General features: G+C 39.3%; 7 protein-coding genes across 7 annotated transcripts; 5 read left to right on the top strand and 2 right to left on the bottom strand.

Moving 5' to 3' along the window:
• Positions 1-3,140: 3,140 nt before the first annotated feature.
• On the bottom strand, positions 3,141-12,289 carry LOC121513977 (fucolectin-1-like). The gene is made up of 5 exons (XM_041794027.1): positions 12,226-12,289; positions 11,735-12,020; positions 10,083-10,237; positions 5,502-5,790; positions 3,141-4,180 (listed from the first exon to the last, which is right to left on the bottom strand). The coding sequence occupies exons 1-5, from the start codon at positions 12,287-12,289 to the stop codon at positions 4,030-4,032; spliced, it is 945 nt and encodes a 314-aa protein (XP_041649961.1). The 3' UTR covers positions 3,141-4,029.
• Positions 12,290-20,335: 8,046 nt separating this feature from the next.
• On the top strand, positions 20,336-44,744 carry LOC121514187. Its single transcript, XM_041794288.1, has 12 exons — positions 20,336-20,450; positions 20,656-20,941; positions 21,736-21,758; positions 22,487-22,615; positions 24,490-24,778; positions 26,925-27,063; positions 30,753-30,787; positions 40,314-40,386; positions 40,583-40,872; positions 42,113-42,267; positions 42,783-43,071; positions 44,594-44,744. The coding sequence occupies exons 1-12, from the start codon at positions 20,387-20,389 to the stop codon at positions 44,742-44,744; spliced, it is 1,923 nt and encodes a 640-aa protein (XP_041650222.1). The 5' UTR covers positions 20,336-20,386.
• A 12,746-nt stretch (positions 44,745-57,490) lies between these two features.
• On the top strand, positions 57,491-63,426 carry LOC121513682 (fucolectin-1-like). Its single transcript, XM_041793591.1, has 5 exons — positions 57,491-57,554; positions 59,526-59,811; positions 60,879-61,033; positions 61,548-61,836; positions 63,276-63,426. Exons 1-5 carry the CDS (start codon positions 57,491-57,493, stop codon positions 63,424-63,426), a joined length of 945 nt encoding a protein of 314 aa, XP_041649525.1.
• Positions 63,427-71,248: 7,822 nt separating this feature from the next.
• LOC121513681 (fucolectin-1-like) lies at positions 71,249-76,470 on the top strand. The gene is made up of 5 exons (XM_041793590.1): positions 71,249-71,312; positions 71,518-71,803; positions 73,854-74,008; positions 74,522-74,810; positions 76,320-76,470. The coding sequence occupies exons 1-5, from the start codon at positions 71,249-71,251 to the stop codon at positions 76,468-76,470; spliced, it is 945 nt and encodes a 314-aa protein (XP_041649524.1).
• A 12,831-nt stretch (positions 76,471-89,301) lies between these two features.
• On the top strand, positions 89,302-113,959 carry LOC121514186. The gene is made up of 10 exons (XM_041794287.1): positions 89,302-89,353; positions 89,559-89,862; positions 91,312-91,466; positions 93,248-93,527; positions 95,157-95,305; positions 107,265-107,432; positions 107,638-107,923; positions 109,308-109,477; positions 111,983-112,271; positions 113,809-113,959. The coding sequence occupies exons 2-10, from the start codon at positions 89,636-89,638 to the stop codon at positions 113,957-113,959; spliced, it is 1,875 nt and encodes a 624-aa protein (XP_041650221.1). The 5' UTR covers positions 89,302-89,353; positions 89,559-89,635.
• A 7,083-nt stretch (positions 113,960-121,042) lies between these two features.
• Positions 121,043-145,411, top strand: LOC121514185. The gene is made up of 12 exons (XM_041794286.1): positions 121,043-121,089; positions 127,111-127,183; positions 127,380-127,669; positions 129,708-129,862; positions 130,375-130,663; positions 132,177-132,310; positions 139,705-139,787; positions 140,671-140,752; positions 140,956-141,241; positions 142,607-142,761; positions 143,304-143,583; positions 145,228-145,411. The coding sequence occupies exons 1-12, from the start codon at positions 121,043-121,045 to the stop codon at positions 145,409-145,411; spliced, it is 2,058 nt and encodes a 685-aa protein (XP_041650220.1).
• Positions 145,412-146,225: 814 nt separating this feature from the next.
• dpy19l1l (dpy-19-like 1, like (H. sapiens)) lies at positions 146,226-192,363 on the bottom strand. Its single transcript, XM_041793906.1, has 22 exons — positions 192,009-192,363; positions 191,620-191,644; positions 191,440-191,527; positions 186,940-187,077; positions 184,549-184,669; positions 178,195-178,288; positions 177,914-177,971; positions 174,949-175,040; positions 171,194-171,293; positions 167,897-167,974; positions 163,393-163,479; positions 161,221-161,280; positions 160,543-160,623; positions 160,213-160,314; positions 159,753-159,824; positions 157,666-157,745; positions 155,485-155,509; positions 153,500-153,619; positions 153,193-153,367; positions 152,404-152,503; positions 151,513-151,638; positions 146,226-151,393 (listed from the first exon to the last, which is right to left on the bottom strand). The coding sequence occupies exons 1-22, from the start codon at positions 192,229-192,231 to the stop codon at positions 151,222-151,224; spliced, it is 2,217 nt and encodes a 738-aa protein (XP_041649840.1). The 5' UTR covers positions 192,232-192,363; the 3' UTR covers positions 146,226-151,221.
• Positions 192,364-285,302: the final 92,939 nt, after the last annotated feature.

Below are 285,302 nucleotides of genomic sequence, written 5' to 3'. Positions count from 1 at the left end.
TAATGCCAGTGATGTTGATCGTTGTGACGTGAATCCAGTTGACTTTCACTGAGTAGGTTATGTTTATTTATGAATTTGTCCAGCCAGTTATTGAAGAGTTTTTCTAAAATTTTTGAGAATTGTGGTAGTTATGAAACAGGTCTGTAGTTTGTGAAGTGGTGTTTGTTCCCAGTTTTTTTAGAGCGGTATGACTTTTGCTATTTTCATTTTGTTTGGAAATTTTCCGGTTTGAAATGAAAGGTTACAGATGTATGTTAATGGTAGTGAAATCCCCTCAATTACCCATTTCACAGTACCCATGTCAAAGCCCTCACAGTCAGTAGATCTTTTGTTTTTACCTTTCATAACAATATCTTTGATTTCCTTTTCATCTACTGATGTGAGAACCATTGAACACAGGTTTTTGTCAATTAAACTATCATTACCACCCTCAGATAGCAAAAGATCTGTTTTTTTTTCTTTTGCCAGATCAGGTCCTACACTCACAAAGAATTCATTAAAACTGTCAACCACATCATTCATTTTATAATTTTCAGTGTTGTTACGCTGAAATGTTTTGGATAGCTGGCTCGCATAGAGTCAGTTTTTATTACATTGTTCAGTATGTTCCATATTCCTTTTACATTATTTTTGTTATCATTTAAGATTTTGCAGTAATAATCTCTTTTGCTTGTTCTTATATTTGTGAAATTTATTTTTATATATTTTATTTTTATTCTCTGCCCCTTTAGTTCTCAGTCTTCTCTGTAGAGTGTGTTCTTCTTTTTGCAGGCATTTTGTAATCCCTTTGTCAACCAAGGAAGGTCAGTATATTTCAATTTCCTGTTACTTTATGTAATGTATTTAATTGTATGGACAATTTTTGTCATGTAATTTTCTGAATAATCCTGAAAATTCTTCATATGCACTATTTACATTGCTTTCCTTGTAAATAATATCCCAATTTTGTTCCATTAAGCCCTTTTTGTGAGTGTGGTTATTGATTCCTCTGATCTCATCCTTCTATATCCTGTCCCAGCGATGAACGTGCTTTGGTCTGAAAAGTGCATCTCAACCCAAGAACAAAAGCAAAAGACCTTGTGAAGATGCTGGCTGAAGCTGGTAAGAGTGTGTCATTATCAACAGTCAAACAAGTCCTGTACCGACATGGGCTGAAAGGCCACTCTCCCAGGAAGAAGCCATTACTCCAAAAGAAACATAAAAAAGCCAGATTACAGTTTGAAAATGCACACAGGGATGAAGACCTTAATTTTTGGAGACATGTTCTGTGGTCTGACGAAACTAAAATTGAACTTTTTGGCCATAATGACCATCGTTACATTTGGAGAAAAAAGGGGGAAGCTTGCAAGCCTGAGAACACCATCCCAACTGTGAAACATGGGGGTGGCAGCATCATGTTGTGGGTTGTTTTGCTGCAGGAGGGATTGGTGCACTTCACAAAATAAATGGCATCATGAGGAAAGAACATTATGTGGAAATACTGAAGCAACATCTCAAGACATCAGCCAGGAAGTTAAAGCTTGGGCGCAAATGGGTTTTCCAAATGGACAATGACCCTAAGCATACCTCCAGACTGGTAACAAAGTGGCTTAAGGATAACAAAGTCAATGTTTTGGAGTGGCCATCACAAAGCCCTGATCTTAATCCCATTGAAAATTTATGGGCAGAGCTGAAAAGGCATGTGCGAGCAAGGTGGCCTATAAACTTGGCTCAGTTACACCAGTTCTGCCAGGAGGAATGGGCCAAACTACTGTGAGAAGCTTGTGGAAGCATATCCAAAACGTTTGACCCAAGTCATACAGTTTAAAGGCAATGCTACCAAATACTAATGAAATGTATGTAAACTTCTGACTCTCAAGAAAAAAAGAAAAATTGTCTAAAAAATGATCTCTCTCATTATTCTGGCATTTATCGAATATAAATAATTTTGGTAATCCTAATTGACCAAAAGCAGGAAAAGTTTAATCTGATTCAATGTTAGATGCTGAGAAAAAAAAAGTTTATGTGCCTTTTTATATAGTGTATGTAAACTTCTGGTTCCAACTGTAGCTGGTGTAGTTAAGCAGCTAATTTGATACATTTTACCTAGCCAAAAAGGTTTGTTGAATGGTGCTATTTTTTTATCTTGATTTATATCATTATTGCAATAAATACAGCAATTAAGGTGATAAATTTTTTTAGTCCATGTCACCCATCCCTATTCCAGACCCTACTGAGTCTTTGCACTCACTGGCCACTGTACATTTGTCTTTGTATGAGCAGCAGTTTAAGCCAGTGGTTCTCAACCGGTGGGCCGGGACCCAAAGATTGGTCGTGGATGTGTGTCTTGGGAAACAAATTGCACCAAATTGTCTGTGAGACTGTATAAAACATGCATGTTTTGTCCTGTTTCATTGTTTTGTTGCACCTATTGCAGTGTCTTAAGCCCAAGCTCCACTGTTTTGGGTCCCGTGACTCAACCAGTTGAGAAGCACTGGTTTAAGAAACAGTAAAACAAACTAAATGAAGACTATGATAAGATTTTTACTTTAACACATTATCCTCCAACAAAATGGCATATCCTCAATAATAATAGTAACTGCATATTAAATATACTGTGATGAGTGTCATTTATGAAATGGACTGCGTATCATTAAGCTTTAAGTAATTTAAGATTATTCAGATTGTTTATAATTGTTTTAATAGTGATGAATGAACTTAAATGCAGGTAATTCCAATAACAATTAAGTAAAAATGCTAATTAGAATCATAAGTTGACACTCCAAAGAAAAACTTTGTACAGTTGATAGAAGTTTTGATTGGGATCAGAAGAAAAAAGTGACAGACTGCGATGTTGAGTTAATCCTAAAGTGCACATGCAATCTTTGAGATTTTGGCTCTTTTAGTGCTGTTTGCCTATTAAAAAAAAAAAAAAAAGGCTAAAGTTTCACCATCTAGAAAGAATGTTTTAGTCAAGTGCCCATTTTTGAGAAGCTCCCAAAACACACAAGTAGAAATCTAAGTCACAGACGTGTTTCAGATGTCTTTTATAATATTTGTCTATTTTGTCTGTATTTTGAAAAATAAAGTATAAACACAGCTCCTTTTTCCATGAATGTGTGTTGAGAAATGAAAACCAGGAATTTATTTTGTGTCTTAACTTTATTCAGAAATGAAAAACAAGTATGCATCTTTTAATTAGCATAGCTGATATTTTTCTGCCTCTAAAGACAGATCAGTGTGTGGTGTATTTTATTAACCTCAACTTTCAGACAATTCAAGCTTAAAATGAAGAATTACAAAGCAAAGCGTTGGCACAGTATGGAGCTACAGCTGGGAAACTGGCTGACAGACAAGTCTAAGCTCATTTAGATAATGAATCATTGGTTTAATTTTATTGTATACATTTTTCACTAAAGCCCTGTGATTGGCTCACATCAGACATTCAGAAACAGAACAGGATAAATGACAGCAGCACGGCTTACATTCATGACAGTTAAACAAAACGTTCATATCATGCTTTAAACATTTTAATTGATCAATTCCTTTCAAACAATCAGATTGAAGCCTTATGGATGAGTTAGAAATCTGCTTTGTTTGACAATCCTCTGATGGCTGAGCTCACCCTTGTTTCTCGTGCTTCTTTTCCTTCTAGTCGACTTTCTATGAATGAACTTTGATACAGCCTCTGAGAACAGCCTGTCCTTTCAGCAGTGAGCGTCTGTGGCTTACCTGATAAAAGTAAGGCTAGCAGTTTTCAACATGATTGCAGTTGTGTGTACTGAACCAAACTGATAGAATAAAGGCTCAGGAAACCTTTGCAAATTGGACTTTTCCACAATATTCTAATATTTGGAGATGGTGGATTTTTCATTTTCATGAGCTGTGAGCTGCAGTCATCAAGATTCAAACAAAAACATCTTGAAATGTTTCACTGAGTATGAGATGTGTCTAGAATTTATGGGAATTTAACTTTCTGGAGTGTATCACAGGGAAAAAAAACTTTATCTTGATATTCTAATCTTTGAGATGCGCCTGCATATCTCTGTCCTAATCCAGGACAGAGCCATAAACCTCCACCTCACACAGGGTCAGGAACTCCTGTCTACCAGGGATAACAATGTTAACATAGCGACCATCCATCCCATTACACTGGAATTCCTTAGTAGCACCCGCTGGGATGTTTTTAATCACAGCACACCTAATGGAAGGAGCAGAAATGATTAGATTGTCATGGACATGTGCATCCCAATCACAACAAATTGTTTCATCTTTTATTACACTGTAGGAAAGGTAATAATGAAGCATGTAGAGCTTTTTAAAAAAGACGGTTATCACACTGACTTGAGCATTTAGACCCTTTGTAACAACACCAATAATTTAGCTCAGGGGCCCCCCATTTCTCTTGATCATTACAGAGAAGTTTCTACACCTTGTCTGGAGTCAACCTGTGGTAAATTAACCTGGTTCGACGAGATTTAGAAAGGCACACACCTCTCTATAGAAGGCCTCACTACTGAAGATGCATCAGAGCAAAAACCAAGCCATGAGGTCAGAGGAACTGCCTGCAGAGCTCAGAGACAGGATTGTTGACAGGCACAGATCTGAGGAAGACTACAAAAAGTTTCTGCTACACTGAAGGTCCCCAAGAGCACAGCGGCCTCCAGAATTGTCAAATTGAAGAAGTTTGGCACAATAGGACTCTACTGAGAGCTGGTCACCCAGCTAAACTGAGCAATCGGGGGAGAATGGCCTTAGTAAGAGAGGTCATCAAGACGAGGATTTTTGCTCCGTCTTGTCTCGGTCTCCGACTGGCCAGATTCAGGATTCTGCATCAAGACCGGTCGAGACCAGCTCTTCGACTTCATCAATGTGATATAAGGAGAAGCACTTGCTAAAACAACAAATAGCTTCAATTCACGTGTAATTTCCTCCTCCTCCCTGTGTTGACTCACCCCCCTGCACACAAGCAGGAGTGAGAGTTGAGAGGCGACAGGAGGACGAGACTGTGAGCTAGGAGAGCCAGAGACAGTTTTATTCTTCATGTGGGCAGACAAATACTAAAAAGTGCTCCCAAACTTTACAAGTCCTGTTTGTTCAAAATATTAACCCAGTGTAGAAATCAGTGCCAGATTTGACAGAATTTAAGTTATTTAGCAAACTTTACAACCTGAAAGACAGAAAATATGGTGCGTTTAGGTAACCTCAGTGAATTAGACGACTGTATCCTATATGGTATGATATGTTCAAATGTCCCATAAAAGATAGGAAAATTTAGTGTTGATGGGAAACATCAATAAATGCAGTTTTGAATATGAGGAAACTGTAGGGATATAGAATAGATGTTACAGACTGAATAATGACATTTTAGCTCAAACACAACTTAGTTCAACTTCTATTGTAATTATTTATCCTCATTTTGTCTGTACTCAGTCCTGAGTAAAGGGTCTGAATAGTTATGTCATTGTGATACTTCCTGTATTTTTGTTTGCTTTTCATAAATGTATAATAAAAAATCCTACCTGGGATTGCTGTTGCCATTGTTTTTAAGAGAATCTCCAATACGAATCTCTGCTCCGTTCAGTCGTGGGGAGTACCGGCCATCTCTGCGGTTTGAGATCTTAACAGAAAACACTTTATGGGTTTTTATCAGATCCAGTCGCCACCAGGGGTCAGATTCTTGTTTGGTGGTAGAGCAGGACCCATCACTCCGGACATTGTGCCGATTCCCATCAATGGCATTGTATGCATTGCCATACATGTCATAAAGTGATGACTGTGTGGCTTTTCCTTTGAGTGCAAGGTTCTCTCCTAAAAAAAGCAAATATATTTAGGACTCATGTCTTTATCTTTTTTATTTTATTTAACCTTTATTTAACAAGGAAGAGACTCATTGAGATTAAAAATCTCTTTTCCAAGAGTGTCCTGGCCAAGACAGGCAGCAACACAGTTACATGATTACAACAGACACAAATGCACATATCACAACTCAATACAACACTTATACATACGTAACAACTACCTCCAGGATTCTAAACATCAAACATCAGAGAAAACATCTGCAGACAGATGCATTTGCCTCCAAATCATTTAGGAACCGTTTAAAAGCATCCAGTGAGCACAGTTCACGAAGTTTTAAATCTTTCTGTAGGTCATTCCAGTGAGGGGGAGCAGCAAACTTAAAAGCCTTCTTCCCAAGCTCAGTCCTGACCCTTGGGACAGACAGTGATATAAGATCCTGTGAATGAAGACCATGAGTTCCTGTATTTTTCCATACAATGTAGGTGAGGAGATAAGAGGGAAGCAGACCTAAGATACACTTATAAATGAAAAAGTACCAATGTTTTAGTCTGCGTGATGACAAGGAAGACCACCCTACACAAGAATAAAGCAAGCAGTGATGAGTGATTGCTTTAAAACTAGTGATGAATCTCAAAGCTCCATGATATACAGTATCCAGCACATGCAGGCTTTGAGCAGAGGCATGCATGTACAGTATCTCATAAAAGTGAGTTCATTCCTCACATTTCTGCAAATATTTAATTATATCTTTTCATGGGACAGCACTGAAGAAATGACACTTTGATACAATGTAAAGTAGTCAGTGTACAGCTTGTACAACAGTGTAAATTTACTGTCCCCTCAAAATAACTCAACACACAGCCATTAATGTATAAACTGCTGGCAACAAAAGTGAGTACATCCCTAAGTAAAAATGTCCAAATTGGGCCCAATCAGCCATTCCCCCTCCCCGGTGTCATGCGACTCATTAGTGTTCCAAGGTCTCAGGTGTGAGTGGGGAGCAGGTGTGTTAAATTGGTGTTATCGCTCTCACACTCTCATACTGTTAACTGGAAGTTCACCATGGAACCTCATGGCAAAGAACTCTGTGAGGATCTGAAAAAAAAGAATTGTTGATCTACATAAAGATGGCCTAGGCTATTAAAAGATCGCCAACACCCTGAAACTGAGCTGCAGCATGGTGGCCAAGACCATCCAGCAGTTTAACAGGACAGGTTCCACTCAGAACAGGCCTCGCCATGGTCAACCAAAGAATTTGAGTGCACGTGTTCAGCGTCATATCCAGAGGTTTTATTTGGAAAATAGATGTATGAGTGCTGCCAACATTTCTGTGGAGGTTGAAGGGATGGGGGGGTCAGCCTGTCAGTGCTCAGACCATACGCCACACACTGCATCAAATTGGTCTGCATGGCTGTCGTCCCAGAAGGAAGCCTCTTCGAAAGATGATGCACAAGAGAGCCTGCAAACAGTTTGCTGGCAAGCAGACTAAGGACATGGATTACTGGAACCATGTCCTGTGGTCTGATGAGACCAAGATAAACTTGTTTGGTTTAGATGGTGTCAAGCGTGTGTGGCAGCAACCAGGTGAGGAGTACAAACACAGGTGTGTCTTGCCTACAGTCAAGCATGGTGGTGGCAGCGTCATGGTCTAGGGCTGCATGAGTGCTGCCAGCACTGGGGAGCTACAGTTCATTGAGGGAACCATGAATGCCAACATGTACTGTGACATACTGAAGCAGAGCATGATCCCCTCCCTTCACAAACTGGGCCGTAGGCCAGTATTCCAACATGATGACGACCCCAAACACACCAAGATGACCACTGCCTTGCTAAAGAAGCTGAGGATAAAGGTGATGGACTGGCCAAGCATGTCTCCAGACCTAAACCCTATTGAGCATTTGTGGGGCATCCTCAAATGGAAGGTGGAAGAGCGCAAGGTCTCTAACATCCACCAGCTCTGTGATGTCATCATGGAGGAGTGGAAGAGGATTGCAGTGGCAACCTGTAAAGCTCTGGTGAACTCCATGCCCAAGAGGGTTAAGGCAGTGCTGGAAAATAATGGTAGCCACACAAAATATTGACACTTTGGGCCCAATTTGGACATTTTTACGTAGGGGTGTACTCACTTTTGTTGCCAGCGGTTTAAACATTAATGGCTGTGTGTTGAGTTATTTTGAGGGGACAGTAAATTTACACTGTTGTACAAGCTGTACACTGACTAGTTTACATTGCATCAAAGTGTCATTTCTTCAGTGTTGTCCCATGAAAAGATAAAATTAAATATTTGCAGAAATGTGAGGGGTGTACTCACTTCTGTGAGATACTGTATAAAACATCACCATAATCAAGCACAGACAGAAAAGTAGCAACAAGTTTCTTTTTGGCTTCAAAAGAAAAGCAGGATCTGATTCTGAAATAAAAACCCAACTGTAGCTTCTACCTTTTTACAAACTGCTGAATATGAGGAGTAAAAGTTAGAGCGTCATTGATTAAAATACCAAGATACTGTATCTGTAGTGGGATACAAGTTCAATCTGCATCCTGTCGAGGGTGCTGATTGATGGCAGGTTTGAAAGCTTTGATTTTTTGCCAGACAACAGCATCATTTTTGTTTTGTCTGCATTTAAACCAGTTTCAAGCCCAAAAAAATTTGTTGGATTGTATTGAAAGCAGTTTGTAAGTGCATCAAAGCTTGGTCCGGAGTGGGTGCAGATCAATACATTGTGGTGTCATCAGCATAAAAGTGGAAAGTTGCATTAAAAACATGATGAGTTATACTGTTGATATAAAGAATGAATAAAAGGGGACCTAGAACCAAACACTGAGGCACACCTTTGGAAAGTAAAAGTGTACCTGAGGTAGTTCCCCCAACCTGCACACATTGTGTTCTACCTTGGAGGTAGCTCTCAAACCAGCCGACTGATTGATTGGACAACGGTCAACGGTGTCAAAGGCCTTTCACAGGTCAATAAAAAGGGCTGCGCAATGCTACTGATTATCTAAAATATCAGTAACATCATTAGAAACTTTAAAAGTAGCAGAAGTTGTGCTATGTTTCTTCCTGAAACCAGACTGGGATGCTGCTAAAATGTTGTTGTCAAAAAAATCCTTTAGTTGCTCATTGATAAAAGTTTCTAAGACTTTGGCCAGGACAGATAACTTAGAAATGGGCCTGTAATTATTTAAAATGGTGGGATCACCGCCTTTTAGCAGGGGGAAACAAAGGCAGATTTCCAGACTGCAGGAATAACATTAGTTGCCAGAGAAAGGTTAAAAATGTGTGTCAAGGGTGGGGCAATAAAATCAGTAGCCACTTTTAAGAAATATGGCTCCAATTTGTCTGGGCCAGCAAATTTTGTTGAATCCAACTGCCTGAGGGCTTTATGTACCTGAGAAGTTAAAATTTCAGCAAAGCTAAAAGGTTGATTTGATAAAACCTGACCAGCAGGATCCACAAAGGGAGGACTATTTTGAGAATAGTGAGGAGATGCAAACAAAAAACCAGAGGAAACAAAATGTTTGTTGAAACAGTCAAGCATTTCAGTCTTCTCAGTAATATTTTGTCTGTCCTTCATAATGCATGGCGGTAGCTCAGTAGCTTTATTTTTCTCAGATAATGATTTAATGGTACTCCAGAATTTTTTTGGATTGTTCAGATTATTCGTGGTATTTGAAAGGAAGTGATCAGCTTTGGCTTTTCTAATTGCCACTGTATAGGCATTGCGCAAATGCCTGAAAACAACCAGTCCAAGGCGAGGTCAGATTTCCTAACCTTTGCCCATGCTAGGTTCTGTTCATGGAGCAGATTGGATAGCTCTGATGTGAACCATGCAATGTCTGCATTTGTTTTAGTCATATGTTATAGCTATAATAAAGTCAGCATAAATGGATGTATTTAAGATGTTGCTACAAATAACCTTCTGTCAGGATTAGCTAATGATCGTTAATTAGCTCCACATAGTGGTCAATGGGAGGTTCCATGGTTCTACACTCCTTTTGCCCTCAAGACCTCCACCAGTCAAATGACTGAAATGTATGAATACAGTCAGATTTCAGCTTAGAGCCATAAATATTATAGCTTTCATCCAACAATGCAACAAATCCATTTTTTAGACTTCTGTGCTCCTGTGTTTGCCTCCAGCTGATACCAGAACACCACTGATGTGATGTAGACCATTAGAGAATCTCACAAAGTTGCTTGTTGTGACAGTGAAGTGAAATAATTTCAAATGGTGTACACAGTTGTATAGAAAATAAGGCTGCATTATCTGGTCAGTGACTTTAATGGTTCAAATTCTCACCTGTTGGTGCACGGTATCCGTACACTTCCACCTCACAGAGGCTAAGGGTCTTTTCACGTCCAGGCACAATCACAGTCACATAACGTCCCTCTACAAGTTTGGGTAAGAAAATTTCTGAAAATTTGCCAGCTGGAGTCAGAGGGATCACTGCAACTCTGCAGGAGAGGAGAGGCATAGAAGTGAAAGACTTTGATTTCTCGAGGTCGTATTCACTAGGACACAATACAATCAGACATTCTATCTTTGTTCTAAATTAGTTTTAGTTACTTAGTTTTTACTTGGTGTGTAACAAAGTGGTCTGTTGAAATACTCAGACTACTTTTTAGATTTGATGAGTAATGTAATGTGTTAGTTTTACAATTTAAGTAATTTGATCTTACTTAGCTTTTTCATTAAAGTAACTCAATAAAAGAAAACTTCTCTTTTAGGATAACCGAGTCCTCCCACAGAATTGTTTGGGCCCCTGAAAAACCCACTAGGGGGCCCTCCCCAGTTGTTTTTTATTGATAGTTAAATGGATGTGTGTTGGATCTTGAGCTTTGAGGCTAGTGTCCCAGCTAATGGTTACTTCATTTTGAAACTGAAAAGTGTGTCAAGCTATCATTGGATTCTGATGTTCAAATTTTGTACTGGTGCATCTTTTTAACCCCTTTTAATGACTGTTTCTGCTCATTTTGCCACATTTGTTTTCACATTTATTTTTACATCAATTTTTACAACTTTTCAACAGCTTTTAACCAAGTACCCACCCCTTAAGCTGATTTTTGCCACTTTTTCACACTTTTGAACTGCCTTCCACCATTTTTCTTACCCACTTCTGGTACATTTTTGCCACTTATAACCATAATTTTCCCAACTTTTTAACTGCTTTTCACTGTTTTATTGCCCATTTTGCCACCTTTAGTTAATTTTTAGCTACTTTGGGCCAAATTTTGCCACTTTAGATGCATTTTTGACACACTTTCCCCACTTTTTTTGACGGTTACAATCCATTTTTGCCAAGTTTTACTTTTATTCTGCCATTATTCAATTATCTCCCATTAATGTGACAACAGTTCCTTCTACTTTAGTCTCTGGTATCCTGACATTTTTGCACATCATGACTTGAAATCTGACATTTCTTTCAAATTGGATTAATTTTATGTGCCTATCTACATGGTTAACATTTCCATCCATCCATTTTCTAAACCACCTATCCCATTTGGGGACGTGGGGGACTGGAGCTTATCCCATTTGTCACTAGGCGAGAGGCCCTGGACTGGTTGCCAGTCAATCTCGACATTACCAAATAAAAGCAAATTCTGTTTTAAGACAACGCAGTTATATTTTGAAAATGCTCTATTGTATTAATGCATAAATATATATGCAGTGGACCATGATTTTGCTGACCTCCCTGGGCCCCCTATTTGGCTGGGTCCCAGAAAGCTCTCCTCTTTATCCCCCCTTATAGGCGGCCTTGGTGGCAACAACAAAGAAAGAAGGCAAAACTATTCTAACAGGTAGGTTTCTCAGTAGGTAATGCAGTAATCTTAGTTTTAAATGTAATAGTTCCCCAACACAGCCCAAGTTTTATTTCAACTTTAGAAAATTGTGACAGCGAATTCTCTAAAAATGTTGTTTGGTGTAAAGTTGGCATAACAACATTCACTCACAGTGGGTTATCTAGTCCATTGTACTCTAAAGAGTTTCCAATGTGAATCATGGCATCTTCGTGTTTCTCTGAAGAGCCGTCTCCTCTGTTGGTGATGATGAGGGAGGTGACCATGTAGGACTCCAGCAGGTCTACTGTCCACCAGGGGTTGGTCTGTGATGAAGTGCTTGAGCATGATCCAGAGTTGGAGTCATGATCCCGGTTTCCATCTATGGCATTGCCGGCCATTGCATATGCACTGTCAGCCTGGGTTGACTGCGTTGCTTTTCCACGTATGGCCACGTTTTCTGTGGAGTAAACATTTGAAATACACATTAGAGGTGTTACAAAGGTGTAAAAGACTAAACATGGGGCTGACTTCAATGTAAAACATTAGATCAGTCATTTTTACATCAGTAACAACAAACAAATGTAACATTAAAGGTTCAAGATAACGAGTTTCCACACAGATTTCTTGTAATGTGAGCTAATTCATGCGGAGAATGTACTTACTGTAAGTGTAGGCTGAACATGAGCCCAGGAGGAGATGCAGGAGCAGAGCTGTGCTGTGTTTCATGGTTCTGTTTGATACAGACAGGCAAAAACAAAATTACAACAATAAAATGACCATTACTACTGTTTGAAATGTCTCCAGTCCAGAACTACAACAAACTATAGAGCCTGAGTGTCAAATGAGCATAAAATTACATAAATGCTTCAGAGAAAATGTGGTTAAAATACAGCAAATGAGCAACAAAAGGAAGAATTGACAGTGCATTCAGGAAGTATTCAGACACCTTTCACTTTTTCCAAAAGTCATTTTTTTTGTCATGAATCTACAGTCAGTAGCCAATCATGACAACGTGAAAACAGATTTTTTTAAGTAGAAAAATTAAATATCACATCGACATAAGGTTTCAGATCCTTCACAACAACACTTAAAATGTTGCTCAGGTGCCTCCCAACCTATCTGGCACCTTTGCCCAAACCATGCCAGCCCCGCCCCTTTCTGAGTGAAAACATTCCTTAAAAATGAAGTGCAGTCAGTGGGAAATTTCGGGTCATTAGGATTTTAAAGCTTATAACATGAAAACTGAATGGTTAAACAGTTATTGAGAGCCAAGTCTAATGGCCAGTGAGATAAACATGTAATGTAGGCCATTTAAGGAAAAATATTCTTTCATTGCAACAGTATAAAAAAAGACAAAATTATAGATGTACATGAGGGTGAGTTCAGGCTCCCTCCATCAAACTGGACAATCAGTCCCATCGTGTGACTGGAGATGTCTTAAACCAACATCACATATCTTCTGTGTGTTGGATCTTAACCCTTGAATGAAGTTAATAAGTTAGTGAATGTTTGAAACAGCTTTTAACAGGCAGACCGACAACAACTCCTGCCGTCACAGAAGGATCACTAGCTTAAAGTGAAGTGACGTTGCACTGCTCTGATCTATAGAAGACCTCAAAGCTGACGATGCATATCAGAGCAAACAGACAGGATTGTCTGGCACAACCAGGACTCTTCCAAGATCTGATCACCTGGCTTTCAAATGGACATCTTTGCAGGTTTTCATGTGTTTTGCACTAAGGAGAGGCTTCCATAAAGCCCAGATCAGTGGAGGGTTGCAGTGATTGTCCTTCTGGATCTTTGTCCCATCTCCACACAGGATCTCTGGAGCTCAGTCAGAGTGACCATCAGGTTCTTGGTCACCTCTCTGACTAAGGCCTGTCTCCCCAGTTGCTCAGTTTGGCTGAGCTCTTGAAAGAGTCTTGCTTCTTCTATTTGAGAATTATGTGTCACAGCTCTGTTTTTTTCTGTTTCCCTCGTGCCCCCTGTCTGTCTATGAGTGCCACACCTCACAATCAGCAATTAAGCACCTGGCTGGATCACACACCTGCATTACATCGACCAGTCTACCTCAGTACAAGAAGCCTGCTTTCAGCTCCAATCTTCGCCCGACTATTATGACCGCTCTGTTCAAATTAGTTAAGAGTTTTTCTGTTTTCTTATTTTTACATTCTGCCAGACATTCTAATAGCCGTTTTCTCTGTGTTCAGATCCTGCAAATTCTGCCATCAAGACAGCTCCTCAAATAAAACACCAATGGAAAACCAGCCGCTTCAGAATCACCCATATCCTCAGCTCTATCCAAACCAACCAGCCAGCCTACAACCCTGCCACTCCCCAGTCTCAACCATAAATCACCTCCAAACTGTTCACCTTATCTGTGTCTGCTTCTAGGTCCTACAACAAAAAACGTCCACACCCAACATTATGGAGACCACTGTGCTCTTGGGAACCATCAGTGCAGCAGAAATTTTTGCACACTTCTCAGATCTGAGCCTGTCAACAATCCTCCTATCTCTGAGCTCTGCAGGCAGTTCCTTTGACCTCATGGCTTGGTTTTTTTCTCAGACATCACTGTCATCTGTGATGCCTTCTATAGAGAGGTGTGTGCCTCTCTAAATCATGTCCAGTCAGTTTAACTTGCCACAGGTGGACTCCAATCAAGGTGCAGAAACATCTCTGCAACAATCAAGAGAGATGGGAGACACCTGAGCTAAATCTCAAGTGTTTTACAAAGGGTCTGAATACTTAATGTGATATTTCATTTTCATTGTTTGATCATTTTGCACAAAAAATTAGATTTTTTTTAATTAAAGCATCACAATTTCATAAATTTGCACAAGGTAATGTATTAAAGTACTATGGACACATGGCAGTGCAATGCAATACAGTCCCACAGTCCTAAACAACCTGTTGCCAAATTTTAAGCTTAAAAAGGTTTAAAAACATTATTATTGGAGTATAACCACCTACCTTTTCTCACAAAGAAAGCACAGAAGATGACAAGGAGCTGCTGTTAATGTTGAAGGCTGGTATAACTGAGCACAGACCACAATACAATATTTATAACCACATCTGATCAAATTCATTAGCTGTTGTTTAATAATGACTAACCACAGGTGACTTCACACATCCTTGTCTGACAACAGTTTGATTTTTACCACATCCTTGTTTTTTATGTCCTGCTTTGCAAACATTTGGTTGTTTTAACAGTGTCCTCATTTAAGCATACACCTCTACAAAGAGCGTGCAGGACCAAATGAGAAAAGTAGCAAAAAGTAACACACCAAAATGCTCACAGAGACAGTTTTAAAGTAACGACCTGGTTACTGATCAGTTTATGCATTCATGTGAGAAGTCTGATACCTCCAGATAAGTCTGTCTTTGGGGGGAATGAAGGGGAAAGCTTTCTGGGGCCCAAACACATAGAGGGGCCCATAATTGCTATTGCTATGAATGATTTTTAACAGAAATTCTCAGCATTGCTTTGATAATTTTTAGAACACTTTTTCAAAACCTCAGACACTGTACAAGCTAAAAAGATACAAGACACAAGAAAGCAAGCGTGGAAACAAACAAACAAGGGGAGATGACTGAGGTTGATGATTATGAGTTAGGAGCAGGATTCTGAACTGGATGGGGTACGGGACGGGGGATCAGTGGAGATTTTTAAAGACAGAGCTGATATTATCATAAGAGCAGATGGGGGTGATGAGGTGTGCTGCAGAGTTCTGCCTGTGCTGGAGTTTACTAAGGACTTTGGAAGATGTACCAGAGGACGCTATTGCAGTAATCTAGTTGGGAGGTGAGGTGCAAAAGGCAAGGATTAGGGATTAAGCTGCAGGGACGAAGAGTAGTGGGCCAATGAGGGCTATGGTTTTTTGGTGGGAAAAGGAGGTTTTAGTAAGTTGGGTGACGAGCTGCTCAAAGAAAATGTGATAATGCCAAGATTGCAGATTTGAGGGGAGGGAGATAGGGTGGAACTATCAGCTTTGAAAATGAGGTTATGGATGGATTTGGTGAATGATATTGAGCCAATGATCTTGATTTCTGATCGATTGTAATCAAGTGAGAGGAAATGGTTGTTAGTTTTTTATGACAGTGAGGCTGTTGTCAGTGGTGATGGAGGTTGTGGAAATGTGGAGCTGAAAGATAAAGGAGACCATGATGGTGGATAATAAGACTGAGGTGAAGCAAGTATCAGAGGGGAACAAGCTCGACGAATTAATTTTAAAATTCCTATTACACATGCAGGCATTATTTATTTCTTTTTATGCCTTTCCTCTTCAAGGACAAGGGGATGAAGTAAAAAAAAATGTTTTTAAAGTCTTCAATTCACTGTGTAAAAAATAGTAACACTTGAGTCTCTAAGGGTATTTTTACCCCCATCTACTCCCATTATAAACACATTTTTTGAATAAGCTGCCATTGCAGTTTGATTTATTTTTTATTTTTATTTTTTTCATTCCTTGGTGTTGAAATCCCCTCAGATTTTTATTTTTCATTGTTTTTTACTCGGTGATGATATTTTCTCATATGCTGTATAGCCACCACTGAGAGGCCATGTCAACATTTTTACATGATCAAATTATATCAAGCACTGCAGGCTAAAAAAAAATATTTAGAACAAAACTTATTTGGGTGTGTTCTAGGGATGCCATAGTGTGTGTGAAAGTGTTTGTTGAGGAATTGATATATGTGTGTGTGAAGCCCAAAAGAACACTAAAATCATGGTCAGTACAATGTGAAATGATGAACCCTATTTTACCATGTTTGCATGATGTTCCAGATGGGTGTGATTTGTGTGTGTGTGCAGTTGTGTGTATGGTGTGGGTGTGGTGGGGATGTTGGGTGGATTTGTTTGTGTGAGTGGGTGTGTGTGTAGGTGTGTGTACATGACGCTGTCAGGCTTTGACATTTGTAAACATCATTGAGGGCTTTGAACATGTTTGAAAAAATAAGCATTTGAAACTGTCTACATGCACACACTCACACCCATACACACCCACTCAGCCCCCTTTCACACTGACAGACATGCACACACACAAACCTCATCCATCTTCTTAATTCTGCTTACATTGAAAATCAGAGGAATGCATTAAATCTTCAAGTTAGATTCATTCATTTTTCTTGCATTTATATGAACTTGCCCTTTATTACTGTTTATTATCTGCATCCTGTTCTGAAGAAAGTGTCACATGTATTTGCTTACAGGGAAGTCCTAAAACTACTTCCTTGGTATTTGTACAACAAGATCAACAGTATCATTCCAGAGAAGTGTTATTCCAGATAGATTAATGACCCATTTAATTCATTAGATACTCAATAGACCATGGATTCTCAGCAAAGTGAAGCCACATGATGAGAAAAACAGGTAAATCAATAGTAATGTAAAACAACAACACAAGAGAGACAGAGAAATATGTTTTATCACTGCACACTGATGATGACTGAGAGATGAGTAAAACCATCAGATACTGATAGAGTTAAAGATGAGGTTACCATGAATGCATGAGGCTTTCTTTGATGAAGGCGTTCATTATAGATGTCATTCAAACAAGCAAAACTAGTGACATATGAGTACTGCACTTCACTCCATATTTTCACAGATTATTCTTGACATTTTTGTTTCTGCATCTCTGTTTTTAGGTTTTAGGTGTTTATACATGATGCCAGGTGTAACTCTGCATCATGGGTGTAACAAAAAATACGGTGCAGTGTGATGTGTGCAGTTTACCCTTCACCTTTTCTCCTCAAAGCCCAAGACCTTGGCACAACTCCTCGGGCAGTGATCATCAACTAGAGGCCCCCACATCTTCCCATCTGGCCCTCAGAACCTAACCTGACACGCCAGATGGATGTGTGGAAAACCTCCCATAGACGGTGTTTGAGAAAGGCAGAGCCTTTGAAAAAAAAAAAACTCAGAGGGTGATTGGATGAACATTCTGTCTGTCACATCTTTACGGGCCAATCAGAGCAACAAAACACGCAACCTGACTCTTGCTGAATCCATGATTTATGCAAAAAAATTGGAATGATACATGAATACATAATGTTTTTATGGTACTCTTTATTGGAGGGTATTTTTGACCCTTAGGGACCTGGGAGGGTTAACCCAGCATCTTCTGCCAGAAGGTGGAGCAGGTTTACTTCATCCCCTTGTCCTTGAAGAGGAAAGGCATAAAAAGAAATAAATAATGCCTGCATGTGTAATAGGAATTTTAAAATTAATTCGTCGAGCTTGTTCCCCTCTGATACTTGCTTCACCTCAGTCTTATTATCCACCATCATGGTCTCCTTTATCTTTCAGCTCCACATTTCCACAACCTCCATCACCACTGACAACAGCCTCACTGTCATAAAAAACTAACAACCATTTCCTCTCACTTGATTACAATCGATCAGAAATCAAGATCATTGGCTCAAAATCATTCACCAAATCCATCCATAACCTCACTTTCAAAGCTGATAGTTCCACCCTATCTCCCTCCCCTCAAATCTGCAATCTTGGCATTATCACCTTTCCTTTGAGCAGCTCGTCACCCAACTTACTAAAACCTCCTTTTCCCACCAAAAAACCATAGCCCTCATCAGCCCACTACTCTTCGTCCCTGCAGCTTAATCCCTAATCCTTGCCTTTTGCACCTCACCTCCCAACTAGATTACAGCAATAGTATCCTCTGATACCGCTTCCAAAGTCCTTAGTAAACTCCAGAACACACAGAACTCTGCAGCACACCTCATCACCCCCATCTGCTCTTATGACAATATCAGCTCTGTCTTTAAAAATCTCCACTGATCCCCCGTCCCGTACCCCATCCAGTTCAGAATCCTGCTCCTAACTCATAATCATCAACCTCAGTCATCTCCCCTTGTTTGTTTGTTTCCACGCTTGCTTTCTTGTGTCTTGTATCTTTTTAGCTTGTGCAGTGTCTGAGGTTTTGAAAAAGTGTTCTAAAAATTATCAAAGCAATGCTGAGAATTTCTGTTAAAAATCATTCATAGCAATAGCAATTATGGGCCCCTCTATGTGTTTGGGCCCCAGAAAGCTTTCCCTTTCATTCCCCCCAAAGACAGACTTATCTGGAGGTATCAGACTTCTCACATGAATGCATAAACTGATCAATAACCAGGTCGTTACTTGAGAACTTTCTCTGTGAGCATTTTGGTGTGTTACTTTTTGCTATTTTTCTCATTTGGTCCTGCACGCTTTCTGTAGAGCTGCATGTTTAAATAAGGACACTGTTAAAACAACCAAATGTTTGCAAAGCAGGACATAAAAAACAAGGATGTGGTAAAAATCAAACTGTTGTCAGACAAGGATGTGTGAAGTCACCTGTGGTTAGTCATTATTAAACAACAGCTAATGAATTTGATCAGATGTGGTTATAAATATTGTATTGTGGTCTGTGCTCAGTTATACCAGCCTTCAACATTAACAGCAGCTCCTTGTCATCTTCTGTGCTTTCTTTGCAAGAAAAGGTAGGTGGTTATACTCCAATAATAATGTTTTTAAACCTTTTTAAGCTTAAAATTTGGCAACAGGTTGTTTAGGACTGTGGGACTGTATTGCATTGCACTGCCATGTGTCCATAGTACTTTAATACATTACCTTGTGCAAATTTTTTATGACATTGTGATGCTTTAATTAAAAAAAATCTAATTTTTTGTGCAAAATGATCAAACAATGAAAATAAAATATCACATTAAGTATTCAGACCCTTTGTAAAACACTTGAGATTTAGCTCAGGTGTCTCCCATCTCTCTTGATCGTTGCAGAGATGTTTCTGCACCTTGATTGGAGTCCACCTGTGGCAAGTTAAACTGACTGGACATGATTTAGAGAGGCACACACCTCTCTATAGAAGGCATCACAGCTGACAATGATATAAGAGAAAAAAACAAGCCATGGGGTCAAAGGAACTGCCTGCAGAGCTCAGAGACAGGATTGTCTGGGGAAGGCTACAAAATATTTCTGCTGCTGAAGGTTCTTAAGAGCACAGTGGCCTCCAGAATTCTCAATTGGAAGAAGTTTGGCACACTTTAAGCTAGCGATCCTTCTGTGATGGCAGGAGTTAAGATCCAATACTCATAAGATATGTGATGTTGCTTTCAGATATCTCCAGTCACACGATGGGACTGATTGTCCAGTTTGATGGAGGGAGCCTGAACTCACCCTCATGTACATCTATAATTTTGTCTTTTTTATATTGTTGGGATGACAGTATTGTTTCTTAAATGGCCTCCATTATATGTTTATCTCACTGGCCATTAGACTTGGCTCTCAATAATTGTTTAACCATTCAGTTTTCATGTTATAAGCTTTAAAATCCTAATGACCTGAAATTTCCAACTGACTGCACTTCATTTTTAAGGAATGTTTTCCCTCAGAAAGGGGCGGGGCTGGCATTGTTTGGGCAAAAGGGCCAGATGGGTTGGGAGGCACCTGAGCAACATTTTAAGTGTTGTTGTGAAGGATCTGAAACCTTATGTCAATGTGATATTTAATTTTTCTACTTAATATTATCTGTTTTCACATTGACGTAATTGGCTGCTGACTGTAGATTCATGAGAAAAAAAATGACTTTTGGTAAAAGTGAAAGGTGTCTGAATACTTCCTGAATGCACTGTCAATTCTTCCTTTTGTTGCTCATTTGCTGTATTTTAACCACATTTTCTTTGAAGCATTTATGTAATTTTATGCTCATTTGACACTCAGCCTCTATAGTTTGTTGTAGTTTTGGACTGGAGACATTTCAAACAGTAGTAATGGTCATTTTATTGTTGTAATTTTGTTTTTGCCTGTCTGTATCAAACAGAACCATGAAACACAGCACAGCTCTGCTCCTGCATTTCCTCCTGGGCTCATGTTCAGCCTACACTTACCGTAAGTACATTCTCCACATGAATTAGCTCACATTACAAGAAATCTGTGTGGAAACTCGTTATCTTGAACCTTTAATGTTACATTTGTTTGTTGTTACTGATAAAAAAATGACTGATCTAATGTTTTACATTGAAGTCGGCCCCATGTTTTGTCTTTTACACCTTTGTAACACCTCTAATGTGTATTTCAAATGTTTACTCCACAGAAAATGTGGCCATAAGTGGAAAAGCAACCCAGTCAACCCAGGCTGACAGTGCATATGCAATGGCCGGCAACGCCATAGATGGAAACCGGGATCATGACTCCAACTCTGGATCATGCTCAAGCACTTCATCACAGACCAACCCCTGGTGGACAGTAGACCTGCTGGAGTCCTACATGGTCACCTCCCTCATCATCACCAACAGAGGAGACGGCTCTTCAGAGAAACACGAAGATGCCATGATTCACATTGGAAACTCTTTAGATTACAATGGACTAGATAACCCACTGTGAGTGAATGTTGTTATGCCAACTTTACACCAAACAACATTTTTAGAGAATTCGCTGTCACAATTTTCTAAAGTTGAAATAAAACTTGGGCTGTGTTGGGGAACTATTACATTTAAAACTAAGATTACTGCATTACCTGCTGAGAAACCTACCTGTTAGAATAGTTTTGCCTTCTTTCTTTGTTGTTGCCACCAAGGCCGCCTATGAGGGGGGATAAAGAGGAGAGCTTTCTGGGACCCAGCCAAAGAGGGGCCCCAGGGAGGTCAGCAAAATCATGGTCCACTGCATACATATTTATGCATTAATACAATAGAGCGTTTTCAAAATATTAACAAATTGTCTTAAAACAGAATTAGCTTTTATTTGGTAATGTCAAGATCGACTGGCAACCAGTCCAGGGCCTCTTGCCTAGTGACAACTGGGATAAGCTCCAGTCCCCCACGTCCCCAAATGGGATAGGTGGTTTAGAAAATGGATGGATGGAAATGTTAACCATGTAGATGGGCACATAAAATTAATCCAATTTGAAAGAAATGTCAGATTTCAAGTCATGATGTGCAAAAATGTCAGGATACCAGAGACTAAAGTAGAAGGAACTGTTGTCACATTAATGGGAGATAATTGAATAATGGCAGAATAAAGGTAAAACTTGGCAAAAATGGATTGTAACCGGCAAAAAAAGTGGGGAAAGTGTGTCAAAAATGCATCTAAAGTGGCAAAATTTGGCCCAAAGTAGCTAAAAATTGACTAAAGGTGGCAAAAATGGCAATAAAACAGTGAAAAGCAGTTAAAGAGTTGGGAAAATTATGGTTATAAGTGGCGAAAATGTACCAGAAGTGGATAGGAAAAATGGTGGAAGGCAGTTCAAAAGTGTGAAAATGGGTTAAAAGTGGCAAAAATCAGCTTAAGGGAAAGACTAATGGTGGGTAATTGGTGAAAAGCAGTTGAAAAGTTGTAAAAATTGATGTAAAAATAAATGTGAAAACAAATGTGGCAAAATGAGCAGAAACAGTCATTAAAAGGGGTTAAAAAGATGCACCAGTACAAAATTTGAACATCAGAATCCAATGATAGCTTGACACACTTTTCAGTTTCAAAATGAAGCAACCATTAGCCGGGACACTAGCCTCAAATCTCAAGATCCAACGCACATCCATTTAAACTATCAATATATCACAACTGGAGAGGGCCCCCTAGTGGGTCTTTCGGGGAACCCAAACAATTCTGTGGGAGGACTCGGTTACCCTAAAAGAGAAGTTTTCTTTTATTGAGTTACTTTAATGAAAAAGCGAAGTAAGATCAAATTACTTAAATTGTAAAACTAACACATTACATTACTCATCAAAACTAAAAAGTAGTCTGAGTACTTCAACAGACCACTTTGTTACACACAAAGTAAAAACTAAGTAACTAAAACTAATTTAGAACAAAGAGGGAATGTCTGATTGTATTGTGTCCTAGTGAATACGACCTCGAGAAATCAAAGTCTTTCACTTCTATGCCTCTCCTCTCCTGCAGGGTTGCAGTGATCCATTAGACTCCAGCTGGCAAATTTTCAGAAATTTTCTTACCCAAACCTGTGGAGGGACGTTATGTGACTGTGATTGTGCCTGGACGTGAAAAGACCCTTAGCCTCTGTGAGGTGGAAGTGTACGGATACCGTGCACCAACAGGTGAGAATTTGAACCATTAATGTCACTGACCAGATCATACAGCCTTTTTTTCTATACAGCTGTGTTCACCATTTGAAATGATTTCACTTCAATGTCAAAGCAAGCAACTTCATGAGATTCTCTAATGGCCTACATCACATCAGTGGTGTTCCAAACAAAGCAAAACTGGAGGCAAACACAGGAGCACAGAAGTCTAAAAAATGGATTTGTTGCATTGTTGGATGAAAGCTATAATATTTATGGCTCTAAGCTGAAATCTGACTGTATTCTTACATTTCAGTGACTTGACTGGTGGAGGCCTTGAGGGCAAAAGGAGTGTAGAACCATGGGACCTCCCATTGACCACTATGTGGAGCTAATTAACGATCATTAGCTAATCATGACAGAAGGTTATTTGCAGCAATGTCTTAAGTACATCCATTTGTGCTGACTTTATGATAGTTATATGACTGAAACAAATGCAGACATTGCATGGTTCACATCAGAGCTATCCAATCTGCTCCATGATTGGAACCTAGCATGGGCAAAGGCCAGGAAATCTGACCTCGCCTCCATTACAAACTGCTTTCAATACAATCCAACAAAATTTTTTGGGCTTGAAACTGGTTTAAATGGAGACAAAACAAAAATGATGCTGTTGTCTGGCAGAAAATCAAAGCCTCCAAACCTGCCATCAATCAGCAGCCTCGACAGGATGCAGATTGAACTTGTATCCCACTACAGATACAGTATCTTGGTATTTTAATCGATGACGCTCTAACTTTTACTCCTCACATTCAGCAGCTTGTAAAAAGGTAGAAGCTACAGTTGGGTTTTTATTTCAGAACAAGATCCTGCCTTTCTTTTGAAGCCAAAAAGAAACTTGTTGCTACTTTTCTGCCTGTGCTTGATTATGGTGATGTTTTATACAGTATCTCACAGAAGTGAGTACACCCCTCACATTTCTGCAAATATTTAATTTTATCTTTTCATGGGACAACACTGAAGAAATGACACTTTGATGCAATGTAAACTAGTCAGTGTACAGCTTGTACAACAGTGTAAATTTACTGTCCCCTCAAAATAACTCAACACACAGCCATTAATGTTTAAACTGCTGGCAAGAAAAGTGAGTCAGTGCTGTCCCATGAAAAGATATCATTAAATATTTGCAGAAATGTGAGGAATGAACTCACTTTTATGAGATACTGTACATGCATGCCTCTGCTCAAAGCCTGCATGTGCTGGATACTGTATATCATGGAGCTTTGAGATTCATCACTAGTTTTAAAGCAATCACTCATCACTGCTTGCTTTATTCTTGTGTAGGGTGGTCTTCCTTGTCATCACGCAGACTAAAACATTGGTACTTTTTCATTTATAAGTGTATCTTAGGTCTGCTTCCCTCTTATCTCCTCACCTACATTGTATGGAAAAATACAGGAACTCATGGTCTTCATTCACAGGATCTTATATCACTGTCAGTCCCAAGGGTCAGGACTGAGCTTGGGAAGAAGGCCTTTAAGTTTGCTGCTCCCCCTCACTGGAACGACCTACAGAAAGATTTAAAACTTCGTGAACTGTGCTCACTGGATGCTTTTAAACGGTTCCTAAATGATTTGGAGGCAGATGCATCTGTCTGCAGATGTTTTCTCTGATGTATGATGTTTAGAATCCTGGAGGTAGTTGTTACGTATGTATAGTTGTTGTTTTGAGTTGTGATATGTGCATTTGTGTCTGTTGTAATCATGTAACTGTGTTGCTGCCTGTCTTGGCCAGGACACTCTTGGAAAAGAGATTTTTAATCTCAATGAGTCTCTTCCTTGTTAAATAAAGGTTAAATAAAATAAAAAAAAGATAAAGACATGAGTCCTACATATATTTGCTTTTTTCAGGAGAGAACCTTGCACTCAAAGGAAAAGCCACACAGTCATCACTTTATGACATGTATGGCAATGCATACAATGCCATTGATGGGAATCGGCACAATGTCCGGAGTGATGGGTCCTGCTCTACCACCAAACAAGAATCTGACCCCTGGTGGCGACTGGATCTGATAAAAACCCATAAAGTGTTTTCTGTTAAGATCACAAACCGCAGAGATGGCCGGTACTCCCCACGACTGAACGGAGCAGAGATTCGTATTGGAGATTCTCTTATCAACAATGGCAACAGCAATCCCAGGTAGGATTTTTTATAATACATTTATGAAAAGCAAACAAAAATACAGGAAGTATCACAATGACATAAGTATTCAGACCCTTTACTCAGGACTGAGTACAGACAAAATGAGGATAAATAATTACAATAGAAGTTGAACTAAGTTGTGTTTGAGCTCAAATGTCATTATTCAGTCTGTAACATCTATTCTATATCCCTACAGTTTCCTCATATTCAAAACTGCATTTATTGATGTTTCCCATCAAAACTACATTTTCCTATCTTTATGGGACATTTGAACATATCATACCATATAGGATACAGTCGTCTAATTCACTGAGGTTACCTGAATGCACCATATTTTCTGTCTTTCAGGTTGTAAAGTTTGCTAAATAACTTAAATTCTGTCAAATCTGGCACTGATTTCTACACTGGGTTAATATTTTGAACAAACAGGACTTGTTGTAAAGTTTGGGAGCACTTTTTAGTATTTGTCTGCCCACATGAAGAATAAAACTGTCTCTGGCTCTCCTAGCTCACAGTCTCGTCCTCCTGTCGCCTCTCAACTCTCACTCCCTCTTGTGTGCAGGGGGGTGAGTCAACACAGGGAGGAGGAGGAAATTACACGTGAATTGAAGCTATTTGTTGTTTTAGCAAGTGCTTCTCCTTATACCACATTGATGAAGTCGAAGAGCTGGTCTCGACCGGTCTTGATGCAGAATCCTGAATCTGGCCAGTCGGAGACCGAGACAAGACGGAGCAAAAATGCTTGTCTTGATCACCTCTCTTACTAAGGCCATTGTCCCCCGATTGCTCAGTTTAGCTGGGTGACCAGCTCTTGGAAGAGTCCTATTTGTGCCAAACTTCTTCAATTTGAGAATCCTGGAGGCCGCTGTGCTCTTGGGGACCTTCAGTGTAGCAGAAACTTTGTTGTAACCTTTCTCAGATCTGTGCCTGTCAACAATCCTGTCTCTGAGCTCTGCAGGCAGTTCCTCTGACCTCATGGCTTTTCTTTTTCTCTGATATCAGTCAGCTGTGATGCCTTTTATAGAGACGTGTGTGCCTTTCTAAATCATGTCCAACCAGGTTAATTTACCACAGGTGGACTCCAGACAGACTTCTCTGCAATGATCAAGAGAAATGGGAGACCCCTGAGCTAAATTACTTGTGTTGTTACAAAGGGTCTGAAAGCTCAAGTCAATGTCTTTAGAAAGGTGTATGTGCTTCAAATCCAACAGTGTAATAAAAGATGAAACAGTTTGTTGTGATTGAATCCGTGTATCATTCGTTCATTTAATAATTGATTGATAATTGAATAACAAATAATGAAAAATAGTTCATTTCCTGTTTTCATTTCTGAAAATAAATCAAATAAACAAGAAATAATGCTTCTTTTTAAAAAATTTGCTGTCAATGTTGGGATTAGAGAATGTAATATGAAAAAATGGGTGTTAGCAGTTAGGATGATTTCAATATTAATTTGCATAACCTGGTGCTAGTGTTGTGCTCAGAAAAGCGTCCTGAGAATCACATGTCCACATGTCCTGGAATGGAACACAAACAACAGCACCAAGTACAGTCACATTCCCACACTTGTGCTCCTTCATTTGGATTCGTGCCATGCTTTGGTCCATCTTTTCCTTCCATGTTGGAGCCAGGGAAGCATGCCGCATCCAAACACGAAAGAGTGTATTCGTGCTGGTCAAATGTACCCAGGCGCAGTACAGATTACCTAGTGTGAGTGAGCCCTAACTGCCGGCATTTGTGTTCCCGTATTTCATTCCAGGAAGCATAAACTACTCAGCGATGGGCATGTGATTCTCAGGATGCTTTTCTGAGCACAACACCTGCACCAGGTTACACAAATCAATACTGCAATCAAATTGACAGCTTACAGCTGTTTTTTCATATTACATTCTTTGATCCCAACATTAATAGCAAAGAAGACATATCATTTCCTGTTTATTTGATTTTGTTTCAGAAATGAAAACTAGAAAATGAGTAGTATTTTCATTATTTGATTCAGTTTTTAAAACAGAAAAGTGAACAATGAGCCATTTTTCATTTATTGTTATTCAATTATAAATCAAATATTACATGAACAAATGATACACGGGTTCTGGGATGCACATGTCCATGACAATCTAATCATTTCTGCTCCTTCCATTAGGTGTGCTGTGATTGAAAACATCCCAGCGGGTGCCACTGAGGAATTCCAGTGTAATGGGATGGATGGTTGCTATGTTAACATTGTTATCCCTGGTAGACAAGAGCACCTGACCCTGTGTGAGGTGGAGGATTATGGCTCTGTCCTGGATTAGGACAGAGATATGCAGGCGCATCTCAAAGATTAAAATGTCAAGAAAAAGTTCTTTTTTTTTCCTGTGATATACTCCAGAAAGTTAAATTCCCATAAATTCTTGATAAATCTCATATTAAGTGAAACATTTCAAGATGTTTTTGTTTGCATCTTGATGACTGCAGCTCACAGCTCATAAAAATGAAAAATCCACCATGTCCAAATATTAGAATATTGTGGAAAAGTCAAATTTTCAAAGGTTTCCTGAGCCTTTATTCTATCAGTTTAGTTCAGTACACACAACTGCAATCATGTGGAAGACTGCTAGCCTTACTATGATCAGGTAAGCCACAGACGCTCACTGCTGAAAGGACAGGCTGTTCTCAGAGGCTGTATCAAAGTTCATTCTTAGAAAGTCGACTGGAAGGAAAAGAAAGACAAACAACAGTGATGAGCTCAGCTGTCAGAGGATTGTCAAACAAAGCAGATTTCTAAGGCCCCGTTCACATGGAAACGAAAACGCAACACTGTCGTTTCGTTTTGGAAAAATTTTCTGTAAAGACAGAATCGTTTCAGGAAATATCCCCGTAAAAACGAAACCACTGAAACGACTGAAAACGCTGTAGTACATATGCCAAGCCTGTAAGGGGCGCTGTAACGTTGCCATGGAAATGCATCAAAGGAGAAGAAGAGTATCACAGAAAACTAACAAAAACTTTCTTCTAGTTGCCCTTCTGGTTGTTCTCCACGTTGTATTTTCATACATATGGTTCATGCGTTTCGTGGTGGTGGTAAAGGAGCATCAGATTTTGCTGTAAAAGCCATAACAAGCTCAGTAGCTTCTGCAGCACGAACACAACCCTGTATTCAGCCTTAATTGTTTTGGTCGGACCCGCGCAGGTGCGTTAGAAGAGCTACAGGGCGCAGCGTAGCGTGCAACGTAATCGTTTCAAGAAATATGCGGATACGCATCCACACGGAGACGAAACGGCAGTTGTATAAGGATTTATGCACTCTGGGACCCGGTTTCAAAAAGTAGCGTTTAAAGTCACCAGAAACGCCGTTTCCGTGTGGATGAAAAGCCGATCCGACAAAAAACTTTTGCTTATACACCTGAATTCGTTCCTGTGTGAACGGGGCCGAAGTCATCCATAAGGCTTCAATCTGATTGTTTGAAAGGAATTAATCAATTAAAATGTTTAAAGCATGATATGAACGTTTTGTCTAGCTGCCATGAATGTAAGCCTTGCTGCTGTCATTTGTCCTGTTCTGTTTCTGAATGTCTGATGTGAGCCAATCACAGGGCTTTAGTGAAAAATGTGCACATTAAAATTAAACCAGTGATTTAATGTCTAAATGAGCTTAGACTTGTCTGTCAGCCAATTTCACAGCTGTAGCTCCATACTGTGCCAACGCTTTGCTTTGTAATTCTTCATTTTTAAGCCTGAATTGTCTGAAAGTTGAGGTTAATAAAATACACCACACACTGATCTGTCTTTAGAGGCAGAAAAATATCAGCCTTGCTAATGAAAAGATCCTTTTTTTAAATTTTCTCTTTCATTTCTGAATAAAGTTAAGACACAAAATAACTTCCTGGTTTTCATTTCTCAACACACATTCATGGAAAAGGAGCTGTGTTCATTGCAAATACTTTATTTTTCAAAATACAGAAAAAATAGACAAATATTATAAAAGACATCTGAAACACAAACGTCTGTGACTTAGATTTCTACTTGTGTGTTTTGGGAGATTCTCAAAAATGGGCACTTGACTAAAAAGATCCTTTCTGGATGGTGAAACTTCAGCCTTTTTTTTTTTTAGGGAAACAGCGCTGAAAGAGCCAAAATATCAAAGATTATATGTGCACTTTTGGATTTATTCAACATCACAGTCAGTCACTTTTTTTCTTCTGATCCCAATCAAAACTTCATTGAACTGCACATCTTTATTTGTTTAATGTCAACTTATGATTCTAATTAGCATTTTTACTTAATCATTATTGGCATTACCTGCATTAAAGTTCATTCATCACTGTTCAAACAATTATAAACAATCTGAATAATCTTAAATTACTTAAAGCTTAATGATATGCAGTCCATTTCATAAATGATACCCATCACAGTATATTTAATATGCAGTTACTATTATTATTGAGGATATGCCATTTTGTTGGAGGATAATGTGTTAAAGTAAACCTCATGTCACTGTCTCCATTTAGTTTGTTTTACTGCTGCTCATACAAAGACAAATGTACAGTGGCCAATGAGTGCAAAGACACAGTAGGGTCTGAAACACCATAAAAAAGGAAAAATATAATCTATTAAGAAATCATGCAAGAAAGTCCAAAAGAAATCCAACTAGGGATGTGCAATATTACTGGATTGATATCAGTGTTGGTAGATAATAGCTTTAAAACTTAATTGTCTGGGTCGCAGATGGCCTAGTGGTTTACAGCATGCCCCATGTACACAGATGGCTTGGGTTCAAATACGGCCTGTGGCCTTTTCCGCATGTCTCTCCCCACTCTTTTGTCCCTGTTTTCGACTCTATCCTGTCCTTCTCTATCAAATAAAGGCACGAAAAGCCAAAAATAATTCATTCAAGTTAATTGTCTGCTGGTAATCAATTTCAGCTGACATATTTGCTGAAAATATCAGCTGTAAAGTAAGTTTTGGAGTTTTAGGCTGGACCAGACAGAACTACACTGCTGCTTAAAAGTTTGGGATCACTTGGAATTTTTCTTTTTTCCATGAAAACACTCATGAAATTAGTTTAAATGGGAAATACAGTGAATGAACTAGACATGTTGACAGTGTCAGTGTTAGAATGAATGATTTCAATGAAAAATGTTCTTTAAACTTTGCCCTCATAGAAAAAAACACCTTTTGCAACAATTACAGCCATGCAGACCTTAGACATCCTAGCTGTTAATTGTAATCTGAGGAGATTTCCCCCAGTGCTTCCTGGACTATCTGTTATGTGTGTGTAATGGTTGGACCCAGGATGTGGAGACGGAGAAGCAGTTTTAACAGTTTTATTGTGCAGGTAAGTGTAGAGGGGAGGGGGGATTCCAAGAGTTCAAGAGGGTGTGAGAGTGTGTTGGAGCTGGCTGTGGTGATCTGGGCAGGAGGCACTGTAAGAAGGAGGAGAGGCATGTTAGAGGTAAGCACAAAGAACACAAGCACTGGAGATTACTCGAATAAATCATCAAATGAGCACTAGAAACTTCTCTGGAGGATCTCGAGAGAGAAGGAGCCCGGAGCTGATGTTTACTGTGTGGTAAGGTAGACAAGACTCAGGCGCTGTAGAGAGCTGCAGCCGGTCTTAAGTAGTGAGAGTCAAACGAGTGATTCGCTGCAGGTGTGAACTCTCCACAGCACCGAGGGGCGGGGTGGATGTCTCAGGAAGAACAAAGGAAAGTTACCAGCCAGCAACCAACTCTGGAAACCGGAAGTTAACAAAATAAAACGATCAATACAAAGTAAAACACCACACTCTCTCCTACAAGATGGATTGGCTTGATGGAGTCTTCCATCGTTACGTACGTTTAAGCTCCTCCCACAACAGCTCAGTAGGGTTCAGATCCAAAGACTGTGCTGGCCACTCCATTACAGTCAGAATTCTGGCTGACAGCTCCTTCTTTAAATATTTCATAGACAGAGGTGTGAAAGTGTGTTTTGGGTCATTATCCTGTTGTAGGATGAAACTGGCTCCAATCATGTGCTGTCCACGGGGTATGGCATGGCATCATTTGGTGGTAGCTTTCCTTCCCCAAGGACCCTCCCATTCTTTACAAATCTCCTATTCTACCACCTCCAAAGCCCCCCAGACCATCACACTGTCTCCACTTCGCTTGACTGATGGTTTTAAGCACTGTTCTTGCATCTTTTCATTTGTTCTTCTGTTTGATCCAAAGACCTCAGACTAGGACTCATCTGTGCACAACACCTTCTTCTGGTCTTCTAGTGTCCAGTCTTTTTGCTCCCTTATTAGTAAAATGGTTTTTAGCTGTGCAGCATGATTAACTTGGATTAGCAGCCATACTAGGATATTAATACAGGAGGACTGACAGTTGCTGATGACTGACTGTGAACTGCATGAAAATATTTTTCTTTGGAAAACAAAGAAATTTGCCAGTGATCCCAAACTTTTGAGTGGTATCATCCTTAAACTTTAAGGTGTCTTTCAATATTGTGCACCACTCAGACTACATGAATTTGGCCAGATTTTGGCTGCATCATCACAGCTCATTGTTAAATAGGTCTGCCATAGCAGGCACGTTTACCAATGTTAAGTTAACACCAGATCTTTCATCAAAGACTGGTGTTTAAGGACATAGATTTATAATCTCATTGGACGGAGCTTAGGCTTTTGATCTTAGCTCCGCCCACAGAGTTAAACTAACACTGGTGGATCAAGACTGTCAAATAACTCCAACTCTGAAGACCATTTCACTCAGAATGGAGTTAAAATTACACTTTGGGGGTTAAAATCAACTTTGAAATGTTAAACTATGAGATATTACCAGTTCAGGTTTTGATGCTTTGGGATGTGATGTAGAATCATTTCCTCACTCTGTACCACTGTGTTCTCAACAGAGGTAGAAAAGTACAAGAGTATTGTTCTCATGGGAAAGTAAAGTTACTCTGGTTAAAACTTACTGAAGTGGAAGTAAAAGTCAAAATGTACCCAAAAGCGTACGATTATATGTTGTATATGTCTATGGGAGGTTTTCCACACATCCATCTGGCGTGTCATGTTAGGTTCTGAGGGCCAGATGGGAAGATGTGGGGGCCTCCAGTTGATGATCACTGCCCTAGGAGTTGTGCCAAGATCTCAGGCTATGAGGAGAAAAGGTGAAGGGTAAATTGCACACATCACACTGTGCCGTATTGTTTGTTACACACCCATGATGCAGAGTTACACTTGGCATCATGTACAAACACCTAAAACCTAAAAATGGAGATGTAGAGACAAAAATGTCAAGAATAGTCTTTGAAAATATGGAGTGAAGTGCAGTACTCATATGTCACTAGTTTTGCTTGTTTGAATGACATCTATAATGAACGGCTTCATCAAAGAAAGCCTCATGCATTCATGGTAAACTCCTCTTTAACTCTATCAGTATCTGATGGTTTTACTCATCTCTCAGTCATCATCAGTGTGCAGTGATAAAACATATTTCTCTGTCTCTCTTGTGTTGTTGTTTTACATTATTATTGATTTACCTGTTTTTCTCATCATGTGGCTTCACTTTGCTGAGAATCCAACATTTATTCAGTATTAAATCAATGACATGGGTTATAGATCTATCTGGAATAACACTTCACTGGAATGATACTGTTGATCTTGTTGTACAAATACCAAGGAAGTAGTTTTAGGACTTCCCTGTAAGCAAATACATGTGACACTTTCTTCAGAACAGGATGCAGACATAAATGGTAAAGGAGGTTTACTTCATCCCCTTGTCCTTCAGGAGGAACGCAATATCGCTGCCATAAAAAGAAATAAATAATGCCTGTATGTGTACTTGGAATTTTGAAATTAATTCGTCGAGCTTGTTCCCCTCCGATACTTGCTTCACCTCAGTCTTATTATCCACCATCATGGTCTCCTTTATCTTTCAGCTCAACATTTCCACAACCTCCATCACCACTGACAACAGCCTCACTGCCATAAAAAACTTTTTTTTTTTTTTTTTAAACAGAAATTTTATTGAATACTTTTAACAACAAGAACAGACAGGTGCTCAAACATAAATATACAAACAAAAAGAGGTATTAAACATAAAATAGGTCAGGGTATACAAAAAAGTATAAATAAGCTTGTATAACTTCATTAAGTCCAGTTACAGTTCAATTCCAAGAGTCTCTCTTAGGGTGTCAACCATTTTGTTACTTTTTATGCTGTTTATGCCTTTTAAAGTCTTTACATACTGTTTCAAATCATTGAGGAAACCAGGAAAGTTAGGGTACATTTCCTTAATCTGCACCTGTGAATATGAAATTTTCCATACAGTAATAATAAGGATACAATGTATTCAATTTTAGGTTTGTCATGCTTGTAAGATATTATAACATTTTTACAATCAATGATAATGTTAACTTTAGTTTTACTCAACACATATTCCATCAGTAGATTCCAGAAGTCGCTTGAATGTGTACAGTGGTAAAATAAAAGTGTTACAGATTCAATATCACCTTTACAGAATGTATATTTGTTATTCGTGTCTGTAAATTTGGAAAGATAAGCATTTGTGGGATATATGTTGTGCAGAATTTTAACATGCAATTCTATAATTTTGCTGGAAATACAGAATTTGTAAGGTAGTAACCATGCCTTTTGCCAGTCAATATTTACAAAAATATTGTTCCAAAAAGCTTTTCCTTTAGGGGTAATTTTTCTCTTATCACAAAATACATTGCGTATATGTTTGTTGTTGCATTTTGAATTTAGTAAGTCAATACCATTTAATGTCAGAACAGGTTCCAGTCTTTGAACATTTTGGAATTGCAGATGACTTTTCATTAAGTGTGATAAACCTGCAGGAATAGCTTTACAGACAAAGTTAAATTCTTTACTGGTAATAGGAAAGGATTTTACTTGAAGAAATTGTTTATAGGTGAATAATAGGCCATTGTCACCAAAGAGATCACTAACGTGTAAAACTCCATTCTCAATCCAGTTTTGCTTAAAGATTGATTTTCTATTTACAGTTCTGTCTTTATTATTCCAAATAACAGTTTTGTGTGGGGAAAAATTGTGGGTGTAACATAATTTCCATGCAAGGAGTGCTTGCTGGTAAAATTTAGATAGTTTTAAAGGTATTTTAGATAGAGAAAAGTTGCAAGAAATCAAAAAAACGAAGGCTTCCAATTTTATTAAAAATGTGATTTGGTATAAAATATCAGATTGAGAGAGGTTTTTTTATACATTCTCTTATCCACTTGACTTTAAAGGTATTATCTAAGTCTATAAAATTCAGTTGTTCAAAACCTCCTTCTCTTCTTGGTCTTGAAAGGATTTCTTTTTTTAAATGGTGATGCTTGTTTTTCCGAGCAAAGTTAGTAAGTGTACAATTGATTGTTTCTGACGTTGAATCTTCAACAAATAAAGATAAAGCTGGATAGATAAGCCTTGAGATGCCCTCGGCTTTTGTTAAGAGGATTCTTCCAAAGATAGATAAATCACGTTGAAGCCACATATTTAAAATGTTTTGGGTTTTTTTTAATCCTAGGAAGAAAATTAAGGCGTTGTCTAGTTGACACGTCTTTAGTAATGTCAATTCCTAAATATTTGACAGTCTTTTTTACAGGAATATTACATATGTTGTTCTCATCAGAATCAAAAATGTTTAGGATTTCACACTTAGCTATATTAAGAGCCAAACCTGAGGCACTGGAGAATTGGTGGATTAATTCTAACGCGGGTTTAATTTGGTGTTTGTCTTTTAGGAATAGGATGGCATCGTCTGCTAGTTGTGTGATTCTAATTTCTTTCTGAAATATTGATAAACCACTTATTTTGGAGCTGTTCAGTATTTTCAAGGAAAGAAGTTCTGCTACAATAAGAAATAAAAAAGGAGATATTGGACAGCCTTGCCGTACTGATCTATGCACAGGGAATCTTTTAGAAGTGTTAGGGTAAATTAATATATTCCTATTAATATCCTTGTATAACATTTGTACAGTTGAGATAAAGTTCTCACCAAAACCAAACAAATCTAAAGCCTTGAATAAGAATGTGTGTTCCACCGTATCAAAAGCTTTGTAAAAATCTAGGAAAACAATGAGTGCCTGCAACTCCACAAACTCTGAGTAATCAAGTAACTCTAGAACCAATCTTATATTATTGCATATATGTCTGTGGGCCATAAATCCACTTTGTGTTTCATTTATAATCTCATCAAGGTGTGGCTTTAGACATTTGGCAAACACAAGTGCAAATAATTTGTAATCCACGTTTAAAAGTGTTATTGGACGCCAGTTTTCAATTAAGAGAGGATCTTTATTAGGTTTGGCAATTAAGGTAATTAAACCTTGTTTCATTGTAGCCGTCATTTCTTTTTTTTCAGTACACTCATTATACATTTCTATGAGAGGGTTTTCAATTATTTCCCAAAAATGCATATAAAATTCAGTAGATAAGCCATCAATACCAGGGGACTTTCTGGGTTTCATTTGTTTTAAAGCAGACAAGAATTCATGGTTCTCAGTAGGTTTCTCACAATTAGTTTTAAAGTGTTCTAATATAGTGGGTACATTATTTTTAACACTGTTTAGATATCTATCACATTTTTCCTGATTAAACTGAGATTTATATAATTCTTTGTAGAATAAGCATACATGTTCAGCTATTTCTTTAGGATTAGATGATATGCTGTTATTAATTTTCAATTGTGAAATATTGTTTTTTTTTGTTTGTTTGTTTTGCAGTTGCGCCTTTCTAAGGCAAAAAAATAGCTTGTGTTTTTCTCCCCATTTTCCAACCATCTAGCTCTGGAACGGATGGATGCGCCTTTTGCTGCTTCTATATATAATTCATCAATCTCATTCTGTAGTTGGTTTAGTTTGAGTTTTTCATTATCAGAGGGGTGTTCTATATTAATTAAGGTTTGGAAGTTTTCCATCAATTCTTTTTCCTTTGCATTTTTTGTTTTTTTAATTTCTTTGCTACATTTTACAGCTGTCTCCCTGATTTTAAATTTGAAATATTCCCATTTCTGAGTACTGCTCATGTCATTGTTACTGAATATATTTTGGGCTACCTCCCTAACCAGACTTTGAAAGGTTTTATCTTTGAGTAAATTGTAATTAAGTTTCCAGTATCCACATAACTTATTGTTTTTTTCTTTAGTACCAAGAAGAAGTATAGAAATCATCTTATGATCCGATAAAGGAGCATAGCAATGTGAAACCTCAGATACATGTTCAATACAGGAAGCTGATGTAAGCCAAAGGTCTATTCTAGACTTCTGTGTGCAGCTAGAGTTGCACCAGGTAAGTTCTTTATGATTTGGATTAAAAAAGCGCCAAGCATCTATTAATGATAGCTTTTCAGACAAAAATAATGAAGCTTTAAATTGAAAATTTTGATTGGTTCTGCTAGGAGTCCTGTCAATTAAATCATTTGGGGCATCACGGAAGTCTCCTCCAATAATCAAAAAAGCATCTTTATATTTTTTTAGTAATGGTTCGATCCTTAAGTTAATTTCTGTAAACATCTGTTTTGCCTGACTTGAACTGTTACACCCATAAACATTACAAATTGAAAATAAAGCGTTGTCTACTTTGATGATCATTATAATCCATCTTCCATCATTAGAAGAAATATTTTCTATAATATCTCCTGTAAATTTATTGAAGAGAATAGCAACACCAACAGAATGATGTGTGGCATTGCAGAAATATGCCTGGTCGCCCCATTGACCTTTCCAAAATTTGCTATCTGTTTCACATGAGTGAGTCTCTTGAAGTAAAACAATGTTGGCATCTGACTTTCTAAGGTAGAGAAATAAAGCTTTTCTTTTGGTATTGTCCCTGAGTCCTCTAACATTAAGAGAAGTGATTTTTAAAGACTTGAACTTAAATTCAGTCATTTGAAGAACCAAACAAAAAGGAGCACAACGTCTGAAGAAATAACAAATATAAGTTGTAAGTGAGAACACCAACTACTACTGCTTAGAGTAATATGAGAAGAAACTCCCTAAAGAACTGAGTACCAGCAAATTAAAGCCTGGTTATTAATAGGTGAACTGCATTTTGCTTAATAAACAAAGGTTTTAGCATTAAGTTGAAATTTCGGTATGACCAACCTGTAAACACTCAAACCTGCTTTTGACGAGAAAAGACTTAGCTATGGTGGGATGTAGAGTCTTAGACAGAGTCCGCTGTGATTTTTTTCCCGTCAATGATCACATCAGGACCACGCCACACTGTTTTCTTTCCCTCCTTGCATGCTTTATCAACAAGAGGCCACAGTTTATTTCGACATTGTCTTTCAAAGTATGTCAAGTCCTCAGCGAGATGAAGTTTGATCTCCTTCATTACCTTGGCATTTAGCGAGGCTCTCAAGATCTTCTGTTTGAAGGTGCGCATGTTAAACTGTATTATCACGGGACGAGGACTTCTGTCTTCCTTGGGCCGCCCGATCCGGTGTACAGTATCAATGAGGAAACCCATCTTGTTTTTGTCATCTGGGGTTAGTTGAACAAAGATGTCTTGTTGTTTTCTGGTATCTTCTGCTGTTTCGTTGGTAGAGTCAGGAAGGTTGAACAGCTTCAGGTTCCAGCATCGACTGTATCGTTCTGCTTCTTCAATCTTTAGGTCATGTTCGGAGATTCACTTGTTCACAACCTGGACTTTTTCGGCCGTTTCCTTCATCTGGAAGTCGAGGTTTTCAACATTTTCCTTGATGCTTACGATGTTTGTTGTGTTCATGTGTATTATTTCTTCAAGCAAGGTGAATCTGCTTGATAGCTCTTGGATAGCTTTCAATATATCAGCATTTGAGACGGTCTCCGCCTCTTTGTTGGCGCAGACTTTTTTGGCATTAGGACTTGATATGGGGGTTTCAGGTAGCGGAGAGAGTATCCGAGGCATGTCCTCCTCTTCAAATTCCATCAGAAGGGTACCTCTGCGGTCTTTGTCACGTTTTCTTACGTTGGAAGCCATCGACATGAGTACAAAGTTAGCTAGCTAGCAAAACTTTTCTGTAGTTTTCTTAGTTGTATTTCCTTCAGAAGGGAGCAGCTTTTGTGCCAAAACAGTTTATATCTCGTTTGACTTGTAAATACAGTTCTTTATATTACCATTTCAAGTTTGAAGTCTCGAAAAATCGTTACTGGTACTCAAACTTTCCAAGAGCTCAGAACGGCACGTCTGCACAGGCCGCCATCTTGCCCAGCCCCCGCCATAAAAAACTAACAACCATTTCCTCTCACTTGATTACAATCGATCAGAAATCAAGATCATTGGCTCAAAATCATTCACCAAATCCATCCATAACCTCACTTTCAAAGCTGATAGTTCCACCCTATCTCCCTCCCCTCACATCTGCAATCTTGGCATTATCACCTTTCCTTTGAGCAGCTCGTCACCCAACTTACTAAAACCTCCTTTTCCCACCTAAAAACCATAGCCCTCATCGGCCCACTACTCTCCTTCCCTGCAGCTTAATCCCTAATCCTTGCTTTTTTCACCTCCCAACTACATTTCAGCAATAGCATCCTCTGGTACATCTTCCAAAGTCCTTAATAAACTCCAAAACACACAGAACTCTGCAGCACACCTCATCACCCCCATCTGCTCTTATGACAATATCAGCTCTGTCTTTAAAAACCTCCACTGACCCCCCGTCCTGTACCCCATCCAGTTCAGAATCCTGCTCCTAACTCATAATCATCAATCTCAGTCATCTCCCCTTGTTTGTTTGCATGCTTGCTTTCTTGTGTCTTGTATCTTTTTAGCTTGTACAGTGTCTGAGGTTTTGAAAAAGTGTTCTAAAAATTATCTAAGCAATGCTGAGAATTTCTGTAAAAATAACTCATAGCAATAGCAGTCATGAGCCCCTCTATGTGTTTGGGCCCCAGAAAGCTTTGCCCTTCATTCCCCCAAAGACAGACTTACTGCATGTTTAAATGAGGACACCATTAAAACAACCAAATGTTTGCAAAGCAGGACTTAAAAAAACAAGGATGTGGTAAAAATCAAACTGTTGTCAGACAAGGATGTGTGAAGTCACCTGTGGTTGGTCATTAATAAACAGTAGCACGAGTATTTGATCAGATGTAACTATAAATATTGTATTGTGGTCTGTGCTCAGTTATACCAGCCTTCATTAACAGCAGCTCCTTGTCTTCTTCTGTGCTTTCTTTGTGAGAAAAGGTAGGTGGTTATACTCCAATAATAATGTTTTTTAACCTTTTAAAGATTAAAATTTAGCAACAGGTTGTTTTATAAGGACTGTGGGACTGTATTGCATTTCACTTCCAAGTGTCCATAGTACTTTAATACATTACCTTGTGCAAATTTTTTATGACATTGTGATGCTTTAATTAAAAAAAATCTATTTTTTTGTGCAAAATAATCAAATAATGAAAATGAAATATCACATTGACATAAGTATTCTGACCCTTTGTTAAACACTTGAGATTTAGCTCAGGTGTCGCCCATCTCTCTTGATCGTTGCAGAGATGTTTCCATACCTTGATTGGAGTCCACCTGTGGCAAGTTAAACTGACTGGACATGATTTAGAGAGGCACACACCTCTCTATAGAAGGCATCACAGTTGACAATGATATAAGAGAAAAAAACTAGCCATGGGGTCAAAGGAACTGCCTGCAGAGCCTGCAGATATGCATCGTCAGCTTTGAGGTCTTCTCTAGATCAGAGCAGTGCAACGTCACTTCACTTTAAGCTAGCGATCCCTCTGTGACGGCAGGAGTTGTGGTCGGTCTGCCTGTTAAAAGCTGTTTCAAACATTCACTAACTTATTAACCACATTCAAGGGTTAAGATCCAACACACAGAAGATATGTGATGTTGGTTTAAGACATCTCTAGTCACACGATGGGACTGTTTGTCCAGTTTGATGGAGGGAGTCTGAACTCACCCTCATGTACATCTATAATTTCGTCTTTTTATTATTGTTGCGATGAAAGTATTTTTTCTTAAATGGCCTACATTACATGTTTATCTCACTGGCCATTAGATTTTGGCTCTCAATAATTGTTTAACCATTCGGTTTTCATATTGTAAGCTTTCAAATCCTAATGACCAGAAATTTCCCACTGACTGCACTTCATTTTTAAGGAATGTTTTCCCTCAGAAAGGGGCGGGGCTGGCATGGTTTGGGCAAAGGTGCCAGATGGGTTAGGAGGCACCTGAGCAACATTTTAAGTGTTGTTGTGAAGGATCTGAAACATTGTTCAATGTGATATTTAATCTTTACTACTTAAAAAAAAAAAATCTGTTTTCACGTTGTCATGATTGGCTACTGACTGTAGATTCATGAGAAAGAAATGACTTTTGGTAAAAGTGAAAGGTGTCTGAATACTTCCTGAATGCACTGTCAATTCTTCCATCTGTTGCTCATTTGCTGTATTTTAACCACATTTTCTTTGAAGCTTTTATGTAATTTTATGCTCATTTGACACTCAGCCTCTCTAGTTTGTTGTAGTTCTGGACTGGAGACATTTCAAACAGTAGTAATGATCATTTTATTGTTGTAATTTTGTTTTTGCCTGTCTGTATCAAACAGAACCATGAAACACAGCACGGCTCTGCTCCTGCATCTCCTCCTGGGCTCATGTTCAGCTTACACTTACCGTAAGTACATTCTCCACATGAATTACATGAATCCACAAGAAATCTGTGTGGAAACTCGTTATCTTGAACCTTTAATGTTACATTCGTTTGTTGTTTCTGATGTAAAAATGACTGATCTAATGTTTTACATTGAAGTCGGCCCCATGTTCAGTCTTTTACACCTTTGTAACACCTCTAATGTGTATTTCAAATGTTTACTCCACAGAAAACGTGGCCATACGAGGAAAAGCAACCCAGTCAACCCAGTATCTCCATGGATATTCAACGGCCAGCAATGCCATCGATGGAAACCGGGATCCTGGCTTCTACTCTGGATCATGCTCGAGCACTTCCTCACAGACTGACCCCTGGTGGAGAGTAGACCTGATGGAGTCCTACATCGTCACCTCCCTCATCATCACCAACAGAGGAGACGGCTGTGCAGAGAGACTCGACAAGGCCCAGATTCACATTGGAAACTCTTTAGATAACAATGGAGTAGCAAACCCACTGTGAGTGAATGTTGTTATGCCAACTTTAAACCAAACAACATTTTAAGAGAATTTGCTGCCACAATTTTCTAAAGTTGAAATAGTTGAAAAAGTTGGGACTGGGCTGTGTTGGGGAACCAGTCAAGCGCCTCTTGCCCAGTGACAACTGGGATAAGCTCCAGTCCCCCAAGTCCCCAAATGGGATAGGTGGTAAAGAAAATGGATGGGTGGAAATGCTAACCATGTACATGGGCACATAAAATCAACCCAATTTGAAAGAAATGTCAGATTTCAAGTCATGATGTGCAAAAATGTCAGGATACCAGAGACTAAAGTAGAAGGAACTGTTGTCACATTAAGGGGAAATAATTGAATAATGGCAGAATAAAGGTAAAGCTTGGCAAAAACGGATTGTAACTGGCAAAAAAGTGGGGAAAGTGTGTCAAAAATGCATCTAAGGTTGCAAAATTTGGCCAAAAGTAGTTAAAAATTGACTGTGAAAAGTGAAAAGCAGTTAAAAAGTTGGGAATAATATGGTTTTAAGTGGCGAAAATGTTCTAAAAGTGGGTAGGAAAAATACTGAAAGGCAGTTCAAAAGTGTGAAAATGGGTTAAAAGTGGCAAAAATCAGCTTAAGGTAAAGAAAAATGGGTGGGTAATTGGTGAAAAGCAGTTGAAAAGTTGTAAAAATTGATGTTAAAATAAATGTGAAAACAAATGTGGCAAAATGAGCAGAAACAGTCATGAAAAGGGGTTAAAAAGTGGCACCAGTACAAACTTTGAACATCAGAATCCAATGATAGCTTGACACACGTTTTAGTTACAAAATGAAGTAACCATTAGCCGGGACACTAGCCTCAAAGCTAAAGATCCAACACACATCCATTTAACTATCAGTAAAAAACAACTGGGGAGGGAGCCTTCACTGGGTTTTTCAGGGGCCCAACCACGTCTGTGGGAGGACTGGGTTACCCCAAAACACAAGTTTTCTTTTAGTAATTAGGAAGTTTAATGAAAAAGCTAAGTAAGATCAAATTACTTCAATTGTAAAACTAACACACTACATTACTCATCACAACAAAAAAGTAATCGGAATACTTTAACAGACTACTTTGTTACACACTAATTAAAACTAAGTAAAAGTAAGTAAGTAACTAAAACTAATCTAAAACAAAGAGAGAATGTCTGATTGTATTGTGTCCGAGTGAATACGACCTCGAGAAATCAAAGTCTTTCACTTCTATGCCTCTCCTCTCCTGCAGGGTTGCAGTGATCCCTCATATTCCAGCTGGCACGTCTTTAAAAATTCCCTTAACCAAACTTGTGGAGGGACGTTATGTGACTGTGACTCTGACAGGACATGGAAAGATCCTTACCCTCTGTGAAGTGGAAGTGTACGGATACCGTGCACCAACAGGTGAGAATTTGAACCATTAATGTCACTGACCAGATCATGCAGCCTTATTTTCTATACAGCTGTGTTCACCATTTGAAATGATTTCACTTCAATGTCAAAACAAGCAACTTCATGAGATTCTCTAATGGCCTACATCACATCAGTGGTGTTCTGATATTTCGCTGGAGGCCAAACAAAGCAACGCTGGAGGCAAACACAGGAGTACAGAAGTCTAAAAAATTGATTTGTTGCATTGTTGGATGAAAGCTATAATATTTATGGCTCAAAGCTGAAATTTGACTGTATTCATACATTTCAGCCTCTTGACTGGTGGAGGCCTTGAGGGCAAAAGGAGTGTAGAACCATGGGACCTCCCACTGACCACTATGTGGAGCTAATTAACGATCATTAGCTAATCATGACAGAAGGATATTTGCAGCAATGTCTTAAGTACATCCACTTATGCTGACTTTATGATAGTTATATGACTAAAACAAATGCAGACATGAGTACTAAATATATTTGCTCTTTTTTAGGAGAGAACCTTGCACTCAAAGGAAAAGCCACACAGTCATCATTTTTTGACGCACGAGGCATTGCATACAATGCCATTGATGGGAATCGTCAAAGTGTCCGGCTTGATGGGTCCTGCACTCACACCAAACAAGACTTCAATCCCTGGTGGCGAGTGGATCTGACAAAAACCCATAAAGTGTTTTCTGTTAAGATCACAAACCGCAGAGAAACCCCGTCCGCCCTACGACTGAACGGAGCAGAGATTCGTATTGGAGATTCTCTTGCCAACAATGGCAACAGCAATCCCAGGTCGGATTTTTTAAATGTACTAAATTTTGACAGTTTACACTGATAAACATACAAGCAATACACTTCAATGTACAGTGCAGTCAGGAATACAGACCCCTTCATTTCAGTTTTATATTACAGCCTGATGCTACAATCAGTTACATGAATTTGTCCTCTCATTAATCTACACTCAGTTCCCCATCATGACAAAGTGAAAACAGAATTTTAGACATTTTTGCACTTTATGAAAAACAAACAAAAAAGGAAGTATCACATTGACATAAGTATTCAGACCCTTTACTCAGTACCGAGTTGAAGCACCTTTGGCAGCAGTTACTGCCTTGTGACTTTTTCAGTATGACCCAACAAACTTTCTACACCTGGATTGATGTGTTTTCTGCTATTCTTCTTTGCAAATCCTCTGAAGTTATATTCAGGTCTCTCAAGGGTTGTTTGATAGGCATCATATCTTTCATGGGACATTTGAACATATCATACCATATAGGATACAGTCGTCTAATTTACTGAGGTCACCTGAACGCACCGTATTTTCTATCTTTCAGGTTGTAAAGTTTGATAATTAACTTCAGTTCTGTTGATTCTGGCACTGATTTCTACACTGGGTTAATATTTTGAACAAACAGGACTTGTTGTAAAGTTTGGGAGCACTTTTTAGTATTTGTCTGCCCACATGAAGAATAAAACTGTCTCTGGCTCTCCTAGCTCACAGTCTCGTCCTCCTGTCGCCTCCCAACTCTCACTCCTGCTTGTGTGCAGGGGGGTGAGTCCCTCAGTCACACTGGGAAGGTTGTAGTCATCATGGGGAGGAGGATGAAATAAGACATGAATTGAAGCTATTCATTGTTTTAAGCAAATGCTTCTTATTATCACATTAATGAAGTCAAAGAGCTGGTCTTGACCGGTCTTGATGCAAAATCCCGAGTCCGGCCTGTCCAAGACCAAGACAAGACAGAGTAAAAAATGCTCTTGTCTTGATCACCTCTCTTACTAAGGCCACTCTCCCCTGATTGCTCAGTTTAGCCAGGGGACCAGCTCTCAGTAGAGTCCTATTGTGCCAAACTTCTTCAATTTGAGAGTTCTGGAGGCCGCTGTGTTCTTGGGGACCTTCAGTGTAGCAGAAACTTTGTTGTAACCTTCCTCAGATCTGTGCCTGTCAACAATCCTGTCTCTGAGCTCTGCAGGCAGTTCTTTTGACCTCATGGCTTGGATTTTGCTCTGATGCATCGTCGGCAGTGTTGCCTTCTATTGAGACGTGTGTGCCTTTCTAAATCTCTTTCAATCAGTTTAATTTACCATAGGTGGACTCTGCAACCATCAAGAGAAATTGGAGGCCCCTGAGCTAAATTACAGGTGTTGTTACTAAGGCTGTGAAAGCTCAAGTCAATGAGATAACCATCTTTTTTAAAACGGCCTACATGCCTCATATTTACCTTTCCTACAGTGTAATAAAAGATGAAACAGTTTGTTGTGATTGGGATGCACATGTCCATGACAATCTAATCATTTCTGCTCCTTCCATTAGGTGTGCTGTGATTAAAAACATCCCAGCGGGTGCTACTAAGGAATTCCAGTGTAATGGGATGGATGGTCGCTATGTTAACATTGTTATCCCTGGTAGACGGGAGTTCCTGACCCTGTGTGAGGTGGAGGTTTATGGCTCTGTCCTGGATTAGGACAGAGATATGCAGGCGCATCTCAAAAGATCAGAATATCAAGAAAAAGTTCATTTTTTTCCTGTGACAAACTCAGAAAGTTAAATTCCAATAAATTCTTGATGAATCTCATACTAAGTGAAACATTTCAAGATGTTTTTGTTTGAATCTTGATGACTGCAGCTCACAGCTCATGAAAATGAAAACTCCACCATCTCCAAATATTAGAATATTGTGGAAAAGTCCAATTTGCAAAGGTTTCCTGAGCCTTTATTCTATCAGTTTGGTTCAGTACACACAACTGCAATCATGTTGAAAACTGCTAGCCTTACTTTTATCGGGTAAGCCACAGACGCTCACTGCTGAAAGGACAGGCTGTTCTCAGAGGCTGTATCAAAGTTCATTCAAAGAAAGTCGACTGGAAGGAAAAGAAGCACGAGAAACAAGGGTGAGCTCAGCCATCAGAGGATTGTCAAACAAAGCAGATTTCCAACTCATCCATAAAGCTTCAGTCTGATTGTTTGAAAGGAATTGATCAATTAAAATGTTTAAAGCATGACATGAACGTTTTGTTTAACTGTCATGAATGTAAGCCTTGCTTTTGTCATTTATCCTGTTCTGTTTCTGAATGTCTGATGTGAGCCAATCACAGGGCTTTAGTGAAAAATGTATACAATAAAATTAAACCAATGATTCATTATCTAAATGAGCTTAGACTTGTCTGTCAGCCAATTTCACAGCTGTAGCTCCATACTGTGCCAACGCTTTGCTTTGTAATTCTTCATTTTTATGCTTGAATTGTCTGAAAGTTGAGGTTAATAAAATACACCACACACTGATCTGTCTTTAGAGGCAGAAAAATATCAGCCTTGCTAATGAAAAGATCCTTTTTTAAATTTCTCTTTCATTTCTGAATAAAGTTAAGACACAAAATAACTTCCTGGTTTTCATTTCTCAACACACATTCATGGAAAAGGAGCTGTGTTCATTGCAAATACTTTATTTTTCAAAATACAGACAAAATAAACAAATATTGTAAAAGACATCTGAAACAGAAATGTCTGTGACTTAGATTTCTACTTGTGTGTTTTAGGAGATTCTTCAAAATGGGCACTTGACTAAAAAGATCCTTTCTAGATGGTGAAACTTCAGCCTTCTTTGAGGCAAACAGCACTAAAAGAGCCAAAATATCAAAGATTATATGTGCACTTTAGGATTTATTCAACATCGCAGTCTGTCACTTTTTTCTTCTGATCCTAAACAAAACTTCATTGAACTGTACATTGAACATGCATTTTAACTTAATCATTATTGGAATTACCTGCATTAAAGTTCATTCATCACTATTAAAACAATTATAAACAATCTGAATAATCTTAAATTACTTAAAGCTTAATGATATGCAGTCCATTTCATAAATTACACTCATCACAGTATATTTAATATGCAGTTACTATTATTATTGAGGATATGTCATTTTGTTGGAGGATAACATGTAAAAGTAAAACTCATATAACCGTCTCCATTTAGTTTGTTTTTCTGCTGCTCATACAAAGACAAATGTACAGTGGCCAATGAGGGCAAAGACTCAGTAGGGTCTGAAACACCATAAAAAAAAAGGAAAAATATAACCTATTAAGAAATGATGCAAGAAAGTCCAAAACAAATACAACTAGGGATGTGTTACCAATATTGGTAGATAATAGCTTTAAAAGTTAATTGTCTGGGGCACAGATGGTCTAGTGGTTCACAACGTGCCCCATGTACGCAGATGACCCAGGTTGGAATCCGACCAATCATGTCTCTCCCCACTCTTTTGTCCCTGTTTTTGACTCTATCCTGTCCTTTTCTATCAAATAAAGGCACAAAAAGCCAAAAATAAATCTTTAAAGTTAATTGTCTACCGATAATCAATTACTGCTGACATATTTGCTGAAAATATCAGCTGTATTACACGGAAGTTTTGGAGTTTTAGGCTGGACCAGGCAAACCTACACTGCTGCTTAAAAGTTTGGGATCACTTGGAATTTTTCTTTTTTCCATGAAAACACTCATGAAATTAGTCTAAATGGGAAATACAGTGAAGGAACTGACATGTTGACAGTGTCAGGGTTAGAATGAATGATTTCAATGAAAAATGTTCTTTAAACTTTGCCTTCATAGAAAAAGAAAAACCTGTTGCAACAATTACAGCCATGCAGACCTTAGACATCCTAGCTGTTAATTGTAATCTGAGGAGATTTCCCCCCATGCTTCCTGGACTATCTCCTACAAGATGGATTGGCTTGATGGAGTCTTCCTTCGTTGCGTACGTTTCAGCTCCTCCCAAAACAGCTCAGTAGGGTTCAGATCCAAAGACTGTGCTGGCCACTCCATTACAGTCAGAATTCTGGCTGACAGCTCCTTCTTTAAATATTTCATAGACAGAGGTGTGGAAGTGTGTTTTGGGTCATTATCCTGTTGTAGGATGAAACTGGCTCCAATCATGTGCTGTCCACGGGGTATGGCATGGCATCATTTTGTGGTAGCTTTCCTTCCCCAAGGTCCCTTCCATTCTTTTCAAATCTCCTATTCTACCACCTCCAAAGCCCCCCAGACCATCACACTGTCTCCACCTCGCTTGACTGATGGTTTTGAGCACTCTTCTTGCATCTTTTCATTTGTTCTTCTGTTTGATCCAAAAACCTCAGACTAGGACTCATCTGTGCACAACACCTTCAACCAGTCTTTTTCTCCCTTATTAGTAAAATGGTTTTTAGCTGTGCAGCATGATTAACTTGGATTAGCAGCCATACTAGGATATTAATACAGGAGGACTGACAGTTGCTGATGACTGACTGTGAATTGCATGAAAATATTTTTCTTTGGAAAACAAAGAAATTTGCCAGTGATCCCAAACTTTTGAGTGGTAGTGTATGTTATCTGAAGTATTTTTCTTTGTTCATCCTTAAACTTCAAAGTGTCTTTCAATATTGTGCACCACTCAGACTACATGAATTTATCCAGACTTTGGTCTGGCTGCATCATAGCAGCTCATTGTTAAATGGGTCTGCCATAGCTGGCGCATGTTTACCATTGTTAAGTTAACACCAGATCTTTCATCAAAGACTGGTGTTTAAAGACATAGATTTGTAATCTCATTGGACAGAGCTTAGGCTCTTGATCTAAGCTCCGCCCACAGAGTTAAACTAACACTGGTGGATCAAGACTGTCAAATAACTCCAACTCTGAAGACCATTTCATTCAGAATGGAGTTAAAATTACACTTTGGGGGTTAAAATCAACTTTGAAATGTTAAAGAAAGCCTCATGCATTCATGGTAACCTCATCTTTAACTCTATCAGTATCTTATGGTTTTACTCATCTCTCAGTCATCATCAGTGTGCAGTGATAAAACATATTTCTCTGTCTCTCTTGTGTTGTTGTTTTACATTATTATTGATTTCCCTGGTTTTCTCATCATGTGGGTTCACTTTGCTGAGAATCCAACATTTATTCAGTATTAAATCAATGAAATGGGTTATAGATCTATCTGGAATAACACTTCTCTGGAATGAAACTGTTGATCTTGATGTACAAATACCAAGGAAGTAGTTTTAGGACTTCCCTGTAAGCAAATACATGTGACGCTTTCTTCAGAACAGGATGCAGACAATAAACGGTAATAAAGGGCAAGTTCATATAAATGCAAGATAAATGAATTAATCTAAATTGAAGATTTAATGCAATCCTCTAATTTTCAGTGTAAGCAGAATGAAGAAAGGCTTTAGTCCCTGACATTTCTGCTTTTGACTGAAATTTGAGGTCAGGTTTCTTTAACCCACCATTCTCTGCCAGAAGGTTGAGCAGGTTTACTTCATCCCCTTGTCCTTCAGGAGGAACGCAATATTGCTGCCATAAAAAGAAATAAATAATGCCTGTATGTGTAATAGGAATTTTGAAATTAATTCGTCGAGCTTGTTCCCCTCCGATACTTGCTTCTCCTCAGTCTTATTATCCACCATCATGGTCTCCTTTATCTTTCAGCTCCACATTTCCACAACCTCCATCACCACTGACAACAGCCTCACTGCCGTAAAAAACTAACAACCATTTCCTCTCACTTGATTACAATCGATCAGAAATCAAGATCATTGGCTCAAAATCATTCACCAAATCCATCCACAACCTCACTTTCAAAGCTGATAGTTCCACCCTATCTCCCTCCCCTCACATCTGCAATCTTGGCATTATCACCTTTCCTTTGAGCAGCTCGTCACCCAACTTACTAAAACCTCCTTTTCCCACCTAAAAACCATAGCCCTCATCGGCCCACTACTCTCCTTCCCTGCAGCTTAATCCCTAATCCTTGCCTTTTTCACCAACCATCCCATCCTCTGGTACATCTTCCAAAGTCATTAGTAAACTCCAACACACACAGAACTCTGCAGCATACCTCATCACCCCCATCTGCTCTTATGACAATATCAGCTCTGTCTTTAAAAACCTCCACTGACTCCCCGTCCTGTTCCCCATCCAGTTCAGAATCCTGCTCCTAACTCATAATCATCAACCTCAGTCATCTCCCTTTGTTTGTTTGTTTGCGTGCTTGCTTTCTTGTGTCTTGTATCTTTTTAGCTTGTACAGTGTCTGAGGTTTTGAAAAAGTGTTCTAAAAATTATCAAAGCAATGCTGAGAATTTCTGTTGAAAATAACTCATAGCAATAGCAGTCATGGGCCCCTCTATGTGTTTGGGCCCCAGAAAGCTTTCCCCTTCATTCCCCCAAAGACAGACTTATCTGGAGGTATCAGACTTCTCACATGAATGCATAAATGGATCAGTAACCAGGTCATTACTTGAGCGTTTTGGTGTGTACTTTTTGCTATTTTTCTCATTTGCTCCTGCACGCTTTCTGTAGAACTGCATGTTTAAATGAGGACACTGTTAAAACAACCGAATGTACATTTGAAAAACAGGAAATAAAACAAGGATGTGAAAATAATCCAACTGTTATCAGACAAGGATGTGTGAAGTCACCTGACGTCAGTCATTAATAAACAATAGCACGTGTATTTGATAAGATGTGACTATACAAATCATATTGTGGTCTATGTTCAGTTATACCAGCCTTCAACATAAACAGCAGCTCCTTGTCTTCTTCTGTGTTTTCGCAGCCCAGTCTGAGGTTCAGAGCACTGAAGAACAGGTTTTTAATGCTCCACTCAGCTTTCCCTCAACCCTGACCAGTCTCCCAGTCCCTGCTGCTGCAAAACACCCTCACAGCATGATGCTGCCACCACCATGCTATAGTGTTGTACTCAAGACCACACTGTCTGAGACCAAGACTTGCCTGAGACCAGAGTCTCAAATGTCAGTTTTTTAAAATCATGAATGGACGAATAAATGTGTGTTTAGCATGCATCATATTTGCTAGTAATGGCTGGTAGGTGGTTTTCTGAAAAATGAATGAATCATAAAATCATTTCTGATGAAACTCTTTCAGTTGTTTTTGGAGTTTTTTAATAGCTGTAGAGAGTTATAAAAAAAAAAAAATGATACCTGAAATACCATAACGGATGATTTGGCCAAAGTTATTATATTTCTTCATTTAAAAAAAAAAAAAAAAAAAAAAAAAAAAAAAGTGTCGCACATAGAACCCGATTAACGTGAAATAGCCCCGTCCATCCTTGTTTGTCCGAAATCGGACACATAGACTTCCGTTAAAAACACGTTTTTTGACTGTGTGTCTAGGGCACCAAAACAACTTATAACAACCATTTTATTGCTGTCAGTTGATCACCAGGGATCTAAATTTCATCATTTCACAATGACCCAGCAGATCGCACCAGCTCATTATTTTAACCCCTTCTGTAACGCAGACATTGTTTACCTTCCATGGACTCAGGCCGTTCGGAGCGCTATTTCACCCACTAAACATCATCAGAATTAAATGAACCTATTCATGCCACTAGATATGGATGTCTGAGAGCGGGCTACATGTGTAAAGAAAGGTTTGTGTGCTCCTACTTGTGTGCTCAGGTGAGAATCTGCGTCTGTGTTTACAGCCGGACATGCTGTAAGTGGAGTGTTTACAATTGAAAATGTTACCTCCGAGTTCTGCAGCCTGGGACTAAGAAAGAGTGACATTTGGACAATTTCAACGTTGCCTTCACTTCACAGCAAGTGGATGGACATGCATGAGGATGCATGGGTCCTTTTGATCAATAGGTAAGAATATATCATATCTCAAAGATGCAGTAAATTTATATATCTGCGTAATGAGCGTAATCACTGTCACATTTTGGTTAGAGGTGGAAAAGCACGTGTTCCTGATTCATATCCTACATATATCCTCTGATTCTTTATGCCTGTACATAAAATAAACCTAACATGAACAAATGCACTCACTCACATATGATTTGGAAGAGGACAAGGCTTGAGAAAAGGATGGTAAAACTGGCGTGTTTTACACAACGATAGACTCATCTGTTTAGCACAAATGCTATCTCACTGAATCCAAGTCATAGGCATAGTGTACAGTAAGTGGCATGAAAAGGGTGTAACACTGAATTTATTATTTTTATTTTTTTTTAGTAGTCAGGGCTGAAGTTGTTGAAGAGATCTGAAGCAGTGAAAGTTTAAAAAAAAAAAAAAACAAATAGAAAAATGAGTATTTTATCCCACTTTTTTGCACGTCCATTTTCTGGACAAACGAGGACAGATGGAGCTAAAATATGAAATTGGGCACTACAGAAAAAATGTAAATACATCAAAATCAATTTTACTACTCATCATTGGCATTGCCCAGACTCTATTTAGTGAAAAATATTTTTTTTTCTAGATCATTTTATATGGGAATGATGGTGTTTTTGTGTTTTTTACCATAAAAAATACCAGTGTTATGGTTTACAATAACTGGCATAAAAAGGGTGTAACATTGAATTTTTTTTTTTTTTTTTTTTTTTAATTTTTTATTTATTCATTTTTTTGTGGTCAGGGTTGAAGTTGTTGAAGAGATTTGAAGCAGTAAAACGTAAAAAAAAAATGTTGGTAAATGATTATTTTATTAACACCTTTCTGCATGTCTGTTTTCTGGACAAACAAGGAGAGATGGAGCTAAAAATTACAAGGGAGCGAGGGTTAACTCTATCAGTCCATTATCTTATGGTTTTACTCATCTCTCAGTCATCATCAGTGTGCAGTGATAAAAAATATTTCTCTGTCTCTCTTGTGTTGTTGTTTTACATTATTATTGATTTACCTGTTTTTCTCATCATGTGGATTCACTTTGCTGAGAATCCAACGTCTATTGAGTATCTAATCAAGAAATGGGTCGTAGATCTATCTGGAATAACACTTCTCTGGAATGATACTGTTGGTCTTGATGTACAAATACCAAGGAAGTAGTACAATGATTTTAGGACTCTAAATTGAATATTAAATGCATTCCTCTTTTCAATGTAAGCAGAATGAAGAAGGGCTTTAGTCCCTGACATTTCTGCTTTTGACTGAAATTTGAGGTCGGGTTTCTTTAACCCATGACCCTCTGCCAGAAGGTGGAGCAGGTTTACTTCATCCCCTTGTCCTTGAGGAGGAAAGCCATAAAAAGAAATAAATAATGCCTGTATGTGTAATAGGAATTTTAAAATGAATTTGTCGAGCTTGTTCCCCTCCGATACTTGCTTCACCTCAGTCTTATTATCCACCATCATGGTCTCTTTTATCATTCAGCTCCACGTTTCTTCAACCTCCATCACCACTGACAACAGCCTCACTGCCATAAAAAACTAACAACCATTTCCTCTCACTTGATTACAATCGATCAGAAATCAAGATCATTGGCTCAAAATCATTCACCAAATCCATCCACAACCTCACTTTCAAAGCTGATAGTTCCACCCTATCTCCCTCCCCTCACATCTGCAATCTTGGCATTCTCACCTTTCCTTTGAGCAGCTCGTCACCCAACTTACTAAAACCTCCTTTTCCCACCTAAAAACCATAGCCCTCATCGGCCCACTACTCTCCTTCCCTGCAGCTTAATCCCTAATCCTTGCCTTTTTCACCTCCCAACTAGATTACAGCAATAGCATCCTCTGGTACATCTTCCAAAGTCCTTAATAAACTCCAGTACACACAGAACTCTGCAGCACACCTCATCACAAACATCTGTTCTTGTGAAAATATCCCCTCTGTCTTTAAAAACCTCCACTGACCCCCCGTCCCGTACCCCATCCAGTTCAGAATCCTGCTCCTAACTCATAATCATCAATCTCGGTCTATTACTAAATAGCAATAGCAGTCATGGGCCCCTCTATGTGTTTGGGCCCCAGAAAGATTCTCCTTTTATTCCCCCCAAAGACAGACTTATCTGGAGGTATCAGACTTCTCACATGAATGCATAAACTGATCAATAACCAGGTCGTTACTTTAAAACTGTCTCTGTGAGTGTTTTGGTGTGTTACTTTTTGCTATTTTTCTCATTTGGTCCTGTACGCTTTCTGTAGAGCTGCATGTTTAAATGAGGACACTGTTAAAACAACCGAATGTTTGCAAAGTAGGAAAAAAACAAGGATGTGAAAATAATCCAACTGTTATCAGACAAGGATGTGTGAAGTCACCTGACGTCAGTCATCAATAAACAATAGCACGTGTATTTGATAAGATGTGACTATACAAATCATATTGTGGTCCATGCTCAGTTATACCAGCCTTCAACATAAACAGCAGCTCCTTGTCTTCTTCTGTGCTTTCGCAGCCCAGTCTGAGGTTCAGAGCACTGAAGAACAGGTTTTTAATGCTCCACTCAGCTTTCCCTCAACCCTGACCAGTCTCCCAGTCCCTGCTGCTGCAAAACACCCTCACAGCATGATGCTGCCACCACCATGCTATAGTGTTGTACTCAAGACCACACTGTCTGAGACCAAGACTTGCCTGAGACCAGAGTCTCAAATGTCAGTTTTTTTAAAATCATGAATGGACGAATAAATGTGTGTTTAGCATGCATCATATTTGCTAGTAATGGCTGGTAGGTGGTTTTCTGAAAAATGAATGAATCATAAAATCATTTCTGATAAAACTCTTTCAGTTGTTTTTGGAGTTTTTTTTATAGCTGTAGAGAGTTATAAAATATCAGAACAGATGTTTCCTTGTACATCTTGAATATGATCATGGTTCTGGGTTACCTTGCAAAGCAGATGGACTGGCAAATCCATCTTGTAAAGCTTCCATCTGAACACAATGGGTCCTGTAAGAAAGTGACTGGACCAATCAGAAGTATGACGCAGTATTCCTGGGCACGGCGGAGTCGTGACGTAAGCAAGCAGCGACAAGAGGCCGGTGCAATTATGGTGGAAGAGATTAGCCTGGATGCTGCTATAGCGTCAGTTTTATCAGAACCTGAAGACATTTCCTTGTTACAAGAAGAACGAAGAACAGCAGTGAGTTTTTTTTCTTTGAGGAAATGATAATAATAATAATAATAATATCTTGAATTTATATAGCGCCTTTCAAGAAACCCAAGGATGCTTTACAGGAACACATAGACATGGACAAACTATGTGAGGGGTAGGATGAGTGTAAGGGGTGGTTTAGTGAAGCCTGTAGGCTGTGGTGAACAGGTGGTGCTTGAGATGTTTTTTGAAAATGTCCAGAGATGGAGCGCTACGAATGTCTGCAGGAAGAGTGTTCCAGAGGGTGGGAGCTGCAGCACTGAAGGCTCTGTCTCCATAGGTTCGGAGTTTGGTTTTGGGCATGGAAAGTAGGCCGGTGTCTGAAGATCGAAGGTTGCGGGATGGTGTGTATGGATGGAGGAGATCAGAAAGGTACTGGGGAGCCAGAGCATGGAGAGATTTGTATGTGAGGAGGAGGACTTTGTAGTTGTTACGGGACTTGATAGGGAGCCAATGGAGGTGGATGAGGGTCGGAGTGATGTGTTGCCAGGGTGTAGCTGCAGAGTTTTGGACGTACTGAACCCTGTCCAGAGTTTTGCTGGAAACTCCAGACAGGACTCCATTACAGTAGTCCAGGCAGGAGGTTATGAAAGCATGAATGAGTGTTTCAGCCACAGAATCAGGAAGTGATGGTTGGAGTCTGGAGATGTTCTTGAGATGATAGAAGGCAGATTTGGTGACACCCAGGTTTCGGAGGATGGACAGATGGAGGTCCCGTCCACATCGAGCATGAGATCTCCAACCTTCTGCAGCAGCGCTTTGGGGGCTACAACCATGAGCTCTGTTTTATTGCTGTTGAGTTTGAGTTGGTTAGATGTCATCCAGGCTTTGATGTCATGGAGGCAGTTTGCCAGGGAGTGGGGAGGAAGCTCAGTGGATGGTTTGGTGCTGAGATAGAGTTGGGTGTCATCTGCACAAGAGTGGAAGCTGAGACCGTGTTTGTGAATAATCTGTCCAAGGGGAAGCATGTAGATGGTGAAAAGGAGAGGTCCAAGAACAGAGCCTTGAGGCATGCCCTGGTGAACTGGGGCGGGGGATGAGTGAGAGGTGCTGATGGTAACAAACTGTTTTCTTTGTGAGAGATATGAGTGAAACCAGGAGAGAGCTGTACCAGTGATGCCAAGATGGTGAGACAGGCGGTTGAGGAGGATGGTGTGGGATATTGTGTCGAAGGATGATGTTTTTGCCTTTCTCCCAATCGGATTTGGTAAAGGTCTAATCGTTGCATGTTTTGTTGCCCGTTAAGATGTGACAGACAGAACGTTCATCCAATCACCCTCTGAGTTTTTGTTCAAAGGCTCTGCCCTTTCTCAAACAGTGTCTATGGGAGGTTTTCCAGATGGAGGTGTGAAACAAATCCATCTGACATGTCAGGTTAGGTTCTGCGGGCCAGATGGGAAGATGTAGAGGGCCTGATGTGGCCCCCTGGGCCTCCAGTTGATGATCACTGCCCTAGGAATTGTGCCAAGATGTCAGGCTTTGAGGCTCCACAGAGAAAAGGTGAAGGGTAAACTGCACACATCGCACTGTGCTGTATTATTTGGTACATATCCATGATGCAGAGTGACACTTGGCATCATGTACAAACACCTAAAACCTAAAAATAGAGGTGCAGAGATGTAAAAATGTAAAGAATAAAATATGGAGTGAAGTGCAGTACTCATATGTCACTAGTTTTTCTTGTTTGAATGACATCTATAATGAACACCTTCATCAAAAAAGCCTAATGCATTCATGGTAACCTCATTTTTAAATTAAACAAGGATGTGGTAATAATCAAACTGTTGTCAGACAAGGATGTGTGATGTCACCTGACGTCAGTCATTAATAAACAATAGCACGTGAATTTGACAAGATGTTACTATAAATATTGTATTGTGGTCCATGCTCAGTTATACCAGCCTTCAGCATTAACAGCAGCTCCTTGTCTTCTTCTGTGCTTTCTTTGCAAGAAAAGGTGGGTGGTTGTTCTCTAATAATGTTTTTAAACCTTTTTAAGCTTAAAATTTGGCAACAGGTTGTTTTATAAGGAATGTGGGACTGTATTGCATTGCACTTCCAAGTGTCCATAGTACTTTAATACATTACCTTGTGCAAATTTTTTATGACATTGTGACTCTTCTAATTAAAAAAAAATCTCATTTTTTGTGCAAAATAATCAAATAATGAAAATGAAATATCACATTGACATAAGTATTCTGACCCTTTGTTAAACACTTGAGATTTAGCTCAGGTGTCTCCCATCTCTCTTGATCGTTGCAGAGATGTTTCCACACCTTGATTGGAGTCCACCTGTGGCAAGTTAAACTGACTGGACATGATTTAGAAAGGCACACACCTCTCTATAGAAGGCATCACAGCTGACAATGATATAAGAGAAAAAAAAACAAGCCGTGGGGTCAAAGGAACTGCCTGCAGAGCCTGCAGATATGTATCGTCAGCTTTGAGGTCTTCTCTAGATTAGAGCAGTGCAACGTCACTTCACTTTAAGCTAGCCATCCCTCTGTGATGGCAGGAGTTGTGGTCGGTCTGCCTGTTAAAAGCTGTTTCAAACACTCACTAACTTATTAACCACATTCAAGGGTTAAGATCCAACACACATAAGATATGTGATGTTGGTTTAAGACATCTCCAGTCACACGATGGGACTGTTTGTTCAGTTTGATGGAGGGAGTCTGAACTCACCCTCATGTACATCTATAATTTTGTCTTTTTTATATTGTTGCAATAAAAGTATTTTTTTCTTAAATGGCCTACATTACATGTTTATCTCACTGGCCATTAGATTTTGGCTCTCAATAATTGTTTAACCATTCGGTTTTCATATTGTAAGCTTTTAAATCCTAATGACCCGAACTTTCCCACTGACTGCACTTCATTTTTAAGGAATGTTTTCACTCAGAAAGGGGCGGGGCTGGCATGGTTTGGGCAAAGGTGCCAGATAGGTTGGGAGGCACCTGAGCAACATTTTAAGTGTTGTTGTGAAGGATCTGAAACCTTATGTCAATGTGATATTTCATTTTTCTACTTAATATTATCTGTTTTCACGTTGTCATGATTGGCTGCTGACTGTAGATTCATGAGAAAAAAAAAAGACTTTTGGTAAAAGTGAAAGGTGTCTGAATACTTCCTGAATGCACTGTCAATTCTTCCTTTTGCTGCTCATTTGCTGTATTTTAACCACATTTTCTTTGAAGCTTTTATGTAATTTTATGCTCATTTGACACTCAGCCTCTCTAGTTTGTTGTAGTTCTGGACTGGAGACATTTCAAACAGTAGTAATGGTCATTTTATTGTTGTAATTTTGTTTTTGCCTGTCTGTATCAAACAGAACCATGAAACACAGCACGGCTCTGCTCCTGCATCTCCTCCTGGGCTCATGTTCAGCCTACACTTACAGTAAGTACATTCTCCACATGAATTAGCTCACATTACAAGAAATCTGTGTGGAAACTCGTTATCTTGAACCTTTAATGTTACATTTGTTTGTTGTTACTGATGTAAAAATGACTGATCTGGGAGCGCAGATGGTCATGTGGTTTAAGGCGCTACCCATGTACGCGGGCGGCCCGGGTTCGAATCCGGCCTGTGGCCCTTTACCGCATATCTCTCCCCACCCTCTTCCCTGTTTCCAAGTCTATCCACTGTCCTTCCTCTGTCAAATAAAGGCATGGAAAAAGCCCAAAAATAAATCTTAAAAAAAAAAAATGACTGATCTAATGTTGTACGTTTAAGTCGTAAAGCTTACATTAAGCTTATGTAAGGGAGGCCCTGATTCAGTAACAACACACACATACACCAATACAATTTATTTATAATTTACAATTACCTTTACAATATTGATTTACCTTCTATCTCATTCATATTTACACCATAAGTTCCTTTGTTTAGAGTTTGCATTTATTTGATTTCTCACACATTCAGACATTTCAATAATTTATTAACCTTATTCTTGACAATTCAAACCAAAGAAAGAAAAATTTCTATACATCAGAAACACAGCAGAGATGGATTTTTACTTAAGTTATACAGCCATTGGGGTTTACAATTGAGTGTAATGTATTAATAATTTCTGTTGTAATTGTTTTTTAAATATTTTTAATGATAAAGACTGTTTTATAGTGCTGTCCATCTCATTCCAAATGTCTGGGCCTTTGCATGTTATACTAAAACTGATACATTTCAGTTTACGTTTTTTGCCCATTAACAATGCTTTTTTTCTAGTATTGTGGTCCTGAGTAGAAGGAGTTATGGAAATGAGATGGCAAAGTCTATCATTTAATTTATAAACTATATTATACATCATGCATGCATTATGAAAGATGTTACTCTCAGTGAGCTTCAGAAGCTTGAACCTGTAAAAAAGAGGATCAGAGGGAGCATTAAACTCACACCATGATATAACACGTATCACTTTCTTTTGGAGAATCAGTAATTTGTCTAGATAGGCTGAATACGTATTGCACCATATGATATTACAATAGTTAAGATGGGGTTCAAACAGAGATTGATACAACGTTAGGAGAGCTTCAAGTGGGAGATAGTGTCTAAGCTTGTAAAACACCCCAACATATTTTGATAACCTTATTGTCAGCTCATCAGTGTGCTTTTAAAAATGTATAAATTCATCAATGTGAAACCCTAAGAACTTAGTATGCTGTACTCTTTCAATAGCTCTATCGTTGATCTTGATGCGTACATTTCCAGTATTTTTCCGAGTTCTGTTTGAACGGAAAATAATATGAGTTTTATTTATGTTCAAAGATAATTTGTTGCATTTAAGCCAAATATCTACTTTAGTCAGTTCTTCATTTGCTATATTTTGAAGAAGTTCCACATTTTTGTGGGACAAGAATAAATTTGTGTCATCTGCAAAAATTATTTTATGCAAAATATCTGATGAGTTTATGAAGTCATTTATGTATATGATAAAAAGAAGTGGACCTAAAGTTGATCCTTGTGGAACTCCACATTTTATGGTTTTATGTTGAGATTTCCTACTGTTTATCTGTACATATTGCTCCCTTTCAGATAGATAGCTTTTGAACCAACTGAGGGCAATGCCTCTGACACCATAATGCTCAAGTTTTCCCAGCAGGATTTTAAAGTCAATGGTATCAAACGCTGTTGATAAATCAAGGAAGATACCAACTCCACACTCACCTTTAACAAGAGCATCATTGATTTTCTCGGTGAGATCAAGAATTGCCATACAGGTTGTGCTCTTCTTCCTTGAGCCATATTTGAATGGGATGAGGATATGTAGTTTGTCTAAGTAGCCACTTACTGTATCATACACAACTCTCTCAAAAATCTTGGAAAAAGTGGGCAGGATAGATATAATGTGTATTTCAAATGTTTACTCCACAGAAAACGTGGCCATACGTGGAAAAGCAACCCAGTCAACCCAGTATCTCCATGCATATTCAATGGCCAGCAATGCCATCGATGGAAACCGGGATCCTGACTTCTACTCTGGATCATGCTCAAGCACTTCCTCACAGACTGACCCCTGGTGGAGAGTAGACCTGATGGAGTCCTACATCGTCACCTCCCTCATCATCACCAACAGAGGAGACGGCTGTGCAGAGAGACTCGACAAGGCCCAGATTCACATTGGAAACTCTTTAGATAACAATGGAGTAGCAAACCCACTGTGAGTGAATGTTCTTATGCCAACTTTACACCAAACAACATTTCAAGAGAATTCGCTGTCACAATTTTCTAAAGTTGAAATAAAACTTGGGACTGGGCTGTGTTGGGGAACCAGTCCAGGGCCACTCGCTCAGTGACAACTGGGATAAGCTCCAGCCCCCCATGTCCCCAAATGGGATAAGTGGAGTAGAAAATGGATGGGTGGATGAAAATGTTAACAATGTAGATGGGCACATAAAATTAACCCAATTTGAAAGAAGTGTCAGACTTCCAGTCATGATGTGCAAAAATGTCAGGATACCAGAGACTAAAGTAGAAGGAAAAAACAGTGAAAAGCAGTTTAAAAGTTGGGAATTATATGGTTATAAGTGACAAAAATGTACTAAAAGTGGGTAGGAAAAATGGTGAAAGGCAGTTAAAAAGTGTGAAAATGGGTTAAAAGTGGCAAAAATTAAGGTAAAGAAAAATGGGTGGGTAATTGGTGAAAAGCAGTTGAAAAGTTGTAAAAATTGATGTAAAAATAAATGTGAAAACAAATGTGGCAAAATGAGCAGAAACAGTCATGAAAAGGGGTTAAAAAGTGGCACCAGTACAAAATTTGAACATCAGAATCCAGTGCTAGCTTGACACACTTTTCAGTTTCAAAATGAAGTAACCATTAGCCGGGACACTAGCCTCAAAGCTCAAGATCCAACACACATCCATTTAACTATCAATAAATCACAACTGGGGAGGGAGTCTTCATTGGGTTTTTCAGGGGCCCAAACAATTCTGTGGGAGGACTCGGTTACCCCAAAAGAGAAGTTTTCTTTTAGTAGGAAGTTTAATGAAAAAGCTAAGTAGGATCAAATTACTTAAATTGTAAAACTAACACATTACATTACTCATCACAACAAAAAAGTAGTCTGAGTATTTCAACAGACTACTTTGTTACACACTAAGTAAAAACTAAGTAAGTAACTAAAACTAATTTAAAGCAAAGAGAGAATGTCTGATTGTGTTGTGTCCTAGTGAATACGACCTTGAGAAATCAAAGTCTTTCTCTTCTATGCCTCTCCTCTCCTGCAGGGTTAAAGTAATCCCTCATATTCCAGCTGGCACGTCTTTAAAAATTCCCTTAACCAAACCTGTGGAGGGACGTTATGTGACTGTGAATCTGATTGGACGTGAAAAGACCCTTGCCCTCTGTGAGGTGGAAGTGTACGGATACCGTGCACCAACAGGTGAGAATTTGAACCATTAATGTCACTGACCAGATCATGCAGCCTTATTTTCTATACAGCTGTGTTCACCATTTGGAATTATTTCACTTCACTGTCACAACAAGCAACTTCATGAGATTCTCTAATGGTCTACATCACATCAGTGGTGTTCTGATATTTCGCTGGAGGCCAAACAATGCAAAACTGGAGGCAAACACAGGAGCACAGAAGCCTAAAAAATGGATTTGTGGCAATGTTAGATAAAAACGATAATATTAGTGGCTCAAAGCTGAAATTTGATTGTATTCATACATGTCAGTCTCTTGACTGGTGGAGGCCTTGAGGGCAAAAGGAGTGTAGAACCATGGGACCTCCCATTGACCACTATGTGGAGCTAATTAAAGATCATTAGCTAATCATGACAGAAGGATATTTGCAGCAATGTCTTAAGTACATCCACTTATGCTGACTTTATGATAGTTATATGACTGAAACAAATGCAGACATGAGTACTAAATATATTTGCTTTTTTTAGGAGAGAACCTTGCACTCAAAGGAAAAGCCACACAGTCATCATTTTTTGATGCACAAGGCATTGCATACAATGCCATTGATGGGAATCGTCATAATGTCCGGCTTGATGGGTCCTGCTCTCACACCAAACGAGAATTCAGTCCCTGGTGGCGAGTGGATCTGATAAACACCCATAAAGTGTTTTCTGTTAAGATCACAAACCGCAGAGAAGCCCAGTCCGCCCCACGACTGAATGGAGCAGAGATTCGTATTGGAGATTCTCTTATCAACAATGGCAACAGTAATCCCAGGTAGGATTTTTTAAATGTACTAAATTTTGACAGTTTACACTGATAAACATACAAGCAATACACTACAGACCCCCTTTATTTCAGTTTTATATTACAGCCTGATGCTACAATCAGTTACATGAATTTGTCCTCTCGTTAATCTACACTCAGTTCCCCATCATGACAAAGTGAAAACAGAATTTTAGACATTTTTGCACTTTATGAAAAACAAACAAAAAAGGAAGTATCACATTGACATAAGTATTCAGACCCTTTACTCAGTACAGAGTTGAAGCACCTTTGGCAGCAGTTACAGCCTTGTGACTTTTTCAGTATGACCCAACAAACTTTCTACACCTGGATTGAAGTGTTTTCTACTATTCTTCTTTGCAAATCCTCTGAAGTCATTTTCAGGTCTCTCAAGGGATGTTTGATAGGCATCATATCTTTCATAGGACATTAATTTACTGAGGTTACCTAAACGCACCATATTTTCTGTCTCTCAGGTTGTAAAGTTTGATAATTAACTTCAGTTCTGTTGATTCTGGCACTGATTTCTACACTGGGTTAATATTTTGAACAAACAGGACTTGTTGTAAAGTTTGGGAGCACTTTTTAGTATTTGTCTGCCCACATGAAGAATAAAACTGTCTCTGGCTCTCCTAGCTCACAGTCTCGTCCTCCTGTCACCTCCCAACTCTCACTCCTGCTTGTGTGCAGGGGGGTTGCAGTCATCACGGGAAGGGGGATGAAATTACACATGAATTGAAGCTATTCGTTGTTTTAAGCAAATGCTTCTCCTTATTATCACATTAATGAAGTCAAAGAGCTGGTCTCGACCAGTCTTGATGCAAAATCTCGAGTCCAGCCAGTCCGAGACCGAGACAAGACAGAGTAAAAAATGCTCTTGTCTTGATCACCTCTCTTACTAAGGCCACTCTCCCCTGATTGCTCAGTTTAGCCAGGGGACCAGCTCTCAGTAGAGTCCTATTGTGCCAAACTTCTTCAATTTGAGAATTCTGGAGGCCGCTGTGTTCTTGGGGACCTTCAGTGTAGCAGAAACTTTGTTGTAACCTCCCTCAGATCTGTGCCTGTCAACAATCCTGTCTCTGAGCTCTGCAGGCAGTTCCTTTGACCTCATGGCTTGGTTTTTGTTCTGATGCATCGTCAACAGTGTTGCCTTCTATTGAGACGTGTGTGCCTTTCTAAATCTCTTTCAATCAGTTTAATTTACCACAGGCGGACTCTGCAACCATCAAGAGAAATTGGAGGCCCCTGAGTTAAAATACAGGTGTTGTTACTAAGGCTCTGAAAGCTCAAGTCAATGTGATAACCATCTTTTTTAAAAACTACATGACTCATATTTACCTTTCCTACAGTGCAATAAAAGATGAAACAGTTTGTTGTGATTGAGATGCACATGTCCATGACAATCTAATCATTTCTGCTCCTTCCATTAGGTGTGCTGTGATTAAAAACATCCCAGCAGGTGCTACTGAGGAATTCCAGTGTAATGGGATAGATGGTCGCTATGTTAACATTGTTATCCCTGGTAGAGAGGAGTTCCTGACCCTGTGTGAGGTGGAGGTTTATGGCTCTGTCCTGGATTAGGACAGAGATATGCAGGCACATCTCAAAAGATCAGAATATCAAGAAAAAGTTCATTTTTTTCCTGTGATATACTCCAGAAAGTTAAATTCCAAATAATTCTTCATAAATCTCATATTAAGTGAAACATTTTAATATATTTTTTGTTTGAATCTTGATGACTGCAGCTCACAGCTCATGAAAATGAAAAATCCACCATCTCCAAATATTAGAATATTGTGGAAAAGTCCAATTTGCAAAGGTTTCCTGAGCCTTTATTCTATCAGTTTGGTTCAGTACACACAACTGCAATCATGTTGAAAACTGCTAGCCTTACTATTATCAGGTAAGCCACAGACGCTCACTGCTGAAAGGACAGGCTGTTCTCAGAGGCTGTATCAAAGTTCATTCATAGAAAGTCGACTGGAAGGAAAAGAAGCACGAGAAACAAGGGTGAGCTCAGCCATCAGAGGATTGTCAAACAAAGCAGATTTCTAACTCATCCATAAGGCTTCAATCTGATTGTTTGAAAGGAATTGATCAATTAAAATGTTTAAAGCATGATATGAACATTTTGTTTAACTGTCATGAATGTAAGCCTTGCTTTTGTCATTTATCCTGTTCTGTTTCTGAATGTCTGATGTGAGCCAATCACAGGGCTTTAGTGAAAAATGTATACAATAAAATTAAACCAATGATTCATTATCTAAATGAGCTTAGACTTGTCTGTCAGCCAATTTCACAGCTGTAGCTCCATACTGTGCCAACGCTTTGCTTTGTAATTCTTCATTTTTATGCTTGAATTGTCTGAAAGTTGAGGTTAATAAAATACACCACACACTGATCTGTCTTTAGAGGCAGAAAAATATCAGCCTTGCTAATGAAAAGATGCTTTTAAAATTTTCTCTTTCATTTCTGAATAAAGTTAAGACACAAAATAACTTCCTGGTTTTCATTTCTCAACACACATTCATGGAAAAAGGAGCTGTGTTCATTGCAAATACTTTATTTTTCAAAATACAGACAAAATAGACAAATATTATAAAAGACATCTGAAACAAACGTCTGTGACTTAGATTTCTACTTGTGTGTTTTAGGAGATTCTTCAAAATGGGCACTTGACTAAAAAGATCCTTTCTAGATGGTGAAACTTCAGCCTTCTTTGAGGCAAACAGCACGAAAAGAGCCAAAATATCAAAGATTATATGTGCACTTTAGGATTTATTCAACATCGCAGTCTGTCACTTTTTTCTTCTGATCCCAATCAAAACTTCTATCAACTCTACAAAGTTTTTTCTTTGGAGAATCAACTTATTCATTTAATTTGCATTTTTACTTAATCATTATTGGAATTACCTGCATTAAAGTTCATTCATCACTATTAAAACAATTATAAACAATCTGAATAATCTTAAATTACTTAAAGCTTAATGATATGCAGTCCATTTCATAAATGATACTTATCACAGTATATTTAATATGCAGTTACTATTATTATTGAGGATATGCCATTTTGTTGGAGGATAATGTGTTAAAGTAAACCTCATGGCACTGTCTCCATTTAGTTTGTATTACTGCTGCTCATACAAAGACAAATGTACAGTGGCCAATGAATGCAAAGACTCAGTAGGGTCTGAAACACCATAAAACAGGGAAAAATATAACCTATTAAGAAATGATGCAAGAAAGTCCAAAACAAATCCAACTAGGGATGTGCAATATTACTGGATTGATATCAGTTTTTGTAGATAATAGCTTTAAAACTAAATTGTCTGGGGCACAGATGGCCTAGTGGTTTACAGCGCACCCCATGTACGCAGATGACCCGGGTTGGAATCCGACCAATCATGTCTCTTCCCACTCTTTTGTCCCTGTTTCTGACTCTATCCTGTCCTTCTCTATCAAATAAAGGCACAAAAAGCCAAAAATAAATCTTTAAAGTTAATTGTCTGCCAGTAATCAATTACTGCTGACATATTTGCTGAAAATATCAGCTGTAAGGTAAGTTTTGGAGTTTTAGGCTAGACCAGGCAAACCTACACTACTGCTCACAAGTTTGGGATCACTTGGATTTTTTTTGTTTTCCCTGAAAACAAAATTAGTTTAAGTTAGTTAGAATGAATGATTTCAATGAAAAATGTTCTTTAAACTTTGCCTTCACAGAAAAAGAAAAAAAAAACATTTTGCAACAATTACAGCCATGCAGACCTTAGACATCCTCGCTGTTAATTGTAATCTGAGGAGATTTCCCCCCATGCTTCCTGGACTATCTCCTACAAGATGGATTGGCTTGATGGAGTCTTCCTTCATACCGTACATTTAAGCTCCTCCCACAACAGCTCAGTAGGGTTCAGATCCAAAGACTGTGCTGGCCACTCCATTACAGTCAGAATTCTGGCTGACAGCTCCTTCTTTAAATATTTCATAGACAGAGGTGTGGAAGTGTGTTTTGGGTCATTATCCTGTTGTAGGATGAAACTGGCTCCAAGCATGTGCTGTCCACGGGGTATGGCATGGCATCATTTTGTGATAGCTGTCCTTCCCCAAGGTCCTTCCTATTCGTTTCAAATCTCCTATTCTACCACCTCAAAAGCCCCCCAGACCATCACACTGTCTCCACCTTGCTTGACTGATGTTTTTTTAATCACCGTTCTTGCATCTTTTCATTTGTTCTTCTGTTTGATCCAAAAACCTCAGACTACGACTCATCCATGCACAACACCTTCTTCTGGTCTTCTTATTAGTAAAATGGTTTTTAGCTGTGCAGCATGATTAACTTGGATTAGCAGCCATACTAGGATATTAATACAGGAGGACTGACAGTTGCTGATGACTGACTGTGAACTGCATGAAAATATTTTTCTTTGGAAAACAAAGAAATTTGCCAGTGATCCCAAACTTTTGAGTGGTATCATCCTTAAACTTCAAGGTGTCTTTCAATATTGTGCACCACTCAGACTACATGAATTTAGCCAGATTTTGGCTGCATCGTCACAGCTCTTTGTTAAATGGGTCTGCCATAGCTGGCGCATGTTTACCATTGTTAAGTTAACACCAGATCTTTCATCAAAGACTGGTGTTTAAGGACATAGATTTATAATCTCATTGGATGGAGCTTAGGCTCTTGATCTAAGCTCCGCCCACAGAGTTAAACTAACACTGGTGGATCAAGACTGTCAAATTACTCCAACTCTGAAGACCATTTCACTCAGAATGAAGTTAAAATTACACTTTGGGGGTTAAAATCAACTTTGAAATGTTAACCCTTTCACCGCCAAAGTCGCAAAATTGCGACAAGCAACATTGCTGAATTAAACATGCTATAGCTGCAAATATGGTGCCAAGTGTTGTTACTACTTTACACCAGGAGATGATGGACATGAGTAACTTCAATCCCAGCAGCATTTGTGGGTGTGTTTCTATTCAAAGTTTTGGAGAGAGAGTTTTGAAAGACCCACCCCCGGTCGAGGAGACAAGGAAGCGGTGGTTGTAGTTGGAGGTAACGAAGAGGGAGAGAGTGAATTGTAGCAAGAATACTCACAATGCCGGGAGGAATAGGGGAATATTCACCCTCTGACATGATGTTCAGTTGTCAAGTGAGACCATGGGTGAGACTGACGGTGCGTCTGTGAGCACGGACATGATTGTCCACAAGCAGCACATACCGAGGCCGATGCTTTGCCTCACCGTGGCCAGGGAGGGAGGGGATGTGGTGGGGGTATCAGGGTGGTCAAAACACCACGAATAGTGACAAAGATAGGTAAACTTACTGAAGTGGAAGTAAAAGTCAAAATATACCCAGAAGAGTGCAATTATATGTTAAAAAAAAAAAAAGGACCACTCAATGACAGTAATCTGAGTAAATGTAATCAGTTACTTTCTTTCCCTGCTCTGAACTCTAAATAAACATTAAACTGCACAGTTTTCATGTTTGAGGTTTTTGAATCCCTAAAGGCTCCATCTTTCCTATTTACAGCCTTTTATGCTGCTTATGCTTATATTACAACTCAGTAGTCACTATGTAGTGATAATGGTCAACACCTTAAAAGGGAATTATCTGTATTAGCAGATACAAACATTTCTGCAGAAATGTATAATATATATTTAGAATATTATAAATATATTTATATATTAAAATCAGTCTGTATCAGCTGTAAATGTTGACTGTATTAACAAATAAGTTAGTGGAGTTCTAGGCTGGACCAACAGACCTACATCGATTGAAATCTTTCTCGTTATTCATCATCCTCTTTCACTTTAAAGAATGTTTTAAGGACTGAAGTTTAAATCTAAACTACATTTGTATGTCAGCAAATATTTTGTAAATATCACCGTACACTTGTCAGCAAAAATCCAATATTGTGCATCCCTACTTCTGATGAACAGATGATCATTGTAATCAGTACAATTTGTCAGATCATTTAGTTGAAATAATCAGACAACACTTTGACATCGTAACAGCATGAGCCTCAAATTTTTGATGTCAGCAGAAAATGGTCGCCTTTAGGATATTGTGAAAGCTGGACTTCTGCAGAAATATCAGAGCTGTTCTTAGGTTACAAACCCTTTCTCAGGTAATTAAATGCATGTGATTATTTAATGCCTTGTCTTTTTAATGGTTCCTCTGAATCTTACACACTGGACATTAAAGAACAAAAGATTTCTGCTATTTATTTATTTATCTTGCAAAGCTCTCATCTGAACAGACTGGGCCCTGTAAGAAAGTGACAGGACCAATCAGGAGTAAGAGGCAGGACTCTTGGATACGGCGGAGTCGTGATGTAAGCAAGCAGCGACAAGAGGCCGGTGCAATTCTGGAGGAAAGATTAGCGCGGATGCTGCTATAGCGTCAGTTTTATCAGAACCTGACAACATTTCCTCGTTACAAGAAGGACAAAGAACAGCAGTGAGTTTTTTTCTTTGAGGAAACAATGTTTTAGCCCTTCTCCCAATCGGATTCGGCAAGAGTCACGTTGCGTGTTTTGTTGCTCTGATTGGCCCGTAAAGATGTGACAGACAGAACATTTATCCAATCATCCTCTGAGTTTTTTTTCAAAGGCTCTGCCTTTCCCAAACACCATCTATGGGAGGTTTTCCACACATCCATCTGGCGTGTCATGTTAGGTTCTGAGGGCCAGATGGGAAGATGTGGGGGCCTCTAGTTGTTGATCACTGCCTGAGGAGTTGTGCAAAGATCTCAGGCTTTGAGGAGAAAAGGTGAAGGGTAAACTGCACACATCACACTGTGCTGTATTGTTTGTTACACATCCATGATGAGGAGTTACACTTGGCATCATGTATAAACACCTAAAACCTAAAAACAGAGATGCAGAAACAAAAATGTCAAGAATAATCTGGAAAATATGGAGTGAAGTGCAGTACTCATATGTCACTAGATTTTCTTGTTTGAATGACATCTATAATGAACGGCTTCATCAAAGAAAGCCTCATGCATTCATGGTAACCTCCTCTTTAACTCTATCAGTATCTTATGGTTTTACTCATCTCTCAGTCATCATCAGTGTGCAGTGAAAAAACATATTTCTCTGTCTCTCTTGTGTTGTTGTTTTACATTATTATTGATTTACCTGTTTTTCTCATCATGTGGCTTCACTTTGCTGAGAATCCAACATTTATTCAGTATTAAATCAATGATATGGGTTATAGATCTATCTGGAATAACACTATACATGTGACACTTTCTTCAGAACAGGATGCAGACAATAAATGATAATAAAGGGCAAGTTCATATAAATGCAAGATAAATGAATGAATCTAACTTGGAGATTTAATGCATTCCTCTAATTTTCAATGGAAGCAGAATGAAGAAAGGCTTTAGTCCCTGACATTTCTGCTTTTGACTGAAATTTGAGGTCAGGTTTCTTTAACCCACCATCCTCTGCCAGAAGGTTGAGCAGGTTTACTTCATCCTCTTGTCCTTCAGGAGGAACGCAATATTGCTGCCATAAAAAGAAATAAATAATGCCTGCATGTGTAATAGGAATTTTGAAATTAATTCGTCGAGCTTGTTCCCCTCTGATACTTGCTTCACCTCAGTCTTATTATCCACCATCATGGTCTCCTTTATCTTTCTGCTCCACATTTCCACAACCTCCATCACCACTGACAACAGCCTCACTGCCATAAAAAACTAACAACTATTTCCTCTCACTTGATTACAATCGATCAGAAATCAAGATCATTGGCTCAAAATCATTCACCAAATCCATCCATAACCTCACTTTCAAAGCTGATAGTTCCACCCTATCTCCCTCCCCTCACATCTGCAATCTTGGCATTATCACCTTTCCTTTGAGCAGCTCGTCACCCAACTTACTAAAACCTCCTTTTCCCACCAAAAAACCATAGCCCTCATCGGCCCACTACTCTCCTTCCCTGCAGCTTAATCCCTAATCCTTGCCTTTTTCACCTCCCAACTAGATTACTGCAATAGCATCCTCTGGTACATCTTCCAAAGTCCTTACTAAACTCCAAAACACGTGGTTGGGCCCCAGAATGCTTTCCCCTTTATTCCCCCCAAAGACAGACTTATCTGGAGGTATCAGACTTCTCACATGAATGCAAAAACAGATCAGTAACCAGGCCATTACTTTAAAACTGTCTCTGTAAGTGTTTTGGTGTGTTACTTTTTGCTATTTTTCTCATTTGGTCCTGCACGCTTTCTGTAGAACTGCATGTTTAAATAAGGACACTGTTAAAAGAACCAAATATTTGCAATGAAGGACATAAAAGACAAGGATGTGGTAATAATCAAACTGTTATCAGGCAAGGATGTGTGAAGTCACCTGTGGTAAATCATTAATAAACAACAGCTGGTGAATCTGATCAGATGTAACTATAAATATTGTATTGTGGTCTGTGTTCAGTTATACCAGCCTTCATTAACAGCAGCTCCTCGTCTTCTTCTGTGCTTTCTTTGCAAGAAAAGGTGGGTGGTTATACTCCAATAATAATGTTTTTAAACCTTTTTAAGCTTAAGAAGTTAGCCTACAGGTTGTTTTATAAGGAATGTGGGACTGTATTGCATTGCATTTCCAAGTGTCCATAGTACTTTAATATATTACCTTGCGCTAATTACGACATTGTGATGAATCAGATGAATCAAACATTAAAATGAAAATATCACATTGACATAAGTATTCATCCCTTTTGCAAAACACTTGAGATTTAGCTCAGGTGTCTCCCATCTCTCTTGAACGTTGCAGAGATGTTTCTGCATCTTGATTGGAGTGCACCTGTGGCAAGTTAAACTGACTGGACATGATTTAGGAAGGCACAGAAAAAAACCAAGCCATGAGGTCAAAGGAACTGCCTGCAGAGTTTAGAGATAGGATTGTTGACAGGCTCAGATCTGAGAAGTGTGCCAAAAAAATTCTGCTGCACTGATGGTTCCCAAGAGTACAGTGGTCTCCATAATGTTGGGTGTGGACGTTTTTTGTCGTAGGACCTAGAGGCAGACACAGATGAAGTGAACAGTTTTAAGGTGATTTATTGTTGAGACTGCAGAGTGGCAGGGTTGTAGGCTGACTGGTTGGTTTGGGTGGAGCTGAGGAGATGGGTGATTCTGAAGGAGCTGGTTTTCCATTAGTGTTTTACTTGAGGAGCTGTCTAGATGGCAGAATTTGCAGGATCTGAACACAGAAAAAAAAGGTATTAGAAATATAAAACCAGTAAAACTCTGAACTTTAATTGAACCGAGCAGCTGCTCATTTGACTCTCAGGCTCTATAGATTGTTGCAGTTCTGGACTGGAGACATTTCAAACAGTAGTAATGGTCATTTTATTGTTATAATTTTGTTTTTGCCTGTCTGTATCAAACAGAACCATGAAACACAGCACGGCTCTGCTCCTGCATCTCCTCCTGGGCTCATGTTCAGCCTACACTTACAGTAAGTACATTCTCCACATGAATTAGCTCACATTACAAGAAATCTGTGTGGAAACTCGTTATCTTGAACCTTTAATGTTACATTTGTTTGTTGTTTCTGATTTAAAAATGACTGATCTAATGTTTTACATTGAAGTCGGCCCCATGTTCAGTCTTTTACACCTTTGTAACACCTCTGATGTGTATTTCAAATGTTTACTCCACAGAAAATGTGGCCATACGAGGAAAAGCAACCCAGTCAATCCAGTATCTCCATGCATTATCAATGGCCGGCAATGCCATCGATGGAAACCGGGATCATGACTTCCACTCTGGATCTTGTACCCACACTTCCACACAGACCAACCCCTGGTGGAGAGTAGACCTGCTGGAGTCCTACATTGTCATCGCCCTGATCATCACCAACAGAGGAGACTGCTGTGCAGAGAGACTCGACGGGGCCCAGATTCACATTGGAAACTCTTTAGATCACAATGGAATAGCAAACCCACTGTGAGTGAATGTTGTTATGCCAACTTTACACCAAAAAGCATTTCAAGAGAATTTGCTGTCACAATTTCCTAAAGTTGAAATAAAACTTGGGCTGTGTTGGGGAACTATTACATTTAAAACTAAGATTACTGCATTACCTACTGAGAAACCTACCTGTTACAATAGTTTTCCCTTCTTTCTTTGTTGTTGCCATCAAGGCCACCTGTAAGGGGGTTAAAGACGAGAGCTTTCTGGGGCGCAGCCAAATAGGGGGCCCAGGGAAGTCAGCAAAATCATGGTCCACTGCATAGATATTTATGCATTAATACAATAGAGCGTTTTCAAAATATAACTGTGTTGTCTTAAAACAGAATTAGCTTTTATTTGGTAATGTTAAGATTGACTGGCAACCAGTCCAGGGCCTCTCGCCCAGTGACAACTGGGATAAGCTCCAGTCCCCCGTGTCCATAAAATGGGATAAGTGGTATAGAAAATGGATGGATGGATGGAAACGTTAACAATGTAGATGGGCACATAAAATTAACCCAATTTGAAAGAAATGCCAGACTTCAATAACCTGACATGCCAGATGGATTTGTTTCACACATCCATCTGGGAAAGCTTCAATAGGAAATGTTTGGGAAAATGCAGAGGCTTTGAAAAAATCTCGGAGTGTGATTGGATGAACGTTCTGTCACATTTCTACCGGCCAATCAGAGCAACAAAACACGTGACGTAGCTGCTATGGAGCTGCATGTACACAGCTACCGAGGAATAACGTGAAACATGGTAAATATAGACATGTAAGTACTAGACTTTTGTCTTTTTTATAAGTAAACAACTCACTGCTGTTCTTTCTTCTTCTTTTAATGAAGAAATGTTGTCAAGTTCTGATAAAACTGGTGCTTTAGCATCATCCACGCTAAGCTCTTCTGCCATAATTGCACCGGCCTCTTGTTGCTGCTTGCTCTTGTCACGACTCTGCCGCGCCTGAAACTACTGTCCCCCGTCACTGATTGGTCCTGTCACTTTCTAAGCGGGCCCAAACGGTTCAGACGGGAGCTTTGCAAGATGGATTCACCAGTGAGAAACAAGGAAATGAGTGTATCCATCTGCTTTGCAAGGTTAAGACTTCAAGTCATGATGTGCAAAAATGTCAGGATACCAGAGACTCAAGTAGAAGGACCTGTTGTCATATTAAGGGGAAATAATTGAATAATGGCAGAACATAGGTAAAACTTGGCAAAAATGGGTTGTAAATGACAAAAAAGTGGGGAAAGTGTGTCAAAAATGTGTCTAAAGTGGCAAAATTTGGCCCAAAGAAGCTAAAAATTGACTAAAAGTGGCAAAATGGCCATTAAAACAGTGAAAAGCAGTTAAAAGTTGGAAAAAAATATGGTTTTATGTGGCAAAAATGTACTAAAAGTGGGTAGGAAAAATACTGAAAGGCAGTTAAAAAGTGTGAAAATGGGTCAAAATTGGCAAAAATTGGCTTAAGGTAAAGACAATTGGGTGGGTAATTGGTGAAAAGCTGTTGAAAAGCAGAAACAGTCATTAAAAGGGGTTAAAAAGATGCACCAGTACAAAATTTGAACATCAGAATCCAATGATAGCTTGACACACGTTTTAGTTTCAAAATGAAGTAACCATTAGCTGGGACACTAGCCTCAAAGCTAAAGATCCAACACACATCCACTTAAACTATCAATAAATCACAACTGGGGAGGGAGCCTTCATTGGGATTTTCAGGGGCCCAACCAGTTCTGTGGGAGGACTGGGTTACCCCAAAAGAGAAGTTTTCTTTTCTTGAGTTACTTTAATGAAAAAGCGAAGTAAGATCAAATTACTTCAATTGTAAAACTAACACATTACATTACTCATCACAACAAAAAAGTAGTCTGAGTATTTCAACAGACTACTTTGCCACACACTAAGTAAAAACTAAGTAAAAGTAAGTAAGTAACTAAAACTAATTTAAAACAAAGAGAGAATGTCTGATTGTATCGTGTCCCAGTGAATACGACCTTGAGAAATCAAAGTCTTTCACTTCTATGCCTCTCCTCTCCTGCAGGGTTGCAGTGATCCCTCATATTGCAGCTGGAAGGTCTTCAAAAATTTCCTTATCCAAACCTGTGGAGGGACGTTATGTGACTGTGACTCTGACAGGACGTGAAAAGATCCTTACCCTCTGTGAAGTGGAAGTGTACGGATACCGTGCACCAACAGGTGAGAATTTGAACCATTAATGTCACTGACCAGATCATGCAGCCTTATTTTCTATACAGCTGTGTTCACCATTTGAAATTTATCACTTAAAAGTCAAAACAAGCAACTTCATGAGATTCTCTAATGGTCTACATCACATCAGTGGTGTTCTGATATTTCGCTGGAGGCCAAACAAAGCAAAACTGGAGGCAAACACAGGAGCACAGAAGCCTAAAAAATGGATTTGTGGCATTGTTGGATGAAAGCTATAATATTTATGGCTCAAAGCTGAAATTTGACTGTATTCATATATTTCAGTCTCTTGACTGGTGGAGGCCTTGAGGGCAAAAGGAGTGTAGAACCATGGGACCTCCCACTGACCACTATGTGGAGCTAATTAAAGATCATTAGCTAATCATGACAGAAGGATATTTGCAGCAATGTCTTAAGTACATCCACTTATGCTGACTTTATGATAGTTATATGACTGAAACAAATGCAGACATGAGTACTAAATATATTTGCTTTTTTTAGGAGAGAACCTTGCACTCAAAGGAAAAGCCACACAGTCATCACTTTATGACGCACAAGGCATTGCATACAATGCCATTGATGGGAATCGTCATAATGTCCGGCTTGATGGGTCCTGCACTCACACCAAACAAGACTTCAGTCCCTGGTGGCGAGTGGATCTGACAAAAACCCATAAAGTGTTTTCTGTTAAGATCACAAACCGCAGAGAAGCCAAGTACTCCCCACGACTGAACGGAGCAGAGATTCGTATTGGAGATTCTCTTGCCAACAATGGCAACAGTAATCCCAGGTAGGATTTTTTGAATGTACTAAATTTTGACAGTTTACACTGATAAACATACAAGCAATACACTACAGACCCCCTTCATTTCAGTTTTATATTACAGCCTGATGCTACAATCAGTTACATGAATTTGTCCTCTCATTAATCTACACTCAGTTCCCCATCATGACAAAGTGAAAACAGAATTTTAGACATTTTTGCACTTTATGAAAAACAAAAACAAAAGGAAGTATCACATTGACATAAGTATTCAGACCCTTTACTCAGTACAGAGTTGAAGCACCTTTGGCAGCAGTTACAGCCTTGTGACTTTTTCAATATGACCCAACAAACTTTCTACACCTGGATTGAGGTGTTTTCTGCCATTCTTCTTTGCAAATCCTCTGAAGTCATTTTCAGGTCTCTCAAGGGGTGTTTGATAGGGTTCATATATTTTATGGCACATTTGAACATATACCATATAGGATACAGTCGTCTAATTTACTGAGGTTCCCTGAATGCACCATATTTTCTGTCTCTCAGGTTGTAAAGTTTGATAATTAACTTCAGTTCTGTCGATTCTGGCACTGATTTCTACACTGGGTTAATATTTTGAACAAACAGGACTTGTTGTAAAGTTTGGGAGCACTTTTTAGTATTTGTCTGCCCACATGAAGAATAAAACTGTCTCTGGCTCTCCTAGCTCACAGTCTCGTCCTCCTGTCACCTCCCAACTCTCACTCCTGCTTGTGCGCAGGGGGGTGAGTCCCTCAGTCACACCGGGAAGGTTGTAGTCATCATGGGGAGGAGGAGGAAATTACACATGAATTGAAGCTATTCGCTGTTTTAGCAGATGCTTCTCCTTATTATCACATTGATGAAGTCGAAGAGCTGGTCTCAACCGGTCTTGATGCAAAATCCCGAGTCCGGCCTGTCTGAGACCGAGACAAGACAGAGTAAAAAATGCTCTTGTCTTGATCACCTCTCTTACTAAGGCCACTCTCCCCTGATTGTTCAGTTTAGCCAGGCGACCAGCTCTCAGTAGAGTCCTATTGTGCCAAACTTCTTCAATTTGAGCGTTCTGGAGGCCGCTGTGCTCTTGGGGACCTTCAGTGTAGCAGAAACTTTTTTGTAACCTTCCTCAGATCTGTGCCTGTCAACAATCCTGTCTCTGAGCTCTGCAGGCAGTTCCTCTGACCTCATGGCTTTTGTTTTCTCTGATATCACTGTCAGCTGTGATGCCTTCTATAGAGAGGTGTGTGCCTTTCTAAATCATGTCCAACCAGGTTAATTTACCACAGGTGGACTCCAGACAAACTTCTCTGCAATGATCAAGAGAAATTGGAGGCCCCTGAGCTAAATTACAGGTGTTGTTACTAAGGCTCTGAAAGCTCAAGTCAATGTGATAACCATCTTTTTTAAAAACTACATGACTCATATTTACCTTTCCTACAGTGCAATAAAAGATGAAACAGTTTGTTGTGATTGGGATGCACATGTCCATGACAATCTAATCATTTCTGCTCCTTCCATTAGGTGTGCTGTGATTAAAAACATCCCAGCGGGTGCTACTGAGGAATTCCAGTGTAATGGGATGGATGGTCGCTATGTTAACATTGTTATCCCTGGTAGACAGGAGTTCCTGACCCTGTGTGAGGTGGAGGTTTATGGCTCTGTCCTGGATTAGGACAGAGATATGCAGGCGCATCTCAAAAGATCAGAATATCAAGAAAAAATTCATATTTTTCCTGTGATATACTCCAGAAAGTTAAATTCCAAATAATTCTTGATAAATCTCATATAAAGTGAAACATTTCAATATATTTTTGTTTGAATCTTGATGACTGCAGCTCACAGCTTGTGAAAATGAAAAATCCACCATCTCCAAATATTAGAATATTGTGGAAAAGTCCAATTTGCAAAGGTTTCCTGAGCCTTTATTCTATCAGTTTGGTTCAGTACACACAACTGCAATCATGTTGAAAACTGCTAGCCTTACTTTTATCAGGTAAGCCACAGACGCTCACTGCTGAAAGGACAGGCTGTTCTCAGAGGCTGTATCAAAGTTCATTCATAGAAAGTCGACTGGAAGGAAAAGAAGCACGAGAAACAAGGGTGAGCTCAGCCATCAGAGGATTGTCAAACAAAGCAGATTTCTAACTCATCCATAAAGCTTCAATCTGATTGTTTGAAAGGAATTGATCAATTAAAATGTTTAAAGCATGATTTTGTTTAACTGCCATGAATGTAAGCCTTGCTTTTGTCATTTATCCTGTTCTGTTTCTGAATGTCTGATGTGAGCCAATCACAGGGCTTTAGTGAAAAATGTATACAATAAAATTAAACCAATGATTCATTATCTAAATGAGCTTAGACTTGTCTGTCAGCCAATTTCACAGCTGTAGCTCCATACTGTGCCAACGCTTTGCTTTGTAATTCTTCATTTTTATGCTTGAATTTTCTGAAAGTTGAGGTTAATAAAATACACCACACACTGATCTGTCTTTAGAGGCAGAAAAATATCAGCCTTGCTAATGAAAAGATCCTTTTTTAAATTTCTCTTTCATTTCTGAATAAAGTTAAGACACAAAATAACTTCCTGGTTTTCATTTCTCAACACACATTCATGGAAAAGGAGCTGTGTTCATTGCAAATACTTTATTTTTCAAAATACAGACAAAATAGACAAATATTATAAAAGACATCTGAAACACAAACGTCTGTGACTTAGATTTCTACTTGTGTGTTTTGGGAGATTCTTAAAAATGGGCACTTGACTAAAAAGATCCTTTCTAGATGGTGAAACTTCAGCCTTCTTTGAGGCAAACAGCACTAAAAGAGCCAAAATATCAAAGATTATATGTGCACTTTAGGATTTATTCAACATCGCAGTCTGTCACTTTTTTCTTCTGATCCCAATCAAAACTTCTATCAACTCTACAAAGTTTTTTCTTTGGAGAATCAACTTATTCATTTAATTTGCATTTTTACTTAATCATTATTGGAATTACCTGCATTAAAGTTCATTCATCACTATTAAAACAATTATAAACAATCTGAATAATCTTAAATTATTTAAAGCTTAATGATATGCAGTCCATTTCATAAATGATACCCATCACAGTATATTTAATATGCAGTTACTATTATTATTGAGGATATGCCATTTTGTTGGAGGATAATGTGTTAAAGTAAACCTCATGGCACTGTCTCCATTTAGTTTGTATTACTGCTGCTCATACAAAGACAAATGTACAGTGGCCAATGAATGCAAAGACTCAGTAGGGTCTGAAACACCATAAAAAAAAGGAAAAATATAATCTATTAAGAAATGATGCAAGAAAGTCCAAAACAAATACAACTAGGGATGTGCAATATTACTGGATTGGTATCAGTTTTTGTAGATAATAGCTTTAAAACTAAATTGTCTGGGGCACAGATGGCCTAGTGGTTTACAGCGCACCCCATGTACGCAGATGGCTCAGGTTCATATAGGACCTGTGGCCTTTTCCCCATGTCTCTCCCCACTCTTTTGTCCCTGTTTTTGACTCTATCCTGTCCGTCTCTATCAAATAAAGGCACAAAAAGCCACAAATAAATCTTTAAAGTTAATTGTCTGCCAGTAATCAATTACTGCTGACATATTTGCTGAAAATATCAGCTGTAAAGTAAGTTTTGGAGTTTTAGGCTGGACCAGGCAGATATACACTACTGCTCACAAGTTACAGCCAATGAACTAGACATGTTGACAGTGTCAGGGTTAGAATGAATTATTTCAATGAAAAATGTTCTTTAAACTTTGCCTTCATAGAAAAAGAAAAACCTGTTGCAACAATTACAGCCATGCAGACCTTAGACATCCTAGCTGTTAATTGTAATCTGAGGAGATTTCCCCCCATGCTTCCTGGACTATCTCCTACAAGATGGATTGGCTTGATGGAGTCTTCCTTCATACCGTACATTTAAGCTCCTCCCACAACAGCTCAGTAGGGTTCAGATCCAAAGACTGTGCTGGCCACTCCATTACAGTCAGAATTCTGGCTGACAGCTCCTTCTTTAAATATTTCATAGACAGAGGTGTGGAAGTGTGTTTTGGGTCATTATGCTGTTGTAGGATGAAACTGGCTCCAAGCATGTGCTGTCCACGGGGTATGGCATGGCATCATTTTGTGATAGCTGTCCTTCCTCAAGGTCCTTCCCATTCTTTTCAAATCTCCTATTCTACCACCTCCAACGTCCCCCAGACCATCACACTGTCTCCACCTCGCTTGAAAGATGGTTTTAAGCACTCTTCTTGCATCTTTTCATTTGTTCTTCTGTTTGATCCAAAAACCTCAGACTAGGACTCATCTGTGCACAACACCTTCAACCAGTTTTTTGCTCCCTTATTAGTAAAATGGTTTTTAGCTGTGCAGCATGATTAACTTGGATTAGCAGCCACTCTAGGATATTAATACAGGAGGACTGACTGTTGCTGATAACTGTGTGTGAACTGCATGAAAATATTTTTCTTTGGAAAACAAAGAAATTTGCCAGTGATCCCAAACTTTTCAGTGGTAGTGTATGTTATCTGAAGTCTTTTTCTTTGTTCATCCTTAAACTTCAAAGTGTCTTTCAATATTGTGCACCACTCAGACTACATGAATTTAGCCAGATTTTGGCTGCATCGTCACAGCTCTTTGTTAAATGGGTCTGCCATAGCTGGCGCATGTTTACCATTGTTAAGTTAACACCAGATCTTTCATCAAAGACTGGTGTTTAAGGACATAGATTTATAATCTCATTGGACGGAGCTTAGGCTCTTGATCTAAGCTCCACCCACAGAGTTAAACTAACACTGGTGGATCAAGACTGTCAAATTACTCCAACTCTGAAGACCATTTCATTCAGAATGAAGTTAAAATTACACTTTGGGGGTTAAAATCAACTTTGAAATGTTAACCCTTTCACCGCCAAAGTCGCAAAATTGTGACAAGCAACATTGCTGAATTAAACAGGCTATCGCTGCAAATATGGTGCCAAGTGTTGTTACTACTTTACACCAGGAGATGGTGGACATGAGTAACTTCAATCCCAGTAGCATTTGTGGGTGTGTTTCTATTCAAAGTTTTGAAAGACCCACCCCCGGTCGAGGAGACAAGGAAGCAGTGGTTGTAGTTGGGGGTAACAGAGAGAAAGAGAGTGAATTGTAGCGAGAATACTCACAGGCCGGGAGGAACAGGGGAATATTCACCCTCTGACATGATGTTCAGTCGTCCGGTGAGACCATGGGTGAGACTGACGGTGCGTCTGTGAGCACGGACATGATAGTCCACAAGCAGCACATACCGAGGCCAATGCTTGACCTCACCCTGGCCTGGGAGAGAGGGGACGTGGTGGGGGTATCAGGGTGGTCAAAACACCACGAATAGTGACAAAGGTAGGTAAACTTACTGAAGTGGAGGTAAAAGTCAAAATATACCCAAAAGAGTACAATTATATGTAAAAAAGAACTACCCAATGACAGTAATCTGAGTAAATGTAATCAGTTAGTTTCTTTCCCTGCTCTGAACTCTAAATAAACATTAAACTGCACAGTTTTCATGTTTGAGGTTTTGAATCCCTAAAGGCTCCATCTTTCCTATTTACAGCCTTTTATTCTGCTTATGCTTATATTACAACTCAGTAGTCACTATGTAGTGGTAATGGTCAACACCTTAAAAAGGGAATTATCTGTATTAGCAGATACAAACATTTCTGCAGAAATGTATAATATATATTTAGAATATTATAAATATATTTATATATTAAAATCAGTCTGTATCAGCTGTAAATGTTGACTGTATTAACAAATAAGTTAGTGGAGTTCTAGGCTGGACCAACAGACCTACATCGATTGAAATCTTTTCTTTATTCATCATCCTCTTTCACTTTAAAGAATGTTTTAAGGACTGAAGTTTAAATCTAAACTACATTTGTATGTCAGCATCAGCTAAAAATATTTTGTAAATATCACCGTACACTTGTCAGCAAAAATCCAATATTGTGCATCCCTACTTCTGATGAACAGATGATCATTGTAATCAGTACAATTTTTCAGATCATTTAGTTGAAATAATCAGACAACACTTTGACATCGTAACAGCATGAGCCTAAAATTTGTGATGTCAGCAGAAAATGGTCGCCTTTAGGATATTGTGAAAGCTGGACTTCTGCAGAAATATCAGAGCTGTTCTTAGGTTACAAACCCTTTCTCAGGTAATTAAATGCACGTGATTATTTAATGCCTTGTCTTTTTTAATGGTTCCTCTGAATCTTACACACTGGACATTAGAGAACAAAAGATTTCTGCTATCTATTTATTTATCTTGCAAAGCTCTCATCTGAACAGACTGGGCCCTGTAAGAAAGTGACAGGACCAATCAGGAGTAAGAGGCAGGACTCCTGGACACGGCGGAGTCGTGATGTAAGCAAGCAGCGACAAGAGGCCGGTCCAATTCTGGTGGAAAGATTAGCGTGGATGCTGCTATAGCGTCAGTTTTATCAGAACCTGGAGACATTTCCTCGTTACAAGAAGAACAAAGAACAGCAGCGAGTTTTTTCCTATGAAACTTAAGAAACTATGTTTTTGCCCTTCTCCCAATCGGATTTGGTGAGAGTCTAATCGTTGAGTGTTTTGTTGGCCGTAAAGATGTGACAGACAGAACGTTCATCCAATCACCCTTCGAGATTTTTTCAAAGGCTCTGCCTTTCTCAAACACCGTCCATGGGAGATTTTCCAGATGAAGGTGTAAAACAAATCCATCTGGTGTGTCAGGTTATGTTCTGGGGGCCAGATGGGAAGATGTGGGGGCCCTGATGTGGCCCCCTGGGCCACCAGTTGATGATCACTGCCCTAGGAGTTGTTCAAAGATCTCAGGCTTTGAGGAGAAAAGGTGAAGGGTAATTTGCACACATCACACTGTGCTGTATTGTTTGTTACACATCCATGATGCAGAGTTACACTTGGCATCATGTATAAACACCTAAAACCTAAAAACAGAGATGCAGAAACATAAAAATGTCAAGAATAATCTGGAAAATATGGAGTGAAGTGCAGTACTCATATGTCACTAGATTTTCTTGTTTGAATGACATCTATAATGAACGGCTTCATCAAAGAAAGCCTCATGCATTCATGGTAACCTCATCTTTAACTCTATCAGTATCTGATGGTTTTACTCATCTCTCAGTCATCATCAGTGTGCAGTGATAAAACATATTTCTCTGTCTCTCTTGTGTTGTTGTTTTACATTATTATTGATTTACCTGTTTTTCTCATCATGTTTATTTTTTATTTTATCTAATCTTTATTTAGCCAGGTAAGACCCACTGAGACCAAAGATCTCTTTTTCAACGGAGACCTGACCAAGAATGGCAGCAATGCATAGTTTCAACAGCACATGTGCTCAAACTCACAACAACTCACAATAAATATAAACAGCAATAATAAAATAATCATCAGTTGAAACAGTGGCATTCAGAGAGTTTGAATTCAAGAGTTTTCACTAAAGATTTAAAAACATTCAGAGTCACCAAGTTCTGCAGTTTAAATTCAGTCTGCAGATTATTCCACGCAAAAGGAGCAGAGAACCTAAAAGCTTTCTTTCCCAGTTCAGTTGGGACTTTGGGAACAACACACTGCACAAAGTCCAATGAACCCAAGTTATGCAATCCATCCTTCAAGATCAACAAGGGGAGCTTTTTAGCAACATACTGAATGTTTTCATCTAGTAAGAACCCTAGATATTTAAACGAGGATACCAGCCCAATTTCTTGACCATCTTAAGTAACAATTTTCTCAGAGAGAACTTTTAGCTGTTCTTGAAGATGTAAAGAACATGAGTTTAGTTTTATCTGCATTTAGAACAAGTTGCAGCTGGCTAATCTGATCTTGTACTAAATCAAAAGCATGCTGAAGATTTACAAAAGCTTGTGCAGGCATAGGTGCACAGCAATAGATGACAGTATCATCAGCATAAAAGTGAAAATAAGTGTTTGGAGCATTCTGTCCAAGACTATTAATATACAAAGTGAATAAGAGCGGTCCCAGCACTGAACCCTGAGGAACCCCCTTATGGATCTGTAAAAACTCAGATGTGACACCCTCTGAATGAACAGCCTGGGTTCTGCCACTAAGATAGTCTGCAAACCACCCAACGGCATGCTCTGAGAACCCAGAAGCTTTAAGACGTTCCAATAAAATTCTGTGGTCCACAGTGTCAAAGGCTTTAGAAAAATCTATAAAAAGAGACACACAACACTGTTTACTTATTCAAGGCCTCCAGAATATCATTAAAAACTTTCATAGCAGCAGTGGTTGTGCTGTGGTTCTTTCTAAATCCTGACTGAAAGCTAGAAAGGACAGAATTTGCAGCCAGGTATTCTTTCACTTGATCACTGACCAGAGTTTCCAGTACTTTTGACAGCACAGAAAGTTTTGATATTTCTGATATCTTGTGGCTGTCTATGATAATGCTAGTTGGAAGGTTAGCAGATTTGGACTTATTTGAAAGAGAGTTAATTGTGCTCCAGAAGGTTTTGGGGTTTTTTAAGGTTATCTGTTGTCAAAGACAAATAGAATTCAGCTTTGGATTTACGAACAACAGATGTGAATTTATTCCTCAGCTGCCTAAAACAGAGCCAATCAGATTCACTTCCAGACTTGCGTGCCCTGGCCCAAGCCGAGTTCTGCTCATGCAGCAGGTCTGAAAGCTCTCTAGAAAACCACGGGTTATCACGCCCTTTTGATTCTATACCTACGAATGGGCACATGTTTATTCACAATTTCACTAAAACCTTCATAAAAATAGTTCCAAGCGAGTTCAACATCATCAAAAAGGGAGACTCTGTCCCAGCAAAAGTTACACAAATCATGCATGAATGCCTGCTCAACAAAGTTTTTCATAGCGCGTTTTTCAATAACACGAGGCACACTTCTTAGTATCCTCGTATCCCGAACAACAGCAATAACACAGTGATCACTCACATCATTCGGAAAAACTCCAGAGGAAACATATTTACACGGCATATTTGTCAGGACTAAGTCAATTAGTGTTGATTTTTGAGGACATTTTAGGTTTGGCCTAGTTGGTGAGTTTATTAGCTGTGTGAGGTTTAAAGCATCACACTGAGGTTTAAAAGCCTCAGAGGCTGGTGAAAGCCAGTCCCAATTCGAGTCACCAACCAGCACAAGTTCATTAAATTTCAACTGAGACAGAGAATGCACAAGAGTGTTCAAAGAACAGCAAGAAGCAGACGGGGGCCTGTAACATGTATCATGTGGCTTCACTTTGCTGAGAATCCAACATTTATTCAGTATTAAATCAATGAAATGGGTTATAGATCTATCTGGAATAACACTTCTCTGGAATGATACTGTTGATCTTGATGTACAAATACCAAGGAAGTAGTTTTAGGACTTCCCTGTAAGCAAATACATGTGACACTTTCTTCAGAACAGGATGCAGACAATAAACGGTAATAAAGGGCAAGTTCATATAAATGCAAGATAAATGAATGAATCTAACTTGGAGATTTAATGCATTCCTCTTATTTTCAATGTAAGCAGAATGAAGAAAGGCTTTAGTCCCTGACATTTCTGCTTTTGACTGAAATTTGAGGTCAGGTTTCTTTAACACACCATCCTCTGCCCGAAGGCTGAGCAGGTTTACTTCATCCCCTTGTCCTTCAGGAGGAAAGCAATATTGCTGCCACAAAAAGAAATAATTAATGCCTGTATGTGTAATAGGAATTTTGAAAGTAACCTCACTGCCATAAAAAACTAACAACGATTTCCTCTCACTTGATTACAATCGATCAGAAATCAAGATCATTGGCTCAAAATCATTCACCAAATCCATCCACAACCTCACTTTCAAAGCTGATAGTTCCACCCTATCTCCCTCCCCTCACATCTGCAATCTTGGCATTATCACCTTTCCTTTGAGCAGCTCGTCACCCAACTTACTAAAACCTCCTTTTCCCACCTAAAAACCATAGCCCTCATCGGCCCACTACTCTTCGTCCCTGCAGCTTAATCCCTAATCCTTGCCTTTTTCACCTCCCATCCCATCCTCTGATACATCCTCCAAAGTCCTTAGTAAACTCCAACACAGCACACCTCATCACCCCCATCTGCTCTTATGACAATATCAGCTCTGTCTTTAAAAACCTCCACTGACTCCCCGTCCTGTACCCCATCCAGTTCAGAATCCTGCTCCTAACTCATAATCATCAATCTCAGTCATCTCCCCTTGTTTTTTGTTTGCACGCTTGCTTTCTTGTGTCTTGTATCTTTTTAGCTTGTACAGTGTCTGAGGATTTGAAAAAGTGTTCTAAACATTATCAAAGCAATGCTGAGAATTTCTGTTAAAAATACTAAATAGCAATAGCAGTCATGGTAACTGCATGTTTAAATAAGGACACTATTAAAAGAACCAAATGTTTGCAAAGAAGAACATAAAACCCAAGGATGTGGTAACAATAAAACTGTTATCAGACAAGGATGTGTGAAGTCACCTGTGGTAAATCATTATTAAACAACAGCTGGTGAATCTGATCAGATATAACTATAAATATTGTATTGTGGTCCATGCTCAGTTATACCAGCCTTCATTAACAGCAGCTCCCCGTCTTCTTCTGTGCTTTCTTTGCAAGAAAAGGTAGGTGGTTATACTCCAATAATAATGTTTTTAAACCTTTTTAAGCTTAAGAATTAGAAATTAGCCTACAGGCTGTTTTATAACAAGGACTGTGGGACTGCATTGCAATGCAATTCCAAGTGTCCATAGTACTTTAAAAACATCCCCTTGTGCTAATTATGACATTTTGATGCTTCAAATTTTTTTTAAAAATCTAATTTTTTTTGGCAAACTAATCAAACAATGAAAATGAAATGTCACAATGACATAGGTATTCAGACCCTTTGCAAAACCCTTGAGATTTAGCTCAGGTGTCTCCCATCTCTCTTGAACGTTGCAGAGATGTTTCCACACCTTGATTGGAGTCCACCTGTGGCAAGTTAAACTGACTGGACATGATTTAGAAAGGCACACACCTCTCTATAGAAGGCATCACAGCTGACAATGATATCAGAGCAGGGCTTGACATTAACTTTTTTGCTCACCAGCCACGGTGGCCAGTGGTTCTGCAAACTTACTAGCCACTCAGTATTTCCACTAGCCACAACTCTGGTGTTTGGTAACTCTGAGCTATATGTCAAATTTGGTACAAAGGGTATGATATGACACACGTGCTCTACTTTCCCTCACCAATATGATCAATATTAGCTCCCCTCTTAATAAAGGACTTCTCCCTGTTGATGTGAAACAGCAGACTACTGAGATATGGGTCAGACTGTTAGAGACAGTCATCTAAGAGTCGAAACTCTTAGATTTTTATTTTCTTAATGGATATCAAGTTTATGCTAAAATTAAAATACTGTTTATCGGCTGTTTATTAGAAAAAACTACAGCAGATTACAAGAACATCTCTAATTTTCACTCTGACAAATCTCCACCAGGGAATATTAGCCTAAGTGTCCAACTTCTCCTGTCCTCTGCTCTATACTGTATGGAGGAAATGTTTTCATACGTGTGTCTAATACTAATTAAAATATCTCTTTAAATAATAGATGGCTTACATTTGGTGGTGAAGCTCACATTTGGAGAACATTAAACAACTGATATATATATATATAAAATCACTGTTTAGTTGAATTCTCTTGGACTCCTAAGTGATCAGTTACAGACTTTTATCCTTCTGTCTCTGTTTCTCACTGCTCAGTGAACTGATTTAAAGTTTCAGAGTTTCTCTCGTCTTTTATAACCGTTATCGATTTATGGCAAATTTATAATTAACCCTGAATATACACACGTTTAAAAGTTTCAATGACATTTAAAGTATAGGCACCTTTGTGGAGGTTTTTATCATTTAGATCGCCTTCAACAAACAAAGACTATAGATGGAGTATTCATTAAACAATATTTAGACACACCGCCCACCCTGGCTCGCACAAGCGACAAAGACACGCAGCTGGAGCGCACACACGTATAAACTGCACTGATCCTCCATGGACAGAGAGGCACTTTAAAGCAGAAAGATAAAGTTCAAGTCTGAGTTTATCCTGCAAATTCTGAAACATTGTCCCTAAACAGATAGAAGCCTTTAGTCTAACCAACATGTCAGTGCGAGTGTGTGTCCGTATATGTCTGTGAGTGTCGCATTTGTGTGTGTCATACTAAAGCATCAAAGCCCTTGGCGCTGCGTAAAAATGCATGAATGGATGAAGAGACCAGCCACTTTTCAGTTATTTTGGAGGGAAATTTGAGCCTTTATGTGCCAAACAGCCTCTCTGTAACAAGCCTAAATCATAAGGGCTATCAGACAAGCACTTTCAGAGTGAAGCATTAGTTGTGACACTAATAAATTCAACCCGCCATCAAGGCTAGTTAGAGTCACACTACTACCCGCCATGGCCGAAATCCACCCGCATTTGGCTAGTTGGCGGGTGTAAATGTCAAGCCCTGTATCAGAGAAAAAACCAAGCCATGAGGTCAAAGGAACTGCCTGCAGAGCTCAGAGATAAGAGGATTGTTGACAGGCTCAGATCTGAGAAGTGTGCAAAAAAATGTCTGCTGCACTGATGGTTCCCAAGAGCACAGTGGCCTCCATAATGTTGAATGTAGACAATTTTTGTTGTAGGACCTAGAAGCAGACACAGATGAGGTGAACAGTTTGGAGGTGATTTATTGTTGAGACTGCAGAGTGGCAGGGTTGTAGGCTGGCTGGTTGGTTTGGATAGAGCTGAGGAGATGGGTGATTCTGAAGCAGCTGGTTTTCTATTAGTGTTTTACTTGAGGAGCTGTCTAGATGGCAGAATTTGCAGGATCTGAACACAGAAAAAAAAGCTATTAGAAATATAAAACCAGTAAAACTCTGAACTTGAATTCAACAGAGCGGTCGTAATAATCTCATGATGATTGTAGCTGAAAGCAGGCTTCTTGTACTGAGGTAGACTAGTCGATGAAATGCAGGTGTGTGATCCAGCCAGGTGCTTAATTGCTGATTGTGAGGTGTGGCACACATAGACAGACAGGGGGCACGAGGGAAACAGAAAAAAACAGAGCTGTGACACATAATTCTCAAATAGAAGAAGCAAGACTCTTTCAAGAGCTCAGCCAAACTGAGCAACTGGGGAGACAGGCCTTAGTCAGAGAGGTGACCAAGAACCTGATGGTCACTCTGACTGAGCTCCAGAGATCCTGTGTGGAGATGGGACAAAGATCCAGAAGGACAACCATCACTGCAACCCTCTACTGATCTGGGCTTTATGGAAGCCTCTCCTTAGTGCAAAACAGATGAAAGAATGCAAAGAACTCCATGTGAAAACCAGGCAACAACCTCTTGAAAAAGGCCTTGTTGTGCCAAACTTCTTCCAGTTGAGAATTCTGGAGGCCACTGTGCTCTTAGGAACCTTCAGCAGCAGAAATGTTTTGTAGCCTTCCCCAGACAATCCTGTCTCTGAGCTCTGCAGACAGTTCCTTTGACCTCATGGCTTGATTTTTGCTCTGATATGCATCGTCAGCTTTGAGGTCTTCTATAGATCAGAGCAGTGCAACGTCACTTCACTTTAAGCTAGCCATCCCTCTGTGATGGCAGGAGTTGTGGTCGGTCTGCCTGTTAAAAGCTGTTTCAAATATTCACTAACTTATTAACCACATTCAAGGGTTAAGATCCAACACACAGAAGATATGTGATGTTGGTTTAAGACATCTCCAGTCACACGATGGGACTGATTGTCCAGTTTGATGGAGGGAGCCTGAACTCATCCTCATGTACATCTATAATTTCGTCTTTTTTTTATTGTTGTGATGAGAGTATTTTTTCTTAAATGGTCTACATTATATGTTTATCTCACTGGCCATTAGAGTTTGGCTCTCAATAATTGTTTAACAATAAGGTTTTCATATTATAAGCTTTAAAATTCTAATGACCCGAAATTTTCCACTGACTGCACTTCATTTTTAAGGAATGTTTTCCCTGAGAAAGGGGCGGGGCTGGCATGGTTTGGGCAAAGGTGACAGATGGGTTGGGGGGCACCTGAGCAACTTTTTAAGTGTTGTTGTGAAGGATCTGAAACCTTATGTCGATGTGATATTTAATTTTTCTTCTTAAAAAAAAATCTGTTTTCACATTGACATGATTGGCTACTGACTGTAGATTCATGAGAAAAAAATGACTTTTGGAAAAAGTGAAAGGTGTCTGAATACTTCCTGAATGCACTGAACAGGTGGGGCTCCTCCCTTTTTTTTGCTCATTTGCTGTTTTTTAACCATAGTTTTTGAAGCTTTTATGTAATTTTATGCACATTTGACTCTCAGGCTCTATAGTTTGTTGTAGTTCTGGACTGAAGACATTTCAAACAGTAGTAATGGTCATTTTATTGTTGTAGTTTTGTTAACGCCTGTCTGTATCAAAAGGAACCATGAAACACAGCACGGCTCTGCTCCTGCATCTCCTCCTGGGCTCATGTTCAGCCTACACTTACCGTAAGTACATTCTCCACATGAATTAGCTCACATTACAAGAAATCTGTGTGGAAACTCGTTATCTTGAACCTTTAATGTTACATTTGTTTGTTGTTACTGATATAAAAATGACTGATCTAATGTTTTACATTTCAGTCGGCGCCATGTTTAGTCTTTTACACTTTTGTAACACCTCTAATGTGAATTTCAAATGTTTACTCCATAGAAAACGTGGCCATACGTGGTAAAGCAACCCAGTCAACCCAGTATCTCCATGTATCCCAGGCTGACAGTGCATATGCAATGGCCAGCAACGCCATCGATGGAAACCGGGATCATAACTTCAACTCTGGATCATGTACCCACACTTCCACACAGACCAACCCCTGGTGGAGAGTAGACCTGCTGGAGTCCTACATTGTCATCGCCCTCATCATCACCAACAGAGGAGACTGCTGTGCAGAGAGACTCAACGGGGCCCAGATTCACATTGGAAACTCTTTAGATCACAATGGAGTAGCAAACCCACTGTGAGTGAATGTTGTTATGCCAACTTTACACCAAACAACATTTTTAGAGAATTTGCTGTCACAATTTTCTAAAGTTGAAATAAAACTTGGGCTGTGTTGGGGAACTATTACATTTAAAACTAAGATTACTGCATTACCTACTGAGAAACATACCTGTTAGAATAGTTTTGCCTTCTTTATTTGTTGTTACCATCAAGGCCGCCCATGAGGGGGGATAAAGAGGAGAGCTTTCTGGGGCCCAGCCAAATAGGGGGCCCAGGGAGGTCAGCAAAATCATGGTCCATATATATTTATGCCGTAATACAATAGAGCATTTTCAAAATATAAATGCATTGTCTTAAAACAGAATTAGCTTTTATTTGGTAATGTTAAGATTGACTGGCAACCACTCCAGGGCCTCTCGCCCAGTGACAACTGGGATAAGCTCCAGCCCCCCACATCCCCAGATAGGATAGGTGGTAAAGAAAATGGATGGATGGAAATGTTAACAATGTAGATGGGCACATAAAATTAATCCAATTTGAAAGAAATGTCAGATTTCAAGTCATGATGTGCAGAAATGTCAGGATACCAGAGACTAAAGTAGAAGGAACTGTTGTCACATTAATGGGAAATAATTTATTAATGGCAGAATAAAGGTAAAACTTGGCAAAAAAGTGTTGGAATTGGCAAAAAAGTGGGGAAAGTGTGTCAAAAATGTGTCTATAGTGGCAAAATTTGGCCCAAAGTAGTTAAAAATTGACTAAAGCTGGCAAAATGGGCAATAAAACAGTGAAAAGCAGTTAAAAGTTGGGAAAAATATGGTTTTAAGTGGCAAAAATGTACTTAAAAAGGGGTTTGAAAAATGGTAAAAGGCAGTGAAAAGTGTTAAAAAACAGTTAAAAGTGGCAAAAATCAGCTTAAAGTAAAGACAAATGGGTGGGTAATTGGTGTAAACCGATTGAAAAGTTGTAAAAATGGGTTAAAAGCATTGAAAAGGGGCCAACATGGGTAGCCAAAGTAGTGAAAAGGTTTAAAGGTAAAAATGAGTGAAAAGCATCAAAACTCTGTTAAATGTGAAAATAAATGTAGCAAAAATGAGCAGGAACAGTCATGAAAAGTGTTTAAACCATTGGGTTTTTCAGGGGCCCAAACTAGTTCTGTGGGAGGACTCGGTTACCCCAAAAGAGAAGTTGTCTTTTATTGAGTTACTTTACCGAAAAAGTGAAGTAAGATCAAATTACTTAAATTGTAAAACTAACACATTATGTTACTCATCAAAACAAAAGTAATCTAAGTACTTTAACAGACTACTTTGTTACACATTAAAAAACTAAGCAAAACTAAGTAAAAACTAAGTAACTAGCTAAAACTAATTTTAAAAAAAGATAGGATGGCTGATTGTTTTGTGTGTAAATACAACCTCGAGAAATCAAAGTCTTTCACTTCTATGCCCCTCCTCTCCTGCAGGGTTGCAGTGATCCCTCATATTGCAGCTGGAAGGTCTTCAAAAATTACCTTAGCCAAACCTGTGGAGGGACGTTATGTGACTGTGACTCTGACAGGACATGGAAAGATCCTTACCCTCTGTGAAGTGGAAGTGTACGGATACCGTGCACCAACAGGTGAGAATTTGAACCATTAATGTCACTGACCAGATAATGCAGCCTTATTTTCTATACAGCTGTGTTCACCATTTGAAATTATTTCACTTTACTGTCAAAACAAGCAACTTCATGAGATTCTCTAATGGTCTACATCACATCAGTGGTGTTCTGATATTTCGCTGGAGGCCAAACAAAGCAGAACTGGAGGCAAACACAGGAGCACAGAGTCTAAAAAATGGATTTGTTGCATTGTTGGATAAAAGCTATAATATTTATGGCTCAAAGCTGAAATTTGACTGTATTCATACATTTCAGTCTCTTGACTGGTGGAGACCTTGAGGGCAAAAGGAGTGTAGAACCATGGAACCTCCCATTGACCACTATGTGGAGCTAATTAACAATCATTAGCTAATTCATACAGTATTACTTTGCTTTATTATGATGATCATGGTCAGCTGTAACCTTGCAAAGCAGATGGATTCCCCCGTTTCTGTGTTTCTCACTGGCGAATCCATCTTGCAACAGTTTGGGCCCAGTTAGAAAGTGACTAACCTGACACGCCAGATGGATTTGTTTCACACATCCTTCTGGAAAAGCTTCAATAGGAAACATTTTGGAAAAGGCAGAGGATTTGAAAAAACTCAGAGTGTGATTGGATGAATGTTCTGTCTGTCACATGTCCACGGGCCAAACAGAGCAACAAAACACGTGACGTAGTCGCTATCGAGTGGCGCGTGCGCTGCTACCGAGGATTAACGCGAAACATGTCGACTATAGACATGTAAGTACTCAATTTCTGTCATTTTTGAAAAGAAAACAACTCACTGCTGTTCTTTGTTCTTCTTTTCATGAAGACATATCATCAAGTTATGATAAAACTGGCACTTTAGCAGCATCCACGCTAATCTCTTCCTCTATAACTGCACCAGCTCTTGCTGCTGCTTGTTTATGTCACGACACCGCCGTGCCTGAAAGTCCTTTCCCTCGTCGCTGATTGGTCCTGTCACCGTCTAACCGGGCCCAAACGGTTCAGATGGGAGCTTTGCGAGATGGATTTGCCAGTGAAAAACAAGGAAATGGGTGTATCCATCTGCTTTGCAAGGTTAGAAAAGTGACAGGATCAACCAGCGTTAAGGACCAGTACTTTCGGGCACTGCAGAGTCGTGACATAACAAGCTGTGACGAGAGGCCAGTGCAATTGTGGCAAATGAGATTAGCGTGGATGCTGCTATAGTGTCAGTTTCATCAGTACTTGACGACATTTGTTCAAAGAAGTACAAAGAACAGCAGTGAGTTATTTTCTTTTCAAAAAAAAAAAAGTCTACAGTCACCATGGTTGGCATTATGCAGTTCGCTATGGAGTTTACTCCTCGGTAGCGGCGCATCACGATAGCGGCTACGACTTCTCGTGTTTTGTTGCTCTGATTGGCACGTTAAGATGCGACAGGCAAAACGTTCATCCAATCACCCTCCGAGTTTCTTTTCAAGGACTCTGCCCTTTCCCAAACACCATCTATGGGAGGTTTCCCAGATGGATGTGTGAAACACATCCATCTGGCATGTCAGGTTAACTTTGCCTCTCCTTTGCTCAGTATGGGAGACTGCTCTGTTTGCACCAGTGTAAAGGTAAACACTGTGCCCCTAGAAACCTATGTCAGTTACTGACATAGTTTGATGCTTAAATGAAAATGAACTCATGATAAGTTTAACAAAGGCCTGCACAGATTTATTTTCTTGCACTGGACATCATGGGAAACTCGCTGTCAGTGCTGACATTTGCAACTGTCTTTCTAATGCAGGAGAGAATCTGGCACTACAGGGAAAAGCTTCACAGTCATCTCTATATTCCACTGGCTCTGCATATCTCGCCATAGATGGGAATCGTGCCAGCCAATGGATCCAGGGCTCCTGTTCTCACACAGGCAGTGATAATACCCCCTGGTGGCGACTGGACCTGGGCAAAACCCATAAAGTGTTTTCTGTTAACATAACCAACTACAGCAATTATCCCATGCGGATTAACGGAGCCGAGATCCGCATCGGAGAGTCCCTTGACAACAATGGCAACAACAATCCCAGGTACTAAACATAAAAATATGTAGGTTTGCTACTGGATGTGTGGATGTAGCTATAGTTGTAGTTTTGGTGGTAAAGATGTTTTTCTCCTGAGTGGCTTTGGCGTTAGTGTGAGTCCCTGACTGGCTCCACCACTAGTTAACAATGACTGTGTTTACACGGACCTGAGTATCCCGGTTATGAGTCATATCCCGGTTTTTATCATATTTGGGATACTGTGTTTACATGTGCACAGAGAAACCCGGTTATTCATATCCCTGTATACGTGAGAGAAAGTAGTATCCCGGTTTCTGATCACTGAATCATAGCTGCACAGATAGTTGATGTTATTTTACAACACCACAAAGTTAGAAATTTTAGAAAAATTAGATCACTGTTATTTTGGGTTTAAAACAGTGAAATGCGAGCATTATGCAGCAAAAATGGTACCCACCTCGTTCCAACAGCAGGAGAAAACAAAACTAATCTCATTTATAGAACGCTTGCTTATAAAGCATCTGCAGAAAAAAGAGACTGAGAGAATGGTAAGGAACAAAAGGGAGATCTCAAATGAATAAGCTTATTATAACTTCATATTTAAAATTTTTATCACTTATTAGGTGATTATTATTATTATTATTATTATTAAACACGACGAAAGTTTGGCAGAGACACCAAGAAATAGCGAAGCATCTTACAGTCGACTGACTTTCCGGGAAACGACTTCAAAATAAAAGTCTGTGAAAACGGGGCCAGCTCAAAGTGAGTCTTAAAAAGGCTACGCTTTTATTTTGGAAAAACACACCAGAAAAGTCATCGTTTCTAAACGTCAGGACTGGGAGGAGTTGACAGGCTGTGCAGATCACTTACCGAGTGCCGTATTTCCATCTTCAACTCACAGAGCTCTAACTCATGGCGTAAGCTGTCATCCTCAGTAAACTATGCTCATGTTTCATTCATGGCTGAAAATTTAAACTGTTGAGTTCACGTTTTATCTAAATATCAGAGTGTTTTGACTGCCATCAGATCACAGAATGATCCTCTACAGACACAGCCGCTAAACTGTCTCCAGGCAGAGATCAGCTGATCCTCCGCTGCCCAGACAGACGCAGTATTTATAGTATCTGAAGTTAAATTAAGTTCAATCAAAGTTGCGCCTGTGCACTTAAGTCTACAGCAGCCAGAAATACTGTGTATACATGGCACAGTATCCCGTTTTCTTTTGGAGTTCTCCAGGTAGCAAAAATGGGTTTCTCAAAAACGGGATACTGTAATATCCCGGTTTCTGCAGGTGTATACATGAACAAAGAGAAAATGGGATACTTAAGTCCATGTAAATGCAGTCAATGGTAACATCTGCCTGCTATGATTGGCCCTTAATGAATGTGACTGACAGAATTTTCATCCAATCATCCTCTGAGATTGCTGGAAAGGATCTCCCTTTCCAAACATCATCTACAGGCTGTTGCCCTGATGGATGTAAAATCAATCCAGTCATGCCATGGATAAGTCAAACATTCAGTCTGGTGCATCAGGTTTATATCAAATGCCATCTTTTGAAAAAAGCAGCACTTATTAAACCATGGCAGGATGAGTACCTTTTATAAAACTGGCCATTAAATGAGCTAATGATGTTTCCTTTACTATTGCTAGGTGTGCCGTGATCCAGAGCATGCCTGGAGGTTTCACTGAAAACTTCAACTGTAACGGGATGGACGGCCGCTACATTAACGTGGTCGTTCCTGGAAGAAGAGAGTACCTGTCTCTGTGTGAAGTGGAGGTCTTGGGATCCAGACTGGATTAGGTCCGGATCTTATCAGCACATAACCAACTATAATCTCACAAGAGTTTTATCTAAGATTTTTGTGTCTTTCTTAATTAAACTCGTTGCTTTGTTAATCAACACTTTCACAGTTTTAAGCCAAATTTCCATATTTCAATCAGGAGAGACGTCGTGAGTTTATCAATGATTTATTTTACAAGCTTTGGAAATATTTGAAAATGTGGGGAAAAAACTCCATCATTATGTCTTTGTGAATTTACAGACCTGCCAACGTTTACGCATTTTACGTACCAGGTACGCAATATGACACGTAAATACGCTGGTACAACTTGCCTCTCTAAACTATGCAAAAAGCTGCAGACGTGTGAGTTTGGAGGGAAATGTGCACTTCCCGTAGTCATGTCCGAGACAACATGGCACTGTACATGTAGACAGAAGAAGAGACGAGACTTTTCTTAACACCATACTTCTACCCTTATACAAGGCTTTTGCCATACATATGGACTTTACCTCTGAACTATCATCTGTTGCCTTCGTCTTTTGTTCAACATTATCAAGGCAACCGCTGTAGATGTAAGCAAAACCGTACCAACACAGAACAGGTTTTGAGCATCAAGCTTCCCTGCAGTGGATTCATGCGAGATGAGATTTTACGAGAATTGCAAGGCCTATGTCCAAAACTCCCTTCAATGGAAACGCATTCAAAGCGCAATTGTACTTAATAAAAATGTAAGAAATATCATTTTTATTTTGCAAAAAACTGTAATGAAACCCAGCTAGTGAGAGGACAGAGCGCTCAGTCTGCACAAACTTCTGATAAAAGATTAATTTATAAAACGATGCATTTTCTCTTCACTAATATTGTAGCTGCTGTTTGGTTAACAAGCCAATACGCGTCAGGTCCGATATGACACAGACAGCAGTGTGAGACGGAGAGATGAGGGAGAATGACAGGAGCACACTGCATAAATTTTGTGTGTATTGTTAGGGTAAAGAAGACACGATTTGGTGTATAACTGGGTTATACAATATGGCGATATTTACAAATTAAATTTAGCTTACATTAATACCAATATAAAAATGCATAGACCTAACACTTCAGTCCTTGAAACACAGTTAAAAGATGAACAAAGAAACATACATCAGTCTCTAGAACACATTTTAAAGTGTAAGTAACTAGGATGAACACAGAAAAAGACTTCAGCTGTTTGTTGGTCCTGCCTAAAGTAAAGAAAATGAATGATAAAAGGATTACAGCAGCAAATAACAGCATGATTGGGGCTCATTTGCTCCTCTGTCTGATCTATCTCAAGGTTTGATTTCCAAATCATATTGTTTTAATTGTCTTCAAGCACCAACACTTCTGTGAAGTCAGTCAGCTTCCTGCACGTTGCTCTTGTTTTGTGTCTGAATGTGGAAATGAACCGTCTCTCTTCTCTGCTGCACCCCAAAATTCTTAATGATTGGCTGTTAGCTTTGACATTAATGTAGGGCTGTAATTTAGGCTGTTTTGGTTTTGTTTTAAAGTACTTTCACTTCCTGAGCATATATTTTGGTTGCATGTTGGTTTTAGAGATGTAACAAACATTTTATATATTGTGCTACAGGTTTTAAATTTAAAAGCTTCCATGGACAGGTGTTGAAAATTAGCACTTTGCTATAAACACAGCAGTGCATCTGGGACCTGTGTATGATTAAATGTCACAGCATCAATGTTACTGTGTGTCCATGTCAAATAAATGATTAATGAATACAAAAGTATTTTTTTGTTCTGTGCTACAAGATTGTCAATCCACCAGTGCTATGTGTATGTGTACATATACAATATGTATATACTAAGGGTGTAACGGTACAGAAAATTTTCAGTTCGGTCCGTACCTCGGTTTTGAAGTCACTCTCACAGAATCTCACTCCTCCAAGGCTGACGGTTGAAGGTAAAATTGCTTTGATTCACAGAGCCCCATTGTTATTTTATTCATTGATTGATTTATTTCGGACATACAAAACAACAAAAAATGAAAAAAATTAAAATTAAAATTAAAAAAACCCAATTGAACAAATCAAAGTTCATCATAGTTTATCAAAGTTCATCTCATAAGTCCAAAAAAGGAGTAGGAAGAAGCAGAAGCTTTTCAAGTCCTACCCCCCTTACTGTACCTTAATACTGTCCACACATCAGTTCTTTTCCCAACCCCCAATCACCCACCCACCCCCTCCTTCATTCAGTCACTCACTCACTCACTCACTCACTCACACACACACTCATCCTCTCATCCTTTCATTTGTTCATCTGTTCTTCTGTCTCTCAAAGGCAAATAGAAACCTGCTTGTTGCCAGTTATATATCTCAGTCCATAAAGTTAACATTTACCAATTAGATACATACAATAGAATAACATAAATACCAATTTTTCATAAAGATTAATCGATAGTACTTGGCTCTCCCTCTACATTTTGATATTTTTTAAGAGTAGCTTTTTTGTAATTGATCTTAAGTTGTTTCACATTTTGACTTAATTTCACATGCTTTTCAAGACCATTCCAAAGTGTCACCCCACAGACAGAAATGCACATACTTTTTAGAGTAGTACGAACACTGGGTTGTTTTAAATTATGCTCCATCCTCAATTGTAATAATAAAAACTATCTTAAAGAATAGGAAATTCATAACTGGCTGGTTCCTCCTCATTACAGTAACGTTCTTGTTTGAACCTTTTCAAACACTTTGATTGGTCCACTGGACGACGTGCTGTCAGCGACACAGCTGCAGAATAATGTCAGCTAATGTTGTTGCCTATGTCCACTGTTGTTTTTTAGGACAACAGGATACTTTTATCTGGGAATATTCAGGCTGTTGCTGTCGTTTGCTGTGGTTGTGTTGTTGTCAGGACAGTGTGACAGGGAATTGTTCACTGGTTTCCGTCTGTGAGCTTGGCTCCACATGTATTCGTTCGGTACACGTCTGTACCGAATCGGTACAGTATGAATACACGTACCTTTACACCCCTAGTATATACACACACACATTCCAGTTAGTGAACTAATCCAGTGAATGGGGAAATTACTGTGTGTAAAGCAAAGGAGATGCAAAAATCTGCGAGAAATGCCGCACGACGCAAGTGGTACTCAAAATATTTTGCCAAGGTTGCCAGGTCTGAACTTGAAGGGTTAGTGAGGCTAACAGCAGAACAGGACACCCCTTTTATTGAGTCTTGACACTAGTGGTGGTGAAGGAAGGTGTAGGATAAGATGAGGACTGGACTTCTGAGGAGCTTGGCCCGGACACTGATGAGATGACGAGGACGTTGCGATGAAGGGATGCAGGATGGCAAGAGAAGCTGGACCTGAACACTGATGAGATGTAATGGAGGTAGCTGGAGTGGAGGAGGGTTTCAGTGGTTGCACTGAAACAGACTGACTTCAGAAGAGAGGAAACAGATTTTATAATATGACAGCAGCAGGATGTTGGATCGAGAGAGGTTACCGCGAGAGAGTGATTACTAATGAATAAATGGAAACTTAACAGTCTTCCTGCTTGAACTTATGCTAAGATTCATAATGATTGTATAAATACATACTGCCTTGTGTGCTCTTAGTTTTGACTGAGATTTGTGTCTGTCACCATAAAGACACTACTGAGCTTTCTTTATAAAATAGTTTGTACATTAAATTTGATAAATAAATCAACAGAACAAGTCCACATCCTACATTTATTCCTTCATTGGAACTGTCTGTTTTTCTGCCATTATACATGGAAGAAATGTTTTGGGTTTTATTTACATTTAATGAAGTCAAGCTCATGATGGAAGGCTAAATACTGTTACACTACTTATTGTTGTGTTATAGCTTTTAACTAAAAAAAAAACATGAATCTTGCAGTGCTGAGCATTAACAGCACTATAAATATATGGCTAACATAAAAGAGCAAACAGACTAAACAAACTCAGAATTTCAGAGTTTAAAAAGTTAGACATTTACGAGGAAAAAATAGCAAACTTTCTGAGTTTCAAAAGCCATAATTGTTGACATTACAAAGTCAAGAATTAAAAGTTTTTAAAATCCTGAATTTAAAAACAGTGTTAGGTTAAAAAATTTACAAGAAACCAAACAGAAAACAGCAGTTGGACTTTTGAATTTGCAACTGTATGATCTGAAAAATTATTTAAAAAGTTTTGGTCCATGTACTTTTATAACTTTTAAAGTAAAAAACATCTAGCATATTTTTGTCCTGTAAATTTATGACTTTTAAACTTGTCATGGTGGAAAAGCCCCATCAGTGTCAATGATGCCTTCATAGATGTGCAAGTTACCCATGCCATGGGCACTAATACCCCCACCAGCCGGCCTTAGATTTTCCTTGGGAAAGCTTGATTGATCCATCCTTCCATTATCACAGATGCTGGCTTTACCAACTTTGTGTCAATAACCATATTTATGATTCGCTCCCTCTTGAGCCTGGTTTATTCTGGACATTATTTCCAAAATATCTTGGGCCACAGCACATTTTTACACTATAGGTCAGTTTCAGATGAGCTCAGGCCCAGAGAAGTCAGCAGTGTTTCTGGATGTTGTTGATAAATGGCTTTGGCATTGCATGGTAGAAATGCATGGTAACACAACCTTGTGTTTACTGACAATGGTTTTCTGAAGTTTTCCCAAGCCCACATTGCAATATCCCCATTATCCCACTGCACTTTCTGCTGGCAGTGACACTTTTTACCAGCCTTTCTCCCTCATGCCGACTGGAGTCTGCCATTTACACTCCTCTCAGCTGTTTGGGTGAAACATTTACCTGCAGCAGCACTGCTGCCCCTGGGTGAGCATCTAGGAGGAGAGGGGCGTGTGCCAGAGGATAAGGTTACCACCCCAATCTGGTCCGGACAGAGTTATAAACATCCCATATAAACAAAACTACAGGGTACCGAAGTTTTAATCCAGTGTGTTGATACTAGGGATGCACGATATTGGATTTTTGCCGATATCTGATATGCTGATATTTTGAAACAAATTTTGGCCGATACCGATAATTAATTACATTTTTTCCCCTGTTATAAACACCAATTCTATCATGGACTACAATTTTTTTAAAATATCGGTTGTCAATTTTTGTACAAACTGACAAAACATTTGATTTTTATCAGAACTGAAGGATATATTTTTTTTTTTCAAATACAGCCATATAGTAATGACAAACTTACAGTAATGTCTTTGGATTACATGTGTATTACATGCTTACATGTATTTTTAACCATACAGCCAAAGTCATCTGCATTTTTTGAGGGCAATGAGCGGCAGCAAAATAACCTGCTTACTCTGAGCTCCACAGTGCAAAAAAAAGAAATAGCTTATACATTGAGACTGATTCTCCTTATTACTCAGCCAATTTGCAGGATGGCTCCCTGAGATACTCCTGACAAAGGGCTTTAAAAACAGCAACACAGATTCTTAAATGCAAAAAAATCTAGCTATAGTTCAGAGCTTAATTATAATTATAAATTTCTGAGACTCAAGATGAACAGAAATAAAACTTCAACTAAAGTAGTTCTCCTGATTCTGCTTTAAACAGCGCAAACTTACTAAGCAACCAAGTTTAATGGACATTTCACTGTAAACAGCTCTGTAACAAAACAGTGACAAAACATTTCCAATGCTGGACACACCTTCGTGCACCTTCGAGTGTGCACAGGAGACGGCACTCAGAAGTCCGTCATGGCTTTTGCCGTGTTTCTCGCATGTCACGTAGGACGACATGCACATTCTTTTTATTTCTATCTAAACATGTCATCAAAAGCGGCTGCAACTGCGGCTGCTGAGTGAGCACTCCTGTGAGTGTAGGACAGACTTTTTAAGAGTAAAATCCTCATCTACCCACGGAGGCAGTGAGGCTTAACGTGATGATGTCAATATATCCGTGGTGAAGCTAATATGTTTAGCTTTAATGAGGAGCTTCTCTACGTGACTGGAAACGAAGTTTTGCAGTTCAGGTAAGGCTATAAGCACCTGCTAGGCATAATGTAGCGGGGCTTTAAATGCATCACAAGTCAGTATATTCCACCACGCTGAAAGGCTGATTATCAAGAGCTATAAATTCAGTGATTTTCCTGTTCAGCTCCTTACCTTTGGGTGGTCACTGCTGTATTTTTTAGCTTTGTTGAATGACTTAAGTAGAGGCTGCTGCTGAGTTTTCCCTGGCATGAAGTTTTGCCAGTCTTTATAGTCCTTGTAGTCATCACGTTGGCGGTTTTTTAGATGCAAAATTAAACTGGTGGTGTTAAAGGCATGTTGTCGAGCTCCTCCATGCATCTGATATACTTTACAAGTGATGCAAACAGCTACTTTGCTGTCTTGTTCCCACACCTCAGACTTCTGCCACACAGCTGACATGTTGTTGATTGTTGTTGGCGCACGTCCGGCGTCATCGCATGCGCTTATTTATGACGTCATATTATCGGCCAAACACATCGGCGTAAATTTTACTATCGGCTGATACCGATAATTAACTTTTTAAGCTATTATCGGCCGATACCGATATACTACCGATAATATTGTGCATCCCTAGTTGATACCGTACTCAGAAAAACATTTACATAGCATATGTTTGATTTTTATTACATTTAAGTGTAAAATGTCGGATATTCTACCTTTAAGGATTATCTTGGAGTAATAACATTTGTGTTAAGTTACTCATTTAAATTCTTTTCTTTTGGTTTGTTTCAGTTGGGGTTGATTTGTGTAATCCCCCTGCTCTGTTAAGTCTAGCCCCAAAACAGCTAATTTATTGGGCCACTTGGATTGTGCAACTCATTTTTGATAGAAAGACTTTTATTGACAACTGCTGTTTTAAATATTGATCTGCTTTAATAAGGTTTGTCAGTTCTGTGGAAAACATATGTCTCTGTCCTAATGAGTACCGCACCTATGTGACCTTTTACCATTGAGTGTACTGGGTGCTCTTCTGAGTAATGTCCTGGGGATGAAATTCCCCCAAGTGGCGTTGTTGGACAAAATTAAACTAATCCCCATTTAAAAATATTCCTAAATAAAACAACTTTAAGAATAAAACAAATCCTAAACTAAGAATAATTCAACATACAAATTTTTTTTATGATAAAACTAAATAAAAAGCAAAAATTAAAACGTGTACACAAGCCCACCCCACCACACAAGGTAAACCCTTATATTGACTTGAATTACAAACACCAGTCACTTGAGGATAGCTCCCTACACATCAACCACTCACACAGTTCCCAGAATGAGGTGTTTAGTCGAGTCTAAGTGCAAAGAAAAGTCCACAAAGGTATGCTAAAGTCCAAGTTCTCAGGATAAAAGAAAAATAAGGCAAATCTTAGAGTCCTTGGGCGTATGTGAACGTATGTGTGTGAGAAAGAGGATTTAGCGATAGGGCTGAGTGTGAGTGTGCCTGTAAATTCAGGGCCTACCCCACTGGGTAGTGCAGCAGAACCTGTCCAGGGGTCACAGAGGTCTCTCTCTAGATCCAGGTAAGAAGGCTCGCCATGTAGCTCGCTGGACAGGTCAGCATGAAGAAAATCCAACATCAAATAAAAAAAGACCTGACCTGCCAACAGACAGGGTCAAAGAAATATCATGAGTTCTGAGTTATCGTTTATCTACTTTTAACTGTATTTAACATCATGAATTCTTAACATCGCACTTAAATTGCTATCAAATGCAGTAATGCAAATGAATGAACATTTAAATAACTTTTTCCAATAAAACATCATGAAATTGAACATTTATCTTTGGAGCATTTCCATTTTTAGTGTACAGACCTTAAACAGACACTTTAGTAGATTAAACAGCTTTAGCTGCTTTAAAATAACATTTTTCCCATAAAGTACAAAATCAAATTTATTCAACACAGTAAATACTTTTAAATGTAAACCATGTATTCAATAGAAACATTTATTTTTAGATATGTGTAACTGAAAGATGCTTCTGTGGATAAATACAGTGCTCATCACAGAGCAATTGCAAAAGAGCTAGTATTAAAAGGAGTAAAACAATGATAAACATGATCACCGATCTCTGGATAGGTTGAGCACAGACATAAAACATGGCAGCGCCCAGTAAAGCACAGGTTTTCTTGTTTCCAGCAGTGTTACAAAAGTCTTCATTTTTTTCACACACTCTGAAAAACATAAAAAGCTAATGGCGTTGAGATTTAAGCTAGCGCTAGCTTCGCGATACTAACATGCTAACGAATATTGAGTTAAACAAACTCGTTTGTACTTACTTTCAGCAGGGAACACTTTGTCAAGGGTTGGGTTGTCTTCTTAAGAGGCCGTTTTGACTTTATCTCCTGGGTTTGTCACACATTACCGTCATTAAATCCACTTCTGATAACTGTTCTTCCAGCGTGCTCTGGTTGCTGTCTGTCTCTGCCTGCATGCGCGGTTTTTCGCTCCGTCACACACGTGTTGCCTAGCAACGGGAAGGTGGAATTTACTGCTAGAAACAGGCTTCTGATTTGCTGATCCCCCAACCTTTCTTCAGCAGAATAAGAGCGCTTAATTTTTTTCATTTTAAATCATATTTCTTCTTTTAGGATTATTTTATTTGACTCCCCGTCCTGTACCGTATTCAGTTCAAAATTCTGCTCCTAGCTCACAATCCATCAATCTTGGTCCTCTTCCTTGTTTGTTTGCACGCTTGCTTTCTTGTGTCTTGTATCTTTTAAGCTTGCACAGTGTCTTTGAGGTTGTGAAAAAGTGTTCTATAAATGAAAATTATCTAAGCAATGCTGAGTATTGAAATAACTCATAGCAATAGCAGTCATGGGCCCCTCTATGTGGTTGGGCCCCAGAAAGATTCTCTCTTTATTCCTTCAATAGACAGCCTTATCTGGAGGTATCAGACTTCTCACATGAATGCATAAACTGATCAATAACCAGGTCATTACTTTTAAACAGCCTATATAAGCATTCTAGTTTGTAATTTTTTGCTATTTTTCTCATTTGGTCCTACACGCTTTCTGTAGAACTGCACGTTTAAATGAGGACACTATTAAAAGAACCGTATGTACATTTGCAAAACAGAAAATAAAACAAAGACGTGGTAGAAAACTTCATAGAAGGTTTCTTATCTGTGACCTAAATAACCAAAGTGTTATCAGACAAGGAAGCATGAAGTCACCTGTGGTTAATCATTAATAAACAACATTTTATAAGATGTGACTATAAATACCATACTGTGGTCAACGCTCAGTTATGATCAGCCTTCAACATTAACAGCAGCTCCTTGTCTTCTTCTGTGCTTTCTTTGCAAGAAAAGGTAGGTGGTTATACTCCAATAATAATGTTTTTAACCCTTTTTAAGCTTAAGAAATTAGCCTACAGATTGTTTAGGACTGTGGGACTGTATTACATTGCACTTCAAAGCGTCCATAGTAATTTAATACATTACCTTGTGCTAATTAAAACATTGTGATGCTTCAGTTATTTGTGTGTGTGTGTGTGTGTGTGTGTGTGTGCAAATTAATCAAATATGAAAATGAAATATCACATTGACATAAGTATTCAGACCCTTTGCAAAACACTTTAGATTTAACTCAGGTGTCTCCCATCTCTCTTGATCGTTGCAGAGACGTTTCTGCACCTTGATTGGAGTCCACCTGTGGCAAGTTAAACTGACTGGACATGATTTAGAGAGGCACACACTTCTCTATAGAAGGCATCACAGCTGACAGTGATATCAGAGAAAAAAACAAGCCATGAGGTCAAAGGAACTGCCTGCAGAGCTCAGAGATAAGAGGATTGTTGACAGGCTCAGATCTGAGAAGGGTGCAAAAAATTTCTGCTGCACTGATGGTTCCCAAGAGTACAGTGGCCTCCATAATGTTGGGTGTGGACATTTTTTTTGTTGTAGGACCTAGAAGCAGACACAGATGAGGTGATTTATTGTTGAGACTGGGGAGTGGCAGGGTTGTAAGCTGGCTGGTTGGTTAGGATAGAGCTAAGAAAATGGGTGATTCTGAAGCAGCTGGTTTTCCATTGTTGTTTTATTTGAGTTGTCTTGATGGCAGAATTTGCAGGATCTGAACACAGAGAAAAAGGCTATTAGAATGTCTGGAAGAATACAAAAATTTAAAAAGTAGAAAAACTCTGAATTTAAATTGAACGGAGCGGCCGTAATAGTCTGATGATGACTTGTGCTGAGACCAGGCTTCTTGTATTGAAGTAGACGAGTGGATGGAATGCAGGTGTGTGATCCTCATGATCAAGCCAGGTGCTTAATTGTTGATTGTGAGGTGTGGCACACATAGACAGACAGGGGACACGAGGGAAACAGAAAACAAAAACAGAAGGTAAACAAGGCTGTGACTCATAATTCTTAAATGGAGGAAGTTTGACACAACCAGGACTCTTCCAAGAGCTCAGCCAAACTGAACAATTGGGGAGACGGCCTTAGTCAGAGAGGTGACCACGAACCTGATGGTCACTCTGACTGAGCTCCAGAGATCCTGTGTGGAGACGGGATAAAGCTCCAGTAGGACAACCATCACTGCAGCCCTCCACTGATCTGAGCTTTATGGCAGAGTGGCCAGACGGGAGCCTCTCCTCAGTGCAAAACACATGAAAGCCTGCAAAGAACTCCATGTGAAAGCCGGGCATCCAGCTCTTGGAAGGGTCCTGGTTGTGCCAAACTTCTTCTAATTGACAATTCTGGAGGCCACTGTGCTCTTAGGAACCTTCAGTGCAGCAGAAATGTTTTGTAGCCTTCCCCAGACAATCCTGTCTCTGAGCTCTGCAGACAGTTCCTTTGACCTCATGGCTTAGTCTTTGCTTTCTGCATCGTCAGCTGTGAGGACTTCTATAGAGAGGTGTGTGCCTTTCTACATCTCGTTGAACCAGGTTAATTTACCACAGGCGGACTCCAGACAAGGTGTAGAAACATCTCTGTAATGATCAAGAGAAATTGGAGGCCCCTGAGCTAAATTACTGGTGTTGTTGCAAAGGCTCTGAAAGCTCAAGTCAATGTGATAGCCATCTTTTTTTAAACAGGCCTACATGACTCATATTTACCTTTCCTACACTATATAAAATATGAAACAATTTGTTGTGATTGGGATGCACATGTCTTTGACAATCTAATCATTTCTGCTCCTTCCGTTAAGTGTGCTGTGATTGTCTTTGCTTTCTGCATTGTCAGCTGTGAGGCCCTCTAGAGGTGTGTGCCTTTCTAAATCATGTCCAATCAGTTTAATTTACCAAAGATGGACTCTAATCAAGGTGCAGAAACATCACAGAAAAGATCCAGAGACATAGGCACCTGAGCTAAATTTTGAATGTTGTAGTAAAGCAGGGGTGTCAAACTCAAGGCCTGAGGGCCAAATCAGGCCCGTGGTACTGTTGTTCCCAGCCAGCGAGATCATATCATATTGCTGTTATAATTGACCTGCTGGTATGAGGTCTGCAGATTTACGACAGTATAAAAATGTAAGCTTAACCTTCAACAGGTGAAAAAGTAGAGTGAAAACATTCAGGTGCAAAGTCCTGAGGGTGGAAAAAAATCAATTTGTTTTCATTTCAGATTTTCAATTTTGCATCGCACGATAACATTTGTTTGACTTTTTATTTCATATTTTAACCTCTTAAATTCACAATTTTTACTTTTTACATCAAAGTTCAACCTTTTAAATTCACAGTTGTGAATTTAAGGTCATATTTGGACCTTTTCAACTCACTGTTTCAAATTTGATCTCACCCTTTGACCTTTAAACTTGCAACTTTGACTTTTTTTAATCTGATAACCATTTATGATCAGTGCTCAGTTAGTTTTTCCCAATTTTTTTTCTGGTGCAAATGACAATTTATGGTTAAATCTTGACCCTAGTATTTCCCGAATGCACTGTCAATTCTGAACAGATGGGGCTTCTCCCTTTTTTTTTGCTCATTTACTGTAACTTAACCACATATTCTTTGAAATGTTTATGTAATTTTACGGACATTTGACACTCAGGCTCTATAGTTTGTTGTAGTTTTGGACTGGAGACATTTCAAACAGTAGTAATGGTCATTTTATTGTTGCAATTTTGTTTTTGCCAGTCTGTATCAAACAGAACCATGAAACACAGCACGGCTCTGCTCCTGCATCTCCTCCTGGGCTCATGTTCAGCCTACACTTACCGTAAGTACATTCTCCACATGAATTAGCTGACATTACAAGAAATCTGTGTGGAAAATCATTATCTTGAACCTTTTACGTTACATTTATTTGTTGTTACTGATTTAAGAATGAATTATCTAATTTTTTACATTGAAGTCGGCCCCATGTTTAGTCTTTTACACCTTTGTAACACCTCTAATGTGAATTTCAAATGTTTACTCCAAAGAAAACGTGGCCATACGTGGAAAAGCAACCCAGTCAACCCAGGCTGACGGCGCATATTCAATGGCCGGCAATGCCATCGATGGAAACCGAGATCATGACTTGAACTCTGGATCATGTACGCACACTTTATCCCAGACCAACCCCTGGTGGAGAGTAGACCTGCTGGAGTCCTACATCGTCACCTCCCTCATCATCACCAACAGAGGAGACAGTGCTGCAGAGAGACTCGACGGGGCCCAGATTCACATTGGAAACTCTTTAGATCACAATGGAGTAGCAAACCCGCAGTGAGTGAATGATGTTATGCCAACTTTACACCAAAAAACATTTTAAGAGAATTTCTAGAATCTCTGAAGTTGAAATAGATCATGGGACTGGGCTGTGTTGGGGAACTATTACATTTAAAACTAAGATTTTGCCATTATCTTCTGAGAAACTAACCTGTTAAAATACAGTTTTCCTTTCTTTCTCTGTTGTTACAATCAAGGCCGCCCATAAGGGAATAAAGAGGAGAGTGTCCTGGGGCCCATGGAGGTCAGCAGAATTATGGTCCACAGTGAAGTTAAGCTGTGATAACCATATGTCTCATTTAAACTGACTAATATCCACTTCTATCAAAGCAACAAAAAATGCTGTAGTACAATATGGCATTTTCAAAATACAAACCCATTTTCTTAAAAAAGAATTAACTTTTATTTAGCAGTGTCAAGATTGACTGGCGACCGGGATGGATTGATGGATTAAACTAATCCATTTGGAAAGGAATACCAGACTTCAAGCCATGACGTGCACAAATGTTAGGATACCAGAGACTAAAGTAGAAGGAACTGTAATCACTTTAAGGGGAAAATAACTAAATAATAGCAGAATAAATGTGAAAATTGCAGTCATGAAAAAGGGGTTAAAAAGTGGCACCAAATAATAATTTTAATATCAGAATCCAATGATAGCTTGACACACTTTTTAATTTCAAAATGAGGTAACCATTAGCCGGGACACTAGCCTCAATGCTACAGATCCAACACACATTCACTTAAACTATCAATATTTCACAACTGGGGAGGGCCCCCTACTGGGTTTTTCAGGGGCCCAAGCAATTCTGTGGGAGGCCTTGGTTACACCAAAAGAGAAGTTTTTTTTAAGTAATTAGGAAGTTTGATGAAAAAGCTAAGTAAGATCAGATTATTTAAATTGTAAAACTAACACACTGCATTACTCATCACAACAAAAACTAGAATGGCCATCTGAGGCGGCAGACTTAAGCAGCGCCACCGAGGAACTCACGCTCCCATTGATTACTGTGGTGTTCAAAATTTCGAAGTCCGAGAAAAAACTGAACAGGTGCACGGATCATCACCAAAATCTAATTGATTCTCCTCTGTCACCATCCCAGTATTCCCTGAAAGTTTGGTGAAGATCCGACTTTCCGTTCTTGAGTTATGTTGTACACATACAAAGAAAGAAACAAACAAAGATACAGAACCCTTCACATAACCCCCTACCGATTTCATTGGCATGGGTAAAACAATCTGAGCACTTCAACAGGCTACTTTGTTACACACTAAGTAAAAACTAAGTAAAAATAAAAGAATGTCTGATTGTATTGTGTCCCAGTGAATATGACCTTGAGAAATCCAAGTCTTTCACTTCTATGTCTCTCCTCTCCTGCAGGGTTGCAGTAATCCCTCATATTCCAGCTGAAAGGTTTTTAAAAATTCCCTTAACCAAACTTGTGGAGGGACGTTATGTGACTGTGACTCTGACTGGACATGACAAGATCCTTAGCCTCTGTGAAGTGGAAGTGTACGGATACCGTGCACCAACAGGTGAGAATTTGAACCATTAATGCAGCCTTATTTTCTATACAGCTGTGTTTACCATTTGAAATGGTTTCACTTTAATGTCAAAACAAGCAACTTTGTGAGATTCTCTAATGTTCTACATCACATCAGTGGTGTTCTGATATCAGCTGGAGGCAAACACAGGAGCACAAAAGTCTAAAAAATTGATTTGTTGCATTGTTAGATAAAAGTGATAATATTAGTGACTCAAAGCTGAAATTTGACTGTATTCATACATTTCAGTCATTTGACTGGTGGAGGGCTTGAGGGCAAAAGGAGTGTAGAACCATGGAACCTCCCATTGACCACTATGTGGAGCTAATTAACGATCATTAGCTAATCATGACAGAAGGTTATTTGCAGCAATGTCTTAAATACATCCATTTATGCTGACTTTATGATAGCTATAACATATGACTAAAACAAATGCAGACATTGCATGGTTCACATCAGAGCTATCCAATCTGCTCCATGAACGGAACCTAGCATGGGCAAAGGCCAGGAAATCTGACCTCGCCTTGGACTGGTTGGTTTTCAGGCATTTGCGCAATGCGTGTACAGTGGCAATTAGAAAAGCCAAAGCTGATCACTTCCTTTCAAATACCACAAATAATCTGAACAATCCAAAAAAAATTCTGGAGTACCATTAAATCATTATCTGAGAAAAATAAAGCTACTGAGCTACCGCCATGCATTATGAAGGACAGACAAAATATTACTGAGAAGACTGAAATGCTTGACTGTTTCAACAAACATTTTGATTCCTCTGGTTTTTTGTTTGCATCTCCTCACTCTTCTCAAAATAGTCCTCCTTTTGTGGATCCTGCTGGTCAGGTTTTATCAAATCGACCTTTTAGCTTTGCTGAAATTTTAACTTCTCAGGTACATAAAGCCCTCAGGCAGTTGGATTCAACAAAATTTGCTGGCCCAGACAAATTGGAGCCATATTTCCTAAAAGTGGCTACTGATTTTATTGCCCCACCCTTGACACACATTTTGAACCTTTCTCTGGCAACTAATGTTATTCCTGCAGCCTGGAAATCTGCCTTTGTTTCCCCCCTGCTAAAAGGCGGTGATCCCACCATTTTAAATAATTACAGGCCCATTTCTAAGTTATCTGTCCTGGCCAAAGTCTTAGAAACTTTTATCAATGAGCAACTAAAGGAATTTTTTGACAACAACATTTTAGCAGCATCTCAATTCAGTTTCAGGAAGAAACATAGCACAACTTCTGCTACTTTTAAAGTTTCTAATGATGTTACTGATATTTTAGATCATCAGCAGCATTGTGCAGCCCTTTTTATTGACCTGTGAAAGGCCTTTGACACCGTTGACCGTTGTCCAATCAATCAGTCGGCTGGTTTGAGAACTACCTCCAAGGTAGGACACAATGTGTGCAGGTTGGGGGAACTACCTCAGGTACACTTTTTCCAAAGGTGTGCCTCAGTCTTCGGTTCTAGGTCCCCTTTTATTTATTCTTTGTATCAACAGTATAAATCATAATGTTTTTGATGGAAATTTCCACTTTCATGCTGACAACACCATAATGTATTGCTCTGCACCCACTCCGGACCAAGCTTTGATGCCGTTACAAACTGCTTTCAATACAATCCAACAAAATTTTTATGGCTTGAAACTGGTTTAAATGCAGACAAAACAAAAATGATGCTGTTGTCCAGCAAAAAATCAAAGCCTCCAAATCTGCCATCAATCAGCACCCTCGACAGGATGCAGATTGAACTTGGATCCCACTACAGATACAGTATCTTGGTATTTTAATCGATGAAGCTCTAACTTTTACTCCTCACATTCAGCAGTTTGTAAAAAGGTAGAAGCTACAGTTGGGTTTATATTTCAGAATGAGATCCTGCTTTTCTTTTGAAGCCAAAAAGAAACTTGTTGCTGCTACTTTTCTGTCTGTGCTTGATTATGGTGATGTTTTATACAAGCATGCCTCAGCTCAAAGCCTGCATGTGCTGGATACTGTATATCATGGAGCTTTGAGATTCATCACTTGTTTTAAAGCAATCATTCATCACTGCTTGCTTTATTCTTGTGTAGGGTGGTCTTCCTTGTCATCATGCAGACTAAAACATTGGTACTTTTTCGTTTATAAGTGTATCCTAGGTCTGCTTCCCTCTTATCTCCTCACCTACATTGTATGGAAAATACAGGAACTCGGGATCTTCGTTCACAGGATTTTATATTACTGTCTGTCATTACTAATGATTTGGAGGCAGATGCATCTGTCTGCAGATGTTTTCTCTGATGTTTGATGTTTAGAATCCTGGAGGTAGTTGTTACGTATGTATAGTTGTTGTTTTGAGGTGTAATATGTGCATTTGTGTCTGTTGTAATCATGTAACTGTGTTGCTGCCTGTCTTGGCCAGGACACTCTTGGAAAAGAGATTTTTAATCTCAACAAGTCTCTTCCTTGTTAAATAAAGGTTAAATAAAATAAAAAAGATAAAGACATGAGTCCTACATATATTTGCTTTTTTTTAGGAGAGAACCTTGCACTCAGAGGAAAAGCCACACAGTCATCACTTTATGACATGTATGGCAATGCATACAATGCCATTGATGGGAATCGGCACAGTGTCCGGAGTGATGGGTCCTGCTCTACCACCAGGCAAGAATTTAGTCCCTGGTGGCGACTGGATCTGATAAAAACCCATAAAGTGTTTTCTGTTAAGATCTCAAACCGCAGAGATGGCCGGTACTCCCCACGACTGAACGGAGCAGAGATTCGTATTGGAGATTCTCTTATCAACAATGGCAACAGCAATCCCAGGTAGGATTTTTTATTATACATTTATGAAAAACAAACAAAAATACAGGAAGTATCACATTGACATAAGTATTCAGACCCTTTACTCAGGACTGAGTACAGACAAAATGAGGATACATAATTACAATAGAAGTGGAAAGAACTAAGTTGTGTTTGAGCTAAAATGTCATTATTCAGTCTGTAACATCTATTCTATATCCCTACAGTTTCCTCATATTCAAAGCTGCATTTATTGATGTTTCCCATCAAAACTAAATTTTCCTATCTTTTATGGGACATTTGAACATATCATACCATATAGGATACAGTCGTCTAATTTACTGAGGTTACCTGAACACACCATATTTTCTGTCTTTCAGGTCATAAAGTTTGATAATTAACTTCAGTTCTGTCGATTCTGGCACTGATTTCTACACTGGGTTAATCTTTTTAACAAACAGGACTTGTTGTAAAGTTTGGGGGCACTTTTTAGTATTTGTCTGCCCACATGAGGAATAAAACTGCCTCGGGCTCTCCTAGCTCACAGTCTTGTCCTGTCATCTCCCAACTCTCACTCCCTCTTGTGTGCAGGGGGGTGAGTCCCTCAGTCACACCGGGAAGGTTGTAGTCATCACGGGGAAGAGGAGGAAATTACACGTGAATTGAAGCTATTCGTTGTTTTAGCAGATGCTTCTCCTTATTATCACATTAATGACGTTGAAGAATAGCAAGTCAGAGCTGGTCTCCTAAGCAAGACCAAGACCTTTAAAATGTGGCCTCCAGACCAAGACCGGTCTCAAGTACTACAACACTGCCTTGTCTTGATCACCTCTCTTACTGGTAGGCCACTCTTGATTGCTCAGTTTAGAGTTGAGGCCAAACAGTTCAGACCAGAGTCTCTTTTTTGTACAGGTGTTTTTTGTTTTGTTTTGTTTTGTTTTTTCTTCTTTTGCATTCAAAGTGGGCTTTCATGTGTTCTGCACTGAGGAGAGGCTTGCATCACTCTGCAATAACACCCAGATCAGTGGAGGGCTGCAGTGATAACTGTCCTTCTGGAACTTTGTCCCATCTCAACACAGGATCTCTGGAGCTCAGTCACAGTGACCATTGAGGTCTTGTTCACCTCTCTTACTAAGGCCACTCTACCCTGATTGCTCAGTTTAGCTGGGTGACCAGCTCTCAGTAGAGTCCTATTCTGCATAACTTCTTCAATTTGAGAATTCTGGAGGCCACTGTGCTCTTGGGGACCTTCAGTGCAGCAGAAACTTTTTTGTAACCTTCCTCAAATCTGTGCCTGTCAACAATCCTGTCTCTGAGCTCTGCAGGCAGTTCCTCTGACCTCATGGCTTGGTTTTTGCTCTGATGCATCTTCAGCAGTGAGGCCTTCTATAGAGAGGTGTGTGCCTTTCTAAATCTCGTTGAACCAGGTTAATTTACCACAGGTGGACTCCAAACATGACTCATATTTACCTTTCCTACAGTATATAAAATATGAAACAGTTTGTTGTGATTGGGATGCACATGTCCATGACAATCTAATCATTTCTGCTCCTTCCATTAGGTGTGCTGTGATTGAAAACATGCCGGCGGGTACAACTGCTGAATTCCAGTGTAATGGGATGGATGGTCGCTATGTTAACATTGTTATCCCTGGTAGACAGGAGCACCTGACCCTGTGTGAGGTGGAGGTTTATGGCTCTGTCCTGGATTAGGACAGAGATATGCAGGCGCATCTTAAAGATTAGAATATCAAGAAAAAGTTTTTTTTTCCCCTCCTGTAATATACTTCAGAAAGTTAAATTCCAACAAATTCAGATAAATTTCATACTAAGTGAAACATTCCAAGTTGTTTTTTGTTTGAATCTTGATGACTGCAGCTCACAGCTCATGAAAATGAAAAATCCACCATCTCCAAAGTCCAATCTGCAAACGTTTCCTGAGCCTTTATTCCATCAGTTTGTTTCAGTACACACAACTGCAATCATGTGGAAGACTGCTAGCCTTACTATTATCAGGTAAGCCACAGACGCTCACTGCTGAAAGGACAGGCTGTTCTCAGAGGCTGTATCAAAGTTCATTCATAGAAAGTCGACTGGAAGGAAAAGAAAGGCAAACAACAGTGATGAGCTCAGCCATCAGAGGATTGTCAAACAAAGCAGATTTCTAACTCATCCATAAGGCTTCAATCTGATTGTTTGAAAGGAATTGATCAATTAAAATGTTTAAAGCATGATATGAACGTTTTGTTTAACTGTCATGAATGTAAGCCGTGCCGCTGTCATTTATCCTGTTCTGTTTCTGAATGTCTGATGTGAGCCAATCACAGGGCTTTAGTGAAAAATGTATACATTAAAATTAAACCAATGATTCATTATCTAAATGAGCTTAGACTTGTCTGTCAGCCAGTTTCACAGCTGTAGCTCCATACTGTGCCAATGCTTTGCTTTGTAATTCTTCATTTTAAGCTTGAATTGTCTGAAAGTTGAGGTTAATAAAATACACCACACACTGATCTGTCTTTAGAGGCAGAAAGATATCAGCCTTGCTAATGAAAAGATCCTTTTTAAAATTTTCTCTTTCATTTCTGAATAAAGTTAAGACACAAAATAACTTCCTGGTTTTCATTTCTCAACACACATTCATGGAAAAAGGAGCTGTGTTCATTGCAAATACTTTATTTTTCAAAATACAGACAAAATAGACAAATATTATAAAAGACATCTGAAACACGTCTGTGACTTAGATTTCTACTTGTGTGTTTTAGGAGATTCTTCAAAATGGGCACTTGACTAAAAAGATCCTTTCTAGATGGTGAAACTTCAGCCTTCTTTGAGGCAAACAGCACTAAAAGAGCCAAAATATCAAAGATTATATGTGCACTTTAGGATTAACTCCACATCGCAGTCTGTCATTTTTTCCTTCTGATCCCAATCAAAACTTCTATCAACTGTACAACGTTTTTCTTTGAAGTGTCAACTTATGAATCTCATTAGCATTTTTACTTAATTGTTATTGGAATTACCTGCATTTAAGTTCATTCATCACTATTAAAACAGTTATAAACAATCTGAATAATCTTAAATTACTTAAAGCTTAATGATATGCAGTCCATTTCATAAATGACACTCATCACAGTATATTTAATATGCAGTTACTATTATTATTGAGGATATGCCATTTTGTTGGAGGATAATGTGTTAAAGTAAAACTCATCATCGTCTTCATTTAGTTTGTTTTACTGTTTCTTAAACCAGTGCTTCTCAACTGGTTGAGTCACGGGACCCAAAACAGTGGAGCTTGGGCTTAAGACACTGCAATAGGTGCAACAAAACAATGAAACAGGACAAAACATGCATGTTTTATACAGTCTCACAGACAGTTTGGTGCAATTTGTTTCCCAAGACACACATCTGCGACCAACTTTTGGGTTTCCGGAGTTTCGTGCTGGCTGTTAACTTTACTCTGCTTTCCCTGAGGCATCCACCCCTCCCCCCCGGTGCTGTGGAGAGATCACACCTGCAGCGAATCACTCGTTAGACGGGCACTATTTAAGATCGGCTGCAGCTCTCTACAGCGCCTGAGTCTTGCCTACCTTACCTCACGGTAAACTCCAGCTCCAGGCTCACTCTCTCTGGAGATCCTCAGAGAAGTTTTTCCAGTGTTCTATTGATGATTGATGTTAGTGATTTCCAGTGTTTGTTTCCTGTGGACTTACCTCTAACGTGCCTCTCCTTTTCTTCCAGTGCCTCCAGCCCAGATCACCGCAGCCAGCACCAGCACACTCTCTCACTCACCTTGACTCTTGGAATCCCCCCTCCCTTGTTCACTTACCTGCACAATAAAACTGTTAAAAACTGCTCCTCCGTTTCCGCATTTTGGGTCCAACTACACCACTTTACACAACACTGCTCATACAAAGACCAATGTACGGTGGCGAGTGAGTGCAAAGACTCAGTAGGGTCTGGAATAGGGATGGGCGATATGGACTAAAAAAATGTATCACCATATTTTGCTGTATTTATTGCAATAATGATATAAATCAAGACAAAAATAACACCACTCAACAAACCTTTTTGGCTAGGTAAAATGTATCAAATTAGCTGCTTAACTACACCAGCAACATATAAATAAAGATATATAAATATATTTATATTTATATAGATATCTATTCATGTAGGGATAGTTTAGTAAAAAAAATCTTTGTTGCTTCTACATTTAAGAGATTCAGAGAGAAATGTAGTTGGAAATAGTACAAAGAATGTTCCAACTTGGCAAATTATTAAAAATGTCAGTGTTAGCATTAAAAATTGACCCTAAACTAGAAGTATTTACATGACTATTTTACCTTCATGTGGCCCATCCTGGATATGTCCAGTTTGCCTCTATCTGTAGTGTTTAAATCCAAAATTCAGTCTTATATCCTCTTTTAAGTCTGGAGGTTCCTTCAGTGGAGCAGAGCTGCCTGGCTCCACCATGTTTGTTTTTTACAGAGATAAGTCACTTACTGCAAGTCCAAGCTGAAATAAGAATAAGTAAATTTAATACATTATTTTTAACTTAGTTTGATTAAGTCCATGATGTATAATAACACTGGAGCTTATAATGTGTTAGTAGTAGTAATAGTCACATTTTCAGATATAGTGCGTACAGTGTGGTGTTTTAATGTTTATCTGTCCCTCCATCATACACTTCTGTCTGTCTGTCTGTCTGCTGTCTGTGAGGTGTGTACTATAGACACCTGTGTACCTAAAAATCAGAAATGTTGTGTAACAATGTAAATGTTACATTATGCTAACCTTATAGAAAATCTACATGAAATGCCAGTTTATTACTCATATCTTTCTAAATATTAGACTAAGCGCTTCATTAATTCCTCATATAAACGGTGGGGCCATGCGTAATGTCTGCAGCTGTAAAACGGAGGAATAGGAGATCTTAAAATAAAGAACACTGTACAAAATACCGTTGTCTGCTCCACGTTTGATTTCCTCTAACCAAACCATTTCCAGATAATGGAGGTAGATCCTCGTTCAGCAACGAACATCCTCTGTTTCAACTCTGCTGTCGGCCATGTTTGTTATGTTTCTGCTCCTGAGTTACGAGTGCGTTGCAGTTGATGACCTATGTGTGTGTGATGATCGCAGACACATGCGCCATCAACCATAGTTTATTGTTATTATCGTTGAAGGCCTTTTTCTCATCGTGGTACGTTTTTTCACGGTACATTGCAAACGATAGGATTTCGCCCATTCCTAGTCTGGAACACCATACAAAAGGGAAAAACATAACCTGTTAAGAAATGATGCAATGATCCGGTAATCAATTTCAGCTGACATATTTGCTGAAAATATCAGCTGTAAAGTAAGTTTTGGAGTTTTAGGCTAGACCAGACAGAACTACACTGCTGCTTAAAAGTTTGGGATCACTTGGAATTTTTCTTTTTTCCATGAAAACACTTATGAAATTAGTTTAAATGGGAAATACAGTGAATGAACTGACATGTTGACAGTGTCAGGGTTAGAATGAATGATTTCAATGAAAAATGTTCTTTAAACTTTGCCTTCATAGAAAAAGAAAAACCTGTTGCAACAATTACAGCCATGCAGACCTTAGACATCCTAGCTGTTAATTGTAATCTGAGGAGATTTCCCCCCATGCTTCCTGGACTATCTCCTACAAGATGGATTGGCTTGATGGAGTCTTCCTTCATACCGTACATTTAAGCTCCTCCCACAACAGCTCAGTAGAGTTCAGATCCAAAGACTGTGCTGGCCACTCCATTACAGTCAGAATTCTGGCTGACAGCTCCTTCTTTAAATATTTCATAGACAGAGGTGTGGAAGTGTGTTTTGGGTCATTATCCTGTTGTAGGATGAAGCTGGCTCCAATCATGTGCTGTCCACGGGGTATGGCATGGCATCATTTTGTGATAGCTTTTCTTCCCCAAGGTCCTTCCTATTCGTTTCAAATCTCCTATTCTACCACCTCAAAAGCCCCCCAGACCATCACACTGTCTCCACCTCGCTTGACTGATGGTTTTAAGCACTCTTCTTGCATCTTTTCATTTGTTCTTCTGTTTGATCCAAAAACATCAGACTAGGACTCATCTGTGCACAACACCTTCTTCTGGTCTTCTAGTATCCAGTTTTGTTGCTCCCTTATTAGTAAAATGGTTTTTAGCTGTGCAGCATGATTAACTTGGATTAGCAGCCATACTAGGATATTAATACAGGAGGACTGACAGTTGCTGATAACTGTGTGTGAACTGCATGAAAATATTTTTCTTTGGAAAACAAAGAAATTTGCCAGTGATCCCAAACTTTTGAGTGGTAGTGTATGTTATCTGAAGTCTTTTTCTTTGTTCATCCTTAAACTTCAAAGTGTCTTTCAATATTGTGCACCACTCAGACTACATGAATTTAGCCAGATTTTGGCTGCATCGTCACAGCTCTTTGTTAAATGGGTCTGCCATAGCTGGCGCATGTTTACCATTGTTAAGTTAACACCAGAGGCCTGTACGACGAAGCTGGATTTTCTCTTATCCAGATAACTTCAGCATTAACCCTGGATTATCTGTATGACGAAGCTGGTTCACTTCTTACCGGGATAAATCACTGTGGTAACTTATGCTGAACAGCTAACCTGCTCCGGAGCAGGTTATGTTCTGGATAAGAGATCAGTGAGAATAAAAGCCCCGCCTCCTGACCAATCAGCTCTCTTGGAAAATGGCCTGCCCATTCTTAGAAGATCCTGGTTGGTGCACAGGAGAAGAGAAGAGTGCTTAGGAGAGAAAGAACCTTTAGGGATAGATGATAGATAATCCCGGTGATTTCATCCATACAGCAGAGACAGTGTGGAGAAATAAAGCCTTGTCACCCACCGCTATGTTTTTATGTCTGATCTTCTGTTCCCAAGTCCTTTTAGCTCCACTAGGATTGCATCTGAAATAATGGTCGCACGTAATGTCCTTTGCACACTGAGTCTGATTATTTCGTCTGAATTTTTTCGCAGGTTGAAAAAGAAAATCGAGCTCATGTAGTTCTAATCAAGGTTGCACACTGACGCCGACATTTTTGTCCGTCATTTCTTGTCGGAACAGGCTCGATTTTATGCGAAATTTGGCATCAGTCCAAGTCATTTAAATGGGTGAGTGATGATTTAAAACAGTGTCCACTGCTTCCTGCTCGCTCGCTCACCCTCACCAGACCCCTCCTCCCTCTCTCTCGCCCTGAAACCTCACTTTAAACACCAAAGTTTGCTCAATTATTATGTGGACATAAACCATGGAAGTATAACTGATAGATGGGTGATAGGTGATTCAGATCAGCGCCCGTTGCTTTCTCTCTCTCTCACTCACCAACCCCTCCCTCTCTCCCACTCCCGAAACCTCACTTAAAACCCTGTAGTTTGCGGGTGTGTCATGTGGATATCAGCTATGGAAATATAACAGATAAAGAGGCTACATTTGTAACCTACTCACAGCTCATAACAGAGACTGAATTAAAAAGTTGCCCTCCATCTCTCCAACTTAGCTCAGCGCTATGACGCATGGGCAGGTGCTGAAAGGAGCTCTCTGTCAGGATGGATCCAGCGGGATTTTAAAGGAGTGACAGAGACACAGGCTCACAGTACTAAGCTATTTGCCACCTTTTACGAATTTTCGCTGTGAAGGCAAATAAAAAGGCATCAGATCCAGTGTGCGAGGTCCGAGTGTGTGACGTTTTTTTTTCAGATTACGGATCCAAAAATAACGGACAGTGTGTAAAAACCTTAACTGCATAAACATGGATTAGTGGAACGTGCGAGGAATTAATATTACAACACAAAATTCGCCGAGGAAGCTCTGCCCCAAACATCTGTGCCGTAATAAAGTGAAACTGAGTGATCAGAGTGCTATCAGTTTATACTGTCCCATAAATTAATTTTGTATAGTCTGGCGAATTTACGCATTAACAGAGTCGGCGGTTTTCTGCCAGCATTCATTCCTGGCTTTTGCTGCGGTGACAGTGTTGCTTCTGGCCTGGATGATTGATTTAAATTCCTCCTATTTTTGAAGAATGATTGTCTGTTCCTCCATTGTAAAGACGCTGCTCTTCAGGCTTTCTCCATGTTTGTGATTGATCAGACGCTGCAAACACCACCCCTTTTATGTGAGCGCGCACTGATCCAGATTGGAAAACCCTGGCTGCAATTAGCGAGTTGATAACCAGCTTCGTCGTACAGCTGATCCAGATTGCAAATGTCTTGATAAATCAATCCAGCTAGCGGAGAGATATTCAGGGCTTGTTAATCCAGCTTTGTCGTACAGGCCTCTGATCTTTCATCAAAAACTGGTGTTTAAGGACATAGATTTGTAATCTCATTGGATGGAGCTTAGGCTCTTGGTCTAAACTCCGCCCACAGTTTAACACTGGTGGATCAAGACTGTCAAACAACTCCAACTCTGAAGACCATTTCACTCACAATGGAGTTAAAATTACACTTTGGGGGTTAAAATCAACTTTGAAATGTTAACCCTTTCACCACCAAAGTCACAAAATTGCGACAAGCAACATTGCTGAATTAAACAGGCTATCGCTGCAAATATGGTGCCAAGTGTTGTTACTACTTTACACCAGGAGATGGTGGACATGAGTAACTTCAATCCCAGCAGCATTTGTGGGTGTGTTTCTATTCAAAGTTTTGGAGAGAGAGAGTTTTGAAAGACCCACCCCCGGTCGAGGAGACAAGGAAGCGGTGGTTGTAGTTGGAGGTAACGAAGAGAAAGAGAGTGAATTGCAGCGAGAATACTCACAATGCCGGGAGGAATAGGGGAATATTCACCCTCTGACATGATGTTCAGGTGAGACCAGGGGTGAGACTGACGGTGCGTCTGTGAGCACGGACATGATTGTCCACAAGCAGCACATACCGAGGCCAATGCTTTGCCTCACCGTGGCCGGGGAGGGAGGGGATGTGGTGGGGGTATCAGGGTGGTCAAAACACCACGAATAGTGACAAAGATAGGTAAACTTACTGAAGTGGAAGTAAAAGTCAAAATATACCCAAAAGAGTACAATTATATGTAAAAAAGAACTACCCAATGACAGTAATCTGAGTAAATGTAATCAGTTAGTTTCTTTCCCTGCTCTGAACTCTAAATAAACATTAAACTGCACAGTTTTCATGTTTGAGGTTTTGAATCCCTAAAGGCTCCATCTTTCCTATTTACAGCCTTTTATTCTGCTTATGCTTATATTACAACTCAGTAGTCACTATGTAGTGATAATGGTCAACACCTTAGAAAGGGAATTATCTGTATTAGCAGATACAAACATTTCTGCAGTATATATTTTTATTATATTATAAATATATTTATATATTAAAATCAGTCTGTATCAGCTGTAAATGTTGACTGTATTAACAAATAAGTTAGTGGAGTTTTAGGCTGGACCAACAGACCTACATCAATTGAAATCTTTTTCATCATTCATCATCCTCTTTCACTTTAAAGAATGTTTTAAGGACTGAAGTTTAAATCTAAACTACATTTGTATGTCAGCATCAGCTAAAAATTATTTTGTAAATATCGCTGTACACATATCAGCAAAAATCCAATATTGTGTATCCCTACTTCTGATGAACAGATGATCATTGTAATCAGTACAATTTGTCAGATCATTTAGTTGAAATAATCAGACAACACTTTGACATCGTAACAGCATGAGCCTCAAATTTTTGATGTCAGCAGAAAATGGTCGCCTTTAGGATATTGTGAAAGCTGGACTTCTGCAGAAATATCAGAGCTGTTCTTAGGTTACAAACCCTTTCTCAGGTAATTAAATACACGTGATTATTTAATGCCTTGTCTTTTTAATGGTTCCTCTGAATCTTACACACTGGACATTAGAGAACAAAAGATTTCTGCTATTTATTTATTTATCTTGCAAAGCTCTCATCTGAACAGACTGGGCCCTGCATGAAAGTGACAGGACCAATCAGGAGTAAGAGGCAGGACTCCTGGACACGGCGGAGTCGTGACGTAAGCAAGCAGCGACAAGAGGCCGGTGCAATTCTGGTGGAAAGATTAGCGTGGATGCTGCTATAGCGTCAGTTTGATCAGAACCTGAAGACATTTCCTCGTTACAAGAAGAACAAAGAACAGCAGCGAGTTTTTTTTTAAAGAAACAATGTTTTTGCCTTTCTCCCGATCGGATTTGGTGAGAGTCTAATCGTTGAGTGTTTTGTTGCCCGTAAAGATGTGACAGACAGAACGTTCATCCAATCACCCTTCGAGATTTTTTCAAAGGCTCTGCCTTTCTCAAACACCATCTATGGGAGGTTTTCCAGATGGAGGTGTGAAACAAATCCATCTGGTGTGTCAGGTTAGGTTCTGGGGGCCAGATGGGAAGATGTGGGGGCCTTGATGTGGCCCCCTGGGCCACCAGTTGATGATCACTGCCCTAGGAGTTGTGCCAAGATTTCAGGCTTTGACGCTCCACAGAGAAAAGGTGAAGGGTAATTTGCACACATCACACTGCGCTGTATTGTTTGTTACACACCCATGATGCAGAGTTACACTTGGCCTCATGTATAAACACCTAAAACCTAAAAATAGAGATGCAGAGACATAAAAATGTCCAGAATAATCTGTGAAAATATGGAGTGAAGTGCAGTACTCATATGTCACTAGATTTTCTTGTTTGAATGACATCTATAATGAACGGCTTCATCAAAGAAAGCCTCATGCATTCATGGTAACCTCATCTTTAACTCTATCAGTATCTGATGGTTTTACTCATCTCTCAGTCATCATCAGTGTGCAGTGATAAAACATATTTCTCTGTCTCTCTTGTGTTGTTGTTTTACATTATTATTGATTTACCTGTTTTTCTCATCATGTGGCTTCACTTTGCTGAGAATCCAACATTTATTCATTATTAAATCAATGACATGGGTTATAGATCTATCTGGAATAACACTTCTCTGGAATGATACTGTTGATCTTGATGTACAAATACCAAGGAAGTAGTTTTAAGACTTCCCTGTAAGTAAATACATGTGACACTTTCTTCAGAACAGGATGCAGACAATAAACGATAATAAAGGGCAAGTTCATATAAATGCAAGATAAATGAATGAATCTAACTTGGAGATTTAATGCATTCCTCTAATTTTCAATGTAAGCAGAATGAAGAAAGGCTTTAGTCCCTGACATTTCTGCTTTTGACTGAAATTTGAGGTCTGGTTTCTTTAACCCACCATCCTCTGCCAGAAGGTGGAGCAGGTTTACTTCATCCCCTTGTCCTTCAGGAGGAACGCAATATTGCTGCCACAAAAAGAAATAAATAATGCCTGTATGTGTACTAGGAATTTTGAAAGTAATTCTTCAAGCTTGTTCCCCTCTGATACTTGCTTCTCCTCAGTCTTATTATCCACCATCATGGTCTCCTTTATCTTTCAGCTCCACATTTCCACAACCTCCATCACCACTGACAACAGCCTCACTGCCATAAAAAACTAACAACTATTTCCTCTCACTTGATTACAATCGATCAAAAATCAAGATCATTGGCTCAAAATCATTCACCAAATCCATCCATAACCTCACTTTCAAAGCTGATAGTTCCACCCTATCTCCCTCCCCTCACATCTGCAATCTTGGCATTATCACCTTTTCTTTGAGCAGCTCGTCACCCAACTTACTAAAACCTCCTTTTCCCACCTGAAAACCATAGCCCTCATCGGCCCACTACTCTTCGTCCCTGCAGCTTAATCCCTAATCCTTGCCTTTTTCACCTCCCAACTAGATTACTGCAATAGCATCCTCTGGTACATCTTCCAAAGTCCTTAATAAACTCCAGTACACACAGAACTCTGCAGCACACCTCATCGTCCCCATCTGCTCTTATGACAATATCAGCTCTGTCTTTAAAAACCTCCACTGACTCCCTGTCCCGTACCCCATCCAGTTCAGAATCCTGCTCCTAACTCATAATCATCAATCTCAGTCATCTCCCCTGTTTGTTTGTTTGCATGCTTGCTTTCTTGTGTCTTGTATCTTTTTTAGCTTGTACAGTGTCTGAGGATTTGAAAAAGTGGTCTAAAAAAAATCTAAGCAATGCTGAGAATTTCTGTTTAAATAACTCAAAGCAATAGCAATCATGAGCCCCTCTGTGTGGTTGGGCCCCAGAAGCTTTCCCCTTCATTCCCCAAAAGACAGACTTATCTGGAGGTATCAGACTTCTCACATGAATGCATAAACTGATCAATAACCAGGTCGTTAATTTAAAACTGTCTCTGAGCGTTTTGGTGTGTTACTTTTTGCTATTTTTTCTCATTTGGTCCTGCATGCTTTCTGTGGAACTGCATGTTTAAATAAGGACACTATTAAAACAACCAAATGTTTGCAAAGCAGGACATAACAAATAAGGATGTGGTAAAAATCAAACTGTTATCAGGCAAGGATGTGTGAAGTCACCTGTGGTAAATCATTAATAAACAACAGCTGGTGAATCTGATCAGATGTAACTATAAATATTGTATTGTGGTCTGTGTTCAGTTATACCAGCCTTCATTAACAGCAGCTCCTCGTCTTCTTCTGTGCTTTCCTTGCAAGAAAAGGTAGGTGGTTATACTCCAATAATAATGTTTTTAAACCTTTTTAAGCTTAAGAAGTTAGCCTACAGGTTGTTTTATAAGGACTGTGGGACTGTATTGCATTGCACTTCCAAGTTTCAATAGTACTTTAATACATTACCTTGTGCTAATTATGACATTGTGATGCTTCAGTTAAAAAAAATCTAATTTTTTGGGCAAAATAATCAAACATGAAAATATCACATTGACATAAGTATTCATCCCCTTTGCAAAACACTTGAGATTTAGCTCAGGTGTCTCTCATTTCTCTTGAATGTTGCAGAGATGTTTCCGCACCTTGATTGGAGTCCACCTGTGGCAAGTTAAACTGACTGGACATGATTTAGAAAGGCACAGAAAAAACCAAGCCACGAGGTCAAAGGAACTGCCTGCAGAGTTTAGAGATAGGATTGTTGACAGGCTCAGATCTGAGAAGTGTGCAAAAAAATGTCTGCTGCACTGATGGTTCCCAAGAGCACAGTGGTCTCCATAATGTTGGGTGTGGACGTTTTTTGTTGTAGGACTTAGAAGCAGACACAGATGAAGTGAACAGTTTGGAGGTGATTTATTGTTGAGACTGCAGAGTGGCAGGGTTGTAGGCTGGCTGGTTGGTTTGGATAGAGCTGAGGAGATGGGTGATTCTGAAGCAGCTGGTTTTCTATTAGTGTTTTACTTGAGGAGCTGTCTTGATGGCAGAATTTGCAGGATCTGAACACAGAGAAAAAAGGTATTATGAAATACAATACAAAACCAGTAAAACTCTGAACTTAAATTGAACAGAGCGGCCGCAATAATCTGGCGATGATTGGAGCTGAAAGCAGGCTTCTTGTACTGAGGCAGACTAGGTGATGGAATGCAGGTGTGATATCCAGGTGATCCAGCCAGCTGCTTAATTGCTGATTGTGAGGTGTGGCACTCATAGACAGATAGGGGGCACAAGGGAAACAGAAAAAAAAAAACAGGAGGCATCCAGAGCTGTGACAATTAATAATCCTCAAACGGAAGAAAGAGGACTCTCCCAAGACCTCAGCCAAACTGAGCAATTGGGGAAAAGGTGACCAAGGACCTGAACCATCACTGCAACCCTCCACTGATCTGGGCTTTATGGAAGCCTCTCCTTTGTGCAAAACAGATGAAAGCCTGCAACGCTCTCCATGTGAAAGCCGGGTGACCAGCTCTCAGAAGAGTCCTGGTTGTGCCAAACTTCTTCCAGTTGAGAATTCTGGAGGCCACTGTGCTCTTAGGAACCTTCAGCAGCAGAAATGTTTTGTAGCCTTCCCCAGACAATCCTGTCTCTGAGCTCTGCAGGCAGTTCCTTTGACCTCATGGCTTGATTTTTGCTCTGATATGGATCATCAGCTTTGAGGTCTTCTATAGATCAGAGCAGTGCAACGTCACTTCACTTTAGGCTAGCCATCCCTCTGTGATGGCAGGAGTTGTGGTCGGTCTGCCTGTTAAAAGCTGTTTCAAATATTCACTAACTTATTAACCACATTCAAGGGTTAAGATCCAACACACAGAAGATATGTGATGCTGGTTTAAGACATCTCCAGTCACACGATGGGACTGATTGTTCAGTTTGATGGAGGGAGCCTGAACTTACCCTCATGTACATCTATAATTTTGTCTTTTTATTATTGTTATGATGAAAGTATATTTTCTTAAATGGTCTACATTATGTGTTTATCTCACTTGCCATTAGATTTTGGCTCTCAATAACTGTTTAACCATTCAATTTTCATATTATAAAGTTTTAAATCCTAACGGCCCAAACTTTCCCACTGACTGCACTTCATTTTAAGGAATGCTTTCCCTGAGAAAGGGGCGGGGCTGGCATCGTTTGGGCGAAGGTGCCAGATGGGTTGGGAGGCACCTGAGCAACATTTTAAGTGTTGTTGTGAAGGATCTGAAACCTTATGTCAATGTGATATTTAATTTTTCTACTTAATATTATCTGTTTTCACGTTGTCATGATTAGCTACTGACTGTAAATTCATGAGAAAGAAATGACTTTTGGTAAAAGTGAAAGGTGTCTGAATACTTCCTGAATGCACTGTCAATTCTTCCTTTTGTTGTTCATTTGCTGTGTTTTAACCACATTTTCTTTGAAGCATTTATGTAATTTTATGCTCATTTGACTCTCAGGCTCTATAGTTTGTTGTAGTTCTGGACTGGAGACATTTCAAACAGTAGTAATGATCATTTTATTGTTGTAATTTTGTTTTTGCCTGTCTGTATCAAACAGAACCATGAAACACAGCACGGCTCTGCTCCTGCATCTCCTCCTGGGCTCATGTTCAGCCTACACTTACCGTAAGTACATTCTCCACATGAATTAGCTCACATTACAAGAAATCTGTGTGGAAACTCGTTATCTTGAACCTTTAATGTTACATTTGTTTGTTGTTTCTGATTTAAAAATGACTGATCTAATGTTTTACATTGAAGTCGGCCCCATGTTCAGTCTTTTACACCTTTGTAACACCTCTGATGTGTATTTCAAATGTTTACTCCACAGAAAATGTGGCCATACGTGGAAAAGCAACCCAGTCAATCCAGTATCTCCATGCATTATCAATGGCCGGCAATGCCATCGATGGAAACCGGGATCATGACTTCCACTCTGGATCTTGTACCCACACTTCCACACAGACCAACCCCTGGTGGAGAGTAGACCTGATGGAGTCCTACATCGTCACCTCCCTCATCATCACCAACAGAGGAGACTGCTGTGCAGAGAGACTCGACGGGGCCCAGATTCACATTGGAAACTCTTTAGATCTCAATGGATTAGCAAACCCACTGTGAGTGAATGTTGTTATGCCAACTTTACACCAAAAAGCATTTTAAGAGAATTTGCTGTCACAGTTTTCTAAAGTTGAAATAAAACTTGGGCTGTGTTGGGGAACTATTACATTTAAAACTTAGATTACTGCATTACCTGCTGAGAAACCTACCTGTTAGAATAGTTTTCCCATCTTTATTTGTCGTTGCTATCAAGGCCGCCTATGAGGGGGGATAAAGAGGAGAGCTTTCTGGGGCGCAGCCAAATAGGGGGCCCATGGAGGTCAGCAAAATCATGGTCCACTGCATATATATTTATGCCGTAATACAATAGAGCGTTTTCAAAATATAACTGTGTTGTCTTAAAACAGAATTAGCTTTTATTTGGTAATGTTAAGATTGACTGGCAACCAGTCCAGGGCCTCTCGCCCAGTGACAACTGGGATAAGCTCCAGTCCCCCGTGTCCATAAAATGGGATAAGTGGTATAGAAAATGGATGGATGGATGGAAACGTTAACAATGTAGATGGGCACATAAAATTAACCCAATTTGAAAGAAATGCCAGACTTCAATAACCTGACATGCCAGATGGATTTGTTTCACACATCCATCTGGGAAAGCTTCAATAGGAAATGTTTGGGAAAATGCAGAGGCTTTGAAAAAATCTCGGAGTGTGATTGGATGAACGTTCTGTCACATTTCTACCGGCCAATCAGAGCAACAAAACACGTGACGTAGCTGCTATGGAGCTGCGTGTACACAGCTACCGAGGAATAACGTGAAACATGGTAAATATAGACATGTAAGTACTAGACTTTTGTCGTTTCTTATAAGTAAACAACTCACTGCTGTTCTTTCTTCTTCTTTTAATGAAGAAATGTTGTCAAGTTCTGATAAAACTGGTGCTTTAGCATCATCCACGCTAAGCTCTTCCACCATAATTGCACCGGCCTCTTGTAGCTGCTTGCTCTTGTCACGACTCTGCCGCGCCTGAAACTACTGTCCCCCGTCACTGATTGGTCCTGTCACTTTCTAAGCGGGCCCAAACGGTTCAGACGGGAGCTTTGCAAGATGGATTCACCAGTGAGAAACAAGGAAACGAGCGTATTCATCTGCTTTGCAAGGTTAAGACTTCAAGTCATGATGTGCAAAAATGTCAGGATACCAGAGACTAAAGTAGAAGGACCTGTTGTCATATTAAGGGGAAATAGTTGAATAATGGCAGAATAAACGTAAAACTTGGCAAAAATGGGTTGTAAATGACCAAAAGTGGGGAAAGTGTGTCAAAAATGTGTCTAAAGTGGCAAGATTTGGCCCAAAGAAGCCAAAAATTGACTAAAAGTGGCAAAATGGCCATTAAAACAGTGAAAAGCAGTTAAAAAGTTGGAAAAAAATATGGTTATAAGTGGAAATAATGTACTAAAAGTGGGTAGGAAAAATACTGAAAGGCAGTTCAAAAGTGTGAAAATGGGTCAAAACTGGCAAAAATCAGCTTAAGGTAAAGACAAATGGGTAGGTAATTGGTGAAAAGCTGTTGAAAAGCAGAAACAGTCATTAAAAGGGGTTAAAAAGTGGCACCAGTACAAAATTTGAACATCAGAATCCAATGATAGCTTGACACACTTTTCAGTTTCAAAATGAAGTAACCATTAGCCGGGACACTAGCCTCAAAGCTAAAGATCCAACACACATCCATTTAACTATCAATAAATCACAACTAAGGAGGGAGCCTTAATTGGGATTTTTCAGGGGCCCAACCAGTTCTCTGGGAGGACTGGGTTACCCCAAAAGAGAAGTTTTCTTTTATTGAGTTACTTTAATGAAAAAGCTAAATAAGATCAAATTACTTCAATTGTAAAACTAACACATTACATTACTCATCACAACAAAAAAGTAGTCTGAGTATTTCAACAGACTACTTTGTTACACACCAAGTAAAAACTAAGTAACTAAAACTAATTTAAAACAAAGAGAGAACGTCTGATTGTATTGTGTCCTAGTGAATACGACCTCGAGAAATCAAAGTCTTTCTCTTCTATGCCTCTCCTCTCCTGCAGGGTTGCAGTGATCCCTCATATTGCAGCTGGAAGGTCTTCAAAAATTCCCTTAACCAAACCTGTGGAGGGACGTTATGTGACTGTGACTCTGACAGGACGTGGAAAGATCCTTACCCTCTGTGAAGTGGAAGTGTACGGATACCGTGCACCAACAGGTGAGAATTTGAACATTAATGTCACTGACCAGATCATGCAGCCTTATTTTCTATACAGCTGTGTTCACCATTTGAAATGATTTCACTTTAATGTCAAAACAAGCAACTTCATGAGATTCTCTAATGGTCGACATCACATCAGTGGTGTTCTGGTATTCGCTGGAGGCCAAACAAAGCAAAACTGGAGGCAAACACAGGAGCACAGAAGCCTAAAAAATGGATTTGTGGCAATGTTAGATAAAAACGATAATATTAGTGGCTCAAAGCTGAAATTTGATTGTATTCATACATGTCAGTCTCTTGACTGGTGGAGGCCTTGAGGGCAAAAGGAGTGTAGAACCATGGGACCTCCCATTGACCACTATGTGGAGCTAATTAAAGATCATTAGCTAATCATGACAGAAGGATATTTGCAGCAATGTCTTAAGTACATCCACTTATGCTGACTTTATGATAGTTATATGACTGAAACAAATGCAGACATGAGTACTAAATATATTTGCTTTTTTTAGGAGAGAACCTTGCACTCAAAGGAAAAGCCACACAGTCATCACTTTATGACGCACAAGGCATTGCATACAATGCCATTGATGGGAATCGTCATAATGTCCGGCTTGATGGGTCCTGCACTCACACCAAACAAGACTTCAGTCCCTGGTGGCGAGTGGATCTGACAAAAACCCATAAAGTGTTTTCTGTTAAGATCACAAACCGCAGAGAAGCCAAGTACTCCCCACGGCTGATCGGAGCAGAGATTCGTATTGGAGATTCTCTTGCCAACAATGGCAACAGCAATCCCAGGTAGGATTTTTTAAATGTACTAAATTTTGACAGTTTACACTGATAAACATACAAGCAATACACTTCAATGTACAGTGCAGTCAGGAATACAGACCCCTTCATTTCAGTTTTATATTACAGCCTGATGCTACAATCAGTTACATGAATTTGTCCTCTCATTAATCTACACTCAGTTCCCCATCATGGCAAAGTGAAAACAGAATTTTAGAAGTTTTTGCTCTTTATGAAAAACAAACAAAAAAGGAAGTATCACATTGACATAAGTATTCAGACCCTTTACTCAGTACAGAGTTGAAGCACCTTTGGCAGCAGTTACAGCCTTGTGACTTTTTCAGTATGACCCAACAAACTTTCTACACCTGGATTGGGGCATTTTCTGCTATTCTTCTTTGCAACGGCTCTGAAGTCATTTTCAGGTCTCTCAAGGGATGTTTGATAGGGTTCATATCTTTTATGGGACATTTGAAAATATACCATATAGGATACAGTCGTCTAATTTACTGAGGTCACCTAAATGCACCATATTTTCTGTCTCTCAGGTCGTAAAGTTTGATAATTAACTTCAGTTCTGTCGATTCTGGCACTGATTTCTACACTGGGTTAATATTTTTAACAAACAGGACTTGTTGTAAAGTTTGGGAGCACTTTTTAGTATTTGTCTGCCCACATGAAGAATAAAACTGTCTCTGGCTCTCCTAGCTCACAGTCTCGTCCTCCTGTCACCTCCCAACTCTCACTCCTGCTTGTGTGCAGGGGGGTGAGTCCCTCAGTCACACCGGGAAGGTTGCAGTCATCATGGGGAGGAGGATGAAATAAGACATGAATTGGAGCTAGTCATTGTTTTAGCAGATGCTTCTCCTTATTATCACATTAATGAAGTCAAAGAGCTGGTCTCGACCGGTCTTGATGTAAAATCCCGAGTCCGGCCTGTCCAAGACCGAGACAAGACAGAGTAAAAAATGCTCTTGTCTTGATCACCTCTCTTACGAAGGCCACTCTCCCCTGATTGCTCAGTTTAGCCAGGGGACCAGCTCTCAGTAGAGTCCTATTGTGCCAAACTTCTTCAATTTGAGAGTTCTGGAGGCCGCTGTGCTCTTGGGGACCTTCAGTGTAGCAGAAACTTTGTTGTAACCTTCCTCAGATCTGTGCCTGTCAACAATCCTGTCTCTGAGCTCTGCAGGCAGTTCTTTTGACCTCATGGCTTGGTTTTTGCTCTGATATCACTGTCAGCTGTGATGCCTTCTATAGAGAGGTGTGTGCCTTTCTAAATCATGTCCAACCAGGTTAATTTACCACAGGTGGACTCCAGACAAACTTCTCTGCAATGATCAAGAGAAATTGGAGGCCCCTGAGCTAAATTACTGTGTTGGTACAAAGGCTCTGAATGCTCAAGTCAGTGTGATAACCGCCTTTTTAAGAAAGGTCTATGTGCTTGATAATATTTCTTACAATTTTGTTGTGATTGGGATGCACATGTCCATGACAATCTAATCATTTCTGCTCCTTCCATTAGGTGTGCTGTGATTAAAAACATCCCAGCGGGTGCTACTAAGGAATTCCAGTGTAATGGGATGGATGGTCGCTATGTTAACATTGTTATCCCTGGTAGAGAGGAGTTCCTGACCCTGTGTGAGGTGGAGGTTTATGGCTCTGTCCTGGATTAGGACAGAGATATGCAGGCGCATCTCAAAGATCAGAATATCAAGAAAAAGTTCATTTTTTTCCTGGGATATACTCCAGAAAGTTAAATTTCCATAATTTCTTCATAAATCTCATACTCAGTGAAACATTTCAAGATGTTTTTGTTTGAATCTTGATGACTGCAGCTCACAGCTCATGAAAATGAAAACTCCACCATCTCCAAATATTAGAATATTGTGGAAAAGTCCAATTTGCAAAGGTTTCCTGAGCCTTTATTCTATCAGTTTGGTTCAGTACACACAACTGCAATCATGTTGAAAACTGCTAGCCTTACTATTATCAGGTAAGCCACAGACGCTCACTGCTGAAAGGACAGGCTGTTCTCAGAGGCTGTATCAAAGTTCATTCATAGAAAGTTGACTGGAAGGAAAAGAAGCACGAGAAACAAGGGTGAGCTCAGCCATCAGAGGATTGTCAAACAAAGCAGATTTCTAACTCATCCATAAAGCTTCAATCTGATTGTTTGAAAGGAATTGATCAATTAAAATGTTTAAAGCATGATATGAACGTTTTGTTTAACTGTCATGAATGTAAGCCGTGCCGCTGTCATTTATCCTGTTCTGTTTCTGAATGTCTGATGTGAGCCAATCACAGGGCTTTAGTGAAAAATGTATACAATAAAATTAAACCAATGATTCATTATCTAAATGAGCTTAGACTTGTCTGTCAGCCAGTTTCCCAGCTGTAGCTCCATACTGTGCCAACGCTTTGCTTTGTAATTCTTCATTTTTATGCTTGAATTGTCTGAAAGTTGAGGTTAATAAAATACACCACACACTGATCTGTCTTTAGAGGCAGAAAAATATCAGCCTTGCTAATGAAAATATGCTTTTAAAATTTTCTCTTTCATTTCTGAATAAAGTTAAGACACAAAATAACTTCCTGGTTTTCATTTCTCAACACACATTCATGGAAAAGGAGCTGTGTTCATTGCAAATACTTTATTTTTCAAAATACAGACAAAATAGACAAATATTATAAAAGACATCTGAAACAGAAATGTCTGTGACTTAGATTTCTACTTGTGTGTTTTAGGAGATTCTTCAAAATGGGCACTTGACTAAAAAGATCCTTTCTAGATGGTGAAACTTCAGCCTTCTTTGAGGCAAACAGCACGAAAAGAGCCAAAATATCAAAGATTATATGTGCACTTTAGGATTTATTCAACATCGCAGTCTGTCACTTTTTTCTTCTGATACCAATCAAAACTTCTATCAACTGTACAAAGTTTTTCTTTGGAGAATCAACTTATTCATTTAATTTGCATTTTTACTTAATCATTATTGGAATTACCTGCATTAAAGTTCATTCATCACTATTAAAACAATTATAAACAATCTGAATAATCTTAAATTACTTAAAGCTTAATGATATGCAGTCCATTTCATAAATGATACCCATCACAGTATATTTAATATGCAGTTACTATTATTATTGAGGATATGCCATTTTGTTGGAGGATAATGTGTTAAAGTAAACCTCATGTCACCGTCTCCATTTAGTTTGTTTTACTGCTGCTCATACAAAGACAAATGTACAGTGGCCAATGAATGCAAAGACTCAGTAGGGTCTGAAACACCATTAAACAGGGAAAAATATAACCTATTAAGAAATGATGCACGAAAGTCCAAAAGAAATCCAACTAGGGATGTGCAATATTACTGGATTGATATCAGTGTTGGTAGATAATAGCTTTAAAAGTTAATTGTCTGGGGCACAGATGGCCTAGTGGTTCACAACGTGCCCCATGTACACAGAAGGCCCAGGTTCTTTTCCGCATGTCTCTCCCCACTCTTTTGTCCCTGTTTTTAACTCTATCCTGTCCTTCTCTATCAAATAAAGGCACAGAAAGCCAAAAATAAATCTTTAAAGTTAATTGTCTGCCAGTAATCAATTACTGCTGACATATTTGCTGAAAATATCAGCTGTAAAGTAAGTTTTGGAGTTTTAGGCTGGACCAGACAGAACTACACTGCTGCTTAAAAGTTTGGGATCACTTGGAATTTTTCTTCTTTCCATGAAAACACTCATGAAATTAGTTTAAATGGGAAATACAGTGAATGAACTAGACATGTTGACAGTGTCAGGGTTAGAATGAATGATTTCAATGAAAAATGTTCTTTAAACTTTGCCTTCATAGAAAAAGAAAAACCTGTTGCAACAATTACAGCCATGCAGACCTTAGACATCCTAGCTGTTAATTGTAATCTGAGGAGATTTCCCCCCATGCTTCCTGGACTATCTCCTACAAGATGGATTGGCTTGATGGAGTCTTCCTTCGTTGCGTACGTTTCAGCTCCTCCCAAAACAGCTCAGTCGGGTCCAGATCCAAAGACTGTGCTGGCCACTCCATTACAGTCAGAATTCTGGCTGACAGCTCCTTCTTTAAATATTTCATAGACAGAGGTGTGGAAGTGTGTTTTGGGTCATTATCCTGTTGTAGGATGAAACTGGCTCCAATCATGTGCTGTCCACGGGGTATGGCATGGCATCATTTTGTGGTAGCTTTCCTTCCCCAAGGTCCCTTCCATTCTTTTCAAATCTCCTATTCTACCACCTCCAAAGCCCCCCAGACCATCACACTGTCTCCACCTCGCTTGACTGATGGTTTTAAGCACTCTTCTTGCATCTTTTCATTTGTTCTTCTGTTTGATCCAAAGACCTCAGACTAGGACTCATCTGTGCACAACACCTTCTTCTGGTCTTCTAGTGTCCAGTCTTTTTGCTCCCTTATTAGTAAAATGGTTTTTAGCTGTGCAGCATGATTAACTTGGATTAGCAGCCACTCTAGGATATTAATACAGGAGGACTGACAGTTGCTGATGACTGACTGTGAACTGCATGAAAATATTTTTCTTTGGAAAACAAAGAAATTTGCCAGTGATCCCAAACTTTTGAGTGGTAGTGTATGTTATCTGAAGTCTTTTTCTTTGTTCATCCTTAAACTTCAAAGTGTCTTTCAATATTGTGCACCACTCAGACTACATGAATTTAGCCAGATTTTGGCTGCATCGTCACAGCTCATTGTTAAATGGGTCTGCCATAGCTGGCGCATGTTTACCATTGTTAAGTTAATACCAGATCTTTCATCATAGACTGCAGTTTAAGGACATAGATTTGTAATCTCATTGGATGGAGCTTAGGCTCTTGGTCTAAGCTCCGCCCACAGTTTAACACTGGTGGATCAAGACTGTCAAATAACTCCAACTCTGAAGACCATTTCACTCAGAATGGAGTTAAAATTACACTTTGGGGGTTAAAATCAACTTTGAAATGTTAACCCTTTCACTGCCAAAGTCGCAAAATTGTGACAAGCAACATTGCTGAATTAAACAGGCTATCGCTGCAAATATGGTGCCAAGTGTTGTTACTACTTTACACCAGGAGATGATGGACATGAGTAACTTCAATCCCAGCAGCATTTGTGGGTGTGTTTCTATTCAAAGTTTTGGAGAGAGAGAGTTTTGAAAGACCCACCCCCGGTCGAGGAGACAAGGAAGCGGTGGTTGTAGTTGGAGGTAACGAAGAGGGAGAGAGTGAATTGTAGCAAGAATACTCACAATGCCGGGAGGAATAGGGGAATATTCACCCTCTGACATGATGTTCAGTTGTCAAGTGAGACCATGGGTGAGACTGACAGTGCGCCTGTGGGCACGGACATGATTGTCCACAAGCAGCACATACCGAGGCCGATGCTTTGCCTCACCGTGGCCGGGGAGGGAGGGGATGTGGTGGGGGTATCAGGGTGGTCAAAACACCGCGAATATTGATGGAGGTAGGGAATGAAAAACACTGCGGAGGTAGGGGCAGCCATGTTAGAAGCTGTGGGAGAAAACGCACAGACAATGGCGTTGGAGGTTGCCTGGTGATGTCAGAATATGCAAATTAGATGAGTGAATTTACTCCCATCACAAACTTTGGGTCATACTGAAGATTTTTCTCATTTACAGTATGCCGTTATCTCTAACCACTTTCAAGCTACAGCCTTTTGAAATCTTGATATCAAAATTGAATATTTTCTTGAAAAAACTCTGGCGCCCAAGGATTTAAACTATGAGATATTACCAGTTCAGTTTTTGATGCTTTGGGATGTGATATGGAATCATTTCCTCACTCTGTACTACTGTGTACTCAACAGAGGAGGAAAATTATTGAAGAGTATCGTACTCATGTGAAAGTAAAGTTACTCTGGTTAAAACTTACTGAAGTGGAGGTAAAAGTCAAAATATACCCAAAAGAGTACAATTATATGTAAAAAAGAACTACCCAATGACAGTAATCTGAGTAAATGTAATCAGTTAGTTTCTTTCCCTGCTCTGAACTCTAAATAAACATTAAACTGCACAGTTTTCATGTTTGAGGTTTTTGAATCCCTAAAGGCTCCATCTTTCCTATTTACAGCCTTTTATTCTGCTTATGCTTATATTACAACTCAGTAGTCACTATGTAGTGATAATGGTCAACACCTTAGAAAGGGAATTATCTGTATTAGCAGATACAAACATTTCTGCAGAAATGTATAATATATATTTAGAATATTATAAATATATTTATATATTAAAATCAGTCTGTATCAGCTGTAAATGTTGACTGTATTAACAAATAAGTTAGTGGAGTTTTAGGCTGGACCAACAGACCTACATCGATTGAAATCTTTTTCATCATTCATCATCCTCTTTCACTTTAAAGAATGTTTTAAGGACTGAAGTTTAAATCTAAACTACATTTGTATGTCAGCATCAGCTAAAAATTATTTTGTAAATATCACCGTACACTTGTCAGCAAAAATCCAATATTGTGCATCCCTACTTCTGATGAACAGATGATCATTGTAATCAGTACAATTTGTCAGATCATTTAGTTGAAATAATCAGACAACACTTTGACATCGTAACAGCATGAGCCTCAAATTTTTGATGTCAGCAGAAAATGGTCGCCTTTAGGATATTGTGAAAGCTGGACTTCTGCAGAAATATCAGAGCTGTTCTTAGGTTACAAACCCTTTCTCAGGTAATTAAATGCACGTGATTATTTAATGCCTTGTCTTTTTAATGGTTCCTCTGAATCTTACACACTGGACATTAGAGAACAAAAGATTTCTGCTATTTATTTATTTATCTTGCAAAGCTCTCATCTGAACAGACTGGGCCCTGTATGAAAGTGACAGGACCAATCAGGAGTAAGAGGCAGGACTCCTGGACATGGCGGAGTCGTGACGTAAGCAAGCAGCGACAAGAGGCCGGTGCAATTCTGGTGGAAAGATTAGCGTGGATGCTGCTATAGCGTCAGTTTTATCAGAACCTGAAGACATTTCCTCGTTACAAGAAGGACAAAGAACAGCAGCGAGTTTTTTCTTTAAAGAAACAATTTTTTTATCTTTCTCCCAATCGGATTTGGTGAGAGTCTAATCGTTGAGTGTTTTGTTGCCCGTAAAGATGTGACAGACAGAATGTTCATCCAATCACCCTCTGAGATTTTTTCAAAGGCTCTGCCTTTCTCAAACACCGTCGATGGGAGGTTTTCCACACATCCATCTGGTGTGTCAGGTTAGGTTCTGGGGGCCAGATGGGAAGATGTGGGGCCTCCAGTTGTTGATCACTGCCCTAGAAGTTGTGCCAAGATCTCAGGCTTTCAGGAGAAAAAGTGAAGGGTAAACTGCACACATCACACTGTGCCGTATTGTTTGTTACACACCCATGATGCAGAGTTACACTTGGCCTCATGTATAAACACCTAAAACCTAAAAATAGAGATGCAGAAACAAAAATGTCAAGAATAGTCTTTGAAAATATGGAGTGAAGTGCAGTACTCATATGTCACTAGATTTTCTTGTTTGAATGACATCTATAATGAACGGCTTCATCAAAGAAAGCCTCATGCATTCATGGTAACCTCCTCTTTAACTCTATCAGTATCTTATGGTTTTACTCATCTCTCAGTCATCATCAGTGTGCAGTGATAAAACATATTTCTCTGTCTCTCTTGTGTTGTTGTTTTACATTATTATTGATTTACCTGTTTTTCTCATCATGTGGCTTCACTTTGCTGAGAATCCAACATTTATTCATTATTAAATCAATGACATGGGTTATAGATCTATCTGGAATAACACTTCTCTGGAATGATACTGTTGATCTTAGGACTTCCCTGTAAGTAAATACATGTGACACTTTCTTCAGAACAGGATGCAGACAATAAACGATAATAAAGGGCAAGTTCATATAAATGCAAGATAAATGAATGAATCTAACTTGGAGATTTAATGCATTCCTCTAATTTTCAATGTAAGCAGAATGAAGAAAGGCTTTAGTCCCTGACATTTCTGCTTTTGACTGAAATTTGAGGTCAGGTTTCTTTAACCCACCATCTCTGCCAGAAGGTGGAGCAGGTTTACTTCATCCCCTTGTCCTTCAGGAGGAACGCAATATTGCTGCCATAAAAAGAAATAAATAATGCCTGTATGTGTAATAGGAATTTTGAAAGTAATTCTTCAAGCTTGTTCCCCTCTGATACTTGCTTCTCCTCAGTCTTATTATCCACCATCATGGTCTCCTTTATCTTTCAGCTCCACATTTCCACAACCTCCATCACCACTGACAACAGCCTCACTGCCATAAAAAACTAACAACCATTTCCTCTCACTTGATTACAATCGATCAGAAATCAAGATCATTGGCTCAAAATCATTCACCAAATCCATCCACAACCTCACTTTCAAAGCTGATAGTTCCACCCTATCTCCCTCCCCTCACATCTGCAATCTTGGCATTATCACCTTTCCTTTGAGCAGCTCGTCACCCAACTTACTAAAACCTCCTTTTCCCACCTAAAAACCATAGCCCTCATCGGCCCACTACTCTCCTTCCCTGCAGCTTAATCCCTAATCCTTGCCTTTTTCACCTCCCAACTAGATTACCGCAATAGCATCCTCTGGTACATCTTCCAAAGTCCTTACTAAACTCCAAAACACGTGGTTGGGCCCCAGAAAGCTTTCCCCTTTATTCCCCCAAAGACAGACTTATCTGGAGGTATCAGACTTCTCACATGAATGCAAAAACAGATCAGTAACCAGGCCATTACTTTAAAACTGTCTCTGTGAGCAATTTGGTGTGTTACTTTTCTCTATTTTTCTCTTTCTGCAGAACTGCATGTTTAAATGAGGACACTATTAAAAGAACCGAATGTTTGCAAAGAAGGACATAAAAGACAAGGATGTGGTAATAATCAAACTGTTATCAGACAAGGATGTGTGAAGTCACCTGTGGTAAATCATTAATAAACAACAGCTGGTGAATCTGATCAGATGTAACTATAAATATTGTATTGTGGTCCATGCTCAGTTATACCAGCCTTCAACATTCAACATTCATTCAACATTAACAGCAGCTCCTCGTCTTCTTCTGTGCTTTCTTTGCAAGAAAAGGTAGGTGGTTGTACTCCAATAATTATGTTTTTAAACCTTTTTAAGCTTAAGAAATTAGCCTACAGATTGTTTTATAAGGACTGTGGGACTGCATTGCATTGCACTTCCAGTGTCCATAATACTTTAATACATTACTTTGTGCTAATTATGACATTGTGATGAATCAATTGAATCAAACATTAAAATGAAAATATCACATTGACATAAGTATTCATCTCCTTTGCAAAACACTTGAGATTTAGCTCAGGTGTCTCCCATCTCTCTTGAACATTGCAGAGATGTTTCCGCACCTTGATTGGAGTCCACCTGTGGCAAGTTAAACTGACTGGACATGATTTAGAGAGGCACAGAAAAAACCAAGCCACGAGGTCAAAGGAGCTGCCTGCAGAGTTTAGAGATAGGATTGTTGACAGGCTCAGATCTGAGAAGTGTGCAAAAAAATTTCTGCTGCACTGATGGTTCTCAAGAGCACAGTGGTCTCCATAATGTTGGGTGTGGATGTTTTTTGTTGTAGGACCTAGAAGCAGACACAGATGAAGTGAACAGTTTTAAGGTGATTTATTGTTGAGACTACAGAGTGGCAGGGTTGTAGGCTGACTGGTTGGTTTGGGTGGAGCTGAGGAGATGGGTGATTCTGAAGCAGCTGGTTTTCTATTAGTGTTTTACTTGAGGAGCTGTCTTGATGGCAGAATTTGCAGGATCTGAACACAGAGAAAAAAGGTATTATGAAATACAATACAAAACCAGTAAAACTCTGAACTTAAATTGAACAGAGCGGCTGCTCATTTGACTCTCAGGCTCTCTAGTTTGTTGTAGGTCTGGACTGGAGACATTTCAAACAGTAGTAATGATCATTTTATTGTTGTGATTTTGTTTTTGCCAGTCTGTATCAAACAGAACCATGAAACACAGCACGGCTCTGTTCCTGCATCTCCTCCTGGGCTCATGTTCAGCCTACACTTACAGTAAGTACATTCTCCACATGAATTAGCTCACATTACAAGAAACCTGTGTGGAAACTCGTTATCTTGAACCTTTAATGTTACATTTGTTTGTTGTTTCTGATGTAAAAATGACTGATCTAATGTTACACATTGAAGTCGGCCCCATGTTTAGTCTTTTACACCTTTTACACCCCTAATGTGAATTTCAAATGTTTACTCCACAGAAAACGTGGCCATACGTGGAAAAGCAACCCAGTCAACCCAGTTATCCAATGCATATGCAATGGCCAGCAATGCCATCGATGGAAACCGGGATCATGACTTCCACTCTGGATCTTGTACGCACACTTTATCCCAGACCAACCCCTGGTGGAGAGTAGACCTGATGGAGTCCTACATCGTCACCTCCCTCATCATCACCAACAGAGGAGACTGCTGTGCAGAGAGACTCGACGGGGCCCAGATTCACATTGGAAACTCTTTAGATCACAATGGAGTAGCAAACCCACTGTTAGTGAATGTTCTTATGCCAACTTTACACCAAAAAGCATTTTAAGAGAATTCGCTATCACAGTTGTCTAAAGTTGAAATAAAACTTGGGCTGTGTTGGGGAACTATTACATTTAAAACTAAGATTACTGCATTACCTACTGAGAAAACTACCTGTTAGAATAGTTTTGCCTTCTTTCTTTGTTGTTGCCATCAAGGCCGCCTATGAGGGGGGATAAAGAGGAGAGCTTTCTGGGGCCCAGCCAAATAGGGGGCCCAAGAGCAAAATCATGGTCCACTGCATATATATTTATGCCGTAATACAATAGAGCATTTTCAAAATATAACTGCTTTGTCTTAAAACAGAATTAGCTTTTATTTGGTAATGTTAAGATCGACTGGCAACCAGACTTCAAGTCATGATGTGCAAAAATGTGGGGATACCAGAGACTAAAGTAGAAGGAACTGTTGTCACATTAAGGGGAAATAATTGAATACTGGCAGAATAAAGGTAAAACTCAGCAAAAATGGGTTGGAAATGGCAAAAAAAGTGGGGAAAGTGTGTCAAAATTCTGTCTGAAGTGGCTAAATTTAGCTCAAAGTAGCTAAAAAAGGTAACCAAAGGTGGCAAAATGGGTTATAAGTGGCAAAAATGTACTAAAAGTGGGTGTGAAAAACAGTGAAAGGCAGCTAAAAAGTGTGAAAATGGGTTAAAAGTGGGAAAAGAGTGGTTAAAGTAGAGACAAATGGGTGGGTAATTAGTGAAAAGCTGTTGAAAAGTTGTAAAAAACAAAACCAAAAAAAAAGGGTTAAAAGCATTGAAAAGGGGCCAACATGGGCAGCCAAAGTAGGGAAAAGGTTTAAAGCTAAAAATGAGTGAAAAGCATCAAAACCCTGTTAAATGTGAAAACAAATGTGACAAAATGAGCAGAAACAGTCATTAAAAGGGGTTAAGAAGTGGCACCAGTAAATAATTTGAACATCAGAATCCAATGATAGCTTGACACATTTTTCAGTTTCAAAATGAAGTAACCATTAGCTGGGACACTAGCCTCAAAGCTAAAGATCCAACACACATCCATTTAACTATCAATAAAAACATCTGGGGAGGGAGTCTTCATTGGATTTTTCAGGGGCCCAACCAGTTCTGTGGGAGGACTCGGTTACCCCAAAAGAGAAGTTTTCTTTTGAGTTACTTTAATGAAAAAGCTAAGTTTACTTTAACAGACTACTTTGTTACACACCAAGTAAAAACTAAGTAAAACTACGTAACTAGCTAAAACTAATTTTAAAAAAAAGATAGGATGGCTGACTGTTTTGTGTGTAAATACGACCTCGAGAAATCAAAGTCTTTCTCTTCTATGCCTCTCCTCTCCTCTCCTGCAGGGTTGCAGTGATCCCTCATATTGCAGCTGGAAGGTCTTCAAAAATTACCTTAGCCAAACCTGTGGAGGGACGTTATGTGACTGTGACTCTGACAGGACATGGAAAGATCCTTAGCCTCTGTGAAGTGGAAGTGTACGGATACCGTGCACCAACAGGTGAGAATTTGAACCATTAATGTCACTGACCAGATAATGCAGCCTTATTTTCTATACAGCTGTGTTCACCATTTGAAATGATTTCACTTTAATGTCAAAACAAGCAACTTCATGAGATTCTCTAATGGTCGACATCACATCAGTGGTGTTCTGGTATTCGCTGGAGGCCAAACAAAGCAAAACTGGAGGCAAACACAGGAGCACAGAAGTCTAAAAATAGTTTTGTTGCATTGTTGGATAAAAGTGAAAAAGGTAATAGTTCAGGGCTGAAAATCTGCTTCAGGATGGTGTGGGCGTGACTCTAACACGTTAGTTTTAGAAGTAGGTAACGCAGTAACGTAACAAATTACTTTTCTCAGTATGAAACGGAGAAATGTAACGAGTTAGTTTCAAAAGTAACGCTACCCAACACTGGTTAAGACAAAAACTTTGGATTTCATTTTACAGGGTCTTTAACAAAAACCTGCACAGATTTTTCTGACCTGGGCATCATGGGAAACTTGCTGTCAGTGCTGACAGTTGCAACTATCTTTCTAATGCAGGAGAGAATCTGGCACTCCAGGGAAGAGCTTCACAGTCATCTCTGCATGTATATGGTGTTGCATATCATGCCATAGATGGAAATCATGCCAGCCGCTGGCACCAGGCCTCCTGTGCTCACACAGCCAATGAGAATACCCCCTGGTGGCGACTGGACTTGGGCAAAACCCATAAAGTGTTTTCTGTTAACATAACCAACTACAGCAATCATCCCGAATTCATTAGGGGAGCTGAGATCCGCATCGGAGAGTCCCTTGAGAACAACGGCAACAACAATCCCAGGTACTAAATATAAAAATATGTAGGTTTGCTGCTGGATGTGTGGATGCAGCTATAGTGGTAGTTTCGATAGAACTTAACATTTCTTTAAGATTTTCTTGGTGGTAAAGATGTTTATCTCCTGAGTGGCTTTGGCATTAGTGTGAGTCCCTGACTGGCTCCACTGCTAATGAACAATGGTAACATCTGCTCTGATTGACCCATAATGAATGCAACTGACCAAATTTTCATCCAATTCCGAGAGATTTTTTGAAAGGATCTTCCTTCCCAAACATCATCTATGGGCTGTTGCCCTGATGGATGTAAAATCGATTCATGCCATGGATAAGTCAAATATTCAGTCTGGTGCATCAGGTTTATCAAATACCATCTTTTGAAAAAAGCAGCACTTATTAGACCATGTCAGGATGAGCACCTTTTATAAAACTGATCATTAAATGAGCTAATGGTTGTTTTGTAACTGTTACTAGGTGTGCCGTGATCCAGAGCATGCCTGGAGGTTTCACTGAAAACTTCAAATGTAACAGGATGGACGGCCGCTACATTAACGTGGTCGTTCCTGGAAGAACAACGTACCTGGCTTTGTGTGAAGTGGAGGTCTTGGGATCCAGACTGGATTAGGTCTGAGAGATGGTTTAACAATTTCAGCAATGACGTTTTATGCGGTGGTTCTCATCCTACCTACAAAATAGAAAGTTCTTTGTTTCAATCGGTAATTTTAATTCTGCTGAAATGTCCTCTCTGGTGTTCCACAGGGCTCAACCCTTGGGCCATTACGTTTTAACTTATATATGCTCCCACTCCATATGTAAAAGCAATGAAAAAGTGTAAACTATGAATTTCCCTTCGGGGATGAATGAAGTACGATTTTACTTTACTTTACTTTACTCCAAGATGTCATTAATAAACACAATGTATCATACCATTTATATGCTGATGACACACAACTGTACATTTCTATTTCCTCTGGTGATTTTAGTTCAGTAAATAAACTTTTACATTGCATACAGGATATTAACAACTGGATGGCAAACAATTTCCAAAAAAATTAACCCAAATTAAACTGAAATACTAATTGTTGGCCCCAAAAAACAAAGAACACAACTTCAATTGCATCTAGATTCAATATCCATGAACTACAGTGAGCACGTCACAAATCTAGGCATCATTTTGGACTCAGAACTCAACTTTGAAAACCACATATCCAGTATCACCCAAACTTTTTTGTAACCTTCCTCAGATCTGTGCCTGTCAACAATCCTGTCTCTGAGCTCTGCAGGCAGTTCCTTTGACCTCATGGCTTGGTTTTTGCTCTGATGCATAGTCAGCAGTGAGGCCTTCTATAGAGACGTGTGGCTTACTAAATCTCGTCGAACCAGTTTAATTTACCACAAGTGGACTCCAGACAAGGTGTAGAGACATTTCTGCAACTATAAAGAGAAATGGGAGGCCCCTGAGCTAAATTACCAGTGTTGTTACAAAAAGGTTCTGAATGATCAAGTGAATGTGATAACCGCCTTTTTTTTTTTTTAGAGAGGTTCATTTGCTTGATAATATTTCTTACAGTGTAATAAAAGACGTAACAATTTGTTGTGATTGGGATGCACAAGTCCACGACAATCTATTAACTTCTGCTCCTTCCATTAGGTGTGCTATGATTGAAAACATCCTGGCGGGTGTTACTGTTGAATTCCTGTGTAATGGGATGGATGGTCGCTATGTTAACATTGTTATCCCTGGTAGACAGGAGTTCCTGACCCTGTGTGAGGTGGAGGTTTATGGCTCTGTCCTGGATTGGGACAAAGATATGCAGGTACATCACAAAGATTAGAATATTAAGAAAAAGTTCATTTTTTTCCTGTGATTTACTCCAGAAAGTTAAATTCCCATAAATTCTAGATACATCTCACACTAAGTGAAACATTTCAAGATGTTTTTGTTTGAATCTTGATGACTGCAGCTCACAGCTTGTGAAAATGAAAAATCCACCATCTCCAAAAATTAGAATATTGTGGAAAAGTCCAATTTGCAAAGGTTTCCTGAGCCTTTATTCTATCAGTTTGGTTCAGTCCAACAAAGCAGATTTCTAACTCATCCATAAGGCTTCAATCTGATTGTTTGAAAGGAATTGATCAATTAAAATGTTTAAAGCATGATATGAACGTTTTGTTTAACTGCCATGAATGTAAGCCTTGCTTTTGTCATTTATCCTGTTCTGTTTCTGAATGTCTGATGTGAGCCAATCACAGGGCTTTAGTGAAAAATGTATACAATAAAATTAAACCAATGATTCATTATCTAAATGAGCTTAGACTTGTCTGTCAGCCAATTTCCCAGCTGTAGCTCCATACTGTGCCAACGCTTTGCTTTGTAATTCTTCATTTTAAGCTTGAATTGTCTGAAAGTTGAGGTTAATAAAATACACCACACACTGATCTGTCTTTAGAGGCAGAAAAATATCAGCCTTGCTAATGAAAAGATCCTTTTTTAAATTTTCTCTTTCATTTCTGAATAAATTTAAGACACAAAATAACTTCCTGGTTTTCATTTCTCAACACACATTCATGGAAAAAGGAGCTGTGTTCATTGCAAATACTTTATTTTTCAAAATACAGACAAAATAGACAAATATTATAAAAGACATCCGAAACACAAACGTCTGCAACTTAGATTTCTACTTGTGTGTTTTAGGAGATTCTTAAAAATGGGCACTTGACTAAAAAGATCCTTTCTAGATGGTGAAACTTCAGCCTTCTTTGAGGCAAACAGCGCTAAAAGACCCCAAATATCAAAGATTATATGTGCACTTTAGGATTTATTCAACATCGCAGTCTGTCACTTTGTTTCTTCTGATCCCAATCAAAACTTCTATCAACTCTACAAAGTTTTTCTTTGGAGAATCAACTTATTCATTTAATTTGCATTTTTACTTAATCATTATTGGAATTACCTGCATTAAAGTTCATTCATCACTATTAAAACAATTCTAAACAATCTGAATAATCTTAAATTACTTAAAGCTTAATGATATGCAGTCCATTTCATCAAAGACACTCATCACAGTATATTTAATACGCAGTTACTATTATTATTGAGGATATGCTGTTTTGTTGGAGGATAACGTGTAAAAATAAACCTCACATCACCTTCTCCATTTAGTTTGTTTTACTGTTGCTTATACTGATGCTCATACAAAGAAAAATGCACAGTGGCCCATGAGTGCAAAGACTCAGTAGGGTCTGGAACACCATAAAAAAGGGAAGAAATATAACCTATTAAGACATGATGCAAGAAGGTCCAAAAGAAATCCAACTAGGGAAGTGTCACCAGTATTGGTAGAAAACAGCTTTAAAGGGGACATATTATGAAAAAAAATACTTTTTCTAGACTTCTCTGACAAAAATATGTGCGCCTGGCCTGCCCACAATCCCATCAAGTACCAGGCAATACATCAAAATATATGGTATCGCAATACTCACTGTATTGCAAAATGTTTAAAATCGTAATAATATCGAATCGTGGCCCAAGTATTGTAACAATATATCATATCATGGGGCCACTAATGATTCCCACCCCTAACATTTACATACTCTGTGTAACATCAAACCTGCTCTAAACTCATTAAAACAGACTGAAACAATGAAAAAAAATTCACAAATGTTTGAGGCATTTTTTTCAAGGTTATGTATTTGCAGCTTTTTTGATATTAATGCATCTGGTTTGTTTCATATCTGAATATTCTTTGAGCTTTTGTTTTTGTTGGTCATTTCAGCCGTTGTTGAGCCTTTGCAGTCTTCAACCACTGTTGCAACGTTCAATTCTTCCCTCCAATAATAGCAGCATATCCCTCTAACAAACATATTTAGAAATATCTTCATTGTCTTCCCAAAGTTAGAAGTGAAAAATGACACCATGGAGGTGGGATACGTGTCTTCAGAATGTTGTATGAAGCATCTGTGACCTCTGCAGTCCATTCAGGTATCTCTGTTTGTTAATGTAGTGGGAGAGCAACTTTGTTTGTATGTGTAAGCATGTCAAAAGTCCAATAAGCAACTTTAACTCCAACACAAGATTGGCTACATCTGCTGTTGCCATGTAAATGTAGGTGATAACCAAACACGAGTGACATCGAACAGAGGAGAAACAGCGTCAAGTGTGGAATTACAAGCCCCAAACTCTTTTTTTCTATAAATGGAGCTTCTAAAAATCTTAACTGGAGAAAGTTTTGTTCATTTTCAGTGAACTAAAACACAGTTTTCATGTGCACATAAGGCCAAAATACACTAAAACTTGTTTTTGAGAACATCCCCTACATGGATTAGGTCAGAGACACGATGAGTGTGTTTGAAATTTTGTTCATTTTTTAAATCCAAATTAAAAAAAAAAAAAAAAAAAAATTGCTGTAATCACTGCAGCTGGAGAACTGAAGCCCTCTCTTTTATAAAAATAGTATTCAAGGTTGGTAACAAAGAAATGTGGGCTGATGTAAGGAAAAAACTTCCATGCTGTTGTTTAATTGTTATACAGTCAGCATGAAGGACACTCACTGACAGTACAAGCTGCAGATTTGATGGGCTAAACTCCAAATCCTTCTGTTTTATTTTGGTCAAACTAAACAGATTTGCTAGAGGACTGTAGCTCCATTATTTAGACACTAGAGTAATACTCAATTTTTTGGTGAAAGTTGCTGCATGAAAGCAGATAAGTACCCTCTCTTACATGTCCTTTATGTAGCTCTAAGGAGGAACTGAAACTGCTACCATTTAAATGAAATCCACTGCTACAAATAGTTGAGACTGGCAGTTACAGGACTCCTAAACTGATATTTTTAATCACTAAACACATTTCTGTCATGTGCTACCGAGCCCAAATATGCAGCTTTTATTACAAGACTTCTTTTGGCAATAAACCGTTATTCAACAAACATTTAAAGCCTTTTAAAGGCCGTACATTTTATTTTACAAAACAAATGTTTGAATATTTACAAAAATGTAATCACAGGCCACAACTGGGGGGGACTGATCGGTTTCTGTTTCTTTGTTTTTCCATAAAAAAAGAAATTACTGGTTTACAGCTAAATCAGAGGAACAGTGTGTAAGATTTAGTGGAAGACTCCTTTAAAGCATGTAAGAGAGCATATAGTGCTGAAGAAAGCTAAAAAAAGAGGTCTGCAGTGGGCTCAGTCAGTAAAATTAATTTGCTTTGTATACGATGCTTTAATGCTTATATTACAACTCAGTAGTCAGTATATAGTGGTAATGGTCAACACCTTAAAAAGGGAACTATCAGTAACATTTCTGCAGATATTTATAAAAAATAATTTGGTTCTGAAACCTGTCTTTATCAGCTGTAAATGTTGGCCGTACAAACAAATTAGTGGAGTTTTAGGCTGGACCAACATACTTTTGTCGGTTTAGCTCTTTTTCTTTATTCATCACACTCTTTCACTTTAAAGAGTGTTTTAAGGACTGAAGTTTTAGTCTAAACTACATTTGTATATCGGCATCAGCTAAAAATATTTTGTAAATATCGCCATACGCCTATCAGCAAAAATCCAATTTTGTGCATCCCTACTTCTGATGAATGGATAATCATTGTACAATTTGTCAGATCGTTTAGTTTAAATGATCAGACAACACTTAGACATTGTAACAGCATGAGCTTCACATTTTGATCCTGATGTCAGCAGAAAATGGCCACCTTTAGGATACTATGAATGCTGGACTTCTGCAGAAATATCAGAGCTGTTCTTAGGTTACAAACCCTTTTTCCAGGTGATTAAATGCACATGTGATTATTTAATGCCTCGTCTTTTTAATGGATCCCCTAAATCTTACACACTGGATGTTAAAGAACAAAGATTTCTGCTATATAGAGAGATATTTCGGGATTTTTGAAGTTGGGTTGTATGAGGTGCTTGGCAATAGTAGTGGCATCAGCCTCCTATGATTTCTGTGAATGTTGCTCCTGTGGCTATTACGAGCTCAGAGACATTTGGCGCATAGCGGCTGTCGATGGGATTGTTTTATCTGAGTTGTTTAACAAGTTTCACATAAAAGAGGCCAAGAAAATATGTCAGCTGTGTTGAAAACGTACAATACATTTACATGGACACTCCGACAGACAGTACATTTACATGAATGCTCTACAGTCAAAAAGTTTATATGATTGCTCTGACACTCAGTACATTTACATAAACCCCTGACAGTACATTCATGATGCTCTGGCACCCAGTACGTTTACATAAACGCCCTGACACTCAACACATTTACATGAACGCCCTGACATTCACTACATTTACACGAATGCCCTGACACTCGGTACAATAACACACCACACAAAGCTAAAACAAAGATAATTTGAGTGATTTTGACTCCAGTGATGATTATGTGGTGTTTGCTGTGGATACGAGAGGATATTTGTATGAACCGGAGTACACTAATGGAGTGTCTACAGATGGAGAGTCAGCGGGCTGAAAGAGAGAGCAGAGAAACTTCATTTATAAGTTTTGAGCAGGAGAGATCTCGAGCATGGGTGCGCATTTTCCACACCTACACCACCAGGTAAGTCGAAATCGCTCATATTGTCTTTGTCATAGCTTGGTCTGGTGTAATTATGCTTGTCGAAACCAGACCCACACAGCTGCTCAGAGGATCAGTGCAGGGCGGAAGGAGACAAAATGCCAAAAGCTGCATCGTATATTAGTGCCTGACACAGAGGGTTTTTTGGGAGAAATGAATCACTTTGTACATTTTCAACAAAGCGTACAGGCGAGCCAACATATCTTCTTGGCCTCTTTTTTCATAAAACTCATTAAACAACTCAGATAAAATGACCCAACTACAGACGCTATACCCTGGATCTCTCTGAGCTCATAATCACAGGAGCAACTTTCATAGAAATCACTGGAGGCTAATGCCACTACTATAGCACCTCATATGACCCAACTTCAAAAACCCTGAAATATCCCTTTAAGGTCTTTAGTACATTTCATCGATACCAAGGCTCAATGAAATTATTTTTTAAAAGCTTTTCAACACAAGAGCAGAACTGTTCCCTGTGATACCAAAGACTTTAAAAACAATGTTTGCTTCTGAAGGAAAAAACATTTTAACACTTTAAAGTTTGCATAAAAATACTCACACAAATAAATTATAAAAATAGTGTACTACTGAAAAATTTTTTGGAGATCATCACTGTGCATAACACCAGAAGAAGTTAGCTTTTGTCAAGTTTGCAAGCTTCACAGTACGTGGACATCTTCGATTGGTCCCGCCGGACAAAATGTACTTCTTCAGCGCAAGAGAAAACAGATAAACTCTTGACATAAAAACAATACTGAGGAGCATCTCTGAAGACAGACCTTTAAAGTAAGAATGTTATGTAACAGGAGTAATGCTAAAATAAACAGTGATGAGATTCTGCTATATTTGGTTTTCAACCGGGCATCAACTGGTTTGTATTTTCAAAAGTCTCATGAAAAAACTGTGGACTCATTTTTCATCCACCATCAGGGGTATCAAAGCACCACCAAAAGTTGTAGTGTGGGGCGGTTTAGAGTAAAAAGCAGCAATGGCAGTGACCGACCAAATACATGAAAACCGTAACGGTAGAGTTTAATGCTTAATCCGTCCAGTGATGTTATCTGAGATCCTTCGTGGTTTTTGGGACTTTGAGGACTTTGTAAATGTCGTTGGAAAAGACTGTGGTGAAGTGGGGTCTTGAGTTCCTGGACATGTGGGTGCAGAGGGGAATTTTACCAACATTTTCAGGATCCTCAATGTCCCAGATCTCTGGCATGCTGCAGCCAGGCCTGCAAAAACGAGAGGAGGCAAAAACAAAGAGAAAATTAAAAATATAATCAATGGCTAAACACTCATGCTAAAGAAAAAGGGATCTTGAGTAACAGAGTAAGATGTCCCTCTGGAGTACCTGGTTCTCCGAGTGCACCAGGAATCCTCCAGGACAAAGAAGTCCACTCCCAGCTTCATCAGATTCCTCTTTACTGTTTCCCCAGACATGCGGCTGTACATGGAGTAGACCAGCTTTGTTCTCTCTCTGCAAGACACAAACACACAGGAAAAGAAGGACCTGAGTAACCGTTCATGTAAATAGTGATGGCATCATTAACATTTATTAATACTAGTGCCATTCTCAGGACTCTTTAATGATCAGAATCTTAATCTCTGCTGCAGAAGGATACCTTTGCCACCTCTGCCACAATTATTTGTTGGGAGTATTTTTATCTGGTTGTACTTTAACATATTTTAACTGTATGTCAGCATGCTGCAGCAGTCACGTTGCTGACAGGCTTTTTTCACCCCCGTCCAGTTCAATGTTCAGCATTTCGGTTTAAAATTCTGACAAGATTGTAAGCTGGCATTTCAAACTCATGTTTTTATCAACAATTAATTTGATTTAGGTCAGCAGTTCTCATCTGGTGCGCAGGAGAGAATATAGTATATCCTGTACTTTATGGCAACAGATAAGTGGATGAGGATAGATGGATGTTACAAGTATCTTTTTTTCAATCATTGTAACTTTGACCGCTTTTTAAGAGTCATATTTCTTATTTTATCAAAAAGCCAACAGAATTTAATCACACTCAATAAGCTCTGAGTATCTCATTGCCTGTCTATTGTTATTAAATCATATTTCAGACTGTGTAACCAGTGACATATTACTAGAGTAAAAGTGAAATATACACAACTTCTTGTACTGTTTTTGAGCTTTGAATCAGACATGAATACAGCTACCAGACAAACAGATAATGCAATTCTTCTACGAGTAGCGGAGCTGTACTGAAGCTGTAAAATCACTGACCTTAGACCAGCGTCTTCGTAGTGGGGGTGGTTGACGATTGGCCGACCTGTAGAAAGCTTCACGCTGGCCATGGTGGGCATGGCCCCAGCAAACACAGAATCTGCATCAATCAGGCACAGGAAATACACAGGAATATTGCTGAGTGAGTTGTCTTCCTAAATTCCTTTATAAATGGGCTTTTATTGTATGAGCACATGTTCAAATGCATGCATCTTTGGCTGCTTCTTATATGGAGCCAATGGATGGCATTTTTGCTGCTTTTCTGGAGGGTCTGTCAGAGGGGAACAAGGTAAAATTGTCCTTTTGAGTGATGATTTCTGAGATCCTGCTAGCTACCAGTTTTGTGATTAAACTCTCAGCCAGCAGTAATAGATATGAAGTACTGACATACAGCCGTAAAATCACAAAATCCACCTCCACTGCTCACTTATTGTCTTTATTTGGAGTCTCTTCAAACAAAGCAGCACCTGCAAGGTTTATTCATGTAACCATATAATCACCATTTACTTGAAATGCAGGATTTTGAGCAAATGAAAGAGTAAGGTTTTCTTAAGTCTCAATTTGTAGAGTAGCCTAACTCTTTTTGTGATGAAGCAGTTCTTTGGAATTCACAGTTAAATAGGGGCAAATTTCAGTTAGATCCGGTGGTGTGCAATGTATGATGTGACCATAAAAATGTAACCAGGAGCTCTTGTGATACAGTCTTGAAGTTTTGCATGCACTAAGCACATGTTTTATACAGGCTGTAAGAAAAGACACCATCTCATTGAAGCAGGCTGTTTTACTCACCAGGACGAGTGTTCTCCTGGATCCATTCCAGCAGCTCCTCCTGCGGAAGGTTGCTAAACTCTCCGATGATCGCCCACTGCGCCTGCAGGTTGGCCACCCCCTGTATGGCCATGATTACTAGAACTACAAACACTGCAGCCTGGTGTTTGAACTTCTCCCTGATCCAGCCAAACAACTGAGAAGGCCAAGCAAAAAGAGAGAGAAAGGGGACAGAAAATATGCTTCAACAGGAAAAGGACACGAATAGCTCTAAAAAGTTTGTATAAAAGTTTGGTGTCTTTCACTCTTTCACAGTGTAGAGACAGACCTGTCTGGAGCAGATGAGTGAGGCCATGATGCACATGTGGGGCGTCAGGAAGAGCTTCAGACGCATGATGAGGACGGCCAGGACGGCGAAGGCCACCAGCTGCAGGCTGTGGTACACCATCTGCATAGAGACAAGTTGAAAATCAGACTGATCTAATCATACAGATGAAATAAAATGAGCAAGATAAATCTTCAGCTCTGAGCTCTCGCCTCAGCTGCCGAAATAGAAAAACTGACAAACCACAGAAATCAGACCAAAGCCAGCTGAACCACCAACACTTCTTTTTATATATATTTATTTTTTGGCATTCTCTGCCTTTGTATATAGAGGAAGACAGTGGCTAAAGTCAGAGACAGGGATGAGAGAGTGGGGAATGATGTGGGAAAGGAGCCACAGGCCAGACTTGAACCCAGGGTGCCCGCATTCATGGGAGACCACCTAACTGCTAGGCTAGCTGCACCCCAACAAACACATTTCTCCTCTTACCAGAGTCTACTTTAGCCAAGGTAGCCCTGGGTAGTCACCTTTCTCAGGGCCGTCTGATGCATATCATTCAGTATGGTGCTGCTATTTTTCCCTAGGGTGTAAAGATATGACCCACCTTACTGTGCTTCTAATTGGCTGGTTCCTGTTATTGCCTTTGCCATTGAATGGGTAAGAATATCAGAGTAAGCCAATCAGGAGGTTTTCTGTGGCAAGGTAAACAAAGCTGGCAGAAAACTTTCTATGATCTTTCTTCCCTCATAATTTCATGATCATCTACCTGAAGTTATTCAGCAGAAGCTGATGATCAATTTGCAAACATAAAAGGCAGATTTTTAGGTGAATCAAGAATTCTAGGGCAGTCAGTGGGTGTTTCCAATGTGCTTTTCACCTTCATAATGAACCTTTGCTGACTTAACGCCATTTAATATTCATACTGACGCCATGATGGCATGATATTGTGTCCCTGTCTGTTAATCACAGTGCATTTTGGCATCTTTTGAATTGAGTTGAGTTGGCATGGCAACGCAGAAGTATTCCCTGGAAGCTGGATGCTCGCTGCTATTTCCTGTCAACAGTTTGTCTCATTCCAGACATAACAGACATGTCTACTGTTTCCATGATTCAATTTAATATCCAGCTGCAGCTTCTAACTTCAAAAAAGTCATGCTGACAGTGACACAAGCCAGTTTTATGCACACAGGATGCTGTCCTTGAAGTGGGAAGCCCAGGTTCAAATCCAGCCTTTGCTCTTTTCCTGCATGCCATTACCCACTCTCTCCCTGGTGTCTAACTCTATCGTCCTGTCTAAATAAAGGCTTAAATTATGAAAAATGATCATTAAAAAGCACTACCAGTAAACAGCTGTTAGTTCTTTAAGGAGGTTATAGTTGTGGTTCAATTTAATGCTCTTAGTTGTTCAAACTTCCTGATTTTTGAAGCGGAAATGCACTATTTGCTAATTAAATCCTAAAATGCCATTAAACTGTCAGTAAAGCTCTGATCTCTTCAGATGAGGCATCCCTTCAAGAGAAATGAAAAAGCCACATTTCATGAAATGACTTTATAACGACACTTAGTTGATGCTTTGATCTTTTTTAAGCTTTTCCTGTGAGGACCAAGGACACCCTTGGGTCTGCAGTTTTAGTCACAGAGCCGTAAAGAAACATTAAAGCAATTATGTGTGAAACTGAGAAAACTTTAGTGGATGGAGCACAGGCGTTTCACTGCCTTGGGAAGGATATTACAGAAATTAAATGACATGAAACAGCTGGGAGAAGAGCTGACGAAGAGGAGCACAGTGTGATTTCAGAGCAGACGGGAGGCTGCCTTTTATTTGTTACTAATGAGAAAAGGAGATGGAATCACTCTGGGACATGAGCTTACAGGAGAAATCTTAAAACAGGTGTAGATAACAGAGCAAAACTGTACAAAAAAAAGCTTAAATCAAGTCTGCTGTTCAACATGCACACAAGTAAAAGTCGCAGATTAGTTTCTCTCACCTCTCCTTTTCCAGCTGCCTCAGACCTACAAGGGGAAGAAAAATATGAATTCAGTATCTACAAATGAATCCACCAACTCTAAAAATCTAATATCTTACGTCTGTGTATTTGTTGGTTGCAATGGAGGCAAAATACCAGGCCTACTTTACAAACATGCTGGCATTATGTTTATGAACTTCAGTCTTCATACAAAATCATGTTTAAGGATGTATAAATATGTGGAGGGCATTGATTTAAAGCATTTTTGAAAGTTGATTGCTGTAGATGTGGAGGATGTTCACCTATACGCTATATGCACAAAAGTATTTGGCCACCTGACCATTACACCAACCAAGATTCTTATGACACTGTATCCAAATACATTTACTTTAATATGGAGTTGGCCCCCCTTCTGCAGCTATAACAGCTTCCACTGTTTTTGGAAGGCCTTCCACAATATTTTGGAGTGTTTCTGTGGGAATCTGTGCTCATTCATTCTGTAGAGCATTTTCCAAAGCAAACTCATCAAACCATGTCTTTATCATCCTTGCTTTGTGCACTGGAGTACAGCAACATTATTATAGCTAACTAAAACTAACTAAATAACTAAAACTAAAATTCAAAAATCATTTTAGTTAACTGAAACTGAATAAAAACTAAGCTTTACCAAAAAAGACGAAAACCCAGTAAAACTGCATAGCACGCTTACAAAACTAAAATAAATTTAAAATCGAGACAGAATATCCTTAGTTTTAGTCTTAAACACCCCCATACTGACCGGCACCTACACACAAGTCTGGGGAGTGTAAATTGCCTGATCTGATTGGTAAAGACTTCACACAGTGGTAGTTTTATGTCTGGAGTTGTATTCAAACATCATCCTTAAGTAAATAAAATGAAAAGTGAAGAGTAGCCTGTTTTAAAATGTTTAACAAATGTTTGATGCTCACTCAGCACTGACATCTATCCTTAAACTAAAACCAACACTAAAACTAATAAAAACTAAACTGAAACAAAGCATTTTTGCAAAATAAAAACTAAAGTAACAAACCAGCAGACAAAACTAATAAAAACTAAACTGAAATCGAACACAGAAAGTGAAAATGAAATAAAAATAAAAACTAATGAAAAACCCAAAACTATTATAACCTTGGGGTACAGTCATGTTGGAATAGAAAAGGGCCCTCCCTAAACCACAAAGTTGGAAGCATAGCGTTGTCCAAAGTATCCAAACCCAGACTCACCCATCTGACTCCCAAACAGAGAAGTGTGATTCGTCACTCCACAGAACATGTTTCCACTGTTCCACAGGCCAGTGTCAGTGTGCTTTACACCACTGCATCTGTTGCTTGGCATTGGACTTGGAGATGCAAGTCTTGCATGCATCTGCGCAGCCATGAAAACCCATTCCATGGAGCTCCCGCCGTACAGTTTTTGTGCTAACATTGATGCCAATGGAAGTTCAGAACTCTTTAATAATGGAATCAGCAGAGCATTAGAGACGTTTACGCACTGGGTGCCTTAGCAGCCACAAATCTGTGATTTGATGTGGCATTCTGCTTCATGGCTAAGTTGCTGTTGTTCCTAAATGCTTCCACTGTCTAATATTATCACAATTGGCTGTGGAATATCCAGCACTGATGAAATTTCACAAACTGTCTTATTACAATGGTAGCATCCATCACAGTATGGCGCTTGAAGTCACTGAGCTCTCCTGCACTACCCATTCAGGATCACAAATGTTTGCAAATGGACACTGCATGGCTAGGTGCTTGATTTGAAACACCTGTGGTAACGGGTCTGAAAGAAACACCTGAATTTATTAATCAACAAGTGCGGTCAAATACTTTTGTCCATATAGTATACGTTTTGCTAACTCTAACAATATTCTTATCTTCAAGTATCTGTGTATAATTCTTTTTTGTTCATTTTCACGATGTTCATATACAACATGAGTTCATTTGGTATTGTTTGTGTATGCTTTAATACATTTTGATTGTATATATTTTAAGTTTCCAAGTTTGTTTGGTCAATGTTGATATATTGATGTGCACTTATGTTTTGCCTTTTGTTTTTAAATGCATAATAATAATTTCTTCAGGGAGGGGTGATGTAAATATCTAGAGAAGAAAATTAAATATTCATCAGCTCATTCCCTGTTCATAGGAAACCACTTCAGATAGAAATCCTTCTGATGCTCACCCTGCGGATTCATCATCATCTTCAGTCCTGGCAGACGTCTTTCCCCCATCCCTCAGGAACTGGACTACATCCTGGAGAGTCTGAGAAGGACAGGTCAGAATAAAACACAAAGGATTCTCCTTACAATCTGATGTTTCCAAAGAACAGAGGAGTGTAAGAGAAGATCAATGTCATAACAGCTTGCTCAGCTCGTACTACATATCATGCTTTGTCAAATCAACTCATGTATTCTTAGCACAGCGTGGGCAGGCTGTAATAAGATTAGACTACATGAAGAGCAGCTCCTTTAATAGCCATTTCAGTCTGACGTTTCACCTCTTAAATGTTTCATGTTTCAGGAGTAAGGGATAAATCTCCCCATCCTTTCTATCTTAAGGCAGACATTTACTCATGTTTATCAATTATACGTCTCTTTCTGGGCAAATGAGTGACATTTTCTGAAACTGAAACAGTATGACTGAAAATTGTCTGCTTAGCTGAAGTAATTAGAGAAGACACATTGACAACTTCATCTCCCTGTGAGCGTCTTGAGGCTCTAACTGATTTGGATTTCATGTTAAATTGCCCGCTGGCTTCAAACTGAAGCTGTGACACTGTCTGACATATCTCTGCAGTTTCTGTTACAACAAAATTATTCCCAACAGTATAAACATGAGAGGATCAGCATTAATCATATAACCCAATTACAAAAAAGCGGGGGTGCTGTGTAAAAATGTGACTAAAAACAGAATGAAACAATTTGCTTTGCTAATGGTAAAATTTCTCAGTTTCAACGTCTGATATGTTGTTTATGTTCTATTGTAAATAAAATATGGGTTTATGAGATTTGAAAATCATTGCATTCCGTTTCAATTTACATTTTACACAGCGCCCCAACTTCTTTTTTGGATTGGGGTTATATTTATAATTGTTATTTTGTGGGACTTTTTGTCCTTTTTCTATAAAAAAGCTCTGTTGCTGTAGCTCCTTAAAATGGTTTTTCTTTTCCACTTTAAGGGTTATTTTGGAGTTTTTTTATATGACCAAATGGTCAGAAACAATAACATTTCATAGCAAAATTAGCCACAGAGATGGCCAATTTAGTCACTGAAACCCATAGAGGGAAAAAATAATACAATGGAATGTGGTCAGACATATAAGACATTTTCTATCTCACATTAGTATTATTTTAATCTACAATGCAAAATGACCCAAACAAAATTCACTCAGTGCACATAAAACAAAGAGCAGCTACACACTGTTAAAGGAAACACAACATTAAACAATCAGCAGAAGAAAACTTCCTTTTAACAGGCAGCACCATTGAGCTGAACCAGATACTGATAAAAACCATCTCCTGCAAATGCAGAGTGCAAGAAAAGTGGGACAGAGTCTAGGGACACCTGGACTTTACCTCCAAATACAACTTAAATACACAGCTTTCCTGCGGCGTATGTTGCCCGTTAAGATGGCCATTTTCAGTTCTTTACAACCTATAAAATCTTTTAAACTCTGTTTTGCATAATAATGTGGAACAGAGCATTTTGATGTTTTTATTTAAAAAAAAAAAAAAAAAAAAAAAGGTTATCATTATGAAGTTTGTTCCAAAACAGTTGAATTATGCTCTAATGGCTGATAAATTGAAAAATATTCTGTCATTTGCATTGATGTTTAGGAAAATAAAGAGAAAAATGTCATTTGCATAAAAATGTGGAAAGCGGTGTAGTGACAAATGTAGAAAAATTGAATCTTTTGGAGAAAAAAATATATCCCGCAATACTCTTTTTTTATCAGCAGAGGGCTTTATCTACTTTTGGTTTCACATTTAATTTGAGCGGTTGAACAAGAAATACACGCAGGCATAATTCCTGAAGAAAAATGCACACATTACTTGTAACTATTCAATGAAATAGTACATGGGAAAGTTCTATTTTTTAGTTATTACTTGATTTGCTTGGTGAGATATCGGCTGAGAAACCACTTCTTAAATTTGAAAAAACAAAAACATTTTTTAAAAAAGCAGAGATGCTTTTGTTAGTGTGGTATGTTTCACAGCATAGGACAAAAACATTTATAAGGTTTAGCCTCAAAGCTAAAAAAATACTTACCCTCCAAGCAATTAAAGCAACCACCATCACGTTGATGGGCAGCAGTAGTGTTTTGAGGTAGCGTACAGGGGTCTGAGAGAGAGAGAGAGAGAGAGAGAGATACATGAGCTGAGAAGTGAGACAAAGCTGTCTGATAATGAACACCCTGTTTCAACAGCATGTAAAAGAAGCTCAAAATAGGCTGCCAAGTTCTGTTGTCACCATCATTTCCAGTTTCTTGATGTGATTATTGTCTTGAGGTAACTTTGGTTATGAATTGGGTTAAAAGGATTCTATTTGGCTCTTTCTGATGTGTTTCTGTAAAAATATAAACCTGGCTTGTCTCCACATCTGTTAGTGCATCCATTTGGACAAAAACTTTATTTTGTTAATTTGAACTACTTGCAGGAGTGAAAGCTACTGAAATGCCCATCTCTACTTATGGGACCAGTCTACATACAAAAAAAACAGGAGACCTCACCTCTAACTCAATGAAGTCAAACTCTGCAGCACACGTGTACATTAGAGTGTGGAAATCCTTGTAGCTGGTGAACTTCGACTTGATCAGTGCACTGATGTGAGCCTGAGAAAGACATTAAACACAGGCTTATGACATACATGCTGAAAACACTATTTGCCTTTGCCTGTCTCCTCCATGTTCTGACTTTAAAGCACAAGAGTAGGTTTGAAAAAATCATTCATTTTCACACATAGTATGATTATAGACAATGTTATTTTCTGTACTTTAAATTCAACACAAGCATTTTCTGTCCATGTGTGGCTTTAACAGAGTAGTGTTAGTGTATCTTACATCATCCGAGGCACAGAGCACAGTGGACAGCATGAATTTGAGCAGAACTGTGGAGCCAAACCACGCCAACCCCTGCATGACCTGAGGAGGAGAAGAGATATGCACGGGAAGGCTGACAAAGATAAAAATACACAACTCAAGCAAAAACCTGTGATCCAGGCCACAAGAGGCTGTTTGGGTTAGGGAGAGAGCAAAGTAGTGAAGTCATGTTGCAGAAATGGTTGAATTACTCTGCCTACTTAAACATACACTCTATGAAAATAAGTCTGTGATGTTAACTTCAAATGTGAGTGCATATATTTTACCATATTTGAACATTTATATTGAAATTACTCACAATTTGTCGCAGTGCAACTAAGTATACAAATACAATTATCATGAATAAATTTGACATTTATTTTTTAGGATGAATCTTTTTACTATTGATGCCAGGAAACATAAAATGTCCATCAGTGTTTCTCAAACCCTCAGAATCATTCTTTCTTCTCACTGCAAAGATATTCAGTTCATTGAAATAGAAAATAAATTTATGAAATATATTTATATCCTAAACATCAGAATTAAACTTTTCCACCTGTCACCAATCAAACTAGATAATTTGTTTTGGTGTGTGTTTTTTGTATTTTGTAAAGAAGTGAAAAATTTACTTCACTCACACAAGAAGCAAATGCCACCTACCCAAAGTATGAAGCCAGGTTTGAAGACTTGAGCAAATCGATCCCTCAGTGCGATGATGGCCTAAGGAAAGTTCACAACAACAAATAAAAATTTAGACTGAAAAAACCCTCACAACAATCCATATCACACCCAAAATTTAGAAACTCAAACACCTATCATATACCATATTGGAATAGGGTTGTCAAAATTGTCAATACTAAACCATCTGTTTGTAAATGTGACATTGATAGAAGTCCCTGAAGCAGCAAATTTATAGGACGTGCCACAAGCCCAACATGCACAATGTAATAAGGTACTGTCACCAGAGGATGGTTGTAGCACATCTACAAGTTGTTTGCTAGCTGTCATTAAAAAGTAAAAGAAGAGTAAAAAAAGAAATGTGTATCCGTTATTTGGTTCCTTATATGGTACAATACAAACATAAAAATGCTGCTTTGGCAACAAAAGTCTTAACCATTCATGCCATCAAACCATTTTGAACTTATATTCAGGTGATTAAACACAATTTAGATGGACCTAAATATAAATGTGCTTCATTTTTACCAGGTTTGTTCTGCTAAATGCTACTAGGCTAAAAATTACATATTGCACCTTTGACAATTAACCGCAAATGTGACACACAGTGTTGTTTGGTAGCCATCTGCTCATTAGCGGCCTAAAGGTAAATTTGAGGGTGCATCAAAAAAAACTTTCATCTAGAGAGGAGGAGGCTGGAGTGGTAGAGAAAAAGCTTTGTTAGAAGCAAAGCACTGTTATTTCTTAACCTAAAATCAGTGTGACCCTATGCTAACTGTTGATTGCAATTTCCACTACTATATGTGTTAGCATTAAGCTAACAAACTAAGGGCCCTTGCACACCAGAGGCAATTTAATATTTATTTTTCGAACCTGTAGCAAGTCAATGCAAGCTTCCACACTAGTAATGTAATTTTGCCAAGCAAAATTGCGGCGGATAATTTTTCGAACTGTGGTCCATTTTTTAAAGTTTTGCTCTGACAAGCCAATCAAAACACTCTATGGTGCCAAGTTTTAAGGCAGACAGAGGCGCGAAAACGTCTTCCTCACCAACATTACATGATGTTTGTCCTCTTTCCATATCTGTCTGTAGTCAGTGCTTGTGGTTTTTTCCCTTACGTATAGCCTAGTAAAGGAGGGCAAAAGGCAGCCTGACATGTCCATGTGAACATAACTTACCTTGCACTATTATCTTGCACTCAAATAACTGTACCCACTGTACCCACTGTTTATTGGAAGACAGTAGAAAACACGTCACTGACCTTCGCAGCGTTAATGTTTTTTTGAATGTGTATGATTTATTCCCTAAATCACATTGCTCCTGATGTGCATGGAAAGGTGCAACAAAATTTGCCTCGTGCCATTTACCCTTAATGTGTAAAGGCTTTAAGACATAAATCTTAGTCCATATGTTGTTTTTACTGCATACCTTTCAGATGAAGATTTTCCATAACACGGATCTGTTTCTTCCATCGCTTCTTTCACTTCTCGTCACTACTCAGTAAAAATGTGATTTCCTCACGATCTGTTATCATTATTTAGTGTTTTTTTTTGTAAAGCTAATGAAGGTCATTTTAACTTGATTTCATTTTAAGGGAGTTTCTGTTATATAAACTTGATTTGAAGAATCAGCAATGACTTTTGAACATATTTTTGCTTGAAATGGCTATCCTTATCCAAAAAGTGCTGAAGCATTAAAAGAAAAAAAACTATCTAGATTTAATGGGACTGGTGCTTAGAAGAGACATGAATCAGTCAAAATAGCATGCAAACTCTTACCCACTGTCTAAACTGCACATATACATTGGGCATATCTAACTTTGCCATTGTAATTATTGTAATTATTAATTGCAGTTTTGACAGTATGCGTGAGTTTGCATGCAGTCTATGATAACTGAAAAAGAAAGTTCCCAATATAGGGCACCTAGGACTTTTGGTACTGAAATCATTTGAATTTTCACATTTTGTATTGCAGTTTAATATTCTGATATTGTGATAAACCTATATTGAAATGCCCCTTGTTAAGGCAGATGTATGTTATGTACATCTATATGCAGCTCAGGTACACTGATAAATTCAGCCTTTCTGTCAGACTACATGAAAAAAAAAATTCAAGGACTTTTCACTTGATAAACCAGACTATGAGGTCCAACTCACCCAGATGGAGACGAGAGAGGAGGCGTAGAAAGATGTGAGAAGCATTGAGTTGCCAAACATCAGGATGAAGCAGACACCCAGTGTGATCTGCAGGGTGACAAAAATAAGAAGTTTCATTCATCATAATCCCATAGTTTTCCTTCATCTTTGGAGAGTGCAGCACAGACCAAACTGGTGATTTCAGGCAGCTTGATGTGCAAAATCTGTGGCTCTTAGGAGAATCGATGCCAGCCATTCGAGCTTGGCAGTGAGAGCTGAGAGGGAGCCAGATTCTGCAGCTATCCTTTTTAAAGAATCCATATTCACTGTCTGCAAACTACATCTCTGTCTCTCTGGAGCAGGAGGGTGGTCTTGGTCTTGGATAGACTGCATAAAGTTTCAGTAATAAGACATTCTGAAACACTCTAGAGATTTAAACTAATGCAATAAACTCTGAAAACACAGCCACAAGCAAAATATAATCCTATTCATGAATTCTTGATGCTTAATCCCACTGTGAAGAGTGAAATAATGCCCCTACTCTGCATTATGTAGACAGTATGGCAGTGATTCAAAACCAGAGTCATTATAACCTTGAAGGTATTTTAGTAGCTGCCAGGGCTTTTTTAAAGATAAAAGGGAAGCTAAAATTATTTGTAAAAATAGAAATTTCCTTTCAGCACAGAAAAAATATCCACATATTAAATCAGCCACAACCAGTGAGCAGAAGGATTTAGATGGCAAGAGAGAAGCTATTTGTCCTCCTTTGCAGAAGGACTCATCAATGACACTGACAGTGTCTCTCCCTGCATATTTGCTTTACATTTCATGGCTTTCAAACCATATTAAGTAATCACATTTGAGTGCAAACCGTCTCTATGGGTCATACTATAAAGCTTTGGACACTGTCTTCTGCAAAACTGTGTACATTTCTGCACAAATCAAACAGTTATCTTCATACATGGTATAAAAAGACACCAAAGTGGTATAAATGTACACCAAAGTAGCACAATCACAAGTAGGGATGCATCAATTAAACATCTGTCTTTGCCCTGCTGCCAGACGCTGGTATATCAGCAGATATTTAGTATGAAGTGATGTCAGTGGTTGAAGTGCAAAGTTGTGGCACTTCAAGTTAATGCTGGAAAGCTGGTATAAGTAACCACCAATTACAAGATGTTGTATTTAACAGAGGAAGCCATTTGTCAGACAAACTAATTTCTTTCCATGGTCAAACATGAGAAAATATTTTACAGTAATAGCCCGGGTGCATTGGTTTATTTAATGACTGTGTTAATTGGTGACCTTCAGCCAGCTGTGTTTGTAGATGTTGATACAGCAGCTGATTGCTTGTTGATTTTTCAGATCATTCAGACAACCAGAAGGGTGCAATGAGGAACCTGTCATGGATTGATTTTGAAGAAAATAATTTTGAGATTAAGCAAGGGTTTTCTCTCTCTCTCTTTTTTTTTTGGTGGTTACCTTAATGACTTATTGATTGGTCAGATATTTGGGTGTAATTCCGGTCGACCAAGGTTTTCTTTGGTTGACTGCAGCCCTGTCTAGGATGTTACTGATTTTCAGGCTTTTGAAAAACACAGCGTATTTTATTCTGAAATTTAACCGGATATTTTAATTTGGTTTTGGTGAAACTTCCTGCCCTGCTTGATCTTCTCCGTGCAGATCTTGTGCACCGGGCAATCAGAAGTCCTGATTATCTGCTTGCAGAGGGATTCGGACAGCCAGATCCCTGATGGAGCAAAGACATACTGCAGCGGGGCAGGTGGAAGCACTAAAGCTGAAACCTATCTGCTCCTTGCCATGATGGAACGGAGCACACTGAACATTTATCAGTGGAATTTAGACTTTATCAAGTTTCCTCTGACTCTTTAGTTTTCAGTATGAGTTATCAATCACACAGTTAAAGATGTGTTTTGTTCCAGTCTTACTCTGGTGTTTAATTCAAAATGAATATTTTAATTTGTCAAAGCTTCCAGGGGGTCCAAACACTGCTAAACAAAAACTCCCATTATCATTAACTTCCACTTGGGACCACACAAAATTCCTTCTTGTACTATATAGCAGAAAATACAAAAAATGCAACAGATTCACCCTAAGTAAATTTCCTTTCCTTTTTTCCTTATTCTCTCTCATTTTGCCTGCAAGACTGTCAAAGAAAATCAGTGTGAATATTACCATATGCTGTAATTAACAAGGTCTATAAGAATGAATATAGGATTTCATTAGCACCTTTAATGTTTTCAGTTGGTTTTTGATTTTGTTGTAGTTTTCTACATCTGCCCTTCAAGTTCTTGCAACTCCTTTAAGAACATTCTGGTGACCACCAAGTGGGCTGGAACCTCTATTTGTAAAACGCTGTAATAGGCTGCAGTAGTCATTAAATCAAACTATACACATTTCCAAAAAGGTTTAAATGCATTCATTATTTGGAGAAATACTTAATTTTTTTTTAACCTTGCAAAGCAGTTGGATTTGCCCGTTTCTGTGTTTCTCACTGGTGAATCCATCTTGCAAAGCTCCCCTTTGAACTGTTTGGGCCCAGTTAGAAAAAGGCAGGACCAATCAGTGACGAGGGGCAGTACTTTCAGGCACGGCAAAGTCGTGACATAAGCGAGCAGCAACAAGAGGCCAGCGAAATTATGGCGGAAGAGATTAGCGTGGATGCTGCTAAAGCGCCCGTTTTATCAGAACTTGACAACATTTCTTTGTTAAAAGAAGAAAAAAGAACAGCAGTGAGTTGTTTTCTTTTCAAAAACGACAAAAGTCATGTACTGACATGTCTACAGTTGCCATGGTTGGTGTTATGCAGCTCTGTACAGAGTTTATTGCTTGGCAGCAGCGCACCTAAGCAGGGGCGACAATGTCATGTGTTTTGTTACTCTGATTGGCCTGTAAAGATGTGATAGACAGAACGTTTATCCAATCACCCAACAAGTTTTCTTTCAAAGGCTCTGCCATTTCCTAAGCACTTTCTACGGGAGGTTTTCCAGATGGATGAGTGGAACAAATCCATCTGGCATGTCAGGTTGTAATTTTTTTTATCAATTGTGGGTAAAATTCACATAAAAAGTAATGATCAACTGTTTTTCCTCAGTGAATTGTACAGGTAGATCAGCTTTCTCTGTCAACCTCATGGATGTTTAATTGGAAAAGGTTGGTGACCACCAGCTTAAACAAAACTCTTTTGGTTAGAAATATATGTGTTGAGCTTTTGTCTTTGGTTTTAATCCATGAAATGACTAAAATCGATGACAACTGTTGACAACTGCTGACCACCCCTGGTGGGTCATGGGGCGGCTCAGCTCTTCTAAAATGCAAATAGGGGGGCTCAGAGGAAAAAAAGGCTGATAACCTTTGCTGAAAATAATCGCCTACCCCATGGCATCAGCATTAAAAACTATAATATTGCCAGCCTTGCTGCTGATGGTCTTGCTTGCTTCACTAGGTCATACACAGGCCACAGTATTAATTTCAGACTGTTTCATAACCAGTAAAAGAGTCTTCACATGGGCTTTAAATGAGCCCAGTAATGAGGACTTCAGAGCAAACACTAAATTATTCATAAAAATTACTCACAAATTCAATAATAATGGAAATGCTCATGGGATTAAAGCAAAAACATTTGTGTGTCTGATAAAAGATGACACATGCCAGGCTCATTTATATTTCTGTAGGTCATAGAGGACACTGAAAACGTGTGTCTGGAAATTTTTTTCTTTTGGACAGCCACACACACAGAGCTAAAGCCATCGCTGCCGAGCTCTCTAAATTATGCAGAGCCGTATGCCTTCCGCTGACACAAATCTCCACCATCTTACCACAAAGGGTCTTCTGCTTATCTGCACAGCACACAGTCCCTGGCTAACAGCCGGGCATGCTGAGGGGATTAAAGGGGGAAGAATTTGGAGCAGAGGGACCACTGGCCAGTGTAACACACATCTGAACACAAACATTTTCTCACTTTAATGCTGATATTCCTACTTCCTGGCAGAGTAAAAGACCTTGCCCATATATTCTCCCATTTTTATACTGAAAAGGTCTTTCTGAACAGGCAACAGCATCACTAATGCTACAGAAAGAAAGTCATTCCATGAAAGTCTCTCCCGCTGTTGTCCTCTCCGTTGCTCATGAAAGTCTTCCAGCCGAGGAGCTGAGCGAGATAAGAAGAACCGAGGCGGAGCACATTACAGCTCAGAGGACAGCTGCTGGAAACGCTTTCACTTATGCTGAGCACATCGCAGGAACAGCACACACGGTGAAAGCTAATGTACAAACACCTAAAACCTCCTCACTCCACTCACATTTACATTATGTTTGTTTCAAGCCACTTGTCTCTCAATTTTTTTTTGCCACCTGCATCGCAAGGTTATACAACTTTAATCTTGTATCTCAGCAAATACTCTTCTGCTGCTTAATGTGAACCAAGTATCTACAGTGAGAGAACAGAAACACCTCTAACATGATGATGAAGATATAGGAGCTTAAGAAAAGTCCTTTACCGTACCATATGAGTGACCAGGATGGACTGCATCTTGGCGGCACCGAGGTAGCCCAGGATGTAAGAAGCAAAAAGAGACGCCACCTAAAAAGGAATGCACATTAACCACTGGGTTAACAAATGACTCAAAAACAAAAAGACCTGGAGTGCTTTTAGTAAATTTTATCCAGAATGAGTTGAGAGCAGTGTGGGCGGTTAAACAGTATTTGGCCTCTGGATGTGTTTTGCACACAGTGAATGAGGTGAACGGGTTCAATTAGCAGCTTAGAAACATTAAACAAAGAAATAACAGTTATTAAATAAAAAAATATCTCTGCACAGATCGCAGCAGTGCCCTGAGGGGGCCGGCAGCGGTGTGGGCCAAACTGTTTCTGAGCACAAATGCTGACAGAGAAAAGATGTTCACTCCAAAGTCGTGATTTAAACTGAAGCTCTTCAATCTCACACCTTCAAGTCTTTACCTTTATTTCTTTTTCATTCTATTCATTTAATGTTTAAATGCTGTTTTTTTCCTTTTCACAAAGGAGATGGTTAGCAAGTGTCTATACTAAGAATCTCTACACCTGTGGGTTATGTCACAAAACAAACCTTTTTTTTTTTTTTTACTGGTCAAAGACTAAAAAATGCAGGTAAAATTTTCTTAACAACCCATAAATTAAATAAACTTTCCAGTATTTTACAGCCTTTGAGATAAAATCACTTTCACAAATAAGTTGCTTCAGCTGCGTCACTAGAATCTGTGCAGCTCAAAGGTTTTATTAGTCTAAACTAATGTATCTATTAATTCTAGAGTAGGGCTTCACAATCTGCTATTTTAAAAAATGTGCATATGCACAATACTTACAAGGGATGAACAATTTGGGAAAAATAATCTAAGTGTGTTTTTTTCCCCCAAAAAATGCGGTTTTGGTTTAATGTGTGATAATTTCTTAACTTTTTTATCTTGTGTAATTTTCAACAAACAATAAATAATTCCATATTATAACTAGGGCTGGGGAATTAATCCCAAATCAGATTTGCAATTTGGTCTGTTGCAATTTTCAAATCTCAGACAATGCAATATCTTTTCTACCCTGAAATGTGTAAAAATACCAATTTGATACATTTTTTTTGTAACAGAAATTTCATGCTCTACACATTGTGCATATATACAGTTATCTGTTTTTCCAAAATAGTTTAGTAAAAGCCTACTTTTCCAGTTCATGTATATGATTTTCTTTATAAAAATGAGAATAACCTAAAAAATTATCATCCCTTTAGTAAAGCAATCAATGTCAAATTTGCTATATGAGCCAAAATACCAATTTTATTTTTTTTTCAACTCTTTCATCTCTAGTTTAATTTATCTAGTTTTGTATTAGTTATAGTATAGAATGATTTATTGCTTATCTTTGTAGAATAATACATAAGATGAGGAACCTTAAAGCAATCACATATCAAATCACAATCGAATATTGGGGGTAAAAAAAAATCACAATTAGATTATTTTCTGAAATGGTTCAGACCTAATTATAACCAACACAATATTAGATGGATTAAACTAGGGCTGAATGGTTTTGAAAAAATATCTGAGATTATTTTTATATTGCAGATTGGATGTGCATTGTTATATCAAAGGGGACTGATCATTTTTATGTAACGATATCATTTTGAATAAGACACACTTCCAGTTAAAGAAACATTGTTCTTTATGGAACAATGGATAGGACACATTGCTTTTTCATCTAAATTTCGATTAACCATCCAGCCTTAATAGTTACATACAGGGATGAGTACAGTTAATCATCTGACCTGACGAACATTATGTTTCCACTTCTGTGTTGTTTGATTGAAACCAGACACGTGAGTTTTCTTGATTTTATGACTGCTTGACAGAAAAATTCTGATTTCTCCATCTGCAGTCTGAGAACTGAGGACTGTACATGTAGAGTCTGTGATCATGATCTTCTACATCAGACATGCGCAGTTTGCAAAGCACGGCGTGGTGATGGGGCAGCCTGCTATTGGTTGTTGCAGCCCATGTGAAGAAACAATAGAATTAGCTGTAAAGCTTGCAAAGCGTCCTTGGGTTTCTTGAAAGGCGCTATATAAATTCAAGATATTATTATTATTATCATTATTAGCTGCTGGAGGCAGAAAAAATTGAATAAACTTTCCTTCTGTCACTACAGTACATCTCAGGGTGATGTGATTGAATCTGTATCTTGGTTTCTTGATTGATGATTCCTTGACTTTTAATCTTCATATTGAGCAACTTCTGTCTTTGACTGATTACAGTGATGTTCTGTGCACGCATGCATCTTCTCAATGCCTTAAATCTTTGGATTCTGTGTACCATGGGGCGCTGAGGTTTATAACCAATCTCAAATCTTTAACTCATCACTATATTCTGTATGATTGAGTTGGTTGATCTTCTTTGACCCCACGTAGGCTAAATCATTGGCATGCCCTTATTTATAAGGCTTTACTAAATCTGCTTCCATCCTACTTGTGTGATTTTATTCATGTGAAAAGTTCTGGAAGCTACAGTCTTTGCGTTGTGACCCAGACACAAAATTTACTTTTGCGATCTGTGCCCAAGGTCCATCTTGAAACTGGTGAAAAAGGGTCTCAGGTAAGCTGCTTCTGCAGCCTGGAATCTTCTCTTCAATGTCTTGGGGAGCTGGTCTCTTTAAATTGTTTTAAAAGTAGATTGAAGGCATTCGAGGAAGATGCATCAGGTTGTACATGTTATGACTAGTGGCTTTCTGATCTGTGACTCTGGATTGGTTGATCTATGTTTTGTGGTGTTTTTATGTTTAATGTTTTATGTCTGCAACTCTGTTAATTGTTAAGCTACCTGTCTTGGCCAGGTCACTCTTGTAAATGAGATTCCTAATCTCATTGATGATTTCCTACTTAAATAAACCTTTAATAAATAAATAATTGGAAATTGATTAAAAGTCGAAAGAGAAAGACATTTAACATCATAGTTATTGGTGTGGATTTAATCTTTAAATGCCCTGGAAAGTCTCAGGGTTGCTAGAAAGCTTCCATAAGGGCTACTTTGGCATTAGAAAGGCAAAATAGAGGGCTTCCAGAGGAAAAAAGTAAGTGGCTCAAATTTATGGATCCAAAGTTATCTAACTTTTAGTAGCCTGTGTCTCTTCTTGTACAACAACGTCAGTCGCAGAGGTTTAACTTTAATGCTGACGTTCCTCAACATCTGCACCTTCAGGCAGTCTCCATCATCTTCCTGATCCTTCTGCCCACTGCGCTCTCTTCCCACACTCTCTCTCAATGTTCCTCTCACTTTCTGTTTACCTGAGTGAGCAGCACAAACTGGGCAAACTGCCAAGGCAGCATAAAGCACAAATTGGAGATGCCCAGGGCGACCATGGCTGTCCTGCTCGGGCTGCGTGTCCTGTGGAGAGAGGAGGGATGGAAGAAAGAGGAGAAAACAGAGAGGTGAGAGTGTGTGGGTGTAAACGAGACACGAAAAGATGCATTAAGACGGATGAGAAAGACACACAAGCACCTCAATCTAATTTCACACTGGGGTTACTAGAAAAAGAGGTTATATACTGAGCCTCAACAAACACGACACAGAGTTTATTCTGCATTTAAAGCTGACGGCTGAAGAAGTCACAGTTTACTGACTTTCACACAACCCAAGGCTGAGTCCGTCTTAATATGCACCGAGGAGAGTGAGAGTCTGCGTGGGAAGTAATTTTGACAGAGAGGAGTACCAAATGTTGACAGATATTCTGTTGGGCAAGTAAATATTAGAAGACTATCCTCCACATGGCGGATAAATGTTTGTGCCAAAATAATCATAGAGTTAAAAACCAGCAATGTGGTTAGCCTTTGACACAGTTTGGCATACAGTGCTGTAAAAAAGTATTTGCCCCCTTCTATTTTTTCCCTCATATTTTTAACACTTGAACATTTCAGATTATCAAAGTTATAATATTAGTCAAAGACAACCCGAGTAAACACAAAACACAGAGCTCTCAAAGATCTCAAAAAACAACACATCATGCCACGATCTAAAGAAATTCTAGAACAGTTGAGAAACAAAGTCACTGACATCTATCAGTCTGGAAAGTGTTCAAAAGCCATTTCCAAGGCTTTGGGACTCCAACAAACCAAGGTGAGAGCCATTATCCACAAATGGAGAAAACTTGGACCGGTGGTGAGCATTCCCAGGAGTGTACGGGCTACCAAAATTACTCTAAGAGCGCATCGATGACTCATCCAGGAGGTCACAAAAGAACCCAGAACAACAACTTAAGACCTGCAGGCCTCACTTGACTTAGTTAAGGTGAGTGTTCATGATTCAACGACAAGAAAGAGACTGGGATCCATGTAAGAGTTCCAAGGCCATACCACTGCAAGAGGGCAGAGGCTTTGAAAAAAAACTCGGAGTATGACTGGGTGAACAATCTGTCACATCTCGGGCCAATCAGAGCAACAAAACAAGTGACGTAGCCGCTATCAAGCTGCGCATGCGCAGCTACTGAGGAATAACGTGAAACATGGCGACTATAGTCATGTAAGTACTCGACTTTGGTCATTTTTTAAAAGAAAACAACTCAGTGCTGTCCTTTGTTCTTCTTTTAACGTAGAAATGTCATCAAGCTCTGATAAAACGGGCGCTTTAGCAGCATCCACGCTAATCTCTTCCATCATAACCGCAGCACCGGCCTCTTGTCGCTGCTTGTATATGTCACGACTCTGCTAAGCCTTAAGGTACTGCCCCTAGTCGCTGATTGGTCCTGTCACTTTCTAAGCGGGCCAAAACGGTTCATATGGGAGCTCTGCAAGATGGATTTGCCAGTGAAAAACAAGGAAACGAGCATATCCATCTGCTTTGCAAGGTTAGGGTTAGGGTTAGTTTTGGGGTAAAACGAACACAGCATTTCATCAAAAGAACATCAAACCAACAGTCAAACATAGAGCTGCTTTGCTGCTTCAAGACCTGGACGACTTTCGTGATTGATGGAAAAATAAATTCTGATCTCTACAAGAAAATCATAAAGGAGAGTATCCAGCCATTAGTTTGTGACCTCAACTGTACTTGGATAATGCAGCAGGACATTGATTCCATACACACCAGCAAGTCCACCTCTGAGTGGCTTAAAAAGCAAAAATCCAGATTTTGGAGTTCCCAGGTCAAAGTCCAGACTGAAATACAATTGAGATGCTGTGGCATGATTTAAATAGGCTGATCATGCTCAAAAACCATACAATGTAGCTGAATTAAAACTATTTTGCAAAGAAGTGTGAGCCAAAACTCCTCAACAGTGATGTGAAAGACTCACTGACAGCTATGTCCTTGTTGCTGCCAAGGATGGGACATCCAGTTATTAGGTTCAGGAGGCAATTACTTTTTCACATAGAGCCAGGGAAGCTTGGATGGCTTTTACCCTAAGTGAATGAAATCATCGTTTAAAAACTGCATTTGGAATTTACTCAGGTTATCTTTGTCTAATATTAAAATTTGTTTGATGATCTGAAACGTGTAAGAGTGACAAATATGCCAAAAAAATAACAAATTAGGAAGGGGGGCATATACTTTTTCATAACACTGTCAATGTGCTGTGGATGGTTTTGTGATTTCAGGATGCGTAGAATGGGCCAAGGATTTCTTCTGAAATCAGCTTCGGTCTAATCTGACCGTGATGGCCTGCAGCCACATGGAATTCAAAAATGGACCTGAGACTTTTCAGAGTTAACAGATCAGATCATCAGTGCTCAAAAAAGGACTACAAACTGTGCTTGAACGATCTGGGAAAAATATGTTATGTTTAATTACATTAAACATATCTGTACTAAAATAAAGATGTGAAGTGTGAATTTTTTCGAACAAAATTTAAGAGTACTTAAGCTACAATACATAGTTTCTATCTTAAACTCAGTTGAGACCAAAGACATACAACATAACTTGACCATTTTGAACTGTGTAGCAGTCTGAACTGAGCGGTCAAAGCTCAAATCAGGCCGTTTTTTTCCTGCAATCAAATTGCAAACAAATGGTTTTAGGATGTTGCAATAAGATAAATGAGAAATGGAAATCTTGTTTTAGACACTGGCCTGCTTTCCATACCCATAACCAAACTCCGAAACTTTGGAGACAGAGCGTTCAGCACTCACCCTCTCGAAGACTCTGCCTCCAGACATCTGTAGCACTCCATCTTTGGACATTTTCAAAAAACGTCTTAAGCACCACCTGTTCACCACAGCCTTCAGTCTTGACTAAACTACTTCTTACACTCATCCTATCTCTCACATAGTCTGTCCATGTCTTATGTGTTCTTGTAAAGCATCCTTGGAATCCTTGAAAAGTGCTATATAAATCCAAGATGTTATTATAATTATTATTATTAATATTGTTTCAAAAAGCTTTAAAGACCTCAGAAAAGTATTGTCCAAAGTAGAATATTTTGTTGATTAAATGATGCTGTGAATTTCAGAAAAGATTCCCTTTATTTTACTTTTCATACAGATACTTCAGCCTTCTGTCCCTCTATCAGCTGTGCATGTAAGTAGGGCATGCAGCACTAATGAGCTGATAAATGGCATTACAAGACTGTATGAGCCAAATTTGTCAGCAGGAAATTACTTCATATCATATCTTAGTTATAACAAGATTGAGCATTTTTATGCATGCATATGCTGTAAAATTTTGCTGCTACGATATGATGATGATGATGATGATGATGAATTAGTGATGAGCAAGAAGCAAACAGTCTGATATTACACATTATCAGGATGATAACGACACAGAAGAAAACAGTGAATTTGTAGTACTATCCTTCTATTCTAGGGACAGATTCAATACGCAGTGACTTAAAAAACACATCCCTTTAATTGAGTGACAGTAAGAGTCATTATTATGGAAATGATGCATTGTCTTCTGCAGCTGCAGCAGAGTGGACTCAAAGGCTTTTAGAAAGTTGCACAGTGGCCTGTCACAAGCAGCCACAAGTTTTAACTAATCTCATCACAGATCTTTGGTCTGAGTTGGGCTTTAGTGTTTTCCACACTAGTGACTGAGAAGCTGATGGAGATTTTACCTTAGGATGTAGGTGAGAAGGAGCATCTGCAGGACCAAGAAGGGATAGGCAAAGCTTTCCCTCAAGGGTGGAGTCCACATCACACGAGTGCTCTGATAACATGCATGAAGACACAACAAATATGAAATTTTTAACCCTTAGAGCTCACAGCTATTTTTTTTCATCATCAAGTCTCGTCTGATATTTCTGTCTTAAAAAGCTTGAAAAACATCAACGCTGTAGTGCACAGTCAAGCCCTAAAAATTCTTTTTCAGGACAACTTGGGTTTTCTTAATATATCTAATACAGTAATGCCACTTGAATTTTAAAGAAGTTATAGGTGTCTAAAGACAAAAGAAAAAACTAATCTGTATTTGAAACTCTGAGATTTTTATTGATAACACACAGTTAACAATAGTGACAAGACTTTTCTTTACACAGACTTATTCTCCCATCTCTTAGGGACCAAACAACGAAAAAAAATAAACATTCTGTGATAAACAGTTATCAAAATATCTACATAATAAAGTCCATGTGCTTTTTTGCGGTTAAATTCATTTGTGCCAATTCTTTAAGCAGTAGAGACGCAACTGGTCAAAAGCCCCTCACATAATGCATTGCATGTCAACAAACATGGCACTGCCCACTGAAGAAAGCCAAAAACCATGATCAAAAATCAAATAAAAATTGATAAAAAGACGCTTATTATTGGATCTAACACTGGGATTTGATCATTAAAGACCCCGAAAAGTGACCAAAGTTCTCGGCTTGCTATAACGGCGTCCTTGAAAGCTACGGAGACATTGATGGTAGCAAATGAACGGCAAAACTGTCAGCTTTCAGAGGAAAAAAAATAGTAAGTGTCTATGGCTTATGGTTCAAAAGTTATCAACGTCTTTATAAACTGTGTCACTTATTGTTGTATATGACAACCCCGTCCTCAGACACTCCGCAAAGTCAGCCAAGTTCCAGGCTCTCTACAAAATGTTTGGTAAGAGCTACGAATGCACGGAGGACATAATTAGAAAGACACATTGCAGAGCTTTTATAGGAGAAAACAAGTTAGTGCCTACAACTTAGGGTTCACAAGTTACCAAGCGATTTACACAGGGTTGTGCCTGTGGGTTAAGAAAGCTCTGTATCAAATAACAAAATAATATCAACTCTCTTTCTAATTACTATCACATGAATTATGAGGCTGGACATCCCTGCATGCTTTTTGTTGTGAAGCTGCTTGAGATACAAATAAATGGGGGCAAATAAGCCATGGAGCCAGTTAAAGAGGCAAGAGGTGCCTCTTTAACTGCTTTTGTCTCGACACATACATGTTTCTAAAATAAATAAAAATAAATAAAAATGACCAAAATGACTCAATTCAAGAAGCAGGTAGACTAAACGGACAAATTCACCTCGCCTTTTACCTGCTGGTGAACGACAGATGTTTTTTTAATGTAGGCCAGCACATGTGAATGTCTAAACCACCAAAACAAGGCATTTCAGATGAACTCCTTATGCAGTCCGAGCTACTGGATATCAAAATGTTGTCAACACACTGTGAAGAGCATTCATACCTTATTTTAAGCATTACCACTTAATATCTGCATACTGAGCATTTATGTGAATTCAAGGTCAACGGCTCATGACATTTTCTGCCCCCGCTAGGATGGCCAGGGAACCAACGCCCAAACTCTGCTATTCCCTCTCTGCATCAGAACAATTTGTAGCTTGTGAAGAGGAAACTGTCTATTGCTGTTAAATTTCACACCACTATTGAAAGATACGTTATACTTCTCACTTTAGCCTAATACATGTATTTATCACCTCAGAACATGGTGCTCGGTCACTGCCCCACTGCTTCCTCGTTTCACTGCTGGTTATGGTTTTGACTTCTGTCTTTGACTGTGAGTTTTTTGGGCTGTTGTTGTGAGAATGTTTGAGCTTGCGTCAAGCATTTGACTCTTTCCAAATCCTGAATTTCAAAATGCCAGGGAGTTTTTGCAGAGACACAGAGACTTCCTGAAGCACAAGAATTCTTTTTCTGATTGACAAACTGTCTTTGACTCATGGTAAAAAAAAATGAGAGTTTAGATAGTTCAAGCATCTTGAATTACCTACAGTTAAAGGGCTGCTGGATTGTTTTAAAAAAACCATAATCACAACTATGTTTATTGATATTGAGATCAAGATTACTGAACACAATTACTCACAGAAGCACTACTAACAGAAGCACTCTAAAAAACTACTCGATGTACTCTGTAGTAGAGATGGAGATTGTTAATTTTTATGATGTTGCTACCCTTATCGATACTCCTTATCAACCAGAGTTCTTACCGTTACCTATATCGATATTTTTCTATTAGTTGGTGGAAGGGCAAAATATACTGCTTAATCTCAGAAGGTCAGATTTGGTGAATGTCTTTAGTTTTAGCTAGTTTCACTTCAGACAAGTCAGTATTTTTCATGAGTTTGATAATTGTCGTTGGGGGCTTTAAGTGACTTTTTCCATTTAAATTGAAAATACATACTCTGTGGTTGGATTGTGTTCAAAACAGCAAAGAGAAGAGGCAAAATCAACCATGCTCCCGAACCAACCATCTGGTGCTCTTCTCAAGAGAAAAGAATGACTGGAGAGACCAGTGAATTATGTTTGAAAGGACAGAGAATTATCTTTGTGCATGAATGTGTGAAATACTGCTGTATTGATCTGTAAGAAAAGAGTTTTCCTGTTTGCTGTGAATGAAACTGGAGAGAAGAGGAGGTGGGTGGAGGGACTAAGCTTTGAGTGCCAGCCAAAACCAACTCTAAGCTCCTTTGAGGGGCTGAAATGAGTCCCCATTAACCACCCTCTGCTTTTCTACGAGCCCTTTTTTCTATTTGGGGTTTTACACATTTCAGAAGCTTATACCAAGGGAGACTCACATAGAATTAGAGTACTAAGCAGACTCTTCTGACTCACTGACACTCGGAGTAAAAGCAGAGCACTCACCTCGCCGTGATTGAAGAAAAAGCATATCGTAGTAACAAAGCCACCCAGTCGACTGCCACTACACGGGAAAAATGAAAGAAGTGGGGATGAAAGATAAGAAAAGCGTAGAGTGAGAGACAGGCTCAGAAATAATATCCTCAATCTGATGTTTCAAATCCTTATTTGACAGGAGGAACACTGAAAAGCTGTTTTCTGTCTCGGCTTCACAGCTGATTTATGAGAACAAGCATAAAAATTCATGTGAGCATGCAGGACAGAGGCAGGGTATGGTGCAGAGGTACCTGAGGAAGAAGCCGTAAATGAAAAACAAGCTCATCATCGCTCCGTTCAGCAGGAACACACAGGTCACGTAGAAATATGCTGGGTCACCCATCCCTAATGTGCACAAAAACACATCAAGACAGACAAAGAGATGATGCTCAGGGTTACTGAGGAAGACAAGGGATATGGGATTTAACATTCTGTTACCAAAGACTGACCTATCAGACCTGTCTAAGTCTTCAATGCCAAAAAGTAACCCATACTTCCTAAATTCCCTTACCAAGACTGGGCAATATGGCCTAAAATTTACAGCATGGTATTAAGTGCTCTTTGCGGTTACAGCATTATATCACATTATTACAAAATCAAAAGGGATAACACATTCAAATGCATATCCAGGTCTTACTAGCTACTTAAACAGGACGGTGCTGTGCTCCACTCATGCATAAGATCGCAGAATAAAAAGTTTTACAAATCTACTTGTGTGTCTGCAACTGCATCTGAGTTTTTAAGTTTCATTTCTCTCCTGCTGAGGTGTGTCAAACTGCCACATTTCCAATGGCATCACAGTAAAAGCACTCAAAAAATAAAAAATAAATAAATAAATAAAACAACCTTGAACTTTTACATGAAGAACTTCTCAGGAAAAAAATGTTTCTACCATTCATATAACTTAGTTTATGCAGAGGCTGTGGTGAGCGTACAGAGCTATGGTGTTTTTAGCTGTTTCTCTGACCTGGTTTATCGCCACAGCCTGCTTTTTTGAATGATCGTGGACTTGAAACAAGCGAGTCACCAGTTAAAACACACCTTCAAACAGTTGTTTAAGCCTTTAAGATACAAATTGCTGCAGTGCTGGGCTCAGGTTGCACTGGGACTGCTAGTTTGGGCTGTAAGGGCTACCAGTTACGTGTCCTGTGTACACTGCACTACAACTACTCATTAGGGCCGCAGTAATCTATTATTTTTATTATCAAGTTTTCTAATAAGAAATATTGCATTTTTTTGATCAATTACTTTTTCTTTTATCAAAAGCAACAGCACTGGACACATGAGAAAAGAAGACGGGTCTCTTAAATGAACTACTTATACATTTAACTGGTATTAACAGGGTCTCTACAAAAATATATTTAACAAGGTTCAGTACCATTTTGGTGGCAATTGAGATTTATTTAATTTAGATGGAAAGGAAGATATAGTTACATTAGATTATGCCATGATAGGGGTTTAGGGATCCTTTCCCAAGAAGTTTTGGGTGCTAACTTTTTATTTCTTGAGAAACATTTGGAGTAATGTAAGTGAAGACGAGGATAAAGGCCTGAGAGCACAGATGAAATGTGTCTGATAGTCTAGCCATCCTCAGACTTTAAGCATAGAATGTGGGGTTTCACCTTTGCATTAATTAGCCTCAGTTATAACCTCTTTTTGCATTTTTTTAGTTAAATTAACCACCAAAAATTAACACCACGAAGCACACACTGTGGCTCAAGGCTAATACCAAACATTCATTGGATCCACTTTCACAAACGTAATGCAAAGAACATGCAAGTGTCCTCTGTCTAATTCCATTCTGATTGAGAAAGTTTCACCTTCTAAATAAATGTGGAAAATAAAGGAGAAAAACTGGTGTCGAAGTGGTTCAAACCCATACTGTAAATTATGTTCATAATGTCCTAATGTCAATCCAACTGGGAACTACTGTACTATTGTATCCACCCTGCCGCCCCATTCTTGCACTTCTGAGGTTTCCTACCCCCTCCTTCTGTCTACTTAAGCCTGATACTTCTGTGTCAAATGTATGCCATAGCTACATTGTAGTTGCCGATGCCATCATGAGTGCTACACACCAGTGTCCTGATTTGTCCAAGTAGCTCTACCATACTTTGTCTTAACACTAGTTAACAGTGCAATTTCTATTCTGGCCTTGCCATATTCTATTCTCATTTGTGAAAAAGGAATCATGAAAATTGGAATTGAGTTGAAGCTTGACTTGACAAATATTTATCTGCATTTTAACATTCTGCAATTACTGCAAAGCAGAAAAGAGAGGAGACATCAGCAGAGATGTAGAGTAGATAATAGTAAATGGTGACTGGACTTGAGCTAGAAGAGCGCTTGTCTAGTCAGCTGGACTCAAAGCGAGGACAGGATGTAATTTTGATGCAGAAACTTTTGTTAGTTTGCTTTTTAGTTACACTCTAGTGAGCAGAGGCAGATTTATTTTTACTTGCACCTCACTTGATTATCAGACACTGGAGGAGATTAACACAGCCGTTATGACTAACAAGGTTCTTTGGGAGTGTTGACATAACCGAGAGCTTTTTCTTCACTGTGGTGTGACACTAAATCACAAGACAAACAGCAAAAGCTCCTTGTTCCAACAGCAGCTCAGTCTAAAAAAAAATCAAATAAAGACTCCATGCTCCTCTCACTAATGTTTGTATTCAGAGCCTCACAAAAATAATGCAGCGGCTGACAGGAAATGTTCCCATTTTCTGTAAGCTCTTATGCAAGGCGGCTTGCATCAGGTTTATGTAAACAGTGAAAACAGGCAGTGTTCATCGACCCTGGGGTTCCTCTCTTCACTAATGAAAGTGACAGAAACACACAGATTGCAGCTCCACAAAGGAAAGCTGACAGCAGATTTATTCTTTGAGGAAATGTCTCCACAAACAACAGAAAAATGTTTGTCAGGAATGAGGTTGAAAGGATTTTTTTTTCCTTTGGGTCAATAAATTAATTATGTTTGCTGTGCTGTGTCCTACGCTTGAAATGATTTTTCCACCTTTAATTGCTGGTAGTATCAGAATAAAAAGTAGGTGCATTTATTGTTCAATCACCAGAATATAAAGCAGCAGCTGTCTTGTTGTTTGCATTGAGGGTATTTTTAAATCACAGATTCACTCACTGACCATTTTCAGACTCCAAAAGGAGCATATTTTGTTATTTTTCTTTCTCTTACTAAAGGTAAATGGAGTTGCGCTTGTTTAGCACATTTTTAGTCATCTGACATCTCAGAGCGCTTTTTTCACTGCAGGTCACACCCAGCCGTATACTCTACATTCACACATTGATGGCGAAGGCTGCTATGTAGAGGCACCATTAATAGCTTATCCTATTTGGTAATGGGTGGTAATATGGTGATACCGTATCCCATGGTATAAAAAATAGCCCAGGTACAGCTTTAATTACTGTCAAGAACACAGTGCTGCGTAATGAGCGCACTTTTATGATAAATACATTGACAGTGTGCGTCCATCTCCACCTTCAGCACTACTGTGTGTATGGGAAGATACTTTAAAGAACTTCTGGTTATGATGTTGGGCTAATTTGGCAAACAATAAATGCACGCATTTATACTTGTGTGCCATGGCATGGCACAGGTGGCACAGGTATACCCGGTATGGTCTTCTCTAGTCAAACCATTAAACATGCACCACTGGCTGTAATGTGATCCAGGGAAAACGTGACTTTAAAAACACTTTTATTCTTCTTTCTGAGTGTAGATTAGAGGCAATACAGGTCAACATTTGTAGATGATTTGTTGCTTGTAAATATCAGCAGAAATTTTCCTGTCTAACAAATGATTTACTATTCGAACAAATATCTGCTAAAAATATTGTGAATCCAAAATACGTTTCTAGTTTTCCACAGCTCAGTCTGTCCAGAAAGTTTACACTGTTATCAGATTGGTCATCAGTATTAGCTGATACTCAATGCTCTTGTATCGGAATCGGGAAACAAAAAAATGGTATTGGATCATTTCTACTGAACACCTCTTCCCACACTGTGTACTCTGGGATGAGTGGGTACAACCTTACAACAAAGCATTCTGGCTAAATGCCCCAAAGGCAAACACCCCTGTCACTAGTTTGAGCTCAGTATCCTGAGAAACACGGCCAGGGGGAAAAAGATGAAAGAGGCCACAAAATTAAAGTAAATACAAGAGACAAACATATAGTTGTCTATGGGTGGAGCATGTTTTAGAACCACAGGAAGCACTGATACCACTTTGTCAGATCAAGTAAGAGCACAAGAACTTTGTTACTAATCAATGCTGAGTCAAAATATGAATACTTGATCAAGCCCTGAAAGTAATTTTCAATAGATGTTCCTTATCCTTTCTATTGACAATTTAGCAGTGCATGGTTTGCAGTAGGGCTGGGCAATATGGAAAAAAATTTCTGACGATTTGTTTTTATGACCAGATCACGATCTCACTTTTATCACAATCTTAATCATTCAACTTTAAGTCAAATTTGTAAGTTAATGTCGGGGAAAAACACAAACTTATTCCCATATATTTTTTTAAATGCTCAAATACTGTACACTTTATTCTTTTCCTTGTTCAACAGCCTGTTGGTCAATGTGATAAATGTTTTGAAATTTGCCATTTCACAGTCAGCACCATCAGGTAAAAAAGTCTGGAAGTTTTCTCCAAGATATTTAAGGATGAGATTTTTATTTTCCTGCATACTGATCTAGTTAATGGAACCTATTTTTGCATTTTCTGCACTACTTTAAAATTTTGATTTGTGTGTCCTCTTTTGTGTTTTTAAATCTACTTCAGTGTTTCTCAGACATATATTAACACAGTGATTTTTATTTTAAAACATGTGGACAATAAAAGAATTCCTACAGCTCTCACTTTGCACAGTTATCCTGATCATATTGAATTTCATATGACAGAGTTCATTTTGCCATGTTTACAGACTGACAAATTAAGTAAATATAAGCATAACCCAGAATATGATCAATATCTCAGTCCATGGTAATGCAGTGCAGTAGTGACTGTATGTTATTGTTGATTTTTACATATAAAGACATCGGAAAAATGTTATGTCACACTTGTAGGCTACCGGAGATGCAAGCTGAGATCATGCAGTATCACACATATAGGCTAAACAAATGCAAAATCAAAGATTATACTGTTTAAAACATTTTCTGATAGCTATCGATGTCCCAACCTTGCAGACATTACATGCCTCCCTATGTAAAATAGACTTGGATATATAAAGTTTCACTCATGAGCCCAATATCCTGCCAGTTTAACCTCATGTAGAGAGATGGAAAGACTTATTAATAACTCAGGAAAAACTACTGATTCCAAAACATCAGCTGTAACAATTAAAAAACAGTATATGCTCCTGCCACACTTTCCTCCACTGACTTCAGTGAGGATCTCATCCCTGTTCAAACCTCAGCAATCAAGAAAAGATGTTTGCAAACTTCATGCAGATTTTGCAAATAAATGTTTTATGCACACCAATGGTTTAGAAAACCAATGCACAGCTCCATATATGTCAGTTAGAAATCTTGAGGACTAAGTCCTAAGTTTCAGTTTCATTTCCAGCCATGAGTCACTGTTGCATCAGGAAGCAGGAAGGGAGGGGGTGACTGAGTATAGAGCTAGAAGAAAAAGAGCTGATTCTATGATTAAACTGCTTTAACAGATCGTTGATACATTCTATTTCTTCACAATCTAAGATCGTCCTATAGCGCACCACTTGTTTGTAGTTTGCTCTACTTTTGTCATCCTCATTTCTAAAATACCTTCAGACTGCAGACATGGCTCTAACTTTGCCTACCCGATGAAATAACTGGAGCCTAACATTTAGAAGTAAAATGGCACAAAGCACAGTATCAGTAATGTTTCATGAGTACGGGTACCAGTACTGAGGCTTGGTATTGGCACCCTTCCCTAGTTATAAACCTCAACAATCACTGTCAGCTGGGTTCTGTTGTAAAGCCTAGTGTGCAAAGTAATCACACACTGGATCATTCTAAGATGACACTGTGAGTAAAGCAGACATTTATAGGAAAAAGACAGTAGAAGAATTCCTGATTTTGGCAGACTTCTTCTAGCGAAGGAGAACTTAAATAATTCCGACAAAATAAAGGTCTCCATCTGATAGGAAAATTTACACACAGTACTCATCTTGACAATGATAAAGTTTCATTTAATTGCACAGCCCTGATGGAAATTCTACCTTTGTACTTAAGTTTAAAAGCAGCAATCTACCAGGGATCTGTGTGGCATCAAGTTTTAGGTAAAAAAACATGTTGAGTTTTAGCAGAAAGTTAAAAATGTGATTGAAAATATCTGTATCCCTGTATCCTCTTTGCTTCAGTACAGTTTATGCATTGTCTCTAAACTGCCGACTCCCATGTGGCTGTTTTACTGCAAATGTCCAAGAAGGAAAAATATCTGTGGAGAAATTAGTCATCCGTTCAGTTAAATGAGTCTGTGTAGTGTTGTAAACGTTAGTGTAGCTGCTTATCTGCCAGTGTGATGTAGTCATCATTCAACCTGCTGTCTCTGTGTGTGAACGTATTTGTAGACAGGATTTTAGCTCCATGGTGACAGACAGTACCTTCACAGCTGTCCACAGGGGTGAGTCCCTCTCCTCTATTAATGGACCAACACATCTTTGTAGGAATCCCAAAGTATCCCATCACACCCGTGTACATCCGGTACCAGCTGGCCAGGACCACCTGAGGAGCAGAGGCGGATGACAGTCAGTGTGAAACCTTTTTACCCAGCATGTTTGAAAGGTCTTTTATGTCCTGATAAATCTGAGGAGAAGAGGTGCACAGGGTTCCTCCTGAATATTATTATCTTTCAACCACTGTTGAAATGCTTTCCTAAACCGGAGGTATTTTTCCTGTTGTGTTTCATTTAAATAAGCAAACTCTGAAGACTGAAACACCATAGAACTAGCCATGAAAGATGGATGTTAATGTGTCCTGCCTGCTTGTATGTCGACTGGATAATGCCACCTAATAGTTGTTTCAGACGGGGTACATATCTCACATGGCTTATAAGTGCATCTCACAGCCAAAAATTTTACGAGGAGAGGGCTAGCCTGTTTGTACTACAAGCAGTGCATGTGTTTGGCCAAATTAGGCAGGAAAATGATCAGTACAGAAACATTTTTCATTGTTTTAACAGTTATATATGTCAATATTGGCAGAATATTTCACAGGAAAGGTGAAAACAGTAAATTTACTCCTATGGCTTGTGCTTTTAAAAGTAAAAACCTGGTTTAATATTTCTGTAAAACTCACCTAATTTGTACTGAATGCTTCTATAGTGAACTTTTCCATGTGTAGTTACAAATGAGGATTAAATTATTATCCCACCTATAAAAATTCAGTCTTTAAAAAGTGTTTCCCAAGTGATGTTAAGCAAGGAATTTTTAACACAGCTTTTCCAAACATCCTAGGTTTATTTTGGAAGCTTACATTATTTTATTTTGCACACCGAAACAAAATTATTTCACAAAAACTCCAAACTACCAAGGTCTAAATGATGATCCCCTCTGATGCTGATAGTCAGATGTGTCTCATTCTTGCTGGATAACAGCCTGCAGTAGTTTATTGTAATTTTTCAATTCTCTGACACGTCTCCTGAGGAATCCCAGCCCATTCTTCTTTGGCAAAACACTCCTCCAGATCTGATGGTCTTCCTTCATGGACCTCAGTCTTCAGTTCACCCCACAGTTTTTCAACAGGATCCAAGTCAGGGCTTTGTGCAGGCCAGTTAATAACGTTCACTTTGTTCACCAGGTCCAACATATGAAATTTGAAAATTCATGAAGCATCCTCACAGCATGATATTCCCACTGGTGTGTTTCACTGTGGGGACGGTGTTCTTTGGGTGATATGCCTCTCCCTTCATCTCCAAACATAAGCAATGTCCCTATGGCCAAAGAGCCTTAGTTTGGTCTGATCCAACCAAAGAACATGCTTCCAGTATCGGGATCTTTCTCCGGGTTGTCCTTAGCAGACTGACTTAAAGGAGTCTCTTCTGCAAAAGGAGATTTTTCTTGGCCTGCAACCTTGCAGTCCGTTCCTGTGCAGGGCTCTAGCGATGGTCTTCTTTGAGACTACATTTCTTGACTTGGCTAAGTCATTCACTAGTGTCTTGGCAGTTGTTCTGGGGTCTTTGGACACATCTCTCACTAGTTTTCTTCCAGAGTCTTTGAAATCTTTCTCTTCACTACTTCTGCCAGGCTTATTCTGGACTGTGTCGCTCTCTTTGAATTTATTGATGATCCTTCTCACTCCAGTTCTTCCCACTTGGAAATGCTGTGATAACTTTTTATCTTTTTTTCCTGCTTTGTGAGCATGTACAATTCTTTATCTCAGGTCTAAACTGATTTATTTGTTTTAGGCATGATGCTTTCACCAGTGACACCTCAACCCTTACTGAAGTTTTATACTGTGTGTAAATGTGACGATAACCCTCAGTTTAAGCTCTATTTTACAAGCTTTGAGCATTACAAAGTTAAAGCACATCATTGGACAACAGTGGTTTGTACTATGGCTCGACTAAAGGGTCAGTTCTACATGGGGACAATTCATTTTCTCCTGGTGGTTTTTGCTTTCTGTAAAATATTTTCATTTCTGTGTGCAAAGTAAAGTAATGCTAACATCCAAAATAAAACTAGGATGTTTGTAATAGGGGGGATAATAATGTTGTCCTCATTCATGTGTTTATAATGATCAAATCACTGTAGGGCTTTTTGCGATAAAACTTATGAGGATAAACATGGCTGTGAGAGCAGACAAAGGCGACAAGCAGCACACACATGCCTAGTAGAAAGCTGTGATGGTGTGACACACACCCAGTCTAGAACAGGCTTAAGACCGTTTCAAACTGCTTTTTCTGAAGACTGACAACAGAAGGTCAAATGTACAAACACTGAGATTAGTAGTGCAAATATTATTTCATAATAAAAGCACGCCAAAATCAACTTTACCTCTGGGTACAGATTAAACCTCTTCAGTGTGTTAATAACAAGGGGATATTCTGTCAGCCGATCATTCATGACCATGTGAAGGCCTTCCAGGAACGAGGGAGCCTCAATAATGGTCTTATAGTATGAGTAGTACAGACCCTGGAACAAAGGAAGAACAACTTTTCATTAACTCATAAAGAAAGCCTCAAAATGAGGAAGAATTAAAAAGAATAGAATCAAATCAGGAGGAAAACTGTGAAGAAAAAGAGACACTTGAAGAAAGAGACAGATGATGACACTAAATATAACTCAACCGCACACATCTCAAACAGCAGAAACATGGAGATAAACATTCTCAGCAGATGGTAGCAGCTCACAGCCCACTTGATGGCACACAGCAGGGATGGGGGAAGAAAGATATTCTGTTTGCTTATGATTAAATCATCACCTTCAGTGTCATCTCTGAAAAGGGCATGAAGGCTGCTCTGCATGTTGAATAGCAGCAATGTACACAGCAGCTCTGGAGCTGGAGATGCATATTCATATGCTACATTAAACTACAGACATTTGTTGTTTGTTTAGTGATTGTGCAGCCCCCTTTGACTGAAAAGATGCCATAAATGTGCTCCAACATTTCACATGTTGTTAAAAACACATTGTCTGCTCTGAAGAGCAGTTTCCTTCAAATGTAAAGCTAATGTTGATTCATGTTACACTTCTATCTTGTGATCATGGACTCGGTTTCCTCTGTGAGTCAAACTGAAGCTTGTAAATCTGATAAACTGGAGTCTGCCTTTTCCAGCTCAGCCTTCTCTAGCAGATGTACAGATCATATCTCACCCGTGGTAAACTTTGCATTAAAAATCCTTTTGCTTGACAAGGAGAATACAGATGCACAGTATTTAAATAGCAGTTATTTTGCTACCAGTTTTACCACTCGTTTTCTGTTATGCTAGGGTAAAAATTGAAGGATCTCTCTCACAAAGTCTGTTCCTAGTTTAGAGAGCAATTTCTTACAACAGAAGGCTAATGTGACAGCACCAATATTTACCCCTTTAAAATGCAATATATTCTATTTTGCTGATATCCTACATGCCAATATTTCCTAACCTATTTTAATCAACACTGATACCTCTATATGTACACACATTTTTAGTACTCTTATTGTTATAGTCTATTTGTCTTGAAACAGACATAAAGCAAGACAATCAATACATGAATACTACTATAAAGGATCAATGAATTCTTTTGCCTGGTCCTGATTTCTGTAGCAGAATGTAAATGCCAGGGACAGAATTAAGTCCACAAACAACCATGGCAAATCTAAAGTCACTTAAATCACCTTTCTATTCCACTTTGGTGCTTGGTTTGAAGTTCAGAACATTGTCTTGACCAACATGCCTAAATGTACTGGTTGCTGCCATGTGATTGGTTGATTAGATATTAGTGTTAATGAGCAGATCAATATCTGACAGTCATTTCAGTAGGGGTGGGTGAAAAAAACTGATACAGCATAGTATCTTGATATTTTGTCTGGTGACAGATTGTATCTTCGCGTCCACCAAGTATAGATTTTTTTCAAATTAATTGTTAATGAACTGAAGTCTATGATTAAGGACATTAGGAATGCAGGCAGGGCACGAATGAGATGGACATGACAGATGAGGTTTACAAGAAGTTCTGCATGAAAATAAAATACTGCAGAAATACAACTAACATGAGGGCAAGACTAATGCTTTATCAGCTAAAAAGTTGAAAAAAAATGGTACAGATCGCAGTATGTCGCAATATAAGGTATCGTAATACACACTGTATTGCAAAATGTTTAAAATTGCAATAATTTTGAATCGTGACCCAAGCGTCGTGATAATATCGTATCATGGGGCCACTAGTGACTCCCACCCCTACATTCCAGACTGTCAGTATTTCAGCTTGATTTATTTCACTTTGCTTACTAAAAAACTAACAACTCAGGGCTTATAGGCTGCCTCTGTGAGTGCCATGTCTCATCCCCCTAATACCCCTGTATCACACACCAAGACTTAAAGAAAAGTCCGTGACAATATGTAAATTTTGTTTTTGTTTGTTTTTTTGTTTGTTTTTTTCAGGAGATCTTGAAGCTTACACATATTTTCATTGGAAACACAGGTTTGTTTTCCAAAGATAATAAAAAAATTGGTGAAAATCTTCTTTTCTGTTCAAATGGACCCTAAAACATGTAGTCTGATTCAGATGTGCATGATCATGCATTGCACATTTGATCTGAATAAAACTGCTCTGACATTTGCAGTACTGTCCCACTGGTCAAATCCAGCAGAAATTTGCCATAGAAGAAATTCTTCTCTGTGGTTTCATGTAAAATTATGTGGTTATCCACCTCAAGAGTTAACTTTTCCTTGCCAATGGTGCTTTAGTGGCTCTGTGATCCACTGACCTCCGGGTGACCTTTCTCTTGTGCTGCAGGATGAGAACATAATGTTGATACTGTGATGATTTACAATCAGGAGTCTGTGCTGTATTTTGAAGTTGACCAGATATTTTACAAGTTTCTCCAGCTGTTTAGATTGATCTGCTCTATCTGGATTGAGGCGTAAGGCAGCGGTCTGTGCTGAAAATAATGCCCTGTTTACACGACAATGTTTTCGAGTGAAAACGCGAAAGTTTTGTAGCGTTTTGGCTGTCCATTTAAACAGCAACGGCGTTATGGTGCCTGAAAACAGAACTTTTTGGAAACAGGCTCCAGAATGGAAGTTTTTCAGAACGCCCCCATCTTCGTCTCCGTACGAACATGTGCATTGCGGCTGCAGTAAATATCCACGCGAGTAGGCTTATAACGCATGCGCAGACGGGAAGCCCAAAACAAAGGTGGCCGACACCAATGTACTGTTCGTGCTCCTCACTCTTTTGAATTTAACTGTACTTCTCCAACAAAGTGTTGATTTACCTCACCATCACTTGGATCAGCGGAGATGTTTTTCGTGCCTGCACCAGATTCTGACTGGACCCAGTATGGGTCCAGTCAGAATCTGGTGCAGGCATGAAAATCACACTGCCATCTACTGGCCTGGCATGTATACTACATCGGTTTTGGTGTTTCCCGCAGTCTTGTGTGAACGGAAATTGTTTTGAAAACATTGCCGTCTGAACGTGGAACTTTTTGGAAACGAAAACGGGAAACAAAGCAAAACGTTGTATAAACAGGGCATAGACCTGCTGCGTATCTCTGACAAAGCAGACTGGTGTGGCGCTACTGTGGTGCCACAGAGCTGAGCCAGAGCAGTGGAAGTGCTCGATTGACTAGAATGGGATAAATATGCTCTGAAGTACATTTTGCAAGCACTTCTCAGCACAGCTGCCATATGTGGAAATTGGAGGTTAGGGCCTCTGCACATTACGCCAAATTTTTCCAGCACACATTCAATAACACATTCAATAACGCAAAGCCTCAGCATACAGGGCTATGCTAATGTGTCATAAGCACAGCGGTGTAGTCATGCTAACAACAGCTAGGTCATGCTAACAACAGCTAACATGCTGCATGCCTAAGCGTAGGCTTGGGCAATGATGTCACGCCCCAGCGAAGAGGTTTCGCCACACCATAGAGGTCTCCAGCCGAACGCCCCAGCGTAGAGGTTTGCTCGAGGGCTGCAGCCAGACCCTCTTGACTAGGGCTGGGCAATTAATCACAAATTGGATTAAATTGCAGTATGGCCTAGTGCGATTTACAAATCGCAGAAGGTGCAATATTTCTTTAACTTGAAATATGTCAAAATACCAGTTTAATGCATTCATTGCTTTGCAGGGGCAAAACTTTTGTGTACATTTTGCAAACATTCAAGTTTCAGTTTTTTAAGAATGGTGTACAAAAATCCTTCTTTTTTAATTTATGCATGTTTTTCTCAATCAAAACAAGAATGACATAAATTGATAATACCTATTCAATTATAGCAATTGATATCAAATTTGCAGTAAGAGCAAAATCAATTGCAACTAGATATATATAGTTTAAATCTTCATAAGATGAGGAACCTAATAATAATTGCATATTAAATCACAATAGCAATATTGGGAAAGAAAATTGCAATTTGATTATTTTTGCAAATTGTTCAGCCCTAATAGCAACTGTCAAACTTCACATTTTTTAAGAACACAAGAAGATTTCTGTTTTGATAAGCACTAGGTTCACTATTATGTTTTTGATTTAATAAGCAAAAGGTTGAACTTAAACACAAAGCTTATACATGCATGCAAGTACAAAAATCACTTTTGTTGTCCCTGGAAAGACCTCCATTCATCCAAAGAACATTTTGCATCATCCCCAGGAAACTGGAAATCATTCGTCTTCAGCCCTGCCTAATAAAATGATTGGTTAGTGTATCTTATAAACTCTATATATTGCCTAGCCCTAACCTTAAAGTGAACTTGCAAGAAATAAAATGCATCAGATGACATGAGAAAACATGCAACAGCTTTCACAACATTTTTAAGTGTATATCATACAGTTATAAAAACAAAGTTTACCATTTCTGTCCGAAAAGCCATTTCCTTCTCCAGGTTGGACAAGTGTGAGAAGTGCCTGTCATTCTCAAACAGCTGAGTGAGATGATGCCTATTCATGAAAGAGGAAAATGAGCAAAGAGCTGCATCCACTAGTAAACACAGTAGTGAATGAGTAACAATATAGTGACAGAGGGAACCTACCAATGACAATATCCAGCAACAGCAGCTGCAGAAAGAAGAGGAATAACTTTACAATAATGCTCTCTAATGGTTAACTGACAACAAACAACGGGTTTCTGTTGACGTTATTTCTAAAGACAGCTTTAACGTCACCTGAAAACATTTTAACACGTGTACAGCTGACTTGTCAGATAAACGGAGGTGATACAGGCTACTTTAATGCGATTTTGATGAACAACAGTGAGAAGCTAGCGTCGGTGAGCTAGCTTTAACGTGAGCTAATGTTAGCCATCTGAACCGTGTAGAGATAACTTAATTTAACGGCTCCGCTAACGCTTCGCGTGTACACACGTTAACGTTAGCAGCCGTTAGCTTGTGGAGGAGCTAGCAGGCTAACGTTCCTAACTTACCGAGTATAAAGACGGTTCCCAGCTTAAAGACTGCAGCAGGAGTTAGCCCGAGCTTGTGCCTGATACCGGAGAGCCCGTTTGAATGGGAGCTGTTGAAAGCTTTACCCTCCCTGCCTGCTCGCCTCACGTTACTTTTACCAGGAGGAGAAACAAGCGGGCTCTTGTCGCGGTCAGCCTGGGTCGCTGCACTCTTCCCAGTCTGTTTTCTGTTTTTAGCCACCATGGTGTCCAGGAGGAGCCTCGGTAAAGCAGCGGGTAGCCGGTGAAGGAAATGCTGAACCGGAGGGTGTGTGAGCCGAGCAGCCTCACACAGCTGCTCGTATCTGGTCCACGGATCTGCCCCTTTACTACCTGAGTGATGCTTTCACTGCTCTCTCTCTCTCTGTGGTCGCTCGTAGAAATGTTAGGAAGCTGCTCTCCCGTCTGGACGTTTGGAGCTACTACAAGGAGCTTCTGATGGTGACCATGGCAACGCCGTTTAGCCAGGCACGAGGCGGCTGAGGACAGCAAGGCATAGGTTAAAACAGTAGGGGAGAGTGGGGTAAGATGAGACAATGCTAGGGTCTAAAGAAAAATAATTAGTTTCATTTTTTCTCAGAAGCATGACATGACATGACCATTACAATGTCATTTTAGCAGATCCATTTAACCAAAGCAACTTAACTCTGGGACAGGTGTTTCTGGCATTGAAGGGGACATATTATGCAAAAATCACTTTTTCAGGTTTGTGCAACACTCCTGGGTGCGCAGATGGTCGAGTGGGTTAAGGCGCTATCCATGCATGCAAGTGGCCTGGGTTCGATTCTGGCCTGCAGCCCTTTGCCGTATGTCTCTTCCCTGTTTCTGAGTTTATCCATTGTCCTTCCTCTATCATGGAAAGGCCCAAAAAATGTGCCCCTGGCCTGTCCACAATCACCTCAAATACCAGAAAAATCCATTCCCTCTCTTTCTCCACCTTTCAGAAAATGTGTGCTAAAACAAGCGGTTCTCAGATTTTAACGTGATGATGTCACATGGGGAGTAAGCACCCACCCCCAGCTTTGGTTGGCCCGCTCCACTTGGAAGAAAGTTCCATGCTCCTCTGCCGATCCTCCCTTCAAGTGCCAGCAGAGATGCTGGATAGCTCAGTGGGCTATCCTGCTGACTTTGAGCTTGGAGATTGATGGTTCAAATCCCTGTCAGGTCCTTGACTTTGGATAAAAGTATCTGTATCATCAGGAGTGCCACGTCCATTTCCTGAGAGGGGTGTGGTCAGGGGTGGAGTCAGACAGCTAATTACCTTTTACAGACACAGAAATTGTTCGTTCTGATAAGGGCCGAAACAGAGGGGTTTTTAGACATGCAAAAATCCTATACTAGTGTGTTTTTTTTTTCAGCAACAAACTTCACAGGCATGTTTTGGGGACATCTGACTTGTCTTAAAAGGGCAAAATATGTCCCCTTTAAGAACCTTGCCCAAGGGACCACTATGGACACCCATTGTCCTCTGACCGGGATACAAACCCCCAACCTTCGGTAAGATAGTCAGCTATTTAAACCACTGAGCTATCCAACCACACTACAGTAGAAGGCAAGTACTTCACTTGTATCATAGACATCTTTGTAATAGCAGTGTGTAGTCAAATACTGGCAGCTCTCCTCCAGTGGGAAGGGCCAACCAAACCTGGGGGCAGTGCACACATTTTCTTGGGCACATATTTTTGTTAGATAATCATGAAAAAGTGAATTTTGCAAGATACGTGACCTTTAATGTAAAACCAGAAAAGATTATTTATTTAATGCTGAAGGATAGAAAAAAACCTTTTCTCGTACTACACTTTTCTCCCCATAAGGCACCCCTGTATATAGACATACATGCATTACAGACAGATAGATGTATACAGACACACAAAACTCAGATGATACACAGACTTCTTTGCACATAATTTTACTAAAATCAATTTTAAAAAACAATGCAAGTAAAGCATCAACCTTACAACCTTATTCCAGCACTCTTGTCTTCCACTGTCACTGTGTCTCACAGAATCATAACACTTCTCTAACTCTCCCAGATATTACTACATGTTACACATTAATGCAATGCTTATTTTTGGTATCAAAAGAGAGCCACAGGGAGCCATCAAACAGCAGCAATGACCGCATACAGGCATGCAGACATGGCCGAGACGATGTGCTGAAGCTCAAACAGATCATCAGAATGGGGAAAAGGTCATTTCAGTGATTTTAAATGCCCCATGGTTGTTTGTGGTTTGTGGTTGTCTTAGTGATAAATAACCAACCTGAAGGACTCTTGTGGGGTTGAGGACATATTTCACCCTTTTAAGACAAGTTTATATTGTTCTCAGGGGTCCCCAAATGTTAATGAGCTGTCAGACTCCTCTATTGTAACATCAGGATGTGGCACTCCTGATGTTACAATATCATTTAACAGACTCTTTTATCCAAAGTTAAAGACTGTGCCCAAGGGCCCAAGCTGTACATGCATTATGCACTGATTGGGATCTGAACCATCAATCTCCCAGACTAAGGTCAGCAGGGTAGCTCACTGAGCTATCCAGTATCTCAGCTGACGACAGAGAGGAAGATCAGGAGAGGAAGGAGGAACTTTCTTCAAAATGGGGAGGGCCAACCGAACCTGGGGGTGGGGCTAACTGCCCACATGACATCATGAGGGGAAAATCTGAGAATGGCTTTTTTTTTCAGCACACATTTTCTGAAAGGTGGAGGAAAGGGGGTGGAAGATTTTTCTGGTTCTTGGGAGGATTGTGGACAGGCCAGAGGCACATATTTTTGTTAGAAAAGCCTGAAAAAGGGATTTTTGCATAATATATCCCCTTTGAAGGTCATTCATACATTCACCAAGGCCAGAGAAATGATGTGTGGAACAAACAATTCATGTATCCTGATTTTTATTTGATGATTCAGGATTTAATGTACATTAGCATGTTATTATAGACATATAATCATCAACATGCTTAAAAATGATGGTAATACCAGGGGGGTGGGAATCACTGGATAATGTTGGAGGTCTTTTTATGATGCATATACTTTATATTTTTATTTTACTATAAACTGGAAATGAACCATATGTGGTCACTTTGTTGACCTTGATTTTCTCCATGATAATGTAAAACAATACATATCAGGGACGAAAAAAATCATGGGATTTCCACCAATAATATTCTATAATATTCTAGTACTTCATAGACTCCACTATAAAGGATTAAGCATATGGCTCATTGTATTAAGACTTTTCAGAACCTCTTAATTGTCTTATCTGGGACTGGGAAAGCAATGGCTGAAACCAAGACATGGCTTTAAAGCTTTTTTCTAGTTTATACAAAGAAAACTTAATTTGGTTAAATATGCATTTGGAGTATTCACTGTATTTATCAGATTGCAGCATTTAACTTACATCAAACCACATATAATAAAAAAATGCAAAAAATATAGATTTTTTCATGTCACCCAGAATCATTATGAATAAATAATAAGAATAAAAACAAATTCACAAATTTAACATGGTGGTCAACAAAGACAAAATAGATGATACAGATGATTTTATAAAATAAGCAGTGGCAAAGCCATCATCAAGGCTCTTTACCGTTTCGATACCACAGGATGGAATTCTGTGAGTCTTAAGCAAAATTGTTGTGTAGAAGTATAAAGCAGAAAAGAGCACTTCTTTGTGCAAATATGCAAAATAAAAAAAAAATAAAAAAAAGAGGGGAAACTGTGATGGGATTATAAATCAGGTGGTATTGGAGCCCAGATGTCAAACTAGATGCACAGGCATTTTTATGCCAGTAGATGTCGCTAAAGCACAACAATTGACATGCACTCTGTCTTTATTTGGCAGCATAGCAACCCATTTAGACCAGATGCATTGTTTGCCTATATATATATACCTTTAAGACAATGAGACGCGGCTTCCTATCAAGTCCTGACATGATTTGGATGATCTTATTGTTTTTAAGACACAGGATCCACAAACTGCAACATTGATTGGCTAAAATACAGACTTTAACTTCACTAAAAGAGAGTCTAGCCTCTTGAGACTCTACTGTTTAAGGTGATGGATGAAAAAGTTTTTAAAGTTGAGCGGTGAGGGACACAGATGATGGCTGACAACCTGAATGAGGGGGGCAACATAGAGGAGACTACAGTCGTATCTTAGACAACAGGGGAAGAGGTTCCATCTTCTGGACGTTCAAGGGAAGAAGGAAACTGCACTTTTTCAGAGACTTTTTAAAAACTTATTGGCATCAGAACAAAACAAAATAATGTCTTATAAATATGCATAATCCAGGTACGCATTACAAACCATTTCAAATTAAACAGGCCATAATAAATTGAATTATAACACCATTATAATTTCTTAAAGATGTTGCATTATTTAGCTTACTCGTTCTGCTGCTCTCTTTGGCCTGAGTTTCAATCTGCACAGTGTTGCAGCAGAGACAGAGACATCAGGAAAGACGGGTGGATCACATCTGTTTAACTTGGAGGCAGAGAGAGAAAAGTTGGCCTTAAATGACAGCTTCCCTCACACTCCACAAACAAACACTGGCTTAGGGGAATCTGCCCAGTGATTCCCACTCTGCCTGATGTGGTGGACAGTGAGAGCTTGGGCGGTGTGTGGGTGAGAGAACCAGGGAGAGATGATAAGTTTTAGGAGACAGTGTGTTTGTTTTCTTCCCCAGCTCCAAGGGAAAACCAGAATCTGCATGAGAGAATCTGTGAGAATCACTGAGAGGACAAATGAAGGCAGATGAACACAGAGCCTACTGTGTCTTTACATAAAGGTAGATTTGATTGATCCTTTGACAAAGCCCAGCCAGAAAGTTTGGGATTTACTTCCAAGACAGGTTAATTTATTATCAGATTGATAATAATGACAACCAGACTTTATTTCTGTAGCACATTTGAAAAAAAAGGCTTTACATGCAAGCAGAAGAATGACTAGATCTACATCAATTAGATCAGCTAGTTCATGCAGAAGAAGGTAGTCATATGCCCCATCATGATCACCTGACAGGCAGCTGATCCCAGTTATCGCCTCCCAGCTCCCACAGCCAATCACAGCTCTTTCTCTCAACACAGCAGTATATTTAAATATGATGTATTCACACTGATCCCTGCTTGCATTAATGCTGATGCACCACGCTGCTGGCAAAGCTTCACCTCCTCCACCCCAGCCTCCTCCTTTATAGCATAAAGCTTGTTGCACCCTATTGTTGCCCTCATCCAGGGTTTGCACGTGTGCTGTTTGGCAAAGGATGATGTGACAACAGAAACAGCCTTCCATTGGTTGTCTTAGCCTATGTGACATCCATTTTGGGAAAACGTAATGGTGGCTAATGCTAAGCTAGCAGCAGAGATGATCAAATAGATTAAAAAATGGGTAAAAAGGCAGTTGTTATCAGTGTTACTGGAGTGGATTTAATCTTTACAGACCCCAGAGAGTCCCCCAAGTTCCAGGCTCGCTAGAGAAGCTACCATAAGGGCTACAAAGACATGGATAGCATCATTAGAACGGCACAACAGAGGGTTTCCAGAGGAATAAAGAGTAAGAGACTATGGTTTATGATTTAAAAGTAATTTCACTTCAATATAATGGAAAAAATCCAGTTGTAAACGACAATGCTGGCCTCAGAGGTCAATGCCATACATGCATGTTTTGTCAGAGCTAGTTAAGTGCTAGTTAGTCTTGGTTCAAACTGATGCATGGTTGGACCCCCCCCCCCAAAAAAAAAAAACAAAAAAAAAAAACAGTAAACCCTATTCAGATTACCCTCAAGTCCAAGGGTACGTGGGTTTGTTCCAAGTTTCAAGTCATTGTGACCTTGAATTTGACCTTGTAAATCCAAATTGGACAATTCATCATTGATCCAGAGACATCTCCACAAAGTTTGAAGAAAGCCTCTCTTTGCATTTTATTTTCAATAGCAGAAGATGAACATGGGGCCTGATAACCATGACATTTATTTATTTATTTGTTTTGTTTATTCATTTATTATAGGGGGCAGTGCACATTAATGGACATGAGCATGTAAATGTGCCACACACAACATAAACAGCACAATATCACACAAAGACCCACATGTAACAATACAGAAGATAGCTGACTTTGCCTAAAGACTGACCAGGACTGAAGTGACCATTGCAGTTGATCTGTGGCTTTAAAACTCTAATCAGATCATCCTTAAGTTGGTATGGACATTTGTGCAAAGTTTAAAGAAAAAATCTCAAACAATTCTAGAGATATCATATTCACAAGAATGAAATGGGCGGGCATGCAAATGTGCAAACTTGCAAGTGGACTGCTTGCAGTTTATAAATGCTGTGAGCAGAACCTAGTCCTCTACAACCAGCTTTTTACAACTTAAACGGAATTGTAGGCAACACCGTCAGCCAGCCTGATTGAAGCTGCAACAGCCCAGTTCACACAGCTCCAACTGTCCCATGTAATGTTCTAAAACAGTCTTGAGTCGTAATCTTTGGTCTCAACTCTTGAGACATCAGGTGTGAAGTTCATGAGTCTACAAGGACTCTTTGCTCCCACATGTGACAAGCTGTTTATTGTTACTCCAGCTGACCACAGAAGTAAGAGCACTGCACACTTGTGCCTCCATGTTTTGTCTGTCCAACGCCTTCAAACCACCAGAACATGTGGACATCATGTTGGAATAAAAACCTTTCCCTGCGTGCCACATCTCTCATCATCAATCCCAATATCCAGCCCACCAAAAGGCCCCCAGTCCTCCTCTCTCTCAGGGTTGTGTTTTCTTAAACTCCCGGCTGATTCGCAGCTGGCTGTTCCTTTTTAGAACACAATAACTGAGGATGAGATGTGTCAGGGCTGTCAGAGATGCAGAATATGGTGTTGCAAGGGTAAGCTTTATCCATACAGTTGTCTGTACTGTCTGTGTGTGGTGTGTGTGTGTGTGTGTGTGTGTGGGGCAGAGGCAGGCGTCAGGGCCTAACGGGGGAGAGGAATTAATTATAGGCCAAATGGCTCCCCATGCAGCAGTGACATGTTTATCAGACAGCAGAAACACATGCTGTCAATGATCACTCATTGTTTGAGGATCAGTTATCTCAGCATTAAGGCCCATTAGTATTCTCTGGAAACTGATTCAATTAGCGCTCTCCAGGGGCCCCAGGGCCACAACACCATATCGGTCAGGTCACAGGAGTGAGCGGCTGTCACTCCAGGAAATGTGTTGAGAGAGGATTTATAACCTAAAGGTTAACAGAAAAGATACTAAACCTGTTAGGACCTTTTCTTCAAGCAGATTTAAAGTATAAAATCTCGATTCACATAAATGTTGAAGGGATGTTGTTATGAAAATTGCACAAGTGAAAACAAGTTAAAAGTAGCTTAAAAAAAGAGAGGAATGGTTAAAACAATCCCTTGTTGTGATTTTCTTCCATACAATCTGCTATAATCTCAAAAACTCTAGGTTTTGGTTCTTGTAAATCAACAACTTTATGAAACCCTAAGATTTTCAGTTTTTTTTCTCACAAATTTGAGTATTTTAGGGTCAGAAACCAAAACTCCACATATGGAGTTGACATGAAAAGTAAATTATTTCAAATATTAACAGTGCCTGGAAAAAGCTCCAAACATCTTTTTTTCAGGACAGCCTAAGCTTTAAGAGTATGTGTGCTGCAGTAATGTCACTAAAACTAACCCTTAGAGGTCCACAGGCTATTTTGCCATTTTGTTAATTTTCCTTTGACAAAATAAAGCACTCAGAAAAAGTAAACCATTCTCATGTTTGGTATAATCTTTTTTTGGCACTGCCTCAACTTTTTAAAATGAAAACTATACTTTTTAAAGTTTAATTTAATTTATTTTTTTAGATATAGGGCCTCCAAAAACACAACACCCCACAAAAATAGTTTTTTTCAAATTGTTATTTAAAACAATATATTGTCATTTTTATAAAGAAATTACATTATGCTGAAATTATGAACAAATACCAGTGCCAGTCCTGTACAGCATGGCCCACTGTCCCCTATGTGTAACCTAATTTTTATATCAAATTAAAATGATCATAGTTCCTGTTTTACTTGGACTATTGACATCAAACAAAACTAAAAGAAAGCTTAAAGATTTTGCTTCCCACACAAAGCGATTGCAAAGCAAAATGTGGCTTTGTTTTCATGCTGTCATCTGTCTTTTAAAAAGAAATATGGGACTACAAAGACAAAAGAAAAAACTAAACAGGAATTTAAACTTGTATGTGTGACACTCAGTAAACATATAAGTGACTTTTACTCGCATCTCTTGGGGATCAAAAAGTGAAAATAGAATTATTCTGTGACAAAAAGTCTCTAAAATATTCACATATTTACCCAAAAAACCCTTGCACTTTTAGGAATTTGAGCCATTATTCAAAGCAGTTCCGGTCTGCAGAGACTCTGAGGGCCACGTCATGGCCTCTCTGTGTCTATTTCTCTCTTCAGATTCTCTCCTCTGGTTTCTGTGTGAATATGTGTAGTTTCGCAAAGCATGACGTGATGACGGAACAGCCTGCCATTGGTTGTCACAGCCCAGTAAAAAATGCATAGCGGGATACAAACAGATAACATGGTGGACAGCATTAGCTGCTAGCTACAGGAATGATCAAAAAATGTATGATAAAACAAATAAAATACATGTGGAGTTACTGATGTGGATTTAATCTTTAGATACCTAGGAAAGTCACTCGAGTTCCAGGCTTGCTAGAAAAGCTTCCTTTAGGGCTACGAAGGCATGGATAGCGTCATTAGAAAGGCACAATGGAAAATAAGTAGTCAGCTATGATTTTTGGTTTAAAAGTAATTCAGCTTTTCATAACCTGTTACTTTTCTTGTCATTTACAAGAAGGACGTCAGTGAGTCATTTTGTACATGCACTCCTGCATCTTTCTTAATTAACGACAGCAGTGTGTTTGACAAAATAACCACTTTAAGCCACCTTCCTCCAATTCAATGGTTTCAGAGCACACTAGTGTAGCACTCATTGAAACAAATCTAAAAAACAACATCATTAAAAAAAATCTTCACTGATACAGACCCTAGGAAGAATGACTACATTTTATACATGGACTTAAAATGTGTGCAAAAACATGATTAAAATATGATTAATCATGATTAACTTAACCCTTGTGCTCTCCTCAAATTTTTACCCCCTGGACACCTTCGAGGCAAACATGTACACGTACAGAAAAACTGCTATTAAATCACCATACATCAATATTTTTTTCTACTTTATTTTCATAAATCTCTTGAATAATTTGAGACCTGCTCAAAACTACCAAACATTGAATAATTTTCAAGATTTTTAGCCCTTTAAATGCCAGTTTGGTTGTTTGAAATGTTTTATTTTTTACTGAAAAAAAACAAAAAGGGAATTATTTTTCATATAATAAATAGTAGAAAGATGGGGCTTTATTGCCGATGAGAGTCTTAGATGGGTCAAAGATTAGCAACAAAATTGATTTGATTGCTTTTGTATTTTTTATGTAGTGTCAGCTTTAACATTAAGGCACCCTCTGGACACCTTCGAGGCAAAAATGTACATGTTAAAAAAAAAACTGCCATTAAATCAGCATACATCAATGTTGTTTTCTACACTTTTTCATAAATCTTTTTAACAACTTCAGACTTGCTCAAAACTACAAAAAAAATTCAATAATTCTCAGAATTTTACATGGCCAAAAATGCCTGAGGAGGGCGTAAGGGTTAAGGAATTCCTCAATAAACTATGATGAAAAACATTTATTTGACAGCCCTACTGATCATATTTTACTTTAGTGAACTTTAATGTAGAGCAATCACTTGTCATAGAGTATATTTACATTATTACATAGGTTTCTTTTCTAAGAAAAGGTTTTTTTTCTTTAGACTGAAGTTGCATGATGGAGGGATACTTCATGTAAAAGTTAGTTGTTAGTTTCAGCATGAGCATGACGTTTAGAGATACAGAAACGGACTCTGAATATGTCAAACCAGTAAAATGGTAATAGAAATATGATGGTCATGCTTAGTGGTCATTAACCCCAGCAGGTGCTGCTGCTACAGAGTTTTTACCCACAGATCGTCGCCATAGTAACACCCGTTTAAGGTGGAAAGAGCTGTGTTCTTAATCCTAACACAGCTGCCTGGATTACCAACGCACCTTGACCCAGGCTGTTTGAATCCCTCGCTTCCAGGGACAAAGCTGTGGACCGGTTCACCTGCCGACCAGCTGATGGAGAGATAAACGAACAGCGGACATCAGGATGATACACATCAGGGACGTGACTTTATTTCATTCAATGTAAGCTGCTGGGGCTCAACTGAGAGTTTAAATGATTATACATGAATGAGCTCTAGATTTTAGCAAAACTCTTATCACTTAATTTGTCTTTAATCAAGCCAAAAGCCCAAAACAGAGGCCACAACTTCTAGCCACTGACCATCAGTCATATTATACCTTCTTCCTTGAGCTATAGCAAAGCTAAATTGAGCTTCAGTAGATTTTTTATTTTTTATTTTTTTAGTAGATAGCAAAACAGACTGAGATTCATACAGAGGCTTCTTTATAACCAATAAAAGCTGATTGTTTGTGCACTAATATAAATGCCTGTAGGCCAAGACAGCAGGAAAGTGTATGACAAAGTTATTAACTACACGCTGCAAAAACACCCTCAGTTTACCTTTTCCACAGGAAAGATACTGGCAAAATAAGACTTCATCTTGGTAAAAACAGTGACATTTGGGAGTCTGTATGTTGTGTTGTACTTTGATGTTGACTGGATGTAATGCGTGTGCAGTGGAATTGTAACCTTGCAAAGCAGATGGATACGCCCGATTCTTTGTTTTTCACTGGCGAATCCATCTTGCAAAGCTCCCATCTGATTAGATGAAAGTAAGAAAGCGACAGGACCAATCAGCGACGAGGGACAGTACTTTCAGGCGCGGCAGAGTCGTGACGTAAACAAGCAGCAGCAAGAGGCCGGTGCGATTATGGCAGAAGAGCTTAGCGTGAATGCTGTTAAAGCACCAGTTTTATAAGAATTTGCTGACATTTCTTCATTAAAAGAAGAATAAAGAACAGCAGTGAGTTGTTTTCTTTTCAAAAACTACAAAAGTCCAGTACTTACATGTCTATAGTCACCATGTTTCGCGTTATTCCTCGGTAGCTGCACAAGCAAAACGTAATAGCGGCTACGTGACGTGTTTTGTTGCTCTGATTGGCCTGTAGAGATGTGACAGACAGAACGTTCATCCAATCACACCCCGAGTTTTTTCAAAGTCTCTGCCTTCTCCCAAACGTTTCCTATTGAAGCTTTCCCCCATGGATGTGTGAAACAAATCCATCTGGCGTGTCAGGTTAGTGGAATTGCAAAAATTGACTTGAAATGGGGCAATCTCCACTGCAGTGCGCTCCGCCTGCAGGTCGCTGCAGGTGGAAACTGGAGGTAAGGCAGGTCATGTCTTTGCTATCCTAAAGTGGGTATACTCTACAGATATATATATATATATATATATATATATATAAATTTAAAATGATGTTTAGCATGTAAATGCCACCAAAACATGTTTAAAAAAATTTCTTCATCTCCAGTCACAAATATTATTTACAGCATTTTGTTCCAGTGGTTCTTCATTAAACAAAGACTAAAGAGACAAAAGTGGTTAAGGACAGGTTTTGTCAAGTTCAAGGCAGAAATTATCTGAAGACCTAGCACATGGTATAATTAAAGGAAAAAAGTCAGCAAGAAAGGAGGGAGGGAGGGACAGACGGAGGGCAAGCGAGAGGCCAAGTGGCGAGTTGAGGGAGAGGACATGATTGGCTTAAGTCGGTGTAGAAAGATTGTTTCCTTTGGCCCTGTGCTGCGATTTCCTGCCCTGTGATCATCTCTTCCATATGATTAGGCCGATGTGCAGAGCATGCAGTCATATGACGGGCTTTGCTTCACGCCGGCTGTGCAGGCAAACGAAGCAGAGCGGCAGCAGAGTCAGCAGGCAGACACACAAGAGAGACACAGGATTAGCTGGAGCAGAGAGGCACACACAGAGGTGAGGTGGTTAGCCTAGGCTAGCTGTATTTAGCATTACAAGTTTTAAAAATGGGAGGGTAGCTTAGTGTGAGAGTACCTTAAAACAAAGCTTTTCCATTTTATATGTCTTCATACTGTCCCTCCTGTAAATCTCTGGAAAGAATACTTTTTACTACTTTTAGGGCCTGGGTTCTTAGCTAGCTTTTTAATGCTGGCAGCATTTATTTCAATATAAAACTAATGTAGTCCAGCGTTCTGAGTGCTCAGTGCCCTAGGCAGGGAAAACTTTTGGAACAATGCTGCACTTGTCAGTGTCACTTCTCCTTTACTTGCCAGTCAAATCAAGAAGGGGCGGGACTTCTGACAACAGGGAGGATAAACCACTCTGACTCGTGTAGCTTTGCCTTTTATTTTAGAGTAGTTTTCAGGTCTGCAGCTGCTGCCTGTGTCTGGACAGGATTCCTTTACATTGTCTGCATATCTCCTGTGTCATATTTCCTTGAAGTACAGAAATATGAAGCACATGGAGCTTTTTAAAACAATGTTTCAGATTCTTCTGAGGAAAGTGGGTTTCATTTTTTGTAGTGTAGCAACAAGGAATGCTGGTGAGTAGAAAATGTGGTTATCTGTGCTAAAAAAAAGCCAGCTATGGTCATGCCACAACTCAAAGAACTCCTCACCCAGCAAAGCCAAACCTAGTATACACGCCCCGCACATCAAAACCTCCTCCAAGCTCTGGACCATGGGAGATCAGGCCTGCTGCACCACATCTGTGGAACTCCCTGCCCAGCCACCTCAGGACCCCACAGGCTGTGGATGCTTTCAAAAAGCACCTAAAGACCTTCCTCTTTAAAGAGGCTTTTAACTTACTTTAAGTACTCTTTTAAAATGTTTATGTTTTTACTGTGTGCTTGTAGCACTTTGAGATTTCTCGAAATGAAAAGTGCATTATAAATATAATTTATTATTATTTTATTATGCTGCCTTACTACTTTAGGGCAGAGGTTCTCAAACTTTTAAGCCCGCGACCCCCAAAGTAAAGGTGCCAGAGACTGGAGACCTCCACTGGGCAGCCTGTCCCCTTTATGAGCAGTCTTGTCTGCACATGAACCCAGCCAAACTGGAGGCTGTGGACATTAGCAAATTTGTGGTCTTTTGTAAAGTTCAGTTGTGATTTTCATATTCATATTTCATATTTAACATCAATAATAACCACTCTTATTATAGCAGCAAATATATTTTTTATTAGTTTATGTGGTAGTACATGTCCTTCTTAAAAGTGTAAATCCGTTTTCTTAAAAACAGAATTAAAATGAGTTAAAAATGGCAAAGAAAAAAAAGAGGCAGAAAGGTGGTGAAATTGGATTTTAAAAGTAGCTGAAGACATGGCAAGAATTAGATAAAAGTGGCCAAAAAAATACAAAAAATTGGTTAAAGTGGTAAAAGGGGAATAAAAGGTCACAGAAATAGGTTAAAAGTGGCAAAAATGGGTAGAAAATTTGGTGAAATGGAAATTGAAATTGGGGGAAAAGTGGCAAACATGGGTTAACTGAGGCAGAAAAATGACCAGAAATTGGCAAAAATTGGCAGAAACTGGCAAAAATGGGTGGAAACAGTTGTAAAAAGGGGTTAAGTGGCAGTAATGGATCAACAGAAGTGGCAAAAACAGTCAAAAAATAGTGGCTGAAAGGGTTTAAAATTGACAAATATGGTCTAAGGGTGGCAACAATTTGTTTAAATTGGCAAAAATTGGAGGGAAAAGGTGATGAAAATGGGTTTAAATGTGACACAATTGGTGTAAAGGAAAAATCATTTAAAAATGTTTTTCTTTCCTTTTTCTTTTTTTATAAGGCATCTGGCCTCCTCTAGGAGTTTCATGACCCCCAAGGGGGTCCTGAACCACAGTTTGAGAACCACTGCACTAGGGTACTTGGAAGAATATAAAACTATGTGTAGAGGTGGGAAAGCTCCAAAAGGACCTGTATGCAGCAGGTAACGTCAGAAAATTCTACATCTATTGGGTATGATCAGTGGTTTAGTACAGCAGGTTTATAGAGCAGACTATAGATGTGAATTTCTCCCTCTCAAAACAATGCGACTCAAATCTCCATTCACAGGCTACAATTCAGTAAAATGCACAATGATTCAGTTTAATCTAACAATTGCAATTGCTATAAACTCTCTGTGCAGCACATCAGATTCATGCTCAGCTATGGAACTATGTTAAACTGCATCGTCCCTATCAAATAAATAAATTCAAATTAAAAAATCTGATTCAGTTTGATGTGATACAATGACAATTAATTGTGAAATCCAAATAACTTTTTGCTTTAATAACAGAGGACAATGGTTGGAAACAAGATCATTTCATCATCAAAATCAGCTCAGTGTCTTTGAGTTTATCTAAGAGAATTCAAATGCTGGTGCTGCAGCTCCTCATAGTGGTTAACATTCTGCTGGTCATGTGTCTGAAAACTATGATGATAACTGGCTAACGGTGAGAGAGTGCTGGTGGAAAGATGTGACAAGGTGCTGTGAAAGCAGATGATTACATGAAAACAAGTGAGCAAGCATGAAGGAGTGCACGCAACATAATGTAAAAACAAAACTAGAATATCTTTTCTAGAGGTTGGTCTTTCTCACATTATCTTAACTTTAGTTGTGCTTTACTTTCCTCCACGCCTTCCCCTCGTCACTTAACAAATCTACTCACACACTGAGCTGTGGAGATCTTTCAGTCTTTATCTCACTTTTTCGCGATGCAATTTTAACGGAATGATTAAAAAAACTAAAATTTGACTTTGAAAGTTAAGATATTAATGGTGTTTTAGTTAAAAAATGTCATCACTTTCACAGTTTCTCAACAGGGGAGCACACACACACTTTAAACACACACATAAATGCAGACGAACGGGCCCTGAGCGAGGTCTAATGTAATGTAATTAGCCCAAATCAGTGACCTCCTTTTCAGACCCTACACAATGCCAGAGGGGCCCTGCTCCCCCTCAGAGAGCTCCACACACATCACCACTACTTACCCAGAGTCATCCAGCTGGGACCTTTAGACTAATGAAGGCTGGACCGGTTTGTACTGGGACATTTTTAGAAAAGGTAAAAAAATAAGCCTATGTTGCATCTTTTTTTTTTTTTTTTATCACTCTCTTGACTTCAAATATTTCCACAAATGTTTACACCCAGGCTACCCCCCCTACTGTCTTAACTTAGTCCATTCTGAGCTCGTTTTTATTCAGAGGGGCAGTGAAACCTTGAAAGCAGATGGATAGACCAGATTCCATGTCTGTCATCAGGTGGATCTGTCTCACAAATGAATTCAGCCATCCTTCTCACTCGATGTAGCCTCCACGCCAATTTCTGCATTGTAATAAAATCTAACAAAATGTTCCTGAGACCACAAGTAAATACCACAAAATGTATGAAGACCAAATTGTAGCAACATAAAAATCAAAAATATTTCTATGAAAATCTTTGATTACTGTATTTTCCGGACTATAAGTCCCACTTTTTTTCATGGTTCGGCTGGTCCTGCGACTTATAGTCAGGTGTAACTTATATATCAAAAAATATATAATTTAACATGTTTTTTAATGTTAATTCATACTGACTGACATGCACAAGGAGTAAACATTACCGTCTACAGCCGTGAGAGGGCGCTCTAGGCTCGTGACAACTATATGCTACATGCTGTATGCTCCTGTACCACTGAAAAAATCAACGAAAACGGTAGTCGAGCAGCAGAAAGAAAGTTTGGAGTGAGAAACTTGTGAGGGACTGGCAAAACGCAGAGGTTACTCTTACTGCAATGAAGAAAACAAAGAAAGCTAATCGCGAGCTGAAAGCAAGATGGCTACAGCTAGAGGAACGAGTCCACAGATGGGTGCGTGAACAATGTTCTGCCGGGAGAGGCTTGTCAACGGTGCAGTTATGTCTCCACGCCCTGGTAGTTGCCAAGCAGATGAATATAAATGACTTTGCAGGCGGGCCTTCTTGGTGTTACCACTTCACGCAACTCAACAGCCTCTGTATCAGAACACGGACAACGGTGTGTCAATTTCTAAATAAATGCGACTTATAGTCCAGTGTGACTTATAGTCTGGAAAATATGGTATGTATTGAGTTTGAATATTGATATCAGTTTGTTTCTTCCTCTTTTAGGGACTTGAGTTTTCTGAATTAATTTATCCTTATTATTTCTTATGTTGGTTACAAGTTTAGGCTAAACTAATTTTAAAAAGTAAACTTGTGCTACACATCCCTAAATTTCAAATAGAAATGAACTTGAAGAAACATGACAAAAACTGCCATGAAGTCATGAACCAGAAACATTTCTCATATAATCCTTGTTGTCTGTTTTATGAAAGAGCAATTATGACTGGCTGCAGTTGTTTCTGCAAAACTTTTTATATGCATCAATGAATCTATCTTTAAAACATAAAAATGCAAATAAAATATCTTAAAATTACAATCACGTTCACCATATTAAAAAAGAAGCTTGAAATTGATTCAATCTTGCGTTTCATTGAAATAATAATTACTATGTGCACTTTTTAAAAATGCATATATGTTGATGTAACAAATGATCATGAAAGAAATGCATTCTTCCTTTCATTCAACTTTTAGTAATAAAAATGATTAAATTGGGAAATCAGACAATCAGTAACAACTTGGCCCTCTGGCATTAACGATGAAATTAAAGCAATTAATAATAATATTCTGACTGAGTACTGATGGGGTAGTTTTAGTTTCTCTGCCTGCTCCATGTCTCCTTTTCTGTCCTCAGAGATTGTTTTTACTACTCTCTGACTAAAGCCGCTAACCTGATCACATATTTGAGAATCAATCAGTGAAAATGAATTGCTTTAATTAAGGTGACAAGTGTCTGGATCTTTCAGAATCCGTGCTGACCCTCAGTGTGTGTGTGCGTACTGTAAGCGTGTGTGTCCACCGTGTGACTCACACACTCGACCAGCTTCTTCTGTCATTTGTCAACACCCTGACGGTTTAATCTTTCCTGCCTGTGCACGTATTAAGAGATTATGAGCGTTCTGCATGGCTTCATGCATGCCGCATAAGGGGCTGTTTCTCCTGTTAAGGGCCCCTCTGCTGGTTCTCAGAGGGGGGAGATGGGGGCCGACAAAGGGGAGAGAGAAATGGAGAAACTGGTGAAAGTAGAGCTGGCATAAATATTTAGAGACAGTTTCTGTGGCTGATGCCAGGGAGACATTTAGGAAGAGAGCATCATTTAAAGTACTCTGCTTCTAATCACAGTATGGCATACGAGCATTAATTTTAAGGTCCAGTATTCAGGCGTTTAGTCCAAAAAACAGAGCCTCTCTACCTGTCCTCCCATCTGTACGCTCGTCTAACAGATTGAGTGGTACGTGTATCCTCCAGGCCCGGTGTTTGTGTGTGCATTTTCATTAACAGCATCCAGGTACTGAGGCGAGCTGTAATAGATTCTTTCAGCGCCTCAACTTGCTGGCACGCCGCAGTGATCTTTCAGCGGCTGGGCGCCCCACTAACACCTCTCTGCTCACTGCAGCCCTTCAATTAACAGTTTATTATTGCAGAGGCCCTCAGCTTTGGTCCCATGGCGCTTATAGACACATGCCAATACTTCAACCCACAGACAGGGAGCTGGAGAAAGACGGGGTGCTAGAGTGAAGAGTGACACCTTTCTGTAGCGGTCTCTAAAGTTTCTGATGTGCAGTGAGCTGACCAAGTATTTAACGTACGAGTTTTTAGACTTTGCTGGAGTGCAGATCCATTTGATTGGTTCATCCTTACTCAGAGGAAATATGTCTCCTGCAGCTGAGAAACTCAGTAACAAGGAAAAACGGACGCCTGATCCTTACTCAAATTAATCCAAGGTTTTGGTTGTCGGCATCGACACATGGACATTTACAGAAGAGGCCCTAAAGGCTCATTTATGCTCCCTTTTTGTATGAAAAGTCAAAGGGTCCAAGTGGCTTTCCCCCGGTGCTTGCTTCCTCTTTTCAACCAAGGAGTCTTTCTTTGAAAACTACACTCAGATTTATTGTAAACTAACTAAACAGCAACCCATTTTTGCCTCCTTTTTGATTTTTTTTTTACCCATTTTAGCCCATTTTCATCACTTTCCCCCACCTATTTATGCCAATTTTGACACATTTGACCTTTTGCTGCTTCTAAACCAATTCTTGACACTTTACACCTATTGTTGCCTCTGTTGGCCCACAATTAACCCCCTTTTTTACACGCCAGATCTGGGAAAGCTTCAAAAGGAAACGTTTGGGAAAAGGCAGAGGCTTTGAAAAAAACTTGGAGTGTGATTGGATGAACGCTCTGTCTGTCACATCTCTACGGGCCAATAAGAGCAACAAAACACATGATGTAGCCGCTGCTGAGCTGTGCGTGCGCAGCTACCGAGGAATAATGCAAAACATGGTGACTATAGACATGTAAGTACTTGACTTGTGTTGTTTTTGAAAAGAAAACAACTCACTGCTGTTATTTTTTCTTCTTTTAACGAAGAAATGTAAATTTCTGATAAAACTGGCACTTCAGCAGCATTCATGCTAAGATCTTCCGCCATAATTGCACCGGCCTCTTGCTGCTGCTTGTTTACGTCACGACTCTGCTGCGCCTGAAAGTACTGCCCCTCGTCACTGATTGGTCCTGTCACTTTCTAACTGGGCCCAAACGGTTCAGATGGGAACTTTGCAAGATGGATTCGCCAGTGAAAAACTAGGAAACAGGTGTATCCATCTGCTTTGCAAGGTTACTTTTTACCACTTTTTATGCCAATTTTGCCAGTTGAACCTAGTTCTGCCTACTTTTCTGTCTCAGCCCTTTTTTTTTTTACCAGTTTAAACCACTTTTTTTCCACTTTCCCATTTCATCAAATTTTTCTTCCATTTTTGCCACTTTTAACCAATCTTTGCTATTTTTAATCACCCTTTACCTGTTTTTATGCCTGTTTTTGCCACGTAAACCCATTTTTCCCTGTTTTTACTTATTTTTTGCCAGTTTTATCTTATTCTTGCCATTTCTAACTCATTTCTGCTACTTTTAAAATTTCACCACCTTTTCCAACACTTTTTGCCATTTTAAACCATTTTAATTGTTTTTAAGTAAAAGGGATTTGCATTTTTAAGATGGCTGTGTACTACTGCACAAATGAATAAAAAAAGATATTTGTTGCTTTGACAAGAGTGGTTGTTATTTGGGTAAATATAAAATATGGATATCACAGCTTAACTTTACAATGGACCATGCTTTTCCTGACCTCCGTGGTCCTCCAGTTTGGCTGGGCCCCTTTCATCCCCCCTTATGGGTGGCCTTGTCAGCACTTGACTGTTCATGGCTGTTTAACCATCTGAAGGTACAGCGGGGGTCCCCTGTCTCTGGCAGCTTTATTTTGAGAGTTGTGGGCTGAAAAGTTTGAGAACACCAGCCCTAACCAATATTTTCCACATACGTTGGCTGCACCACACTCTGCATTCCCACAGTTTTGCTTTGACCAAAGGAAAGTGACCTTGCACACTGGAAGTGTTTCTAAAGCACTGCACAACGTAGCAAGGCTCTGATCAGCTTGAGACAAGAGGTTCTCACAGGTATGTCAGCAGATTATTTTGCCTTTCTGATGTTGATTTGCCATTCATTTTGACATGATTCCATAAATGTATTGCTTCCACCATAGATGAGCATTTTTTCATAAAGCTGCAGGAATCACCAGAACACCATAACGGATTGAAGACAGATCGAACACAGATCTGGTCGAAGTTAGCCTGTTTGTGGGTGCTCTTGATGTGTCTCGGCTAATGTAACAATAAAATTTGTATTAAGAATGCTGCTTCTATTGTGTTACTTTTATATGTCCCAAATACACCTGGAGCATGATTGTTGATTAAAGCTGAGGACACTACAAGATTTCTTGCCAGATTTTACCCATGATTCCCATTTGGGCAAAGTCTGCACCAGTTGGCACTAATTGGGGACAGTCAGCATGGCTAGTTGGCACAAAAATCTGCACGTGTGTGAGGGAAACAGACCTGACCCAACCTCAGTCGCAGTTATTCAAACATGTTTGAATTTCTTGAGCTGAATCAGGTAGTGTGAACTGAATCCCGACTCAACTGCAAACACGTGTTCCCAGCCAATGAAAAAGAGAGGGTGGGGCACAGGAATGTTAGTTTGTGACACCTTTCTACATTTACTAACTTAAGTATTAGAAATACAAATTTTAATCCATTTATAATGAACTACCTATAATTATAGCATAGGAAGAGCTTAAAATGCATAATGCATAACAACACCAGAACTTCAGCTGTTCACTGAGTTACATCATCACTGTGCTGTGTCTGCAAAAGGTCTACAACCATAAATCAATTTGCATGAAGATGCACTTAATGTTAGTAACATTTTAAAATTATATATTTTCAAAATGTTACATTTAAAATGAATCGTTGTCACATTTACATGTATAACTTAATTACATGCATTTGCATGTGGTTTTACGTATTTTTTACATACTAATTTAAGATGCATCAAATTAAATATCTCCATTGTAAAAATAACTCCTGATAATAAGAATGTCTTGAATTTCACTACTAGTATGTAGACATAAAAGCAGAGTGCACGTGTCATGTTATGTTAATCATCTTAGTCATGTTCGCTGCAGAGCTCCCACACCTCCCTGCTGCTGTCTGTATGTTTTACTGGCTTGTATTGGGTTAACACACACACGGTGACAAATTGTGGCCTTCACTCTCTTGTCTTTTGCATGTTCAGAAACGACACGCTCTCCCAGTCTGAGCTGCAGCCCCCCCCCCCCGCTGCCAATGCACTGCTGGTTAGATATTGTTAGGATTCCATTTGCCATTTACATTTTCTCTGCTTGACATAATTGAGGAATGGATGCTCTTATGAAAATTAAACTCGCAGTCCTCCCGGGTTACTGTAACCCTGTTAAAATGTAATGAGATTCTTTATGCGTCGTCTTGTGATTTTTTTATTAAATAGAATATCAGTATGACTAATTCCCCGGGCCCAAATGTGGACTGGGACACCGCATTATTGATAGGCCGGTGCATAAGTGGTCTCTCTTGGCCTGCCTCTAATGGCCTAATAATGCATTATAGCAGTATCAGTGGGCCTGCGGCTTGCAGTGCTTATTGTCGTTATTGAAAACACCTGGGAGGACCATTCATCAAGGTTAAATCAGCAGGGCCCGTCCGTTCATTAGGCTGTCAGTAAACATCTTTATTCAGTTTTGGCTGCCGATACTGACAGAAGAGAGGCACGGGAGGCCTGACGAGCAGCTGCGGCCCCCTCAGCATCCAGGAAAGACACAAGGACACAGAAGAGACAAAGCCGACCGCGGTGAGGCTCCCGGCCAGCGGTTGGTCCACAAGCCTCCTCTGTCAGCCGGACGGATGACAGAGCGGAACAGATTAAGCCGCCGTTCCGGGAACAGGGGCAGTTTTTACGATAGCCATGCGTTGTCCGTGCATATTTATCTTCGCTGATGATTGTTTGGAGTGTAAGCAGAGGGAGAGGCTGAAAAGCTGTCGGGAAACCTCTGAGAATTTGAAGGGTTTTTTTCTCCTCGTGACGGATGGCCAGAGGGCCTTAACGAAGAAAGATAGCGCGGGCGGAGGAGCCAGCGGACAGATGATTAACCTCATTGACTCTCATTTTTAGTTAAAGAGCAACTTGACAAATCATCACTGCACAGGCTGAAGGCAGCAGCATTGTCATTTTCTTATGGAGCTTTAAATATATGCACATTTATAGTTTTTACACCTACTAAAGTGTCATTATATGACAACAATAACCCACTGAAAAATAATTAGTCTTATTAAAAAATCATTTTTTAGACCTTTTGGTCTCTTTTTCGGTTTGCACATTGCTATTTTGCTTTTTGTTTTTAAAATATAATTTTAAATCTTTAATAATAGCCAGGCAATTTACAATTATAACCACTGCTTTATCTTTGCCATCACTTTATCATCATTATTTCTTTTGTGTTTTATGAATTTGCCCATTAATTAATCCCTGTTTAATTAATACATTTTCCTTTTGTCAGCTTGAGAGAGAAAATGTGTTTTCATTGAAAATATTCAGGTACATTTCTGGATAAAAATGACATTATATGGGATGCTGGTACTCTCTGCTGTGATAGAGACGATTAATTATATATTTAAAACCTTGACTGAACCTGCTTTGCTTCATGTAAAGATGCAATGATAGTTCATTTTGAATGGAAACAGTTGGGAAAAGGTCTAAAATCCCAATTTTTCTTTAAATCATACTCTTTTTCTAGCACAGTGGTGCTGGCAGCCATAATCCAGTACATTTCATTCATGAAGTATGACTGCTCTGTTTTTTTACAATGAAAATAAACTGACAATAGCAGATCCTGTTTTAACTATTTATAATAACCTGTATTTATATAGTGCATTTAAGATTAAGAGTAACAAAGCGCTTCTTTACAAGGACGGGTATAATAAAACAAAAATAAAATCATTATTAAGGCAGGTCATAACATCATGGGCAAAGGGAAAATCAAGACAGCAGGCATTCTATTAATTTAAAAGGGCTCTTCTTAAAAGTAAACATTAAAATTCATGTTTAATCGTGACAGGCCTGCAGCCAAAAGGATGTCTTAAGACGAGATTTCTAAAGGAATAACTGACCCAGCTAACCTGGTCTCCTCAGGCCGATTGGTCCACTGTCTAAGATGCTTTTAACAACCAGAAGATCTCAATATACATGCCAATGTGGTTTATTTGCTTCATTCTTTCACATTTCTTTCCTCTTCACTCTTCTTTAGTTACAGTCTTCGGCTGCATCCACTCATCATTCATGTCGATATGAATACATTCAAAGGTATATGATTGGTGTTCATCAGGTCATCCTTGGTCCTGTACTGCTCTGGCCTCCTGCTGATCTCTGTCCAGCCTTGTGCCAGGTCCATGCCCCATCTCTCCCGGTATCCTCCCAGCTGACCCCTAGACGGCCTACGTATCAGACAACTGACCCTTCCCATCCTCACTAAACTCCATCCTCATGCTCAGATACCATAAGTGTTACACCGCCTTGCCCATCGAAGCCATCGCCACATGTGCAAGGCCAAGCCTCAGCCTCGCAGTCGGTGGATCAATGGATTAAGCTGCCAAGGTAGGTGAGCTGCTCTATTCGATGGCAGCATCTAAGGCATCCCCAAATCCATAGATTTTTGTTTTGGACTAAGAGACATGCAATCCCAACGCTTCACCCAGTTATCCAGTCCATACAGGAATTGAAGAGCATAGAGGCTAAGACGAACCCTGCCTCACCTCAGAATCAACTGGGAAGAAGTTTAAACTTCACAGCACTCTGCAATCATATGATTGGTGTAACTAGTAAAGAAAAATGCTAATATATTGTAAAAATATTCTAAAACATTTCTGGTACTGAGATGCAGAGTTAGCTCAATTAAAGTTTAGTGAGAAATAAGCAAAGGCAAACATCCATCCATCCATTTTCTGAACGCTTATCCCATTCAGGGTCATGGGTTCTGGGGCCTATCCCAGCTTAAGGCTGAAAGATTTGGGAAAATAATCTAATTTCAATTTTTTTTTTACCCAATATTGCGATTGCGATTTAGTATGCGATTATATCTTAAGTTCCTCATCTCATGTCTTTTTCAACAAAAACAAGCAATAATTTATTCTATACTATAACCAACACAATATTAAATCAAAATAGGGCTGGACAATTTTGACAGAATATCTAGTTGTGATGATTTCAACTTATTTTGCAAATCGGATATGAACTGTTGTTTAAAAAAGGATTGATAATTTTAATATATAATTCTCATATTTAACAAGAAAAACATAAAAATGAAGAAATTTGATTTTTTTTTGTACACTGTTCTAAAAATATGCCACTAAAATGACTGCATGATGTGGAATACATGTCTCTGCTGCAAAAAAAAAAAGAAAAAACAACTTTTAAATGGTATTTTGTCACAAATTTCAGGTAAAAGAAATATTTCACCTTCTATGATTTGTAATTGCAGCAGGCCATATTATGGTTTAATCTCATTTGTGATTAATTTCCCAGCCCTATCCCAGCTGCCATTGTACGAAACGTGGAGTACACCCTGGACTGGTTGCTATTCAATTACAGGGCTGACATAGAAAGACAAACAACTGTGCATGCTCACACTCACACCTACGGGCAATTTAGAGTCACCAGTTAACATAATGAGCACGTTTTGGTGGTGGGAGGAAGCTGGAGTACCCAAAGACAACCCATGCATGCACAGGGAGAACATGCACTGCTGTGCTGACCCAAATGCAACCAAAGAACATTTTCAGGCTTTAGGAAATAGTAGAAAGGAAATAGAATAAAACGTGACTTTGCTTTAAAGCTTGTGTTAAGTATAATATTAGCACAAAGTCTGCTAATTTTAGCACTGCCTGCATTTTAGGTAGCCAAAAGGCAGGAGCCAGCTAGTTCATGATGAAACCAAGGAGTAATCTAAGATAGCAGATATTATTTATTCCAGTCTTTAAGTAGTTTTAAAAGTGTAGTACATTGTGTTTAGTTTCAAGTCCTGGTTTCGGAAGAAGAACAAGCTGCTACCAAAATGAAATGGGATACTGTGAGATATAGACACCTAACCTGCAAGTTCCACATACTCAGAGTCCATAGCATCGTGTGCACCACTGTTTTCTTTGACCAGCAGCCTACAACCTCACTCCCTGGATGCATTTCAAGAGCAATGTGCAATCATTTACACCATTAAGATAGTTTCTTACATGCACTGGAATGGTTGATGTGCACACTATGGAATTAAATCCTGGGTGCAACACTTAAGTGCCTTAAAAGAAATAAAAACTATGACGATTTTCAATGTTTCATGTTCAAATCTGTTTCTAAACTCTATATAAAGCCCATGTTGAATAAATTAGCATCCTTGGGCTCACACTAAATGATAAAACATAATTAACCTATAATAAGACATAAACTCATTAGTTTTATCCCTGCTCTAAACACAGATAAATAACTCCTGGTCTACTTCATTAATTTCTTTGCAGCTGCCGGACAATTTAATGAATAAATTAAGCAGAATTTAGAGAATAAGTGACGTGTATACTGCCGTGTGCTGTAACACAAATTGGGTATAATACAGTCGACCATGACAATAACGATCAATTCTGAAAACATATTGCTCCAAATTAAACCAATGAGATAAAGTTTGAGGCCTTAACTTTTATTATTAAAGAAGAAAACAGTGACCAGACTACTTCATCGGTTTGGATTCTAATCTGGAAAATGGGCTAAAAATCAAAGGCTGCCATCACTGGCTTTTACTTTGTTTAAAATAAATGATGAGGGTGAAATCTGAGGCAGGCAGGGGGAAGATTACAAAGCATTGTGGGAAAGAATTTGCTGACTTGTGGTCCAGTGAAATAAATGACGTGTTGGTTCATCAGTTTATCACTGACTCTGCAGAATGAAGATATTTATCAGAGTCGGTCTGAAAAATAAGATTTTCTCGTTTTTTTAAATCCTTGTTACGCTTTTCTTCAAGAAATGGCAGAAAGCTGAAAGGCATGTTTTAACAGCCGGCAGTCCAGCATGAAAAATCAGCTCTGAAATCTATTCTTTATTTCAGTGTTCATCACTATTAGTCTTTTTTGCTTTCACAAAACAAAGATATTCAGTAAGTCTGCAGAGGAGTTGGATTGAAATCCCTTAAACCAGTTCACTACGGCGGCCTACAAGTGCAAACGCTAAGTTAACAACTAAAATGATTAGTATCAAGAGCAATGTACAGCACATAAAGAACCCATTCAAATAACATGAAAATGCAGAATTCTATTATAAATATAGAACCATGCTAGGAATAAAAAAACACAAGCCTCAAAGAGCCAAAACAAATGCATTAATGTCATATTTGCTGAAAATGTATGAACAATGCAAAATCAAAAACACAGATACAGAGAACATATGCAAATATAAATATGATAAAAGTCATTCCAGCTGTGAAATCTGTACTTGTTGGTCACCATAATATAAAAATAAGAAAATGCACATTTCTATTTTGCTATTCTTTCAAAGGAAGTCAATAAGACAAATTTCTCAACTGTTATTAGAATATATTTGGTTAAAAAGCCTGCTTTGAATTTCTTATCTGATTTATTTCCCTAGCTAACAGCATGTCCACTACATTGGATGCGAGCTTCACCAACAAAATCGATGACACTGATTCCCACTGCAGCGTCCTGACAGTCTGCACGTGATGCTGCACAGTGCAGTGACACCACGCATGTTTTTCTCCTCTCACCCTGTTCCCATTTTCCTGTCTATCGCTCACTGACATGGACTACTAGGCCTAAGGTAAAAGGGAGATGATCAGGCACCAGGAGGCCCCAACCCTCCAGGTGTCTTTACAGCTAACCCCAGGTATGAAAGAGTCCTGAAGAGAAGTCATACTCCAGCTGCCAGGTGACCGACTACCTCAGGCTGAGACACAAGAGGTGAGAAGCAGTTGTCTTTACCTTGGCATCACCAGCAAGTTCAGCCCATGCTGATGCTGTAAGCTTGTCCAACAGCTGCAGCATCAGGAGCACCTGCCTACATGGGTTTTTCAATTATAGGTTTTTAAATACTGTGCAATTGAAGGCCACAGGGGTGCAAACCCATGGGTTGTCCAAACTATGGCCCAGGGGCCAAATGTGGCCTGCATTCCATTTTTGATTCGCCCACAGCAAGTCCCCCCCCCCCCCCCCCAAAAGACAAGAAATATGACCCACAGTTGAACATGAAGCTTGGGCCTGACTATATTGTGCTTTATAGTTTCAGCACAAGGCTATGCTACAATGTTAAATATGTAAACAAACATTTTGACATGAAAAATTTATCAGGGTTTTTTTTAGACTAAACTGTGACAACACTAAACAGTAAACATATTTCAAAACAAAGTAATAAGGTGTCTTGAGTTATAACGCCCTGATGGCAGCAGGTGGCATACTAGTCACTAAGCATATCTTTACCTACATAAAACTCCTTTTTACTAACTTTAATATCCTTAAGGCGAGGTAAATGAAAGTGGTCCCACCATCCGTATATACCATCATTATATATTTCTGTACATGGCCCTCAGTGGATAAAAGTGTGGACACTCCTGCCTTAAAGCAAGGGGTGCTAATCCCCTTTCAGCTATATTAGCAGCTGTTGTAGCCGTGTTAATTCTCATTTTGTTATGAGAAATTCGAAATCAATAAACAACTGGTACCCCAATTACTTTTGAAAATAAGATTAAAAACAAAGAAAATCATGCCCCTTAAAGGTGAAGTGTGTACTATTTAGCCTCAAGCATTTAGCAAAGCAGTTGGTCAAAAGGGAGCATAATATTTACAAGTAGGCCTGTCTGAATTAGTGTTTACTCACGTATAAGAATGTTTTATTTTTATTTGCTTTGAATAATCCTTTTATTCAGACACTGAGAGGACTCCGTCTATGACTCAGCCAGCTTGGATTTCTGCATCTGAGAGGGACCAAATAACAATAAAACCATAAAGTGGTGATTAAACACTAATTTAGTAGGCCTACTTATAAATATTATTCCATTTTACTAAGTTGGCTTTCCTAAACACTACTAGGCTAAATATTACACACTACCTTTAATAAAGTGAGATCGGGGACTAAGTAAGGCCTATAGGCATAAAAATTGGTGCACGTATGTTTCAAGTCTAGATGGAGAAAAAGTCTCTTGGGGTAATCCTCTAAAAAGTACAAGGACTGCACTCCGAACAATTTCTGGTCAAATTTGGGTGTTTTTGGGCAGTTCACAAGTTTCATGTTTTAACAAACTAGTCCAAGAGGATTTATCAAACTGACTCCAGAATATTCCTTCCCTCAAACTTGACCAGTTGGAGATCTCAGCTTGTTTATTAATTGTATCTCAATCATTTTGCTTGAATTATGTGTCCCAGCCACAGCGCTCACTGCTTACTGGAGTAGATACGGAGCACATGGGTTAGCACCTATTTATATGAAAAAACACTGGGCACATGATTCTTAGCATGCTTTTCTGAGCACAACACCTGCACCAGGTCACACAAATAGGAACGAATTAATACCACACCCCAAGTGATAAATGTTCTGATTTTTCTTTTGTTTTTACTCAAACATAAAAATGACAAAATGAAAATGAACTGATTTAATTTATTTCTTCTTGAGGAAAATAATAGAGAATTCAAATTGAAACAGCAACTGTTGATTAGACAAGCTGGAGATAGTTGTGTATTTATAATACCCACATCTATTTGAAATGATGCTGACTCATCAATATGGAGGCAAAACTGTAGTTCACAGCTTTTGAATGCTCATCAACACAAAGCTTTCTTCTTCAATTTTGTCCACAATCAAAATAAAAGTGCTAGACATGACCGTATCTATAAGAGGGACCTAAAATTCACAGAGCAGAAAATTTAATATTTAAGAGACATGAACTTCCAGATCTTACAGGTGGATGTCCTTTCTCTCTTTCTCCATCTACTTGTTTTATTTGGACATGTCTGATTTTTGGTAAGGATTTATCATCTTTTCACAAATTTGGACTCCATCTGAACTACAAACATTTCAAAAATGTAAGAACAATGCTGTTCATTTGTCTTTAGGTGAGGAGACTTTGGTCATTGTTTTCTGTGGGAGTAAAACCAGTGACTTACAGTTTCTTAAGATTTTCAGGGTTAAAAAAATAAGGTTGAGAATCTCTCTTATTGTGAAATGTTTTAAGGCCCTTTCCTCCACATCTACATGATGTGATGCTGTACTGGTCTGCAGTTTTACACAGCTGAAAAAGTCTGTCTATAAAAAAGGCTCCTAACATGTGAGAGGGATGCCAGTAACAGATGGACAAAATAAGCTTTGTCCTCACCCTTGGGCCACACAGACACCTCTGGCCCTCGGCTCCATGTGTAAAACGTTCGTTTTTTGGTGTTGATGAGTTGATGTGGCGAACGGCTCCTCTCCTGCCAGCTCGGATTCATGGGAACCAAACGTTTCAGTGAACAGTATATCTCTCAGTGTGTGAAGGCGCGCCACGCACGTCTGTCACTGAGCCGGTCGCACCCCGGGGCCTCAGACCAAACACAAACAAACTTCAGGAGCTGGGCCCGGGGATTTCAGATGCACGCTTTGATGCAAATTTATATCCACACATGTCACATTCAAGCAGAGTAGGAGCAGAAGTAGGAAACTTGGGTATAATTTACATTTAGAATTGGCATTTTTTCTTCCTTTTAAAAACAAAAGAGGTCTGATTTTTGTTTAACATCTTAAAGTAACAATTTAGCCAGTTTGGTCAGAAGGATTTGGCTCATGTTCGCTGAAATTAGACATTTTTATGGAAATCTATTTGCGCCACTTACAAAAGAAAAAGGGGGGGGGAAACGAGATAAAAAGTCAAAATTATCAGACGAAAGTCATCTCATAATTTCAACTTTTTATCTCATAATTTTAACTTTAGATTTTTTTTTGCTCAACTTTCACATTTTTCCTATTTTAAGTGGCATAAATGGGCTTCCATACATTTTAGACTGAACATAAGATTAATAAACTATCTAATATTGAGTTTTTGTGGGGTAAACAGTTACATTCCTTTATTGTGCAAGCTTATCTGGCTATTAGAGATGATTCTGAAACGTTTTGAAACATCCTTTAAAGAAAAATATTATGGACATTTAATCTTATTGGAAAACAGTATGGTCCAGAAAGCCCCTGTGGTTACAGGTAATAGAAAAAAAAACATCTATTAAAATCGGATTGTTCTGTTTTCTTATGACAGCGTTAAGAAAAAAGAAAGACAACAGAAGAATTTGTTTATTTTTGGATGGAAAGTCCACAACTAATTCAACTAATACCTCTAAGCTGCTGATTTAGATTCAAATGTGTGACTTTTCTTTAAGGTTTTCTCTTTCATCCCAAACATCCTACTGTATAAGACAGTTAATCTCCACTGGTAGATTAGAACCTAAAAGTGCACCTCAGTTATAAATCTGTGCCTGGATGGATATACAGAATCTGACATCACAGGCTGAAAATACACATACATATCATTTCCCCCCGTTTTTCCCATCGGTCATTTCTCAAGATTTTAACATTTTCACCTTCTTTTCTTGTGATATCAATCCTGCTTTCCCAGTGATGAGTTGATTTCTCTGGATTAAAAATACCCACATGCTATACTAACATGCTAACGTGGGAATATGAAGAGAAATAAAAAAAATAAAGCATGTATGTCTTATGATGGCATTTTTAATCAGTGACATGGTGGAGGGTCCAGTTGAGAACCACCGCCGTAAGAAGAGTAGAGCACCAGCCATGCATGGTTTGCTCTAACAGTGTGAGTGAGCACAGGCGGTGTGATCCTTCTATTGACCTCTAGGGGGAGATAACAGCATGAAAAGCATGCTGAACGCAGTTGAAAGAAAAAGCACTGCAGAGCAGTCACATCTGAGCTCATGAAAAGTCAAAGATGAAGAGAAACTAGCTGAACGATCATTTCACCTACAGATACATCTTTTTACCCATCACTAATATGAAATTCTCTCTAAACTGACACAAAAATAAAACCTTTACTACTGAAGCCTCCAGACTTGAACAAATATTGAATTATAAAACTGCAGTTTATGGTGAAACACTCATTTAAACTGCTTTTAAATGTGTGGAAAATTCAGTTTTTCTTTGGCCATGATGGGTACTTAATGGGACAACTCCCATTATCTTCCAAAACTTCTTCAGAGTAATTATTCAGTTATTGTTTTGGTTAAGAGCACCATACCCACAAAATTACAATAAATATGTAAGAATGATAGAATTTAAATTGATAAAAAAAAATACATTTTTATTTGTTATTATTTTTACAGTAAACAAACATGCCATGTTTTGCAGATAAATATTGAAAGATGAAGATGCAGAATAAAATGCTGCAGATAATTAGCTGTCTAAGAAAGGTGAACTAAATAATAAAGATAAAAATTCCCTTTGATAAATTACTGCTCCTTACTTCAGTTTACTTTCCATGTCTAAGCCATATGTTACTTTTATGTAAACAATTACAGATTTATTTACTTTAGATTTTACTATTATTTTTACCGAGATATTATGAAGTTCTATTATAACTGATTTTAATATCTTATAGTGATGTTTTGTTGTTTTATGTTTTCCTTTTTATACTGTGATGCATTTTGGTCAAACCTGGTTTTAAATGTGCTATGTAAATAAAGTTAAACTGAATATAATCACTGTATATGTGTGTCTGTTTTAGCAGTTATCCAGCGTTGATGGTGAAATGTTCAGGTAGATAATTTAGCTGTTAGTTGCTGTTATGAGAACGTTGATGTCATGTTGTTGCCAGGCTGAAACATTCGGGTACTCTTAAGCCCTGTCAAATTAAATTTCTATGATTGGTGATAATCCAAGTGGATTGGGGTAAACGCTGTTTCCTCACAGCAAGACAGTTTGTGGTTCGAATCCCTATCAGGGCCTTTATGTGCAGAGTTTGCATGTCCTCCTCATGCATGCGTGGGTTCTCTCTGGTTATTCCACTTCTTTCCACAGGCCCAAAACATGATCGTTAGGTGAACTGATGACTCTAAATTGCCCGTAGGTATGAGTGTGAGTGTGCCTAATTGTTTGACTCTGTGTCAGCCCTGTGATTGACTGGGGCCCAGTCCAGGATGTACCCTGCTTCTCAACCAATGACAGGATTGACTTCAGCCCCCCGTGACCCTGGAAAGGACAAGCGGTGCAGAAAATGGAAGGATAAAATTAATCACTACGTTTTGATAGTTAATCACTGTTAATCAAAGTTTAATTCCATGTTTAAAATGTATTAATTTTGCATTTTAGAACACATTTTTTGAGTATATGTGGCCACGTGAAACAATCCCTCCCAGTGTGTTGATTTTGGAATCAAATTTAGTCAAACAGATGTATTTCTGATGTTGATTTGTCTATTATGAGCTGCACTGCTGCACCAGTGTGATCTGAAACCATGACTTAGAGATAGGAGACAGTTTTAGAGTTCTTTTTCTGTCAAATACACAGTTTAACACTATTATACATTAAGATATATGCAGGAGTGCATGTACAAAATGACTCAGTGACATCCATTGATCCCGGTTAATGTGTCTGAGTAAGCAGCCCTGGTGCAGTTCACAATTAAGTTCAGAGAATTTCTCAATAAACTGCTCTTTATACTTTTACACTTTAATTTTTACTTTCCTAAGATAAGGATCCTTTACTTCCTGTTGGGAAAAAAAACTGGCTATGCCTTTGAAAAAAAACAAGGAACTTCTACTACATCAAAAGTTATAATATAGGCTCAACTAAGCTTATTTTCCATCACTGTGAGAGCAGGAAGACCCTATCAGGAGTAGGCTAAAGGCCCATTTATGCTCAACATTAAATATGGATATGGACAGAGCCTTCTGTCTGTGCTCCGTGTCCATTTCATCCGTATTTCTGAACGTTTCCACAAAGCTTACGGATATGGGCCATACGGAGCAGTACCACCGAAAACCATGGGGGCAGTGTTGTTGTCACTTCCTGATACATAACTCTAGTGAGATACGAAGAAGAAATAACAATGGCGGAACTTTTAGAGGACAAGTTGTGCGAGTTGGTTAGAACGCTGCCTCCGTTTTTGCCTTTTATGCAAGAGGTGCATTATCAATACCTCCTCCACAGTCGCCATGTTTGTTTTTGAGTTTGTTGTTGTCATAAACTTTTGACTCCAGGCTGCCCCGGGCTGCCCCCCCCCCCACCGCCGCCGTCGTCGTTTGGATGTATTGGTTAACATCCATGCTGATGTAAAGGACGCATGGAAGTATGTGAGGAGTGACAGTAATATCGTCTGAAAAGGACGTATACATTTCCGTACATAAAGGGAGTATAAATGGGCCTTAATATTCAGCTGAAGCTCAGCTGTAAAGAAAAAAGTAACGTTTTTCAACATGTAAATGAAAAAGTTCTAATTTGTCATTTTGGACCCACTTCGAATCACGCTGACAGCTCTACTTCTTTACAAGCTTTTCAATATTTGAATATATCATAGAAGTATTTGAATGGCTTTTACTCTGTGTTTCTGCCCCTTGTCTCATGGTATCCTATTTCACCATTTTCTGTCTTGCAAAGTTGCACATCACGTCATGTCCACCAGTCCCTGTGCTCAGCCTCAGTCTCACCTGTAGTTGTCTTTAAACTCCCTTAAACCTCATATTTTCTCCTCTTTCAGAGCATTGCCAGCACACAGAACCCCTCCCAGTGTCCTGACACAAACAAACAATTAAAAGCTGTTAAGTGACCTGGTTTGGCAGCAGCTCAGTGGACAGCAGAGCAGCAGCTCTCCTGGCAGACTGAGGGGAGAGTGAAGTCCTCTCGACAGCGTTCGTCATCCCGGCCGGGCCCACGAGAACTTCTGAATGAGTAAAATGATTTGATTATGTTGAGGCTAATGACGAGGGGCATACTTAAATCCATCTCCACCGTTTTCTTTGCTTCTGCCCCCGATTCAGCGTGCTGTCAGCAGCTTGTTACACGGGTTTTTACTGCAGTCCTTCAGCTCAGAGCCCCGTCACATGAATACTGAGAGAGAGACACAATAGAGAGGTACAGAAAGAAGGGGAAAAGGGAAATGAGATGACACAAAGTCTGGAAGGTAATCATGGGAATTTAAAAAAAGTCCCAAAAAATGTGTCCAGCTCATGAACCGTCTTTACCTGAAGACCTTCATTTTCATCCAGAGTGAACACCTGCAGCATTTATTTATCCTTTTATTTGTCAAGGACAATACATAAGCATTACTGCATTTGCTACAGTGCAAATGATGCAATGTATAACAGACGTGTGAAAAGTTGATCAGAGTCAGTACTAGTACAAGTAAAACTATCTGACTCCTGCATGATTAAAACAAAAACTGGCATAATTCAAAGAGCAAAAAACACATTGATAAATAAGTCAAGACCTAAGAATGTAACTAAATGCCAAGTAAAGGACCCACAAGCAGACTCAGGACAACAGGGAAAAAGTCTTAATGCGTTTAATCAAAACAGGTTCGGTACACAGGAGATCAATCAGGAATGGCAGAGGTACAAAAATACGGCAGACAAAAACTTGGAATTGGAGGACTAGAACTGGGTCAAAAAACACTCGGACTTGTCAGGAAAGAAGGCTTGAAAGTAATGTACAAAGGAGGAAACAAGACGATCTCGCACAGAAGGAAGGGAGTAAATGAACTAAATACATGAGGAGAGGGGAGCCACAGACGGGGATCACCAGGTGCAGCCACTCAGTCAGCACAGGTGAAACACATGAGGGTGATACGGATGAGGAGAAACAGGTAGGGACGGGCATTTTTGCCACTTTTTAACCCCTTTTCATTATTCTTTGCACCATTTTAACACACTTTTTAACACTTGTTGCCCCTTTTTCCCCTCATCTACCTATTTGTGCAACATTGTAACCCCTTTTTTTTTTTTTTACCATATTTCCTACCAATTTTTGGTCCTTTTGTGGCCCTCCACAACCCATTTTGACACTTTCTGCCAGTCTAAACCCATAAAAAAAAACCATTTACTAACTAGAAAAACACTCAGAGAGCACGGACCTCCGCCATTAGCCCTATCTCCCAATAGTAAGGAATCCTTTAAAAAATTCCTGGATCCAGACGGTGATCTGGATCACTCCCAAAATCTAATCAGTTCTTTCTTATGCCATTTCTGACATTTCCTGAAAATTTCATGAAAATCCGTCCACAACTTTTTGGAGTTATGTTGCTAACAAACAAACCCTGCCGATCACATAACCTTCGAATCCGGCCTGAGGCCCCTTGCCGCATGTCTCTCTCCTGCTCTTGTCCCTGTTTCCGACTCTATCCACTGTCTTCCTCTATCAAATAAAGGCACAAAAATGCCCAAAATAAACCTTAAAAAAAAAAAAAAACATGAGATGAGATTTTTTGGGGGGGAAAACAGTTTAAAAGGTCAAAATATGTGATAAAAGTCAAAATTCTGAATTGAAAAGGTTAAGATATTAAACAGAAAGCCAAAATCATGGGTTTAAGTCATGAATCTGAGATTCAAAATTGAAAATATGAAATGAAAACACAAATACATTTTTCCCCACTTTCCAGACTTTTTAGCCAATACTTTTTACTCTTTTTCAATTTTTTTTATGACTTAACAAGGATATTTTAAATCATCAAGGTTAAATTTACACACATTTTTATAGTAGATGAAATCTGCAGACCTCATACCGGTGGGCCAGTTATGATAAAATATATGATCTTGCGGGCTGGGTGTAACTCTACCATGGGCCAGATTTGGCCCCGGAGCCTTGAGTTTGACACCCCTGGTTTATATTTTTGATCAGCTGCAGGCCACATTTGGCCCCTGAGCCATAGTTTGAACAATAATAATAATAATAATAATAATAATATCTTGAATTTATATAGCGCCTTTCGAGAAACCCAAGGACGCTTTACAGGAACACATAGACATGGACAAACTATGTCAGGGGTAGGATGATTGTAAGGGCTGGTTTAGTTTAGGCTGTGGTGAACAGGTGGTGCTTGAGACATATTTTTGAACAACTCTGAATTAATTGGAGCAAGAGAAACAGTTTCAACAACACATGTACCCAAGCTCATACACAATAAATGTGAACAGCAATAATACATCATCAGTTAAAGCAGTGCCATTCAAAGAGTTTGGATTTGTGAGTTTTCACTAATGTTGATAAACTGATTAAAAGACCTGGTTTTAAACTACTCCTGCAATATCTCTGTACAAAAGTATCACTGTATTTCATCACAAGCATCAAAAGTTTAAAGAAAAATTACACTAGCAGGAATTTCAGTGATATCATTTGATGTTACTAAAATAACAATGATGCTTGTCCGACTACAGATTATTTGGTTGGTAGCGTGCCGAGGATTGATCGCTGAGCCATTCACCTCTACCAAAGGTTTTATAAAACAATGACCTGACAAAGTCTGCATGCATTAAAGTCTGTTTTTCCATCCAGCCACCATCACTGAGACACAAACACGTAGCTGTGAGAATACCTCTGTTAATTCAAGTCCCTGCTGCTGCAGAAGTCAATACAGACCATATGGAGACATAAAGTCACTCCTCCTGTAATTGACAGAACTTTAATACCAGAAAAGAAACGTAACAATCGGCAGCAGGCCGAGCTCTCCCCTCTCTGCTCTTTCACTGACAGATCACAGCGTTCAAACAAAGCCGCTGACTGACGGACAGCGACCTCTCCTTCCTGCACGTCAACACAACAAAGACATCCTCCGTCCATTTACAGACAGCTGCCGCTCTGCCCTCCAACCCTCCCAAACCAAACAAATTACTGTAAAGAAAAAGAAAATCACGTTAGGGACGAGGAATCGCGGCCTGTTGTTCTAATATTAGCGGTGTCATTGTTGTGGCTGAAGCCGGGCCTGCTGGGAGCTCCGTGAATGGTCGTAATACGCCAGCAGTCGTGTCACTGTGATTAAATTTTGTACTCAGGACAATGTTCTGAATAATTTGTGTCTTGTTTTTTTGTTATGCGTCTATTCTTCCAAATGCATTAGGTCCAATCAGAGGACGTCAGTCGTCCTGTTACTGTTTAACAGGATTACACAAATGTACTGGGATGGTAGAGAGCGCCAGGTATCAATCAACCACTTTACATTGTTGAGGAAATAGAAATCTTTATAAAGGTTCTCATTAAAATGTACTCTTATAAGAAAAAAAAAAATCTTTTTAAAAATTCACAAAAATTCAATCATTTTCAAAAGTCTAAAACAGTAGTTATTTTAGTGTTATAATATAAAACTAAGTTTTATGCTTTTATTTCATTCAGCTCTTAGACAGCCAAAGTTCATGCACATTTGTCATCTATATATACCCTTTACAAATGTACTAATATTAAATTTTAAAAAAAAGCAGCTAAGCGCCTTGATTTTGATGTTTATGGCTTACAATAAAGAAAACCCAAAATTTAAAACAATTATATTACATAAGAGCAATTAAAAAGGACTTTCAATAGAGAAATGCTGACCTTCTGTAAAGTATGCTCATTTAGATGCACTCAATACTTAGTCAGACTTCCTTCTGCATGAATTATTGCAACAATAATGGTGGCATGGAGGCGATCAGTCCGTGGCACTGCTGAGATGTTATGAAGCCCAGCTTGTTCTGATAGTAGTCTGCAGCTCTCCTGCATTGTTTGGTCTGGTGACTTGTATCGTCCTCTTTAAAAAAAAACCCAGAGATTCTTAATGGAAGTGATAATAAACTGGTGGTCCTGGGGCCACATCAGGCCCCCGACATCTTCCTATCTGACCCCCAGAACATTATCAAATTTAGGACGTGTGCAGATGAAAAACACATGTTGTTATATTTTTTAAAATAAACTCCCTATAGCTATTAAAACATCTCCAAAAAAACACTCCAAAAAACAACTCCACAAAACTACTGAGATTGAAAAAAAATCTTGTGAGGAATGACTTTATGTTTCATCCATTATTCAGAAATACACCTGTCAGCTATTACTAGTTTAGTGGTCCATTCTTGATTAAAACTGCTGCTTTCTGGGGTGACTTCTAGTTTCAGGCATTTTGGGAGAGCCATTTTCCTGCTTGGTTTTTTTTTTTTTTTTGACTATGTGGCCTACCGACTCAGACTAAAGGCCCATTTATGCTCAGTGATACAGATCCGGATCTGGACAGAGCCTTCTGTCAGTGCTCTGCGTTCATTTCATTCGTATTTCTGCACGTTTCCACAAAGCTTACAGATACGGGCCAAACCGAGCAGTACCACTGGAAACCATGGGGGCAGTGTTGCCGTCACTACCCGATACGTAGCTCTAGTGAGATACGAAGAAGAAATAACAATGGCGGAACTTTTTGAGGAAAAGTTGTGCGAGTTGGTTAGAAACGCTGCCTCCATTTTTGTAGGCTTCTAGTCTGATTAGCTACTAGGTTGAAGGTTTTATTTAAACTTCAAGAAAAAAAGCTAAATATTAGCATGCCATATTTTTTCCCTCTAAAATTTTCTTAATTTAATAACCATCCGGGGGCCATATGGGAAGCCCTGCGGGGCCTGATCTGGGCCCAGGGCCTCCAGTTGATGATCACTGATTTAAAGACTAAGAAAACCTTGTGTATGCCCATTTGGCGTTGACCTCCCTTCTTTATGCCTTTATGCCTCTTTAGTTAACCCTTTACCTACTATGACCGGAGTATTATAACCGTAACTCTGTCAAAGTTTGTACAATCAGAAAAATTCCAACGGCGTTGGAAAGCTGAGAAATGTGGGCATGCTCACATTTATGGTTCAGTGCACTACTCGCAACCATATGATGTGGGCGTTCATAGCAAAACACTTTAGCAACCGCTACACAGATTCTTAACACTGTAACTCCTCGAAAGTTTGCTCAATGTAAAAAAAAGAGCTGAGAATCTGTGCTTTTTTGGCAATATATGATGTGTGGTATATATATTACGGTAATGTCGACCAGCACTGTGAAAACGGCAGCTTTGGCAGAAGACGAGTGAGAAAGGAGAGTGAAGGGAGAGTAAAAGGAGAGCGAGCGAGAGAGTGGTGTTTTGTTTTCAAAAAATAGTGTTAGATAGTGGCATTTGTGCGTGTCTGTCATGTGTTACAACAATATGTTACTTGAGAATGTTGAAAATGCATTTTTCCACCTTTATTTGCACTAATTTTCACATATGTATATAGTCATCTTTTGCACTGTGTTTTGCACACCCAGAGTGCTAGACTCAAAAAATGACTGGTGATAGTTCTAAACATGTATAGGTTCACATTTCAAATGTCAAATCAAAACTTCATGAGCAATAACAAAATTTCTTCTCATAAAAGCCATGAAAAACAAATCTGTTTTTTTGTTTTTCTTCCTTTAAACTGCTGACAATTCCATATAATGTGCAATAATCATTAACCAGATGTTGAAAAGTCAAGTTCAAGTACTCCTGGGAAAAGAGGGACCAATGCTCTCAGACTTAGAGCATTTCCTGACTATTTTACAGCCATAATAACAAAATATGTCCGAATCACCATTTTTAGATTCAGTAGGTAAAGGGTTAAGCTTTCAAATTGACTGGATTCACATGTTGGGCTCAATTGAGGCAATATCTAACAAATATTTACTTCAATTTAAATGGTTTTGTTATTCCACAAGGCAATAGAGCTTTGAAGAAAATGAAAATAAAAAAGAATTTCCTGAAAAAGATAATGAGTTCCAAAATACCTATGTCATGACATCTCAGACATGCATCATGTCTCAGATGTGTCTGTTGACGTATTTGAATCATTTCAGCACTGGCCTAAGTGTATTTTTACGTTGAAAGAGCAAAAACCACATGTTCATGCACAGAAAAAAATTTACGTATAAAGCATGGGAAAAATCTTGTCAGGCTTCCAGAACTGAAATCTGTCAACCCCTTTGCCTGATCCTGTGAACGTGTCTGTCTTTTGTCAGTGTCCATCCTTGCATTTACAATCCAGTTCGTCTTTCCCCGTTATCGTCACTTCGTCGGCTGCTGCAGGTCACTCCGGTGAAAAGACGAAAGAGAAAGCGTGCGGAGAGTGAGATTGAAAACGAAAAAGAGGAAGGAGGGGAAAAAAGAAACGTTTCACCGCTTTCAGAGAGACTCTATCGGGTTGAGGAGCTCCTCCAACCCCCACCATAATCACATTACCCAAGAAAACTTTTACTTATGGCTAATGGAATTCGCTTAAAATTGAACCGCTGGGCCGAAAGTAGATTTGCATTGATCCAGATTCGTATAGAGCCAAAGTCAGTCTATCTATTCTGTGAGGGAATTAAAGGCCGCTAAGCCTATAGAGCCAGACTGTATAATCCTATGTTAGAAGATCAATACTGGCTGAGACCCACGTGAGCTCTTTCATTGTGTATCCACATTATGTATACACAGAGTCTGTTTAAATCCAGAGTGTATGTTTTACCTGTAAATCCTTCAGTTTGAGGGATTCGCTCGGCTCGTCGTCGTGACGGACACGCTCTTTTTGGACGGAGTTAAAGGAGGGTTTTTGCAGTCAAACTGTTAACACCGTACAAATAAGCCTGGCTGCACGGCGTTTATTTAGTCTGACACCCATCGTCTGGTGTGCCCTCTGACTGTTTTCACCCCCGGGACGAGCATCAGTGAGGCAGATGGAGTTGGCAGCCAAAATGTAGAGGGGTGAGGCTCTGGCTTCAAATCTCATAAACCAGCTGGATATGAAATACACGATTACAGCGCCCGACCTCCTGTTCCTTCTCTGTGTTTCAAAGAAAAGGACAAACTCAAGAACCAGAGGGACATGCTGAACTATTGAACAGGATCTAACAGGGCAAGTACAAGCAGATTAAGATTCACAGTGGTACTGTTTTATATATATTGTCAGTGTTTCTTTGCTGGTAATTCCTTCAAAATTTATATTTTTAATTGACAGCAACAACAAGCCAACAAAAGCAGCTTGATTTGTCACCGAAGAGAAAACATGGATGATGCTCAGTCTACAACAAGAGCCTTCCCCAGTACACCAATTTCTCCTTTAGGTGTCCATCTCGGGAATAGTGATGCTGTTGCTGGGTGAAAAGATTTATTGTTGGTCAGGATGTTGGTCTGGTACTTGACGAGATCAAATTTTGCCAAGATCTATCTGGGATAAGGGGACCATGTGTCCCAATTTGGCTGTGGGGCGCTGCCTATTTCCAAGCTCTTGAGTCCAGAGTCCTGACAGTCTTCTCTAACACAGCCTGTCTCAACTAGGGTGTGTAACGGCATCATCAAGGGTGCCTTAAAAATACTTTAAATTCAACCAGGAAATAGCATGAATATGTTGAGCATTAGCTATCCTAACATGAATTCATAAACTTGTCTCTTGCCCTTTTCCTAAAATCACATCAGTGTCTAAGGCCGCATTCACGTGCTTTAAACGAACTCTTGTCCGTTTTCCTGGATAGTCCGCTTCATTTGTAGTGGTGTGTGAAAGCTCGTACAAACTCTGGTGTAGACCAAACAAGCGGACTCTAGTCCGCTAGAAAACGAGGGTCTCTGTCTGCTTCCGTCTGAAAGCAAAGCGGACCAACTTGTGAACCAAAGGCTTAAGGTGGCACAAAGCGTCAGTTTACAAATTTATATATTTGATTTAATACACTCAAATACATCTTAGTACCTGTGTAGCCATAGCACACAACAGTGAAACCAAACTCAAAAATTGGGAGAAACTGGGCGCGCTGGTTGTCAAGTGGTTAAGGTGTGCACCATGTATGCAGGCGACCCGGGTTTGAATCCGGCCCCGCTCCCCGCTCTCTTCCCTGTTTCCAACTCTGTCCACTGTCCTACCAAATAAAGGCAAAAAGGCCAAAAAATCGTTTGTTTTTCATTTTGGTCACTGAAACGGAAAAACAAATCACATATTAAAAGGGGTCCAATTTTTGTTTTTTAATTCTGTTATTTTGTTTCTTTATTCAATGAAATACTTGAGGAAAAGGAAATCATGGGACCACTGAGAAAAGTAAACCTTTAAAAAAAAAAAAAAAAAAAGCCTCCATGTCAAACGAGAGCCATTCATTGCGTTTACAGTATTATAATTGGCCAAAATGCTCCACATACAATGTATGATGAATAATTTATATTGTAAATTTAATGGCAATTTAATGGACTGTAATGTTATCACCTTTTACTTAAATTCTCATTTCATATATATATATATATATATATATATACATATATATATATGTTTTTATATGTATATGTTTATATTAGTGCTGTCAATTGATTAAAAAATTAATCAAGTTAATCACATCACTATTCTGTGATTGATCATGATTAATGAAAGCATTGTTTTAAAAAATAGTTTAGTATATTTTTATATTTTTAAAGGTTTTCATTGTCAACTGCTTCATTTTTATTCTTTTAATTCTATGTACAGCACATTTATGATTCAGTCTGTCACATCTATTGTATATCCCTCAAATAAACACATATTCACACTGTATTTATTGAAGTTTCTCATCCAAAAACTAAGTGTTCCCATTTTTATGTGACATTTGAACACATCATAATATAAAGAATACAGTGGTCTAATTTACTGAGGTTACCTGAACGCATTATATTTTCTGTCTTCAGCTCATAAAGTTCGCTAATTAACTTCAATTTTGCCAGTTCTACCACAGATTTCTACACTGGATTAATACTGTTAACAAACAGGGCTTGCTCAAAGTTTTGGAGCACTTTTCAGCAAATATTTGAGCAGTAGTGTGTGTGTGTATATATATACGTGTGTATCAATAGATTGATATATAATACTATTATCAAATTGTAAAACACAATGGATGGCTCTTATTTGGCATGGTGGCTTTTATTTTGAAATGTTCATCTTTCCCAGCGGTCACGTTTTCCCTTTACTCAAGTATGAAGACAACAGAATAATGAGATTGAAGAGACAAAGTCGGACCCCTTTTTTAAAATGTTATTTGTTTTTTGGTTTTTGCAACCAAAATGAATAAATGGAAAACCAGTTCATTTTTTCATTGAACTGGTTTTCATTGGAAAATCAGTTCCTTTTATTCATTCTTTCCATATTTGGTCAAAAACAATAAAAAAAGGAATAATGAGAGTTTCTCCCAATTTTTGAGTCTGATTTCTACCAGGAGATTGATCTGCCAGAAAATACACTGACCCTCTAACCTTAAAAATGAGAAGCATTCTGGGACTGCTTACAGTGTGCATTTCTCCCTTAGTATTAGAAATGTATGAATGAAAAACCTAGAAATATGCACCTGAGACTTCTTTTTGCTCATTTGCTGTTGAAATGAACTCTTACCAAATTGTAACCCCAAAACTAAGGTATGAACTAAACCATGACCTCTGTGTATGTGACACCCCTTCTTTGAAGTGATAGAACAGTTTCCTTTATTGTAATTTTGCACCATTTCTACGTTAGCATAACTTCCGGAAAGTGTTTAGTCTTTGCATGTGCTTTACATGGATCCAAAGAGGGAGATTAGCTAAGTGGTCAAGCCTAATCAAATCACAAGGTTTTAACTGGGCGACATTGATCAGCTCAAGAGAATAATTCCTCCTGGCAGTCCATCAATCTCATTCATATTCACTCCCTCCCTCAAACATCTTTCCGCTCCCTCCTGCAGACCCTGAGAATGTGCTAAATGACCTCACACACTGACAGCGTCGCCACGCACACACCCGATAGTGACCTCATTGATGAGCCGACTCCTGCCAATGCCGGCGCACACTCATCAGTCAGGAGGTCACAGCGGACCCATCATCATCACACCGGCAGGTATGGACCGCAGCAGCAGCAAGGACACAGGCGAATCTGATGACTAAGAAAATCCAAATATGAGATTAGTCCCTCTGACTATCCGCCCCCTAAGTGCCACTCCACAGAGATGGGGCCCTAAGAAGATAATAACCGTACAATTGCTTTTATAGGGATGGAGTTATTCAATTACAAGCCCTAAGAGTGAAATGTTGCTCTAACTGTACCAAGGCTGAACACGACTGCTGGGAGAGGAGCCACTTTTAACATCTTTAAAGGGTGAAACTGTGATGGTAAAGTTTCCATCACAGTCCAAGGATGAAAAGATATGCATTTAAATGTGAAGACCCTGCATAAAACACCAAGAAAGAGATGTAATACAACATATTTTTCTCAACCTTTTGACTGACTTTTGTTTAGCATGCAACTATTTCCTGAGCTTGAAGGAAAAAAAGACATCTTAGTCTGCTCACCATAGTGTCTCCCTGCTCTCACAGTAATGGAAAATAAAGCTTCCTTATTTTCTTTCCAAATAAAAGCAGGTTTTATGAAGAAGAAAAACCCTTAGCTAAAGAGAGTACAAAATGCAACATAAAGGTGAACATTTTTTTGAATATGTCTTAGGTTAATTGTTTAGAAAGAAAAAGCACCTAAAAGTGGAACTGCTGAAATTACCAAATTATATCACATTGACCAGGGACTGTTGGACATCAGTGAGTCATTTTGTACATGCACTCCTACATATTTCTGATGCTTTGTACATGGATGCCTCATCTCAGAGTTTACATGCTCTGGACAGTGTCACCGCTTAGGATGGTCTTCTTTGTCTTTGTGTAGACTAAAACACCGGCGTATACTTATCTGCAAGGCTAGTCTTGAGCTTTCTTCATATCTTGCAACCTACATCAGTCAGAAGGGCACAGGATCTTATGTCTGGACTAAGGATGTTTGCTGTCTGTTCCAAAAGCCAGAACCAAATCAGGAATAAAAGACATTAATTTGCTGCTTCCTTCACTTTGAAAGGGGTGCACTCACCTCTAAGGGTGCAGATGGGAGCATATGCCGGTTCAGCACTTTGCCAGGTTAGCCTTGGTCCTGTACTGCTATGGCTTCCTGATGGCCATCCTCCAGGCCTGTGCCAGGCCCATTCCCCATCTCTCCTGGTATCCTCCCAGCTGCCCCCTCCATGACACACGTAGTTGTCAATGGCGTCTGTACCAGCCCATTGGGTCCTGGGCACCCAGAATGTGGTGAGTTGGATTAGGATCTCGCCAGGTGCCTGTAAAAGTGTGGCTGCCATTGCCTTTATCAGGCAGCCGACCCGTCCCATCCTCACTCTCCTGAGCACGTCTGCATTTGGCACATGGCCTTGCCAGAAATACACAACAATTTGGCAAAAATAATTTTTCTAAAGGAATCCAACCCATCAGTCAACATCCAGGACTCACAAGAGTATAGTAAGACCAGGAGGGCCAAGAGCTTAAAGACTCTGACTTTCATCCTCATGCTCAGATCAGGAGTGCTACACTGTCTTGCTCTGTGAACCCATTGCCCAATGTGCAAGTCCAAGTTTGCGGTTGACTACAGCAGATCAGCTGGTGGAGCCACCACACTTCTCAGAACTCAGATCCCACGTAGCTCCAGAATCCTCCAGAGGGCACCTCTACATCCTCAAACCTAACCAACTGTGGCTGTTTCCCAATGTTTGTTATGCATTTGTCCACTAAAATATGCCGTTATTAGGGGCACTAGTTGAGAAAATACTCAAAATATGTTATTAGATGGTATGAGTTGTTATTGTGTACAGGTCCAACTGTAACACTCTTGCTCCATACATCCGAAAAAGTCAATGTAATTTTTTGACTAGAGCTCACATCCAGTATGAGTCACATTTGGATCAATTTGTACACAAAGATCCCTTTTAAGATCACAAGATTTAATTGTGCTGCCACCATAAAATACAAAGCTAATAGAAATAAATGACTTTTCAACAGTCTGAAACATTCCTAATCCTTTCTACTTTAGGCTCAGCTACACTATCTCCACTTTCTCTTTGTTCCTGCCAACCAATGAGAATTAACCGCTGACCAGGCCGGCTAAAAGAATGAGCGAGTTCGACCATTATTCCTCGGCTCTTTGGCAGCATCCGCTCTGAGCTGTTGAAAGTCCCGAGGTAAGCGTGCCCTCTCCCCAACCCGCTACCTCCAACTTAATCCTGTTTGTCCCCGTTTACCAGGATTGAAGTGGAGAGGCCACTTTGGATTTTCCCCCTGATACCACCCACGTTTAAAAACATTTCCTGGACCACATCTATGCCCCCTCACTCAGGACAACTTCTGTTACTTACAAATTACAGGCCCAGTAACCCAGTTATTCACCAAGGCTTCGATTCTGCTGTAAATCTGTAGGGTTTTCAGTGGACGTCGGCTCAATCGAGGGCAAATCACAGCTGGACATTGTGTCTGTAAAGCAAGAGCCTGAACACTAGAAGGTTCTGATTGTCTTAAGTTTTACAAAATGTTGTTGCTTTCATGAAAAATGTGCACTTTTAAACAAGGATAGAACTAATTCACATAGATTAAAAGATAAATCAATTTAAAAATGAGTAGCTCTGATCTAAATACTTCACACACTTGCTGTTACATCAGTATCACATCATTATTGATTATCATGTACCTTTATTCTCCCCAGGGAGGTCTTCAGTAAAGACTTACAACAGCCATTAGAATTATTGATCAATCATCTAAAGACAATTCAAGCTATTACTGGGGTGAAGGCAGAGTGTGATGGTTAATAATCACCCATAAGCCTCTGGGGCATCTTTGCTGAAGTGGTTTACTGATGAGGAAATCATCCCAAACAATGTTGACAAAGATAGGGGAATTTAATTATTAGTTGCTAAATACCAACAATGTCTCAAATTTCAGTCTATCATCTGGATGATTTTATAAACTGCACTTACACAAGGGCATGAGCATAAAGAGTAACAATAGCCAACAAGGCTAAGCAAAATCAGCTGCTGGCTGTAGCACAGGAGAAGAGGCACAGCTCATTGATGTCACCTCAGGTTAAACAATGTGGGTCCAGCTCAAGTCCAAGAGGTCTGCATTTTGACTGGAGTGGAAAAAGAGGGCCCACTTCTAGGCAGGAGAGCCCTGGCTAAACGTTTACCTTTTGCAACATCCTACCAGTGTGAGATGGGCTATACTGCTGTTATGTCAACCAAGATTAAACACAGATGAGAGCTGGACATTGCAAATGAACAGAGAGTGGTAGTCTCACATTTGCACCCCGGACCCAAGAAGATCTGTAGCACAAAACAAGCACACAGGGATCACTAGAGTTATTGCAGGATTGTATTCAGAGTTAGATATTAAAAGCAACATTCTGAGGATCTGAGTTGCAGTAAATAAAAAAAAAAATTGGAAGTTTTTGGCTAAAATTGGGGCTGTGTTTTTTTTCTGTACATTTACAAATTTTACATGTTGATTTGTAATGTGAGGGGTGGGGGGGCTGAAAAAATTTTCTTCTGCCAAATGGGGGCCTGGCAGAAAAAGTTTGGGAACCACTGTCATGATCTATGCAGTGGGTCTGCACCATGGGAAGCTGTGCTGAAGCAGAAAAATGATTTTAAAATGTAAAAATGTTCCTGTCGTGGACCTTGCCCAAGGGCCTCTGACTGGGATTTTGACCCCCAATCTCCCGCACCATAGTCAGCAATGTAAACCACTGAGCTATCCAGCCAAAGAACAAGAAGAAATAATCAGAGAGAATTGCCAAAAAAAAAAAAAAACAACTGAAAATCTTGGGGAAAATATTATGATGCTATTCATGTCTGACAGGATATCTCTGACTTCCCTCATGCTTGACCCAGCCTGGGTCCAAGGGTAGGGGTATGGATTCTGGTCCAAACTGGTTCCAGCCATGGGCCACATCAGGCCCAGGCACAGAATTAAACCTTTACTTTGGACTGAACCTTCAGGAACTTTGATGTTGCCGTGAATAATGACCTGCATGTATCTGGGTAATGAGTAGAGGAACAGGTGTACCTAATAAAGTGGTCTTTGAGTTTGAGTATTCACACTTCTGTGAGTTTTGTAGTTACAATGATTAATTAAATCTAATATTGTGTTAATTTGGGGGTTTAAAGCTTCCGTATGACAAAGGAAGCAGAGAGAGCAGTAAAAATTATTCAGTAATTTTACATTAACTTCAGTCACAGGGTGTTAGAATTCCCTGAATGGTTTACAATAACACTACATGGTTTTCTAGGAATGTGTGACCACACACTCTGGTCGTTTGTCTCTCTGATGCCTTTAAGAGTAGAAAAATGTCAAACCACCATCCATCTTCTCTTCAACTTCAACTGTTCCTGCAGCACAATACCAGGATGCTGCTCTGTTTTCATAGTAAACAAGCCCTTAATTCCCTGAAGCCTCAGACAAAGAATTCAAGTTTTTGTGAACAAATAAAACCCAACCTCTCCACAATGATGAAACACAAAACAAGGCTCTACCAGCCACTGGATGGCAAAAAAACTAAAGTCACTGTCATTGATGCTTGGTAAGTATAAAATTTCCAGCAAGCTTATATGGAGGTAATATAGCCCCTTCCAGGCTTATAAAACAGAAAGTGCCAGGTCAGGACCAGTTTGAACCCAGAATTAATATTATGCACCAGCCATCAGCTCGAGGATGATGCTGAATGAACGCTTGAAAAGCAGTAACGTATGGAAAACACAGCTGTTGGGTTGCAATGGCTTGGACCTTGTAAGATGTGGGTCACCAGAAAAAAAGTTTGGGAAACACTGGCCCAGGGTACCGTTTACAGTAGGTTGGTAGCACGATTGCCATGAGCCCCTGGTCATGCTGTTGACGTCCACTACTTTTTATTGCTACTTTAAACCCATTTTTAAATACTTTTTGCCACATTTAACCAAATTTTTCCCATTCTTTAATCTCTTTTAAACCACTTTTCCGGCATGATTTATCCCCTTTGTGCCACTCTTTTATCAATTTTTGCCACTTTTAATCTGTTTGCCACCTTTTAACCCCTTTTCATTTCTTTTTTGCACAATTTTAACACATTTTTATACTTTTTGCCCCTTTTTTCCCTCATTTACCAATTTGTGCAACATTTTAACCCCTTTTTTACCACATTTCCTAGAAATTCCTGGTCCTTTTGTGGCCCTCCACAACCCATTTTGACATTTATCACCCATTTTTGCCACTCTCTAACCCCTTTTCTCCACTTAAATCTGACCTTTTTTGTAACATTTCTGCCAGTCTAAACCCATAAAAAAAACATGTACTAACTAGAAAAACATTCGGAGAGCACAGACCTCCACCATTAGCCCTATCTCCCAATAGTGAAGAAGCATTTAAAAAATTCCTGGATCTAACTAACAAACCCTGCCAATCACATAACCTCCTTGGCGGAGGTCATAATGGCTCAGAGGTGAAGTTATCTAAAAACAGATCAAATTTTAAGTAATTCTAAAACTATTGCAATATTGATTGTTTTTGGAGTGTTTTTTTTTTATAGCTGTTGACATTTAAAGTCAAAAATACTCTTAAAACCACAGCATGTTCTGAATTGATTGGTCTTCTGGGGGCCGGACAGGAAGCTCTGTGGGGTCTGGGGCTCTCGGGCTACCAGTTGATGATCAGTGCCTTACACTAATGCACATGACTGTTCGTGCACACATTTTCAGGTGGATCTGGATTTATAAGGAAATTTGTGTTAAGATGTGTGGGCACAGTTTTAAAAATCTGATTTTTTCTGGTGCACGACATTTCTGAGGTTTGGCCACACGTACACTTTTAGTTTGGATGCATTTTAAATGAGACCCCAGTTGTGGGAACTTTAACACAAAGTCTTTATTATTGCCTCTCTTATCAACACAAACTCAGTCACAGAGGCATTTATCCAAATATATCTGCACACAATGCACTTCTGTGAAAGCCAGAGTATCAAGTTCTAACTCAGGAGAATTCATATCAGCTTGAAGATAAATGATGCAGAAAAATTGTGTCAAAAACTATTTATGCAGATAATTATTCTTCAGTGTCATGATTTAATTCACCCATTTGCCTCTAGTCCTCTACTGTAACTGTCCTGTCAGATTCAACTATGTGAGTGTCAACTGCAGGTGTGAAGCTCTTTATACCGAGAACAATAAAGGTGCAGCCAGCCAAAGTTGCATGGTGCTGAATGAAGATGTAGTGACTGTTATTGTACTGTTGGGTCAACTTTGAAACTACTATTCTAATGTGAAAAAAGTTACATTTCTTTCCTCTAATGTGCAGATTTTAAATTCTTCACCACACACCTTTTGTAGCTACTTCAACAATCAACCCATACTTTAAATTCCATATCTCCATACACTCATAAAAAAGTAACAAAAACTGAAACAGTTTCTTCTATGAATGTTAAAAACAAAATTTATTTCCCCTCTCCACTCTCACACAAACATTCGTACCCACTCCCACTGCTCTCCACACTCACTCACTGAATGAATACACACCTACCTTGTGTCTCCTCCAGTTTCCCTCCCCACCTCCAGACCTGGAGGGCAACAAGTACACTAAGTAGCTAGCTAATTAGCTAATAACCTGCTAATCAAATCAGGAGCCGCCTGCCCTTTAAGGCCTCAGGACGGTCCATTAGCATCAGCTGCTGTCGTCAGAGCTCTGATCCATCCAAAGAGGCCAGTGTTCCCCATCCAAAGTTGCACCTTTACCCATTCACAGGCCCTGCTGATAACAGCCCTCCTGTCTGAAATCAAATGTCCTTTTAGATGTCTTCTTTTACAGTAAATGACCCACAACACAAACTCACAACTACACAAAAACACACACAGGCTGCCTTTGAAAGAGCTCTCCTCGCCTCCGCAATTAGGCCTCTAATTTGGCTAATGGAGCATTAATGGAGAAAGAGGCTGCTGAAGACCCGAGCTCAGCACAATGTCCTCCAAACCGACATCACACACACAAACACTGTGATCCCCAGCCCCCTCCAGCCCCCCTACCCAATACGACACACAGATTAGATTTCTCCAACAATAGTATCAGAATGCCTCTCTCTGGAGATGCACATAGGATCGGCATCTTCATACATGCACTGTCTTGTGTGCAAACACAGATTTTAGAACATATACCAACATAGAGGGAGGGAAACAGAGAGTAAGTTCATCCATTAAAAAGTTTTACATATATGTGATGTAAATATAAACAAATGAAACTTACTACTACTGTACTACTTGAAAAGCAATGGTCTGAAATTAGCTAAATCATTATTTTTATTTGCAATAATAACTTTAATATTTTTATGTCATTAGACCAATGCTGCATCATTTGATCTACAAGAAGTTCCTTAACATGACAGATGGTAAAAATAGATTCTCAGAAGGTGATTGGTTGAACATTTCCTCTGTCACGGGGTGAGCCAATCAGAGCGAAAAGATAAAATAAGGTAGTAGGCATGCACAGCTCTAGTAGTAACCTGAGCTCGACAGGCAGGCGTGTTGACGCATAAAACTCACACCGATGCCAGCCTGGAGAGGTGCAAAAATATCTTCCTTGCCAAGAGAAGCTGGGCTGCACGGCACCACAGGGTTTAGCACTGTTGCCCCACAGCAAGGCTGCACACTGACACAGATGCATTTCATTTTTTATTCATTGCAATAATTCCTAATGACGCATTTAAATATTTTTTTTTTGCTCAAGCTTGTGCATCGGGGTACAGTGCAAAGTTGGAGAGAGAGAGCATAATTTTTTCATTTCATGACATACTACAGCTCTCTAACCCTCTGCCATTGATTAAAATGATTGTAGAGCCACACTGATTGTTAGTCAGGTGCAGGTTGCACACCTGTAATTTGTGCATGCATGCACATTCATATTGTGCATAACAACACAAGTACAGAAGCAACAAATTAAAAGAATAAAGGGGAGGTCTAATTATGTGTGTAGGGTTTGCACTATCAGTGTGATATTGAAGTGAAAGACTTTAATGTCAAAATAATTAGAAACATGATTTGCTGTTATCTTGCTCTCATTAAAGGATGTGGACATCATGGGAACTACTCCAGCGCTGGTGAGAGGAGGATCAAGCTGGCGCCATCACTCTGCTCCTTATCAAACACTCGTACACACAAACACTGGTGGTCATGTACTGTATATGTACATAACCTCATGTGATCTTCTAAACATATATGACCTATCTAACAGGGCTCTGCCTCGACTTTCATATCTCTGTCACGTGAAGCTTCATCACCTTACATCAGGCTCATATCTCTTACAAAATTAAATGATTTGACTTTAAGTTTCTGGATGGTAAAGTTTGAACGAGACTTGTTCTGTTGCTGAAAAGTTGACATAATTAGCCAGTATGAGGTCATCACCCTGTGCACGCATGTTTCAGCAGCATTAGTGAATATTAGCACTGCTGAGATAAGGCTGCAGTGATCCCCTCCCATGTAGCCTTGTTGGGTTGCGTTGGAGTTTCCAAGCCATGACGGCGCTGGCGACAGCCATATCTGACGCTCTGACCCTTTTCAAGTCAGCCGCTAGCACTTCAGTCTCTCTGCTGCAAACACACACACACGCACACACATCCTCCTCACATTTGCAGATAGTGCCACTGCTCCAGTCTCCAGGCCTACGATAAGGGGACCCCCTGAAAAAGAGGAGGGGTGCAGCAGAAGCGAGCGTTCATGCTGAGCAGCCCGAGAGTGGAAACCCACTATGTCTGTGTCTGTGTGTCTGCAGTCATGCTAATCTCCAGGCCGGCTCCATAAACACTGCCGTGGTCCTCGCAGAGCCAGATCCTAAACCGGCCAACGCTCTGCGGCTCCAAGTCTGACGCAACACGTCACACCACGCTGCCGCCGCTGTTGCTGACCAACAACAAGAAAAGATTAGCTCAGTTTCCTATCTGATGATGTCATCAGTTAGCATTTCTGGTGATTCGGGGTTAAAAAAATAGTAAATGACGGTAGAGCCATGGCTTTATTTTGAGACTTTCAGCAATAATAAAAAAGGGTAAATGAGAATTAAAATGCAGTATACAACTGGAAATGACTGAATATTTATACTAGACTGACTGGGTCATATTAACCTCATATGCATGGATATATTTCACATTCATCTGGGAGACCACCCATAAAGAGTGTTTGTGAAGGGCTTGACTCTAAAATAGATGGATTGGACGAGCATTCTGTCCATCAAATTTATTATGGTCCAATCAGAGCAACAAGGCAAAATGAAGTTGGAGGCTTGTGCAGCTCTGATGAGTAACTTGAGTTGGGCAGGCAAAAGCTGTCACGGTTTACAAATGGTGGATAAAACTCATGCCGAGGCCAGTCAAGAGAAGAGCAAAAACATCTTCACTGCCAAGAAAGGCTTTCTGTGTGGCTCTTAGCTCGTCTTTCAGTATAGCAATGCTGCCTGATCTGAAAACACCTTCATGCCAACTGCAACACCAGCAGCAGCCATGGCTATCAGCCTGCAGTACAACTAAACCCCACCTGTCACTACCAGCTAGTTCCAGATCCATTCTCACACCTGGAACAGTCGTTTCAAACTGGACCTTCATAAGATAGACTTGCCTGGTGACAGATGTCGAATCTGGCCAGTCTATCCACATTGCATGGCTATAATTTACCACCCAAAACAGCGGGTCAATTGACCTATGGCTAAGTCCCGCCCTTAAACGCAATGAGCCAATCACAGTGCGTATACCACTCCAATACGCTCGGACATCGGCTGCCTGGATGTCCATTGAAATGAATGGGAGAAAGTCCATTTTCGTCCGGTTTTATGAGTTTTTTTTTTTTATTTTAAGTTTAAAAATGGTCAAACGGTGTTCATGGGGTATGCGACTCCAACACAAGGTATCCTGAGAGGCTGGGAGTGTATTTTTTACCCATTCCTAAGCCACTGAATGATTCAGTGTAAATACTGTAGCACCAAACTACCGGAGAGACACTCTTGGTACAGATGGTAAAAAAGGCCGTTATATTTTTGTCACATTATGAGCCAAAAACCTTAACTTCAGTGGCACTTTGATGCTGATCCTCTATCTTGTGGTCTGAGATTGTGATGGCAACGAGATGCGGTTTATCACATTTGCACTGGGACCTGTAAATTTTGGCTTGTAACTGAAGCTTTTTATCGACCTTCTCGACAATAAAATGATTAATATATCCCTCCAATGCATAGTTTAGACCCTTTTGGTGGCTTCTAGATGATATGTGATCTTTCTGTCTCCAAAAATCCTCAATGGCCTCCAGTGAAATGTCTCCTACTGTGACAACTGCAATAGCACCTGTCGGTAAATGTTCATTGTTTGTCCGAGTGAGTGGAGGGGGTATGGCTTAGCCATAGGTCAATTAGTGGGCATGTGTCAACATGTCTAGTCAGAGGACATCAAAGAAGGCAAGTCTTCAAATTGTATTTACTTACCTGGCACCAAAGTGGGAGCTTTATTGAATTTCATCCACTTAGACAATTTTAAAATCTTAAAAGATTTTAAAAATGTGGAAGATCTTCAAAATCCTGTGACTTACCTAGCAGTAGTAGTGGCATTAGCCTCCAGAGATTTCAGTAAGTATTTCTCATTTAAGAAGTACTCACTGGTTGTACTGGCCAGGAAGCTAGGCTATACAGTGTAACAGATGGGTACGGTTTCTCCACAGAATTGAATGAGTTTTTGGTAAAAAAAAGGTTATGAAAAAAGCTCCCAAAAACTTTTGAAAGTGTGTACATTTGAGCCAACATTGTTTTGTACCACATCTTTACCAAAAACTCACTAAATTCCAGGGAGAAACTGTATCCATCTGTTTCACTGCACAACCTAGCTTTCTGGCCGGTACAACCTGCAAATCCTTCTTAAAGGAGCAATGCGCACTGAAATCCCTAGAGACTAATACCACTATGCTAAATACCTCGTACAGTCCAACTTCAAAAAATACTGAAATATCCCTTTAAGATGTGCATCAAGCAAGAATTGGAAGTATGTTCACTTTCATCAGTCCCTACATGCTTACAGAGTTGCTGGAAAAATATAACACAGTGGTAAACATGCTCCTGTCCCAACTTTACTGGGAAATGTTGCAGGCATCAGATACAGAATGTTTGTATGTTTTTAAAAAATCCATAAAATGTAAACATTTAATATCTTGTCTTTGTGCTGTATGAAACTCAATAAAAGTTGAAATGATTTGTAAATCACTGCTTTCTGTTTTCCCATATTTCACACAAAATCTCAGCTTTTAGGAATAGGGGTGTATCAAACATGGAACATAACACTAGTACTTTTTCACTGATGTTAACTACTAAATTTACAGGTTTTACAGTGATGCAGCAGTTGCATTCATGACTGTTTCATCTTATCAGACTCCATATTTTTCTGAGTCCATTATTATTATTATTGTCTAGATTTGATTTCTGACATTCTTCGCTCTGCCTCCTGTTGGATTGCCCCTCTGAGCCAGAAACGTGTCTCTGATTGGTCGATATCAATCACATGATGAGTTTGTGTGAGTCAGTGGCTGATAAGAGTCGGAGCCAGACCAAATAAAGAGCATCAGTCTGTTAGCATTCCTCGTGATGATTGCTCGACCCCTACCACACACAGAGACGCTCCTCTGCTCTCTCACTAAAACACAAATATGAGGATTTCCCTTCACACATAAATGCAGATAGTGACACATCAAAGTGTGAAGAGACTTTAAGATGCTCCAGTTGTTTACAGTAATAGAAATTAATCATTTTTTGATCATGAAATGGAGATGGGAGAGAAGCGCTCAGCTCAAAGACACACTACGATATCACAAATATGCTTACAAAATACCACAGACTAAATATTGAGGAGATACGGGACACAGACACGTGAGTCTAAGAGCAGCAGAGTGGTCGAGGAATGGCAGAAATGTTGGATGTTAATACAAAATATTTGTGCTTGAGATAATCCAAAGATGGAATTTTAAATACTTCCAATGCAATGATCAAACTAAACAGACAGTTTTCTGTGTGTACAGCAAGAAGACATTTAACTTGTTTCACTAATTTGTTATTATTTGTCCTTCCATAAGTGAAGGTGTACATGTGTAATGTGCTAATACTCTAATACTTATATTGCTTTTGCTGTTCTTACCTTCTTTTATTTAGTTCCTTTATTTAGTCATTTACTCGGTTAAATATTTGCTGATTACTCACTGTAAGCCATTGTTATAACCAACTTACCCCCAATGAGGCATTCATAAAATGAATATTAACAGCAGTGCCCACTGTCTGGCTCATTTCAGAATTGTGTCCAAAGAAGAAGTTGCAATCTGATAATCCAAAAACAGAAGACAAGACAATGAAAGTCAAACCGAATAAGAAAATTATTTTCTTCACATGACAACATTTTTCAGTCAAAACATTTTTGACAACACAATTCTTGGGAGTACCTGCAGTATATATTTGGTTACTGAGTTTTTGGGCTTTTTTTGTCTTATTCTTTTTTCCCATGAAGGGGAATGATTGGGCCCTAGAACCTTCCTTAACTCTACAGTCCACAGTTGTAAATGAGTAGATGATCTAATGATAGAGACAGTTACCACAGTGGGAAAGAGAGAGAGAGAAACAATGCAAAATTGCTCTTATTTAATACAGTGGTCTCACTGGTGTCAATAGCACCACAACTTCCTGTAGCAATTAGTGCTGCACTTTGTGAATAAAATGTTATCTGCAAAGAGGCCTATTTGCACAGGAAAGGATTCAAATGGGACACATGCACCAGGGACGTTATTGCATGTTCAGTTTGTGTGCAGTCTGCATGTGCATCATCGTTTGTACATGTTTTGTGGAATGCACAGAGTATTTTTGTCTAATTTGGTTAGGTTTAGCATGTGCAAAACAGTGCAGTCCTTTTGCGGAGTTTTTGTTTTGTTTTGCAGGGAGTGAGTACTTTTACCAAGGCTTCTCCAAAATACAGTCATGGATGTTATCTTGAGGTCTTTCATTGTAAGAATACAAGCATTGTAACAAAGGCTTGAGGCCTTTGCACGCTGAGTCTGTTTTTTTTTTTCATCTTAATCTTTCTGAACGATTATATTTTATGCAAAATTTCACATCATTCCAAGTCATTTAAATGGGTGATTGATGATTCAGATCAGCGCCTGCTGCCTCATTCCCCCCTCCACACGAAACATCACTTTTTAAACACCGTAGTTTGCAGGAATATTATGCGGATATCAACCATGGAAATATAATAGATAAGGGTATGTATTTGTAGCCTACTCACAGGTCCTAACTAACACTGAATTTAAAAGTTGCTCACCATTTCTCCAACTTGGCCAGGCACTATGCTGCATGAGCGTGTGCTGTATGGAGCTCTCTGTCAGGATGGATCAGCTGGATTTTAAAGAGGTCACAGAGCCATAGCCTTGCAATACGAAACAATTTGCCACATTCTACAAATTTTTGCAGTGAAGGCAAATAACACAACGGACTCCATGAGCAAGGTTGGAGTGTGGGACATTTTTCGGTTTACAGATCTGACAAAGTTGCATCCAAAAATACTGTGTGACTTCCAGAGCAGATTTTAGGACTAAAACAAACACTCTCTTTGGACTCAGCTCCTTCATCCCTCAGCTGCACTTTCTCCTCTTGTTTCATTTGCGCCTGTGAAACACAACAAGGCAGCAAACTTTGATGGACATCCTAGAACAAAATTCTGGGGTCAATTTTGTGCATCTCAAAATTGATTTATGTAAGCCAAAGAAATTCTAATGTAAGTTTAAAGATCTTTTGGTTTTGTGGTTGTACTCTTGCAATGATACTCTGTCATTACTCCCCTTGAAGCAAAACCCAAGTTGACAGAATCGTCTCTGTTCTCAAACCAGGCTGCAAGGCTACCAGAGAGGGGTCCACACAATAGATGAATAGATAAATTAAATAATCAAACATAAATATAAACTGCAATTCGTTGTCTATTCTTTAATTTATTTTCACTCCGGTCCATCATTGTCTCTTTGTTGTCTAGTCAGAGCCCACTGTCAACTTCTGCAGCAATTTTAATGCTAAATCTGTTTAGAACAAGACATTCTTGATCAGAAAGTTGATATTTGGCTCATAATGATTGAATCACATATGTTTGGGTTTATTGCACCATATCGATAGTTCCACACACATCTCTGTCTTTCATGTGTGATAAGATGAATATAGGAATGTAAAAGTAACAGAGCAGTGACTCTCTTGTAGTCAAAGAATAAGTGCTTTCACTTTTGGCTGTTTCAACAGGCCGGTTCCTATCTTTGGCTCGTTAAACAGGAAGACGATCATCAATGTTTCCTGTTAGAACTCAAGCTGACCTGGCCATGCGGTGTCAAACTGTTGTAAGATTTTCAGTCTAGATGAATGAGGAGCTGTCAAGTTCAGAACAAAAGTCCCAGAGTGGGAACTGTCACCAGAACCACACGTTCACTTCCTAAATTAAACACCAGGCGTCAAAAACAACTACCGGAGCACATAAAACAACTCCAGGCAACAACGGATACACCCTTTTGCACTTTCACTCATTCATGCAGTAGGAAGTAGGATGCCGTTTGTTACCAGCAGTTGTTTTGCTCGTGTCAGCGTTTATGAGTGAATGAGGAGATGTTGAGTTCCTGTTCCTCGAGGCTTGGACCACCCTGTCTCCTGAATGTGCTCCAGAGTTGTGCAACTTAATGCTTTTAAACCAGATAAATGGGATATTTGTGAATGTTAAACATTTCATAGGGCCATTTTAAACAAATACTAACAGAAATGTCACCTACATACCTGCTTAGACAGGTGTCATGTCAGAGCACCAGAAAGTCCCATCAGTGCCATGGATCCTGTGCTATATTTTTCGTGTCATACATAATTTTTTGCTGCCTACAGGACACCTTAGATGTTTTGTCAGAATCGATGAGCTGGCAGCAGTGAGGTGTTGAAATACGCCGTCATGCTTTGAGCTTATTTGCTTGTTTGCTTTTATCGATTGTAGAGAGGCATCTGTACTGAACTGAGCATGTTTTAAAGCCATTAAAAATGCCTCATGTTCTAAAAAAATAATTAGTTGAACAAATAATGCAGAAAATGGATCAAACAGAATATTTGACTAACTAATAAGCAGAGTTGCTCTTAAATCCCTCCAGTTCTCTGCTCCTTGAGCCTGTTAATATTACAGGACGTGGCTAAGTGAGTAATAATGCTTCTTTTCACTGAGGTCATCAACAAGCCATGACTTAAACCACTTGACGGACATTTTTATCTTTGATCTCTGCTTTTTCTTCAGCTATTGCACTTCATTCATTATTGCTGGTGTTAACAGACTGAAACAGCCGCCGGCGTGCGATGATCCACCCTCTTCAAAGAGCATAAACACGTCTGTTGTAACTGCAGCACAAATTGCTGTATGTCTCATTTTGGTATTCATCCCAGTGGATCTAAACGGTGCTGTGTACCTGTGTTTTCGAGGGTGTAGCTGCAGCTACGGCCCTCGGGGGAATCCACCGGCCTGAGAGTCTCAAAACCACACAAGAGGAGCTAAGCCCCGCTGAAGAGAGGCTGTCATCTTTTGCCCCACTGCACCTGTGGAGACTGGCCCGTCTCCCTGTAGACTTCTTCCAGGAAAGAGAAGGGAGCTTTGGGAGGATTTGGGTGAGAATGGTGGCCCACTTTGCACCTTGACACAGTAAATGCTTTGAAAGGATCGACGGCCGTTAATATCAGGCCCGAGGGTGAAGAGTGGAGATGATGCTGGAGCAGACAGGAACAGGACGATACAGCATCCGTGAGTAAACCTACACTTTATCTCAGCAGATTATCTCATGGATTTGTAAGAGGTAGTCGAACGGATTCAGAGGTAGTTCAGGGGATTCCGATATTTCAAGCGTCCCAAGTCCCCTAAAAAATCAACCATCCAATGTGGATGTTGCCAAATGATCATCTTAATTTTTTTCTTGTTGTCTTGCAAAAATGAAGCAAGTATATGTTATACTTTATCTGCATTATTTAGCAGTAATTTCAAGAAAGTGAGCACCACAAATGAGCCGTCTCTTTGTTGCATGATAGCCACGACTGTGAGCCAAATATCACCAACAACAGAGCAAGTGATCCTCATCTTAAGCAGGAAATTAACTTGTTGTGAAAATCAAAGGGAAACCTATTTATCTGGTTAACATGATGCAGTTGTTGTCAGTCATAGCATCAGAAAAGTATACGAGCCTCTAGCCCTCAGCTTGATGTCAGGAAAGAGCTGAAGATGATGACTGATGAAGTATCTGATGTGCAAACTGTATCCAGATGTTGATGACTAAATTAGTTTTCCCACTCATCGCTAACTTTGCAAAGTTGATGGACTGGCCAGGAAAATAATCTGGAAAATCCATCTTGAAAGCTCTAGTCCACATTGTTTGTGCCAAACCAGAAATGGTTCTGACCAATCAGCATCATTTGAGGAGAACGAGGCGGTACCTCCAGGTGGGGTTAAGATGTAATGTGAGCCAATAGCAATGGCTGCCTCCAGTGTAGCAGTTAGCTCAGGTGTAGCTATGGTAAATGGTATTTTATCAGAGCTGGACCACGTCTTTATCAAATTAAGAGCAAAAAATAGCGCTGAAAGCTTTTCGTAATGGAAAAGCTGTTTTCCCTCTTTGGCTTCTTCCTGCTCTGCATGAGTTTACAATCGTTACCCATGACTAGTGGTTTCATCTCCGGTCTGCAGTGCAGCGCCGTCCATCAGCACCCACCGACTGCAATTTCAGTACGCAGCACGGAGAAACACTGCCGGACTGCTCAACCCCCGAGACCAAGGGGTACACATGGTAATTACAGAATCATGCCAGCCATTTGAGAAGATAATGCTTTAGTCGATAATGCTATAAAAACATAAACTGTAGTTGTAACATTTGAAGACTCTGTGATATTAGGTCCATTTCAACTTGGGTGTATGTCAGTTGTGTGATGACAGAGGTGTGTGTCTGCAGGTGTGCACTTCATGTTTGATGTGTTGCCCTGCTGTCACAGCCCTGTTTTGCTTTATAGGTTTTACCTCAATAAATCCATCCATCCATTTTCTACATTACTTATCCTGTTGGGGGTCGTGAGGAGGCTGGAGCCATTCCAGCTATCATTGGGTGAGAGGCAGGGTACACCCTGGACAGGCCGCCAGTCAATCGCAGGGCTGACATACAGAGACAGACAACAACCAGGCATGCTCACACTCACACCTACAGGCAATTTAGAGTCACCAGTTAACCTAATGAGCATGTTTTTGGTGGGGGGAGGAGCCAATGCATGCACACAGAAAACATGCAAACTCCACACAGAAAGACACTGAAAGGGAAGCAAACCAGGAAATATCCATTCATCCATCTTCTTCCACTTATCCAAGGTCGGGTCATTGGGGCAGCAGCCTAAGCAGGGAAGCCCAGACTTCCCTCTCTCCGACTACTCCATCCAGCTCTTCCCAGGGGATCCCTAAGAGCTTCTCACCATATTTTTAAGGGAGAGCCCAGACACACTGTGATGGAAACTCATTTTAGCCACCTGTATCGGCGATCTCGTTCTTTCGGTCACTACCCGCAGCTCGTGACCATAGGTGAGGGTAGGAACATAGATCGACCGGTAAATCGAGAGCTTCACCTTTTGACTCAGCTCTTTCTTCACCACAACAGACCCATGCAGAGACCGCGTCACTGCCGATGTGCCTGTTGATCTCTGTCTAGCTCCATTCTTCCCTCACTCGTGAACAAGACCCTGAAATACTTAAACTCCTCCACTTGGGGCAGGACCTCATTCTGAACAAGAAACTACCTTAGTAAATTTCTCTAACCATTATGATACAGTATTTAGCTGACATTACACCAACAGACTGACACTGTAGTCAAAATACACATACTTAAATATGGAGTTGATCCCCATGTCGCAGTGTTTTTGTGGGAATTTGTGCCCATTTAGAGCATTTATGAGGTCAGACACTGAAGTAGTACCAGAACGCCTGGCTCGCAATCTCCTTTCCACTTCATGCCAAAGGTGCTGGATGGGTTGAGGTCAGGGCTCTATTCAGGCCAGTCAAGTTCTTCCACACTGAACTTGTCAAACCATGTCTTTATAGTCCTTGCTTTGTGCACTGGGGCACAGTCATGCTGGAATAGAAAAGGGCCTTCCCCAAGCTGTTGCCACACATTTGGAAGTATAGCATTGTCCAAAATGTCCTGGTATGCTGAAGCATTAAGATTGGCCTTCACTGGAGAGAAGGGGCCTGAAAAACAGCCCCACACCAGTATCCCTCCTCCACCAAACTTTACAGTTGCACAGTGCAGTCAGGCAGGTAACATTCTCCTGGCATTCATTGAACCCAGATTCACCCATCTGACTGCCAACAGAGGAGCGTGATTCCTCAGTCCACAGACCACATATCCACAGCTGCACAGTCCAGTGTGGGCGTGCTTTACACCACTCTATCTGGCATTGGACTTGGAAATGTGAGGCTTGTCCAATGCTTTGTGGCTGAGTTGCTGTTGTTCCTAAATGCTTCCACTTTCTAATAGGATGACTTAAAGTTGACAGTGGAATATCCAGCAGGAATAAAACTTTACAAACTGTCCTGTCAGCATCACAGTTCCACTCTTGAAGTCTTTAAGCTCTTCAGAGTGAGTCTAATAAGTTAGTTATCAGTTTCCTGTCTTTTCGACTGTTGTTAAGTTTCAATGCACATAAGCGGCAGCAGGCAGGCTGAAAGCCCTGACTTGTTAAATACACTTTTTTTACTTTATGTTTCCAAAAGTCTGGAAAATGTTGACTTGTTCATGTTTGCATAATTTGTGCATCTAAATTTCTTGTCAACACAAAAACTTCATTCAACATGGCGAACGTCACAATTCAGAACTTAGAATGTTTCATTTAATAACCGTTGACTGTTACCAGATAAATTAAATCAATCTGTCAGAATATTTGCGTCATGATGTCGGTTAAGACTGCAACTCAAGAACAGAAAAAAGGAATTAAGTGAAACAGAATTAAATCTGGATCTGCTGTTTAGTCGCCTTAGGGGGAAAATCAACAGTGATAAAATGAACACAGTGAATACAGAATCATGGCTGCAGAGCCACTCATGAGCGACATTGAAGAGTTTTGTCATCTTGTGAATCATTTATAGATAAAATCAGGACAAGAAGACTCAATAGAATGTGGTTATGTAGATGTATCAGTTATTTTATGGTTTTCCCACATGTAACACCATCAGAGAGTCAGATATATGTGGCGCTAAAGCTGCTGCATGTTCCCAGCTCCTCCAACCTCGGGAGAGCGTTCGCAGTCTGGTACTGCAGACGTGTTTACACACTCTTAAGCCTGACTGTATTTATTACTGACAGAATTCCCAGGTACTTATACAGTCAGAGATCCACATAAAAAAAAAAAACCTGCACACACTGAGATAAATAGGCTCACATGCAATCACACACACTTTTCCACCTGTGAATATCATGAAACCACACCGACATCAGAGCTCATCCCCTCCTCACAGGTACTTAGCGCATTGGAGAAACAAAACAGATGTAGCTCTCAGCACACACTTTAATCCTCAGGCATCCAGCTCTGGGATGGTGTGAGAGAGTCTGATGCTGAGCTCTGCATCCCTGCCGACAGACAGCACTCGCTCTGCACAGAGATAGGTCACCGGGTCATGTGACCCATCTTTGGTCGAGCCACAAGCAGACACGAGGGCCACGCCGCTAATCCAGCCATTCCTCTTAGAAACACTTTCGTCAGGCCTGGGAAAGCATGTTAAATGTACTGGAGGATGATTTCCAGGCCTGGAACATCTGGATTACAATTCAGCAAACAATAAATGTTGAGTTTCTTTGCAGCTATTTGTGTCACCACTTTTTTTTGTGACACACTTGAAATTTATTTAACCTTTTTAAACATTAGCAGGTGCATGAAGTTCGATTGATTTAGGATGAATAAAACCTTTAAATAATGGAGGTCAAAAGACTTGAGCTCTTGTTTGGAATGCATTTTTAGTTTATCCCCCTTATTTGGGATAATTTGGACCTGAGAAGTTTAAAGCCCAGCCTTGTCTTTCAACAGGAATTAAGTTTGATCAAAAATGAAGTTCGGTATCAACACAAATTCACTTAAATTTCAAAGAAACATCCTAAAACCTCTGTGAGAAATTCTTAAACATATCTCCAAATTTTCTCATAAAAAATGCCCCAAAATTTATTTTTAAAAATCCCCAAATGCTTCAATGAACTTTTATCATGAATCCTGAATTTTAGTTAAAAAAAAGTCTCCAAAAATTCCACAGTAATTCTTGAAAATTACAAAAACAAAATCCAAAAAATGCAAATAAATTCTGCATGATTCCATGAAAAATGATGAAATATTCTTCCAAGCATGTCAACAAATTCCCTATAAATCACATTAAATTGTATAAATATCCTAATAAAAATCCCAAAATTAAAAAATTTAATTTTCCAAGTTTCTGTGAGCATACCTAAAAAATTCTAAATAATTTTCTCCAAAGAATTAAAACAAAAGAATCCGGAAAATTACAAATAAAATATTCCAAAAAACAATCCCTCACACTTTAAAAATATATGAAATTGCCATGAAAATACTCAAATAATCAATTGCAAAAACATGTCCAATGAAACTCTCAAAAATACACCAGATTTTCCATGAAAATTCTTAAAAATATCACCTCTTAAAAACAGCCTGTGTTCACACATGCACCAGTCTTCTGAAGAATGTCTCAAAGTTCCAGGATGAGCTTCATGTGTGAATGCCAGCAGTGCAATTTTTCACACAATCATTCACTTAGATTTCAATGAAACAACCTAAAATAGCTGTGAGAAATTCTTAAACATATTTTCAAAGTTTCTCATAAAAATTTCCCAAAATTTCTTTTTAAAAAAATCCCCAAATTTTCACGAATCCTGCATTTTAGAAAAAAAAAGTCTCCAAAAATTTCACAGTAATTCTTGAAAATTACAAAAACAAAATCCAAAAAATGCAAATAAATTCTGCATGATTCCATGAAAAATGATGAAATATTCTTCCAAAAATGTCAACAAATCACATTAAATTGTATAAATATCCTAATAAAAATCCCAAAATTAAAAAATTTAATTTTCCAAGTTTCTGTGAGCATACCTTAAAAGTTCAAAATAATTTTCTCCAAAGAATTAAAACAAAAGAATCCAAAAAATACAAATTAATTATTTAAAAAAACAATTCCTCAAACTAAAAAAAAAAACAAATTCGCCATACTCAAATAATCAATTGCAAAAACATGTCCAATGAAACTCTCAAAAATCCACAAATACACCAAATTTTCCATGAAAATTCTTGAAAATATCATAAATATCACCTCTCAAAAACAGCCTGTGTTCACACATGCACCAGTCTTCTGAAAAATGTTTAAATTCCAGGATGAGCTTCATGTGCAAATGCCAGCAGTGTAATTTTTCACGCAATCTTTCGCCTAAATGTTCTCTGCATACTCCTCTGTAAAATTTTCCCTTGAAAAATGAAATGCAATGATGTTCAAAACCTTACACCCACTGCATGACAAGTGCAACATTCATGCATGTTATAAAGCTGGATCTAATTGTGGACACTCATCTAAAACATGTAGCATTAATAGAAGGAAGGAAAAACTGCCAGTTTACCATCAAACTGTTGTTTTGTCCACCATCTTTGACTTGCACAGTGTTTGGTACTTCCTGGTTGCCCAACGAGCCAACAGGAACAAATGAGGCTGTGAGAGACCTGTAAGTGAGGAATTCAGGAAGATTTGAGGGGCAGGCTTCCCTGAAAGTTTCCAGGAATGCGTGTGTGAAAACAGCTTACAGGAAACTCAATGAGGGTCCTTGAAAACAGCTTAACTGTTGGCATCGAAACTATTTAGAACACATTTTAAAAGCTTGAGAAGGAAAATTAAAGTTAAAAATTGTTCTAAATAATTACTTCATAGCGATTCCAATTTGACAAAAAGCTCAAAACAAACAAATAAGCCATGCTTTCCCCGACTAAAAACCAAAATCTAAAGCACAGTGTGGCAGTAACATGATCTCAGTGAAATGCCGACACCGTGTTAACAACAGAAAGTTGTGTTCTGTAAGAAGTGGATGTGGACAGTTTGAGGAATGGAGGCGTTCATAATCTGCGAGGCAACAAATGGAGGGCTAAACGAGTGCTAGCAAAGTACGCGATCGATCACAGAGCGGGCGGGTGGGCCGGCCGGCGGGGACGAAGACGGGGAGAACTGGGTGAGAGAGAGCCAGTGATGGAAGGAAGGAGGGGAGGGAGGGGGAGAAGGAGCCGGGGGTCGGTGGGTGGGTGCAGATAAAGCCGAGCTCTGGAGGATTAACTTGTCTTGAGTGTGTTTCAGAGCCGGCGTGGTTGAGGGACAGGCACTCTGCTGCAGGGCTCTGGAAGATCTCAGCAACATCCAGACGCCCTGTCGGCGATCACACACTCACAACACACACAACACAAATACGTACACACTGGTGCACAAACAGAAAAATAACTCACGAACACATGAGGCACAACAACACCTAAAAACAGACACACACTCTCTTGGAGCTGGAACAGACAAATGGAGGTGCTCGCTTTAACTCTGACTGAGCCACAAAATCCTGGTTTTATATTTCTACTGTATCATAAGGTGTTATTTTTGCTCTTTTCCAGGATTTACAAATTAATATTGTGGGGATTTTATCAGAATAATAAAATATATTAAATCAACCACTGTGCATAAATTAAACTTGATGTTTCTGCTGCTTTAACGTCAACTCAACAACATTTAAGAAGGAATATTGTATTTGGCAACCTCTGCATGTTTCACTCATTAGTCACAGGTTTTCCTCCCACACTGGGACTTTTATAAAGCTGTCCAAGTGTGCAGCTTCAAGTTCAGGTGTAAACCTACCATTAGGTATCGCTCTTAGCCCCTTTTTTCTTTATACCTGTGCACCCTAACCCTGACCCTGACCCTCATCCTGATGTGTCAGCTGGTTTTGTTACAGCATCTTGGGTTATTTGTGGAATTTTTTTCATATTTTTCTGCAAAGCTTTTGGGAAGACAAGCAATATTTGCCTATTAGACAATTTCAAACATACACAACGTAGAAAAGTATTTGGCCACACCTGTTAATTATTGAATTCAGGTGTTTTCAGTCTTGTCCACACGGAAACAAAAGCTTTGTTTAGCTTTGAAAAAGTTTTCCATAAACGCAGCATCATTTCAATAAGTGTCTGTGTGAGCACAAAAACAATTTTAAATGAATGAGGCAGTGTTAAAATTGACAGCCATTTTTAATTTTAGTCTTAGTCTTTTGAATATATGTCTTTTAGATTTAATCTCGTTTTAGTCATTTCTACCTTTTTTAAGTTTTAGTCCATAAAAATCCCTTAGATTTTGGTCTTAACTTTTAGTCAAAACATTTATTTTCTTGCCTAAATCTGGTACCAGGTCATGCTAGTGTGATCTATGCACTCTGCCAAACCTGGGGTTCCTTTAGTGAACAATTAACTCCACTGTTGTGTTCAAGCGTGTTAAAATGACTGCGCTCAATAAACGCGCTCATTGTCTTGTTGAATGGTAAGCTGTACCGTTCAATTTTCAATTCATGAACTAAGACGTGAGCGCAGTTCACTTGGGAAGGGTACCGAGAATTGCCAAGGTCTTTGTTTTACGAAGGTTTAAGCGTGATTTCTGGTAGCCGAAGTTATTACAGCAGCCTAGTCAGGTTTACGGCACGCACCATGCGGCAGGTATGGCTGATGTGGCTAACGGAGTAGCTTGTGACATCAACAGTAGATCATCCGGTTCGACAGAAGGCAGAAATTATGAACATTTAAAAGACTTCTACGAACAAACCACGAGAGATCCCGATGGAAAAAACATTACATTCTTGTGCAGTTTATGCCCACCAGCTATAAAGAAACAAGTCCGAACCACTAAATGTTAATGTTGTGGATTATTTCATGTGCTTTATACTTCAAAATTAGCATTTTAAGGGAGCAAAGCTAGAGATTCAAAGTTTTGCACCTTTTGTTTCCAAGAATATATTTTCTAGAATGCTGTAAATTAAAATCTATGTTCTCAAAATCTTGAGAGATGGCAGCTTAAGTTTATCATGAGTAAGTTGAAGATGTTATGTATCTTTAGTTATACTCAAGACTACCACTTAGTTTTAAGAGTTGTGGGGGTTTTTCTGTTAGGACAGGACAAAGTTGAACTTAATGGTAATAATTTGCCTTATGTAATGTGCACTTGAATATTAAGTACAGAATTTCAGAGAGGTTTTGCTAAAGCTTCAGACTGCATTTTTTTAATTTAAAAAATATAAAAAGAAAGTTTGATATTTCTAAGACATTATGTCTGCTATAAAGGTGATTGTTTTATTATTTAAGTATTCAAGATACTTCTTTGTCTTTGGGCAATTAAAGTCAGCAAAATGCAGAGGCAATCTTAGTGAGATATTTACTGAGGATTATATGTTTTCACTGAAGCTGTTAAACTATGCAGTCTTACATTTTATAGAAAATATTTGATGATAAATATTTACAATAAATATTCTGTTTTTTAAAAAAAATCTGTTTTGAGTTGGCCTGCTTTATGATTGTACATTAGGTTGCAAGTGTTTTAGGGTTTTTTTGCTTTCAAGTTTAACATGCAGGGCTGCAGTAAACAATTCTTTTTGTGATCAAGTACTCTATCAATTCTTCTGTTAATTGATTAAGTAGATATAAAGTAGATAGATGTAGAGTACTGTATAAGACTAGCATATTGCAGCCAGAAAACAAAAGAAAATGGGAAACAAACTTTAACTAGTTCAATTACGCTATGTCAACTGAACTTTGAAGTAGTTCATTTTAATCGTGAACTTGCACATCACTGTCTACAGCTGAGAGGCAGAAATAGCTATAGATGCATTGTTTTTTTGACAGATTTACCCACAGTGGAGAAATATCATGGATTTTGATAGTCAAACAAAAAATAAATTACATTTTAGTCTAGTTTTAGTCACCTTGACAAAAACTAAGATTATGTAAAATCACAGAGCAGGGTCAACTACTGCTGAGGTGCATGGTGCATTAAAGTCACCAACTCTCTGCCGATTTCATAGCTTCTGAACTTCCACTGGCATTAATGTAAGCACAATGGATGGGTTTCCACGGCCGAGCAGCTGCATGCAAGAATCATATCACCAAGTCCAAGTATCAGATAGAGTGGTGTAAAGCATGCTGACACTGGACTGTGGGGCAGTGGGAATGTCAGATGGGTGAGTTTGGGTTTGGCGGATCCCAGGGGGAACATTACCTGCCTGACTGCATTGCGCCAACAGTCAGGTTTAGTGGAGGAGGGATAATGGTATGGGGCTGTTTTTCCGGTCTTAATGCTTCAGCATACCAAGACATTTAGGACAATACTATGCTTCCAACTATGTGGCAACAGTCTGGGGAAGGCCCGTTTCTATTCCAGTATGCTTGAGTGCACAAAGCAAGACTCCAATAGGATATAAAAAACAGAAAGTATGTGCAAAAGTACAGTGGAGGAACTGTGCAGATTTTTAGGTATATAAGTTATCAGTTATAGTACAAATATAGTTGATAAAGGTGAAAGAAGAATCTACATAGGACAGGGGTTACCGCTGGTGCCTTACTAAGAGTTTTCTTCTACAAAGACTTTACGTGGTGGTGAGCTTTTGTTTGTTATCTTGCTTTAAATGAGGCTACCTCAACTTATCACTTCAAGTCTACTACTTATGGCTGGGTTCATTTTGTAGACTAAAAGGATGACTAAAAAATTTTCCAGGGGAATTTACCATAATTTTTTTTTTGCCTGTGTCTGCCAATAGAAAAGTGTTTATCTCTCTCTTATCTCTAATGATGGGTCTCTAAAGAGGAAACATTCAGTGGGACATGAATTACTACGCTCATTAAAACTGTGTGGTTTTTCCTTCCTCAGCACTCTGGTCATATTTCCATAAATAACGAGGATCTGTAGATCTTCCTGGGTGTTTCAGAGACCCCCCCCACCACCACCACCACCAGCCCTTAATCAACCAGCGACATGAGTTAGCGGCTCTGTTTCACACCATGACGCTCTCGGCTCTGGCTTCATCACTGGTGTCGGCTGAGGAAGGTGACAGGAGCCGGTGTGACAGCGCTGATAGGAGCTCACTTTTCCAGAACGTTCCCACACAGAGCGTCTCCAGAGCCGCCGACACTGACAGCATGATGGGTGACAAGCGTGTCTGCCATCAGTCATCCAGGAAACTACGTTTAGGAGCTGCAGTCACAGAAATACAGCTAAAACAGACAATAGTACCGAACGTTTGTATGAATTGATTTATTCAGCAAATATATCTATAAAAAAACATTCCTGTATCTCAAAATGCTTCGCCATGAGGCTCAAAATGTCAGTCATCATAGTTCATCAATGGCTCTTCTTTTACTGATCACTCTTTTTTGTTCTTGACTTCAGTTTCAGGGTGCATCTATCACCACTTAGAATGAGCAGGATATAAAATCAGTGACTGCTCAGTTTTAAACTCCTCCATATCTTTGGTGTCTTCTTATATTCAAGGAAACTTTACAAAAGAAAACAAAACATGATAAAGAAATTGTCCTGACTTTAACATACCTGAAATTTTACCCTCAAAAGACAAGGGACTAGTTTCTCTTTCATAAAGCTGATCTCAGCAGTCCTGCTCTTTTTTGTCTTTTAGACCGCGTTCCACATTATTATGCAAACTGGATTTTAGTGTCATAAATATTCAATTTTTTTGTTTTCAATGAAACTCACAGATGGTATTGTGTCTCAGGGCTCTTTGGATCACTGAAATTAATCTCAGACACCTGTGCTAATTAGTTTGCCAGGTGAGCCCAATTAAAGGAAAACTACTTAAGAAGGACGTTCCACATTACAAAGCAGGTCACAGGTTTCAGCAATATAGGAAAGAAAAAGGATCTCTGCTGCTGAAAAGCCTTGAATATTGTAATGCCTTGGACAAGGTATGAAAACATTAGATATTTCAGGAAAACTTAAACTTAAGTAGGATCCTCCAGAGGCTTGCAGTCGTGCATAAACCTACTATTCAGCCCCCCCTAAGCAATGCTCACAAGCAGAAACGGTTGCAGTAGACCCAGAAATATATGAAGACTCATTTTCAAACAGTCTTGTTTACTGATGAGTGGTGGAGGAGTAGTGGATGGTTAGTGGATGGCCACCATGTCCCAACAAGGCTGCAACTTCAGCAAGGAGGTGGTGGAGTCATGTTTTGGGCTGGATTCACGGGGAGAGAGCTGGTAGGCCCCTTTAGGGTCCCTGAAGGTGTGAGAATCACCTTGGCAAAGTAGAGAGTTTCTGACTGACTACTTTCTTCCATGGTACAAAAAGAAGAACCGTGCCTTCATGCATGACAAAGAATCCCTCTGTGTCATTGGCTGCTATGGGCATAAAAGGAGAGAAACTCATGGTGTGGCCCCCATCCTCCCCTGACCTCAACCCTATTGAGAACCTCTGGAGCATCCTCAAGCTAAAGATCTATGAGGGTGGGAGGCAGTTCACACTAAAACTGCAGCTCCGGGAGGATATTCTGACATCTTGGAAAGAAATTCAAGCAGAAACTCTCCAAAAACTCACAAGTTCAATGGATGCAAGAATTGTGAAGGTGATATCAAAGGAGGACTCCTATGTTAACATGGAACTTGGCCTGTTAAGATGTTTTTGATTGAAATAGCTTTGATTTCAGTAAATATGACCTCCTAATTCTACAAATTCAACAAATGACCATTTTCAGTTCTTTACAAGCCATGAAATGTTCTGAAACTCTGTTGTGCATAATAATTTTGAACAAAATAACTTTTTATCATTGGGAAGTTTGTTCATTCAATTTGAATTACGTTCTACCAGTTGATGACTTGAAAATTACACCGACTTGTCATTTGCATCGACTTTTTAGGCAAATTTAAAAAATCTCATTGGAATGCAGTGTAGTTGGTGACCCACAGTCTTTGCAAAATCTCAGTCTGAGACTAAAAACATAGCGACTTGCTGACAAATTGTCTTAAGATGTGAGAGGCTCTAAGATGTCAGTCTTTTTAGAGTCTTTTAAAGGTTTTAGTAAAGTCCTCTGGTGTAAGCCAGCCTAAGGAGCAAAGCTTTAGCATTGGAGCAAGTCTTTATATCTGTGGAATAAGTTTTTTGCCTATGTGCTATAGATATTTATCTGTAATTATTAGTGCTTCCTATCAAGTTCTTAACCATCATAGTGTTGTAGTCCAGATGCAAAGCCACTAATGCACCATTTTGCACTTGGAAAACACGCTTAGTGCACTCGGCTGGCAAACTGTGGCTGCTTTTATGCCTGAATGTGATTAGAGCTAATTCTTCAGTGGATGCAGTGCAAACAGGTGCAAATCTCACAATAAACTTGGTGCTAACAGCGCTGCACAAAAATCTTGGTGGCTTTATACTCCAGTAGATTACTTTTTAATGGGTTGCCCCAAACAGTACCATAAGGAATACCTCTCATTTAAGGTTTGGTTTTAATATTAAAATTTAGCTTTAAACAGTTCTTACATAGCTGGAATAAAGAAAGGTTTGATTAAATGAGAAACTGTAGGCCGCACTCTGCAGCCCTTCCACAGAGAACATCACACAGGCAGTGTGTGTCTGTGTATGTGCATGTGTAATTATCACAAAACACATGCGTTAGTCTGTCCAGACGTCATCATCGCTGTCATGTAAACAGTAGCGCACACACGTAGTGATGAGAGGAGGGTGTGTGAGTAGCCTCAGGGTGTCTGTGTGTGTCAGCAGTTAATTGAGCCATTCCTCTCATCATCTCTGTGTCTGCTGTAGAAACAGGCTGGAGGTTAGCATCGATATGGGGGAACAACCAGAATATTTAAAGTTCTGGGTCTGATTTAGAGTTGGTGGTTGAGTGTGTGCCGGGACAGCAATCACAGGTCGGATATGAACACTGGCTGTCCACGTGGAGGACTGAAGCCACAGTATATGTGAGTGAGTGCCAGCCATTCATGCCTCAGGATTTCTGTGTTTTTAGTCCTATGCCAACTCACCATATCTTCAGTTTTTTAAATATTCCAGAGCCAACCATATTTTGGAAAAACACAGGTTTTTCCATGATTCACTTCAGACGGTTAGACTTCTTTATAATCGAGGGTTATCTCATACTTTCAAACATTTCAAGACTTTTCCCTTTTTAATCTTGATGATTGCGGCTTACAGGTTATGAAAATCTCAAACCATCTCAAAATTCTAGAATATTTTGGAAAAGTCCAGTTTGCAAAGGTTTGCAAAGGCCTTCACTCTCTCATTCTGGTTCAGTTCACAAATCCACAACATGGGGAAGACTGCTGACTGGACAAATGCAAGAAGGTCCCTGGTTCACTTCCCGGTCAGGGCCTTTCTGTGTGGAGTTTGCATCTTCTCCCTGTGCACGTGTGGGTTCTCTCCAGGTACTACGGCTTCCTTCCCACCACCAAAAACTCATTAGGTTAATTGGTGACTCTAAATTGGCCGTAGGTGTGAGTGTGAGCGTGCCTGGTTGTCTGTTTCTCTATGTCAGCCCTGCGATTGACTGGCAGCCACTCCAGGGTGTACCCGCCTCTTGCCCAATGACAGCTGAGATCAGACTGCAGTGTGAGCACATAAATCTGGAGTGGTCATCGTGTGTCATAAATATTTAAGTCATGCAGTGAATGCTGACATTAGACCACCACTGTAACAGAGTTATAGACAGCTGGAGCAGAGGCAGGGATAACACGTATCTCTAACCTGACACATCAGTTGGATTTCTTTCACACATCCATCTGGAAAACCTTCCATAGCCAGTGTTTGGGAAAAGGCAGAGCCTTTAAAAAAAAAAAACTTGGAGGGTGATTGGATGAACATTCTGTCACATCTTTACGAGCCAATCAGAGCAACAAAACATGTGATGTAGACGCTACCAAGGAATAAACTCCATAGAGAGCTGAATAATGCAGACCATGGTGACTGTAGACATGTCAGTACACGACTTTTGTTGTTTCTGAAAAAAAAACAACTCACTGCTGTTCTTTGTTCTTCTTTTAACGCAGAAATGTCATCAAGTTCTGATAAATCTTACGCTTTAGCAGCATCCACGCTAATTTCTTCTGCCATAATTGTACCTTCCTCTTGTTGCTGTTTGCATACGTCACGACTCTGCCGCCTGAAAGTACTGCCCCTCGACGCTGATTGGCCCTGTCACTTTCAAACCGGGCCGAAACAGTTCAGACGGGAGCTTTGCAAGATGGATTCGCCAGTGAAAAACACAGAAATGGGCTCAAGGCTACCATCAGAGCAACCTGGGCTTCATAACATCCCAGCACTGCCACGGACTGATCGCCTCCATGACATGTCAATATATGAAATAAGTCACTTTTTTTTCCATCTTTCAGCAGGCTCAGATCAAATGCCTGTATCATGCTTGCAGTAGGTGTACATTAAGGCAGGGATGCTCAGACTTTTCAGGCCATGACCCCCAAAATAAAGGTGCCAGAGACCGGGGACCCCGACAGTACCTGAAGGTAGAGCATACATCTCACCAAATGATCATTTTTTTGTTTTTTACTGAACCAAATTTATTCTTTTTTTTACATAAAATTGGTAAATAAACAATTTAAAATCATTTTAAAATATTCTTTGTTTTTGGAAGGCATCTTGTGACCCCCCCCCCCCCCCCCCCAGGGGGTCCTGACCCCCACACTGAGAACCACAGAGTTAAGAAACTCTCACATAAAGCATTACATTGCCTTTTTGTGCTGAAATCAGGAAGAGTTGTTGCTGTCGTGAAGCACTTTAACATTTGCCTCACCAAATGCTGTGCTAGCAGACCTTCAGAACTGCTTCAACTAAATTTCAATGCTGAAATTCTGAGTGAAACCACTGAACATGGCTGTGCCTGTGTCTTCCATTAATGTAAGTATTCTCTGAAAGCTGCCCTACTCTACAGGATTTCTTGTCTTTCTCTCTCTCCTCTTTCCAGGAAATAAAGACATTTTCTGGATGCAGGCCGTGCCTCTTCAGCCATGTCTTCACTCAGCAGACTCTCCACAGCGGCTGTTTGCTTTATTGTGTCTGTGATTTGTCATCTTTTCCCTTCAGGAGACTTGGCGAGCGGACAGCTGCCTTTGTGTCGCTGTGGTGTTGAGCTCTGGTGAAAAGGCAACAGAGACGAGGCAATGAGCTAAGTGATATTTAGCTCTTTGCCTGCTTCAAACCCGCCACAGAGATGCACACACATACTTACAAGCAATTCCACCCACAGAGATATAAAACCGGGAAAAGCTGGCATAAAAAGTCACGTTGGTGCACTCAGCATATGTCAAAGCTGGCTCCAAACCTCTGACCAATCAGCACGCGCGCAGACACACATGCTCTGTCAGGCTGGAGTTGACGTTGACAGGCCGCTCTTTTGTCCATCATTCACCCGCAGACAAGAGCACAAACAAGAGAGAGGGAGAGAGCCAGAGATAAAAGCCCTCCCCCCTGCCCGCCGTAATCCAATTACAGGCCTGCAAATTTGATTGGCGCCCCAGGAGTGTGCCTTCAGCTGTCCGTCATTAGCGACTAGAGAACAGGGGGGCTCAGCGAGGGTGCTGTTAGGGTGGAGGGAGGTGTGTATGTGAGGCAGACCAGGACTTTCACTTTATCTCTGTTGGCTCAAAGACGTCTCCTCCGTCTTCATGTGCCAATGCCTGATGTCTACCTCCCATTAGTGGCCATTAGAAATAACTGAAGCACGCTGTTATTAAACATTTGTCAGATTATCAAAAGAGCTGCAGATTCCTGCGGTGGGGCTCGACTTTAGGGTGGGATTGAATAAAAGGAGCAAACCAGCAGAGAACCAGTGACATATTTCTCCTTGCTAGTCTTAAATCCTAGACCTGTTCAGCTCAGCATCACTGACATACAGGTGTATACATGAACTTTAAAAAAGTCAGTGTTTGAACTTGTAAAATAATAAAAATGAGACTGGTGTTGCAATTCAACATGCAACCCTTTAAACTCTCTCAGTCAACTGAATCCATGGCTGTGTTCAAAATAGTTAACTATTTTTTTTATCAAGTACATAACTAAAGAGCATTTTTGATGTTATAAATAAAACCTCGGCACATTCTTGCAGAGCTTTTATCAGCTGCAGAATCACTGAACGTGCACATGCTGTTGGCTACAAGTCACCATTTAACACAGTCACTAATTAAAGTGAAACAGTGGGAGAATTACACCCAAAGGAAAATGTTGGAGAATGGAGAAAAGGCGTTCTGTTTTCTGACCACCAGTCATCAGCCTGAGCTGCTCAGATTTTAAATATTGATTATTGATGTTGATATAAAGGCATTTAAGAGCTCAGTATTTACATTAAAGTCATTTCTTGAATGTCTCCTTTTTCTGTAGTTTACATCCCACACTTTAGGTTGCTGTACAGCACCTGAGCTCTATCATGTGCCCTCTAGAGCAGTGGTTCTCAATGTGGGGGCTGAGACCCCCTTTGGGGTGACGAGACACTGAGAAGGGGACACTAGATGCCTTAAAAAACTATTAATAATTTTTTAGAATAGGTAAAACTGTACGTTTTACCATTTTTTATGCATAAAATGAGTTAAATGTAAAATAAAACATGGTCTTTGGTGAGGTTTGTGCTGAAATCACAGTCATGTTACCGTTTTATTGATGGCATCACTACAGCAAGTTTTAGCAGTAGCATTGGTGCTTGTGGCTGGTGCCACTTTTTAACCCAATTTTCCACTATTATTTGCCAGTTTTCATCAAATTGCACTCTTTTTCCCTCCATTTTGCCACTTTCAACCCATGCCTGCAACTTTTTAACCCCATTTCATCACCCTCTCTGCCCATTTCTTCCACTTTAAGCCATTTTTTGTCATTTTTAAACACTTTCCCCCAATTTTCTGCCCCGTTTTGCTACTTCCAAACCAATTCTTACCACCATCTGCCTATTGTTGCATCTGTTGGCCTATCATTGCCACTATTAAACACTTTTTACCACCTTGAACCACAATTCAATTTTTGTTATGCCAGTTTTTTTTCTACTTTTTAATCCCATTTCATCACCTTTACCTCCAATTTTGCCCTCTTAAACCAATTTCTGCCACTTTTTCTTAATCTAATATCGCCGAACACTGTTAACCTCTTTTACCACTTTGTATGCGAGTTTTTGGCACTTTAAGTCATTTTTGCCACTTATTGCCCTTACCACTTTTGTCTAATTTTTGCCCTTCACACCACTTTTGCGACATTTTAAGTAGTTTTCATCACTTTTTCCCCACAATTTTTGCCACTTTCATCCCATACATGAAAATTTTTAACCCCATTTCATCACCTTCTCTGCCCATTTCTTCCACTTTAAGCCATTTTTTGTCACTTTTAAACACTTTCCACCAATTTTCTGCCCCGTTTTGCTACTTCCAGACCAATTCTTACCACCATCTGCCTATTGTTGCCTCTGTTGGCCTATCATTGCCACTATTAAACACTTTTTACCACCTTGAACCACAATTCAATTTTTGTTATGCCAGTTTTTTTCCACTTTTTAATCCCATTTCATCACCTTTACCTCCAATTTTGCCCTCTTGAACCAATTTCTGTCACTTTTTAATCCAATATCACCAAACACTGTTAACCTCTTTTTATCACTATTTATGCATTTTTTACCATTTTAAGCCATGTTTTTACTGCTTTTATCAAGTTTTTGCCACTTTAAACCCATTTCTGCTACTTATAAGAACCCATTACACGACCTTTTCTGCCAACTTTGGCCATCTTTTTTTCCACAGATTTATTCATGGGCTTTTATAGTGCCTTTTATTTGACAGAGGAGGACAGTGAACAGAGGCGGAAATGGGACGAGAGTGGGGAGAGACATGCAAAAGGGCCACAGGCTGGATTTAAACCCGGCCCGCCTGCATACATGGGTCGCGTCTTAGACCGCTAGACCATCTGCGCGCCCCCAAATCATGCCATTTTTAACCCATTGTAGCCATTTTAACCAGTTTTAATTCTGTTGAAGTAAAAGGCTTTTAAGATGGCTATATCCTCTGGCACAAATGAATTAAAAAATATTTGTTGCTTTGATAAAAGAGGTTAATTTTCAGGGTAAAAAACAAAATATAGAAATCACAATCATCAAAATCAAGCACCTAGGCATGCAGACTGTTTCTACAAACATTTGATAAAGAATGGGTCACTCTCAGGAGCTCAGTGAATTCCAGCGTGGTACTGTGATAGGATGCCACCTGTGCAACAAGACCAGTCATGAAATTTCCTCGCTCATAAATATTCCACAGTCAACTTTCAGTGGTATTATAACAAAGTGGAAGCCATTGGGAACGACAGCAACTCAGCCACGAAGTGGTAGGCCACGTAAAAAGACGGAGCAGGGTCAGCAGATGCTGAGGCACATAGTGCGCAGAGGTCGCCAACTTTCTGCAGAGTCAATCGCTACAGACCTCCAAACTTCATGTGGCCTTCAGATTAGCTAAAGAACAGTGAGTAGAGAGCTTCACGGAATGGGTTTCCATGGCCGAGCAGTTGCATCCAAGCTGTACATCACCAAGTGCAATGCAAAGTGTCAGATGCAGTGGTGTAAAGCACGCCGCCACTGGACCCTAGAGCAGTGGAAACACGTTCTCTGGAGTGACGAATCCTGTTTCTCCATCTGGCAATCTGATTGACGAGTCTGGGTTTGGCAGTTACCAGGAGAGCAATACTTGTCTGACTGCATTGTGCCAAGTGTAAAGTTTGGTGGAGGGGGGATTATGGTGTGGGGTTGTTTTTCAGGAGCTGGGTTTGGCCCCTTAGTTCCAGTGAAAGGAGCTCTGAATCCTTCAGCATACCAAGAGATTTTGGACAATTTCATGCTCTCAACTTTGTGGAAATAGTTTGGGGAGAGCCAGGCCTTCTCGTCCAACATCAGTGTGTGATCTCACAAACACGTTTCTGGAAAAATGGTGAATATTCCCAGAAACACACTCCTAAACCTTGTAGAAAGCCTTCCCAGAAGAGTTGAAGCTGTTATAGCTGCAAAGGGTAAACTGACTACATATTTAACCCTATGGATTAAGAATGGGATGTCACTAAAGTTCATATACGAATCAAGGCAGGTGAGCCAATACTTTTGGCAATATAGTGTATATCAGTGGATCACGTCTGTGTGTCTGGAAAAAGTCTAAGATATTTTTTTAAACTTGTTTGATTTGATCTGTCTCTTAGTTCTGTCATATGTTTTGTATCATCTGTATCCAAACTGCTCTATTTCTAATGAAATAAATCTAATTGGTTAAAAAAATGTCAAATTTGGGTTGCAAATTCCCCTTAAGGAGTTGGTGGTTGGTCCTAAGTCTAGGCCAGCTGAAATCCACTGATTTATACCCTCAATTCAAGAGTACATCACTTAGACAGCATCAAACAATGTTAAGAGGTCCTTGAAGTCCTTCTAGTTCTTGATTTTGATTGGCCATGGAGATAGAAGTGACATTGATGAGTGTTGTACCGTTTCAAAAGTTGAACTGTTCACAAATGAGAGAACAAATAAGACAATGTTGGACTTTTATTGAAAATGAGCACTGCCGGTACAAAAACATCCAATCTCTCTCTGGCTGGCTCCAGTCAGGAGGCAGCTCTGCCCAGTATTGTTGAAGTTAGACAATGGACTAAACTGAAGGGCTATCAGATGATGTGATGGACTCAGTTAAAAAGATGTCTAAATGGATGATTTGATGGGAAAAAAATAAAACTTTGATTGTATGACAGATTCATTTAGTTTTAAACAAAAAAAAAGTCCTGTTGTTTGACTCGTACTTCTTGAACTGTACATGTTGGGTTCCTCTGGATGCCAGCGAGACGCCAGCCCTATCAGCGCGGAGCCTTGTATCTGCCGAAGGAAGATCAGTGAGGAAGTCACAGACATGCCGCGGGGCTTATCTTTTATTGGCTGGCTCCTCCAAGGCTTATCTTTTATTGGCTGGCTCCTCCGTCAAGCTTATCTTTATTGGCTGGCTCCTCCTGAGGACAAGCCTGTAAGACATGCAGGCCTGAGGTGGAGGTGGAGGTGGAGGGGAGGCAGAGCCAGGATGACTGGGACCGACACAGATAGCTCTATCAGCAGTGTGGGAAAAACATACAAGCCTGTTTCCACCTTCAGAGCAGGCAGACAGTCACTACTGTCTCTGCGCTTCCCTTCCTCTCCTTACTTCCTCTCCTTCATCACTACCTACATCCCCCCTTCATCAGCGTGATAATGCCGTGACATCATGGCCCATTTAACACTCCATGAAACCGTAAGATATGAGGCTCCAGCTGTGCTTTAAATTTGGGGGGGAAAGGTGCACTTTTAACACCTTTGCAGCCAATTAAGTCAGACCAAAAGGTATCACCTACTGCACATGGGAAGCTAATGGGATACTGTGTCAAAAACTGGGTTTTTAACAGCTTTTCTCCCTCTTTAGGTCACAGTTCTGCAACATAAGAAAACGCTGATGCGCTGCTGAGTAAATTAATATTGTTGAATGCACAAATGACCATCAACCACATAAAGTACAACTCCGAGGAAATAGTTTGCAAGCTGGGGGTCCTTTTTTTTTTTTTTTTTTAACAACTACCCCCATAGGCTGGAAGCTAAACTACCGTACCAGTAGCTATCAGGGTTGCAAATTTCACATTGCTCGATCAGAAACTTTACTTTCCTTTGGGAAAATTCACCCAGAAATAAAAATGTTGGCAGTTAACATCACGAAGAAAAGGCACAGGTTATTCAAAGTTAGTTTGAGAACTATAAATTAAAACCTCTTACTTTTTTCCCCTCTTTAAGCTAGCTGTTGTGCCATTCCAATGATGCTATCCATGTCTTTGAATACCATGTGAATGCTTTTTCAGCTAGCCTGGAATATGAGTGACTTTACATGGACTATAAAGATTAAATCCACACTGGTAAATCCAATATTGAACATCTTTTTAATTACCTCCGCCAAGGAGGTTGTGTGATCAGGTGGGTTTTTTCGTTTGTTTGGTTTGTTAGCAACATAACTCCAAAAGTTGTGGATAGATTTTGATGAAATTTTTTAAAGAAATGTCAGAAATGGCATAAGGAAGAACTGATAAGATTTTGGGAGTGAGACAGATCACCGTCTGGATCCAGGAATTTTTTAAAGGATTCTTTACTATTGGGAGATAGGGCTAATGGCGGAGGTCTGTGCTCTCAGAGTGCTTTTCTAGTTCATATTTTAATCAATTTCTGATCATTTCTGCTGCAAGCGGGTCATGCTGAATGCCATTTTGTATCCCACAATGCTTTGTTCCATCCTCACATATCAAACTGTCCATGTCTAAACACTTAGATCCAGCAGGAGACGGCCTGAATCACTCATAATGGAGAGAAAGAGATTCTGAGATGTTTCCCTCAGTGTCTCTGCAGACAGGACCGGCTTATAATGATGGCACAAATAGTAGAAGCACAAGAAGCAATTTTTATAAATTTGTAAATGTTTTGAATAATGTTTTGAAATGAAAAACATTGATGAAAAATCACACCAGAACTTAAAACAGAAAATTTAAGTCATAATTTACATTTAATTTTGTGGATCACTTTGCTCATGGATCTGCAACTTCACTGTGTTTAAATTTCAAGTTTACCTGTATTGGTTGTATAAGATACTCTCTATTATTATTCTATCAGCCACCAAAGATTTCAGTCTGTGTTGTCCCTTCAGATGTTTGATTGTTCCTCAAGAAAGCCGCTGTGTGTGTGTGTGTATGGGTGTGTGTGTGTGTGATGCAACAAATAGTCTCTGTGTTCCTTTCCATCAGTGTTGATCAGCTGTTGTCTCTTTTTTTAGAATCTGAACAATTGTTACTCCAGTGACGATGGCATGCTGTTTTAGATAATTTTTTATTTTAATAACATTCTTCCTTTTTTAAACAAGTGTCAGGTTAATATTTGATCATTTGTGTTATACATTCATCCACCTTATTCCTAGCCCCCATGATTCTTTGTGTGAATTATGGGTGCAACTTCCGGTCCCTTCTATCTAAATGGGACTTTTCACAGAAACAGGATGTGAAACTTGATTATTAGAGCAATTTGGACATTAAAATATGTAACTTTTGACTGCTTCACCTCAAATGGGACAATATTATTTCTCCGCCCTCTACTAAAGAATACAAAGTGAAAACATTACCTCAGGTAACCTAGACAAGCATATTTTGCTAACTTTATCAGCTTCGTATCAGTATAGTAATAGACGATCACATTTTGTTGTTTGGACACCACCTTCAGATAACATTTCTAGTTTGTCGGGTTGCTGAAGTCCTTATTCCACCAACTAATCCCTCCTAAAATGTTGGAATTATATTAATAAAATTATCCATGACTCAAGTGCTCAACTCTTCAGTTTGGTAAATGTCAAGTTTTGAATTAATGATGAATTAATTTAGAAAGAATTACATCCCAAATGCATTTAAACAGTGAACAGCATGTTTAACCACTGCTAAAGACATATATTTAACTTTGCCACTTAATTAGTACCACGGACGAAGCAACAGGTACTGAGCATTACAGAAAATATTATTTAAATATTCAGCTCATTTAACTTTATTGAGTTTACAAAAATGAAGCAGCATTTATTGCAGCGAATATTAATTTCAGAACAACCACTGTTGACGCTAAATCACTTTAGTAAGCCCTTGGAAGAATCGTGTTTTGCTTTTATTGTTACTGTACGGGAAGTTCCAACCACATTTATAGCTACAGTAGAACCCCCAGGAATAATGTAGTATCCACCTTATTTACTTACTGATAGCTTACAATACAAACAGTGTGAACATGTGATTACAAAAATATATCGATATTTATAAATTTGTGGTGAATTCCTATCAAACAACTGTCGTTCGTAGTTAGCATCTACCCTTAGCTGCTGTATTGAAATACATGTATTTATGTACTTCCGCTTTAGCGCCAGAAGTTTCGTCCATATGCAGATTTACAGTAGCGGCCCCAGGAATAAGGTGGATACAGAAACATCTGTGGTGTCTAAAGTGTGTTTGACTGTCAGGTTGTGAAGTGACAGAATTAGACGCTGCTGTTCTGATCCCTTGTCGTCATGGAGACCGGCCTATCAGTGGGATAAACAGCAGATATCCTTTAGTATGTCTGCTTTGGTTTTATCAGCCAGAGGGAAACTGATCTCTGCTGTCTGAGTGTGAACAGTAATTAGTGTTTGAAGAGCTTATTGTATTTTAAAGGAGACACCTGCACCAAATATTTTATATCCCAACACCAGCAGGAAAACACAAATTCACAAGGTTCAGTTTTAAAAAATATTTTTGGTAAGGATAATCAAATAGCTGTTGATAAATCTGTATTGCCACTTTGGTAGGTGTAGTTGGTATTGAATGCTGCATGTCAGAAACAATGTAAACATTTAATTTGATGTTTAAGTTACCTTAAGTGGCTCCTTTCCATTTTATTTTGTCTAAAGATCGTCATATCTCCAGTAGCTTTCATGATCTTTGGTATCAAAAAGCACAACTACTTTATGTCTTTTTAAATTTTTTAACTGCAGCAGGGTCTAAATTGCAAAAATATGTTGACAGCTTTGAAAAAAATGTTGAGATTACAGAGAAGAGCCACTTTTCCTAGGTGTGTAGGAGTTTGCCTGTAGTTTTTGATTATTAGAACAATATATTTCCAGTTTTCCCACTTTGCCAATGCTGCCAATATACACTACATGGACAAAAGTATTTGGCACACTTGTTAACTATTGGAATCAGGTGTTTCAATCAGAACTGTTGCCACAGGTGTATAAAATCACATCGCCATGCAGTCTTCATTTACAAATCTTGTGATCCTGAATGGGTCATTCTGAAGCGTTCAGTGATTTCAAGTGTGCTGTGATGGATGCTGCTTTTGCACTAAGATGGGTCATGAAACTTCCTTCCTGCTGGATGTTCCATAGTCAGCTGGAAGTGATATCACAAAAAGTGGAAGTGTTTAGGAACAGCAGCAACTCAGTCACGAAGCAGAAGACCATGTAAAATCACAGAGCAGGACTGCAAGGACGTTAAAGTCCTCAACACTGCTCATTCCATAGCTGAGGAGTTCTGAACTTCCACTGGAATCAATGTCAGCACAAAAACTGTGCAGCTGGAGCTTCATATAAAAGGTGTCCATGCATGCAAGCCTCACGCCACCAAGTCCAATGGTGCCCTAGTGGTATAACAGTCATGCGTCCAACTACTTTTGTCCAGATAGTATATGTTTTCAGTAAATATTGCCCAGCCTTAGACTTAGTCTCAGCCAACTCAGATGATTTCAGGTGCTGCCTGCCTTAACTTTTCTAGAAATTATTTAGGTTTGCATGTGTCTATATTCCATCTGTTTGTCCTACAAACTCTAGTTAGGGAGCTGAAACCCCTCTGCTCCCCCCTCCCTGGTCCCCCTTATCAGCCCCCCCTTCATGTCCTGTCCCATCACGGCTCCACCACCCACAGAAACCCGGTTGTCCCCCACGTCTCTGAGATAACTGATCATGTGTGTTTGTTTGTGTATTAGCAGAATCTGCGTCCTGCTGTGGCCCCGGCCTGTCTCCAAGCTCTGAATGACATCATCAGGCCGAAAACGGGAAGTGTGTCTGGATGTTGGGGTTTGTCCAACTGTTGCCATGACAACAGCATCATGCATCCCATGGGAGGCAGAGCAGGAGGCTTATCACTGCGAAAAGCTTTTAAAAGAGAAAAAAGGAAAGAGTCGAGGCTTGAGGAAGCAGAGGCTGATGGGTAAATAAGTTAACCAGGAGCCATCTCCGCCATTTAAGGCCAGTTCCCGTATTTTCTAATCGTTCACTGAAAACTGTGGGAGGGGGCGTTTGTGTTTGTGAGGGCCAGTGTACATGATTTATGAGTTTTATTTGGAGCTAAATGTCTCAGTGTGATTGTGCCTTAATTTTTATTTAAATGCCTGGATTTTTTCTATTTTAGCAGGTTACCTTCTTCTAAGTTTTTATCTTTATTTTTATCTACTGTTTTGGGTTTGTCATTTCTCCTTTGTCATTTTGTTTTTGTTTTGTGTGAAGCTCTTTGAATAAACTTGTTGCTGAAATATTCTGCACAAATCTCAATGTGGGGGTCAAGGGTCGCCAGATGCCTTTGAAAAAAACTGAATATTTTCTAAATGATTTCAAACTGTTTAGAAAATATTTTTGATTTTACCCTGTTTTATGAAAATATCTACATAAAGTGAGTTAAATGTAAAGTAAAATCATGGTGATTTGGTGAGATTTGCGCTGAAGTCAAAGTCATGGTGGTATCAGTGCATGCGTGTTTTATCAGTAGCATTGGTGCTAGCGTCCTGGCTAATAGTTTCCTCATTTTGGAGCTGAAAGTGTGTCAAACTATTAATGGGTTCTAATGTTAAAATTACTTATTTGTGCCACTTTTTAACCACTTTCCCCATCTAGTTGTTTATTCACAAATTTCATCATTTTGTGCAAATTGCACCCATTTTTGCCTCTTTTTGCCATGTTTTAACCTTTTAACTACCTCTTCTTACAATTTTAAGCAATTTTTGTCATTTTTAAACCTTTCCATCAATTTTCTGCCCCTCTTTTCCTCTTCCAAACCAATTCTTGCCATTTTCCAACTACTGGGGGTTGCAAGACAGGGAGAAGAGATCCCCAGATGCCTTAAAAAAATTTAAGAATGCTTTAATAGTTATACTGTTGCCACTTTACTCAAATTTTGACCCGTTTCATTACTTTTTCCTACCAATTTTGTTCAATTTCAACACATTTTTGCCACTTAAAACCCATTTTTGTCAAATTTAACTACATTTCAATGTTTAATATGCCTATTTTTTCCAATTTAACACATTCCTTCCACTTTCTGCCTATTTTTCTGCATCAGTTAACCCATTTTTGCCAGTAATCCCATTTCACCACCTTTTACACCAATTTTTACCCCCTTAAACCCATTCCTGCCACTTTAATCCAATTTCACCAACTGTTCTGCACATTTCTTCCCATTTTAAGCCATTTTCCTCACTGTCTTTCTGACCAATTTTGAACCATTTCCACATATTTTCTGCCACTTTTTGCTACTTCTAAACCAATTCTTTTGACTTTAAGCCTATTGTGGCCCCTGTTGACCTATTATAGCCACTTTTAACCACTTTTCACCACTTTTTCCATCAATTTTAACCACTTTTCACTGTTTGCTATGCCCATTTTTTTTCCAGTTTAACACATTCCTTCTACTTTCTGCCTATTTTTCTGCATCAGATAACCCATTTTTGCCAGTTTAAACCAATTTTTCTCACTATCTAATCAAATTTCTCCACCTTTTCCACCATTTTTACCCACTTACTCCCATTCCTGCCACTTTTAATCCAGTTTCACCAACTTTTTTGCCCATCTCTTCCAATTAAAGCAATATCCTCACTGTTAACCCCTTTATCTTACTTTTTGTGCCTGTTTTTGCCACATCTATCTATTTTTACAACTTTTATCTATTTTTTCCACTTTTAACCTATTTACACTACTGGAATCCAATTTCACCACCTTTTCTGCCAACTTCTGTCATTTTTAACCCATTTTAATTCTGTTTAAGAAAAGGGATTTTCAAGATGGCTATATTCTAAGGCACAAATGAAAAAACACAAGCTTAACTTTAAATGGACCGTGATTTTGCTGACGGTTCTTGAATGTGCATGGCTGTTCAACCACCTTTAGGTACAATGGGGTCTCTGGCCTCTCGACTTTGGAGGTTGCAGGCTGAAAAGTTTAAGAACCCCTGCTGTAAAGGAGTGTGAATCAATCAGAGCAGTGTCAGGTGTGTGTGGCTGATAGGGACCAGGTGTGACAAGCTAATACATACACCTGGGCTGCAGCAGTCTGAGCTGGCACATTATCTCAGCTTCAGAGACAGTGAGAATGCATGTCTTTCCTTTTCTATGGAGTTTTTTGAGTGGGAAGCCTAGAGGACATGTATGTTTTTCAATGTGAAGGTCTTCTGTGTCCCAAAATAATCCTGATCACAAATGTTATATTCTCAAAGGCATCTTTTGTCCTACTAACAATAAAAAGCACAGTTAACAGGCTACAAAGAGCACACTATGGCAACAGTAGTCTGATATTCTTATGATTTTAGTTTATCTGAATAAATGGACACTACCATGACACTACTGTTACCTATAGGCCAATAGGCAAGGCAACATTTGTCCTTTAAATTTAATCAACTTGGAAATTAGTCATTATAGGAACATCTCTGGTCTCATAGAATCTCTTAAAACTGCTAAAACTCAACATTTGACAACAAAATATCTTTAAAATTTTGTAAATAATCATATTTTTTTTTTAAAAAGACCATGTAAAAGGGACTAATCTGCACCAACCTACAGTTAGACAAAAATCAACCACATGTTTCCATTATTCTGATTCTATGCAGCACTTAGCATCCCATCAGTTCTTAGCCCAGTTATCATGGGCTCTCTCCTCTTTCTCCACATTGCCTCATGTCTCTTATCAGCCTGCTAATGAAATCAGGACTGACAGCGCGTTGTGACAATCTGCAGCTCTGTCATCTCATTTACTGATAAACAGGATGTCATTTTTGCATCAAGATTTTACAGAAATGCCTCTGTTAAAAATCAGAGCTCAGACTTTGATGCTTTGAATCAACAGGTGTGAAACTGGGAAGTCAAAGGGTAAATTCATCAAGTATACGAGCACAAACACTCATAAGGAGGGAAAGAGAGAGTCGAGAAAACACTCACACCATCCAGACATCCTCCTTATCTCGCAGCTCCTTGGCCACATCTTGACACACTAACCATGTACAAATATGGAGAGAGCAAAGCACTGTCAACACATCCCAGTCTTCCCAGTATGGACTGGAGCACCGCCAGTCTCAGGCCTGCACACACAAGCACTTGAAAGATAGATACACCATCAGACAGGTGTAGACGGAGACAGAGATTTGGAGATTCTTCACAATACTCTGATTTACACCAAGTTTCACAGGTACACTGAAGAGTTTACAACAGAGTGATTTTTCCAAAAGGCAGTTTGAGCCTGAAAATGCATGAACACCTTAGTGTCTGTAGAGCAGTAGTTCTAGCCTTTTCAACCTGTGACCCCCAAATAAAGGTGCCAGAGAGCAAGGACCCCACAAGAAAAGTCATGAGAAGACAAGGCCACCTACAAAGGGGGGAACTTTCTGGGACCCAGACAAACCCAGGGCCCATGGAGGTCAGCAGAATCATGGTCTACTGTAAAGTTAAGCTTTGATTTCCATGTTTTATATTCAACCTGAATAATAATAACTCTTATCAAAGCCACAAATATCTTTTTTAATTCATTAGTGCCGTAGTATCTAAAAAATGTAAATCCCTTTTTTTAACAGCAGAATAAACGATTAAAATGTCACAAAAAAAAGGTGGTGGAAAAGGTGAAATGGGATTTTAAAAGCAGCAGAAATGGGTTAAACATGGCAAAAAATTAGATAAAGATGCATGGCAACAAAGCAAAATATGGTGAAAAGGGGTGAAACTGACATAAAAGTGCTAAAAAGAGGATAATAGTCAATAGTTGCAATAATCGGTCAACAGGCAACAATAGACGGAAAGTGGCAAGAATTGGTTTGGAAGCAGCAAAAGGGGTAGAAAATTGGTGGAAAGTGTTTAAAAGTGACAAAAAATGCCTAAAATGGACAGAAAAGGAGGTGAAATGGGATCAAAAAGTGGCAGAAATAGGTTAAAGATCCTGTAAGGTGATAATAAATCATTTAGGTTTGTTGTATGACAGATCACTGTGTTATGAACCCCTAAATCAAATAGTCCAATAAAACATCTCCAAGTTTATAAAATAAAGCTTTGAAATCATTAAAAATTAGGCAGCAAAATCTGTTCCAGGATGGTGTGGGCGTGTCTGTTGAATGAGTTGAAGCCACGCCCACTCAGGAGAAATATGATTCTCTCAGAATTGGAAAATGCTACAATCTGAATGTTGACCTTATGGTCAGAGTGGAGAGAAGAGACAAAGTCTGCTTTCAGGCTCAAATCTCTGTTATGATGCTTTAAATGATCCATAGACCACTGTGGCTGATAGATTTGGTAAATTTACCACACAATGAACAAAAGAAACAGCATCTAACTGACTGTTAACTTTCAATAAAGGCAGTGACATCAGCTAACAACAGACTGGACTGAGATGAACTGCTCTGTGATTTTATATTGTAGTGTTAGAGGGGCGGGGTCATTTCCACTCTAGGGAATGACATCATGAGCCCACATATTGGCCCCGCCCACATGAAACCCAGCCAGGAAAGAGGTGAAAAACTTTCAAATGGTCTAAATCCAAAATGTATGTCGATCAGTGTTTTCACATGTTTACAGCAACCTTATTCCAACATATCATGTGTGTTAAGACACAAACTTTGGATTTCACTTTACATGGTCTTTAAACGTGGCAAAAATGGGTGGAAAATTTGGTGAAATGGGATTTACAAGTGGAGAAAAGTGGTTTAAATGAGGCAGAAAAAAAGGCAGCAGTTGGCAATAGTGGCAATAACAGGTCAGCAGAGGCAACAACAGAAGTGGCAACACAGGCAAAAAATATAGTGGAAAGGGTTTTAAAACCTCCAAAAACGGGTCTAGAGGGGCAAAAGTGTTAAAACTGGGAAAAAGTGATGAAAATGGGTTAGAAAGCAGCAAAATTAGTGTAACAAGGTAAAAATGGTCCCAAATTGTACAGAAATTGATGAAAAGTGGCAAATTCACAAATTTGGGAGGGAAAAAATCTTTTAAAGATCCTTTATAAAAAATATTCATCTTTGTTTAAGGCATCTGGTGACCCCTTCCAGGTGTCTTGTGACCCCCAAGGGGATCTCGACCCCCACCTTGAGAACCACTGCACTAATGGACTGTAGAGCTTCTATTAGCATTTGTGAGATAGTTTATCTCTAAGACACTGATACACAACCAGTGGTGGAACTGGTATTTACTCAGCCTCTGCACTTAAATACCAGTTTGAGAAGAATGCAGCTCTTCTTATACCACTTCATCAGCTTCTGTGATATTACTGCATTCAGAGTCTTATTAATTATACTCTTTTATAATTATCTGGCAGCTTCACTCACTTTATGAATTCATAGAGACAAACATATTTCATGATCTTTGTTATAACTATCATGAAGCTGACATTACTGTCATTGATGGCATGTTTTAATGATTGGTCGACGGGCAAAGAGCTGTGATTGGATGAAAGGTGCTGATGGTGACTTGTCTAATGATTTCAGTAAAGTAATTACAATATATTGGTCAAGGGATGTCCCTAAAAAATAGTTAAAGTATCATTACTTCCTGGCTACTATGGGATGGCTGACAACCTTCCAACCACCAATCAGAACCTGGATAATCTTAAAAGAAATCAAGAAAATGTGAGTTTGAGTAAATGTGGAAATATTCGACTCGGATATTTGGAACAAAAAAAGCCAGTGTCAGGCAGAATAAGGGGTTGAATATCAGTCTCATAAATCCACCTCTGTGTGGATCCAGCGGTGAAAAGCTCTGAAGGTTTATCGGGGTCCTGTTCAGGGGGGTCAGCCGGTCACAGTGAGTCCTGGAGGTTCAGGGACAGGCTGTCTGTCTGTGATTTAATCCTCAGACCTGACCTCTAACACCAGCAGCCTCACAGACTGGACCAGGAAGCTGTGTCTGTGTTTACGCCTGTGTCTTGGCGTTTGCATAAATCTGTCCTTGTGTGCATTCGGGACGGTGCCCATCGTCCATCGTCGGGTCGGTCTGCTGCTGCTGGACGGCTGCAGACGGGGAGGGAGGGCTGGGGTCAAACAAACACAGGAGCAGGAGTCCTCTAGCTACATCAATCTCTCATCGCTCCATCAGACAGCACTTTCTTTTTCAGAGCCGCTGAACAACGTCATGACAGAGCTTTCAACACCGATGTCTTCACTTTGTATACAACTTTATTTACACAAAAGGACAGTCATTTATGTTCATCTGTTTCAGTTTGTAGCTCGTTGATGTGTTTGTACTCCCTTTAAAGTCACATGACTGTTGCAGAGGCCTGGAGGACACAAGTAAAAGATGCCATTGGCCATAATGTGGAGAGGGAGCACAGGATTGTGTTTGGATGTTCTGTAATGAAGGATGTGGGTCAGAGGACAGACCAGGAAGGATCCTGGAATGGTTGTCCCCCCCCCCCCCATGAGGAGGGTAAGCCACAGAAGGTCACTGCTCAAAGGGGAGGCTGTTCTCAGAGGCTGAATCAAAGCAGATTCATGGAAAGTTGGCTGGAAAAGTGTGATAAGAAAAGGTGCAGCCCAGCCTTCAGAGGATCCAGAGTCTCACCTGGGCTAAGGAGAAAAAGAAGTGGATACTTACTAAGTGAGCCAAAGTTTACAGATTAAACTAAATTTTTAATTTCATTTGAAAATCAAGGTCCCAGAGTCTGGAGGAGCTATGCCCCTGGACCCTCTAGAGCAGTGGTTCTCGATTGGTCTAGCCTTGGGACCCACCATATGTTCTATATTACAAATGGTCCACATATTGGCCCCACCCACATGAAACCAAGTCAGGAAAGCGGTGAAAACTTTCAAATGGTCTAAATCCAAAATTCAGTCCCATTTAGAGCTCAGTATTTTCACATTTTTGCAGGAACCTTATTCCAACAAATGTTTTGTGTTAAGACAAAAATTTTGGATTTCACTTTACAGGGTCTTGAACCATTTTGGGAAAATTACCTGAAGTTCCTTAAAAATCAAGGAGAAAAAAATACTGAGTTTGGGTAAATTCACAATGAAAATTCTTAGAAAATTCAGGGTAAAAATTTACAAATCTAATTATATCCTTTGCCAAAAGCTCGAACAATGGTACAAAAGCACTAAAAGACCCGCAGAGAAACTCGCGACCCATTGAAAACAACTCCGTGACCCACTTTTGAGTCCTGACCCACCAGTTGAGAACCACTGCTCTACAGTTTGGGCAACGCCCCGGATATCAAACAATTCTGGTTCTACCCCTGTACCTGGGCATGTGGAAAGAAGTCGCTCCTGAACAGAGACTCTTCAAAATGTAGATTTTCTGCCCCAGAACTAAGTTTAGACCCTGGATCTTGCAGTTCCTCAAAGGTTCTCAGTTCCTAGGGAAAGCATGTGATATGCTGAGCATAAAAACCTTATGAGGGTTCGCTGTGCCCAGTAGCCATGGAGGATCCCCCAAACTGATGACGGTATGCGTCTGCTAATTCACAGTCATCATTGAAATATAATCATCTTAATCACAGGTAGTTGTCAAACTGCATCAGCATCATCCCTGCTAGTCTGCTTCAGTTTTACCTGGCTGCAGAATGAAGCTGTTTTTCTGTACTGTTAAATGAAGCTGAACCTACCTGATGCTGCCGTGTTGGCTTTTTCCTGCCATTGTTAAGGTTGAGTAACAATATTGACAGGTTACTGTTAATTTAAGAACACAAGCACAAAAATTAGGGTGTTTTTAATCCTTTGAAGGAAATAACACATGATGTGTTCATTTATTTATATTTATTCTAATTGCCAAAGGAGAAACTCTTCCAGTGTTCCTGTCTGTATGTTGACTGTCAGGTGGTCCAGCAGATCAATAGTGTGAGCTGAAACGCTGCAGACTGTGGCCTTGCTGAAAGGCAAGCTAAAATGTGAGGTGTGTACATTTCAGGACTCACATCGATTCAGAGACATGACTCCAAAAATTCAGACCGATTGATCAAAGATCTGGGCTCTGTGTTTTTGGATTAGAAGCTGTAGAAATCAATCCTGCATGATTTAAAACCTGATAAAACATTTATTCTTTTGTTCCTGATTGATTTTTATTTTCAGCTCTGAGAGATGCCGACTGTATCGGCTGACAGAAAGGACACAGTTTTTATGTGTGTTGAGAGTTGGGCTGCAGGGATGTGTGACAGTGTGCAGAGAGGTGATAATTCAGAGGTGATGCTGCAGATGTTCAGTCTTCCGTATAGATTTTAGCAGCCGGCCGTCCTCGGGGCCTCACTCAGCCCTCAGCAGTCGGTCTGTTTCTCTGGAGGGTGGGACACAAAGTGTGTGTACATGCATGTAAAGCACTGTGTGTATAGAGAAGGAGGATGTGTTTCCCACTGGACAGTGAGGATGTTTTCATCTTTCTGATGTTAAACCATGCTAAATCTCATGAAAGAAAACCAAGCAGCTTAAGCAGCTTACTTAAATGGGAAGTAAAGATGGGAAATGATGATGTTTTTTTTATATTAGTCTCACTTTGATGCTTTAGATTGTCAAACAAATTCTAATATTCTAAGAAATGCAAAATGCACTTTTTCAGTTTCATCTATTAAGGGAAAAACATCCAAACCTACCTGAAGCTGTGTGAAAAAGCCTCCTGAACCTAATAACTGGTTGTTCCACCCTTGGCAGCAACAACTCAAGCAAACATTTGGAAAAACTGGTAATGAGTATTTTACATCGCTGTGGAGAACTTTGGTCCCACTCTTCTTTGCAGAATTATTTAAATTCAGCCACATTGGAGGTTTATCCAGCATGAACATCATGTTTAAGGTCATGCCACAGTATCTCAATCAGATTTAAGTTCAGACTTTGACTAGGCCACTCCAAAACCTTCACTTTGTTCTATTGTTTAACCATTCAACGGTGGACTTCTTGGTGTGTTTTTCAATCATTGTCGTCCTGCATAACTCAAGTGTGTTTGAGCTTGAGGTCATGTACTGAAGGCCGGACATTCTTCTTCCGGA

The sequence above is a fragment of the Cheilinus undulatus genome, linkage group 8, assembly GCF_018320785.1.
Source record: "Cheilinus undulatus linkage group 8, ASM1832078v1, whole genome shotgun sequence".
Taxonomy (NCBI): domain Eukaryota; kingdom Metazoa; phylum Chordata; class Actinopteri; order Labriformes; family Labridae; genus Cheilinus; species Cheilinus undulatus.
Note: the sequence above shows the minus strand (reverse complement) of the source record. Positions and strands in the feature narration are given on the sequence as shown.

What these genes read in the sequence shown, in the direction of transcription:
- dpy19l1l (XM_041793906.1), bottom strand. Translation starts at nt 192,231, where the DNA reads ATGGTGGCTAAAAACAGAAAACAGACTGGGAAGAGTGCAGCGACCCAG. An exon ending in CCCTGTGGACAGCTGTGAAG is followed by an intron (nt 178,289 to 184,548) that starts GTACTGTCTGTC and finishes TGTGCACATTAG; the next exon opens with GGATGGGTGACCCAGCATAT. An exon ending in TTGACTTCATTGAGTTAGAG is followed by an intron (nt 159,825 to 160,212) that starts GTGAGGTCTCCT and finishes TCTCTCTCTCAG; the next exon opens with ACCCCTGTACGCTACCTCAA.
- LOC121513682 (XM_041793591.1), top strand. Translation starts at nt 57,491, where the DNA reads ATGAAACACAGCACGGCTCTGCTCCTGCATCTCCTCCTGGGCTCATGT. An exon ending in AATGGAGTAGCAAACCCACT is followed by an intron (nt 59,812 to 60,878) that starts GTGAGTGAATGT and finishes CCTCTCCTGCAG; the next exon opens with GGTTAAAGTAATCCCTCATA. An exon ending in AATGGCAACAGTAATCCCAG is followed by an intron (nt 61,837 to 63,275) that starts GTAGGATTTTTT and finishes TCCTTCCATTAG; the next exon opens with GTGTGCTGTGATTAAAAACA.
- LOC121514186 (XM_041794287.1), top strand. Translation starts at nt 89,636, where the DNA reads ATGGCCAGCAACGCCATCGATGGAAACCGGGATCATAACTTCAACTCT. An exon ending in AATGGAGTAGCAAACCCACT is followed by an intron (nt 89,863 to 91,311) that starts GTGAGTGAATGT and finishes CCTCTCCTGCAG; the next exon opens with GGTTGCAGTGATCCCTCATA. An exon ending in CTTGGGATCCAGACTGGATT is followed by an intron (nt 95,306 to 107,264) that starts AGGTCCGGATCT and finishes TTTGACACTCAG; the next exon opens with GCTCTATAGTTTGTTGTAGT.
- LOC121514185 (XM_041794286.1), top strand. Translation starts at nt 121,043, where the DNA reads ATGCCGGGAGGAATAGGGGAATATTCACCCTCTGACATGATGTTCAG. An exon ending in CGGATACCGTGCACCAACAG is followed by an intron (nt 142,762 to 143,303) that starts GTGAGAATTTGA and finishes TTTCTAATGCAG; the next exon opens with GAGAGAATCTGGCACTCCAG. An exon ending in AACGGCAACAACAATCCCAG is followed by an intron (nt 143,584 to 145,227) that starts GTACTAAATATA and finishes TCCTTCCATTAG; the next exon opens with GTGTGCTATGATTGAAAACA.
- LOC121513681 (XM_041793590.1), top strand. Translation starts at nt 71,249, where the DNA reads ATGAAACACAGCACGGCTCTGCTCCTGCATCTCCTCCTGGGCTCATGT. An exon ending in CGGATACCGTGCACCAACAG is followed by an intron (nt 74,009 to 74,521) that starts GTGAGAATTTGA and finishes TGCTTTTTTTAG; the next exon opens with GAGAGAACCTTGCACTCAAA. An exon ending in AATGGCAACAGTAATCCCAG is followed by an intron (nt 74,811 to 76,319) that starts GTAGGATTTTTT and finishes TCCTTCCATTAG; the next exon opens with GTGTGCTGTGATTAAAAACA.
- LOC121514187 (XM_041794288.1), top strand. Translation starts at nt 20,387, where the DNA reads ATGAAACACAGCACAGCTCTGCTCCTGCATTTCCTCCTGGGCTCATGT. An exon ending in AATGGACTAGATAACCCACT is followed by an intron (nt 20,942 to 21,735) that starts GTGAGTGAATGT and finishes AAGCAGTTAAAG; the next exon opens with AGTTGGGAAAATTATGGTTA. An exon ending in AATCATGTGCTGTCCACGGG is followed by an intron (nt 30,788 to 40,313) that starts GTATGGCATGGC and finishes TGTATCAAACAG; the next exon opens with AACCATGAAACACAGCACGG.
- LOC121513977 (XM_041794027.1), bottom strand. Translation starts at nt 12,289, where the DNA reads ATGAAACACAGCACAGCTCTGCTCCTGCATCTCCTCCTGGGCTCATGT. An exon ending in AATGGACTAGATAACCCACT is followed by an intron (nt 10,238 to 11,734) that starts GTGAGTGAATGT and finishes CCTCTCCTGCAG; the next exon opens with AGTTGCAGTGATCCCTCTGA. An exon ending in AATGGCAACAGCAATCCCAG is followed by an intron (nt 4,181 to 5,501) that starts GTAGGATTTTTT and finishes TCCTTCCATTAG; the next exon opens with GTGTGCTGTGATTAAAAACA.